We start from the raw sequence: 288,358 nt of genomic DNA, 5'->3' as shown, positions 1-288,358 counted from the left end.
CTCTCACTGTTGCGGCCCCTCCCGTTGTGAAGCACAGGCTCCGGACGCGCAGGCCCAGCGGCCATGGCTCACGGGCCCAGCCACTCCGCAGCATATGGGATCCTCCCAGACCGGGGCACGAACCCGCGTTCCCCGCATCGGCAGGCGGACTCCCAACCACTGCGCCACCAGGGAAGCCCACGGGTAATTTTTTACTGCAGTTTATTTAGCCTTGCCTAAATAATACTTGATTGAGGTGGTCTGGAACTGAACCTGCAATATTTCTAAGGTCTACTTGTATATATGTAAGGTACCCAGTTCAGTATCTGTTGTTTTTTTGATTTTGTTGCAAAAAATAGGCAAGGCTAGGGCTTCCCTGGTGGCGCAGTGGTTGAGAGTCCTTTTTGCTTTCTTCTCTTGTTTTAAATGTGGGTTGATCCATCTCTTACACAGTATAATTTTATTTTTTTTTAAGATTCTTTCCCATATAGGCCATTACAGAGTATTGAGTAGAGTTCCCTGTGCTCTACAGTAGGTCCTTATTAGTTATCTATTCTATATACAGCAGTGTGTACATGTCAATCCCAATCTCCCAATTTATCCCTCTCCCCCTGGTAACCATAAGATTGTTTTCTACATCTGTAACTCTATTTTTGTTTTGTAAATAGGTTCATTTGTACCATTTTTTAGATTCCACATATAAGCGATATCATATGATATTTGTCTTTCTCTTTCTGATTTACTTCACTCAGTATGACAATCTCTAGGTCCATCCATGTTGCTGCAAAAGGTGTTATTTTGTTCTTTTTTATAGCTGAGTAGTATTCTTTTTAAAAAAAATTTATTGGCATATAGTTGATTTACAATGCTATGCAAGATACTTCTTAACAACCAGAACTGGAAAGCTGGTTTAATGGAGTAATCTAACAAACCATCATGTATCAACTACTACCTGCCTTTTCAATATTACTATTTCAAAATATTTGCTTCAGATTTTATTTTGACTTTTGACAAAGATCTCCCTTCATTTTTCTTTTTAAAAAACAGCTATTTAAAAAATAGTTTTAGATTTATGGAAAAGTTGCAAAGGTTGTTCTCATCTACCCCCACCCCATTTCCTCAATTGTCAAAACCTTTCAACACACAGTTTCATGTCTTATTTTATTTCAGGGAAGTTTGCATGGACTATAATTTCAAATATTAGTTCTTTTGCAGTGTTTCAGTTTGTTTACCTTTCTTCAGAGTCTCCACTTATTCCTATGTTGGAACTCTTTCTGTCTTTTATAATTATCACCTTCTTTGGGGATCTTTTCCTTCTTTCTTTGTTTTCTTATTCCTAGCTTTTTTATTTCTGTCCTCCGTATCCATTTAAATACTTTGCATATATTATCTCACAGATAACTTTCAGTCATTTTTGAAATAATTTTTGTCTTCTTATTCAATTTCTTTCCAGCATTCTGTCAGCTTTTTTTGCAATTGTTTGTCTATTTCTGTTCAGGATTTTAAATTTGTGAGTTACAGTATTTTTTCATACCTGCAATTTCTCATTTGAATTTATGTTGGAGTGTTGTATTGTTTGCTTTGTGAGTTTTTTTAAAAAATTTGTATTGGAATATAGTTTTTTCTTTTTTCTTTTTAGTTGCGCTGGGTTTTTGTTGCTGCGTGCGGGCTTTCTCTAGTTGGAGCGAGCGGGGGCTACTCTTCGTTGAGGTGTGCGGGTTTCTCCCTCTTCTGTCGCTATAGTGAAGTGCAGTTTAAGAATAAATAACAGGGGCTTCCCTGGTGGCGCAGTGCTTGAGATCCCGCCTGCCGATGCAGGGGACACAGGTTCGTGCCCTGGTCCGGGAAGATCCCACATGCCACGGAGCGGCTGGGCCCGTGAGCCATGGCTGCTGAGCCTGTGCATCTGGAGCCTGTGCTCCGCAATGGGAGAGACCACAACAGTGAGAGGCCCGCATACCGCAAAAAAAAAAAAAAAAAAAAAAAGAATAAATTGCACTTTGTAGAGCTGCGGTTTCCACATTCTTCTGATTCTTTGATCCTACCTTGTATCTGTAGGGCTCTTATCTTCAGCTCCCTCCTTTATTTTTGCCAGCAGCCCTCCAAGAGATGTTCCTCCCCTTTCCAAGATGCCTTTCTCACCCCTGGAAGTGTTGCCCTTCCAAACACTACCCCTCTCTGAGCCCTCATGCTTTCCAAGCCCCTTTCTCTCCACTATCCAGTCATCAGTACTCTGCCACGGAGGTCTCAAAACAATCCATTCATTGGAAGAAGAGAGCCCTGTTACTAATGTGTAAATATATTTTTTTCAAATTATTGGAAATAGTTTCATACAAGGTTTTAAATCAACAGCTGACGGTTTAATATAGACATTTCATGTGTTTTTCTAACTTTATATAAATGTACCACATTGTAAACATTCCTCTGAAACTTGTGTTTTTTATCCTCTAATTTTTGAGATTCATCACGTGGATATGTGGATCTCTATTTCATTGATTTTTAACTAGTGTTCATTATTCCATTGTGTGAGTAAAACACAACTTATGCATCTACTCTTCTCTTTACAGGTATTAAAGGCTTTTTCATTTTTTTGCTATTAGTAATAATTTCTATGAGCAGTCTCATATACAGTTGACCCTTAAACAATGCAGGGGTTAGGGACACTGACCCTCTGCACAGTCGAAAATCCACATATAACTAGCAGTTGGCCCTCTGTCTTCATGGTTCAGCATCTATGGATTCAACCAGCTGTGTTTCCTGTAGTACCATAGTATTTACTATTGAAAAAAAATCTGCATATAAATGGACCCTCACAGTTCAAACTCTTGTTGTTCAAGGGGCAACTGTATGTGTTCTTGCATGCATGGGTAACAGAGTCTACATCTAGGGGTGGAATTTCTGGGTAGTGGAATAGGAGTGTCCCCAACCATAGGAGATATTGTCAAACTTTTCTCCAAAGGAACTGAAATGATTCACACTGCCAAAGCAGCACATGAAAATTCTCATTGCTCTATATCCTTGACAATATTGTTATTGCCAAGGTTTTTGATTTTTTGCCAATCTGTGCATGAAATTATTCTGATTTTGTTCTATTTTTTCCAGTTTTATTGAGATATAATTGACATGTAATACTGTATAAATTTAAGCTGAACCATATAATTTGACATGTGTATATATTGTGAAATGATCACCACAATAAGTTTAGTTAACGTCCATCACCTCATATAGTTTCAACCTTTTTTTCCTGTGATAATTTTTTTTTTCTCGGTATGCGGGCCTCTCACTGTTGTGGCCTCTCCCGTTGCGGAGCACAGGCTCCGGACGCACAAGCTCAGCGGCCATGGCTCATGGGCCCAGCTGCTCCGTGGCATGTGGGATCTTCCCGGACTGGGGCACAAACCCGTCTCCTGCATCGGCAGGCGGACTCTCAACCACTGCGCCACCAGGGAAGCCCCCTGTGATAACTTTTATCTTTTAAATATACAATACCATTTTGTTAACTATAGTCACCATGCTGTTCATTATATCCCTAGAATGTATTCATAGTAGTCAAAATAGTATGCTATTGGCATAAAAACAGACACATAGGCAAATTCAGTAGAACTGAAAGTCCAGAGGAAAACCCCCAAATACACAGTCAACTAATATTTCACAAGAGTGATAAGAATACTCAGTGGAAAAAAGACAGTCTCTTCAATACATGGTGCAGGGAAAGTTGGATATTCACAAGCAAAAGAATGAAACTAGACCCCTCTCACCACTTACAAAAATTAACTCAAAATAAATTAAAGACTTAAATGTAAGACATGAAATCATAAAACTCCTAGAAGGAAACAAAGAAAAAGCTCCTTGGCCTTAATCTTGGTGATGATTTTTCAGATATGACATCTAAAGCACAAACACAAAAGTAAAATAAACAAGTGGGATGACTCCAAACTAAAAAGCTCTGCACAGCAAAAGAATCAACAAAATGAAAAGGCAACCTACCAAATGGGAGAAAATATTTGTAAATCACACATCTAAGAAGGGGTTAATACCTAAAATATATAAGGAACTTATACAACTCAATACCAAAAAAAAATCTGATTTTAAAACTGAACAGACAGAGGAATTGAATAGACATTTTCCCAAAGACAATTTACAAATGGCCAACAAGTACATGAAAAGGTGCTCAACATCATTAATCATCAGGGAAATGCAAATCAAAACCCAAAGGTATCACCTCACACCTGTTACAATGACTATTACCAAAATGACAAGAGATAACAAGTGGTTGACGAGGGTGTGGAGAAAAGGGAACCCTCATGCACTGTTGGTGGGAATGTAAATGGGGAAGCCACTATGGCAAACAGTATGGAGGTTCCTCAAAAAATAAAAAATAGAACTACCATAGGATCCAGCGATCCCACTTCTGGGCATATATCCAAAGGAAACAAAATTGGTATCTCAAAGAGATATCTACACGCCCCATGTTCATTACAGCATTACCTACAATAGCCAAGACATGGAAACAATCTACCCATCTACAGATGAATGATACAGGAAATGTGATATCTAGATAGATAGAGAGATAATGGAATATTATTCAGCCATAAAAAGGGAAATCCTGACATTTGCAACATCATAGATGGACTGTGAGGGCATTATGCTAAGTAAAATGAGTCAGAGAAAGGCAAATACTGTATAATATCACTTACATGTGGAATATTAAAAAACAAATTCAGAGAACAGAAGTGGGTAGGGGAAATGGGTGAAGATGGTCAAAAGGTACAACTTCCAGTTATAAGATAAAGAAATTACTCTGATTTTAAATGGAATAACCCTCTTTATAGATGAGACTGGGCATTTTCATATATGTATTGCTACTTATGTTTTCTTTCCTATGAGTTTCTTATTAGTATCTCATGCCCACTTTTCCATTTGAATCTCTTTTTTTATTGACATGTAGAATATTGACATTTATCTTTACATATTCTTGACCCTAATTTTTTTTAGGCTTGGTTGGTTAAAATATCTTTCCCAGTCTGTGCCACCTCTTTATGTGTTGTCTTTTGATTCACGGAAGTTTTAAAATTTAATATAGTCAAGTTTATCACTCTTAAACTTGTACTTTTTACAGCTTACTTTTAAAAGTATAGCCTAACCCTCAGTCACAAAGTTATTTGCTGATGTTTTCTTCTTTCAATTCTTAAGTGTTTTGTCATATTTATGTTAGAATTGACTTTTATATATGATGTAGGAGCTTGGTATTTAATTTTATTTTTTCCACATGAATAACCAGTTGACTTGGTTATTCACAGATCTACACTTTCCCCACTGATTTTAAATTCAACACAGTTATAAACTGAGTTTCCACATACATGTGGTCTACTTCTAAGCTCTCTATTCTGTTCCATTGGTCTATCTGCCTTTCTCAAAAATTTAAGGCACTCCAATGCCTTGTCCCTCTTGGCCACCCTTTAAACCTGGTATTTTATTTTCCTGATACAAGCAATAAACAGCCATTCTGTTAGCACAGGCTCATGACTGGAATTTTCACTCCCCTCTTATTTTTTTTCTTCTAGGTATTCCATTTACCTTATTGTGAGCCAAACTCTGCACACATGTGATTCATCTAGTATTTCTAAATGTTTTATAGTTGGAGAATATTTTTCAGATATTTAGTCGGCTGTAGTTTGTGCTCTTTTTAGTCAGCAAATTCCAAAACTTTTCTCTCCTTACATTGACCATTACTATTCATGTCTTTGAAACTGTTCCCATCATATTGACATAAGCTCTCTCACAGTATCACAGCATTCCTCTCGCTGTCCGTATGTATTAACTGTCTTCCTCAATCTCCAGCGCGTGCCATAAGGCTTGCTGGGAGAGAAAGTCGGCTTGAAGCTCCTTTTCCAAGTGACATCTACCAGATGGTTGATGAAATTGCCTGTGCTCTGCTGCCGGTCCTCCAGGGTGAAAAATTTACATTTTTTGGCCACAGGTATTTAACCTCTGTTTTGAAGGACATTTGGGGGAGTTTCTTCCATCACAAATCTATGGTTAATGTTGTTCTTTGTGTCTTGTGGGACGCATGCCTTTGTTTTGGTTACACTGCTTCACCACTGCTTGAAAGAACGATTGACTCAATATGGTTATAGCTGTTTTCAAATGAGAAAGTCAGACCAAAAGAAGCCCTGCAGTAGGGACCAAAAAGATAGAAATGCCCGGTGGTGAGATTAACTGAAATCTGTTTTTCAGGAGTGTGTAAATCCTAGGCTCCGCTTGGTATCTTCTCTTTTGAAAACAGTCCCAGCACGTTGGGTAATTTTAACCAGCCACAGCACTTACAAATGGCCTGTCTGCGTAGTCTTCTTACCTTTTTTCCTTTTAGGCAAAAAGAAAAAAAAAATCAAGACGTGTAAAATCAAGACTCTAGGCAGCAACTTATATTCCATTTATTTTTAAATTTTAAGAAGGATATAAATAGCATATGTTTCTTTTTTTTAGGCGGACTCTCAACCACTGCGCCACCAGGGAAGCCCCTAGTATATGTTTCTTAGGCTAAGCTGTAGAATTATAAGGTTAGGTCATGAATTCTGGAGTTCTGTGTGCCTCCGACTCAGTTCGAACTTGGGCAACTTCCTTAGGCTTCTAAATTAAGTTTCCTTCTCTGTAAAGCTGGGATAATAGTGGTTCCCATTTGTGAGGATTAAATGGATAATAATCATAAATTACTTGGTATTATGGTAAGGACTCAATAATTTTGGCTACTATGTTATATATATTGGGTTGGCCAAAACGTGCCTTCAGGTTTTAAGTAAAAATAAAAGACACAGTTTTCATTTTCACCAAGAATTTTATTGAACAACCTATTCACCCTTTTGTTCCACTACCTTCTACCATTTTTCAGGCAACTTCATAATTCCATCTTCCTAAAACTTTTTATCTTTTTGAGCAAAGAACTGTTCCAGGTGCCTTTTACAGTCTTCCTGGGAATTGAAATTTTTTCCATTAAGAGAATTTTGTAAAGACCTAAATAAATAGAAATCTGAAGGTGCAATGTCTGGTGAATACGGCAGTTGAATCAGAACTTCCCAGCCAAGCTGTAACAGTTTTTGCCTGGTCATCAAAGAAACTTGTGGTTTTGCGTTATCCTGATGGAAGATTATATGTTTTCTATTGACTAATTCTGGACGCTTTTTGTTGAGTGCTGCTTTCATTTGGTCTAATTGGGACCAGTACTTGATGGAATTAATGTTTGGTTTTCCAGAAGGAGCTCATAATAGAGGACTCCCTTCCAATCCCACCATATACACAACATCACCTTCTTTGGATGAAGACCGGCCTTTGGCGTGGTTGGTGGTGGTTCATTTCGCTTGCCCCACGATCTCTTCCATTCCACATTATTGTACAGTATCCACTTTTCATCGCCTGTCACAATTTGTTTTAAAAACGGAACGTTTTCATTACGTTTAAGTAGAGAATTGCATGCAGAAATATGGTCAAGAAGATTTTTTTTTTTTTTTTTTTTTTTTTGCGGTACGCGGGCCTCTCACTGTTGTGGCCTCTCCCGTTGCGGAGCACAGGCTCCGGACGCGCAGGCTCAGCGGCCATGGCTCACGGGCCCAGCCGCTCCGCGGCATGCGGGATCTTCCCAGACCGGGGCACGAACCCGTGTCCTCTGCATTGGCAGGTGGACTCTCAACCACTGCGCCACCAGGGAAGCCCAAGAAGATTTTTTTCACTTAACTTCTGTGGAACCCAAACATCAAAGTGATTCACAGAACTAAGCTGGTGCAAATGATTTTCAACGCTTGATTTGGGTATTTTTGAGTATGTCGGCTATCTCCCGCGTGGTATAACGTTGACTGTTCTCAGTTACTGTTTCGATTTGATCGCTGTTAACTTCAACTGGTCTACCTGACTGTGGAGCATCGTCCAGCGAGAAATCTCCAGCATGAAACCACTTTTGACACATTCGATCAGTCACAGCACCTTCTTAATACACTGCACAAATCTTTTCGGGCATTTCAGTTGAGCTTTTACCTTTCCTGAAATAATAAAGCATAATATGCCGAAAATGTTGCTTTTTTCTTCCATCTTCAATATTAAAAGGGCTACACAAAAATTCACCAATTTTGATGTCTTTTTTAAATGCACACTGATATGACAGATGTCACATGCAATCTAACAAGATTGTTTTTAATGAAGTTAAAGACAACCAAGTGCTACTAGAGCCATCTTACGTGAAAAAAATGAACTTACTGGCTAACCCAATATTTATAGATATGCTCAAGCAAAAAAATGAAAAATAAAAAGTATCCAGTATCCTAGATAATCCTTCAGAATTGTGACATGGCTTCATAGTATTTTTGCATGATGAGATCCTATTTTGTATTTTTTCCTGATTTTTTTTCCCCACCTACTATTGCTGTGGAGATCTTTTACTGCTGTAAGATTACATTGCTTCATGACTTTATCAATCCCTTTTTGTGGAGAAAAAAGTGTTTTCTGTTATGAAAACACTTCAATTAACACTTTTGTAGAAAATTTAGTATACACCTCTTATAAATTTCTTAAGGACGTATCTCCAGAATTTAGGTTAATAATATGACATTGATAAAGCTCTTGATATATATTTCCAAATTACCTGCAATTTACATCAGCAGTGAACATGGGACTGAGTTTCCCTTTCTTCATCCTCCAAATATATTTACAAAAAATTATCTCTGGCAATATTGTCTACAAAATATAACTACATAATGTCCACAGCAGTCCATAAACTTTTTGGTCCCAGCACTACTTTAATACTTCTAAAAAGCATTGAGGACCTCAATGAGGTTTTATGTGTGATATATCTGTCAATATTTACCATATTAGAAATTAAAACTATGAAACTTTAAAAACACTTGGGACTTCCCTGGTGGCACAGTGGTTAAGAATCCACCTGCCAATGCATGGGACACATGTTCAAGCCCTGGTCCAGGAAGGTCCCACATGCCACAGAGCAACTAAGCCCATGCACCACAACTACTGAGCCTGCGCTCTAGAGCCCATGAGCCACAACTACTGAGCCTGCTTGCCACAACTACTGAAGCCCGTGTGCCACAACTACTGAGCCTGCGTGCCACAACTACTGAAGCCCACGTGCCTAGAGCCTGTGCTCCGCAACAAGAGAAGCCACCGCAATGAGAAGCCCGTGCACCGCAACAAAGAGTAGCTCCCACTCGCCGCAACTAGAGAAAGCCCGCACACAGCAACGAAGACCCAACACAGCCAAAAAATAAATAAATAAATAAATAAATTTATAAAAATACTTGACTTAACATTAATAAATCCCTTATATGCTGACATAAAGAATATATATTTTATGTAAAAGAATATATTTTTCCAAAAACATAGTGAGAAGAGTAGCACCGTTTTACACTTTGGCATATGTTTAATGTCTGGCTTATTAGAAGGCAGCTAGATTCTCCCTTCTGCGTCTGCATTCCAACTGCAGCAATGCCCCATGCCACACATGCGGTACGGAAAACTCAACAATGCTCTCATGAAAAAATGAGAGGTTTAAAGGCAAACGACATTTTAGTATTATCCTAAAATAGTTTTAACCTCATAGGCCACCTGATAAAACCTCACAGACCACGTGAGAACGTCTCAGGAATTCCTGGGAGTCCCCAGACTGTACTTTGAGAACTGCTAATAAATATTATTAAAGACATAGTGATATATATATATATATCTTTCAGAGAGAAAAGGAAATTTAAATTAATTTCAAGACATTGTGGAAATCAGTACCAGATCTTAGTTTGAATTACCTAGGATGTCTTGAAACACTTCTCATGCTGTTATAAATCACTGAAAATATACCTTTTACAAATAAGTTAGTTATTACTCAACTAAGGTATGCTTTTCTGTGGACTATTTCATGACCGTTGCTGTGCGTATGATGCTTGTTCTTGTGGAGTCCCGATGGATTATCATGAGTTTTGTTGAACGGTTATTATCATGTTTTTCTTCCCCAAATGTAGTATCGGATCTTATGTTATTTTCATGACTGCGTTACATCTACAAGAAAACTATACGCTAGAACCGGTGCATTTATTTGTGTCAGGTATACGTGCTCCTCATGTAAGTAATTTCGTTTTCCTCAGGGAGGGTGGTGAACCGGAGGGACATGGGGGGAAATCAAGTTGTTCTTTTCCTACCTGGTGAATGTTGATCCAGTGTAATGAAGGATTAATGAACGATGCTATTGGTTAATGAGACACCCACAAGTCTCTTTCAGTATCTCCTCCCCTTTCCTCTGAAATGCACTTTAACTGTTTCTGATCAGTGCCTGCACTGGCCCTAGCACCTCCAAGCTAATATTGACTCTAAGTGTATTTTCTTGCATTCTGAGGCAGATGAGAACTTAACTTTCAGCAAACTAACTGGATCAGAGAATTCTTGAAATCACCAAAAGGGAGAGTGGGATAGCTTTTGGTGTCTGAACGGGTGTGTTACATGAAACGTCAGACTAATGTTGTTAATGTTTTAAGTCAAAGGCCAGACTTTGTTTTTCCGAAGATCTGTCGGAAGAACAAATTACTCGTCTCCTAAAGGATTTGGGAGGCACTGCCATGGATTTTGTTGATGACAAGGCATTTTTACAACAATTTCCCAAACTGGTGACAGATAGTCACATTGTTAGTAATTACATGTAAGTAATCGAGACAAGCTTTTTTCTGATATAGAATTATCTATGGAAGACGCAGGTTGGCGGTTCTCTGGGGCTGCTTATCCAGGAAGGCAGTTTGACTTCCTTCCCTTTGAAGCCCACCTGTAATATTTTTGCTGCCTTAGAATGGAGCTGAGCCTGGAAATTACATCAATCAAGGATGAACAGAGCAACTTGTTCTTCAAAAAAAAATATGGTTCAACATGTATGTTTTATCACATAACAAATATTTGTTGAATAAATTACTAATGCCAAAGGATTCTCATCTTAGGGGGTCAGCAGAAGGGGATCCCTACTTATTAAGTGTGGAGGTGATCCAGGACAGGGGAGTGGTTTGCTTTTTTCGGAATTTTGTTCCAGAACTCATTTGGCTCCATGGCATGTGACCATTCCTCTGTCTCCTGAGATGTCTCATTGACACTTGATTCTTCTAACAGGACTGACGTCCTAACATTCCAGATGCTGGCCCCAGTAATCGGAACCTACAAATGGTTCTTCCTATTCTAACTTCCCCACAGCAGGCCCTATGGGGCCAGCATGAAGCCCTTAGTCACCATTATCTACTGTCATGCATTTCTTCTATTTTGTCTGGGCTTTGTCTCCTCTGTGGAGGAGCTAGATGCTTGGGCCTGTGTTTATTTCCACCAAAAAGCCTGGAACTGGGCCTAGGGCCACGTTGGGCACTGCCTGTTACTAGAAGTTTACACAAATAGCTTTAAAAAACAAAACAAAAAAAAAAGTGGAGCAGATTTGAAGCACCTTGAGAACAGAGACAATCCCGTTCATCTTCATCACATCCCTGCGTTCACCCTAATGCCCACCTCTACTCTATCACTAGGTCCACCATCCGTCTCCCAGCTGCCCCAAGTCTGACCATCTCTCTCCATGTCTACCCCATCTAAGCAAATGTGGTCCTCACAGGGCGGAGCTGTCTGTGTTCCTGGCTTAGCACAGAGTCAGAACCGAAGAAACACCCGTCCGGCCACGGACCTGTGACCGTGGCAGAAGCCCACAGATCAGAAGGGGCAGGCCAGGGTCTTGTTGGATCCTCTTGTTAAGATGCTACTGAGCTTTTTTATCCAAGGATGGTCTCCCAAAAACGGCATCCCTCACAGCAGCCTGAGTGGAATGACCAGTGTGAGAAGTGGCCTGCTCTAATACATATGCTGTAGCAGAATCAATAGCACCGCCCAGCTCACGAGACTGACCAGAGTACCTGATGTATCCCCAGGTGAGAAGTGCTATTAACAGCAGTCCAACCACACAGTTGAACAACTGAGCCACCACCTAAAGACCAATAAAGCCAGTGAGGCCTGAGGCTATGTACAAAGCCACAATGCCTGGGAAGAGCACTGCACTGGGAGGGTGCTGAAGCCATTCTTGCTACCCTTGTGCTTTGCAGAAGTTCTCAGAGTTCCTTGACCTCCTCCTCCAGCTCCTGCTGGTAACGAAGGCAAAATCCAAATCACCGTGGACATTCACTGAAATAATACCATAGGCAAAAGCTGCTTTTTAATAATTAAGCCTCGCACAAACATGCCGTCTGTAGAGTCAGCTTCCCAGGATCCAAACCCTTGGCTTAGTAGCTGTGAGATTCACAGCAAGGGGCTCATCTGATGAGAGTAACTCTCTCCAGGTGTGGTGGTGAGGATTCAATGAGACCCTGTTTAGGAGACAGCGTGGCGCCTAACAAACCTCGTGCAATTTTAAAAACCAAACACAACAGAACAATTCACTACCAAAGGCTCTCCTGACTTTGTGGAATTAACATTTGTTAAGAAGAACCCTGGGGCAAATGAAGCAACTGACAAAGGATTAATCTCCAAAATTTACAAGCAGCTCATGCAGCTCAATATCAAAAAAACAAACAACCTAATCCAAAAATGGGCAGAAGACCTAAATAGACATTTCTCCAAAGAAGATACATAAATTGCCAACAAACACATGAAAGAATGCTCAACATCATTAATCATTAGAGAAATACAAATCAAAACCACAGTGAGGTATCACCTCACACCGGTCAGAATGGCCATCATCAAAAAATTTACAAACAATAAATGCTGGAGAGGGTGTGGAGAAAAGGGAACACTCTTGCACTGCTGGTGGGAATGTGAATTCATACAGCCACTATGGAGAACAGTTTGGAGGTTCCCTAAAAAACTAAAAATAGAACTACCATATGACCCAGCAATCCCACTACTGGGCATATACCCTGAGAAAACCATAATTCAAAAAGAGTCATGTACCAAAATGTTCATTGCAGCTCTATTTACAATAGCCAGGAGATGGAAGCAACCTAAGTGTCCATCATCAGATGAATGGATAAAGATGTGGCACATACACACGATGGAATATACTCAGCCATAAAAAGAAGCGAAATTGAGTTATTTGTAGTGAGGTGGATGGACCCAGAGTCTGTCATACAGAGTGAAGTAAGTCAGAAAGAGAAAGACAAATACCATATGCTAACACATATATATGGAATTTAAGAAAAAAAAGTGTCATGAACAGCCTAGGGGTAAGATGGGAATAAAGACACAGACCTACTAGAGAATGGACTTGAGGATGTGGGGAGGGGGAAGGGTAAGCTGTGACAAAGCAAAAGAGAGGCATGGACATATATACACTACCAAACGTAAGGTAGCTAGTGGGAAGCAGCCGCATAGCACAGGGAGATCAGCTCGGTGCTTTGTGACCACCTAGAGGGATGGGATAAGGAGGGTGGGAGGGAGGGAGACGCAAGAGGGAAGGGATATGGGGACATATGTATATGTATAACTGATTCACTTTGTTATAAAGCAGAAACTAACACACCATTGTAAAGCAATTATACTCCAATAAAGATGTAAGAAAAATAAATAAATAAAATATCAAAAAAATAATAATAATAGTAATTAAGCCTCGCACAAACATGCCGTCTGTAGAGTCTGCTTCCCAGGATCCAAACCCTTGGCTTAGTAGCTGTGAGATTCACAGCAAGGGGCTCATCTGATGACAGCAACTCTCTCCAGGTGTGGTGGTGAGGATTCAATGAGACCCTGTTTAGGAGACAGCGTGGCGCCTAACAAACCTCGTGCAATTTTAAAAACCAAACACAACAGAACAATTCACCACCATAGGCTCTTGTGACTTTGTGGAATGAACATTTGTTAAGAAGAACCCTGGGTGTTGGAAAGGGAGCGGAGGTTCAATAACAGACCCCGGAGAGAAACTGAAAGAGAGAAGCTCACAACTCACAGGTCCTGGAGGGTGTCCCGGCACAGCTGGAGGGGCCACACAGGGAGGTCAAGGCGGGCTGCAGGCGGAGAGGTGGCAGGACCTGAAGGACAGGCCCTTATTAGGGGTGCTTCATGCATGGGTGGAGGGCTTGGGGGTTCCCGGCTATAGGCCAAACTGGTGAATTCAAACCCCAAACAGCGGGCTTTCGTAAACTTCACGGGAGACTTATCTAAGAGGCAGCGAGGGAAGGCTCTGGGAGGCCAGGAGAAACCTATCCCAGAAGCTGTTGGGACGGTCCTATCAGGAACTCACTCTTTTTTTTTTTTTTTTTTTTTTTTTTGCTAAGCTGCACGGCTTGCGGGATCTCAGTTCCCCAACCAGAGATCGAACTCGGGCCCCCGGCACTGAGAGTGCAGCGTCCTAACCACTGGACCGCCAGGCAATTCCCAGGAACTCACCCTTATTTGTGACTCTACATGTGCTCACAGGAAGGGCTAGTGTCGCGCAATGCTCCCACAAGCCACTTGGCCACACGGTGTGGACGCCAAGGCAGCAGTATTATAAAGTGCTTCTGCTAAACCCTCAAGGGCTCTCAAAAGAAACCTCCCCCAAACCAAAAAGAAGAGAAATCACTCACAGGGATATTCCACTCAGAGAATAAAAAAACAACAAGAACTCTGTAACGGTCTCACCCTCTCCCCAGAGAATCAAATCACAGTAGCTACTCACAACTCTTTGCTTCCTCTCTCCAAATCCCGACGTTCTCCGCAGGCCTGCTCACTGCATTCTTCTCTTTTCACTCCTGCCCCTTCCCCTTGCTCAGTCTGTTCTCTCTCCGCCTCTCTATAGCTCTCAGGTTTTTCCAATAGAAATGAAATCAGGCCTGAGAATGTCTCTCAGCTGTTTCCCATCACCCAACCCCAAGGCTCAGAGCCTGGTGGCCAAAATGAAAATCTGTGACAGGTGGGAAAGCTTTGTCAGCTCCCACCTCACTTAAGCCGTCCTCCTACCCTACCTGGCCTAATGTGCTGTTCTCCGTCTGGGACCCTGACGACACCACATGTCAGGCTGTCTGATATTGTCCCAGGGCTCTCAGATGTTCTGTCTCTTTTTTTAACTCTTTTTCCTTTTTGTTTCAGTTTGGATCATTTCTATTAACCATCTTCAGGTTCACTGATTCTTTCCTCAGCTGTGTCAGGTCTCCTGATGAGCTTGACAAAGGAATGCCTCATTGCTGTTGCTGCTTCTTTCTAGAATTTCTTTTGGGCTCTCACAGTCTTCATCTCTCTAATGAACTTCCCCGTTTGTTCATGCATGCCTACCTTTTCCATGAAATGCTTTGACATCTGAATCATAGGTCGTGTAAAGCCTGTATCTGATAGTTCTAACATCTGGGTTTTATCTGAATCTGATTCTTTGGATTGCTTTGGCTCTTGACAATGGAATTATTTTTTGCCTTCTTTTGTGTCTGATCAATTTTTTGGATTGAAAGCTAGATATCATGCACAAAACTGACATAAATATGTTTTACACTTGGATTTGAGCACACCCCTCTTCTGTCAGGCCATTAATGTGGGGAGTTGGGTCAATCCAGACTGGAGATGAGCCGTGTTTGGATTTTGTTGTTACTATGGTTACTCCAGGACAACACTGCTCCCAAGTTACCGTGTGCGTACTGTGGAGTCTGGGCTGCTGGAGAATTTTTCTCAATTTTTCCGTCTTCTCTATGCCTCATAGAAGAGTCTCTCCCCAGGCTCGTGCCACTGACAGACAGCTGTTGCTTGGTACCCTATGTGTGATGCTAGCCTCTGGGGTAACATGGGGAGTTCTTGGACATCCTAGCCAGTCTTGAGCTTCAATCTTAGGCAGGTCCTCTGTGGGTGGGTCTTGTGGGTATTGGGGGGAAGTTTCCAGTCCCTCCCCAGGAGTAGAAGACATTTTCTTGGGTTTTGTATAGAACTGTGGCCCCGGGGACTTCCTGGCAGTCCAGTGGTTAAGACTCCGTGCTTTCAAAGCAAGGGACACAGGTTCGATCCCTGGTCGGGGAACTAAGATCCCACATGCCACATGGCATGCCTGAAAAAAAAAAAAAAAAAAGAGAGCAAAAAGAAAAAAAAGAAAATGGAGCAAGAGAGAACTTCTATGAGAAACTGGTATTTAAAGGGAATTAGATGTGTAGTTGTGTTTCTCAAGCATATCCAATAAAAATGACTCATGATCTGTCACCTTTATTTAAAAAAAGAAAAAGAATTGTGGCCCCAAGACCCTTTCCCACTCCTTCCCCAAGGGTAGAGGGTTAATGCTTCTATCCCCTACATCTGTGGGTCTCCTCCTGCGCCTGGGGGTGGAAGTGTTTGATGCCCGACTCCAGCAGCTGAGGCCTGCTTAGTAGGAGGGGAGGCCATGGGCAGGGGGCAGGGTTAGTGCCCATCTCATGGTCACATCCACTTTCCTGCTGCCCACCTGCCCCGCAGAGAAGGCTCTTTCTGGCCTCTCGCCCTGTTCCCAGTCTTTCTCGTGAAACCCCTAGTGGGGGCCCATGGACGGGAGCCTGTGAGTCAGTGTGAACTGCATCTGACACACCACCCCACGCTTGGTCTCCTGCACTTGCACATTATAGCGGATTTCTTCTTACCCACATGGACAGCAGACACCCCTTCCTCCATGCTTTGCCCATGTGAGCCAGTCCACATGTCCCACCTCTGCTTAGAGGGGCCTGACCTTCCCCGGAGTTCGGTTTCTAGTTTGCCTTGCAAACTCAGCTCTCTGATGAGCTCAAGAGAAGTTATGCTTTTGCAGTCAGTTGGGCTTTTGTTCCTCCTGAGGCTAGGAGTGGTGCTCCTAGTTTTCTACATACTGGGCAGAAGTGGCAATTCTTGCCTGGACTATTGAAACAACGCTTTGCCCCTTTCAGTCCCACATTATACCCAGAGGGATAACAGTCAAGTTTGGTCACGAGTTGCCTTGCCTTACATCCTCTTGGGGGCTTCCTGGCTGTCTTATGATGACCAAAGCCCTTCATGAGGCCCACACTTGGCCCTTGCTTGCTTCTTCTACCTCAGTTTGTCCCAATTCCCCATTTGCTCTTGGAACAGTAGCCACTGGTTTGTGCTCATCCGTTCCCTCTTCCCCTGCTGCCTCTCTCCCCTTTGCCAAGTTTTTCCTGTTTATTCAGGTCCAACTACATTTCCCAGGGAGTCCCTGCTTGATGCCACCCTACCCCCACCTGTCAAGTGTTCACAGATGACCCTGAACTTGGTGACACATCTCTCCAGTCATCCGATGATTTAATTAATGTCTGTCTCCCCAGCCAGTCTCTAAACTGCAGGAGGAAAGGGACTGTGCTTATTTATTCAAGTGTCCCTAGGGGCTAACACAGCACCCAGCACCGAGCTCAGTCAATGTTTCCTGCTGTTGAGATTAAACTGAGAATTGGTAGAACCAACTCAGGGGCTCTGCTTCCATAAACCTGCTTCTGTTCTGCACACAGCAACCCTGTGCCGGATGACGGAGGGCTGGGGAATACAGAGGTGGTCATTTTGGGGGAATGACACTTAAAGATACTATATAACCAGCCTCACCCTGAGCTGGACTGGGTGCCCAGGTGCCATCCTGCTGCCACTGGCATTGTTCTAGAAGCCAGATGATCTTGGAAAATAGCCTGGACCACAGGGACTCTCAGACAGGTGCTGACAGGTAAGAACCATGGATAAAACAATGTTTGTATTGCTGTAAATAGCAAAAGGGAAAGAAGTGAGGACACGCCATGTTTGATTAAAATGAAGCTATTAGGGCTTCCCTGGTGGCGCAGTGGTTAAGAATCCGCCTGCCAATGCAAGGGACACAGGTTTGAGCCCTGGTCCGGGAAGATCCCACATGCTGCGGGAACAACTAAGCCCGTGCACCACAACGACTGAGCTCTCACACCACAACTACTGAACTCTCATTCCACAACTACTGAAGACCGTGTGCCTAGAGCCCATGCTCCGCAACAAGAGAAGTCACCGCAGTGAGAAGCCTGCGCGCTGCAACTAAGACCCAATGCAGCCAAATATATAAATAAATAAATAAATTTAAAAATAAATAAACAAATGAAGTTATTAATAGGAAAAGATTCTGGGCATGTCTATTGTGAAAAGTTACCACCCAGCTCTTCTATGTTTGCAGCTTTGATACACCCTCTGAGGCTGTTCTTCCTTGTGAGTTAACATGGTCAACATGCTTCACTGTATCTGAAGATACACCAGCGGATTTGGAAGGTGAAATTATTTTGATGGTTTGAGGTATTTTATTGAGATATCTGATGATTTTTCAGCTAATGTCAACTAGCGGTTACATGGAGTAGAAAATTGGCCCAAGTTTGCAGTAGGCGAGCCTCTCACTGCTGTGGCCTCTCCCGTTGCGGAGCACAGGCTCCAGACGCGCAGGCTCAGCAGCCATGGCTCACAGGCCCAGCCGCTCTGGGGCATGTGGGATCTTCCCGGACCGGGGCACGAACCCGTGTCCCCTGCATCGGCAGGCAGACTCTCAACCACTGTGCCACCAGGGAAGCCCTATCCCTTTCTCTTTTTCACCTCTTAGTTTATATACAAAGGCTTTGCTGATTACTTTGAACAATGGAATTGTTCCATTCTTTTTTTTCTCCATTTTTCTCCATTCTTTTCTTTTTTCCATTCTTGTGTTATTTGTTTGAAATTATGAGTAAGCGTGAGTTGTCAGCAGCCTGGGTATCAAACAAGAGAGGCTCAAAGAAGCATTCTACTCCTACCCCCTACTTTCCTTCTCTGAAGCCAGAGCTCCCTTTTGATCCAAAGACCTGGTAGAGAAAGTGGAGAGACCACTGTAACGTCAGAATCCCTGTGATCTCAGCAGAGTTGCTGGGTAAAACTTCCATCAAGCTCCAAAGACAGGACAGTAGCACAACTAGAATAGTTGTATTGCGATGAACAAAAATCACTTGTAAGCCAGAGACCAGGGTCTCTACCCTAAATATCCTTGAAAATGGCCCAGCCACCTAATCAATCTTTATGGGGATCTGAGAAGCCTGGGTACATGTGACTAGGATGAAGCACAGACTCTCTGCCTCATCTTTCTGAGCTTTTTTCTAGGAAATTGTCAGCTGCTTTATAGATCATATCATGGTTAAGAACACAAGCCCTGGACCTAGACTGCCTTGGTTTGACTCTCAGCTTCAGCACTTAAGAGCTGTGTGGTCTTGGGCAGGTTACTTAACCTCTGTGTGTGTGTTTCTTCATCTGAAATATGAGACAATATGCTACAATACCACCACCCACCCACTTGTAAAACTTATTTATGAGGATATAAGTTGACAACAACACATGCAAAACATTTTAAATAGTGCCTGGCACATAATGAGTGTTCAATAAAGTACAGCTGCTATAATTTTTATTATAAGGCTTTTTGAAAAAAAAAACTAGTTCTAGAAAAAAGCTGCAAAAAGTACTTGCAATGAAGCAAGATGTGAAAAATGCTTTTTATGATTTAACAAAGGATACAGCATTGTTAGTATACACTCAGGTTTTAGAAAACAATGAATAGAAAAGATATACTAAAATGTGTCAGTACTAATTGCCTCTGATTATTGGTGAGTTTCCTGTTTGTTTGTTTACTGTCTGTACTCTCTAAATTTCCTATAATGTGCACATATCGTGTCTATAACAAGGACAAAGTTAAAATGCTACATTACTGCCTTCAGCTTCCTAAGGGCAGAGCAGGGCTAGGCTGTCCAGAGGTATAGGGATCCTCCCCTGCAGGGGTGGCAGGCATCTCAGGTGTTGTTAGCTGTCAAGTCTCGTGCCATTTTCCAATGACAGCAACTCAGTTCCTTTTGGCAAGCTAAGCCTCGATTAGAATTCTAAGGCTTCTTAAAAACCATGCTAAGTCCCTGCCTTCCAGAAAGGAGTTTCTGGAAAATTGTGCTTCATGTTTTGAGGGTAGGGAACCATTTGGCGATCCCATGAATGTCTCGGACCCGCTCCGCCCAAGAATGCAGCCCCTGACAGTTTCCCAGGCAATTTCAGGGGTCCCCTCCCTCCTCCCTCCCCAGGTAGAGAGAAACCCATTCCAGAGCAGGGCCCAGGACCGCTCTTCCTCTCCAGCATGCCCTTCCCTGGCGTCCCGACGTGATACACTCCTGCTGTACGTGGTAGTTCAGATGTACAGCTCCCCCAGTCCAACCATGACAAGCTGCCGTGGGAAAAGCATCGGCGTTGCATCAGGATCCTGGATTTGAATCTAGCTTTGAGACACACTGCCATGGGACTCTGTACAAGCAATGAAGTTCCTCTGAGATTCAGCTTCAGCCAAAAAAAAGGATGATATCAACCTCAGCAGGGAAGTGTGAGGATTCAACAAGATTAATAATGTAAATATTCTTGATTTCAGTCTGTTAACTCTGCCCACCCAGAGCTCATCACTTGTATCATACTATTCGCCACACACTGAACACCCCTGATGGGTCAGGCCTTGGCTGAGAGGACAGGGATGAGCAGGGCAGCCGGCTCTCACGGATCTAGGCGTCTAGCGGGAGATGGGCAGGTCACAGTGACCTGCTCTAACAGAGAAGCAGTGGGTGCTCTGGGACCACAGAGGAAGGAGCAGCAGCAGGTGTGGAAGAAGCCTTCGCAGAGGAGATGGTGCTTAGCTGAGCCTGGGGGGTCAGCGCCTGGGGGATGGACAGACTATTCATCTTGGTAGCAAGAGCCTTGGCAGGTGGTAGGAACCCATCTGAGCCCCGTACCTCCTTGTTGAAGGAATGCATGATAAGTGAGTGGATATTAGGAGGGTCTGAAAGTTACCATAGGTGAGCAACAGCTTTAGAGGTACAGCTGTTTACATTCGATTCCAAGCATTCTGGGCCAAAGGGAAAGTTTCATGTTCCCGCGCTGCTCTAGAGCTGGGCTCAATGCTTTGGGTGAGCAATTTCAGCCTCCGCTGAGCTGACTCTCCTGGAGCTGGGTCCTCAGCATCCCGGCTGAATGTGCGTGCACTTGATTTCCCCCGCAACTGTGCTCGAGGCTCTTCAAAACAACTGCCTTAAGGCCTCTCCTCAGACCTTCTCCTGTTCATGTTTTCAGTTTTCACAAGGCCCCCTGACCCCGCCCCTAATGTAGCAGTGACCCCCGTGTCACCACCGACACTCACATGGGGTGCATCCTGCCTTGCACCTAATGCAGACATTTAAAACATTTTAAAGAATATTTAGTTTTGACAAAACGCTCATAATACAAATAAAAGAGCAAAACTATATAAAGAGCAAAATCGGCATGTGTATAAACACGCACATATAGATGCACATGCGCACATAGACAGTTAGTATGGTTATCACTTGGGTGAAGGAATACCTGATGGTTTTACCTTATATTTGTACTTTCCCGCAAATTTCCACACTGAACATTTTTTCCCCAAAGATTATAAAAACAGTATTTTTAGATCGTGGTTTTCCAGACTGCACTTGCCTGGGAGAGCCCCTGGACACACCAAGGACCAAGGGGCGCGGGTGAGACCGCAGGCGCCCACACCTTCTTCTCCAGGATGGGAAGAGCCGGAGGATCAGGGCCCGCCGGGTCCTCCCGGAGCAACCTGGCGCCCGCCCTCCCCCTCGGCCCATGCCTACTTTGCGTCTAACCAATCCCCGGGTTTCACAGGAGTTGCCATAGGCAGCTCGGTTCGCCGTCAACAGCTGGCACCGCCGCTGGCTACCGGCAACCACGGGGCGGTCGCGATGGGGTGGGCGTGTCTCGGGGTCCCCGCGGAGGGCTTGCGGGGGCGAGGACCCTGGGCTGCCCGAAGCGCCGTGCCATCCGGGGGGCATCATGCCGGCCCCACGCCCCACTCGAGCGCTTCCCTGCGGGGAGCACGCCTCTCCCCACCCCCAGCGGCAGGCGCACCCCCAGCTCACCTGCAGGGACACGGTGGCGCGAGGCCCAGACGCTACGCCGCCCCAGGCGCTGGGTTCCCCCGACGCCGCTCCCCGCCGCTCCTTAAAGGGCAGCGCGCCTCCGCCCGCCGGTTCCCATTGGCCGTGCTCCTGGGCCCGGCCGTGTCCCATTGGTCGCTGCCCTTTGAGGGCGGGGCTGGGCGGTGAGCGGCACCCGCCCTGCCCGCGGCGCCTGGCTGGGCAAAGCTAAGGGACAGGAATTCAAATGATTTCTACTCCGCCTCTGGCTCGCTGCCCTATTCTTTCTCAAGAGGTTGTTTGCAGGAAATCGAGAGGTCTGTCTCCCCAGGGCACGGACCTCACTTGGGATTTCTTTTGATATGTATCTCTGTCCTCTTCGTGATTCCTAAAAACCTGGAAGGCAGGCAGGTGTTTCTTCAGACCTCTCTGGTCTCCCCACCGGTCTCTACGCACAGCCCATCAGGAATGAAAAAGGCTGGTAGTTTGTCTCTTTTCTCCCCGTTAGGCCACTTAGATTCTGAACACGCGCTGCCAACACCCCGAACTGATTTTCAATTAGGGTAAAAGCACAGGACTCTTCAAGTTGACCCCATTCTCCAGGGGAACAAACCCAGTGTCACTCCAAGTCTGCAGACACAGAATGGGGTTTTGATTCACATTTGATTAAATTTTCAAAGAACTGGAACTGCATTTTCTGGTCTTCCGAGGAGTTCATTTCGGACTCTATATTTACATAGAAGCCTTAGTGGGGCAAAGTGACTGGAAGAAACGGCAAACTTAGTTTTAAGAAAGTTACTGATTTGAAATGTCTAACAATGCAACAACGTATAGCAATTCGAGGCCCCGAAACACTGTAGCTTTTTTTTGCATAAAATTACATTTAAGAATTATTTGCTATTTTTTCATGTAAATCCCTTGTTTTTTTATTTTCTCCTCGAAAATATTTTCATGGTGAAATCAATGAGTTTCCAAATAAAGAACAAAAACAAATGTTAGAAAAATGTACTGGGGGGCATTCCCTGGCAGTCCAGTGGTTAGGACTCTGCACTTTCACTGCTGAGGGCCCCATTCGATCCCTGGTCGGGGAACTAAGATCCCACAAGCCTTGTGGCGTGGCCAAAAGAAAAAAAAAAAAAGAAAGAAAGAAAGAAAAGAAAGAAAAGAAGAGAAAGAAAAATGTACTGGGCAGGATTTTTTTTTTCTTTCTAATTTCCCGACTATGAGAAACACAAAAGCGCAAAGGAAACAGCAGCTTAAGAACAGCAAGCACTCTGTCTGCTGCGGAGAGTCCTGTTTATCAGTGTGTCAGCAGGGAAATACTGCAATGAGGTCCAATATTGGTGTGCATCTGCAGCCGAGATAATTTGTCATTATAGTCATTATAAGAAATCAGGAGAAGAGGAGAGAGAAGATATACTGTGCTCCGTTTTATTCTCTAGTCTAGAATGTTCTTTTAAGAACTGTTTTCAAAACATGTTCTTCTCTTGAGTTACCATCCTCCGACTGGATGCCAGAGCCATTGATGGCCTGTCTCAAGGAGCAAAAAGAAAGAGACAATGGAAACACTGGTGTCCTCTATTCAGCAATAATAATATACTAGGTACAGTGAAAACTCAGTTTTGTGGAACCCTTAGGGAGTCAGTCAAGTTGGACAATCAAGTTTTTTTTCTTTTTTACTATGTAATTAAATATTGATTATAAACCAGTATGCATACATACATAAGTAAAATATTAAAAATAAAGGGCATATGTATGAACATACCGCCAGTTTAAGAAACAGAACATTCCCTTTACCTTTGTGACTCTCCTCTTTCCAATCCATCCTATCCGCCTTATTCATTCATTCATTCAAATAGTTACTGAGTGCCAACATGAGCCAGGCACCATTCTAGGTTTTTGAGAAACATCAGTCAGCAAAACAAATAAGGATCCCTATCCTTGTGTCACATTCTGGTAGGGGGTGACAGATAATAAACACATATAATAAGCAAATTATATAGTCTATTAAAAGATGTTAGGTGATAGGTGCTATTTTTAAAAAGAGCAAAGGGATGGAGAATCTTGTGTATGTGGAGTGAGGAGATGACTTGCAACTGTAAATACGGTGATCAGGGTATGCCTCTTGGGAAGATGACATTTGAGTAAAAATTGAAGGAGGTGAGGGAGCTGACCTGGAAGATCCCTGAGGAAGAGTTTCCCTTGCAAAAGCAGCATCCAGTACAAAGGCCCTAAGGAATGAGCTTCATGGCAGACGGGAGGAACAGCAAGGGGCCAGCGTGGCCAGAGCCGAGGAGCAAGAGAGGAGGTCAGAGCGAAAGAGACGGAGACCAGATCTTATGAGACCTTGCACAAAGGCATCTGGCTTCACGCGGGAGTGAAACAGAACCACGGAACGGTTTTGAGTGAGGACTGACATGATCTGACTTACTTGTTTAAAGGATCACTCCTGTTGCTATTACTTTTTTAAAGGATCACTCCTGTTGCTATGACTACAAAGAACAAGGTTGGAAGCAAGATTCTTACTGTAATAATCCAGGGGAGAACGTGTGGGGGTCTCCAACTCAGGTCGTAGCAGCAGAGGCAGTGAGAAGTAGTTCAGATTCTGAATGTATTTTGAAGGTAGAGTCAACAGGAGTCCCTGAGAGATTCTGCGTGCGATGTGAGAAAGAGAGGCGTCAGGATAACTCCAAGATGCTTGTCCTGAGTAACTGGAAGGACCATAGGTGGAGTAGGTTTGGTGGGGCGGCAAAGCTCAGAAGTGGAGTTTTGGACATGCTGCGTCTGAGCTATCAGACATCCAAGTGGAGACGCCGAATACGCAGGTAGATATTCAAGTCTCGACTGGGCTGGGTATATAAATCTGGGACTCATGGTCATAGAGATGGTGTTTAGAACCTGGAGACAGGATGGCCCTAGAAACGAAATGTGTACAGAGGAGAAAAGGAGAGAGAACTGAGGAGTGAGCCATGGGAAATCCCAACACCAAATTTTGGGGAGAAGAGAGAGAAGGAGCAAAGGCGGCAAAGAAGTGACCACTCGGGTAAGAGAAAAACCCGGAGAACGCGGGGTTGAGAAAGCTTAAGGAGTGAGAAAGTGTGGCAGGTTAGATGAGGACTGAGAATCAACAGCGGGATTTAGGTCATTGTCAAGGTCACTGATGACCTAAAGGGGCGTTTTCATGCAGTCATCGGGGGAGGGGGCCAGCCTGACTAGAGTGAGCTTAGGAGCAAACACGGGGGGCAACATAGAATCGTTAGAATCGTTTTTTGGGCTCTGCATTTGTTCATCCCTCCACCTACATCACACTGTCTTTTTTTGCGGGGGGGGGGGTGCGTTGTGTCTTTGTTTCTGCCACACGGGCTTTCTCGAGCTGTGGCAAGCGGGGGCTACTCTTCGTTGCGGTGCACGGGCTTCTCATTGCGGTGGCTTCTCCTGTTGCGGAGCATGGGCTCTAGGCGCGCGGGCTTCAGTAGTTGTGGTGCACGTGGGATCTTCCCAGACCACGGACCGAACCTGTGTCCCCTAAATTGGCAGGCGGATTCCTTTTTGTTTTTTTTAACATCTTTATTGGAGTATAATTGCTTTACAATGGTGTGTTAGTTTCTGCTGTATAACAAGGTGAATCAGCCATATGCATACACATATCTCCATATCTCCTCCCTCTTGCGTCTCCCTCCCTCCCACCCTCCTTATCCCACCCCTCTAGGTGGACACAAAGCACCGAGCTGATCTCCCTGTGCTATGTGGCTGCTTCCCACTAGCTATCTATTTTACGTTTGGTAGTGTACATATGTCCATGCCACTCTCTCACTTCGTCCCAGCTTACTCTTCTCCTCCCCATGTCCTCAAGTTCATTCTCTACGTCTGCATCTTTATTCCTGTCCTGCCCCTAGGTTCTTCAGACCCTTTTTTTTTTTTTTAGATTCCATATATATGTGTTAGCATATGGTATTTATTTTTCTTTTTTTGACTTACCTCACTCTGTATGACAGACTCTAGGTCCATCCACCTCACTACAAATAACTCAATTTTGTTTCATTTTATGGCTGAGTAATATTCCATTGTATATACGTGCCACATCTTCTTTATCCATTCATCTGTCGATGGACACTTAGGTTGCTTCCATGTCCTGGCTTTGTAAATAGAGCTGCAATGAACATTGTTGTACATGACTCTTTTTGAGTTATGGTTTGCTCAGGGTATATGCCCAGTAGTGGGATTGCTGGGTCATATGGTAGTTCTATTTTTAGTTTTTTGAGGAACCTCCATACCGTTCTCCATAGTGGCTGTATCACTTTACATTCCCACCAACAGTGCAAGAGAGTTACCTTTTATTCACACCCTCTCCAGCATTTATTCTTTGTAGATTTTTTTATGACAGCCATTCTGATCGGTGTGAGGTGATACCTCATTGTAGTTTTGATTTGCATTTCTCTAATGATTAATGATGTTGAGCATTCTTTCATGTGTTTGTTGGCAATTTATGTATCTTCTTTGGAGAAATGTCTATTCAGGTCTTCTGCCCATTTTTGGATTGGGTTGTTTGTTTTTCTGATATTGAGCTGCATGAGCTGCTTGTATGTTTCAGAGATTACTCCTTTGTCAGTTGCTTCATTTGCAAATATTTTCTCCCATTCTGAGGGTTGCCTTTTCGTCCTGTTTATGGTTTCCTTTGCTGTGCAAAAGCTTTTGAGTTTCATTAGGTCCCATTTTTTAATTTTTATTTCCATTTCTCTAGGAGGTGGGTCCAAAAGGATCTTGCTGTGATTTTGTCATAGAGTGTTCTGGTAGGTGGATTCTTAACCACTGTGCCACCAGGGAAGCCCCCATCACACTGTCTTAATCATTAAAGCCTCTCAATTTTGTTCTTCTTCAGAAAGGATTGTCTTTGGCACTTTGCTCTTCTATAGAAATTTTAACATCCATGAGTTAAGTTCCATAGAAGAAAGTTCTTGAACTTTTCATGGCATTGCACTGAAACTCTAGCACATAAAACAAGTTGGCAAAGCATGCTCCCATTTCTGTATTCTGGAATTAATCATGTAGAATGGAAAAACTTACAAAGGAGAGGTCACCGAGCAGTCAGTGACATTTGAGCTGAATTTTTTCTTACTGTCTCCCTCACTTCCAATCCCTGGGGTAAAAGCCCACTTTCGAAACACAAGGAAACTTGGCCGCTTATCCCATGGCTTCTCCACCCTGCAGCCAGAGTTAGTGTCCTCTCATCCAAAGGGCATCCTGCACCCCTGCTGCCTGCATGTTTCAGGGACCTCCCAGCTCTCTTATGATAAACCCCAAACTCTTTTTGCCATACAGGTGGCTCTAATGCTTGTCAGGCCCTCGGTAAAGCTCACCTATGAGATTTTCCCGGGAAGAACCCCTTCAGGGCTCCGAGACGGTTCCAAACTGCCATGTCGCCACACTGGCTTCCGTCACCCACAAGCACGGGAGAAGAGCAGGGGCGAAGGATGGGCAGCAGAGGGAGGCGGCCCCGACACAAACAGGGCTCCTGGAGGCTCGTGTCTCCCTGGAGGTGCCCGGCCAGCTTCTGAAGGTGAAGCTGCAGTGAGTTTTGGAGGGAGTGCTTTCCAAGCCCGCGGAGGTGTGGCTGTCCACTGAAACAGGACTCTGCTGAGCGATGGCCATGACGGCTGGACCCCTGAGCAAGGTCCTCTCGGCCAGGCTGCCCGGCATCCAGAGCAGCGCAGGTTTCCTGTTCAGCCCTCACTGGCCGCTGTTTCCTTGCAGCACCTGGTCGATCTCACCTTCTCACTGGGCTCCACGACGCTCATGATCTTCAAGGGTAGTGAGCGCGGCCTGGCCTCCCCACGTGTTTCCTTTTTCCCTGCCCCTGCTCTCGCTCCACGAGGCGTGAGTGTCTGCCACCGGCCTCTGCTTCAGGTTCCTTCTGACAAACCTGAAACACGCTGTTTCAGGATGAACTTGAACTTGAACCTTGTGAAGAAGCCCCCTGCTGGTCCTTCGGAGGAAAGGCTGGGGTGGCTTATCCTTCGGAGGTTGCCCAGTGGATAGAGTTTCCTTTGGACACAGACTGGGGCAAACTGGTTCTTTCTGTGGCTCTGCCACTACTTCTGATGTGTGGGTGGAAGAAGTGGCCAAAGGGACACACTTGGGAGACTGTGTTGGGCTGGGGACACATCCCGGCTTCCCTCTGTGGGGCACAGCCCTGAGGCCTCAGCGAGCTGCACCACTTGGATCCCCATGCAGGTGTGGCTTTGTCAGGGAGACTGGGGTGTGGAGGGGTGCGGAGGCTGTGGAGCCCTTGACCTCGGCACAGTTAGGCCATCTTTGCCTTTCTGCGTGGAGGCCTCGCCAAGGCCGGCCCACTCCCAAAGCAGGGAGTTCCTGCATTGGTTTGTGCTGGTGGAGCGGACGCTGTTCCTGAAGGTGAGGCACTCTCTTCCCCTCCTTGGCTTTGCTGCTGCCCTGACGCCTGGTCCTCCTCAGGTGGCTTGTGTTCTGTGCTGCTCCTCTGAGTATGCTTAGGATGGGAGTTAGTGGTGGGGGCAGCTAGTTAGCTGACACCCCACTGCTGTGTGTTGGCAGAAACTTCATGCGGGTCCTTGGTGTGCTGCTGTTGGTTAGATCCACTGGAGCCTGGGGTTTCAGGGCAGTGACATGGCCCTCTTGCTCAGCTGTCTTGTGCCTCAGAAGCAAACACATGGCCATGACTTGGTTGTGCTTCTGGCCATCAGCGAGCCTTGGATCTCTTCCATGTTGTCACACATGGACACCATCAACTCAGTTGGCCTGGGTTCCTGGTAGTCAGAGAGTGGCTCCACAGAAGGCTTGAGTTCATCTTCATGACCTGTATTCATCCATGGATCTTTCTGGGTGGGCTCTAAAGTGCCTTTCTTGCTGGAATTGAGAATGAGGAATTTCTTGAGCAGTTTTTCACATCTCCTGGACATGTGAAAGGGCATATGGTATATACCACTGACTACCCTCTCCTGTGCTCCTTGAAGGCAGGGGTCCATCAAAAGGTGGGGGTATGCTGACTGGTATATATAGAATGACCCTCAGACTCCACACATCTACTGTGGGCCCATCTTATTTGGACCTGAAAGTGTTCCAGGGCGGCCTCAAGGGGGACTGCCAACGAACGTATCCAGCTTGTTGCCAAAGGTGAATTCGTTGCTGAAGCCAGTCTCCAAACTTGATTTTCATATCAGCATCCAAAAGCAGGTGTTCTGCCTTTAACTCTATGAATAACGCACTTCTGGTGACAGTACTCCACTGATGGAATTTGCCAGGACCTCTTTTTCTTGTGGACTTCCATGAACCACTAGGTACTCAAACACATCTCTTCCACTGGGTACCTCCTGACAAGGCAGAGTGGATCGCTACAAATAATTGTTTTGGGATGGCTCAAGTCCTTCATGATTCTTACTTCAAGGGACGGTCTCTGGAGTTTGGAGGAGTTTGGCTAAGCCTTGTCAATGATCTTCATGACCACCTCTTTCCCAAGTCAGGATGTACTGGGCCAACTTCGCTTGGTCAAGTTGCCCTTGGCGATGGTCTTGACTGCCAGTGGTTGTCAATATGGTGTCCTCCTCAGCAGAGATGGCTGAGATGACTGCAGCATGTTGGACTTACTGCTGACGTGGGAGTCAGGGTGTCCCAAGGTCAACTTAAAATTGGGGGAAGCTGGTCAGAAACTTGACCCAAATCACCTCAAAAGAAAATCACTTCCAGACTCCCCCTGATGAACTGATCTTTATAATGGAATCAAAACATAATGCCAGACGTCAAATAAATAAGACCAAATACTGACAAACCTAAGTAAAAGGAAAGAGAGAAAACATAATTTTAAAAAGAAAAAAGCGAAAAAAGAAAAAAAAAAGATGAAAATGTGAAAAAAATGTTTTAAAAAAAAGAAGGAAAAAAGAACAAAGAAAAAAATGGGGGGAAAAAAGTAAAAATTTGTAACAGACAAAAACCCCACCATATCAATGAGAAAAGTTGGTCAGAGTTCTTCCAGTCACTGAAAACCAGCATCTTGAGCTAGAAGAACTGAAAAGTAGCCCAGCCAGGGAGCTAAATAAAGGTTCAAAATTTCATAACAATGGCTTCTTGTGAGGCCATACCAAGAAATGGGCCTATCCAAGCTGGGGATCATCACAGTGGTTTTCTCACTTTGTGGACTCTAAAACACTTTATTCTTTTAAATAAATTATTAAACCCCCCCAAGAGCTTTTTGATTAATGGGTTATAGCTATAAACATTTACCTTATTAGAAATTAAAACCTGGGGACTTCCCTGGTGGTACAGTGGTTAAGACTCCGTGCTCCCAATGCAGGGGCCCTGGATTCAACCTCTGGTCAGGGAACTAGGTCCCACATGCATGCCGCAACTAAGAGTTTGCATGCCACAACTAAGGAGCCAGCGAGCTGCAACTAAGGAGCCTGCCTGCCACAACTAAGACCCAGCACAACCAAATAAATAAATTAATTTTTAAAAAAGGAAATTAAAACCTGTAGGATGCTTCAGCAGCTTTTTCATTTCTAGTTTGAAAAGCTATAATAATGTTTGGCTTTGAAGAGCTCATACTAGCTACACTAAAATAAAAGTTATATATGAAGCAAACTTCATTTTTCAAAGATTTTCTTTTGAACATAGGTTAAAATTTTCTACTGATTTTATATTTTTTCCTGCTTTGTTACATTTTCTATGATGAGTTTAACCTTATTATTTTACTAGTCACTAATCAGAAATATCAGCTTTTTCCATAAATATAAGTGGTTTTAAATGATACATTAACTACTATGATACGGTTCTCCATTTCTGCTATGTGGTTTTGTGTGATTGGCTGAATTTGTTCATGGTCTGATTGGCCTAAACACCTGTCAATGATGAATATTCACAAGTAAGGAAGTGAAAAGACTCACACTAGTGTTGTATATTTGAAATGAGTCTATTAGTGCTACCAAATCCATTACGAACTGGTCCATGGGGAGAAAATCAAAACAGGATTCTTAGTACCTTCTGACTAAAAGATGAGGTCAAGTCACTTCTAAGCTAGTAAAGTTAGAAAGTCAGCGATGTCCTAACACTGAATTAGTGATTACGGTACAGGTGATTATGTCACAACTTTATATGAATAAATAATTTTATACAAAAACATTTTAATAAATATAATTTCCTGAAACAACAAACAACCAGTACAACTTCCCAAAACAACTAAGTAGGCATAGCCTAGACATGGAAGGTTACATTACATATCATTTTAAAGTTAGGATTTTTGAAGAGAACTCCTTGCAAAAAACTAACCAGGGACCTCCCTCGTGGCACTGGGGTTGAGAATCCACCTGCCAATGCAGGGGACATGGGTTCGAGCCCTGGTCCGGGAAGATCCCACATGCCGCGGAGCAACTAAGCCTGTGCACCACAACTACTGAGCCTGTGCTCTAGAGCCCGTGAGCCACAACTACTGAGCCTGTGCTCTAGAACCCGTGAGCCACAACTACTGAGCCTGCATGCTGCAACTACTGAAGCCCGCATGCCTACAGCCCATGCTCCGCAACAAGAGAAGCCACCACAATGAGAAACCTGTGCACCGCAACAGAGTAGCCCCCGCTCGCCGCAACTAGAGAAAGCCTGCGTTCAGCAATGAAGACCTAACTCAGCCAAAAATAAATAAATAAAATGAATAAATTTATTTTTTAAAAAAAACTGACCAGGATGATTTCACTGTAACAAGTTTCAGAAAAAGACAGTATCTGACAGGAGGCACTTTTACTTTTATTTGGTTTAATATTTATATTTTTAGAGTTTTCAAAGTAAAGGTTCATAAATATCTTCCAGCTTTTACCCAGCCTAACAAGATATAATGGCTACCTCAGAGCTTTGTCTTCTCAAGGTACCACTACCAACAACCTTCTATTTGTTTAATGTTCCTCGTTAAACTTGTGTCATATCTAGCCTTGGTTTCAATGATAATACATAGACAGGGCTGAATTAAAGTACAGATGGCTCATAATTTTGTTTCCACCCTGCTCGTTTGGTTATCATATTGCATGTGTTTTACATATGCATGTCCAATTAATATATTCTGCAACTGAACTTCATTAAACAAAATGTCTCCCTACTGGGGATATCATTGGTTCCCCACCTAGCAGCCTTCCCCCTTCGTTTTTGTCAACAATCCTACTTCTGTTTAGTTATGGAGCCATGATATGCTCAGGGTCCATCTCCAGGAGAAGGCTCATAATTGGTCTCAGCCAGTCTTTTTTGACTCATTCACCTCTGCCAGTGACTGGTGTAGGTGTGAGCCTGTGACCAATGCTGTCCAATGAGCCACAGAGGAAGTCTGTCTGGGCTTCTTAGGAAGATTTTTCTTTCTGATAAAAAGAAAGAAATGCATGAGGGAAAACTTACGGCCACCCACCACATGGTTGTGTAGGATGCGACGATTGGAGCTGTTACCACTAAACCGTGAGCTGGAGAGGACAAGCTTGAGGGCCAGTGCCAAAATTCAGAGGACGGCAAAGGGCAAGTTCAGAAAGCCCTTGGGATTTTGCTGAGATGTATAATCAAATGAGCCAATCGTGGAAAAGATCCAGACTCTAACGACAGATGGTAACTACTGAATAACAGCTTGCAGTAGGATGCTTTGTTACCTGCAGACTGAAAAGGTCACTGATTTTGCAGCTCATCACTAAAGTTCTTCTAGTCACTGATTTTAAAATAACTGATTACTGTTTGTATAACAATTGTTATGTATGATACAGTAACAATCACACTGTGATGGTTAATTTTATGTGTCAACTTGACTGGCCCGATTAAACATTATTTCATTATTTCTTTGTGTGTCTCTGGGGGTGTTTCTGGATGAGACTAGCAGTTGAATCAATGGACTCAGTAAAGTAGATCCCCCTCCCCAATGCAGGTGGGCATCATCCAATCCACTGAGGGCCTGAACAGAACAAAAGTCAGAGGGAGGAGGAATCTCCCCCCTTGTTTCTTGCTTCCCTGATTGAGCTGGGACATCCCATCTCACCTTCTCCTGCCCTTGGACTGGGATTCACACCATCGGCTCCCCTGATTGTCAGGCCATTGGGTTTAAACTGGAACAACATCACCAGCTTTCCTGGGTTCCCAGCTGGCAGACAGCAGATTGTGGCACATCTCAGGCTCCATAATTCACATCTGTTACCTCCTACTGGTTCTACTTCTCTGGAGAACTCTAATACACACATACAGAGCAAAGATTAGGATGACACAGAGGGAAAGAAGAATCTGGTGCTCAATTCTCTTATATTCCTCTATTGACAAACTTTCTTGTTGGTAACTTTCTTTCATCAAAAAATTGTGGCTAATGACATAACTTATCACCAAGGCTCTTAAATCATTCTTACATCATGGCAAGCATATAAATCTAACCACAGTACAATTCTAGAATGAATATAAAAATAACGTTTTATATTCAAAGACCAAGTTGAGGTTCTACATGGTAAAATAACGGTAACAGCTATTATTAAAAAGTAAACTGAGGGCTTCCCTGGTGGTGCAGTGGTTGAGGGTCCGCCTGCCGATGCAGGGGACATGGGTTCGTGCCCCGGTCTAGGAGGATCCCACATGCCGCGGAGCGGCTGGGCCCGTGGGCCATGGCTGCTGAGCGGGCACGTCCGGAGCCTGTGCTCCGCAACGGGAGAGGCCACAACAGTGAGAGGCCCGCATACCACACACACACACACACAAAGTAAACTGATTAGAATAGGATACCAAATATATGAGTTAAAGTGATAACTTCAAGACTATATTTGGGAAATATGGGGAAAAATGTTATATGGAAAGAAAATGAGAACACAAAATTTAATCTATATTATTTACCAATGTAAGTGCACACTTAAATGTGAAACAAATTATAAGGGAACACTGAAAGGAAATGTATTTTGAAGTAATTGGGTCGTGGGACAATTATTTTACTTTTTTGTTGCAATGTTTGTGTGATACAAATGGGAGAGAAATTACCTTTGAAATGTAGTCATTCATTTTAGCAAAATTTTTGTGGAAATTATATTGATTAGTCTTAAAATAGAACAGAAGCACTAAAATCATAGAGGCTTAATTTTTAATAACCTAATTCTTAATTCAGGTTGTCACTAGATTCATCAATTCCATTTACTAAGCAGTTTGTATGTGCCAGGCACTGTACTAAGCATTTTGAGTAGATTATTTCTTCTAATCCTCACATCAGGTACTGTTTTTATCACTTCATAGACAGGGTTAATTAGTTTGCTTTAGGGTCGTGTGACAAGTTAGTGATGAACTTAAGATCTCGACCTTAGCTGGTCTTGCTCCAGAGCCATGGATGTAGTGGCTGCGAATTTTCATAGAGCAAATATAAGCAGAGAAGATGCTCAGGCTACAAATCTGAAACCTTAGGGGTACAAAAACTTAGAAATATTTTTTTCCCATTACTCTAGCATTTCAATCAGACACGTGTTTCTGTTTGTCTTACAGCTTAAAAGCTGGATCTGAGAAGACTTTATTTTTATTTTATTTTTTTTTAGATTTTAAAATATTTATCAGATTACTTTTAAAACATAAGATTCACAAATATTTCATTCTTTTAAAATTATAATTACCTTCCACTTTGATTGAATAATTTCTCATCTTTTTATCCAAAAATTTCTACTGAGAGCTTTAAAACCTTATAATTGGTGGCATTACTTAAAATGTGATTTACATTCATTATTTATCTTTGAAATGATACTTTATAATTTCTTAAGTCAGCGTGGGTTCATTGAATGTTTGAGAGCCACTCTGTAGGTCTAAGCATTAGCCTATAATTTTACAGTAGATGAAGTACTATGTTTTCATTACTTTGAAAAAAAAATAATGACTTTGCAGTTGACTCTTACATTTAACTTTTTTTTTTTTTTTTTTGGTGCGGTACGCAGGCCTCTCACCGCTGTGGCCTCTCCCGTTGCGGAGCACAGGCTCCGGACGCGCAGGCCCAGCGGCCATGGCTCACGGGCCCAGCCGCTCCGCGGCATGTGGGATCTTCCCGGGCCGGGGCACGAACCCGTGTCCCCTGCATCGGCAGGCAGACTCTCAACCACTGCGCTACCAGGGAAGCCCACATTTAACATTTTAGTCTCAGCTTTGCCACCATTAAGTATAACTGTTTGCACTGACCACATAAGAAGCCAAAAAATTACTGGGTCCAAGGTTAATCTAATTCAATTTAAATCTAACAAAGATAACCATAATTAGCAATTTACCACAACAAAAGCCAGAGTTATTACTTTCAAAACTGTATCGATTTGGGAGTAATTAGCCTTAAAATTTAAAACATTATTCTGGGGGTGCTGAAGCTCTTTGAAGAGTTTAATAGTTTCAAGGGTTGAGTGATTTATGAAGTCTAAGCTATTACCTAACACAGGTAACACTGTGGTTGGACCTACTGTCTGAATCTTTATAAATAGATCTTTTTTTTCACTTGATCTGCTTTAGGGTCTAGGGTCACAGCCTTTATCAGTGGTAGTATAAAGTCTAGTCCCCACCAAAAATTTTAAGTATTTTTTAAAATAAATTTAATTTATTTTTATTTTTTGGCTGTGTTGGGTCTTCGTTGCTGCACGTGGGCTTTCTCTAATTGCGGTGAGTTGGGACTACTCTTCATTGCGGTGCACGGGCTTCTCATTGCGGTAGCTTCTCTTGTTGCAGAGTACGGGCCCTAGGCATGCGGGCTTCAGTAGTTGCAGCATGCGGGCTCAGTAGTTGTGGCTCGCGGGCCCTAGAGTGCAGGCTCAGTAGTTGTGGCACACGGGCTTAGTTGCTCCGTGGCACGTGGGATATTCCCAGACCAGGGCTCGAACCCATGTTCCCTGCATTGGCAGGCGGATTCTTAACCACTGTGCCACAAAGGAAGCCCCAAAATTTAAAGTATTATATTAAAAAATCACAAGACACGAGTTTCTTGCCTTCCAATGCCCAAAACGCCCATCTTGTTTCTAATGAATAAGGCGACAGACATGATAGAAACAGGGCAGAGATGAATCAGGACAGTCAGTGACATTTCAAGAACAGAGGAATTCTGTTGGGCCATGAGGTCGGGCTGCCCAAAACTGTTTGTGATCTGAGACTAGTTTAGAACTGCATGTTTGCAGCTCATCATGACGATTTCTTACTATTCATTTTATGAAACAAAAGCCTGTTGTTACACTCAAACTCGTAAATTCGTTCTTTTTAATTTTTCTAATGGTGATTTTTTTAAAAAATTGCACTTTACCCCATCTAACCTGTAATACTCTGACCACATGCATAGCTTTCCATTTTGTTTATGGCCAGTCGGGTACTATGTCGGTGATGAAAATTGAAAACACAGAAACTAGACCAAAGAATGGGAAACAAAAAGAGCGGTGAAGAAGAGATTGAGAAAAGGAGGAAGATATTTAGAAGAGGAATAAAAGTGCTAAGTTAGACTGGAAAGGGAAAAGAAAGGGGTTAGGGAGGGAGGAAACTCACTGGGTCAGAAGCAACCTAAGCTTTCGGGTCTTGGTTCTCGACAAGGGTAAATCAACAGATCCAGAACCCTGACCTTGAAAGTGTTCTTCAGCTGACTTACAATTGCCCATGACTTCCCAGCGACTCCATTCGTAACCATTAAAGTCTCCATTGGCTGGAGTAGCCACAGCAGACATCTGGTGGAGTTTTCTGAACCGCTGTCGCAGAACTCAAGATAGCCTTTATTCTCCTCTTTCCGAGGCTCAAGATCTCCTACACTGGTGCCTGTAAACACGTGGTTTCCTCAATCCACCTCCCCATCCCCCATTTATCTTGATTTCCACGGTGCCGGGGATTCGACAGAGGCTCGGTGATGGGGGAACTGGGTCAGAATTTTGCGTCCCTTAGGCAAGCCAAAAACAGAAAAGTGAGAGGCTCAGACTGCCAGGCACTGAAAGGTAGAATTGGGTTAGAAGAGAGCGGCGTCAGGCGACACCACCAGGCTCCGCAGTCTAACCGCGGTACACTGCTCCCCAGACAGGGCAACGGGGAGAGCAGGTGGCCGGTTACCAGGCAACCTGAGGTCTCGCGAGACACACAAGGCGCATGCGCACTGCCGCTGGCGGGCCTTATCCAGAGCCTCCGACCCGCTCCTAAACTCAGGGCTTTTAGAGAAACCTTCCGTCGCTCTGTTGCGACGCCCTGGGCCGACTTTCCCGTTTGGAAGTGGCCCGATGCAGAAGAATGAAACGTGTTCTCTGAGCCGTTCCTCCTCCCCTTCCCCCGCCCCACCGCGTCGGAAGGCGGGACCCGGGAAGGCGTGGGCTCTGCGCACGCGCAGCGCGGCCGACGTGGAACCAGCGCAGGGGCGACCGTGAGTCGGGGTCTGAGCTGGGGTCTGAGGTCCGGAGGGGCCGCTGGTGGGGATCGAGCCTGGGACTGGGCCGGGTGCGCGCAAGGTCTCCCAGGCTCCCCGTCCCTGGGGCCGCCCCCGCCCGTACCGGCGTGTTTTCCTGCGTCCCGGCCTTGGCTGACGCTCCGCTCTCCGCCTGGAGTTGAGCGTCTGTCGGGTACGAGAAATAGGTAAAGCCCCACCCTGGCCCTTCTGTACTCCGCGGTCTAGAAGTGGAGGCGGACCAGAAAATGACTCCAGTCGCGTGTGTTAAGTAGTGAAGTAGGTAGGCACTCGATAGAGAGGCGGCAGACCATAGGAAGGGAGTAACTCGGGGGTCGGCTACCAGATCCAGAAACACGGAGTCCTCCGAATCCTTCTTCTGCTTTACCCCGAGTTCATCACTTAGTCGGGCGGATTGCACCTCTTAACTGTTTCAAGTAGCATGCATTTCCGTCCGTCCGTCCCCTCTGCGGCGACTCTAGCTAAGGCCACCGTCATTTCTTACCAGGACTACTCTGGAGCCTCTTTGCTGCTTCCAGTCGTGGCAAAGGACTCCTCCTGGCCCGAATCCCCAAAGATCTTTCTATGACGCCTTTCCAGCCACGCCACTCCTGCTTTGAACGTTACAGCCGCTTCCCACTGTACGGTTTGCAAGTGTATTCACCATCTGGTCCTTCCTCGCCTTTCCCGCTCTCTCCGCTCTCTCTAGCATCTCTGCCCCGGCGACACTGACATCATTTTCTTTAATGCAGTTCCCTGGGATGCTCTTCCGAATAGGTACTCCCTTTGGTGGGTATTCTTCACGTGTGGGTTAAAAGGTCACTTCCTCCGGGAGGCCCTTCCTGACCCCCTCAACTGAGTCAGGCCTCTGCTCAGGATCCTGTAGGTCCCTGACCTTAATGTGCATCACATCTTATATTTTACTTGTGGGGAAGTCTCCCACATAGATTCTAAGCCCAGTGAGTTCAGTGGCTGTTTTTGCTTTAATTCATCATCCTTCTGGCTTGGTGCATTGTGGATAATCCACAAATACTTGTTCAAGTAAGAAAGGTGGTGGTAGGGCTGAGGGTGGGAATAGTTCCCCAGGCAGAGGGAATGTGCGTAAAGCCATGGAGGGGAGGGACTGGTGACCTCATTAAACAGTATGTGGTTCCGCGGTGGGGTGTAAGAAGGAAGGCTGATGGTGACATGGGGGACCTTGGATGTCACTCCAGTGAGTGTGCACTTGATCTCATGGGCAGCAGAGGCCTCCAAAGGCACCTCAGCAAGGCCTTCCCAATTTTCTCCTCCAAAGCTGTTACTTGTTCCACTTTGGTTTTGGATTATATCCCATGAAACTCTACTTATCTGAACCACTTGGCTCTTGTCTCCCTCACCTAGATTCTGAAGACAGGAGGAGCTAATGCCCAGAGCAGCACGTAACTGTAAGTGCTTACTCCCTGTTTGAATGCTGAGGCACATGAACTGTAGTTTGTGGTCTGGTAGAGCTCCGATAGATCCTCATATTTTCTCCTTGGTCGTTTATTTCCCTTTTCCTGACCATCTTCAACCTGGTGCCAGCCTCTGCCAGTCACTTCCTTGGATTTGGATGAGCTGCCTCCTGCTTCGCACGGGGATGATGGGGATGGGGGGGTGCTGCACCGGAAGGAAGCAGCTTAGGGGGCAGACGCCGAGTCTCTAGCAGTGGGCAACGCTGACATGAACAAGCTCTGAGCTCACACCCCAGGGAGCTGAGTTTTGGTTTTCCGTGAGAAGGTGATGTAGGAGGAACGTCTGAGGCCAGTGGAGGTCAGGAGACCCTGTCTCAGGCCTGTCCACTGTGGAAAGGCCCCCCGTCCTACACCAATGGTGCCCAATTCCGGTTCCGTATCACATTAAGCTGGGCAGCCTTTTGACAAGTACAGGTGCCCTGCTGTGTTCCCCAGGATTCCGATTCAGCAGACCTGGGGTACGGACCAACCATCTCTATCTTTTTTAAAGTCACATATTATTTTTTAGGTGGAGCCAGGATTGAAAGAGCATAAAATTTGGATTTGGGAAACCAGTTGTGACTCTGGTACTTAACCTGAGTCTGTTTCCTCCTCCACACACAGGGCCATCACACAGGAATCGGGTGAGAACCAAATCATTCTTGGAGTAAGTGCCTTATGACCCACTCCACGGGACACCTGCTCCTCAGCAGCAGCAGCCGGGCTCTTAGGAGGGTGTTTGATTGGAGATTTCATTTTTCATCCTGCCGGGGGCGCTTGGGGGAGCGGGGAGCAGCTGTGCGTGGGATGAATGACCTGGAATGAGAAAATCTGGTTACCTGAAAACAGGAACAGTTCCAAAACCAGACTTCTCCAGTGCTGGCTTGTTTAACTTCCTTCAATTCTGCAACTTGGGTCCCTGTGGTTCCCGGCTGAGCCCAGGAAGAAAACTGAGGGAAGAAAGGAATATGCAGTTGCCTCTGGGCAGGACAAACAGGACATGCTCCTCTGAACAGTGGTTTATAACATTTCCCCAGCAAGGATCCCTGTTACTATTTTGCCTTAACGGATTAATATCTTTAAATTTCATTACAATATTTCCCTAGATTTCATCACATTGTCAGCCAGAGGAACGGCCAGCTTGGACTTATCAGGGGAAGGGGGAATCTGTGTATCCGTGTTTTAGGAAAGACAGACAAGAAACTTAGGGTCCAGGGAGGGAAGGAGACTTACAAAAGGGCACAGAATGAAAGTATCATTTGGATTTTTAGTCATGTGCATACATTATGGTCCCAGTTCTTAAAAAAAAATGACAGCTGGTTAATTATGAATGGCAGAGGCTTCCAGGTCCCTTAGAGACTGTGTGCTGAGGCAGGTGGACTCGGGGACTCACAGAGGTGGTGGTGGGAACTTGTTCAAGGCTGAAACCCAGTACCCGTGACTCAAGAGCTGGAGGTGCTCAGTGAATATTTGCTGAATGGATGGATGGAAGCCTAAGAAGAGGGCAATACAGAAAATGGTAACAAATCTATCAGACTAATACCAGAGGTCCTGAAGAGGATAAATAATTATGAACAAGTAGCAACATGGAACATTTTAAATAAAGGAAATAAATAGAATTTCAGTATGATCGCAATAACGCAAAACATTCATAAATTGCATGTGTATGAATGAAGACCAAATCACAGGAAAAAATGGGGAAAACTTAGAAGTTATGTATGGTCACATATATATATGTACGTGTATATATGTCCTATATAAGTAGGCTTGCTTTAGCCTTTCCAAAATCAGAAAGAGCACAGCCAAGATATCCTTAAGGCGTGCATGTCTAGCTAACACGTGTTTTCCTTTGTCGTTTTGCTCCTCTGTGAAGGGTCTTCAGAATGGCCGCAGCCCCCCAGGCACCAGGGAGGGGCTCTGTGCGGAAGACCAGACCTTTACCTGTGAAGACGTCATTGAACAACCCGTATACCATCCGCTGGAGTGCCCTGGACAGGGAGGATATGCACTTCATACTACAGACCCTGGAGGACAGGATTAAATCTCTCGGGCTTCAGAAGACTGAGGACAGGAAGAGAAAGAAAAAGCAGCCCGCTTTGAAAACACAAAGTGGAGACACGTGCAGCATGGATGTGGACACTGGTGAGGGTCTGAAGGAGGAAAAGCCAGGTGAGCCCCAGGCATCAGGGTGGTCCCCTGCCGACGTCAGAAAGCAGCTTGCCATTGGCATCAACGAGGTCACCAGAGCCTTGGAGAGGAACGAGCTGCTCTTGGTCTTGGCGTGCAAGTCGGCCAAGCCGGCCATCGTCACCGCGCACCTGGTGCCGCTGAGCGCCAGCAGAGGTGTCCCTGCCTGCCAGGTGCCCCGGCTCAGCGAGAGGCTCGCACCCGCCATGGGCTTGACATGCGTCCTGGCCTTGGGGTTCAAAAGAAACACTGCTGCCTTTGCGGAGGAAGTGAGGGCCATCATCCCCAGAGTCCCCCGTCTGGACGTGCCATGGCTCCAAGACACACTTGAAGACCCCGGGGAGAACCTGGAGATGGAATCTTTAGAAAGCCAAGACAAAGAGATTTTGGACACTTCCTTCGAAGACCTCTCTAAATCCAAGAGAAAGCTCACTGAGGGTCAGCAGGCTGCAGTGTTACAACCCCTGAAAATAAAGAAACTGATTCCAAACCCCAATAAGATAAGGAAACCACCCAAAAGTAAAAAAACGGCTTCAAAGTAATCTTGTATAAACCTGTCACTTCATACAGTTGTAAAACGATACCTCGTAGAGAAGCCTTGAAATGAATAAAATGACTTTTACATATATTCTTGGGACACTGTTTAGTATCATTCCTTTCAAATGTGTAAGATTCTCTGTCGAATACAGATACGCTGAAGCATAGGGGCACTGAGTGCAGAGAATATTCAGCGGTATGAATATCAAAAGTTTATTGAAACGTCCATGCTTGTATAAATTCACTTTTTAAAAGGCTGGCACAATGCTTGTGAGCAAGAACATCTGTATCCTGCAACACTGGGCATCCTTCTATCCAAACTTGGCAAATAGGCCACACAAACATGGTTCTAGTTGGCAGGGGAGATGAAACTGGATGGCAGGTGCACCATCAGTTGTAAAGGAAAGATAGTAAATGCCAAGCAATACATTGTCCTCAGAAACAATACCTTATTATTTTTTACTGTCAGTTTGCCTTTCTTTGTAGGCAGGCCTAAACGTAGACTTGGGAGAAAGGCTAAACATTTATCAAAATTGCCAGATAAGGTATACTGACTAGGTAGAATTCACCCCTTTACACGGTTAACTTACTTCCTTGGGACTTTAGCATGTATCCAAAGTATGATGGTAATTAGGTGAAATAAAGCAGGAAGAGAATAAAAAAATAAGCGGAGGAGCTTGGATGCTCAGAGGTGGGTCTGCCATGACAGGGGTCACTCGTGTTATTATATGAAGCAGAATCAGTGCTCTATGTTAAAGTATCTGCTGTTTACAGCACGTGTTTGGAAAAGATGCTTTCTGTAATTTATGGGGAAGGTACTGGCTTGCCAAAGTTTATTTTCAGCCTAAATTCTGGTTGATCTGTGGATTATGCCACCTCCATTTAAATTTACTGAATGCCATCTTGACCAAAAAAAGGCGGGGTGTGTGGGCAAGGATACGTCATGGACCAGAGTATTTCCATTACTGACAAAGGACACGGGGTGGTGTGGGTTTTTTGAATCTGTAAGACACTGTATATTGCATTTAAATTTAGTTCTAACAGCTGCTTTATAAACAAGCAGCTGTACTGATTTTCTACTTTAAAATGCTCATTGGTAACATGTGTAAATTATAAAGAGGCATTATAAAGTGGCAAATGTGCTAGTAATTTATAAATTACTGTATTTAAAAATTACTGAGTAAAAGAACATGAACTCTATTAACTGCAATTACGTAAGTGAATAGAGGAACAATGCCACAGTTTTGTCATGAGGTGAGCCCGTGACACAATTTCTGAGGGACAATCCTGCAATTATTCGAAAACCTACTTCATGTTAAGACTGTGCCATAAAAATGAGCAGAACATAATTCCCAACTGGAGCCTCGACTCTGGATTATGTTAAAAATCTTGTTTACTTAATTCTGGTGTTTCAGTGAATTGGTTCACTTTTGCTTCTGCAGGCATCCTCCTCACGTTAGAAAAAAAAGGTAACACAATTGGGTTTGAATCATCCTATAGGAGAAGTCTTCCCTTGCGTCTTCGAGAAGGAAAACTGTGGTGTCCTAAATTAAGGACGACTTCGGAGCCCACGCGTGCCCCCTAGTGGAGGTCCCAGGGTGCCACAGCTGTGGGGTGGCCTTCAGGATGACGGGAAGCTGCAGAAAGAGGCTTTCTGATTTTTAGAGGAAATCAGAGGCAATAGAACTTTTTCCCTAAAGGGCCAGGTTTAGGCCTTTGGGTCCACAATCTGTCGGAACAACTCAACTCTGCCTGCCACGTACAGGCAACGCATGAATGAATGAGGCCTTGTTCCCATAAAACTTTATTTATGGATGCTGAAATCTGAATTTCCTGTAATTTTTATGTGTCACAAAACATTATATATTTTTTTCTCCTCAACCATTCAAAAATGTAAACACCATTCTTAGCTCGTGGGCTGTACAAAAACAGGCGATGTGCTGAGTTTAGCTCATGGGCCACAGTGTGCTAGCTCCTGCCTGGTTTTTATAAGGTATGATTGTGTCCTTTGACTACTTATAACATGAAGGAAGGGCATCCTGTTGTCGAAGGTGATTAGATTTTTCTGGACTGAACGGCCTAGGCACTGGTACATAAAGGCAGGAAGAAGTATTTACTTTGTGGTATTTGAGTTGAGGCCGTTTTAGGTGGCCTTGTCCAGCATCTTTTTCCCCTTGGGCTATTGGTGATATATACATTATCTATGTACACCGAGAAACTTGGTTTTTCAAATCCTAGATAAAAACACCATCAGTAACAAAACCACAAGACTTATTTACAAATAAGACATCTTCCTAGAGCACGACAGCTTTCATGATAAATTAGAGTCAGGATAAAGAAATATGTGCAATTCTGTGTAAGTAATAAAAAACATTCAAATTATCAGTGTCCTGATGGCACTCAAAAACTCCACTGGGCATGTCTTCTGACTTGAGGGCTTTGATTTTTCTTTTCCTCACGTATCCTGACTGTTGCTGAGAAGAAAAGAGCCTCTGCAGGAGCAGAACAGTCTGGTTTGTCAGGGTTGTGTGCTCTTCAGAGAACACACTTAATGTTTGCCCCAAACCTTGCTTTGGAACCAATCCACGAACCTGCTGATGATCAAAGTACCCATTTGTGTGTTTATTGATTTGGCAACTTTGCTTCTAGAGAAATAGTCAACCAGTACATTTTTATCTCTTCACTGTAACACCTACCACTCATCACTGCGTTACAGAAATGCTGGCTCCATAGATGTTCCCGATGAGATCCTGTGCAGTGACATAAGTAAACCCTTTCCAAATGGCTCCCTCATTCTGCTACATGGACCCACAGACCCTCACTTAATAAACAGAAAGGCAGCAGTTTATCTCCACATAGTGGCAAAGATTTTCTTACACGATTCTGTGATTTCTGTTCAATCCATAGAAAAGCGGTCCATTTCTCTAGAGAGGGACAAATACCTTCTCTTCATTGAGAGACAGTCAGAAGGTTGAAAATTAGAGGAATGTGCTCTTTGTATCCTCCTTCCATCCCTCCTACAAATGGGTCAACAGTGAAAAAAAGGATGAATGTTATTAACATTCTAGCTAGAAATGTGTTCTATTGGTCACCAATGGATGTTTTTCCATCTTTTCTGTTACTGACACTTCGATGTCACTTAGGTTGTGCTTTTATTCTTTGGAATGGCAGTTCCAGGAATCACTAACTAGGATATTAACAAATGATGACATCAGAGTTCTAGAAATAGAAATATCCATCTACTGTAATACGAGTCCGACCTAAAGGGAGGGAAGAAATGGAATAGCAAAAACAAGTGAGCAAGAAAAATTATAATGTAATACAATAGGTCTATATTTTTAAAAAGCTACTAAAGAAAAAACCTCTCAACAATCCGAAGAGAAGCAAATATGGGATTTTCTAGGTAAATTTATCAAGTTTACAAAAGTTTATCAACTTCACTTACCTTTTCAGACTCTGTCCCTGGACACCTCCAGTTGTACAAGTAATACTGTAAATTGCCATCACCTATGCCAAACTTGAGTTTTTCCAAGAATGTTTTATTTTCCATCAAATCTAGCGCATTGAATACATCAAATCCTTTCTGTCAATGTAAAAAAATTTTTTTTAATTTTTAAAGTTTCAAAGGATTAAAGTGTTTTGTATATTATGTATTTCAGTATAACATTTCATTCCCCTACTAATAGCTTGAATTGATAATGCATTTATAATAAGGTTTAATGTCTGCAATATATAGTATGGGTTAGGAATTCAGTTCAAAACTGTCTTATTAAACTAGCAAGCAGTGAATCTGATGGACTCAGCAAGATTATCCAGAAATGCTGAATCGAAAAGTGCAGTCTGATGGCTGACAAAAAATAATCTATTAAAATTTCAGGAAATATTTTGTCCCTCTTTTTGAAGCAAACAGTTGCCTAGATGGCTCTATCACCAGAACTGTTAGTTACTGGCCTTTCTACATTCTGACTTACCTGAACCTACGCTAAGAAATCAAAGCTGTAAAGACTTTAAATCGTGTATCTGTCTTGGGCTGATAATGAGAAATAAATTTAGTAACATTTCAATAGTAAAAACAGAATTTAAGAAAAGGTTAGATAATACTATGCAAAATGTGATATAGATGAAGCACCTACATTTCTATTTCTCAGGGGTTTTACCTTAAATAACTTATTACTGGCCTTTCTGGGGAGGTAGTTGAAAATGAGCTACAAGATCAAAGAAGCAAAGGAGAATGCTGATTTGGGGATCCACTTATAATAGATTAAAAAAAATGTTTCCAATGATCAAATACTAGAAGACTACAAGGAAGACACTTTTGAAGTGTTGCTCCCAATTTCTCGTGAACAATATTTATCTTCTCACTCAGCAATTACATCAAAATGTCCCCGTCAGCTGATTTCAATTTCTTTTTAAAGGAAAATGTTTATTTGTAGCAAGAATTTAACAATTATCCTAACTACCACATTGAGGAAATAGAAAAATAATGCAAATATAGTAAGGAACATTTTGAATTTAATTCTTTTCATTTTAAATCCTTTTAATAATAATTCTAATAGTTAAAATTAAATTTCTTTAATTTTAAAATTCAGAGACTATTTATTTGAATCAAAAAACCTACTGTTGCCAATTATTCACTGCAACACACTCATATTTTCCCCATACAGACAGACCTTGTTTTATTGAGTTTCACAGATTCTGGGTTTTATACAAATTGAAGGTCTATGGCAACCCTGCATCGAGCAAGTCTATCAGAGTCATTTTTCCAATAGCATTTGCTCACTTCACGTCTGTGTGTTCCATTTTGGTAATTCTTGTAATATTTTAAACTTTTTCATTATTATATTTGTTATGGTGATCTGTGATCTCCGATATGACTACAACTCGCTGAAGGCTCAGATGATGGTTAGCATTTTTTTTTTAGCAATAAAGTATTTTAAATTAAGGTCTGTATATTGTTTAAATATGCTAGTGCACACTTAACAGACTACACTATAGTGTAAAGATAACTTTTTAAAAATTTTTTGCGGTACGCGGGCCTCTCACTGTTGTGGCCTCTCCCGTTGCGGAGCACAGGCTCCAGACGTGCAGGCTCAGTGGCCATGGCTCACGGGCCCAGCCGCTCCGTGGCACGTGGGATCTTCCTGGACCGGGGCACGAACCCGTGTCCCCTGCATCAGCAGGCGGACTCTCAACCACTGCGCCACCAGGGAAGCCCCCTAATGATAACTTTTATATGCACTGGGAACCAAAAAACTCGTGTGGCTTGCTTTATTGCAATGCTTGCTTTACTGAAGTGATCTGGAACCAAACCCACAATATCTCCAAGGTACGCCTGTATCATGGGATCACGTTATTTTTCTTATATTCCTTATATTATGAATTTCGTGTATCTTTATATAAGGGTTACCAGTTTCTAAGTTGTACAAAATGTCTTTTTGTACAAAATGTCTTTTTGGTTAAGTTACAACAGAATTAATGATGAAAATAGCCACTAAATTAAAAAAAAAACTCTTATCAAAATTCTTCCTTTGACTGTCAACAGTAAGAAGTATCTCAAACAAATCCCCCCACCGTGTGGAAGAAAATACAAGATGTTTTATATACTCTGATGTACATATTTGGAGACACACACGGGATGACAAGGAGTGAGTTGCGTACCAGCTTGGCGATGATGAGCGCGTCGTTCATGAGGTCCAGCAGCGGCGTCTCTGTGTGGATATTGTAGAAGGAGTAGGCAGCTTTGAGGCTCTTGTGGGCGGGGTGATGCATGACTGTGGAGGGGAGCGTGTAGAAGCTCAGGAAGTCAGTTAGTTTACCACTGGAGTTCTAAAGAACAAAGGCAATGTCAGGTAAACATCTCCTTGAACAAGTTTCATCCAGGCATCTCAGCTCACGTCTTGATCTCTGACTTGCACCACAGCTTTCCGTTAGAATGAAAAGCAACAGCTCATGCTCCGCTCTCCAAGTCTGATGTGGAGCCCCTTACCATATGCTGGGCAGAGGCCAAGGAAGAGCATGGAGCTGTGCCTCAGCCTGAGTGCTCATCAGCAACTGGCATCAAGTTCTTAAGAAGTAGAATGTTCTAAAAGGAATGCTCTCTGGTTGACTAATGAGTCTCTCTAGACTTATGGGACAGTGATAAAAGTAAATTCATTGTTTTTGCAGGAATAAGAGCACAAAGGATTAGAAGGCTACCTTTTCCAACGAAAGGATACTGTATAATAATCTTCTTGGCACAAGGCAGGACTTGTCTCAGCTTAAAGTGAAGTTGGATAGGATTTGGAAGCTGTTTTTTTAGAAGCTTGTAAAAAGGCAGTGGCACTGCACCAAAATATATGTGTGTGAATAACTGAGAAAATCTGAAGCTATCAAAAATCAAAAGGGATGCAAAAGATGGTGTTTGTTTTGTCATCACTGGTATACTTTCAATACAAGAAATTAGCCAGTATTGTTTGCATTGTTTCTATTACCTGCAGTGACCTATGCAAGTCTGCATATAATTCAAACCACGATATATTTGACGTATACAGCTGCGGAGGCTAGATCACATATGCCATTGCTAATATTTGTTTTAGCAGAAAATTCCAGAGGATGTATTATCTGGTTTCTGAGTGCTTCTGATTCACTAAACCTTTTTTTTCAGACACTATGAAATTAAAGATGTTAAGCAAAAGTGAGAGATGACTTAAAGACCTAAATTTTCAGCTTTATTAAGGATTTTCAACTTGAAAAATACCACAGCAGAAATTAGAGGAAAAAAAAAAATCACTGGATGGGCTCAATAGTAGAGTGGAGATGACAGAGGATAGAATCACTGAACTTGAATTTACCCAATCTGAAACGACAGAGAGAAAACAGACTGAAAAAAAAAAAGAATTAAGCCTCAGGGATCTGTGGGGCAGTACCAAAGATTCCCCATTCGTATCATTGGAATCCCAGAGGGAAAGAAGAGAATGTGGGGCTGAAAGAGACAGTGGCTGAAAACTTCCCAAATTTGGCAAAACGGACATAGTAGATTCAAGAAGCCATGTGAACTCTAACAGGATAACCCCAAAGAAATCCACACCAAGACACATCATAATGAAATTTCCAAAAACTAAAGACAGAGAGAGATCTCAAAAGTAGCCACAGAGAAACAACACATTACCTATGGGGAAATACTAATTCAAATGACAGCAGACTGCTCACCTGAAACCACAGAGGCCAGAAGCAAGTGGCACAAGAGCTGAAAGAAAAAAACCGTCCACCATGAATTCTGTATCTGGCGAAACTTTCTTCAGGAAAGAAGGGGAAATAAGGACATTCTCAGACAAATGAAAACTAAAAGAATTTGTTGCTAGCAGACATACCTTTAAGACTGGCTGAAGTACATTCTTCAAATAGAAAGGAAATCATAAAAGAAAGCATCATGGAGCATCAGAAAGGAAGGAAGGAAGAAGGAAGAGAAATCTGGGTACATACTTTGAGCTATGCTTCTTCCTATGAGTTTTATAAATGACTCGATGATTGAAACAAAAATTATGACACCACCTGATACTCAAGACAGTGATAATTTAAACAATGAGACCGTATAGCAGAAACTAACACAACATTGTAAAGCAATTATAGTCTAATAAAGATGTGAAAAAAATGATGAAAAAGTAAAGAGAAGTAAAGTCACTTGAAGTGGTAAAACATGGATACCAGAAGACTGTGATAAGTCACATCTGTATATTGTAATACCCAGAGCAACCATCATGAGACCTACACAGATATACTCAAATGCACTATAAATAAATCGAGACATCCAAAAATGTTCAAGGAACAGGAAGGCAAGGAAACAGCAACAGAGGGACAGAAACCAGAAGAAACAAACAGAAAACATGTATTATAATATAGAAGACTTAAGCTCTAACATATCAATAATCATCAAATGTAAATGGTCAAAAAACACCAATCAAAAGATTCTGGCAGAGTGGATAAGGAAACATGGCCCAAATATATACTGTTTACAAGAAATTCACTTCAAATTCAATGACAGAGATGGGTTGAAAGTAAAAGGACTGAAACAGATATACCATGCAAACATGAATTTTAAAAAAGTAGGAGTGGCTATACACATATACGTCAGAGATACTGTGGGTTGGGTTCCAGACCCCTCAATAAAGCAAATATTGCAATAAAGTGAGTAACACGAATTTTTTTGTTTTCCCAGTTTATATGAAACTGTTGTTCACACTATACCGTAGTCTGTTAAGTATGCAATAGCATTATGTACATACCTTAATATAAAAACACTTTATTGCTAAAAACTGCTAACCGTCATTTGAACTTTCAGCGAGTAGAAGTAGTAACATCAAAGATCACCATAACAAATCTAACCATAATGAAAAAGTTTGAAATATTGCAAGAATTACCAAAATGTGACACAGAGAAACAAAGTGAGCAAACGCTGTTGGAAAAAAATGGCACCAACAGACTTGCTGGACACGGGGTTACCACAAGCTTTCGATTTGTAAAAAATGCAGTATCTGCTTAGTACAATAAAGCGACGTGCAATAAAACGAGGTCTGCCTGTATTAATATACAAGGAAGTAGACTTCAGAGCAAAGAGAACTACTGAAGACAAAGAGGGGTATTACATGATGATAAAATGATCAATCCACTAGAAACTCATGCAGGTCCAACATGTATAAGTACCAAACAAGACCCTCCAGAGACATCAAGAAAAACTGACAGAACTGAAGGGGAAAAAGACAAATCCAGAGTTATAGTTGGGGAATTCCACACCCCTCTCATTAACCGACAGAACTACCAGAATTAAATAAGGGCTATGACTACAGATTCCGTAGCCATTAAAAGGGAATACTATGAACAACTTTATTCTTACAAATTTGACATTTTAGAAGAAGCAGACCAATTCTTCTAAACTGTATTAAAACTCAAACAAGATGAACAGTCCTATAATCATAAAATAAAGTGAATTCATTATTTCAACACAAAAGAATTCTCTAAGGTCAGATGGTTTCAACTGGAGAATTCTAGGAAACATTTAAGGAGTTAACACCAATTCTATATAATTTCTTCTAGAAAACAGAAGAGGAGGTCATACCTCCCAACTCATCTTATGAGGCCAGTAGTATCTTGATACCAAAACCAAACAAAGATAGTACAAAAAAAGAAACTGCAGACCAATATCTCTCACGAACTCAGGAAATACTCAACAAAATATCAGCACTCCAAATCCAATAATGTAGAAAAATTATATACCATAACCAAGTGGATAATTTTTCTAGGTATGCAAGGGTGGTCAAACATTTGAAAATCAATAAATGAACAGACTGAAGAAGAAAAATCATGATTGTATGAATTGAAGCAGAAAAAGCGCTGGACAAAATTCAACACCCATTTATAATAAGAACTCTCAACAAGTTGGGAATTTTCTCAAATCAGTAAGGAGCTTCCATGAAAAACCTACAGCTAACGTCACGGAATAAGATTCATGGGGTAAGACTGAAGGCTTTTCCCCTAATATCAGGAACAAGGCAAGGATGTTGATCTTTACCACTCTTATTCAATAAAGTACTGGAATATCTAGCCCCTGCAATAAGGCAAGAGAAAGGAAGAAAAGGCATACACATGGGAAGGGAAGAAATAAAACTGACCCTATTTGTAGATGACACAATTGTCTATGTGGAAATCCCAAGAAATCTCCAAGTAAATTCCTGGAACTAATAAGTGATTTCAGCAAGCCTGCAGGATACAAGAGCAACAAAGAAAAACCAATTACATTTCTACATACTAAAAATGAACATGTGGAAACCAAAATTAAAAACACAATACCATTTATAATCACTCCAAGGAAATGAAGCATTTAGGTAAACACTTTAAAAAATATATACAGGATCTGGATGCTGAAAATTACAGAATGCTGATAAAATAAATTTTAGAAGACCTAAATAAATGGAGACATACCATGTTCATGGGTTGGAAGACTTGTTAATTCTCCCTAAATTAATCTACAGAGTTAATGTAATTCTTATCAAAATCCCAGCAAGGTCTTTTGTAGATAATGACAAGCTTATTCTAAAATTTATATGCAAAGGCAAAGGAACTAGATTAGCTAAAATAATCTTGACAAAGAAGAATAAAGTGGGAGGAATCACTCTACCTGGTATCAAGGCTTACTATACAGTTACAGTAATTAAGACAATGTGGTATTGGTGGGGAAATAGACACAGAGATCAATGGAACAGAACAGAGAACCCAGAAATGGACCACAATACAAAGTATCAGTATTCAGGCTATAGAAAACTTTTACAGGGAATTCCCTGGTGGTCCAGTGTTTAGGACCTGGCGCTCTCACTTCCAGGGGCCCAGGTTCTATCCCTGGTTGGGGAACTAAGATCCTGCAAGCTGCACAGCGTGGCCAAAAAACCAAAAAGAAAACCAAAAAACACCTTTTACAAATCAAGAAGACAAGGGTTGAGTGAAGTGGTTGAATTATGCCATCCTGAACAAAGGCAGTTCAGTTCCAACCAGTTTTGCCAAAGCAAAACAATATTAAACTTTGGGACACATCCCTCTCAGATGAGATCATCCAAACTGGCCTTTTCAAAACTAAGAAAAGCAATTAATCACACAGACAACAACAGAGCAGATCAGAACCCTGATTCCCCATGATTAAGTAGTAAAAGTGTGCTCTTCTGCCAGGAACAGAAGCTGTAAGAACAGCTGGTTCTGAAAGGGTGAGCAGGAAGCTGGTTCAGAAGCAGTGAGTCATGCGGGCAGGAAGGGAATGGACACTCTATGATCCTTCTGGAAAATGGACTCAGTTGCACAGTGTTCTCATACTTCTCTGTACTATCTTATCACCTTCTCTTTACCTCCACTACAAAAGTGTCAATGATGTGCTCTTGGGGGAGGAACCAGTGGGCTACTTCCTCTTCATCCATCACTGGGGCTAGATGAAACTGCTTCAGGTAACTGTTGGTTAGTTCTTGAACAGCTTTGATATCTCTTGGTTCCATTGGCCTCAAGCCTGAAGTTTTTGTAACCTGTTGGAGTGAAAACAAAACCAGTTGGGAGGGGCTTCCCTGGTGGCACAGTAGTTAAGAATCCGCTTGCCAATGCAGGGGACACGGGCTCGAGCCCTGGTCCAGGAATATCCCACATGCTGCAGAGCAACTAAGCCCGTGCGCCACAACTACTGAGCCTGTGCTCTAGAGCCTGCGAGACGCAACTACTGAGCCTGTGCGCCACGACTACTGAAGCCCACGTGCCTACAGCCTGTTCTCTGCAACAAGAGAAGCCACCGCAATGAGAAGCCCGCACACAGCAACAAAGAGTAGCCCTTGCTTGCCGCACTAGAGAAAGCTCACTTGCAGCAATGAAGACCCAACACAGCCAAAAAAATAAAATAAAATAAATAAATTTATTTAAAAAAAAACCAGTTGGGAGGTTTAAATAAGAGGAGTAAACAAACTTGGCGCCAAAGCATGATCCCCAGACCAGCAATATTAGCATCCCATGGGAGCTTGTCAGAACTGCAGAATCTTGGGCCTGCCGCAGACCTACCAAGTCAGGATGTGCAGTTTCACAAGATCCCCTGGTGATTCGTATACACATAAAGCTTGAGAACCACTAGTTTAGAATATAAGCTACACGACATGTTCTATCCTATCTTTGTGTACCAGGTCTTTGGTCAGTATTGCCCATGACCCAGACAAAACCAACGGGAACACTACAAGTTCATCTATATCCCCATGCCAAGAACTTTAACAGCCTACACGACAGGGCAGAACAATCTCGGCATGTGTTCTGGAGGATCACGCTTTTAAGACTGCCACGTCTGACATTTTGAAAACACAGTCGAAAATGGCTGAGAAACTTTTTGTCCGATAGCCCGTGGAAAAAATGTAGCTCTTCTGTTCTCGTGAGCAATAAAAATGAAAGAAAAGTAAAAATCATATCGGTCAGCATGGGAAGGGAAGCATTTTAATTGCCAAGAATGAATGGCTGGTTGCCAAGTAGTGGCCCTGGTCTCTCATGCCATCTATGGATTAAAAGGTGATCGGGATAGGCATCTGAATCCATCATTCCAGAACATCAAAATTTTTACATTAGGCCATGGAAATAACAAACCTTCAAAGTCAGGACAAGTCCCTATTTGGATCTGTTCAAGTCTTATCCTTAAAAGAGCTCCAGACAGCAACTATAGGAAGTGTACAGACACCAGGACACTTGACAACAGAAGTGAGAAAGGTCACTACATTTGCTTGTTTGTACAAAGAAAAAAACTTAATACTTACAAATACAACTGTATTTTTCCAGTTAACTCGATACTTTTTTCTTGAAGAAATACTGGATAAATTTTAAGTGACAAATAACTTGTATATAAATAGTGCTAGTCTATCTTTTCTGTCCTAAATTACCACTAAGTACTTTTAGATTTTTTTAAATTGAAGTATAGTTGATTTATAATGTGCCAATCTCTGTTGTACAGCAAAGTGACTCCGTTATACATACCTATACATTCTTTTTTTATATTCTTTTCCATTATGGTTTATCACAGGATATTGAATATAGTTCCCTGTGCTATACATTAGGACCTTGTTGTTTTATCTAAGTACTTTAAAATTAAAAACTGCCTTTAAAATTAGATCATCACAATTCCTGCATGCCCTCAGACTAGTGGTAGGGGAGAAGACCAAGGTGGAAAATGGGTGTTCATCTTGAGTGTCGGCTCTGATGGATGTTAGTAGTTGTGCTGAGGTTTCTAATATTCTGTGACAAGAACCGCAGATTGATTACTGATTCACTTTGGGAGGAGACGGGCTTTGTGTTTACCGACCCAGCAGTCCTTAGCTGAGTATGTACTATGTGCCACTCAGGATTTATGAAATCTACAAAGACGCAGTAATGCAGCTAAAATAGTTTAATATTCTAAACTGAGAGAATTTAAGTCCTTGACATTTAATAGAGAACTCATACTTTTAGTATTTCTGTGGATCTCAAAGCCAAAGGACCTGAAATCTCCAGGCCCCAGGTTCCACCCAAGGCTTAACCCTTGGTTAATAATGGCCTGAATAGGTGTTGAATGAATGAATGAATTCCTAGGTTTTTAGCACAATCATTTACCCAATAAGGTGAGGTGAAGGCTGCAGACACGGAAAAAAGTCACTGTCAGCTCTGAAGAGATGATATTTCTACAGCCTGGCATTCAAGTACAAGCCAGGAGTGAAACTGTATTTTTCTTTGTTTCCCTAAGCCAATTTTAGTTATTCAGAGCATTTCTACACTGCAATTCATGGGAAGAGGGAGCCTATGCGATTGCTAAATGGTGTTACATGAAATAAATATACATTTCTAAATGCTGGTAGAAGGCCAAAGCCATACCAAATGTATACTGCAGTCATTTGAAAAGATTATTTTTCACTATGAGGATGACCTTGATACATTTTAAACAGCCTTTCTCAACATCAGATTGCTCTTTCTCTTGTTACTGGTTCAGTAAGAATCAATAATATCAAGCCATCAGATTAACTAATGAAAGCAACAGGATACATCTTCTCTGTTCATAGAGAACATTCAGAAATGAAGACTGAAGCTTGCCAACTCCTTTTTGGAGCAAAATATGCTTCTGCAGCACAGTTCTTATTCACTGAATTTTCATGTTGTGTAATCACTAAAATCAACATCCTTTTTGCCCAGAAGACACCCTTAAAGCAGCAGTTCTCAAATATTTTGTTCTGGGACTTGGTTATGCTCTTAAAAATTATTCAGTACGCCCAAAGAGCTTTGCCTACATGGGTTATATTTATCCGTATTTATCACATTAGAAACTAAATTAGAAATTAAAAAAAAAGAATATATAAGCTCACATTCCATAGAGCCTCTGGAAGACTGCACAGCGCGCTTGTAAGACAATGAAATGAAAGATGCAAATTATACTTTTGTGTTATTATAAAAAACTGACTTCACAGGCCCCCCAAAGGTTTCTGGGAACTTCCAGGGATCCCTGGACCACACTTTGAGAACTGCTACCTCAGGTCTCTGAAGGTCAGAAAAATGGGTAGTAGAATTTAGATAAGGAAGACTCAGTGAAAACAGTATTGTTGGGCTTCCCTGGTGGCGCAGTGGTTGAAAGTTCACCTGCCGATGCAGGGGACACGAGTTCGTGCCCCAGTCCGGGAAGAGCCCACATGCCGCGGAGCAGCTGGGCCCGTGAGCCATGGCCACTGAGCCTGCGCGTCCAGAGCCTGTGCTCCGCGACGGGAGAGGCCACAACAGTGAGAGGCCCACATACCGCAAAAAACCAAACCAAAACAAAACAAAAACAGTATTGTTTGGCAAACCGGCAGGGAGAAAACACATAAACTTGGTAATTTCCAAGCACTTCAAACAAGTTTTTACAGGAGCATCAAAGCAGGAGAGAACATCAGACTATATCCAGCTATAAAAACATCTAAGGTCCCAGAAACAGGGGAAGAATATTTACTTTTGCTGATTAACAATGGCTTATGTGTCTCAGAGCCTAAACTTGTTTCTTTCTAACATCAGAAAGTCACATCCTCTCCAAGAAATCTACAGAAGCACGAAATAAATTTTAAAATATAAAATTATATTTTAGGGAGTTCCCTGGTGGCCTAGTGGTTAGGATTCCGGGCTTTTACTACTGTAGCCCAGGTTCAATCCCTGGTCAGGGAATTGAGATCCTGCAAGCTGCGCAGCATGGCCAAAAAAAAAAAAAGAATTATATTTTATATAATAGCTGTTGTCTTCAGGAAGAGGTGGGGGAAATGTTATACCTAGATAAAAATTTCAGCTTTGGCATAATCTGAAAGAATCAAGTGGCAATGTTTTCTGAGACTTCAATGAAAAGCAGAAAAAACTTCCAGTAACTGAGAAAATCTTAACTTACATAAACAGACTCTATTTCTGAATCAGATACTTTCCCACCATCCAACTAATATGCATTACTTGTTGGTCTCTATATGCACTGAAATCTGTGTAAAATCTGCTTGTAAGTACATAAGGAAACAAAGCTCAGAGCCCTGTTGAAAAACAGAAGCAGTGCCGTTCTCTGTCAAACTATGTGGTGTGAACTGATTTGGAGCTAAGATTCCATAGCAGAGATGTCAGCAATGATTATGATTATTTATTTGATTTAAGAAGAAGCAGTAGGACATTAAACACTAAAAAAAATCAAGTTACTAAATCGAGAACACCTGAGGCTTAGCATGTCTTCCTAGGCGTAAAGTTCTTGCAACACAATGTAAAGACACTGGGAGATTAACCTGACTCCTGCTAGAGCACCGACCAAACAAACAAACAAACAAAAAAACCGCAACGTGGTTTGGAAATTCTCAACACCAAATTAAAAACAAACCAACACTGAAAGGGTAGGAAACTGTGTTCCTCTTGGGAAAACCTTAGTCTCGCAGGTAACAGTAGCTAATGGCATGGGCCCCGGGGATGGTTCTGTCCTGATTGGAAGACTCTGGGCAAATCAATCTGGTGTCTCAATGTCCTCTTCTGTGATTGGGGACAATGACCCGCCCTCTCTGATCGGTGTAGATAATAAATGAGATAATGGATGTTAACTGTCTGGTATAATGCTGGCTGCAATCAATGTTGACTTTTATAGTCAGACGTCCACAGCAAAGACGTAAAGCCGGCACGGTAAGCAGAAACGGGCCTGGCAAATCAGAAAATGAGATAGAATCAAAGAGCAAAAGCTGTATTCAGTAAGGTTCTTGTCTTTACGCTTCAAGGTACAAAAATGTTCTTAAATGATGCAGTTGCCAGCGGGGGCATCATCCATCTGGGCCCTCGGGAGAGAAGGAGGTCATCTGGTATATTCTGCCTCGTCCAGCTTCTAACTCAGGAGCTGACACCACGGTGGCTGCTGGAAGCACCTTCCAATTTTCCAGTGTCTCTACTTGCATCTCTTCTATCTTCTCTCTCTCTTTTTTTTTTTATATTAATTTACTCTTTTCTTTCCTTCCCTATGACTTAAAAGGAGGAAGGGAGGCTGGAACACACCAATGAGAGGTGTTTGGACCTTGACACTCATCCCTTCCTGCCTCAACCTGGTCTCTAATGACAGCACAGTGAGATGTCTGGTTGGACTGGGCCTTGGTGCCCCCAAGGCAGTTGTATTAGAGGTGAGGGTGGTGGCAAAGGGACCTCACGGGAGAAACACGGACGTCTAGGGCCTGCCTGCCAAGTCCTCCACTTACTAGTGACAGGCCCTGGTCTAAGCATCAACCTTCACAAGCCTCAGTCTTTGCATCTGTATGATGGGGATAAGAATACTGACTTCAAAAGGTGGTTGGAAGAATATACTGAACAATATACGTGACAGCACTTTATAAACTTCAACTTATTAGGGAAGAAAAAAGGCAATCACCATAGCAACATGGCCGGAAGAGGACTGCTCCACCAAGGAAACTAGGTCAGCCACAACCAAGATGCCAAAGTCTGGTTTCACCACCAATGCCCGACCAGCGATTTATCACCAACTTGTCAAAACTTTGTTACCTATGAGTTGATGGATGCTTGTACAAAAATATGGAGGCTGACGGACAAAGTCAAGTCAAAAATAACTTTCAGTACCTCTAACTCTAATCATCCTGAATAAACCAACAACAGCTACTAAAATTCCTTATTCTTCATTCTATGCTAGGCAACTATGTGTAAGGGGGCACTTTCCTTACCCACAAGCTAGACAGGTTTAGGCTCAAGAAACTTAAATCTGGGGAGACCAAAGTAGAACAGCATTTGCCCCTAGTGAAAAAAGGAGGCACGCCTCCAGTTCTTATTTCAACTCGCATACGGCAAAGTATCTGACAATCGGCAGGGAGGATGTGGAGAATCAATGGTGTCTTGCCTTGCTGTGCACTGTGCCTCTCTTGTGCCTCTTTATTTCTCAGGGCCACTTGTGCCTCTACATGACTCTGTCCCCTCTCAGTGGATCTGGGTTTCGGCCACTAGCAGAAATTATTTCTAGCTGATCAGTAAATTACGGTGGTCATCATCATGGTGTGACCCCTCAGAGCAGTTTCCTGCATCTCCATTTCAGTGCACATGTCTCCGTACACTTACCTTCAATTCTGTCACCCCAACTTGAGGGGGCCTGGTCCTTCTCCCCCGGGACACGTGGACCCTCCTTCATTATGTCACCTGTGCTTTTTATTTATCTCTGTTCTGATCTATGTTCCCCCCTCTGTCCTTGACCTCACAGATAGGCAGTGAGTTCATTAGTTCGAGCCCCACTGTCTGCAACTACAGCTTAGGCAGAAGGGAGACTGTGCCTTCCAGGCCCTCTACCAGGTGGTGAAGCCCCAGAATGACGACCCTGACATCTCCAACACCTGGTTTCCTTCACCTCCACTTTTCTCCGTATGAAATTCTGCCTGAGTCAGAAATTAGTTGATTCTGGTCTGTCACCAGAAAAAAGACATCAATTCCTGCAGCCGCTGATCACATGCATTTGGTAAACACACAACCGGCCCAAGACAAAAGGCACTAGAGTTGGCTGCACCTTCCACAGGTGAAGTCCTCTCCTTCTTTGGGAGGAACATGGCTATAGCGCACAAGAATCCCTCAATCGAGTTAAAATATCTACTACAACCCAAAAGAAAGAATAGCTCTGACGAAATCAAAACTTTACACAGAAGATCCCATCTTTGGCGGACAGATTCCACAATGGCCCCAGTGATGCCTGCCCTCCTGGAGTTCATGTCCCCGCCATCCACTTGTCTCGAGTGTGGGTGGGGCCTGTGACTTGCTTCTACCCAATGACATACAGCAACAGTGATTCCACTTTAATTGATTACGCAGGGTCCTAACTTCCATCTTGCTAGCAGATGCTCTCTGTAGACTCTCCTCGTTGGGTTCGATGAAGCAAGCCGCTGTGCTGTAAGCTACGCTACAGAGAACCCCAGCCGACCAGGAGCTGAAACAGCCTCAGGCCGATGGCCAGAAAGGAACCGAGGACCCCAGGCCAACTGCCCACAAAGAACTCAAGGCTGCCAACAGCCATGTGAGCTTGGAAGCGGATCCATCCCCGGTCAAGTTTTCAGAGGAGGCCCCGACCCTGGCTGACACCTTGGTGACAGCTTCATGAGAAACCCTGACGCAAAGGCCTCAGCTAAGCAGTGCCTTGATTCCTGACCCACAGAACCCAAGAGATAGCACATGTGTTGGTCTGAACTTCTCCATTTGTGGTAATTTGTTATGTAGCGATAGATAATTCATCCACCATCTGAGCCCCAAATAAAGCTAAGACTGGTAAGCACGTTTACATTTCCACTTATTAGGAGACAACTGTTCACAGTGGGAATTTACTACTTTAAAAAGATGCTAATTTAATGAGACATTATTTCCTCTCCCCGGGTTTCTTCTTTAAACCTTATTCCTTAGTTCCATGTGTTAAGATATCAGCAGAAGCCTCAACTTTTCTTTCCTCTTCCTAAACAGAATATAAATACTCAAAACTTCAATACTTACATGTCTGGAATTTAAGCCCTTCCAACCCCAAGCTGAAGAACTTTAAAAAGCCTTAAAAAAAAAAACCACCTCCTTTTTTCTGGCCCCAGAGTTCTATGCAGTCTTTTTAGTTGTATATTCACATCCTCAGACCCATGAGCCAGTTTTTGGCTTCCTGCAAATAATTCTTTTCTACATTAAAAGTTTCAGTTATTAACAGCTTTGAAAAACTGCAAATTATTCTTACTTACATCTGGAAGTCTGTACAGCTTCATTGTTCTCTGCAAAGTCATATTTCTACTCAAGTGAGAAAATTTCACTTCTACCAATTTTCTGGGGTTTAGTGATCGATGCCAGTATCTGGAATACAATACAGATTTTAAGATCTAAGTGATTTCTAACTCTCCAAGTTTTTAACCTTTGTCTAAGCTCAGCTGTTATAGAAGCATTGAATGAACACTTATGTTGGGCCCAGAGCAGTGCTGGGTGCTGGGCCTCTTCCTATGCAATTATTTTATCTGTCATTTTTGACCTCTAAATGATGTCCCAGTTATGTTCCTTTGTTGTTTGTAACCGTCCATCTCTTTCAATAAAGAGAAATCTTAGAAGTGCAGAAGGAATATTGATAATGCTCAGTCTGTAAGTATTGAATGAGCATCACAGATTCTAAGATGGCAAACCAAAAAGTTTAAAAACATGAAAAAACTCTCAAGTTTAGTAGTCTTCACATTTATATAACACACACCAAAGAAGACAACTTTTTGAAAAACAAGCTTGAATTTCTTAAGTGTTTCTAGTTTAGGTACTCAGATAAATGATTATATTAAAATAACACCTGTGAAGTCTTAGTTATTCTGTTTATTTATGAATAAGTTAATAGGAGAGAGTCATTTTACAGTTTTGTCTTTTATACTCTGTTTTCCTGAAGTTTCATCTTATTTGAGTCAATAAAAATAACAGAGGGAGATAAACTCTTTCTGATGCTCTAGGAACAGGTGAGTCAAGTGACAATCTGATAAACAATTTTCTTACTAGATTAACCTTTGAAAGCTTGATAAAAGCAGATGAAGAAATAAAAACAGCTTTAGCCTTCTTATTACTCTTAGCAAACGAGCATGAAAAATGGGTTTTTCAGCTGATGTTTATCAAGCTTTTGGAGCAGTTCCTGATAGCACTGGTATAACACTGAGTGTTAGAGAAGGAAAGAAAATCGTACTACAGGGCATCTCGAGATAACTGATGCCCTGGGTTTCCCAAGGCAGAGACTATTCTTTCAAATGGAAGAGACAGAGAAATGGAGATGCAGCACCATTAGTATACACGTGACTGTGGGGTTTACTGCAAGAATACTGGGCTAGTGGTTCTTGGTTCTATCTCCATCTCTGCTACCCACCAACCGTATCATCATGGGTCAGCCGAAGTCCCTCTGGGTTACTCGGGTGGAGACTACTACTTGTAGCAACATGGCAGGGAGGCTCAAAGCGTTAGGTACAGGTGATATGCAAGATAAAGGTGGGATGCTATTACCTGCATGTGGCCACTGGCTTTGGAAGAACCACTCCAGCAGTATAAACGGCCTGGAAAATCCCTTCCAGGTTCACTCTTCTGGTTATTTCTCGAATCAACACTGGGGCTACCCGTTTTGATCTCAATTTCTTATGAACACAAAGAAAGTTGATTTCGACCATCTTCTTCATGCTAAGAAATAAAGGTGTTGAACGTTAGAGCCAGCGTAAGAGGAAAACATTTTCAAAAAACAAGACAACACCTATAACATTTCAAAGAATAAGAAACTGAAAGTCCTCCTTTAACACAATATTTAAGAAAAATATTCTATCTTTTAGATATTTCACAGATTCAGCTATTTTCCATACTCCCCCACCAAAATGATCAAAACTCCAGGCTGTGGAGATGCAAACTCTCTTGTTCTAAATACATTTGAGAACTTTGGTCTCTTCTGAATTTTCAGTGTAGAAACTGGATCAGCTGTGCCTCAAAGTTTCTATATCTGTTTTTCCTGTAATGTATACAATTACGACAATAACTGGGTCACCCAGATGCAGAATCTAATAGGACGTTGCTTTGGAGCATAATGCAATACCCAGGATCCCTGGGAAGTGCCTCGACCGGGCCAGAGCTGGTGCTTTTCTGAGCGACAATAAACCTTCTAGAGCTTCAAAGCCCATCCTCTGCTCTGGTTCCAGATATGCAGGCATTTCATTGGGCACAAAATATTCCTTGAGATCAAATGCTTTTTAGCAGTAAATAAGCTCACCCAGTACATTGAAAGGTGAAGAGACCTATTACGCATTAGATCTTCACGTTTCATAACTGTATCTTTGACTTTCTGGGCTGAGGACCCAGAGCAAAAATGGAACAGACATATCCTGTGGATAGAAAGACTTAAAAAGAATCCCTCGAGTAATTTTTTCCCCAGAGACAATTCTGAAATACCTATTTACAGTTTTGTTTTTTCTGCTACGGACATATATACATACCTGTGTGTGCATGTGTGAGATTGGGAGGCAGAGAGAGAAAAAGAGACAGGGGAAAATACAGCTCTTTTTTTTTGGTCACTGTTCACAACCTGTTTTTTATGAATTATTTTTAACTTTATTTTTTAGAGCGTTTTAGGTTCCCAGCAAAACGGAGCAGCAAGTGCAGTTTCCATACACCTCTGCCCTCCCCACGCACACAACCTCCCTCATCATCAGCAGCCTGCATTCAGTCATTTCAAAAAGCCTATTCTAGGGGATTCCCTGGCGGTCCAGTGGTTAGGACTCCGCGCTTCCACTGCAGGGGCCGCGGGTTCCATCCCTGGTTGGGGAACTAAGATCCCACGTGCCGCGCGGCACGGCCAAAAACAAAAAGAAAAAGCCTATTCTAACCACAATTCTTGGAGAAGCAATGTATCAAAACTGACAAGCTTCACTATGTACCTGTCGTAGATCCGAATGTTCGCGGGAATGGCGCTAATGAACCCCACTAGTTTTTTGTTCGAAGACACCCTGACTCCACAGTGCCACTGGAGGAGCCAGCCTGGGGGACGCAGAGCCCTGAAGTCAGTGCGGGAAAGGAAAACAGGTGCGGTGAGTGTCCAGGAAAACAGGGACAGACAGAGACAGGCCGACCCCACCTCGCCCTGTCCCCAGCAAGCACATGTAACCGGCGAGACTCACCACAGCAGGAACTCGGGCGAATAGTCAAACCGGAACATGTTGTCATCATCCTCCACGTAATTCTCATTCAGCAGGGTGTACAGCTCCCTGAGCTATGAGACCAAACAAGCGTCCTGCCTGTGATGCTTGGGACCAACGCAGAAGCAACCCACGCCAAGTCGGGGACCAAGGTCAAGGGTTTTACTCACCACTTCGGCGTTACCCAAATCTAAAGTGTCCCACATAAAACCCTGCGGCAGGGAATACGGTTCTTGACGCACGTTTTCTTTATCAGCTTCAATTGCGCCATGAGATGTTATTACTTCATCTGGGACGGGGAGGAGGGGATAAATAAAGACAAAAAGAGAGACGATTCAATTACAGAGTGTCCCGAGGATCCAAAATGGTCAGTTATAGGAAACAAAAGTGTGCTTAGGGCTCTTGAGCTCCACATAATCCTTAAAAGTACTGTATCGTTTCAGCTGCTGCCAGCGTGAAGCAGGGTGGTTACGCAGGGTGGAGGGTAACTGCTAGTGGACCAGTTACAGGAGAAATCCTCTGTCATCCACTGGCAAACTGGACATTACGAAACAATGGTGACTTCTCAGTCCGAACTCCTAGATTACAGATTAATCACAGCACAACTGCCGGCGACACAGGCTTGATATGACCGCCTTAGAGATGTTTTCTGTTTAACTGCTTTTTCAACAAATGGGGGCCAGGGCTGCAGTGACGTGACCCCTCCCAGGAAAATTCAAAATTAATCTCAGGACTGTTTACTTCTGTCTGGGCTGCTGGCAGCACAGTTCAAGCCATCAGTGTCTCCAGCGATTTCCACAAAGGCACCCTTTCCCACTTCTTCCTCCGGAGCTTCCCAGTGAGGCTGGGATAAAATCCAGGCCCTTGACCGGGGCCACTGCTTGCCTGGCCACCGTCGACACACCCAGCCCTGCCCTCAGGGCTTCGGGCCCAATGCCCTCCCTCGGACTGGGCCTCTGCCCAGAAGGCCCGTCCCCTGTCTTTCACACGGCTGGCCACTGGCATTTTTTCAGCTATAACCTTACACATAATGTCCTCACAGCATCCTCCCCGACTAAAGCTTCTTCCTACGTGGAGTATGTCCTCCCTGCCAGCCCACCGTTTATCCTACTTTCCCACCACTGTTTCCCGGGTCTGCGCCCCAGTGCCTGGCATTTAGTGGTAGACACTCAATAAATATCTGCTGAATAAATGAGCTTCAGGTACAGTTATTACCATCACAGACCTTTTCACAGGGGGGAAGTCACAGGGTTTGTACCAGCCCCAAGGGGGTTCTTCTTCTCTATTTCCTAATCCCTAACTCTGCACGTTCACCTTATCTGCACTCCGCCAGCTCATCCCCAAGTGAATACCTCAGGCTCCAGGGTCAGCCCTAGGAGCCAGATTCCCAGCTGTTCCCCTGGGGTTCCTTGGGAGTTGCTCAGGGCTTGGCTGATCCACACACCACCACCAGGGGCCCACCCCACGCAAGCAGCTCCAAGCAGCTGGGTGTGTTTGACTGAACTGGGACGTGGCTCTGGAGAGAAAGGAAGAAGCAGAGTCTCCCTGACTTTCAAACGTTCTCCCCGACCTCAGGCTCCCTCTTCCGCCATTAACCTGGTGTTGCCTTAACTGAGGTATGTAAAGAACATTCTAGGAACCCGAGAACACGGCAGGGATTTAGGGGAGGGGCCGAAACGAGGTGAGCGGCAGGGCAATCTTCCCAGAGAGGTGCGCTGGGGTGAGGTGCCAGCTGGAAGAGAATTTTCTCCCCTGGGCACTGACCCAAAAGCCCCCAGCAGAATTTAGCCAAACCCAATACATTCAGATCAATAAATCTACACCCCTGTAGCTACTGGTCACTCAACTCAATGTCATTTAAAATCCAGTAAATTCATTCTAGAGGGCCTTCCTCCACTACCAAATAATTTCTAGAGCCTGAAAGAAAAAAAATCAAGCAAAGATAATTGCTTTCTTCTTTCTTTCATGCTCTGAAGCTCATGATTTTGAAGCTGCTTGGCGTGGGCATGGGTGGAAAAGGAATGGTCACTTTTAAAAAGTTTGAAACCCATTATTTGAAGGCACAGAGAAGGACTGTTCCTTGCTTTATATTTGTTAAAACTGATTATGTGTACATAACTGGGCTAATAACAATTTGGGATGGCAATGAATACCTTCTATTATACAGATTTTGGAGCTGGAACTATCCAGGAAGAAAAATATGGAAATAATATATGGAAATATGTATCTTCATATAAACATACGACAAAGCAGCAGGTTTAGCTTGTAATACATTGAAAAACATTTTTATGGCATTTATATCATCTTTTTTCTGGCATAATGTGAAAGAATAACAATGAAATTATTAAGTTTCTTTATTAATTATTAAATTATTAATTTAATACTTATTAAATTATTAAGTTTACAGAACCTTAAGTGGTAAAAGTTTAAGTGAAATGTGATGGAGCAAGCCGGGCACTGAGGGAAAGAGGCCTATTACAGATTTCTACACGACCCAGAGCACTTACGAAGGCCTTCATGGGGTGTCCCAATTCGCTTATTATACTGGAACGTTATCACATTAATAATTAACAACATGGGTGAGTGTTCAGAATCCTATTGTTAAACAGAGCAAAATTTTCCATTTCAGTAAGATTTAATAGGGCAAATTTTCTGTGTCTTTTGGGATAACTGAGGTGTGAGATTGCTAAAAATTTATGCAGAAGAAAAACCACTCCATGAAGATCAGAACCAAAAAACTGGGGGTGGGCGAGACCCCTTTTATATACATATATTTAACACACGAATGTTTGAAGTGTGGGGAAACTAGATTTTTTATAGGGACAGGAGTTAGATTAAAATTGTTGGTACTGAAAGCCAATGTCGCCACCCAACACTTATTTTAAGAAGAAAAATATGACTTTTGTATAAATTTCGAATCTGTGGTCTAAAACAAATCATATACGTGAAGTAAAGTCTCTTTTGTGTTTTTTTGTTTGTTGTTAACCCAGCTTTGTTTTGGGGGGGAAAAGGCAGAAAAGCTTACTTAGTTTGGGTACCGGCTGTGTGTCCCAAAACTGGTATCTGTGTTTGGCAGCCTCATCAATGTTCCTGGCGGGGCCCTGGCATGCGGATAACAGCTCCATTGCCCTCTGGATATCCTGCAACTTCTGCATTGGAATGGTGGGATTCTACAACAGCAAAGACACACAGACACAAAATATGAGGAAGCTGCCACTGCTCCCAAACCTGGGGCAGGTCCACGTGCACCTGCACTGGAGACTATACGGCGTTCGCTGGAAAAACGCACAATCCTCCTCTAAGCCTGGCCCTTGGGTTCAAGTATGCTAACGTATGAGAATATAAGCAAACGTATTAGGTTGAAGGCAACAACAGTCCTATGGCTTCAATGGGGCTCTGACAGTCTGGGAACTCTCAAGTAAACTGAACCACTCTCGGCTTCCATTTCCCACCCATCTGCAAAGGGTCCTCGGTCCTCACCATTAATTACTCATGTGGGCGGAGCAGCAGAGAGGGGTGCCGTGCGATGCAAATGTTACTCTCATACAGCAGCCAGTCAGACTCCAGCCTTGGCTTCACTGTTGGGGTTAATGCTGGGGGTGGGGGACGACAACGTGGGGACAAGGGAAATAACTTCTAGAACGGAAACCAGGCAGACAAGGGAAATTTTAGTTCATAAAAAGAAAGAAAGAAGGGGCCTCCCTGGTGGCGCAGTGGTTGAGAGTCCGCCTGCCGATGCAGGGGACGCGGGTTCGTGCCCCGGTCCGGGAAGATCCCACGTGCCGCGGAGCGGCTGGGCCCGTGAGCCATGGCCGCTGAGCCTGCGCGTCCGGAGCCTGTGCTCCGCAATGGGAGAGGCCACGACGGTGAGAGGCCTGGGTACCGCCAAAAAAAAAAAAAAAAAAAAAAAAGAAAGAAAGAAAGAAATCTGAACGTAGTGCTGGGCTGGGAAGGAAGGTCATCAAGACAGGACTCTCTAAGGATGCCGCCTCCTGGACCACACCCCACCCCCGCCCAATCCTGAGGCTCCTCCAGAGGCCACGAGGACGAGCAGTTTCCCCTATGAACTCAGATCTTCTGCAACCATAAAAGCCTCTTCATCCCAACCCAAGTGGTGGAAGCAACCTCCCTTTTAAGTAATACATATCCTCAGTGTATAAAACTGACAATGCCTTTAAATACTAAAGTTCCTTCCTCAAAGCCAATATTCCTGTCATCTCTGAAGATCCCACAGCTCTTTTTTTTTGGGGGGGGGGAATCCCTCATGGAAAATGAGACTATAATTGAAATGAGCAAGTGCCATGTAGGACTGAATATGGAAATCAGTGAGGTTTTCTTCAACATGTGAAGTTACTGATTAGTTTTAGAATTTTGATGCCATACAAAGAATGCTCTTCACTGTGGGTTCAGAATTGGTTAGAAGGATCTCAGAGTCTTCAGTTTCCCTGTATGTCAACACCATGGGCACCAAGGAAAGGTACCATCGACCCTCAATGGTTTATTAACAGCAGCTCTGGACTTCTGTTCCGTTTTGACTCTGAAGTCTGTGGTCTGGAGCAAATCTTTGAATCTGGGAAGCTTGCTTGTTTGACCCAGTACAAAACAGGGTTTACTTAATACAGACCATCCTGTGGTGGCTTTACTCTCTGGGTTCCCTTAAGATTCTTGTCCCTAAAATGATTCCAAGAAACAAAGTGCTGGAGTCTAACCAGAGGTAGGTTAAAGTCTTAATGTCTCCTCTTGGAAGTCTAACAGCATCACCCAGGACTGCCACAAATTCTGTAAGCCATTCATCTTATATTTTGATTGAGGTCTGAATCATCAGGTTCATATATATCAATTACACATACTAATTTAACAAAATAATTTTGTTGTTCTAATTTACTGTATTTTTATATTTCTCTTGTTTGGGCCTCTTTTGAACCTCCCACACAAAAGTAACTGATTTCTAGCAAAATGAAATTTACATTCACTTGAACCCCCAACAGTGCAATCAACTAGGAGATCTGCAACTTACATAGGGTGAGAGCACAGCGTATTTCAGCTAGTAATGCTTGAACATACACCCGTTTATCTTAAAATAGGCCAAGTAGAACCCAGTCTTACAAAAATATACCTACAGTATCTGCACCGCATTTGCCATGGTAACCCTTCTTTCCTGCTATCTGAGTTAAATCCTCTAACAGGACTATATCAAACTCCAACCCTTTTGTACAAACATGCATCAGCATCTTTGTTCCAAAGGAGCCAATGATGGTACCCCGTCTGCATGAAGAAGGCTTCAGAGTGGTTTCTGCCTTGGCAGGTTGACCAGCAGTCTTTACATGAAATCACCATTCATGAAATAGTCATATTCCAATGCTCACTATTAAATGCTTTCGTTTTTTATTGAAGTTAGGTTGATTCACAATATTATATTAGCTTCAGGTGTACAATATAGTGAGTCAATTTTATTTATTTATTTATTTATTTTTGGTGGTATGCGGGCCTCTCACTGCTGTGGCTTCTCCCATTGCAGAGCACAGGCTCCGGACGCGCAGGCTCAGCGGCCATGGCTCACAGGCCCAGCCGCTCCGCGGCATGTGGGATCCTCCCGGACTGGGGCACGAACCCGTGTCCCCTGCATCAGCAGGCAGACTCTCAACCACTGCACCACCAGGGAAGCCCCGTGAGTCAATATCTTTATAGATGACACTCAAAGTAGATTCAAGTAAGTACAACTTTCAAATCCATAGCGACAGAGCAGTAAGGAAAACTCAGCTATGATGTTCTTAAACCTATCCAATCACTACCAGAGCAGGACCACATGGGGTGTTTGGAAAGGTGAGAATGTGTACTGACCCCGCATTAGCCTCCCACTATCATATTCTGGTGTAAGAGTCAGACACGCCTCTTTTCCTCCATATCTGCTCCTTGGGAAATACTAAACACCAACTGTACTCTTTGCCCATTATTTTCCAATTTAATACCTTGGAAAAAACGTTCAAGTCCTTCATCACTAAGAAGTGTACAAGAACCCAAATATCATTTTATTTTGGTTCTTGAGCATAGACCGCAATATTCTCTAAACTGAAGAATCTCTAAAGGTCACTGTAAATGACGGTGTTATGTAGAGCTGACATCAGTTTCAGGGAAAGGAGCCGCAGTTTTTAAAATGCAGTGAAAAGCCCACATTAAAACAATTTTGACTTAGTCTTCATGAAAAAAGAAAAGACTTTCTCTACCATATCATGGTAGCAGTTCCTCCTGCCTTGCTTGGCTGTAGTTTCTTTTTCTTCTTTTTTTTTTTTAAATTCCAACCACCCACTCATTTTATTTTTTAATTTTTAAAAATGTATTGAAGTATAGTTGATTTACAATGCTGTGTTAATTCCTGCTGTACAGCAAAGTGACTCAGTTACACATATATGTATTTTTTTCATATTCTTTTCCATTGTGGTTTGTCACAGGATATTGAATATAGTTTCCTGCACTATACAGTAGGACTTTGTTGTTTATCCATCCTACATATACTAGTTTGCCTCTGCTAATCCCAAATTCCCATTCTGTAGTTTCTTATAAGTGACCAGAGGCAAGGGAAGGGTCCTAAATCACCAGGGGTATGGGGCTGGGCAGCAGCTGATGGTGATGACAGAAAGAATAAGGAGATGGTCACAACTGCGTGTAAATAACACCACATTTGTCTGCTGAAGCAACGACGAGAAATGGAAAAGATATCTTGCCAGCTTACAGTGCACCTTATATGAGTTACTTTGGAACTTATGTCTGTGGACAGACTATTTATTACCAGAGAAGCAAGTTGAAAAGCTAGTGAGGGAAACTGCACTTTCTTCTCACCCCACAAAGGCAATCAGGGAAAAATTGGGGCAAGGAATTTTCCTTCTCAGTGATTCCTGGTCCTTATGTGTAAAACAGGGAACAATGACAACAAAACTACCTGCAAGACTCATTCAACATCGTAAGATGTAAAGTTTGTGCAAGAAAAAAACCCGAGACCCCACAAAACTGGCGTAACGGTAACAACTGCCATGTATACACTGTGCTTCACAGAGGAGGTCCCACCCCCCAGGGCCATGGACTGGTACCGGTCCGTGGCCTGTTAGGAATCGGGCTGCACAGCAGGAGGTGAGTGGCACGCGAATGAGAGAAGCTTCATCTGTTTTACAGCCGCTCCCCAATGCTCGCGTTACCGCCTGAGCTCCGCCTCCTGTCAGCATTATGGTGAGTTGTATAATTATTTTATTATATATTACAATGTAATAATAATAGAAATCAAGTGTACAATAAATGTAATGCGCTTGAATCATCCCAAAACCATCCCCCCCGCCCTGGTCCGTGGAAAAACTGTCTTCCACGAAACCAGTCCCTGGTGCTGAAAGGTTGGGGACCGCTGCTTTACATGGTATAAAAACCACATTATAAAGATGGTCTGATTGTGACCTCATTAACAGCCTATGAGCTGGGGAGGAGGCATGTCCCCAAGTTGCAGATGAAATGAGCTTAAGGAGGGGCAGCGCCTGGCAAAGGCTCACAGCTTGAGAGCTTTGGGGCAGGACCGAGCTCCTGCCGTGACATCACGCACTGCCCAACTTACTTGGAGCTACAACAATCAGATAACCTCTGCTTTGTTATACTTCTGACTCTACCCCTTTTCGCTGTGAGTTTCTGGCATCGAGGGCTCTGTTTCCTTGGGCCCAGCACACGAGGTCTCTGTTCACAGCCAGGATGATGGGTGGCCCCAGGGAAGTGGCGCCTGGCATCGGCATCTCCAGAAGCATACAAAGGTGCAGGGCCCAGCAGGACCACTTCTGGTTTGGTCCAAAATGGGTTACTTCCTACCCTTGGCAATAGAATTAAGAATGGCCACTGCAGACTGGTCCAAGGCAAAGTCAACGTGAGACTTAGCCATGGTTGCTCCTGCTGAAACCTGCTGCCAGATGGTGCTGTGCTATTCAGGTAATTAGACACCCAGAAAAATGAAAATGTGAATATCTTCTGAACAAAAGGGAATCAAATATTAAGCGTAACTACAAAAAAAAAACCCCCCAAAACCAGAAACAAAAACCTAACAAGGTCACCGTGAGACTTTCTTCTATGACTACACCTACATACTAATTCACTGAGAAAGGGGGGATGTGGGCAGAATACACACACACACAGAAGCCCAGCACGGACCTCTTAGTTTTCTGGGTGCCAACGTCAGTTCTGGGAAGGCTGTAAATACCCTGCTGAGACCACACAGTACACAGTCACGGCAACACCCTAACTACACCTCTGACCCAACAGGGCACTCGCCTAAGCTGCCCGGACCCGCTTTCACACACATGGGACACCACGGAGGTTAAAATAAAACATGGTTCTCACTTTTGAAGGCGGCTGAATTTTAATCTCCTGGGAATCAGACGCCGAGTCTGACTTGGTGCCTCCGGAATTCGGTTTCTCCTTTTTTCTCTTCTGTTTCTTCTTTTTCTTTTTGGCACCCAAATCACCTCCGGGACTTCTGTTAGGAAATTCACAGGGTTTGTAAAAACAAAAACAGGTCATTATGTAAAATCTGAATTGCATGAAATTAATCACTTAGGAAAAACACATGTTATACAAAGGAGGGAAAAACTACGTTAGGATGTGCAATATTCTGATTGATAAAAAATATATATATTTTCAGGGCTTCCCCGGTGGCGCAGTGGTTTAGAGTCCTCCTGCCGATGCAGGGGACGCAGGTTCGTGCCCTTGTCCGGGAAGATCCCACATGCCGCGGAGCGGCTGCGTCCATGAGCCATGGCCACTGAGCCTGCGCATCCAGAGCCTGTGCTCCGCAACGGGAGAGGCCACAACAGTGAGAGGCCCGCGTACCGCAAAAACAAACAAACAAACAAAATATATATATATTTTTTCAGATGACCAAAATATATATTTTTCATCTATATTTGGTCTTCATCCATGGTTCCTGGGTCACAGCTTCCAAAACCCTTGGAGTTTCCTAAGACTAGAACTTCAAGGTGTCCCTTATGTCATGTTAAGGAGGTCACTTCTGGAAGCACCAAAGGATGGGGGCAGGTCACCAGGGGAGCCAACCCTGTGATTAGAGGGTTGGAATTTTCAATCCCACCTCCCTGACCTCCGGGAGGGGAGAGGGGCTGGAGGCTGAATCAAACACCAATGGCCAATGATGTAACCAATCAGGCCTATGTAAGGAAGCCTCCATAAAAACCCAAAAGGATGGGGGTTCAGAGAGCTTCCAGGTTGGTGATTTCTCTCCATGTGGAGATCTGGGGACAGTGGCACCTGGAGAGGACATGGAAGCTCTGCGCCCCTTCCCCACACCTTACCCTGTGCATCTCTTCCATCTGGCTGTTCCTGAGTTACATCCTTTTACAATAAACAGGTGATCTAGAAAGTAAATGTTTCTCTGAGTTCTGTGAGCTGCTCTAACAAATTGACCGAATCTAAGGAGGGGGTCTTAGGAACCTCCAATCTGTAGCCCAGTCAGAAGCACATGTGATAACCTGGGTTTACGCCTTGGAGGGGTCGGGGGGGACAGTCTCATGGGACTGAGCCCCTAACCTGTGGGATCTGATGCTGTCTCTGCGTAGACGGTGTCAGAACTGAGATGAATTTCAGGACACCCAGCTGGCGTCTGATAATTGCTTGGTGCTGTGTGGGAACCCTCCACCCCTACCCCCCCACTGGAACTGGGTCCAGGAACCCAGAAGAATATTAGTCTACACTCAGTCATCCTGCAGGGTGCTTAGATGTCATTTAAGCAGGAAAACTGTAGCACTAAACTCTATTTTATCACCAAAGTCAAATAGCTTTCACAGGTAACACTGCTCCACTAACTTACTTTTAAATCAGCCTTTTCAGGGAGAGATACATGTCGTAAAATATTCCATTATAAACATCTCTCGGGCACAACAAACCACTAATCTTGACACAAGAGAACCAAAGAAAGGGCATCTCTGCAGGGGGTGGCATTTTTCCTGATAAAGATTTTTATTAGAAGGATTAACAATAAAAAAAACTCTACAAGAAAAAAAAAAGTTCACTGGTAAAACATTTCTGTTTGGAACCCTTGTCATATTAGAGCTGTAATCTTCTGAAACAGAAAAAGAGACACAAGGAGATTTAAAATTTCCCTTTCTTTGGGCCTACTCTCCCACAGTATTCCCAGAAGTTAAATTCAAATTTTGAGTCAGAGATTATTATTGCATTATCCCCTGATGCAGGGAAAAGTGATGGAAATAAGCAATTCTGTTCTATTGTTCTTTTTTTTTTTTTTTTTTTTTGCGGTACACAGGCCTCTCACTGTTGTGGCCTCTCCCGTTGTGGAGCACAGGCTCCGGACGCACAGGCTCAGCGGCCATGGCTCACAGGCCCAGCCGCTCCGCGGCACGTGGGATCTTCCCGGACCGGGGCACAAACCCGTGTCCCCTGCATCGGCAGGCGGACTCTCAACCACTGCGCCACCAGTGAAGCCCCCTGTACTATTGTTCTTAATTAGCTCTATCTGTTCCTATTTTCTTTCTTGAATTTTTACCTAATTATCAAATACATATTCATTATATAAGACACAAATGTCATTAATTAACAGCCTTATAACAGGGTCCCTGAAAGGCAGCCAATAGTTCGTCCAGTATAAATTCTTCTAAAATTGTCTTTCTTCTCTAAGCATGCCTTCGTTTTTACTACGAGTAAGTTTTCAACAAAAACTGAATCTTAAACACACTATTTTGAAACTTGGCTCTTTTTCTCCTTCCACTTAACGAATGTGTCTTGGATTTCTTTTTTTCCATGTCAGGATATATTGAGCTACCTCATTTCTTTTTAGCAACTGGGTAGCATTCCATTGTGTTAGTATATCATATTTTATGTAACCATTCCTATATAAAATATGCTGCTGCAAAAAAATATTCTGGTTCTTACATCTTTGTGCATTCATGCTAGTATGTCCAGAGGTGGAAATGTGAGGTCAAAGGGCATGCACATTTTTAGTTTTAGTAGATAGTTAAGCCTGCTTTACTAAATACTATTCTAGTTTCCACTATACCAACAGTAAATCAGTTTCTGGTTCTGAATACAAGGAGCTTGGAAGTCACCACTCCATCCCAGCAGACTGAAAAATCAACAGTTCTTCTGAGATCCCTAAGGGTGGGAGGCAAGGACACAGGATAAACTGCTGCCCCCAAGATTGGAGAGATGGCTTCTGGGAGCAGAGACTCACGCGTGGAAACCTCCATGGGAGCCAGCGCTCAGGCAGGAACCCCTGGACCACAATTCACAGAGCCCTGGAGGCTACATGTGGACAAGACCCAGAGTTACGAGCCCAGTCACAGGGGTCTCCCACGCTTTTGTGAGTTTTACCCCCAGGAGCGCAGTCAGGTTCCCACAGTAGAGAGCAGAGAAAAATCCCCTTGTGCTTCTGGTAGAGGGAGCGGAAGAGGAATCATTTCTGAAACAGGCCAGACATTCTGTGCTTCTTAACAAGGCCTGTCCTCAGCAGAAACTAGTCAACCAGAGCCTAAGCAGCTGGGCTATGGTCAGAGCTTAACTAATCTGGGGAAGAGAAATACCTGGCTCCAGCCCCCCGTTAGCCATCCTGTTCACATTTGTGAGCTCACAGTCCAGAGGCGCAGGCTCACTAAAAGACTGAGGCCGGATCACAGGACCCTGCAATGCCTCCCGCCCCACATGCCTCACCACCGCATGACCAAAGACCTACCTACAGCAGTTCCTTTCACCCAGGACATCATGTCTGGCTATCAAGAAAAAACTACAAGGCATTCCAAAAGGCCAAAAACGTGGTTGGAAAAGATACAGCAAGCATCAGAGCCAGACGTGGCAGGGGCGGTGGAATGATCAGGCCTGGGATTCGAAACAACTATGACTAATATGCTAAGGGCTCAAATGGACAAAGCAGACAGCATGTGAGAACAGACAGGCGATGTAAGCAGAGATGGAAATCCTAAGAAAGAACCGAGAAGAATCAAAAACGCTGCGACAGAAATGAAGAATGTCTTTGATGGGCTTATTGGTGGACTGGATGTGGCTGAGGAATGAATCTCTGAGCTTGAGGATACAGCAGTGGAAACCTCAGAGACCCCCCTAAACCTGAAAAGCAAAGAGAACAAAGACGGAAAAAGCAGAACAGAACATCCGAGGACTGTGGGAAAACTACAGAGAGTATAACATACGTGTAATGGGAGAACCAGAAGGAGAAGAGAGGAAGAAATGGAAGAAATACTTGAAACAATAATGACTGGTGCTAACCCACAGGTCCAAGATGCTCAGAGAACACCAAACAGGATGTGTGCCCAACATGCCCCAAAAATGGCACCTTGGCGAATCGTTTTCAAACTACAGAAGATCAAAGCTGAAAGGAGCCAGAGAGGAAAAATTACCTTACCTGTAGAAGAACGAAGGACCAAACAGTAAATGAGAACAGCAATTTCCCTACATCTTTGCCAGCACTGAAATATAACCATTCTTTTTCATACCTGACAATCTGATAGGTAGAAAAAAAATTTCACTGTAGATTTAACGTTCCTTTAGTTAACTAGGGGTGAGGCTACATATCTTTTTTTTTTAATAAATTTATTTATTTTATTTATTTATTTTTGGCTGCGTTGGGTCTTTGTTGCTGTGCGTGGGCTTTCTCTAGTTGTGTGAGCCAGGGCTACTCTTCACTGCGGTGCAAGGGCTTCTCACTGCAGTGGCTTCTCTTGTTGCGGAGCACAGGCTCTAGGCGCGCAGGCTTCAGTAGTTGTGGCACGTGGGCTCAGTAGTTGTGGCTCGTGGGCTCTAGAGCTCAGGCTCAGCAGTTGTGGTGCACGGGCTTAGTTGCTCCGCGGCATGTGGGATCTTTCCGGACCAGGGATTGAACCCGTGTCCCCTGCATTGGCAGGCAGATTCTCAACCACTGCACCACCAGGGAAGCCCTACATATCTTTTTATATGTTTACAGACCATTTATATTTTTCCATGAATAGCTCATTCATATTCTTTTTCCATTAGCCATCTTAAAAAACAATGATTTGTAGGTGCCCTTTATAAAAGCATGGATAAAACTTGTCATTTATTAAGAATTTTTACTTTGGGCACTTTAATCTCAATTCTCACAACAGGCCTATGAGAGATACTACCCTCTGCTTATATTCCATTGCCTAGTTTGTTGTCTATTGTTTAGACTGTAAATACTTTACACAGTCCAGTTTTTAGCATTCCACTTAATTTATGGTATTTTTTCCTGTACAGACACTTAAAAATTTTATGGGGTCTAATATTTAAAATTTTTCCCTTGTGGCTTTTTGGCTTTTAAATCTTGCTTAGAAAGTCTTCCCAATTCCAAAATTACATAAGTATCCTTCTGTAACTTTTTCTCTTTTACCTTTTGACTTTTAGGGGAAAATATTTAGCTTTCTAATTCATTTGGAATAAAGCACGTAGAACGTGAAGTCCTGTATTCCTACTTTTCAAAAATACGTTTCAAATATAAGAAAGCCCCATTATAACATAGCTTATTGTTACAGGGGTCACACTGTAGCGCCCAAAGACTAACAAGCAGATATAATAAGAGAGGCGGAAGTGCCTACGCATTGGATACAATTGCATGGCAAGGTCTTCTTGCCAGACGTCGCTCCAGGTGCAAGCGGTTTCAAAACATGTCTGCCAATTCTTTGATGCTTCTCCCATCGAGAGGTGGGGGTCTCTTTCCCTCCTCTTGAGTCTGGGCAGGCTCGTCACTTGCTCGTAACACAGTGTAAGTGACACTACATGACTTCTGAGACTAGGTCACAAAAGACCACGCACTTTGCACATGGCTCCCTTGGGATGCTCAAGTCTGGGGGCAGCCAGGAGCCACGTAAGAGGTCTGACTGCACTGAGACCACCCACCGCAGCCACGGGAGGGAGCCCTCATGAATGCCCAGCGTGGTCAAGTCTGCAGAAGACTCCAGCCCAAGGCAACATCTGTCTGTAAGTGCATAAGAGACCCTCGATGAGGAACTGCCTTTCCCAGCCTCCTCACCCACGGGATCTGCAAGCCTGATGAAGCAACGTTGTTTTGTGTCACCAGGCCTGTAATGGTGTTGCATGCAGCAATAAAAATTCAGCCGGATACGTGGGGTGTGAAAGTGGAGGGCTGCTGTAAACCCGAAACACACGGCCCTGGCTTTCAGACCAGGTGGAAAGAGCCTGCGGCGACTGTAAGCAGAAGCCTGACAGTCTCGAGGAGGCTGGTGGTGAGGGCTTGGGAAAATAAAGGAAATGATATGGGAAGATCGACGGAAGGGGACCCTCGTTATGTAGTAGAGGAATGTTTATAAAACTGCTGCCAGAGATAACGTGGGAAATAGAAAATGGACGTAATGAGCATGAAAATCTAAAACGATTTCTGGGCAGAAGGTTGAAATCGTGCTGGCTTCTCCCAGCTGTCTATAAGAAAATGAGAGCAGAGAGAGATTAACTCAAGAATGAGCTTCTCGGGGCTTCCCTGGTGGCGCAGTGGTTGAGAGTCCGCCTGCCGATGCAGGGGACATGGGTTCGTGCCCCGGTCCGGGAAGATCCCACATGCCGCGGAGCGGCTGGGCCTGTGAGCCGTGGCCCCTGAGCCTGTGCATCCGGAGCCTGTGCTCCGCAACGGGAGAGGCCACAGCAGTGAGAGGCCCGTGTACTGCAAAAAAAAAAAAAAAAAGAATGAGCTTCTCAGCAGTTGAGAGGAAGTTAGAGAATACATGAAGCCAGGCAGGACTTGCTAGACTCAAAATTAAACTGTCCCTCATCCCCGGCATCCCCAGAAGGCAAAGGCTGTACATATTAAGAAATGGTCTCAGGACAGAAAGTCAAACCTGGAACGGAGCTGTGGTTAGGACCTCAGAAAATCCAAGGTGGTGTTCCATAGACCATTTCAAACAGACAAAACACCCTCTCAGTTTCTGAAGGATGTGCCTCTTCTATTCTGTCTCTAAACAGTACAGCTTCTAAATCTTCCAGACATTCAACCTCACATAAAGACCAAGGTAGAGAAAAGCTTATCTTGAAGAAGAGATTGGTGGGTGTGGCTTTAGTGCAGTACAGTGGATTATATCAGGGGTCCCCAACCCCCAGGCAGCAGACTGGTACCCGTCTGCAGCCTGTTGGGAACTGAGCCACACAGCTAGAGGTGAACAGTGGGTGAGAGAGCGAAGCTTCATCTGCCGCTCCCCATCGCTTGCATTACCGTCTGACCCATCCCCACACCCCTCCCCGTCCATGGAAAAACTGTTTTCCATGAAACTGGTCCATGGTGCCAAAAAGGTTGGGGACCGCTGGATTATACATTGAAACAGGAAGTCCAGTACGTTTTTTAAAGAATTACACCAGCTTGAAAGAGAGAGAGCAGCACAGAATGCAAAGAGGCCTTTGGACCCTCAGCCTTTTACAGGCAGGAAGCAGACAGAAGGTCACTCACTCAGATGCAAAGTCATCTTTTGTTTTGGAAGGAGGATTTAAAGGGCAGAACCCAGAGCCCAGGGACAGAGGCCAGAGCCATGGAGAGCAGCTCCTGAAGATTAGGACTGAACTCAAACCAAGGGACTGGTGACAGGTTCCTGGTTGGATTTCAGAACTGCTATGGACCACTGGCTGTGCTGTGCTGCTTCCCCCTTTTTGAATGGAACCAGCACCGTGGCTCCCCTATACCTGTCCACCCTTCCACAATGGGCGTGTGGGGAGCAGACAACATACCTGCTCAGTTCACAGGTCTTGAGATGGACTCTGAGGGCCCTCATCCGCCTAGACTTGGTTTAGATGATGAGATCCTGCACTTCAAGCCTGAGCCTCATATATAAGCCAAAACGCGATATGATTTGCGGGAGAGCCTCAGGGAGGGTAAATGTATTCTACTTGGGGGAGAATGTGCATACTTTTAATGGCCAGAAGATGGACTGTGGTAGTTTTCAATACGTCCTCCAATTGTTTAGAGACTCCTCCCAATGAACGATGGAATCTAGCTCCCCTCCCCGTGAATGTGGATGGGCCTGTGACTCACAACCAATCATTCACAACAAATGTGTCAATATAGGACTTCCCAGTCTAGGTGAGAAGCTCCCACCCACTTCTAGAGATGCGCATGCTGGTGAGGCCACGTGGGTGGGCTCTAGTCAACAGCCAGCGTGGACGGACAGTCATGTGAGTGAGCCCCGCTAGACGTCCACTGCAGGGAAGCCTTCAGCTGACTGCAGCCTCAGCTGAAATGTGACTGTGACCCCGTGAGATCCCCAGCCAGAACTCCCTCCAGACATGCCCTTTCCAAATTCCTAACCCACAGAATCTGTGAGCCTAATAAAATGGTTGCTGGCTTATTAAACAGCAAGTTACTGGAACATAAAGATACAGCAATGAACAAGGCAACATCCTGTCCTATGGAGCATATATTCTTTTTTTTTTTTTTTTTGCTGTACGCAGGCCTCTCACTGTTGTGGCCTCTCCCGTTGCAGAGCACAGGCTCCGGACGCGCAGGCTCAGTGGCCATGGCTCACGGGCCCAGCCGCTCCGCGGCATGTGGGATCCTCCCGGACCGGGGCACGAACCCATGTCCCCCGCCTCGGCAGGCAGACTCTCAACCACTGCACCACCAGGGAAGCCCTGGAGCATATATTCTTAAGGCAACAGATAACACACAGATGGGAGGCTTATGGGAAATTAAACGAGGCGGAGTCTGCACAGTGTGTAGCTTAGCATCTGGCATGGAGTAAGCCGTTCAATAACTGATAGGTACTGTTATTATTACACATTTAGGCATGTTGTTTCCTCTGCCAGGACACCCTTCTCTCCTTCATTTCCTGGCAGATTGTTTTTCGTTCAAGATTTAGGCCAAGACAATAGACACATGAAAGGATGCTCCACATTGCTAATTATTAGAGAAATGCAAATCAAAACTACAACGAGGTATCACCTCACACCAGTCAGAATGGCCATCATCACAAAATCTACAAACCATAAATGCTGGAGAGGGTGTGGAGAAAAGGGAATCCTCCTACACTGTTGGTGGGAATGTAAGTTGGTGCAGCCACTGTGAAAAACAGTATGGAGGTTCCTCAGAAAAATAAAAATAGAGTTGCCATATGATCCAGCAATCCCACTCCTGGGCATATATCCAGACAAAACAATAATTCAAAAAAGATACACGCACCCCTACATTCACAGCAGCACTATTCACAATAGCCAATATGTAGAAACAACCTTAATATCCATCGACAGATGAATAAAGAAGATGTGGTATTCCATATATACAATGCAGTACTACTCAGCCATAAAAAAGAATTAAATAAAGCCATTTGCAGCAACATGAATGGACCTAGAGATTATCATACTAAGTGAAGTAAGTCAGAAAGAGAAAGACAAATACCATACGATATCATTTATATGTGGAATCTCAAATATGACACAAATGAACCTACCTATGAAACAGAAACAGAATCACAGACATAGAGAACAGACATGTGGTTGCCAAGGGGGAGGGGGTTGGGGGAGGGATGGAGTGGGAGGTTGGGATTAGCAGATGTAAACTGTTATATATAGAACGGATAAACAACAAGGTCCTACTATATAGCACAGAGAACTATATTCAATCTCCTGGGATAAACCATAATGGAAAAAAAAAAAAGAAGGTATATGTATATATGTATAACTGAATCACTTTGTTGTATAGCAGAAATTCACACAACATTGTAAATCAACTATACTTCAAAAAAAAAAGATTTAGGCCAAGAATCACCCCTTGCGAGAACCCTTCTTGGTCCTTTCTAACCTGAAGTAGGTGCTCCTAACTCAATGACCCTTCTGCCCTCTGAGTATCCTCCCATCTAGCACACTCAAAACCCAGGGCTCTTACCTCTTTCCCCACTAGAGTGTAAGCTGCCTAAGAACAGAAGGTCTCCCATTTCTTTAAAAAATGTGTGAAATAATAGAGAAAATATACATTGGTCTTTGACCCCAGTCCCTGGCACAGAGTTCCTAAAACCCTGGGAATTTCCTGGGAGCGAGCAGTGTCTTTTGTTCCAATGAGGTGCCTCTGCGTGGGCTCCTAGATGGTCACCACAAAGACCAAGCCATGGTCAGAAGCTTGAAATTTTCAGCTCCGTCCCCAGTTCTCCAGAGAGGGGAGAGAGGCCTGAAATGGAGTTAATGATCGATCATAAGCCTTCATAGAAGTCCCCAGAAGTGCAGGGTTCAGAGACCTTCCAGGTTGGTGAACACGTGGAGGTGTTGGGAGGGTGGTGCCCGGACAGGGCATGGACACCCGTCCCCCGCACTCCTCGCCCATCTGGGTGTTCATCTCCATCCTTCACCATGTTCTTTCACAATCAACTGGTGAACAGTAAAAAGTGTTTTCCTGAGTTCTGTGGATTCAAATTAATCGAATCCAAGGAGAGGTTCTTAGGAAACTCCAATTTGTAGCTGGTCGGTCAGAAGCACAGGTGACAACCTGGACTTAGCCCTCAACCTGTGGGATCTGATGCCGCCTCCAGGCAGACAGTGTCAGAATCGAGTTATATGGTAGGACCCCGGCCCATGCTCGCGCTGCAGGAATGCTCGGTGTGGGGAGGCCCCGACGCCTGGTGTCCGAAGCGCTGAGGGTGACAGCAGTGAGAGTCAGGAGAACGCAGAAGGAGAACTGGGGTTTTCCTGCTCAGGGGAACACTGTCTGTGCTCACCCATATTTCTTTTTCTTTCTTTTTTTTTAAATGTTGAGCCTTCGTTTAATTAATTTATTTTTATTTTTGGCTGTGTTGGGTCTCTGTTTCTGTGCGTGGGCTTTCTCCAGTTGTGGCAAGCGGGGTCCACACTTCATCGCGGTGCGCGGGCCTCTCACTGTCGTGGCCTCTCTTGTTGCGGAGCGCAGGCTCAGTAGTTGTGGCTCACGGGCCCAGCCGCTCTGCAGCATGTGGGATCCTCCCAGACCAGGGCTCGAACCCGTGTCCCCTGCATTAGCAGGCAGATTCTCAACCACTGCACCACCAGGGAAGCCCGCTCACTGATATTTCTGAATTCCCCTCCTGTGGACGTTCCAGAGGATGACGCATACATTCCGCATCCCACCCACCCCCGCCAAGTGAGAAAGGTAGGCCCGAGCAGGCTGAGCCAATGGAAGTTGAGGAGATGGAACAGGTGCTGCTCCCAGGTGAGAGCACGTGAGGGCCGCCACACCTTCTTCTTTGCTGACTTCCCCTCCCAGCGAGCCCCAGAGGCTTGTCAAGATGACGCATCAGGAGGGGATGGGCCTCCTTCAGCTGAGGCCCGAGAGGCCTCTGAGGAGTCGAGGTCCCCACGTGCTGCATGTAGTGCTGGGGGAGACCAAGTTTTGCTGACTTAACGTGACAGAGTTGTGGGCTTGGTCTTTACCACTTAGAGGATCCCAAGGGCCAGCCTCATCACCCAAAATCTAGGTCACAGACAGACTCTTCTTTCTGGCAGTTATTCATGTATTAAAATCAGAAAACTTCCTGAGTTTAAAGTAATTCATTCCTCTGTAGAGTCAAAGCATGAAAGCCATGTTCAATAGTGAGAAAAAGTGTTTAAAAGACAAGCGCATGAGCTATAAATTCGTGTTTCCCTGTTCTCCCTAATCCTGGAATAGAAACTAGTGCTCATTTTTGGAGATACGAGAAGACCCCGCCAAGTGGCACCCTCGTTGTCTAAAAACAGTAATGCGTTCCCACCCCAAAATGAGCAGTTTGTTTCCATCAGTAGAATCAAATCTGTACTATGTATTGTGATGTTTATGTTTAAAATCATCTAGTAGTTAAGGACTTCCATAAATATCTGACTAGCAATTGGGCTTAAACAAACATATCACAGCCAGATACCAGAGCTAGAAATATGCCATGGATAGTATGGTTTTGTACACTCTCTGATTTGGGAGTCTGACTATTTCGGGTTTTCCTCCCTCAGTGTTCCCAGGGTTGGCACCTCATAAAGTGGTGAACTTGCTGTGCTGTGCTTATGTGATTTATGTGCGCATTCGTGTCAGTGTGTGTGCAGGGTACAGAAGAAAGCTATTCCTATGTGTATCCCTGAGATCGCTAATGTTTTAATGCCTGACACTAGTAGATTTTTATAACAAATGTTTGTTGAATGAATGAATAATTCTTGGGGTAGCTCCAATCACACACTGCCAGGAAGTAGAATATCTCTGAAAGCTACAATTCTCCCTACCTGCATGGTAAAGTTGATTGCAGCCTATCATCATGTATTTACTGAGCTATCTACTACGTGCTCAGCACTGTGTTGGGTGCAGGGGAAGGGTGGAAGGGGTCTAGCCTCAAAGAGACTAGAATTTGGGAATCAGAGCTGACAGACATACCACTAGTCCCTCACTAGGACAACTGCAACCAAAAAAGATAATAACAAGTGTTGGCGAGGATGTGGAGAAACTGGAACCCTCACACACTGCTGGTGGGAATGGAAAATGGTGCAGGCGCTTTGGAAAACAGCCTGGCAGTTCCTCAAAATGCTAAACAAAGATGTGCCACATGACTCAGCAGGTCCACTCCTAGGTCTATGACTAAGAGAAATGAAAATATTTGTGCACACAGTCACTTGTATACAAATGTTCATAGCAACATTCTTCATAACTGCCAAAAAGTATAAACCACCCAAATATCCATCAACTGATAAATGAGTAAAGAAAATGTGGTACATCCATATAATAAATATTATTCAGCAATAAGAAAATTGTAAATTAGAAAAAGTATTGATACATGCAACAACATGGATGAGCTGTGAAAACATTACACTAAATGAAAGAAGTCAGTCACAAAGGAGGGATGCGGGGTTTCAGTCCGGGGTGACGAAAATGTTCTAAAATTGATTGGGGTGATAGTTGTACAACTCTGTGAATATACTGAAAGCCACTGGATTGTACACTTTAAATGGGTGAATCACAGGGTATGTGGACTATATCTCATCAAAGCTGTTGAAAAAGTGGCAGGTGAAATTCCTGTCCCAGGGGGGTGATAAGATGCTGCAAAGGGCTCAGGATAATAAAGGAAAATCCCAGCTCAAGAAGATTCTTCTTTGAAATCTGAGGAAGAAAAAGATTCAGACTCTAAGTGCCCGAGGCTGATTACTGAATCCCAGACGTTTAACCATGGAAATCATGCAGCCCTTTTACAAAGATCTCTTGGCTCTTTAAGAAGAGAAGTTCCGGGCTTCCCTGGTGGCGCAGTGGTTGAGAGTCCGCCGGTCAATACAGGGAACACGGGTTCGTGCCCCGGTCCGGGAAGATCCCACATGCCGCGGAGCAGGTGGGCCCGTGAGCCGTGGCCGCTGAGCCTGCGCGTCCGGAGCCTGTGCTCCGCAACGGGAGAGGCCGCAACAGTGAGAGGCCCGCGTACGGCAAAAAAAAAAAAAAAAAGAACAGAAGTTCCATTTCCCACCTCCCCAAGAATTCATACAAAAAGTCCATAAGGAAAAGCCTCTCCATTTCGCTACCCCAGGAAGGAAAGATACTTGTGCCTAAAGAGAATCTTTGGCACATTCAAACCGCAAGTGTAAACCAACAAACTCCTTGTCAGCCACGGAAATGTCAAACTAAATTTAATAAACTAAGGAAATCTCTTCAAAGATATACTCAGGGATTCTGCAGACAGGACTTAATGGAACGAGCAAAGTAACACATTTTACAGGAAACTGTAAACGTTTTACAGTTGCCCCAGGAGAAACGAGTGAGAGAGAGACTGCCAGCTGCCCACAGAGATCCATCCTCCCCTCGTCCGGGAGCTCACAGTGTGTCAGCGAGACCACACTTCCCCCCTGCTGGCAGTCAGGTACGGCCACGTGACTGAGTCCCAGCCAGCGGGATGGGAGTGGAAGCGAGCCTGCCACGTCCTGCTGGCCCAGACAGGCTCCGGGGGTGCTCCTCCACGCTCTCCCTCCCCTGGGCCGACGGAAAGCAGGTGTAGGATGAGACAGTAGAGGACGGCAGAGCCACATGACAGGAGGAGGCAGCCGCTGATGGACAGGATAAAGGGAAGTTCCCTCGCCGTCCACTTGAACACCTGTCTGGGACTGTCCCGTCAATATGGAAAAAAACTGGGACTTCCCTGGTGGTCCAGTGGTTAAGCCTCCGCGCTTCCAATGCAGGGGGTGTGGGTTCCATCCCTGGTCAGGGAACTAAGATCCCACGTGCCGCATGGCGTGGCCAAAAAAAAAAAGGAAAGAACTTCCATTGTGTTGAGCAGTGACACCATAGGGTCACCACAGGGTCCACCATAGGGTTACAGCAGCTTAGCCTGTCATAACTAATACATCAATTTTAAGAGCTCGATTCACGGTATGCGAACCCCAAAGATAAAAAAAAATTTAGATTTCACAGGATTCCACCAGCGAGATCACTTAGCTGCTCCCCACAAGGACCATTAGTAGTTTGATATTATAATTATTTTACAAAATTTTCCCCCTTGATTTCCAACTTGCTTCATGGAAAATGGTGGGATTATAGGTGATTTAAATCGCTGCTGTATTTTCATGCATTTTCTAAGTTGTCTATAAAAACCACAATGCCTCTGCAACTAAAGCATTATCAAGATACAACAGAGCTCAAGAACAGAGAAACAGATCAAAGAAATGGAGTAGACAGACCAGTTACAACTCACGGCATACAAGAACTTGTTATATGATAATGACTACATCATGAATCAATAGTGAAAACATACACTTTTAAATAAATAGTATCAGAAAACCTGACTTTCTACACAGAAAAAATTAAATTAGTTTGCTACTACCCAAGAATCATAAAAACAAATTCCAAATAAGTTAAATACCCAAACGTGGAAAACAAAACCGAAGGCGGTGATTAAGGCAATGATTAAGACCAAAGGCAGTGATTTTTGTTGGTTTTGCTAACATCTATCCATGCCTAGTACAGCGTCTGGCACATATGGCCAAATAAATATCTGTTGAATGAATAAGTGGAAGAATGACAATAACTTCATAATATCCGTGAAAAGAATTCCTTAAATTCCTTCCTAGCTGTGTGACTTGGAATATCTTACTTAATCTCTCTGTGCTTCAGTTTCCATACCTGCAAAAGGATGAAGCTTTCAATGAATGGTGTTAAAAAAAATTGTCAGGGTAAAATGAGCTAATACATTAGTATCAATAGTTGGCAAAGAGAAATCACTCAGTCAATGCTAGCTATTATTATGATTATCCTGCTTTACTTTTCTTCATATAACTTATCACTAGCTAAAAACGTATTATTTATTTATTTGTCTTCCTCTGACTAGAACATAAGATCCATAAGACAGCCTTTTCCATTGTATTCTTAGCACCTAAAACAGTGTCTGAGGTACAAAATAAATATGTGCTGGGTGAATGAGAAATCAATGCAAAAATTAATAGGAAGACAAAACACTGACAGAAGAATGGGCTGAGGATACAAATAAATGATTCACAGAAAAGGAAACCCTAACAGCCCATAAACTTATGAAAGGATGCTCAACCTCACCAGCAGCAAGGAAACTGAAACTGAAACCACTTCAGATTCTAGTTTTTACCCACTGACTCGCCAAACATTTTCAAGTCTAATAATGTCAGAAGAATGTGAGGAAAGGTAATATTTGTATAATGCTGGTACAAGCAATTGGGAAACAATCTGGCATCCCCACCATAACTGTCATCCACATCATCACTATCATCACCACCATCACCACCACCATCACCATCACCACCATCATCACTCCCACCATCATTACCACCATCATCACCATCATTATCACTATCATCACCACCACCATCATCATTACCATATCATCATCACCACTACCATCCCCACCACCACCACCATCCCCACCACCATCACTGTCACTGTCATCATCGTCAAGGTCGTTGTCAGAGCAGCTAACACTTTAGTGCACTCACTGTGTAAGCACCTTATATATATCAACCTTGTAAATTGTCACAACAACCTTGTGAGGTTAAGTCCCACAATTGTAGTTAATCCCATTTTATAGAAGAGGAAACTGCAAGACACAGAGGTTAAGTAACTTGCTGAAAATCACAGCTAAATAATGGCAGAGCCCAGAACTCAAATCAGCCAATCAGGCTCCAGGATTCAGGTAATTACTACAATGTATCGTCTCTTGTTTATGTGTTTCCACTGGATGAATATCTGTTTAGATATTTATTGGCAATCTTGAGGTCTTCTTTAGGGAATGACCTCTTCTTTTGTGAACACTTTTTATTAGCCTAGTTGTCTTTTATTGAATGATAACAGATCTTTTGTGTGTGTGTGTGTGTGTGTGTAGGTGTGTAGGTGTGTAGGTGTGTTCTGTTTGGGATACCAAATCACTTTATTTAGAGGGACACACACTACCCAGGAGAGAAAATACATGAGGCAGTTTTGGCACAGTTTATGAAAAAGGTAACCCAAAGCAGCACCACAGTGCCCAGGCGATGGAAGAGACCTCACAGCCACAGCTGCGGGGCAGGTGGCTGCGGAAGACTGAAACTCTCCTGGGTACTGGCCACAGGCTGTTCTCATGCTGGATTGGGGCACCCATCTGATACAAGCTGATCACCCGGCCGCCCAACTCAAGAACGGATTTTATCTATAGTTCAGGTTCTTGAAGGCCCACGAGTGAGTCTGTTTTGTCAGTGGCTCATGTGTGTGACTCCAGTCACGACTTCTTCACCCACTTCCTGCACAAGCGTGATGCACAGTCCAGAGCAAGAAGTTGACCTTGCCGCTGTCATCACCCGGCTCTGTCACGGCCTGACCTCCAGCAGGATGTCAGCCACCTCTTCAACGCGGGAGCTTCGTCCCTCGCTCTGCACCGTCCTTCCCCCCCTGGGGCTGATGGAGGAAACACCTGTCAGAAGTTCTTTAAAGCCACATCATCTCTGGTCAAAGTGGTGCGTCACGGGGAAGCCCTTGGAGGGAGGGTTCCGAGCTCAAAGCTGCCCTAGAAGTTTATGATCAGTGAGGGGCGGAAAGCTGACAATGATCCTTACAATTATAAAGGTCAGCCAAGGAGGCAGGCAGGGGTAGCTACCGAGGCTGGAGCACTGGGTAGAGGTCACGGTAGGACCAGCCAACAATTCCAATATTTCCATGGGTGTCAGCAGCAGAGGGTGGCTGGCTCCCAGCAGTGTCTGACCGATAAGCCCTGAGCAATCCGGGCCCTGCTGGAGTAGGATCTGGATGATTCCCTTTGCTACCTTCTGGTCTAGAGTTTGCTAACCAATTCCCCTTTTTTAGATATTGGGCTGTTTCCAAGGTTTTAGTTCTCTTCCCTCTTACTATAATCTAAATGTGGGAAAATATGTTCTCTCTCATTAGCCTTCCTCTTTCCACAAGTATTTCATTATTATTATTTTTTAAAATAAATTTATTTATTTCATTTATTTTTGGCTGCACTGGGTCTTCGTTGCTGCGTCTTGGCTTTCTCTAGTTGCGGCGAGCGGGGGCTGCTCTTCGTTGAGGTGCGCAGGCTTCTCATTGCGGTGGCTTCTGTAGTTTCAGAGCACGGGCTCTAGGCACACGGGCTTCAGTAGTTGTGTCACGCGGGCTTTGTAGTTGTGGCTCTCGGGCTCTAGAGCGCAGGCTCAGTAGTTGTGGCGCACGGAATGAGTTGCTCCGCGGCATGTGGGATCTTCCCGGACCAGGGCTCGAACTCGTGTCCCCTGCATTGGCAGGCGGATTCCTAACCTCTGCACCACCAGGGAAGCCCAGTATTTCATTATTATTCAACACATTTGGGGCCTACTTCCCATAAAAACCCAATTCTAATAAGAGTTAATGTTAACTCCTCATAAAATTTTATCAATACTCATTGGCCAGAAACTAGTCTAGCGTGAAATTTAGTTTGTGAAGTAAGACCTGTCTTTGCAGATTATCCAAGATCAGAATAAAGGAAGAAATATGTAAAATGCTCCTAAAAATTGTTTGGATATCTTTAAGATCACTACATGTAACTGAAAAACTACATTCAAATTGCCCAGCTATTCCACAAGCAAATTTCTTAAAGGCTTACTTCCTTGCATCTTAGGTAAAACTGTTCCAAAATATAAAGTGGTGAACAAAACACGCAGAAAAATCAAGTTTTCTAAAAAGGTTGAGCTTGTTGGCAGAGTATAACCTTTGAGACAGTCTAGATTAGTGAAAAACTACCCTATTTCCTACAGCCTTTTCTTACTCACGCTCACAAATGTTTTTCTGATAGAAGAATAGCCCATTCACACTAGCTCCTACTTCTATGACTTTTCTCATTTCTGGGCCTTTCAGAGTTTACTGAAGGAAGACGATTAACAAGTCAAAAAAAATTTTTTTTTCTGGCTGAGATTCATTTCAATATTGTATTAGCACTGTTATAGATAATAAGATTAACGTGTCAGCAAAGTTCACAATTCAATGTGCTTTTCGAACGATATTCCTATTTGTGAATTCCCTTGCTAGATCCAATACTCATTTTTTACTCTGTCTTTTGTATATTCCGATGCTGCCCATGGACCTACTCAATTCTTTCATTAAATGAACGTTCCATATTTTGATGAAATCCTTGTGGTTACAGAGTGTGGCAAAATATTAGGCTCCCCCCTCCCCTAGAAAAATCTGGTGAAGAAGTAAGGGGCAAGGCATGCCGGCGGGAAAGGCAAATCACCGTCTCAGGCGGTTAAATCTGCGAGAAGGGGCCAGGAGGCGCCCACAGCAAGAAGGTGATGGTCAAATCCCATCTAGGCTGGAGGGATTCCAGGGACTGATAGCTCCAAAGGGGTAGAAACACTGGAGCAGAGAAAACACCAGCTCGACCTCGAGTGGAAGGGCTGAGCGATGAGGCTGGGATATGAGACCAAGTACTAAGGCCAGAAATGGGATGCAGAGAAAACATGATTTCAGTGGACAGTCAAGGGTCAGAGGCCAAGCAGAGGTCGCACAGGGGTCTCTCTTCTCCAGGAATCACAAAGGTGAACTTGGAGTTCTCAAACACAAAGGACAGGACCTCCCAGATCCAGAAGGGAGCCAGAGGTCATGATCCACTTTGCGGTGGCAGAGGAAAGAGACAAGGACATTTTTTTAAAAGCACAAGCATATGCAAACTATTATATACGGAATGGATAAAAAACAACGTCCTACTGTAGAGCACGGAGAACTATATTTAATATCCTGTGACAAACCACAATGGAAAAGAATATGTATATGTATAACTTTGCCATACAGCAGAAATTAAAACAACATTGTAAATCAACTATACTTCATTAAGATAAATTAAGAAAATAAAATAAAATAAATGTAAAAAGCACAGAAACACCCCAGGGCTCAGAGAAAGTGTCTAATAGAGAAAGAACAGCTGGCAGTGCCTAGAAGTACAGCTTAAAAGTGGGACAAGGGCTTCCCTGGTGGCGCAGTGGTTGAGAGTCTGCCTGCCAATGCAGAGGACGCGGGTTCGTTCCCCGGTCTGGGAGGATCCCACGTGCCGTGCAGCGGCTGGGCCTATGAGCCACGGCCGCTGAGCCTGCGCGTCCGGAGTCTATGCTCCACAATGGGAGAGGCCACAGCAGTGAGAGGCCCGCGTACTGCAAAAAGAAAAAATTAAAAAAAAATAAAAATAAAATAAAAGGCCTTTAAAAAAAATGAAGTTGGGGAATTCCCAGTGGTCCAGTGGTTAGGACTCCACACCTTCACTGCCGAGGGCCTGGGTTCAATCCCTGGTCAGGGAACTAAGATCCCACAAGCTGTGCAGAGCGGCCCCAAATATAAATAAATAAATAAATAAATAAATAAATAATGAGGGTGGTCTATGGGTTTTGATATATAATATATATGCAAGGATTTCCAAGATACACTGTTAGGTGAAAAATCAAGGTGCAGCAACGGAAGGTCACATTCCCACTGCTGGTGAATGTCCGTGCACATGTAAGCACGCCCAGGCACGCGTGCACCTGCCCTGCATCCTTGTACGTGTACAGAATGCCACCATGAGGACGTGCCAAGAACTGGCATCAGGAGCTGCTCACAGGGATGGAAGCTCAGGGCTGGCAGATGAGACTTTCTTCTCACTGGATACCCTTTGTGCCTTTTGAAGTTTGTACCATATGCTCATACTACCTATTCAAAAAATAATAATTAAAAAAAGAAGGGGGCTTCCCTGGTGGTGCAGTGGTTGAGAGTCTGTCTGCCGATGCAGGGGACACGGGTTCGTGCTCCGGTCCGGGAGGATCCCACGTGCCGCGGAGCGGCTGGGCCCGTGAGCCATGGCCGCTGGGCCTGCGCGTCCGGAGCCTGTGCTCCGCAACAGGAGAGGCCACAACAGTGAGAGGCCCACATACCGCAAAAAAAAAAAAAAAAAAAAAGAAGAAGAAGGTGTCTACAAAATCACAGGTAATATACAGATGTTGTATTAGTTAGTGTACAGGTCGAGCTGTGCAGGTCGAGTCCCATAATAACAGCAGCATGGGACACAGACGCCCACGTCGCTCTCACAGGAAAGTCTCGCTTCCCTCGGTGGGGAAGTTCTGCCGGAAGAAGATCCAGAATCCCTTCACCTACTCTCAGCCATCCGCAGGATCCCTGGGATGTGTGCCGGGCTCACGTGGTCCACGGAGACGGACCATCTCAAACAAGCACACCCTGGCCTTGCTCCTTTGGAAGAAGGGGCCACTAACGGCCTCGGCCACTGGGACCCAACAACAGGAGACTGGACAGACGAGGATATTCTGTTATCTCCACAGAGTCATATGATGGACTAGCCAGCCAGTTCCCGTGACGCCGGAGAAGGCTCTGTAACACCCTGGAAAGATGGTCCTGGCACATCAAGTGACAAACAGGAATTTCCAGTACCAGAGGAGCAGTATATTTGCATTTTTATAAATATATATGAATTGGAAAATGTGTAAATGAATATGCCAAGTCATTGTCTTTTTGCTTGGTGATACATTCTAATGTTCCATTTTAGAAATGATGCGTTTTTGCAAAAAGGGTTTTTTAAAAACTTCAACTGGGAAAATAAAAAAGGAACTCTGCTTTCAGGGGCTCTTTCTTCGGTTTCTTTAAAATGTTAATAAATACCCAAGGGGTTCAGGGAGGGTCCCACATGCCGCAGAGCGGCTGGGCCCGTGAGCCATGGCCGCTGAGCCTGTGCGTCCGGAGCCTGTGCTCCGCAACAGGAGAGGCCACAACAGTGAGAAGCCCACATACCGCTAAATAAATAAATACATACATACATACATACATACATACATACCCAAGGGCAGTAAAGAGCAAGTATCTACCCCACCGCCAAATACTAAATGAAGAAATTGTGGGAAAGTATCATAGTAACTGAGTCGCCATCTTTCTCCTGGAAAGCAGTACATGAAGTTGACCATGGAGTGAACACAGAATAGAGGAGCCCATATTCCCCTGGCGCGTGTGTTCAAGCCAGCAACAGAAGTGCAATGTGCTTACAAAACAAAACAGAACTTGCGGGCTTCCCTGGTGGCGCAGTGGTTGAGAGTCCGCCTGCCGATGCAGGGGACACGGGTTCGTGCTCCGGTCTGGGAGGATCCCGCGTGCCGCGGAGCGGCTGGGCCCGTGAGCCGTGGCCGCTGAGCCTGCGCGTCCGGAGCCTGTGCTCCGCAACGGGAGAGGCCACAACAGTGAGAGGCCCGCGTACCGCAAAAAAAAAAAAAAAAAAAAAACAGAACTTGCAAGGGAAATCCCAGCTCAGCTTGGGGCCCGCACCGGGTGACCGTGTGCCGGGTTCTCTCCCATGACGGGCCACCAACTGAGAGGAACTCAGAGCGTCACCCAGAAGTGCTACCCGTGGCGGGCGCTGCACAGGCCGGGCCGTGGAGCTGGGGCACCGGGCACCAAGGTGCTGACGCAGCTTCCTCCGGCAGTGCTACCACGCAGAGATGTTCAGTAACCGGATTCCTAAGCCCATGTTGCTTCTTACAAGAATCTGACTTGGTCCAGGTGTGAACGACGACACTGCGGGCGGAAAAGGACGCTGGCGTGTGACAGGCTACTGTGGGCCACACGGAACTCGAACCAGAAAGGAGACGAGACAGCCAGGAAAGAAGCAAAGAAGAAAAAGGATCTTATTGCAACTACTGATGCTATCATTAGACGCAGTCCTTTGACGAGACCAAAAGACAAACTCCGAAAGGGTCTTCTATAATCAAGGTGCAATGTCTTTTAAAACAAAGAAATGTATGCATTTATTTCCTTTTAAATTCACTGACATTTATTGGGTTGGCCCAAAAGTTCATGTGGGTTTTTCCATCACATCTTACGGAAAACCTAAACAAACTTTTTGGCCAACCCAATAGTATGCCCATTACGCTGGTGAATCTTGGCTCCAGAGGCGCTGAAGCTGGTAATCTACAACATATGGGGAGATGAACTTGAAACATTATCAAACAAACTGCTCTGTATTGAGAGTCCACTAGACCCTGCAGTTTGTGAACATGCAGGGGTCGGACAGTCAGACAGCGAGAGGCCCCAAGACCTAAATCTGAATCTGAGATATGGCCTGGGCAGGTTATTTAAACCTGGAGAGGCCTCAGTCTCCTCACCTGTTATTATAATGATTCAGTGAGAAAAAAAAAATGTATATACAAGGAAAGAAGCCCATAGCAGGAGGAGTTCAAAAGATGAGCGATCATTTTCCCATGCTGGGTCCTATACAGCAAAGGGCACAACTAAGGATGCCGCAGTCCACATCCTTCCAAAGCAGAATTAGGAAAAGGAAATCCTTCACGCCTTCCTAATGCACACAGGGGAACATCTTTTAAGTTAGAAGTTAGCCTGTCAGTGAAGATGGGGAACGACTGGAATCCACTCAAGAGACCTTTATGAAGCTACCTATGTGTGCAATTCCCAGATATTACAAGGATTGGGGTCTGGGTGAGCAGACAGGTAGACACATGTCTCGTGTTCCGTAGGCATGTTTTGAGGTGCCAGCCTTGTTTATTATCTCCTTATCTGAAAACTACTTTGATTCCAGACCTCCCTGAAGGCCTGGCCCCTAAATGGCCGTGTTGTACCACGTGACAACCCCCTCCAGCTGCCGGCTTACCCTCTGCCACCCCTGCCTGGACCCAGCCTGCTGGTAGCGGACTGATGGAGGAAAGGCTAGACAGACAGACAGACCTGCCTTCCTGACCTGCTGGTCCTCAATTCTAATAAAGTTCAGCCATGTTTTATTTCAAGACAACCTATTGTATGTGTAAAATAAAATCTTTCATGTGAGCCAGTGTGTAGATGTCACACATACATGTTCAACAAGAGACACCAGGAGTTCCCTGGAGGTCCAGTGGTTAGGACTCAGCGCTTTCACTGCTGAGGGTGTGGGTTCAATCCCTGGTTGGGGAACTAAGATCCCACAAGCTGCGTGGTAAGGCCAAAGGAAAAAAAAAAAAAAAAGAAGAGAGAGACACCAAAAACTCTGTTCCCACCTACAACGCACCATGTGACCCTGGAGAAGTCAGTTACCTACGAGCCAGAGCTTCCTTCCCGTAAAACGAGGGTCTGCCTGAGAAGACGGCTGGGGGCAGAAACACTGGTGGAAAGGCACGCGTGAAGGATACACTCAGTAAGGGTCCCAGGGCCTTCGTCAGGGGTTGTCACCCTCCGTTCTGGTGACCGGAGAAGGTGTCATGAAAGAAAGGACACTGGAGCTGGACCTTCAACTTGGAGGAGAGGCAGAGGTCGGAGGAGTAAGAGACCACTCTCAGCGGGACGCTGAGGGAGGCCGTGGCCTAGGGGGCAGCGGAGGATGGGCGCCAGTAAATCCCTTTGGTGAACGATGATGTCTGACACTGAACTGGAAGTTGTTTTCTGCCCTAGGCTAGAAGCAAACCCCTGCACTCTTGATTCACAAAAGCTTCGGCAAATGCTGTGCAGGACAGCCCCGTATCAGTGGTTCCTGCCGGGGGAGGGGGTGACAGAGAGCCGACTGGAGTCCACCAGGGTCAAAGGTCTGGGGAGAAATGCTACAGGGCCCAAAGCATGGAGAGCCAGTGATAGGGCAGCTGGGGCCACGTGGACGTGCTGGAGGACCACGAAAACCTCGGTCCCCACGAGACCGCCACAAAGACGTATGAGCTCGAGCCATTGTGTGAGGTAGTAAAGAAAAAGGAGACCCTGGAAGGTTAAAGGATGTGGAAACACTTGGGTTTTAGGAAAATTGGGAGAAAAATCCTACCAGCTTCTAGACTTAAAAACAAGTCATAACAAAGAAAACGAATACGGCTACCTATAAAAGAAAGAGAAGCAGATTGGCAGAGAAACATCTGTTCCACTAACTGCTAGAAGATAATAAAACAATGTTTCTGGAGTTTGAAGTAAAATGATTATCACAGAATTACACTTACACCCAGACTCTGGTTCATGCGTGAGAGCAAAAAAAGGCATCTTCAGACGTATAAGAGGTTAGAAAATATATCGTCCGCTGACTGTAATAAAAAAATTAAGGGAGGGCTTCCCTGGTGGCGCAGTGGTTGAGAGTCCGCCTGCCGATGCGGGGGACGGAGGTTCGTGCCCGGGTCCAGGGGAATCCCACGTGCAGCGGAGCGGCTGGGCCCGTGAGCCATGGCCGCTGAGCCTGCGCGTCCGGAGCCTGTGCTCCGCAACGGGAGAGGCCACAGCAGTGAGAGGCCCGTGTGCCGCCAAAAAAAAAAAAAAAAAAAAAAATTAAGGGAGAAAATAGTCAAAGAAGAAAAGGAGAGGGTGTAGTTTATAAGAAATAGTGGTAAGCAATGAAAACAGTAATGCAGTCAGGAAAGTTTAAGAAGTTTTTGATACTATGGATGTGACTGTAACGTTAATAGTTAAGAAAAAAGCTTTAATATGATATAAGGGCAAAAATAAAAGAAGCCACATGGAATTGAAATTTCAGATTATTTCAACAAAATCTAGGAAATGTAAAGGAAGGAGAAATCCAAACATCCTACATGGTTTGTCTTGTTTGGTAGTACAAAGAATATTTTGGACATTGGTTAATTTTTGACATTGATAGAGAAATACAGAAAAAAAGCAAGCTTGCTTGAAATTTAATGATAACTCCTAGAAGAAGAAAAATAGGATATAGAGCTCCTAAACCACTAGAAGGAGAAAAAAAAAAAAAGGAAGAATGGAAACTTGACATATTCTGCAAAACAGAAGAAAAAAATAAGAAAATATTTTGAGTACCGAGAAGGCTTACAAAATTCAAAGGCAGGATATGATCTGAGCTGTCCAACACAATGGCCATGACCCACATGGGGCTATTAAATTTAAATGAATTAAAACTGAATAAAATTTAAAAGTCGTCTCCTAAGTCACACTGGTCACAAGTGGCCAGTGACCTCTGTATTGGACATTTCCATCACCGCAGAAAGGTCTAGCAGACAACACTCACAGTCAGTGCAAAATTCAACGTAATATGAGTCTATGTAAAGTATGATCCTATTTATGTTAAATATACATTTATATATACATATCAACAGATAAATATAAATGCTAATTGTCAGTGGAAAGTAATAGATAACAAAAGCGTCTGTGTATAAAGTATAAAGTACGATCTTATTTATGTAAATATGTGTGTAGGTGTATATATATGTATATAAATATAAATAAGTCTGACTTGATTACACTGTCAATAGTGGTAGCTCTTAGAAATGAGATGATGGGGGCTTTTACTCTCCATATACTTTACTGTTTGCGTTTTTAATAAGCATATTTTAGAGGACAATGAGTAAAAGTCATTTACATATTTTCAATGGGAGTAACCACAAACCAACCAACCAACCTCTTTCTTGAACTTGGTACAGAACCTGGTTCCAACCCAGGGTTCCAACCCCAGGGTTAACCCAGTAACTAACTTGAACTCATAAATATCTACTGTGTACACTCAGGTTAATAAACAATTTCAAGATGGCACAGTAGGTGGCCTATACTTGGAGACTTTTTAGAGTTTAGCCAAGCTCTGCAAGAAGTTTGTTCTGGGCCTCAGGGTGATGTCACCCTTTCAGATGTTAAGCCTGAACCGACATTTGATACTTTTAAATGTCATTCCCTAAATTGGGAGGTTGCTTGGGCAAAGGCTGTTAGCTCACCTTTCCATCTAGATTTATACTATTGATAACAGATCACATTTCAGAGGTGCGGCTCTGAATTAGCCCTTAAGTTTTCCATGACAAGAAAAATCTCTGGAGAGTTACAGTAATTTTTTGCATCTTCCCACTGACTCTACAGTTGACTAAGGAGAAGTTCCCACTGCCCATCTCAACAACAGATAAAAGCAGAACTAACAACACAGTGCACACAGAATAACTTCCATTTTTCCTCTTTAAATTGGGGGTAAGAAAAGAGAGGTTAGGGTCTCTGTTCAAAGAATTCCGAAGTTTTCATTTTAATCTTTCCCAAATACCAGATTTTTAATTTTTCTAAGAAAAATAACTTATTTAAAATGTCTGGGAATACCCCTCAAATACCAAAACTATTTCAGATTTACCCCAGGGAATAATTTGGTCATTTATCTGCCAACATAGGCATCTTCATATATGCTTATTTTATTCCCTATATAAATATTCTTGGTCGCTGCCTCTATTCACCTCGGTGAATAATGAGGGCAAGGCTCTCTGCATGAAAAGGAGATGAAACACATCAGTTCATCCGGGAACTATGCATTTTGCAAGCCAGTGTTGGTAAAGCAAGGAGAGAGATTTGCCAACTTGAATGCTAATTTCATGTAGGGCCAACTATGTGCTCCCGTTTCCAGCACGGAGCAGTAACCATGCTTAACACGGGGTAGGCAGGCTAAGAGATAAAGACCAGGACCCACTCTATTTTACAAACGGAGAAGATGCAGATCAACGGGGCAAGGAGAAGAAGATAGGTGAAGGTAATTCCTACCTATGTAGACAGATTACCTTAGAACATTTTTTTAGAACATTTTTTTGCCGCTGCGCGGCAGGCAGGATCTTAGTTCCCTGACTAGGGATTGAACCCATGTCCCCTGCAGTAGAAGTGCAGAATTCTAACCACTGGACTGCCAGTCCTACCTTAGAACTTTTAATATGCTTTAAAGTTTTCAAGTTCCCTCAAATGCTTTACAAAGACACACTTCCCCTAACTGTAAATCATGTGCTCAAGCAATATTTAAAGCATGTTTCTCGGTAGTCCTCTGTTGGTCTACTTCTAATTGCTGCATTATCGTTTGAAGATAATAAAGCTACACTTTTCTGAATTTAGTCTTGCTAATTAAAACGGACAATCCCTGCCCTCCCCCATGATTTTTGGAATTCATGAAATCTGGGTAGTGGTGTGCCACTTTCATACTTGGGCGGACCAAAAAGTTAAACGAAGAGCACATTTTCCACAAAAAATAAGATACAGAGATAGTGAGATGCAAGTATTTTATAATATGTCAGCCACTGCTTTTAACTGAACAAAAGTCATATTTCATTTATGGACTTCTGGCATTATCCACAAAATGAAATACCTGTTTTAATTCATAAAAAAAAATTCTACACAAATGAAAGAAAAGCATACACAGTAGTATTTACATTGTGCGGACAAAAGAGTCTAATTTGGTAATTTCCTTTTCCCTGAGGCTCTAGTTTTAATATGTCTAAGACAACCAGTAAATACATTATACTCAATAGTGCGGGTGAATTAATTCTTACAGGCCACAAGGGTACTGTTTAGTTAATGACTGCTTTGTGCACTGACCCATACCTAGTGGCCTCAAAGTGATAACTCACCTTTAAAAGGTAAAGTGTATACATACCCATTCCTCCAAAGCCTCATTATTTGTCACCTGATTAAACTGGTGGAATGAAGAGGCCAGGTGTCAAAAAGAGGAGTCTTTCAAAATTTAACATTTACAAACTTGAGCTACTTAAGAAAAAAATCTAGGTTTCCACTGAGCCGTATCATCAGTACCCGAGCCAAATAAAACACAATTACTCCCTCAAATTTGGCACACAGCATCTGAGTTCAAATCCAGGAAAGCAGTCCAACTAGCACAGCAACTTGGATTTTCACTAATCTCCTTACATTTTTTTTTTTTTTTTTTTTGCGGCACGCGGGCCTCTCACTGTTGTGGCCTCTCCCGTTGCGGAGCACAGGCTCCGGACGCACAGGCTCAGCGGCCATGGCTCACGGGCCCAGCCGCTCCGCGGCATGTGGGATCTTCCCGGACCGGGGCACGAACCCGTGTCCCCTGCATCGGCAGGCGGACTCTCAACCATTGTGCCACCAGGGAAGCCCCTTCTCCTTACATGTTAATAGACTACAATAAACCCATTACAACCATTTCTTCCTTCTAGAAGCTGAAATCATGTTATCTGTTCTTGGTGAAAACCTTTCAGTCCATTGAGCAGCTCTAATTTTGAGTAACTGTGCTAACATATAATTAATGTGCTGATGTACAAAACTGAAAATGTCTGAAGAAGGCATGGAGATGCTTCTGGGTGCTAATCTGGGAACTTCGCACAGCCTCCTGCAAGGTTCCCGGGGGGCAGGTCCTGATCAATGGGTACACAGATGGGGGCAGGTCCTGATCAATGGGTACACAGATGAGTAACTGTCTGTACCATGGACATTCTTGACTGTATAAGCAAAGAAGTACATAATCAAACCTTCCAAAGGATGAAGAACAACAAACAGACATTACAGTGGAGAAGGCAGACGTCCAGGGCCTTGCCAGAAAGACAGGAGCTAAAGTTTTTTGGGTAATGCATCATATTTGCATCTGGGCCCATTTCTGGCACCAGGGCCACTGTTTCAATAACATATCTATATTTAGCTATCTATCACAGACAAATTTCTATCACTGCACAAACAGAAGTCGAGCTCAGATGTCTGCAGAATTTCCTTTCCTCTCTTTAAAAAAAAAAACATTCTAGACCAGACTGATAACATTCTGTACTTGCAGCTGCCACTGAAAAATATTCATGCCAATGAAAGATACATTTAGTCAGCTTTTCTTTTTCTTGATCTTTTAATATTTTATAACACAGTAAAGCTCAAAGTTCCTTTCTTAAACAAATCTTCAAGCAGACGTTAAATAGAATGCAAATACTTTACACTTTAAATCATCAAGCATTTAAAGAATCCTCTCCATGAACTGAATCAATAAGCCATCTGTGACTACGGCCTCCCTATCATGTTCTTAAGCTGACCCACTTCTTCCCCGGTCACCATGGTTTGTAAAATCTCCCTTCTAAGGGGATGAGTGCTCGGTGCCAGCTCATAGTTCGCATTCAACTGGGTAAAAGGGTAACGTAAACCCCAGGCAGCATTTAAAATGACCTCCTCTACCTACAAAAACAGAACTTCAATACCCTCCCCCCCCCACCGGAAGCAATCTTTTCTCCAACCGGAGAGCAAATCAAGTCTGCGAGGGAGAAAACGAGCCAGTTAAAGGAGGAAGAAACCTGATCAGGTGTTAAAACGCATGGCTCTGGACATCAACCAGCAAGCAGGATCGGGTCCGGTCGGCGGGAGCTGCTCCCCAAGACCGAGCTGAAATCAAGGTCGGACCCACTTCTAGAGATGCTGACCCACTTCTAGAGATGCGGACCCGCTCGGCGGCGGCGAACCTGCGCGTCCCCGGGAGCCTGGCCGGGACCCCCGGCGCCCCCGGCCCGGCCCGGCCCGGCGCGGGGCGTGGCGGCCGGGGCGGCACAACTTTCCGCAGCTCCCCTCCAGCGGCGCCGAAACGGGCAGGGGCGAATCTCAAGCCGCTCCCCGCCATCAGCGGCTCTTTTCTCCCGGTGGTGGTGGCGGCTGGGGGAGGGGTGGGAGGACTTCAGGAGAGGATGACAAGGAGCGGAGAGAGGAGGACCACTTCCCCCCGGCCGCGCCGCCACAAAAGGAAGGGCGCCGCGCCCCCCTCGGTGCCACCGAGTCTCACGCCTGCCGGGATGGGGACGCGCGAGGGCCGGCGGGCCGCGCGGCAGGTGACAGCGGCGTGGCGGGTCCCCGCGCCTCCCCGCCCACCCGAGGCCTCGCCTCCGCCGCGCGGCTCCGCGAGCGAGACGCGCCCCCCGGACCTCCCGCCGCCCGTGAGCCCCGCGAAAGCCACGCGGGGGGCCGCCCACCGCTCAGCGGTGCGGCCGCCGCGCCCCGGAGCCGGCGCCCGCAAGGAGCCCCGGGCGCGCCTACCCCTTGGCGTGCTCCGTCTCCTCTTCATTGTCCCCGTCGATCCCGCACGTGTCCTGGTCGTCCAGCTCCAGGCTCTGCTGGCTGGCCGCGGACTCGCTGTCCTCCGCCATCGCGGCGGCGCGGGCTGGGGCGGCGCTCCGGGCAGCTGGCGCTGGGGGCCGGCGCGGCGGAGGCGGCGCGGCGAGCAGCTCCCTCTAGCGCCGCCCGCCGTCTCCTCGGAACCGGAGCCGCAGGCGTGCCCGCCCTCCTGGCCCCGCCCCTCCTCGCATCGCCCCGCCCCTCCTCGCCTGGCTCCGCCCCGCCCCCGGGCCCGCCCCCTGCGGCCCGGGTTGGGTGGCGGGCGGTCCGCGCGCCCCTGCGGCCCGGGGTAGGGAGCGGGCGGGGCGGAGGGCAGTAGGGGTACACCGTCGCGGCCCGCCGCGCGCATGAGCGTAGTCCTGGATTCCCGGCCGGTGCCTGAACCCTGCGCTCGCCTCTGAATGGCGCAACCTGAAGACCCCGAATCCTGAGTCTTCGTTTTGGGAGCACAGGCAACGCGATTTTACATCTCTTCGTATTAGGAAGACTTTTAACTCTTTGCAGGAAATTTTTACTCAGGGATAGGCGTGCCAAGACCACTGATTTCCAGAACCCTAACCCCCACCCTTCACCTCATCTCCAACCACGTACGCTTTGTAAAAGTTCCATTTCATGTGTCTCTGTCTTTCCAGTATACTATAAAATCAAAGCCAGAGTCAAAACAGAGTGCTTCCAGGCTTCCCGCCTCTCCGTTCCAAGGAGACTCGCAGCCCTAAAACTCTTGACAGAGAAAAATGTGGAACTGCCCCTGTTTTTGCTGGACGGCTTGGACCACAACCATCTTTGGGGAAGTGAGACTTGTCCATGATGCTGGGGCCTTGGACAGTGTCAGTGAGTGAGGCCACGCTGGCGTCCTCAAGTGAAGGTTATGACCTAGACCTCCAAGCAAAAGTGGGTGGCCTTCGAGGCTCAAATGGTCCCTTTTCTCTCCCCGTGAACGCAGGAGGGGAAGGAGGCACCCCGCGGATTGCCAAATAAAACGCGGGTGAAGTCCAAACTCTTATTTGCTGTTGCAGTCTGTACACCCCGGTCCCCTCCTTTGTTCTCCTTTCATGAGCAGAGTTCAAGGTCCCACTGGGTCATGGGAAGCCTACATGGCTTTACAAAGGCAGTGGAGAGATAGTTATCAGAAATGCTCAGAGAGGAAAAAAGAGACTTTTAAAAGCCACCTGAAATTTTTGGTGCGGGTCCTTCTCTTGCAAAAGGCATTGGGAGCATTTTGGGGCTCCTTTTTTTCCCCACAAGCAAGACCATGCCCTTAAAATACGGTAAGATAGAAGTATCTAGAGACAAAAATTGCAGAGCTATTTCAAAGTTCACCAGACTTTTATGACTGACTGAGGTTGAGCCAGCAAAGGTTCTGTAAGAAGTGCAAAATGGGGCCAAACCACGAAGGAAATACAATGCTTTCTTTCACAATTGCAGTGATTTCTGAGGCAGAAAGTCACATGTGGCCTCTGGCTTCAAACTTTAGGCAAATATAGATCAGTGAATTTCCCGCTGCTCGTCCCTATGAACGGGAAGAGCTGGCTAACGGAATCCTGGTTGGGTAGAGTCAGCAGGATGCTGCAAATCTGCCCCATCAGTTGCTGTAGCCTATTGGAAGGGTTCTCTAAAATGGTTTTAAAATACAAAGCAGAGTCAACAGACACGTATTATTTATATGAATTCTCAAGAAATTTTGACTGAGAACCTCTCAAAAAGAATAAGAAAACAATCCTGGAGAAATATTAAAACGAGGGTATCAAAAACCAGTTAAGGGCTTCCCTGGTGGCGCAGTGGTTGAGAGTCCGCCTGCCGATGCAGGGGACGCGGGTTCGTGCCCCGGTCCGGGAAGATCCCACATGCCGCGGAGCGGCTGGGCCCGTGAGCCATGGCCGCTGAGCCTGCGCGTCCGGAGCCTGTGCTCCGCAGCAGGAGAGGCCACAACAGTGAGAGGCCCGCGTACCACCCAAAAAAAAAAAAAAAACAAAAAACAGTTAAACACTGGAAAGCAATGATAAATAGGGAACATCTGTTCCCCAGAATGCAAAGAAGTTGGCCCAGATGACTTTTTGGTACTGGATGGAGGTATTACATAATACAAACGTGTGTCACCATGAATCATTTGAAGGAGGACAGAGTTTGCCGACAACCCCGGAAAATTCTTAAATCCTATTGTTATGCATAGAAACTCACTATGTTTCTAAAAAATTTTGCTTCTTCCTCTGATTTAATCCCAGAATTTGGGGGACTGGAAGCAGGTGGTATCTTCTAGAATCTCAGATCCAACATTTATTTGGGGGAAGAGAGTACTGTACAGTGGTTACTAGTGTGTTAAAAGAAGCTCTTGGAAATTTCCTATCCTACTTGACTCATCTCTTATTATAGATGTAAGATCATAGTTGTATAATTAGTCTTGTTTTATTTAAACTACGGTAACTTTTTGCTTTGAAAAAAAATTGCGCTGAATTACACATACCATAAAATTTACCATCTTAACCATTTCTAAGTGTACAGTTCAGTAGTGTCAAGTACATTCACATTGTTGTGCAAACCCACCTCCAGAGCTTTTTCATCTTGCAAAACTGCAACTATAACCGTTAAACAACTCCCCATTTACCCCTCTCTCCAGCCTCTGGCAACCACCTATGGATCTGACTACTTTCTATCCCTCTGAATTTTTTTTTTTTTTTTTTTTTGCGTTACATGGGCCTCTCACTGTTGTGGCCTCTCCCGTTGCGGAGCACAGGCTCCGGACGCGCAGGCTCAATGGCCATGGCTCACGGGCCCAGCCGCTCCGCGGCATGTGGGATCTTCCCAGACCGGGGCATGAACCCGTGTCCCCTGCATCGGCAGGCGGACTCTCAACCACTGCGCCACCAGGGAAGCCCTATCCCTCTGAATTTGACTACTGTAGGCACCTTGTATAAATGGAATCATACCGTCTTTTTGTGACTAGCTTATCCCTTAGCAAAATGTCCTCAAGGTTCATCTGTGTCGTACCATGTATCAGAATTTCCTTCCTTTCTAAGACTGAATAATATTCTGTTGTATGAATAGCATTCTGTTGTATGAATAACATTGTATCATTGTAAATCATAAGATCCTGGACTTTGAGGCTGATGCTGTGATTTGGGTGAGATGCTGGGGAGTCTTGTGGGCAAGAGGAAAATGTGAATATAAGATGGATGTGATGTAAGAAAGATGTGAATAACTGTCCAGAAGGTAGATGGATAGATTCATTGCAAAAGTATGGCCTCAGATCTCTACTCCTGTCGTTGGCAGCTCCTCCCATCAAGAGATGGAACCAATGTCCCCACCACTTGATTCTGGGATGACCAATAACATTTGGCAGAAGTGACGGTGTGGCAGTTTTGGCACAGAGTATATACCCTTTTGCTTCCTCTATCCCTTTACTTCCATCCAGCAAAAAGAAATTCTGATGATACAGGGTGTGTACCTAGGATACATCATATTTATTAATATGAGAACTAATGAACTCTGGCCAAAGGGAGGCTTTCATGCTCTACCCAGTGGAATGCTTCCCCTCCACAGGCACAAGCCTAGGTGAGCCTGTGGGCTGGACCTGGAGTGAGCCCAGACCTCCTGGGCTCTCCAGTTCTTGGTCAGTCGGCCAACTGACCACAGACATATGAGCGAGCCCCACTGAGTTCAGCGTAACTGCCCAGCTGACCCATAGATGTGTGAGAAATAATCCATGGTCATTGTTTAAAGCCATTAAGGTGTGGAGTGCTTGTTTTGTTTTGTTTAATGCAGCAATAACTAAATGAGATACTACAGAAAAGCAAAGACCAAAAGAAAATCTTAAAGATTGACAGATTCTTTATCATCAACTCGATAACTGTCTATATATCAGGGTACGTCTGAAAAAGACTCCTGCCAAGTTGAAAGTTTGCATGTTCCGCTCTGTACTCACAAAAACAATGCCCATTACTTTTGCATTGTGTTAACTCTTCCTGATAGCTGGTCTGCTTCACGCTCAGGTTGACTTGATCTTAATTAAAAAAAAAAAAAAAAAAAGTGACTCCATTTCTAATTGTGGAGGAAGCTATGACTACCCTGTACCTTTTGCAATTGTGTGTTTGACAAGCACTTCTTGGGGTCAGTGTGAGCACAATTTTCACCTCCCATTGCTTATGATTCTGCTGAAAAGCTTTCCTAGTTGTTCAAACTAGCAGGGTGGTGCCACCAGACCAGCTGCATTATGGAACTTCACTGTTGGTGCGACTGTCTTGCTCCCCGTAGGACAAAGTAGGGTGTGAGGGGGCTGCCAAGGAAACTGCCGGAGGATGTAGAGATGATGCCATAGCATGAGCTAGAAGGTGCCTGAAGTCTGTAAACAAGGTCATTTCACAACCACACCCTGTTGCCACCTGTGAATATACCCAGGCTTTGTTCACCAACACATCACGGGATGGTGTAGTGCCAAAGTTCCTTCATGAATAAAGACTGTCTATTCCAGAAGCACATTCTCATCAGAAATTTTTACTTGAAGTATAAGTACGAAAGGAGGCAAGAGGATCTATTCTAGCCTGTCCAGGATTAGGGTTTCCCAGTCCTCTCAGGAAGAAAGGGTGGAGGAGAAAGGAAAAGAGTAAAGGAAGTAGGGAGAGTAGGTAAGGGAGCGGAAGGGGGGAGGGGCAGGGCAAGATAGGGACGCCAGTGGGGTTACAGGGAAGCAAAGAGAGGCGTAGGGAATCAGCTGCCAGCAACCCAAAGGCCACCAGGGCCTCCCAGATGAGACGACCCCCTGCCTCCAGCCTCCACCTCCCTTTAGATCCTTTTCAACAGTGCCACTCAAATGATCCGTCTATAGCAATCTGATCAGCCCCCTGACTTAGACCTTCTGGGAGTCCCAACTGCTTTCTGCACTGAGTCAAAGCTCCTTAGGTTAGCATTCAAGGCCACCCACAAACTAGCCTCACCTTGCCTCTGGTCTCACCCTCCCCAAGCCTCCCCATGACCAGCATACTGTTTCCACTAGGATACCCCGTCCAGTCTCTAAACGCACCAGGTCTTTCCTCAGATTTCACTTCTCTCTTCCCCCTTCTCTCATCCATCACTGATGACAGGTCAAATGTTGCTTCCCTGTCAAGCTTCCCAGACACCAGAGAGTCGCTCAGTGTCCTCTGCTCGCAAGGCCCTCTGTTCAGGCCTCCGTTACCAGTGCAGTAATTAATCGTTTTCCGTGCCTGCAACCATCCCATCATGTGACTGTCAGCGCCTGAAGAGTCCCGCTCCATTTACTGGTCTCAGTAGCCCTATCACCCAACAGTGCCTGGCCCAGAATGAACGAATGAATGAATGTCTCTTCCACCTCATTTCTCCCTATATGCAAACCCATCACCTTTTGATGGTTTACTTGCAGAGGCATTCAGGCAAAATTTCTTATCGTGGAAATCCATGGTAAAATCCCTACCATGGATTTTCATGAAAACTTAAAGATGGGAAGTAGAGACACAGTTTAACTTGTTTCTTCTAAGAACGGAGATTTCTTCCAGGAATCATATGTGAGCACATGATTCTTGTTCCCACTTTTTCAAAAGTAAAATATGTGAGGGAAAAAGAGGAAGGGAATCTATTTGAACAGTAAAAGAGGAAAACATGCTTTCTCATTGCTAGGACCTTTCGTCTTTATACAAGCTAATACCATCACCGGTACATCAGCCCCTGAAGCCAAGTCAGTGGGGCTCCCCGGGAACCTCCCATGCACACTCAGTTGATCTGCAAGAAAGGAAGATGTACATCTCGCCCAAACTTGCTAAGATGCAGACACTCACGGGCTCACACTGGCACTCCTGTTGTGTCACAGCTTGGTGAGAAAGTTCCTGGGAAAGCCAGCTGTATTTCCTCGGAAGTTTGGGAACACACATGAAGATTGGATACTGGCCACCCAGTGGGTGTTGATAACCAAGAGGAGATTATATCCGCACCAATTAAGTAAAACAGGTTACACCATTTTTCTCTAATCCCTCTTCCCTACCACCTGGGCTCTGGAGGAGTCAGAACTGGGCATGTGGAGAAATCCTGTGAACCACGGGGAAATGCCAGAACCAAGGGTGGGGTGGACTTGGCATTGGACAGATAAAAGATTAAAGATTCAAACAGAATGTGACTGGAGTGAACTTTTTTTTTTTTTTTTTTTTTTTTTTTTTTGCGGTACGCGGGCCTCTCACCGTTGTGGCCTCTCCCATTGCGGAGCACAGGCTCCGGACGCGCAGGCTCAGCGGCCGTGGCTCACGGGCCCAGCCACCCCGCAGCATATGGGATCCTCCCGGACTGGGGCACGAACCTGTGTCCCCTGCATCGGCAGGCGGACTCTCAACCACTGCGCCACCAGGGAAGCCCTGGAGTGAATTTTTTAATACCTGCAATCACTGAAAGCTCTGGAATCTGCCCAAGATATCACTAAGGGTGGGGAAAGGGAGATTTGAAAGCATGGTTGAAAGCATGGGGGTTTTTTTGGCTGCACAGCGTGGCACGCAGGATCTTAATTCCCCTACCACGAATTGAACCCAGGCCCCCTGCAGTGGAAGCGTGGAGTCCTAACCACTGGACTGCCATGGAAGTCCCACACCCATTTTATTTTATAAAGACAAAAACAAAGCCAAAAAACCCCACCTATGTATCATTTTATTTATTTGTAAATAGTGTCTCCAAGCAAAAATGGTACCATCCTTTTAAGAAGAAACTGTAGATAGATTCAGATCCCTGTACCTTCCTATTCCTGTTTATGGCCAAGGAAGATACATATTCACAAGATTTGCATAGAGTAAACCTCAGTGTTAAAATTTGTTGAGGGTTACAGCCTGGTTGAATTTGTAAAAATTCTGAATTGGAGAATGTTTTTACGGAAATTTGTAGAAAGTGATTTAAGTCATACTTTTTCATTAGACACAACCATTTACCCACAGAGATTTCTTAGCGTCTTCCTTCTTGTCCACTCAGGACGGGCACTTCAGTCGTTTGCTCTGTGGTGGAAATGGGCTGGTGCGGATCCAACCACGTTCTCTCATCCTCATTGGCCTCAATTTTCCCCCTTTAGTGTAACCAGAATCTCGCCTACTGGCAGTACATCGTGTGGCCATCAACCAAGGAAACCAATTCGACCCTTGCTAGAAGCCAATGCATGATACTGGAGTTGTTTAATCCTCACAGCCTAACTTACAGAAGAAGAACAGAAACAGACTCACAGATACAGAGAACAAACTAGTGGATACCAGTGGGGGGGAGGAGGGGGGAAAGGGTGAGAAAGGCGTAGGGGATTAAGAGATACGAGCTACTGTGTATAAAATAAATAAGCTACAAGGATATATTGTACAGCACAGGGAATATAGCTATTATTTTGTAATAACTGTAAATGGAGTATAATCTATAAAAAATTGAATCACTATGTGGTACACCTGAAACTAATATGATTGTAAATCAATGACTTCAATAAAAAAAGAAAACACTAATTTGAAAAGATACATGCACCCCAATGTTCATAGTAACATTACAATTGCCACACTATGGAAGCAACCTAAGTGTCCATCAACAGATGAATGGATAAAGAAGATGTGGTATAAATTATATATACAACAGAATACTACTCAGCCATAAAAAGGAACTAAAGTTTGCCACTTGCAGCAACATGGATAGACTCAGAGGGCATTACATTAAGTGAAGTAGTAGGAAGTTGTGCAAGAGAAAGTATTTCAGAGAAGTTCAAGCACCACATAGATGTATAGAATTATCATGAGGCCAGGCCTCCCATAGAGCATGGCAGCACTTAACAATTCCAGTGAAAAAAACGAATGATTTCTCACTGTCCATTGGTTTTTCTGCCCTGTTAAAGACCAAATGTTCAAATGGTCCTGTTTAGTGGGACAGATGTGACTGCACATCATTGCTGGTATGAGTTTCCTGGAGCTTGTGGGTCTGGAGATGAATTTTGCCTAAAAATAATTCTTGGATCTTGGGCAGAGGGAGCAGGAACCTTTGATGACGAATTGGAGCAGTGAGAAGAAAACCAAATGTCTTTTGCATAATTGGCAGGGAAAGAACCCGTGAGTGAAGCGGGGAGGTGATATAATTAGGATACTTTGATAAAGAGTCCTGAAATCAAATGTGAATAAATTGAATCCACCACAGAAGCATCCACCGATTATGTTGTCAAAGATGCAGGTGGGAGAAATGGATTTCACTACAGTGTTTTGAATGCCTTGTAAGGAACAGTGTCTGGAGGCAAAACTGCCAGTTAGTGTGACTTATTTCAGATGAGAAATGACCACAGACTGTCCCAGAGACTCTACAGTGGAGGAATAAAAACCAGCCAAACGCACACAAATTAAGAAACAACAACCAAAAACCCCCAACACTTTAGCAACGAGCCAGTTGCAGGAGGGGGCGGGGCATGATTCAGAGGCTCCATGCCTGAGGGAGGGTGACAATGGATACTCCCATGATCTAGGGGAAATGTGTTAGAGACTAAGTGTAGTTACAGAGCTTTCTTGTAAATACGATGAAGCATGATTTCATTTTAAAGTAATTCCTACCAGGCCAGCCTTCGGGTTTTTTATGTTTACTCTTATTTTGCATGTCAAGTTGATTTTTTTAAAACAAATATCCAAAAATATTCAAGAGGATCATGTTCCAGGTGAATGCTGTTTTATTTGGTCAACAAGTATTTATTGTGTATTTTCTCTGTAAGTGACGGGGAGGATGAAACAAATGTGTATTTATGGTGTCAGGTATTGAAGCAGAGACTTTGTACCGTATTATTTCATACTGATCTCTACAACAGCTCTGTGATGTAGGCATTATTCTCATTTTCCATTTAGGGATCTGAGCCTCAACGAGGTTATGTAACTTATCCAAAATAGTGTCTTAGCAAATTCTTACAGCACTTACAGCTCTGCATTGCAAGTTCCTGTTTTCTTGTTAGAGCAGACACTTGTCTACACAATGTGTTACCCTATTCTGTCATCAGAATCCACCTGCCCCTGTAGACACTGCAAATGCCAGCTACTCACTTTGGTGGCTTCTCTCGCAGCTCGAGGTGGCTCTATGACCCCGTTTTGTCAATGAGACATAAAGACTCCTCCTGGGGGCCATCAGGGGAATTGAGCAGCTGCAACTACTGCCCAGACTCTTGGCAGAGGGAAAGGTGTGAAGAGCTTGATCCTCAGTGGGGTCACAGAGCCTCTGAGCTCTAGGACCACCACCTGCATGCCTCTTGTTAGGGGAGAAAAACAACTCCCTAGTGTTTGGGTTCCTTGTATTTGGATATTGTCTTACTTGCAGCTGAGAGCATTCCATCAATACAGGCAGGCCAGGCTTGCCTCTGTATGTCCAAATTCTCACCACTCGCTTGGAGGGAGAGGGCCCTGCTAGCAAGTCACTGCAGGGAGACAGGGCGGCCTGCCTGGGGCCAGCAGGACCATCAAACGGCCCTGCATGAAAGCATCCCCCCCAAAAGGGTCTGAAGACCAAATTGGATTCTCTCTCTTTTGGGAATTTGAACTGGAGATATAGGCAGATGGTTTTTTATTTAACAGAGGAGGGAGACATAAAAACAAAAAGGAAACAAGACAAAACAAACAAAACAGAGGCTACGAGAAAAGCTGAGTCATATCAAGGCAGTGAAGTGCACTCCAGTGAATACCGTCTGTCAACTCCCGACGCCCAAAAGATGGGATGACCAGAGGTGGAGATCATGGTGTGGACCAGTTATTCTCATCAATTCCATGTAGGCCTGAGGCCTCAGCTCCTGCCTCAGCTGAATCCTGTGATTTAATGATCCTCTTCTCAATTTCATTCTTAGTTTCTGGGGAGAAGTGGCTAAGAAGGGAGGGGGGCTAAGAGAGCCCAGGCTGAGATTACTGTTTAGGTAAGTGGCTCTGCTGTTTGCTCCTTAAGCATCTAAGAGCTTAGGAAAGCAGGCCTTGGTTTCAGGGGCTCCCAGAAGGCCATGGGTTCTAGGAAAACCCCTGAGATCTGAAGGATGTGGAGGCTAGTGCACCCCCAGGACAGAATCCAGGGAACTCAGAGCAGCCTAGGCCTTCCTCTCCACGATCAGGACCATGCCGTTTCCTTGCCAAATCCTCCAACTGGACTAGCACATTCTTTTTTTTTTTTTTAATAAAGTGTTGTTGCTATACAATATTATATAAGTTACAGACATACATTATAGTGATTCACAATTTTTAAAGGTTATACTCCATTTATAGTTATTATAAAATATTGGCTATATTCCCTGTGCTGTACAATATATCCTTGTAGCTTATTTTATGCATAATAGTTTGTGCTTCTTAGTCCCCTACCCATATCTTTCCCCTCCCTCCTTCCCTCTCCCCACTGGTAACCACTAGTTTGTTCTCTATATCTGTGAGTGTGCTGCTTTTTTGTTATATTCACTAGTTTGTTGTAGTTTTTCGATTCCACATATAAGTGATATAATACAGTATTTGTCTGACTTATTTCACTTATAATGCCCTCCAAGTCCATCCATGTTGTTGCAAATGGCATTATTTTCTTTCTTTCTTATGGCTGAGTAATATTCCATTATATATATATATATTCCAAATCAAATGCTGAACAAGTGCTGGGAGATATATATATATATATATATATATATATATATTACATCTTCTTTATCCATTCATCTGTTGATGGACACTTAGGTTGCTTCCATACCTTGACAACTGTAAATAATACTGCTATGGGGTACATGTATCTTTTTGAATTATTTGCTTTTTTTGGATATATACCCAGGAGTGGAATTGCTGGATGATACGGTCGTTATATTTTTAGTTTTTTGACTGTTTTCCACAGTGGCTGCACCAATTTACATTCCCACCAACAATGTACAGGGTTTCTTTTTCTCTACATCCTTGCCAACATTTGTTATTTGTGTTCTTTTTGATGATACCCATTTTGACAGATGTGAGGTGATATCTCATCGTGGTTTGATTTGTATCTCCCTGATGATTAGCGATGTTGAGCATCTTTTTATGTGCCTCTTAGCCATCTGCATTTCCTCTTTGGAAAAATGTCTATTCAGTTCTTCTGCCTGTTTTTTAATTGGGCTGTTTGTCTTTCTGTGTTGAGTTGTATGAGCTGTTTATGTATGTTGGATATTAACCCCTTATTGGTCATATCATTTGCAAATATTTTCTCCCATTCAGGTTGTCTTTTGATTTTGTCAATGGTTTCCTTTGCTGTGCAAAAGGTTTTAAGTTTAATTAGGTCCCATTTGTTTATTTTTGCTTTTATTTCCTTTGTTTTAGGAGACGGATGCAAAAAAATATCGGTACAATTTTTTTTTTTTTTTTTTGCGGTACGCGGGCCTCTCACTGTCGTGGCCTCTCCCGTTGCAGAGCACAGGCTCCGGGCACGCAGGCTCAGCAGCCATGGCTCACGGGCCCAGCCGCTCCGCGGCATGTGGGATCTTCCCGGACCGGGGCGCGAACCCGTGTCCCCTGAATCGGCAGGCGGACTCTCAACCACTGCGCCACCAGGTAAGCCCTCGGTACAATTTATTAGACCAGCACATTCTTAAGCAGCTTCAGACTTCCACGTCATTCATTGCCCCAATCACTCCCTGTACCTGTGCCCCAGCTGCTGCCAGTGTCTGGGCCCAGAGCAGCGGCTGGTTTCCAGCTATCTCTGTGGGGCCTGGCAGCAAGACTGCTTCTGGGTTTCTTGCTTGCTTCACTGTCACAAGTAGCTGTGTGGGAAGCTCCCACCAATCTGATGCAAGTTGACCCACATCCTGTTAACAAACCAGCCTGCCTAACACGACTCGTCTGCCTTTTCTCCTAAATCCTAATTTCTTGATGTACTAGTCTGCTTGAGGTACTGTCACAAAATACCATAGACTAAGTGGCGTAAAAAACTGAAATTTACCTTCTCATCATTCTGGAGGCTGGAAGTCCAAGGTCAAGGTGCCAGCAGGGTTGGTTTCTGGTGTGAGCTCTTTTCCTGGCTTGTAGATGGTCAGCTTCTCGCGAGGACCTCACATAGCCTTTCCTTGATGGGTGTGCAGAGAGAGAGGGCACAAGAGTAAATTCTGGGGTCTCTTCTTATAAGGACACTACCCTATTGGATCAGGGCCCCGCACTTAATGACATCATTTAGCCTTAATTACTTCCTTAGAGCCACCATCTCCAATTACAGCCATACTGGATGTTAGGGCTTCAATATCTGAGTTTTGGGGGAGACACAATTCAGTCCATATTGCCTTGAAAGTGGTAGCCGTGCCTGACTAAGCTTTTACTCCCCCATCGGAGCACAGACCTGACATACTTTGTGTCCAATTAACGCTAGTCAGGGAAGTCATGAATGAAATGACAGAGCTTGGATTTTAACACAGGTTTTCTAGCCTCCAAATCAAATGCTGAACAACTGCTGGGAGTTAAAGGAAGAAAAAGGCGTGGTTCTCCCTCTAGGAGCTTAACCTTTTTATGGAGGCAGGTCAAACCGCTGAAGTAAATTATATTACGAAGCATCATGCCGTGGTGAGTGGGCCCATTGGGACACACGGAAAGCATTCTAGAAGATCCCTTAGGGACACGAGCTGACCCTAAGAGGCTGGTTTGCTTTGGGACCTTGGAGGACAGATGGGGGGAGAGGGAAGGGCACCCAGCCAGGAAACCTTGGGACCTGAGATCTGAGATGGAGGTCTGAGATTCAGCATGGTGGGGGCTGGAGCAGAAGTGCAACACGGGGTGAGAGTTCCAGGACAATCGGGGCGGGAGGGACCAGACAGCAGGACAAAGATGGGGAGAGTTCTGGAAGATGCCGAAGGAGAGGATGACACCTTCAAGTCTAAAGTAAACTTTCCACTTAGAACAATAGCTCTGACATTTTAACCAACCATTTAAACATTACTAGAAAATGTAATCCTGTCCTCAGTAAAAGGAATTATTTCATAGTTTAAAAAAGTTTTTTTGTTTTTTTGTTTTTGTCATATGGACTGTTGATATAGTTGTGCATGAGATGCTACCATTTGGGGCTTCCCTGGTGGCGCAGTGGTTGAGAGTCTGCCTGCCGATGCAGGGGACATGGGTCCGTGCCCCGGTCCAGGAAGATCCCACATGCCACGGAGTGGCTGGGCCCATGAGCCGTGGCCACTGAGCCTGCGTGTCCGGAGCCTGTGCTCCGCAACGGGAGAGGCCACAACAGTGAGAGGCCCACGTACAGCAAAAAAAAAAGATGCTACCATTTTGAAGTTAGAAGTGCATCCAATATTCATGGTGAAATTTTAAGCAAGTCCTTTATACAACTAAGTATATCTTTTCACATTTTTTTTCAATCCAGATATTGGATTGTATAATACCTGCAGTCATGCTTTATGCTTTAACTTGTACTTCGTTTTTCTAAAATTATTTGTTATTTGGGACAAGTGAACTCACAGAGGTATCTTTCCGAGACCAAGCCTGACTTCAGAATTTTCATATATATATTTCAGGAGACAGCGCTAAGAATGCTGTATTTTTCGAAATAGAATAACATGAAAGAATAACACACCACTCCTTAGCAAAACTATTGAAAACCACACCTACTCTTGGGAAAATATTCCGATAGTGTGGTAAGATGACCTGCTCTGTAAATGTTAGGAAATCCAAGCTTGAAGGGCACCACACGCCCACCATACACTATCTACAATGTGTCATCATATCCGTCCCCCAGCACCCCCTGAGGGTCCACCCATGGAAGCAGTGATGTTTGAAAATTACTGTGAGACATTTAGAGTTTCTCAATACAAACTTAAGTAAGCCAGAAGCTTTTAAGAAGTGTGGGTATTTAAGAGCGCTCCTTCCTATTTGTGTACGTGTATGTCTGCGACTTTTTTCATAGTATAACACTAAGAGAAGTCAGCTTTAAAATTTTCACACTACTTTACAATGATCTTTCTGAATGACGTCACACAACTTTCCATATTTAGTGGATCGATCGGTCCATTCATTCTTCTATTCATTCTTTCAACATCTACATGCATATTATTACCCCAACTTTGGGCATATTTGGGGCGTAGAAGAACAGCTATTGAGGTGGTAAGAGTCAAGCTAAATCCCACTTCAGTGTTGAGTTTAATAGTCAGTTTTGGATAGAATGTTCTACAGCCCCATTATTTCACACGAAACATTTTCCTTCACTCTTCTTCCTCATTCAAATCAGCATATGGTTGCCCTGGCGGTCTCTGCCCTTACCCTCCCTTCTCCCTCTTTCTTTCTCTCCCTTTGGATAAAGGAAAAAGAAATGAAGTGTCATTTTACTTTTTGGAGATTTTTCAGGAACCCAAGCTCCCTGGAGGGCAGAAATACTACAATAGAAAGTAAAGGTCAAGTTGACTGCGGTGAAGCTCAGGCTTTTGTTTGGCTGTCCTATGGGCTCCTCTACTGGGGCCTAGAGCCTCTGATTGCTGCAGCTTTTAGCAAAGGAAGAACAGCCTGGTGCTTACAAATCCTGCAGCTGCTTTCATCACAGTTAGGGACAGGAAGAGAAGGCTTGGGTGTCAGGGAAGCTGAATTTCTAGCTGCCTTTCAAACTTCTGGTGAGTCATCCTTTACTCTTGGACAAGTAGGAGTAAGGATACGGAGTGGCTGAGGGTAGGCAAAGATGCTACCTCCCATTTACCTCCTGCTTCCTGCCCAAGCATCACATTTCCAAACCAGATCCCAGCTCTGACTTGACACCTTGAATCTGGACTGTTAAGTCGGGTTCATTTCACTCCTGGCTCTGAACAGCCTGCTTCTTAGCTTACCCGTGTCTGGCTTTGATCCTGGATTTCAGAACCTGATACTGCTGCCTTCCTTCTGATCTTCTAGCATAGATTTATTCCCCCTGCTGTTCTGGATTCTCAATCTTGGTTTCTGATAGGGTGGGACTGGGAAACAGAACTGGGTCCCTGGGGAGCACTGGGTCCTCAGCTCTCTGTGCATCTGCTATTGGATGTGGCCACGCAGATGCAACTTGCCTTGCTACCAGCATTCCTGAGCTCTTGAGCTGCTATACCTTATTTTCTAATCCTCTTTCTTTTAAAAGGTAGAGTGTTCTTCACATCTGCCTGTGAGTAGAACAAATCCTTTGTGCTGTGGTAATTAGAGACGAAGAAAGGAGTTTTGCTTTCATCACAATTTTCTAAATTACCTGTTGTACTCTTAGCTCAAATCACACCTGATTTTCTTTTTAAATAACTGACAGTGAGAGCTATCACCTAGCACAATTGCACACCTCTGTGGTGGCATTTCTCCTAATCATAATGCAGCCAGGGGGACTTCTGGGGGCTCACACGAATAATCTACAGACATTCAATTTCAGTTCTCACACACTGAGTGACTGAATCCCATGAAGCGTTCTTTGACACCAGGCTTTTGGAAAACAAAAAGCCTATTTATGAGGAGATGAACAAAAGGAAATGATAAAAATTGCAAGTGAAAGCATTGGCCCAACTCTAATTTCATAACCCTGACCCTGTAGTTAGACGGTTCTCAATGCTGGACATCTCTCCTTAGGAAATATTTGATGGGAGAAGGATGTAATAATGTTGATGACTTTCTCCAGCCAGGACGTGGCTGCCCCTGGGCTTCCACTTTTAGTGAATTTTTTTGTTCTTATGGAAGCTTGGGAAGGGCCAAGTTGGCTCTTAAGATGTCATCTGAACGTAGAAAACAGACTTATGGTTTCCAAGGGGAAAAGCGGGGGGAGGGATAAACTGGGAGATTGGGATTAACAAATACACACTGCTGTATATAAAATAGATAAACAACAAGGACCTACTGTATAGCACGGGGAACTCTACTCAATACTCTGTAATGACCTATATGAGAAAAGAATCTAAAAAAGGCTAGATATATGTATAACTGATTCACTTTGCTGTACAGCAGAAACTAATACAACACTGTAAATCAATTATACTCCAATACAAAGTAATAAAAAAGATATCATCTGAATAAGCAAGATATCACTGCTGCAGCCCCTACATGGGACTCAGTCCTCTTCAGAGCTCTTCTCCCAGCTTGGCTCCTTCATATCCCACTGGCCCTTGTCCCCTGGGGCCATTACAGCAGATGGGAATGGCCGATCTTTTATTGTCTCATTTATTTTTACATGGGAGTACGATACTGATCCATACCAGACCTCAATCCATTTCTCTGTACTTCTTGTGCTGACCAGTACATTCCATGGCATGTCTTAAAGCACTTCTGAACCCTAAACATCAGCATGTCCATAACGATTTACAACAGAAGCCCTAACACACAGGAACACTGTTTCACCTTTCGTGGTTCTTACAAGGTGAGATAATCACAAACAGAGCTTTAAAAGTAATCAGTTATGCTGGATGCTCAACTGGTTGCATGAGTGAGCTTTGAGGGCAGAACCCTGTCGCATTTCTTTCTTTTTTTTAAATAAATTTTTAATTAATTAATTAATTAATTTTATTTTTGGCTGCGTTGGGTCTTCGTTGCTGCCCGCGGGCTTTCTCTAGTTGCGGCGAGCGAGGGTTACTCCTTGTTGCAGTGCGCGGGCTTCTCATTGCGGTGGCTTCTCTTTGTTGCAGAGCATGGGCTCTAGGCACGCGGGATCAGTAGTTGTGGCACGCGGGCTCAGTAGTTGTGGCGCACAGCCTTAGTTGCTCAGCAGCATGTGGAATCTTCCTGGACTAGGGCTCAAACCCGTGTCCCCTGCACCACCAGGGAAGTCTCTGTCACATTTATTTCTGTACCCCCAGAACTTTGTTTAGTGCTTACTGCCTGGTTACTACTTGAGAAAAAACTGCTTAATACCAAATAATCCTGCATGAACTAAAACAACATGCACTATTTTAAGATAATTTATCCTCTATTACTTCAGCCTTTAAGGATCTCAGTAAATGCAAGAGGAATCATTAGAAAAACTGGAAAGATACAAATGGACTAAATCTGACTCTTACTCAAGAGGAAATTTTGCTTAGCAGAAGTCACCCACCTTCTCCGATAAAGAAGGGAACAGGGGGCTTCCCTGGTGGTTAAGAATCTGCCTGCCAATGCAGGGGACACGGGTTCGAGCCCTGGTCTAGGAAGATCCCACATGCCGTGGAGCAACTAAGCCCGTGAGCCACAACTACTAAGCCTGTGCGTCTGGAGCCTGTGCTCCGCAACGGGAGAGGCTGCGACATTGAGAGGCCCGCGCACCGCGATGAAGAGTGGCCCCTGCTTGCCGCAACTGGAGAAAGCCCTCGCGCAGAAACGAAGACTCAACACAGCCAAAAATAAATAAATTAATCAATTTTTTAAAAAAGGGAACAGGGAAGAGTTAATGCCAATTCAAGTTAAAAATAGCAACATGTAATTTATGCATAGATATTTTTCAGCTAACAACCCCCCGAATATCTTCAGGGTTGAATGCTTTGGATAGATGATGTCAGGGAATCCATATGCAGAGCAAACAGCGTGTGAAAAAATTCACCAGTTGTGTCAAGTTCCTGATGTACTGTCTTTGAAGATCCTCAAATCATTCTCTTTAGAGCCGAATGTCCATTTTTAGAGGGCTGACCTTGGGCTGGTTGGTCACTCTTGCTGTTCACAGCTGTAGGTCGCCTCTCTGTGGTCAGTGAAACCAGCCTCAATCTAACCCTTCATTAAATCCGCAAATAAGGAGACTGGACCAGGGGACCTCTGAGGGCCTTTCGGCTCCCCCTTCTGGGATGACATCAAACCATCAGAGTAGATGTGGAAGCAGTGAGCTTCTCTCTCTGCATGTTTTCTCCCCTGTTCCTCTGAGTTACAGCTGTGAGGGCAGGTGTGAGGTTAATTTTTTTTAATCCCTTAAATGGCTCACTTTTGGCAGTTCCTGTACTCGCTAATCCCTCCCTTGAGAGCCAGCGTAAGAGGTCTTGCTGCTCCCCCAGAAGATGCTGAGTGGATGCAGGCTCCCCACTTTGTTTCTTCTTCTGGACAAGCGCCCCCGCTCCCCATGCTGTGAAGTACCCTCGTCGGTCCTCGGACTTCTGCTGCCATCCTCCACGGCCTCCTTCTATGGACTTCTCTCCTTCTGATACTTTAAAAAAAAAAAAAGCCCAACAGCAGGACTGTAAGCTAAGAACAAATCCTTGTTGTCCCTGCCTAGCACAATCCTTTTCAAATGCTGTTATTTTTTAAAAAACTGAAATCATTTTAGAAAATGATTACACAAGGCCCCCTAATATATAAATCAGTAAAGACTGCAAGATTCTGTCTTGGCTTCTGACCTCAAAGAACCCCAGTATACTTCAGAATAATTTTAAAACCAATTGCTGGGTTTCCCTGGTGGCACAGTGGTTAAGAATCCACCTGCCAATGCAGGGCACGTGGGTTCGAGCCCTGGTCCGGGAAGATCCCACATGCTGCGGAGCAACTAAGCCCGTGTGCCACAACTACTGAGCCTGCGCTCTAGAGCCTGCGAGCCACAACTACTGAGCCCTCGTGCCACGACTACTGAGCCCATGTGCCACAACTACTGAAGCCTGCATGCCTAGAGCCCGTGCTCCACAACAAGAAAAGCCACCGCAATGAGAAGCCCGCACACCGCAACCAAGTGTAGCTCCCGGGGGCTTCCCTGGTGGTGCAGCGGTTGAGAATCTGCCTGCTAACGCAAGGGACTCGGGTTCGAGCCCTGGTCTGGGAAAATCCCACATGCCGCAGAGCAACTAGGTCCGTGAGCCAAACTACTGAGCCTGCGCGTCTGGAGCCTGTGCTCCGCAACAAGAGAGGCCGCGATAGTGAGAGGCCCGCGCACCGCGATGAAGAGTGGCCCCCGCTTGCCATGACTAGAGAAAGCCCTCGCACAGAAACAAAGACCCAACGCAGCAAAAATAAAATAAATAACTTAATAAACTCCTACCCCCAACATCTTCTTTAAAAAAAAAAAAAAAGAGTAGCCCCCGCTCCCCACAACTAGAGAAAGCCCTGCGTGCAACAACGAAGACCCAACGCAGCCAAAAATAAATAAATAAATTTATATTAAAAAACCAAAAAACAAACCAATTGCTTAGGATACTGAAGAAAGAGAAATTATTGGGGAAAAAAATAAGTATCAGTAAAAACACTCTACCTGCTCCCTTAGCTGTTACAAATGTTTGGTAAAAAGAAATAAGGCCAACTTAAGCTCATTTTTAAGAAAGCTTTCTTCAGGTTCTTTCATTTTCCCATTCATATTGATGGAGGCATTATGACCTGGGTCAACCAAATAAAGAAAAAAAAAAAAAACTGGAGTAGGAAGTCAAAGATTGTGAGTCATACAGAACTATCTCTTTACCAGGACCAGCTCCAACGAAAAGAATGATGAACAGAAAATGTCCAACAACATAGCATGAGGTTGGAGTTAAAGAAACAAGTTCTACTTAAGTATAACAATAGAGTCAACTTCATGGGCTTGTAACCAAAGCCAGATAGCGTGGCTAGCATACTCCTTCAATCTCTTAGCTGTACGTTGTCCATGCCTGGTCCTTAGTTTAACGGCCATGCATCTGTCTGGGCTTCTGCCCTGGAGAAATTCAAAATAATGATTTAGGATGGGGAGCTCGGTTCCTCTGTTGCCTGTTTCTACGCTGCGTCCCAGCATCCGTGCAGGCAGGGTTAGCGTCTCTGTGTTTAGCGGGAGAATCATGACTCCCTCCAGCCCTGCTCAGCTCTCCTGCAAGCTTTTCCTCTGTTGATCTGAAGCAAAGAGTTTGGCTTTTTTGACCACATCAGACTCAAGTCTGTCCATCCGTTAAAACTGTCAGATTGATGACACTTCTGGTCACTCTCAAGGAACAACAGTCTTACAGACCATTCGGTGAAAAAAATGAGTTTCGATTTCTTAATCAGAAGGCTCAGTCCTGTGAACAATCAAAACTTCTGCTGGTTTTGGCACTGGACTTTTCTTCCCAGGTGGGGCCGCCATGATGGAGAACACGCGGTCAGACAGGAGGGCTGTGGTCTACGCCCCTCCAGCCACTCCAGCCTTTTCCCTCTCACAGGTTTTGCCCCCTCCCCAGGGTCTGGTCCTGGGCTTGGGGGCAGGTGGCTGGAGTTCACAGCACCGTTCTGTTTAAAGAAATCCTTCAAGATGCTCCCACCCTCATGACCTTTTTATAGGTGGGCTAAGAGGGTGAGATCAGTTCGCAGACATTTCCTTTGTAAGTTCTGTATACCCACTCTCTGCTGCACTCGCTTTAAATTCTGGCAGAGTCCTTTCCCTTTCTGAGTCATTCAAGGCATTCTTTGCAAGACTAACTCTTTTTTTTTTAAATTGATGTATAGTTGATTTACAACATTGTGTTAGTTTCAGATGTGCAGCAAAGTGATTTAGTTTATATATATCTATATCTATATCTATATATCTATATATATATATATCTTTTTTCAGATTATTTTCTATTAGAGATTGTTTTAAGATCTTGAGTATAGTTCCCTGGGTTGCTTATCTATTTATGTATGTATTTATTGATTGATTTATTAGCCACGCTGCGCAGCATGCGGGATCTTAGTTCCTCAACCAGGGATCAAACCCATGCCCCCTGAAGTGCAAGCTCGGAGTCTCAACCAGTGGACCGCCAGGGAAGTCCCTATCTGTTTTATGTATAGTGATTTGTATCTCTCAATCCCATACTTCTAACTTCTCTCTCCCCCGCCTCCCTTTCCCCTTTGTTTTCTATAACACTAACTCATTCTTAAGAGAGTAAAGGCTGAAGTTTGTAGATGAATCTGCTCCTGGCCTCCCTGAGGTCTCTGAACTCTGTGCCACGTGTGGCTGCAACATTATTTAGCAAGAGGCATCCCTCCTCTGTGCCTCCACACAGAAGCAGCTGGTGTGCCACTCTCAGTAATTCCATGGCCTGGTTTTCTCCAGCGGTCGGAATTTGTCTTTCAAAGAAGCTCGCTCTGATCACAACTTTACGATCTTGGACAGGCGCATGCTGACTGTACCCCTTAATCCATTAACTTCTTCACGATCTTCTGGGGGCTCCAGGGCTTCAATCCTTCATGAAACCTATACTGCTCTTTCCATTTAGTTTTTCTGTGTGAACTAACCTAAACTGAACCTTCCTTCGGGATGGGAGAGTTTCATATATAGACGCAGAGTCTTATATCCCGTCTACTTGCATGGCTAATGTCTCAAGTATGTATATTTGTTTCCTCAGCAAAATTGTAAGTATATCAGGGGAACCAAGGGTGAGAGCCCGGCATTGCAGGGGCAGGAGCCCACTCCTCTTGGACGACAGCAGTTTTACAGGTAAAGTAGTTGGAGCATCTTCCACAGAAGCAAATGCTGCGGCTACAGGGCTTGGGGCTCTGTAGACTGGTTAGGAGTTCCACAACCTGAAGCAAGAATGCAAATCTTCTATTCACAACCATTTTAAACATCTCACAACCTTTTTATATTGGGGCTGATGACGCTTGGAAGGAGGGAATGAGATAGAGCCATCACCCTGTTACTGTCTCAGCCATAAGCATAGGGTATGAATATATAGATGACAGAGGGCAATGATATGATTCTATCGGTAGAGCCGCACATTGAAACAATCAGGAGTGACTCTATCAAAGGAAGCAGATAGTGGATAAGCATCCTGGTGAATAATCTCATTGAGAATGTGGTGACTTAATCCACCAAGAGTTTCTGGAATCCTGAATTCCTAGGGCAGCATCCGTGTTACAGGCCTCAGAGGACAGAGGGAGAAAAAATGTTGAGTCATACTATGGCATTTTTCTAATTATTCCAAAAGTTATTCTCAGATGAAAAAAGAAGTCATTGTTACGATGGTATTCCTGAAAACGGAGAGATTCTGGTTCACAAGAGATGCCATCATCTGACACCTAATGTCCCCAAGGATAACGTTAAAGACACTTTTTTTGTGTGTGAGAGGATTCCGACCTTTTAATTAACACATGCATCCCCTCACATAGTTATCTTCTTTTTTCTTTGGTGAGAATGTTTACATTTTACTCTCTTAGCAAATTCCACTTACTATACAATACAGCGTTATCAACTATAGTCACCAGGTTTTTCATCTTAGAAAAGTTGTACCCTTTTACCAAACTCTCCCTATTTCTTCCACCTCCCAAGCCCTGGCAACTACTCTTCTACCTTCTGTTTCTATGAGTTTGATTTTTTTTTAGATCCCACATATAAGCGATACCATGCAGCATTTTCCTGTGTCTGTCTTGCTGACTTAGCATAATGTCCAGGTCCATCTGTGTCGTTGCAAGTGGCAGGATTAATTTTTTTTATTCAATTAAAATCAATAATTAAGGTACAGCTGAAAAAGTCAAGATGTTAACACGGTAGTAAGTTCACCTTTATATCTTCTAGGTACATCTCTCTAGAGTCTTAGGCACAAAGAAAAAGCATCCAAAGAAATGCAACTTGGGAATCGGAGAACCGACCACATCCTACCCTTGGTTCCTGTTGCCTCCCCATCCATCTCTTTTCTCAAAAAAACTTCTTCCCTTGATGTTCCAAACCGAGTGTAAGTCTCACCTCCTTCTTGGACCCTCCCGTGCCCTCCTTATCATCTTAGCCTTTATCTATTTTACCTATGAATTGTGGTTAAGACATTCTGGGCTTTGTCTCAGCAGAAACGGCACCTGTTCCTAAATTGACAGCTGTGATTGACATTGACAGTTAGCACTGTGATTGGTCAGGTGAGTTGGTTGGCTGCTCACTTCCTGTGCTTTCGGCTTATCGTATGGTTGCATGTCAAGGCAACATATCACCATAAAGTCAGCCACAAGCACATCTGTCCTTATGCAAATTCACAGGTGTACCTGCCAAGGCGTATACAAGGTTGAATGTAGGCCTTAAGAGAAACAAAGAAGCTTAGTTAAGAAAAAAATGGAAGAAGATTTTTTGAAATTAATTAAAAGCAAATCAACACAGGAGAAAAAGGAACTCTCCTACACTGTTGGTGGGAATGTAAATTGGTGCAGCAGCTATGGAGAACAGTAGGGAGGTTCCTTAAAAAATGAAACATAAGGGGTTCCCTGGTGGCGCAGTGGTTGAGATTCCCCCTGCCAGTGCAGGGGACACGGGTTTGTGCCCCGGTCCGGGAAGATCCCACATGCCGTGGAGCGGCTGGGCCTGTGAGCCATGGCCGCTGAGCCTGCGCGTCCGGAGCCTGTGCTCCGCAACGGGAGAGGCCACAGCAGTGAGAGGCCCGCGTACCGCAAAAAAAAAAAAAAAAAAAAAAAAGTAGGGTAAGTTAGGAATGCTCTTTCATTCTTACTTGTAGAATGGAGAGCATCTAAAATGCAGCAAAATGAGAGTTTGTTGTTTTGTCATGGTGACTTGTGGTCACTACCGTGGTGACTTACGCATGTAATGACTGGGTAGCATGAACAATCTAGGACTTTATGATGCAAATGTTCATATCTTTCCACAGAAGTCAGGTTCAAAACTTCTAGAAGTGTATATTCCAGTTGATTTAGCCTTCCAAAGCACAAGCATGTCTTCAAGTGTCTAAGTTGTGTTTGCATAATGTAATGCAAATAGATACCCCACCTTCACTGATGAGTTTATTTCACAAGCTGAGTTGCCAGGTGTTGAGATGCTCAGTTAAGACAACACGCCAAAAGGAAAGTCAAGCCTTTAATCACTGCTCTAGGATAAGCCAAGAGGCCAAACAGGAACACGCACCAACCCCCGAAATGTTCCATCTGCCCCATGGAATGGATATGTGTGTGTACACATTGTCTGGTGTGGGAGAGCAGCTTCCCTACCCAGCAAATCTTTGCAATTGCCTACGGTTGGACCTGAAAAATCCCACGTAGGTTTTTAACCAGGTGCTACATCTGGCCAGTAGGATGCTTTATTTCTGGGCTCTGTGAGATACTAGTGACAAACGAACTAGAACTATCTGACAATAAAGGGGAATTTACTGGAAGGGTATTGGAACATTTTAAATAATGGAAGGGAGGGGATGAATAATAAAATTACAGGATCCAGGTGAGCATTGGCAGCCAGGATTCTCCTCTCACTCACCTCTTCTCTGTGTGAGTCAAGTTCACTCTCTCTTATTGTGGCCTGGATGCCTTAGGCAAAATAGGGACTTTACTGGAAAGTTAGTGGAGTGGCTCGGATAATCCAAGGAATACGACTATTAGCAACTTTAGAGTTTCATATATGCAGTTCCACCACTAGCCCTACCTCTCCCAGTTCTAGTTAAAAAACTAAAAAAGCCAGAGAAGAACTCTGATTGGCTCCTGCCTAGATCAATCACTGTGAATGTGACCAATCACTCTACTCCCGTCATGGAGACATGACCACTGGGCTCCACCCTGTCTATTGGGCATCATTTCCAGAGAAGGAATTATCAGTCAGAAAGAGGCATAGAAGATACATCTTTAAACACATGAGAAGAAATGTCATTTTGGTACCATGTCTAAGGATGTAAAGGAAAAAAGGTTATTAAGAAAACTGAGCTCACAGCTTTTCATCTGCCAAATAACTTGTTTTATAAGTAGAGGTAACACCAAAAATCACTACAGCATTCAGTAACTTTGTTTTTATAATTTTAAAGTTAATTCCTTTATGAGCCAGTGTTTCTATGAGCTTATATACACTGTCCCTCTTCTCCTTTACACACACACACACACAAGTGTGCAAGTCTGAGGATACAAAATGAATGAAAGATGAGGTTTCTGTTCTTGAAGGAAATTATATTTCCTCTGTCTCTCTTAATTTTCACCTGCAGTGTGCTAAAATTTTAGTTGACTAGCCTATATAATTAATTCAGTACATGTACCTCTGGAAGTATACCAGCTTTCCAACCATAAGATTTTTCTGAAAGTCTACATTTTATTCTATTTGCCCAGTGAAAAAGTTAAGCTTAAACAGTGTGTTGTATCCTTAACAGAAGGACCAACTGTAGTTCTAGTTCATATGAAACGACAACTGATGCTCACATAAATAAGTGTCATAAACAAGAGCAAAAGACAACCCTCAGAATGGGAGAAAATATTTGCAAATGAAGCAACTGACAGAGGATTAATCTCCAAAATTTACAAGCAGCCCATGCAGCTCAATAACAAAAAACAAACAACCCAATCCAAAAATGGGCAGAAGACCTAAATAGACATTTCTCCAAAGAAGATATACAGACTGCCAACAAACGCATGAAAGAATGCTCAACATCACTAATCATTAGAGAAATGCAAATCAAAACTACAATGAGGTATCATCTAACACCAGTCAGAATGGCCATCATCAAAAAATCTAGAAACAATAAATGCTGGAGAGGGTGTGGAGAAAAGGGAACCCTCTTGCACTGCTGGTGGGAATGTGAATTGGTACAGCCACTATGGAGAACAGTATGGAGGTTCCTTAAAAAACTACAAATAGGACTACCATATGACCCAGCAATCCCACTACTGGGCATATACCCTAAGAAAACCATAATTCAAAAAGAGTCATGTACCAAAATGTTCATTGCAGCTCTATTTACAATAGCCCAGAGATGGAAACAACGTAAGTGTCCATCATCGGATGAATGGATAAAGAAGATGTGGCACATATATACAATGGAATATTACTCAGCCATAAAAAGAAACGAAATTGAGCTATTTGTAATGAGGTGGATGGACCTAGAGTCTGTCATACAGAGTGAAGTAAGTCAGAAAGAGAAAGACAAATACCGTATGCTAACACATATATATGGAATTTAAGAAAAAAATGTCATGAAGAACCTAGGGGCAGGACAGGAATAAAGACACAGACCTACTAGAGAATGGACTTGAGGACATGGGGAGAGGGAAGGGTAAGCTGGGACAAAGCGAGAGAGTGGCATGGACATGTATACACTACCAAACGTAAGGTAGATAGATAGTGGGAAGCAGCCGCAGAGCACAGGGAGATCAGCTCTGTGGTTTGTGACCACCTAGAGGGGTGGGATAGGGAGGGTGGGAGGGAGGGAGACGCAAGAGGGAAGAGATATGGGAACAGATGTATATGTATAACTGATTCACTTTGTTATAAAGCAGAAACTAACACCATTGTAAAGCAATTATACTCCAGTAAAGATGTAAAAAAAAAAAAATGTTCCGTATCTTACAGCAAAAAAAAAAAAAAAAAAAAAATTTCATTGCAGTTCACAGTGACTATTTGGCTATTTATTTGTTGATACTCTGTGTCATTCTAATACCCACTGGAGACAAGCTAACTTTAGTATTATAAGATAATAACCACTTGGAAAAACAACTCCCTTTCACATGAGACTCACCAAGTGCTCTCTGGCCAAGAATCACCTCTCCTCCGTGAAGATCCTTCTCTGAAGATGCCTCTCTCCAGCTTTCTTTTACCTCCCAATCTAGAAAAAGGAAAACCTCCCTGAGAAATAGTTTACATTCTTCTTCTCTCACTCAAGAGAATGAAAATCTGTCCTTCCTGGCCCCTTTGAAGGAAAAATGTAATTGATCTCCAATGCAATTTGAGCTATTCTCTATTTCCAAGTAGTTCTACTGATATATTCATCACCATGATTCCCCTTTTGTGTGTCTCCGTACATCAAACATGAATTTTTTTGCTGCTGTGCATTTGATCTCACTTTAACCTACTTTCCTACCTTTTCTGGCCTTTAAGGGGTGACTAATATCACAGGACTCCAAAATTTCCCCCCTTGGGGAATAAGTATCAAGTTATCTTTCTAAGGCTCACAGGATCCCTTAGGACCTCAGTGACCACTGCCATGTTTCTTGAAGGAGTTTATAATTGTTATACTCTTTATCAAATTGTTGGCATTCTGGGAAACAACATTTTTAGCTCCCCCTAAGACAGTTAACACTATTTCATAAGCATTGCAGAAAGGCAGAGAGCATATGTCGCCTGCCACATCAGTAAACAAAGGATCAAGCCATAGCCACTGCAGCCTCCCCTGAATGTGCACCCTGAGGGGATTCACCCTGAGGAGAAAAGCAGGATATTGGCCCTAGATAGTTAAGATGCTTATCAAAGGAATGATTTCAATGAACCAATATTCTTGCATCTTCCCACACACAGAAAAGTGCTAAATTCATTAACTTGAGATGTATGTTTTTTTCAATGAACAGTAATCTTTTGATGGTCTACCTGTTTTTTGTTTGTTTGTTTTGCAAAAACTCCTATATATCCTGGCTCTCCCCTTACTTCTCTGGAGGGGTCTCTCAGAGCCATCTGAGATGCTGCCTCCTGGGCTTAAGTCCTCAGCAAGTCTGCCAAATAAAACATAATTCTCAGCTTTTAAGTTGTGGATTTTTTTCAGTCGACAGGTCCATAAGGTAAGTTTCTCTGCTTCTCTAGTTTCCTCATCTGTGAAATGACAGAGTACTGATCTCACAGATTCTGGTGAGGATTCAATGAGTTGATCCACAGGAGTGCTTAGAACCTTACCTGAACACAGCAGGTACTCAGTGTTAGTTCTGTGACCATCCCTGAATTCGTCTCTATGAGGCAGCCAGGTGCTTCGGGGAGAATATGGACTGTACTTCCAGGAGAAGTGTCTGGGTTTCTGCTCAAATCCTGGGTCTTTACCGCTGTTTGGGCAAAACAGTTCTTTTCTGTATCTTTGGATGCCAAAGTAGATTCACATCACCTGCTTTAGCTAGATGACAGGGATGTCGTGATCAAAGAAGATCATGCATGATGAAAGCAGTCTATAAACAAGAACCCCTTCATGGGGCTGTGATTGCAGGCAGATAGGGTAGTGGGTCCCAGGAGAAAGGGAAACGGACATGGCGTTTTGACATAAGAGAAGCCATTTTAGGCCTAACCCGTCCTGTGATCTAAACCTGGTCACAGCGCTCACCCTTGCAGAACAGGTCTCAGTAGTTAATGATTTTAAGGGAAGAAAAGTATGTAAGAACAAATAGCTATTAGCAGCCCAGCGAGATAACCATACTGGGGACAATAAATCAGTTGTAAAGACTCCCAGTTCTGTTTCAAAGGTAAAGATTAGCCTGAAGCACATTCTTGAGCTGTTTTGCAGGATCGAACCCCCCTTGAGCACTCAACCACCAGACTAACTAGAGCCTAAGGACTGAGGATGCTGACCTTTGCCGACCCTCTGACTTCAATCCACTAGAGCCTGCATGCTGTCAACAAACGTTTACCCCAGTTCTATGCTGAATTCTCCTGTGCCCAAGCCCCTTCACGAATATGCATGTACCCTGAAAACTTCCCCAATTTTGCTGTTTGGGGAGACACTGCTTTAGGAAATATCCCTGGTGTTCCCCTTACTTTTGCAGGTAATAAATCCTTCCTTTTCCTGCTCTTTGGCTTGGTTGTATCTTTTGGCTTGACCAAGAGGTGAACCCAGTTTTGGGGTATCATTATTACACTCTGTCTGTTGTGGTTTGGTTCCCTTGCACAGTTTGGATACCAACTCTGGTATGTGGGTGTCAACACCACCGAGCAATTCTCCAACACCAGTTGGGTGTCCAACAGTTCAACTCCATTCCCACACTACCCACCTGGAAATAGCATCAGCTCTCCTGAGTTAAGGGCTCGGTCCCACAAGACCGCCCCCGCTTCAGATGCCAGTCTCACTCCAGGTTGTCACCTGTACTTCTGACCAAATGGCGATACACCAGGGGGTCCCACCACCCCCGCCTTGGGTTCCATTAATTTGCTAGAGTGGCTCACAGAACTCAGAGAAATATTTTACTTCCTAGAATACTGGTTTGTTAGAAAAGGATATAACTCAGGGACAGCCCGATGGAAGAGGTGCACAGGACAAGCTGCGGGGAAGGGGGGAAGGAGTTTCCATGCCCTCCGGGTGCAGCACTCTCCCCGAATCTCCACGCATTCACCAACCTAGAAACTCTCTGACCCCCCTCCCTGTGGGTGTCTATGGAGCCGTCATGGCGGAGGCACGGTTGGTTACACCATTGGCTGTTGGCAACCCGTGCAACCTCCAGTCCTGCTCCCGTCTCCCAAGGTTAGCGGGGGGGACTGGAAGTCCCAACCCTCTAATCACAGGGTGGGCTCCCCTGGTGACCAACCCCCATCTTTAGCTTTGGCCCCAAAGTCACTTCACTAACATAACCTCAGGTGTGATTGAAAGGGGTTTGTTATGAATAACAAGACACCTTCATCACGCTCATCACTTAAGAAATTCCAAGGGTTTTAGGAGCTCTGTGCCAGGAACAGGGATGAAGACCAAATACAGATTCCTTTTCATACAACACACTATCACAACCTTATGTCACCCACCTCCCAAAGCTCCCTTTCATGATGACGGAGTCCCTCATTTACTTGATGCTGGTTTGAGTTTGGCTTCTGTCATCTGCAACACCATGGCATGTAAGTGACATGACTGGATTGTACATCACACTTGTGGCAGTGTGGGCGTGGACGGTGAGGGGTGGGGTGGGAGACAGGGGGCTGTGACAGCCCCGCCGCTTAGCAATGGTGATGGGGGGACAGGAGGGACTGTCTGGGAGATACTTAGCATATGATAGGTCTTTATGTAGTTTATCCTGACAGCAACAACAAGGTTTTGGATCAGAGGCTGATCTATTATTTACTTTAAAAATACCTTTGCATTATGCTTCATGTTACCCCTTGGGGGACGTGATGAGGGCAGATATCACATCACATATATAAAGGGGGGGCTGTACCACAGGAGAGGAATCCCTGAATTATGAATTTTGGAGCTTTTATTTATTTTATGTTTGGCTGTGCTGGGTCTTCGTTGCTGCGCGCGGGCTTTCTCTAGTCGTGGCGAGCAGGGGCTACTCTTTGTTGTGGTGAGCGGGCTTCTCATTGCTGTGGCTTCTCTTGTCGCGGAGCACGGGCCCTAGGCACACAGGCTTCAGTAGTTGTGGCATGGGGCCTCAGTAGTTGTGGCGCACGGGCTTAGTGGCTCCGCGGCACATGGGATCTTCCCGGACCAGGGCTCGAACCCATGTCCCCTGCATTGGCAGGCGGATTCTTAACCACTGCGCCACCAGGGAAGTCCAATTTTGGAGCTTTTAAAACAATCCTCTCTGGGAAGAGAAGGAAAGGTCCTTCTCTGTTATAATGACTGTAAATGAAGATCAGTGAATGAATGGCTCCAGGGGAGATAAATCTGTAAATCTCTCTGAGTAATTCACTCTTTGTCTTCCAAGGAATGGTTATATTCATGTATCCTTAGACCTAGGATGCCAGTAAATCTTGCTCAGAAAGCCCTGGCCAGCCAGAAGCATGAAATTTTCACACTGTTTTCTGACAGCAGGTGAAATTGATAGGACGTGATGCCTAAACCCAGGTGGTAAGGTTGACAGAGGTTTGGAGGGTGACCCTGAGGTTTCTGGCTGGGGAAATTGTGTATGGTGAGGCTCTTCACTGCGGTGGCAGATGTGGGAGGAAAGTAGGAGAACTGGGCTTTTTTTTTTTTTTTTTGGTGGGGGGCAGGCAGGGAGGTTCATGGGATGATACATGATGATTCCACCTTGGGACAAGTTGGTTTAGGTGCTTGAGGGTCATCTGGATGGAGATGCACGGTCAGCAGTTAGAAACTGAGTCTGAGTTTCAATAGCAGATTTGGCTGCTGATATAGCCATGGGAATCCTTCACAGGCAGTACTCTGAAATAGCCATGGTTGTGATAATAATGGGTATGTGTAGTTACCCCTGGGCAGGATAGATGACAGTGCCTAGGCGTTGTCAACATTTAGATTTTTGACAGTGTGAACAAAGCAGAGAAGAGCCCTGGTCACGTCTCTTAGGCATGTGCCGCTCAGCTGGGGGGACTGTTATTGACTGCGTTTGCCAGTCTCAACTGCAAATCTAGGACAGGGCTGCTAACCTACCCTAGAAACAAAGGGGAAATCCATCACTGTCAGAGCTGCCCAACAGAAGGCGCTACGAAACCGTGATGTATCTTCAGAATTTCTAAGGCAGTGGTTTACAAGCCTGACTGTATCAGAATCAGTTGCGGAATTGTTGTTTTTCTTTTTCTCTTTTAATATCAGTGCCAGGTTTCCCCTGCAGAGATTCTGATTCTGATTGGTCTGTGGTGAGGCCAAAATACTTGAGTACGTTTTCCAGCTCCCAGGTGATGCTACTGTGCTTTTGGGTTTGAGCACCACTGTTCTCAGGTAACAAGCACATGAGCAACTAAATTATGGGATGAAGAGGCTGCTGCTGCGTTTTGCAAAGGTATTTATCTTTGTGGCCAGTAGCAAATAACTTAGAGTTATTGGGCACCTACCCCAATGTTATTGTCTTGTAAGCATGTCTTCATACATGTTTCGAGACCACCGTGTAAGGAGGCTGCATCTTCACTGAGCTCCCTGGTTTATGTCAAATACCTGGCAGATCATCTTACTTGTGCAAAGAGAGGGATCACTCCACTGAAGGCTGTGGGACGCAGTAAGCACGGGAAAGAAGAAGATCCTGTTGTTCTGTCTACCATTTTCCTAAAAACCAGCGGCGAAGCTGCTGGTATAACAAAAAAAAAAGATCGTTACATTGTAGCAGCAGGATTAGGGAACTACAAGATTCAAAGAATAATTAGGGGGCTTCCCTGGTGGCGCAGTGGTTGAGAGTCCGCCTGCCGATGCAGGGGACACGGGTTCGTGCCCCGGTCCGGGAAGATCCCACATGCCGCGGAGCAGCTGGGCCTGTGAGCCATGGCCGCTGAGCCTGCGCACCCGGAGCCTGTGCTCCGCAAAGGGAGAGGCCACAACAGTGAGAGGCCCGCGTACCGCAAAAAAAAATAAAATAAAATAAAAAAATAATAATTAGGAAGAGCCACAATTTATATTTGTACCATAACTTACATTTTACAACAAACTTTAATTATTCATTGTCTCATTTGAACTCAACTCCCACCGCTCCTCCTCCCGAGAGGTTGGCAGCCAAGGCACCACCATCCCTCTTCTGCAGTCCTTGAAGTTAATCACCTGTCTCATTCATAGCGTCAGGTCTGATGCCCAGGTGTTCTGCATCCACATCCAGGGTTCTTCCCACGGCCCTGAAATTTTAATACTTAGCATGGCTTACAATGCCTTCTATTCTGGATATTGCGTTATCTATTGTACATGGAATGTGAACAGATGGCAGAAGGTACAGAAGAGCTGCCAGGAAGAGCAGTGCATGGGGAAGCCATCTGAGGAGGTGGACACACACAGAGCCAGGGGTCGGGAGATGGGGCCCTGTCTCATGCTATGGCCTGAACGTTTGTGTCCTCCCCAGATTCATACGTTGGAATCCTAAAGCCCAAGGTGATGATGGTATTAGGAGGTGGGACCTTTGGGGGTGATTAGGTCATGAGGGTGGAGCCCTCATGAACGGGATTAGTGCCCTCGTGAAGGAGGCCCCACACAGCTGCCTACCCTCTTCCACATTGTGAGGTGGCAACAAGGTGAATCAGGAAAAGGGTCCTCACCCAACCATGCTGGTGCCCTGATCTTGGACTTGTGGCCTCTAGAACTGTGAGAAATAAATGTTTGTTGTTTATAAGCCACTCAGTCTATGGTATTTTGTAGCAGCCAGAACAGACCAAGACACCCCATGTGGTCTCTCACTGCCTGCGTGGGGGAAGTCATCCCAATACTCTTGGCTCCATTTCCTCCTGTGTGAGATTATCAAGGCTCTTCTATGTTCCACATTCTCAGGGACTCTAATGCCTGTTGATCCTGCTGAGGTGAAACAGCCTTACAGGAATTACTAGTCATTTTTCAGGTACCAGAATACCAGCATTAAACAAGTCACAATCTCTGTAAAGAATGATAAAAGCATTTGTCAGGGATATTGGTGTGTACTGATAGCCACAGCTTTGAAAATACAGTTTGCAGGGGGGAAAAAAGGGGGTTGAAATTTCCATTTCACCTAAAGAAACTGAAAACTTCTAGTTATAAGATAAATAAGTCAGGGGGCTTCCCTGGTGGCGCAGTGGTTGAGAGTCCGCCTGCTGATGCAGGGGACGTGGGTTCGTGCCCCGGTCCGGGAAGATCCCACGTGCCGCAGAGCGGCTGGGCCCGTGAGCCATGGCCACTGAGCCTGTGTGTCTGGAGCCTGTGCTCCACAACAGGAGAGGCCACAACAGTGAGAGGCCCGTGTACCGCAAACAAATAAAAAAATAAAATAAATAAATAGATAAATAAATAAATAAGTCAGGTTCTTTTTTTTTTTTTTTTTAAATTAATTAATTTATTTATTTATTTTTGGCTGCGTTGGGTCTTTGTTGCTGCGCGCGGGCTTTCTCTAGTTGCCGCGAGCAGGGACTACTCTTCATTGTGGTGCGCGGGCTTCTCATTGCGGTGGCTTCTCTTGCTGTGGAGCACGGGCTCTTGGTGCACAGGTTTCAGTAGTTGTGGCTCGCGGGCTCTAGAGCGCAGGCTCAGTAGTTGTGGCTCACGGGCTTAGTTGCTCCACGGCATGTGGGATCTTCCCAGACTAGGGATCGAAACTGTGTCCCCTGCATTGGCAGGCAGATTCTTAACCACTGTGCCACCAGGTGAGTCCCGAAAGTTCTTTTCACAAGAAAAGAATTCTATAACTATGTATGGTGACAGATGTTAACTACACTTAATTTGTGGTGACCATTTTGCAATATATATGAATATGGAATCATTATGTTGTACAACTGAAAATAAGATAATGTTGTATGTCAATTATACCTCAATTAAAAGAAACTCTAAAGACAAAGAAACAACTGTGGAACTATGAAATAGTTGAAAAGTCACCACACACTTCTACCTTTAACTGTACTCATTTTTATCCCCTTGCTCTCCAAATACAGAGGGTCTGAAAAAGTAAAAGTTTAAGAGGATGAACACAAGAAATCAGAGAGTTTATCACACTTGTGGCTGGATTATTTTTAGGTTTTATGGTCTATTTCCTTTTTGGTTCCAGTCTCATTTTCTTGGGCACTTTGCCTCGCTGTTTTAGCATTATCTGTGTTAGTTTATACTAAATAAAGTTCCCTAAAGCACAGGGTCTCTGTCGTTTAAATGATGTTGCATATCTCCCAGCATGGTTTAGGGCACATAAATTCATTTCTTTCACAAATTCCTCCAAGTCCTGCAGCCAGACCCAAACCACAAGAAGATACCTGGTTCTTTTCCCAGTGAACACTGCCCATCTTTAACTCTGAGTTACACTACAGCTTGGAAAACAACTGCACCTCTCGAATTTTCCGTTCTAACTAGGGGTTTCAATGTGAAGCTTCATAAAGCTAGAGACCAGGCTCTGGAGTCAAGCAGACTTTGTTCCCAGGCTCCTACCTTCTTGCTAGTGGCCCGTGGAGTGCTCTGACTCACGCCCTGAACAAAGCTTAGCTAACACACGTACTCTCTACACCAGGCACATCACAGCCTTCTTGCACTTAGGAAAGCTAAACAGCGCTTCAGCACAATGCTTGGGGGCTGTTTTCAGCAGCAAAATCACCAACAAAAAGCACAAAACTGCAGAAAATGTGGCAATAAGCGGGCTGTAAACTAGGGACACTTATTTACAGTCTGAGAGCTGAAACAAGAAGGCAAAGCGTCGCCCAGTTCAGCCTTGGCTGGGAACATGCGTGTTGGGCAACTCAGATTTTTCATTGCTCCGTGCTTGTCTGTGAATGATCTCGAAATCCCAGTGAGGAGTGATTTCGGGGTTACAAATAAATTTTAGCAAACAGGCAGGTTCGACAATATGGAATCGCCACATGATAAGGATTAACTTATATTTGACTATGCTCTGAGGTTATTTATCTCTAGTGTATCTGTTCGGTGCAAATATAACTATGTGCTACTGTGCATCTCTCCCAACTTGTGTGTGCGGTGATGTCACTTTAGTTGCTTGAAACTGGCCACATGGGAATATTTACACCGTGGATATGGACAAATGCTACAAATCAGAGCTTGATTTGTTGATTGCACAGATTTAAGAAAGCGATGGAGAAAAGTTAATAGTGCAGACTAAACTTAGAACTGTATCATGTCTGGAGCCATTACATTGCCAGTAACACACACAAAAAATCAAGGAATTATTCTTACAGGGTTCAAAAACTATTATGATCCAGCAAAGAAGTCACTCCATGATTGATCACTGAGTGAAGTTCTGACATGTATCTTCGTTGTTTCAGTTACATTAATTAATCATTAATGTAAAAAAAATCAACAAGTGTTTATGTCACAACTACATCCTTCTGTCAATTGCAACAGGTTGGCTCTGACTGAAATCAACAAAAGCATTCTGTGAGAATGAATTATCAAATGGAATTGACAATTATGCATTTTATTATGATTTGTAATACACTTTTAACTTAAATGCATTCGTTTCCAGAGAGCTGGCATGTAAGTGACACACCCCTGATTCTAGCTGAGTGACCTCGATTACTTAACCCCCAGCCTCCATGCAGTTAGATGTAAAAAAAATGAAATAAACCTCACAAGATTTTGAGAATTGAATGCATTATTGTTTCCAACATAATGTTTCCAGGTAGAGACTCAACAAACGTCAGCCCCATCTCCTCACTCATCTCACCAGGGGTTCAGAAGCAGCATCTGAGGCATCCCTGTACACACTCACCTGTCTTCCCAGACCTGGCCGCAGAGAGCTGTTTGACTAAAGTCTCCTTAAGAGGCAGGTGAAAACTCACCACTAGGTGGCATAAGCAAGGTGCTTTTGAAGGCTTTAGTTCTTCACACAGTTCAACTGATTCGGAACACGGAACACTGTGATGAAAAGATAAATACAATGTTTAAAGTCCACACAGTTAGGGTGCCCTTTTCAGACAACTCTGGTCTGGTGACCAATCTTGGCTCCCCGAGCAAAAACATTAGCCTCTGAGCCTCCTTTAGGACGAGCGTAAAACGAGTGAGCTTCATCTTCGGCAGAACCAATTTCCCTTTGGCAAACCCACTGTCTTGTCTTTCTAGGGACATAGCGTCTCGTGACCACTGCTGGCTGCTCCACACCTTCCGTAATCCTGGTCGTCCCAGGTATGTCCCATCTAGTGAGAAGGAATCAGAAAAGCCCCTCCCCAGTCTTCCTGCTGAATCTCCCATCCTCAGTACTAACAGGTAACACGTCACCTACAAGTCACACGTAACATGCATTGTAAACGAGGCTCTTCTGGAAACTAATGCTTTAAGGAGATTATGGCATTAGCAGCGTGGCAAAGGGGTGGGGACCTTCTGGCATTCCCCCATCACCCATGCCTGACCTGGGTATGCTGGGAGAGGCCGCCTACTTCTCCTTCGGAGAGAGACAAGTGGTTCTTACCTGGAATTTTAGTGGCATCCGCCAGGGTTCACCTGCCACCTATTGGTGAGAATGTTCACTCCCAAACAGTCACTTGTTAAACTCCAGACTCCCATCCATTCAGATGTGTCAACACTGTCAGGGACTCTCAACCATTTTAAAAGCAAAACACTAGACATCAGCATTTGAAAATTAAAATCGTAAAAATCAGCTTGACTCATTTTTCTGCCTGTGTGAAATGCATGAATAAAGATTTTATAACGAAGCTAGCTAGCTTAATTTATTTCCACCAATCTGTGCTATATTCTGACGGCTCCAGTAATGATTTTGATTAATAGTTTCACACACCTGGGATGGTTCTGGTCATTTGAACGACATATTTTTGAAGCTGGATCAATACCGAACATAAAAGAAAACAGTAGTTTTTTTGTAAAGTGCGGAAACACAATAAAACGTTACCTTGTATTCTTGAATGAAATTAAACAGCAAGGTTGATTTTTAGGATTTAACCATCATGTCAATTCGTAGGCATCTATGTGTTAGTCTTTTTTGTTTGTTTACTTTTTATTGGAGTATAGTTGATTTACAACGTTGTGTTAGTTCTCCTGTACAGCAAAGTGAATCAGTTATACGTATACATATATCCACTCTTTTTTAGATTATTTTCCCATATAGGCCATTACAGAGTACTGAGAAGAGTTCCCTGTGCTATACAGTAGGGCATTATTAGTTATCTATTTTATATATAGTAGTGTGTATATGTCAATCCCAATCTCCCAGTTTATCCCTCCCCCCACGTGTTCGTCTTTGAATATAAATCCAACAACTGGCCTTCCAGACTGCCAAGGGATGAAGAGAGAATTCTTAATGGCAACTCTAAAACCAATTACGGCTCAGCATGAATGAAAAGGACCACAAGACACTTTTTTTTTTTTTTTTTTTTAGTTTATTCTGAGTTTTCATTTTTGGATAACCAAGCAGCTCTTTAAGGAGAATGCACAGAAGAGTCATTCTGGCACTTTTGGATAGTACATAAGATTTGTTTAATAGTCACATTCAGTCTACTTGCTCAGCCCATACTCCGTGTTTGGTGAGCAAGATCAGCCCATAGGATTCCAGAGTTAATACGTAACCGTATATACAAACAGCCAATAAAACCATAATGGTGCCTAGTGGCCAAAAGGATGGCGGAGGGGAGGGGATCGCTAAAGTGTCCTCTAGGCTCGCTTAGCTAAACAGAATCCACGTCACACGTGAGAACGAGAGAATACACTGAGCTGAAATGAGGATTCGGAGCACGAATGGGCACTTGGCGGCATGCAGTTGAAAGAAAAGGGGGATCGTTTCATAACTTTATAAAATCCAGGCAGTTCAATTAAAGAAGAAAAACAAACGAAAAAAAGCAAAGTAAGAGACTGTCTGTTGTCACTGTAAAAAAGGCACTTGGAGTTAATGGGACCAGAAGTGAAGGACTGGCAGCTGATAAAAACTTCAGTACGATTTCATTAAGAGGCTTGGATGTTCAGAGGTGACACTCAGAAGTTCCTGAAAGGAGATACCGAAATAAACCACCGGGAAGCAGAACAGGTGAAAACGAAGGAATAAATTCCTTACAACCAAATTGTGTGTGTGTGTGTGTGTGTGTGTGTGTGTGTGCGCGCGCGCGCGCGCGTGTATGTGTTTAACAAAAGCAAATCGGAAACGAAACCTAGCCAAAGCAACAATCTAGGCAAAGTAAGACCACGAAGCAGCGATGCATAGTTTTCCTTTGAGATAATGCATACCTCCAGACACTAAGTGCCAAGCTAATTTCTCCATAATAACTTCACAGGAGCATTATTGTGATAGAATGGATTCAAGCAATGCAACAAGAGTTTCATCGGTTCCCAGAATCTGCGGGAGAACTGAGGTTATCATCAGAACCCAGCGACATCACGTGTGGTTTTTTGGTGTCCTCGGGGGTGGACACATCAAGTACTGGGAACGACGCGGACATTCAGACACTCTGTTCGGCCATCTCCCTGGAGGCGACGCATTCTTTCTTCCGAGTAAGAACTCTACTTCCAAACACTTTGACAGCAAACGGTAATTGCAGAAAAAAAGTCCACTTCCCACGGCGGACGTGGTTCCACTTCCTCCGCAAACGGGTCGGCGCTTCCGTAAGAAAGAATTTTTGGCAACTGGATTCCAGTCCCCCGCTGGGCGGCTCGGGCCGCTCATTTGATGTTGAACGCCATCAGGGGTCGCTCCTCCCGTTTCTGCCACGGGCTCTTCTTGCCTTCGCCCTGGTCGTCGTCGTCGTCTTCGTCGTCCTCGTCCTCCTGAGCGGATCGCCTCTGGTCGGGACTGGCCGATGGCGCGGGGGGCACGTCCGAGGTTCGTTTCGTCGTCTCCTCCTGCAGGCTGGGCAGCTGGCCACCGCTCCTCCGGCTGGAGCCGTCCAGCAGGCACCGCAGGGCACTGTCCTCGGGCGTCCCGACCGCGGTGCCGCCCTCGCTGCCGCTCTGGTCCATGTCGTCCAGGTACACGAGCTGCGTGTAGGCTGAGCCGTCCGCGGCCCGCGGCTCTTTCTGCGCATGCTCCTGGACCGGTGGGCGGTTCTGCGGCAGAGACAAGGGGTCTCCTCTTCCCTTCCGGGCAGATTTGGGTTCATTCATATCCACGCCAGAATCCAAACTGGCATCATTGCTTCCGTTCCTCCCAGCTCTTTGGAGATCAATGTAGGAATGTCTGACATGTGCATTGGACCGGCCGTCCAGGGACACGAACCAGGCCCGGGGGTGGGGAAGGGGCTTCCCACCCCCAAGTTCCAACAGCGCCTTTTCGGTCAGGAGCTGGACCTCGCTGTTCATCTGCGCCAAGGCCGCGTCGTTCAGGGATGCCGGGATGGAGAGGGACTCGGACATGGACGCATTCTGCGGGGTCCACTCCCGGGTACCCGCGTCCTGCAGGTGCTGCTGCGAGATGGCCTGGCAAGATAAGGGCTGGGCCTGGATCTGTGAGGAGGCGTGTGGGAAGATCCCCGCGTGAGGGCTGGAGAGCTCGGCCTGCAGTCTTTCGATCTCGAGCTGCTGGTCGGCTGGGACGACCAGGGGCTGGCCCACATACGAATGGTCCCCTGGGAGTTTCATGTAATGAGCCGGGATGACCAAGGCAGGTAATACTTTCCTGTAAACGCTGTCATTGACCTGGTCCACGGAGCTACAGCAGATCAGCTGGCCAGGCCGCGGGAAAGAGGTAGGTCTCTCCAGGTGGTCTACTGATCGTGACATCATACATTCAGTAGGTCTGCGCTCCATCAGCTGGTCTTTCTCCGGAGATGAAGGCGCGGGGTACATGTGTTCCTGCATGGTGAGCTTACTTCCTGTGGAAATGTGGGTCACGGAGGCCTGACCGTCTCTGTCTTGCTTTTCAAATAAAGGCTGCGAGAGCATGGCATTGTAATTCCTCCTGTAGTCACTGTTGCCGGGGGACTCATAGCCTTCCCTTTCCACAGATTTCCTGGCCTTTAAGGGGAAAATCTCCACCGACTTACAGTAGTCTTTTCCCAACGTCCCACTCGGTGTCAGGTTGTCAAAGGAGATTTGGCTTTTATCCTCCTCCTTGTGAGACAGGAGTTCCTCCCGAGAGCTGAACTCCTGCGAGGTGCTGTAGGAGAGCTTCAGCATGGGCGTGTGCATGTCCACCTCCCCGCTGGAAGACATCATCTCTAAATGGACTCCACTCATCAGCTCCTTTGAGCCCGGGGCGTCCGGGGGGCGGCCCTGGCTGGTGACGGAGAGCGGGCCAGGGAATTCTGATTCCCGCCGAGAAAACAGCAGGTTGATGTGTGACATGGAAGTTGACTGATCCCTTTTGGAACTCTCCAGGGTGGCAGGAAGTTGCAGTTTTCTATGGTGCTGGCGGGGTTTCAAGCACTTCCGCCTGCAATCAAAGATACAAACCCCAAGATTAAAGATTCTCAGAACAGTGAAGGTTCAAGTCGAAACCTAATTCTCAATTCCCACAGGAAGAAACAAGACAACACAATGAATTGGCAGCCAGAAGCCTTCTCACCCCGCACCCTCAGCCCTAGTTTGATTCTGAGGGTCGCAATGTGCAGATTTTACCCCAAGTACATCCAAGTTATCCATTCAAAAGCAGAGTCGACGATAAACATTCTTGCAAGTCGATCAGATGAGGCATCAAAATAAGAATAGTTCTGCTCTGTCCTTGAGAATATCATCTCTTCATTACCATTTAGGACTATTCTGAATGAATCATGACAACTTATTTTTTTGTGACCGCCCTTCTAAGAAACATTTTACACAGTGTGCCTCCCACTTCGTTTGCAACTTACGTGACAGGTGTTCAGTTCTTAGGTACTTTTTCATGAGAAAAAAAGAACCTCAACTCAGAAAAGGACCTCGATATCAATGCTTGTGCAAGAAATTCCAAATTAAAAAAGACAGTGCCTCAGTGGTTAAAACTTTACCTGCAATAATATAAAAGGAGACACAGCAAAACCAAAAGAATGAAAGCCATTCCTCCCAAGATGGCCAAAAGAAACACCGTGTGATACGTGGCGATGTCCTGTGTGACAACGGGACCTAAAAAGTCAGAAAAGAGCATTTGAGATTTGTGAAAACCTTTAAATAAAAAGAGGGGAAATGAACTGAGAGCGTGATGTTTTTCTTGCTCTTATTGTCTGGGGTGTGGAGCGGCGGACAGATGCAAACACCCTTTAGATGATGTGCCTGCAGCATCACCGTAACTTCCCTCAGTGAAAAGGGATTACCCAAACCATCACTAGAGCACTCTGAATACTCAAATTCTATGCAGTGTCCAGGGTCCTTCCTTAGCATTGTGTACCATTTTCATCATTCTAAATATGTGATCTTTTAATAAAAGAAAACTAGATGCATGATCATATAATGAGGGGGACTCATCCATTCAGAGACATGGCCTGAAGACCTGGGGATTTTATGATACTGCAGAAGAAAAAAAAAAGTCATGAAATTTGATTATCACTTTCCCTGGGCAATGATTACTGTGTAATCATTGGCCTAAACCCTTGGCCTAAATGAATCAGTTGAAATGTATGAAATAAATTTCTATGACTTAAAAAAAATAATCCGCAGCTTATGACAGGGGTATCAAGGGTTTCTAAAATGTCTCCCGTTTTTAAAAAATAACATCTTTCTCTCTAGTATCTGTTCAAAATGGCTAACCTGATGTGGCAACAGACCTTTCCAGAACTTACAGACAAGGTGATCAGAGGTAAACATATTTTCTTTTTAATCTACATTAAAATCCATGAGAATCCATTAAATTAAATTGGGATTAAATTTAACATTAGAATCCCAAGAGGTAGTTTAACTTACTCCTTATGTTCAATAGTAGTAAGAATCTATCTTAATGTTGCTAACAATGGATTGACAGCAGTAACGAAAACCTCCCCAAATTACAATATTGCGGCACCTATTGGTGTCCAGGTATCTTAGCAGTGCTCCAAAAGATGGGAAGGAAGGAATGTGGTTATATCATACATTACATCAGAGGAGCATGGTTATGATTACTAAACACCATAAACACCCATTTATTGATTGATTTTTTATATTCTAAGGGACATATTTCTTCAAAAATCTCTTAAAAGCTAGATAAGTCCAAGGAGACTTGTGGATTTTTGAAAATAGTGACTTACTTGAGTTCAAAAGATGACATCATTCTCTCCCAATTACAAATCATTTCAATGGGGTGAGGGTGAATATTTACAAAAGTTGGAAAAATTACTGACAACTATCTACCGCCTTAATTGTCCAGAGAAACTTTTTTTTTTTCGAAAAAATTACTGACAACTACCTACCGCCTTAACTGTTCAGAGAAACTTTTTTTTTTTTTTGACACAGAGACAACCCCACAGACATAGGTAATGCCTTGGCAGGGGTCACCAAGAAATCTGGGGTACACATAAAAATCATTTCCAAATAACTGAAGCTTGGTCCTTTTAAGTACTTAAAAATGCTATTATTTTAACTTCTGCCAGTGGAAATCTTGATAAACCTCACAGTCATACTTCATTTCCTTCTTAACCAGAGAATGAAAGAGAAAACTCTATTTTCTTGTTGGTTTTGGGCTCACGAAAGCACAGCATCACTGTAATTTGTTCTTATATAAGTGATGGCTGTGGGGTTACCAACATACATATTTCTACATTAAATGTCGTCAGGGCTGTACTATGTGTGCTTTTTATGGCTTTTTGTCTCTTCCTTCACTGCTCTCAGGAAGCTTGGGTCGACCTACATCTAGCAGTTCTTCTTCCCCTCTTTACAAAAGTATCTATTGATCTGTCGCATGATAGGAACACTGATCGCCATGATTCTTTGAAATAGATCTAAAATAAAAGTTAACTTTAATGCACGGGCTTTGTGGTCTCTACTTTGGTACTTAAGGACTTTTTTTTCTTTCTTGCCTTACTCATAATCATATTCTAGATATTTCAGATTTGGAGACTGAGGCATTTCTGTAGCTGGTTCATGCCTACATGGCTACAAGAACGATATGGTAAAAGGAAACGCATACTCTTATAACCCAGATGTGAAGTGTACATTTTCCCAGGATTGGACTATAAAGTAAATGTAACTGATTTTTCAACACCCATCTAGGGTTGGCCTCCATCAAATTAGTTACTTTGGGAGTCTAAGTGTTCATCCCAGTGATGATTCCATTGGTAAAGTATTCTGGACTCCCATTTTGGAACTGCCTTTATGGTTAATTGACGAGACAACTTTTAATCATAGCACATTTTGACCTAGCTCAATTACCTACTTTATTCACCAGCCTTGGAGGTGGGTGACTTTTAGATGTGTCTAAGAAAAAGCAAAGGGACCCTCTGAGCAAAAAGATTGGCCACCTATGAAGAGTTTCGCTAATGATGACAGTCCAGCGGAAGAAGGTTCTAAAGGCATTTTGAGTACTGGAAGTCATCCACTGGAAAGACTTCTCCTAAGGTGACTATTTTGAAAAAAGCAATTCTAGAATACTCCTAGGGATAATTCAGGGTGGTTAGGTTAAAAAAAAACCCAAACTTTTAGTCAAAATATTTGTGAAATTAAACTTCAGTGAAAAATATGAGTTAATTCATATATTCTAAATGGAGATGAATATTCTTTTAGATATAAAACAACAGGTTTGCTTTTAAGCCTTTCAGAAATGCCTGATCAAGGTTTTTGCCCCAAGAAGCCTCCAACGGTGACTTTCTGCTGGTACCTCTGGCGACTGCCTTATACTACGTTTTTCTCTTGCACCAGGCCACAGCTGTTTCAGAAATTAGGGAGGAGGTCTGACCCGCCTCTGTGGGCTTTAGATTAAGAATTCCCTACGGCAGCTGTCTGAGCAAAACAGAGATTCGAGACAAGGCTATTTTCTATGCATTATTCTTATCCTGGATGGGAGAGTTCGAACCAGAGCTCCCCCAACCCCCAGGAAAAACCTTTGACTCATCATTTGCTTTTTCACACTTTCAACCATATTTAAGGAAGATGTGATCTCCCTGCTGACATCACTTTCAAAAGCACACTTAGCCTGAACCCTCAGAGGAATCGGTTCCCATCACTGCAGATTTCGGGGGTCCTGTTACCTGGGTTGGGAGGAGGCATGGCTGCCACCCAGTACCCCAACTGAGGGGCGATGTATGTCCACGTCAGCTGGCTGCCTTCCTGGTGCACGAGGCCGAGACCACTCTTTAGCCACGTTCCTGTGGGATGCGGAAAAAAAACTTCAGCCACATGCATGCTAAACTCCTATTTAAGGCTTCAGCCCATTGTACAAGTCACCTTCAGTATCGTGCTTAGAACCCATCAGAGAGCAAAAAGGGTCCAGCTCTCATGGAGGGACTGCATTTCGCTTTCAGGAAAGAGTCGAACTTCTGTTTTGCTTCCTGATTAAAGGACTTTCAGCCACTTTATCACACGGCCCTGCTTCCAAACGCAGATAATTTTAGCAGAAGCTTTTGGAGTTTACTCCTCCACCATCATGTCCCATATCCTCCGGAAGCCTTAGGGGTTTAGAAGCAGAATAAAGGTAGCATGAAAAGGGCTGGTGGGATGGGAAAGAAGAGGGGAAAAACTCCAGCTCTGTTTATAGTCTTCATCCTCAAGCAAATAAACGGATTTCCTCTCTGGAATCGCAGACCCATGACATCAGAGTTGCTTGGGGAAGTTTTTTTGTTTTTTTTTTTTTTAAGCATCTTTATTGGAGTATAATTGCTTTACAATGGTGTGTTAGTTTCTGCCTTATAACAAAGTGAATCAGCTGTACATATACATATGTCCCCATATCCCCTCCCTCTTGCGTCTCCCTCCCACCCTCCCTATCCCACCCCTCTAGATGGTCACAAAGCCCCGAGCTGATCTCCCTGTGCTATGTGGCTGCTCCCACTAGCTATCTTACATTTGGTAGTGTACGTATGTCCATGCCACTCTCTCACTTCGTCCCAGCTTACCCTTCCCCCTCCCTGTGTCCTCAAGTCCATTCGCTACGTCTGCGTCTTTATTCCTGTCCTGCCCCCAGGTTCTTCAGAACATTGTTTGTTTTTGGATTCCATATATGCTTCGGCAAGTTTAAAAGAAGTATATAGATTCCTTGGTCCTATCTTTGCAAATTCTAACCCATAAGACTGGCTTAGGCGAGTATTTTAAGAAGCTTCTAGTTGGTCCTGATGCTGGGAGACATGGAGTACGTCCAGGTCAGGGCTGTCTTCAGTCACTACTGTAACTAGTATCTCACAGTAGTGAGCACCTCCGTGTGCTGGCCTGTCGCAGCAATGTGCTTTCTATACAAGCTATCTACGGTTCTCACAGCGACCCTACGGAGGAGGACTTATTTTCCCCTTTCAGACACTGGACACTGGTGAGACACAGAACTCTTCCGAGGCCTCCCAGGGGTAGAAGGCAGAGCAGGGGCAGACTAGGTCTGTCTGTCTGTCTGGCCTCAAGGCCGGTGCTATTTCTTCCACTCTGCCCTGCCACATCTACAAAACCTGCCAGCGTTTGAGAACTTTTTCACTTTGTAAGGTTTCCAGGAGCCCGTCGCCCAAGGCTGCCTGGCTGTCACCTGTCTCACCTGCAGAGAACCTTGCTCTGAGAGCCGGGGGGCAAGGGAGATTGCTGGCTAGGCCCCCAGCAGCCCGGAGACACAGGTCACTCACACAGCGTTCCTGCGACGATCACCCACCCCCTGAAATGGCCGCATGTGGAATCCTGTCCCCTCCGGGACTAAATGCGCCAGCTGTGCACCAAATATTCCACCTTCCACTCTCCAAATCCCTGCCTTTCCTAGGTATACACATCACCGAGGTGGCAAGAGCAGTTTTCTTTCCCCCCGGAGAAAAGAAACAATACTTGGCAGGCTTCCTAGGGCCTATCAGTTGCCATAGCAACATTCAGATGTAGGGGGTGGAAAGGTGCCCCAGCAACGCCTCCCATAGCCCTCCCACCCCTCCTCCTCCTCCTCCTCCTCCATCTCCTCCATCTCCTCCATCTCCCCCTCCCCCCTCCTCCCCCCTGTCCCCCTCCCCTTCCTCCTCATCCTCATCCTCGAAGACAGAAAGTGAACAAAGAAGGAAGGTGGGAAGAGGCCAGGCGTCAGCAGGTGCCCTACATAGTCTGACTGCCCCCTGCAACAGGCTGAATCATGGCTCCGGAGGATTTCAAGTCAAGTTAGACGAGAATATACGCCGGAAGGTTTCCAAAGTGAGGATGAGGATGCTCACTTCAGATTCACTGGCTGAAGAGCATCAACCCAGAGGTGGTCCAGCCACTCCGAGCATCACTCACTCCACAGGGCTGCTGAGAACATGGAAACAGGGAGCATGTGACACAGGCGGCTAAAGGGGTTCTGCGTCGGGTCAGAAAGTTCGCCTGAAGGCAGAGAACGGATTGTCTGTTTGCCACCACTTCCGGTTTTCCCCTCGGGGACCCCATGCTGTTTAGCTCATGACTTACACACCCGACCCCACTCCCACACACTCTCCCACAGGAGTGGCCCTGCCAGGATCTCCTATCAGCCAGGAAGCCGCCTGCACTCTTTGGTTTGCAGTTTCCCTCTTGAGTCACTGCTCTTCAAGTGGAGCGGATTAGGTTAGGCTAAAGGCAACCAGAGGAAAACAGCTGGAGGCTCAGAGCCCTGCGAGCTCACTCAAGGGCAAACCACCTACCTGGATGGCTAAGTCGCCTTGGCTTTCTACGACACAGCCAACTGGAAGCGGGCTTTTAAAACACCTCCCAGTTACACTGGGAACAAGCCTAAAGGGTGGACGAACACACACACCCCGCACCCAGCTAACAGGCCCCCAAGTCCAGCCTGTGATGTTTGTGGGAGCCAGAAGAGCCAAGAAAAGGCACAATACAAGCTGCTTTGGGAGCTCAGTAAGAACGAGTGCCTCTTGCGGTGGGCAGAGAAGGCTGTGATGAGCTGGGCTCCGGTGAACAGGCAGGACTGTCACTGGGGTGGAGGGTGGCCAGGAAAAGAGAGAAAAAAGAGGGAACAGCATGCACAGAGGCACGGTAATTAAGTGTACTGGCTCGGGGAACGGGAGGGAGGGAGACTGGGGAGGGCTGGGCAGGGCTTCTGGCGCCATTAGCAATGGGAGGTCACCCGCCCAGTTCTTCCCAGGTTGGTCCTCACAACACACACTTTTACGAGAGTCTGTGACTTTGCCCTCAACTCTTGTTCCAACCTCACATGCTTTTCCTCTCTTCCAAAACTCTACCCATCCTTCAAGATTCAAGTCACATCCTGTGTCCATCCTGAGCCCCTCCTGCGCGCAGGGACCTTCCAGGTCTCGGCGACCCCAGGGCACGTGTTACTACATCACCCGTTTTCCAAAGCATACCTCGCCGAAGTTGCTAACCCTCATCCTATGCTCCCTTTGTCTTCTCAACACCCAAAAACATCCCGGGCGTGGGAACGTGACAGTACTTGAGGGTGAAAGCCAGACGTGCAAACGCCCCACTCCCCGTCAAATAATATCAGATGACCTCTTGTGCAAAGGTGGGTGTGGCTGGCAGGAAATGCAGTTAAGCTTGGGATTCTACTCTTCCAGACCAGACGGAACACAGCCAGCTGGGAAAGAGGTATTTATTTCAGCCTAAGTTTTCTGTGAAACATACATGTGTACAATGAATAAAGGGCAGCGCTGTCTTGGGATTCAGCAATCACGCTCTTATTGGCAAAAGCCATTTCCAAGCTTTCTGTGTAGGAAATTAGCTACAGGGAACACAAGAATTAATGAATTGTGTACTAGAAACATATGCTTCTCATTACTGAAATCCTGATGCTGTGGTGTGAGGCTGTTTTCCCACCTGAGGATCCTCCGCACACGTAAGAGATTCTTGTGCTCATGGCTGGAGAGCCAGCGCCGGGAATGGTCACTGGTGACCGGACAGCCGGACAAACAGACCTCTGGAGAGTCTCTTTTGTTGAGCAGGTTATATGACTGCCAGACCCGCAGCCAGGGTACCAAGAGCGGGTCCCTCCCATCTCTGTGGGAGCCTCGGCGCTGGTCAGACAGATCACAGGAAGACCTGGGTTGCTCCTGCTTAGAAAATTCCAAGTGCAAGGCCACTGGCTTGTTCCCCTCCCTCCCGGGTGGGGCCAGCCTCTGAACACCCCTGGGTCATCACAGCTGCCGGCAGGGCTGCCCGGGTCAATAAGCTTGTCTCCCCTGTGGTCTGGATATTAGGGCAGCTGCTGAGGTCATAACAGCATAACGGGGCTTCCTGCCGACTCTCCAGGGTTCTTCGCGATCGGGCCGTCCAGGCAGGTCTCAAGGTGGGTCACCTGGTGAAGGTGTGCGGGTAGGAGGAGGGCGCCATGCTTCCTTGTGCTCCACAGCGCCAGCCCAGCCAGGCTGCCACCTTCATGCACAGCGGTCACTGCCCAGGGAGGGTGGCTGGCTGTGAAGCGGGTGTGCCAGGAGCAGGCGGGCTGGCGGCCGCGTGCGTCTCTGCTGACAGAGCCCCGTGTCGCGTCCATTACTGGGATTCTATGTGTGTGAAGGTGGGAGAGCGATCCCTCTAGCATCACGGAGGGATGAAATTCCGCAGTACTGAAATTTCTAGATCATCAGCTTTCAAAGCATTTGAACTCTTTCCCTTTAATGGAACCTTTGTATTAAGAAGATTAAGAAATTAATATATAAAACGGATAAAAGACAAGCTTCTCGGGACTTGCCTGGTGGCGCAGTGGTTGGGGATCTGCCTGCCAATGCAGGGGACATGGGTTCGAGCCCTGGTCCGGGAAGATCGCACATGCTGCGGAGCAACTAAGCCTGTGCGCCACAACTACTGAGCCTGCACTCTAGAGCCCATGAGCCACAACTACTGAGCCTGCGCTCTAGAGCCCGTGTGCCACAACTACTGAGCCCGCGCGCCTAAAGCCCATGCTCCACAACAAGAGAAGCCACCACAATGAGAAGCCCGCGCACTGCAACGAGGAGTATCCCCTACTGGCTGCAACTAGAGAAAGCCCGCGTGGCAATGAAGACCCAATACAGCCCAAAATAAATAAATTTATTTTTTTTAATTAAAAAAGACAAGCTTCTCTGCAAACAAGTGACAAGAACCACCACCCCCCCCGGCACAACCCCCAAGACATGTCCTGAACATGGTTTGGAAGCTATTCTTCTATAGAACTTGGGTCTTATTTGCCGAAGTTTGAAAAGGCAATTTTCTATAATTCTAAAAAGTATCATTTACTCCTGCCTTATAAAGTTGAATATAATTTTGATGTTTTTCATGATAATACAGGGTCATGATCATGATCAACTGATGCTGGTCCTAAAATATTGATGTCCTTAGGTCCCTACTGAGGAACGAAGTTGTTTGCTCTTATGCTAAATACTCCCACCCACAGCCGTGCTTTTTTCCTCCCTCCTCCCCCCACCTCCTCCCCCCTTCCCTCCCCCACCCTTCCTACACGCTGTTACCAGCGGTTCTGTTATCAGCTCTGCTTCTTCACCACCACCGACCCCCAACTCCCCACCAGGGGCATCTACTACTGGGGACTAGATAACCCACCTGCAAAGACTGCATCTAGAATAAACTCCACAGGCAGCCACCATGAGAGACAAACCCAGACGTGGAACAGAGATATGCTAAATCCAAGTTTCTTCAACACACATCCTCAGATAGGTTTTTTTTTTTTTTTTTTTTTTGCGGTACGCGGGCCTCTCACTGTTGCGGCCTCTCCCGTTGCGGAGCACAGGCTCCGGACGCACAGGCTCAGCGGCCATGGCTCACGGGCCCAGCCGCTCCACGGCATGTGGGATCTTCCGGGACCGGGGCACGAACCCGCGTCCCCTGCATTGGCAGGTGGACTCTCAACCACTGCGTCACCAGAGAAGCCCTCCTCAGATAGGTTTTTGTCTGAATTCTCATTCTCTAGAGTGAAACCCTGCACAATGGAAAGATTTTTCAAGGAGAAATACTTTGTTGAAAAACCATCCTCATCTTTTTTTTTAATTATTATTTTTTTAAAGATTTGTTTATTACTCATTTATTTTATTTTATTTATTTTTGGCTGTCTTGGGTCTTAGTTGCAGCATGCGAGATCTTTGTTGAGGCATGCAGGATCTTTTGTTGCGGCGCAGGATTCTCTGTAGTTGTGGCGTGCAGGTTTTCTCTTCTCTAGCTGTGGTGCGCAGGCTCCAAGGCGCGTGGGCTCTGTAGTTTGTGGCACGTAGGCTCTCTAGTTGAGGCTCTTGAGCTCAGTAGTTGTGGCACGTGGGCTTAGTTCCCACACGGCATGTGGGATCTTAGTTCCCTAACCAGGGATCAAACCCACGTCCCGTGCATTGTAAGGCAGATTCTTTACCACCAGGGAAGTCCCTGTCCTCATCTTTTGAAAGCGTGTTATGTATTCTGCTGGCAAGGTTCATTGTGTGTATAAAGCACCACAAGATCTTAATTTGGAAGCTACATTTAACTGCAGTGATTATTACACACAATAATTGACAGGCTGAAAAAGACACGCCTTATGCTCGTCTGTAAGATCTGATGGGGTCTCTTAGCGATCACCAAGGGTGCCGTTTTCTTGCCTGGTTACCAAGCAGGAATGAAAGCAGCTTTTATTTGCAAAACATAAAGAACATTGAGTTCAAAATTTAAACAAATGACTATTGAAAGGGAAAAGAACTCTAAAATATGAAAAAGGGCCAAAAATATAATGTCTAATTAGAATACGACGGATACGGTTCAGATTTGCCTTGCTTTTTCTGCCTGGCTCACTTATTCTGCCCAGAAGCCCCTATTTTATCAGCTGCACGAGCTCATCTCAGCATTTGGTAACAAGCAGAAAAACCCTGTTCGGATGAGCACTACTGATTTTGAAAAGGAAACTCTAAGTGAAAACCTGCCCTTTTAACAGATTAGACATTGAAGCTGGCATCTTGCCCCTTCGCCAATATACAGAGAAAGAAGTCATTGCTCTTATACTGGGACTTGTGACCATGTCACACCTCAGGACAACGGGCAGATAAAAGTCCAGTACGATCAAGGGCCGAATGAGTGCATGGACGACTTGCCCGGCCTAAGATAACCCCGCATGTGAATCCCAGCTCTGCCACTTTCCAACTGTGTGACCCAAGGACACGCGAGGATGGCCCAGCTGGGGGATGGCTGCTTCACACTTCCTTTGTCACATAAATAAATGGTCTCATCATTTAAGCACTTGTAGTTGGGGATTCTACTACCCTGTGCAGCTAACATATTCTAACTGATGTATTTTTCCTGAAAGAGGCTGCAGTGAGTTCTACTAGGTCTGTACGCTGGGACATGAAGAAATGCCACAGCCATGCAGAAAACCCATCTCAAAAAAGTTCTGTCGATTAAAAGGCGAATATTCACTCTGTGAAATAGAGCCATCTCTATTCCTACGACTTAATTGTTCACTGTGAACTATTTGGGAACGTTCATGGCAGGAGGTGAGACATATATGCATGACACACACGCATGGATCTGGACAGTAGGAACCTCTGCTCTCCTGCCCTTCAGCTGTTGGTTTTGGCCAATGACTGTCTCCTCGCTTGGGCTGTGGTCACTCTTGCTGAATAATCAGGATGGCGTGGCCATTAGCTCATTTGAGGGCAGTCCTCTTAAGAGGTATGTACCGCTCAGATCCACAGTGAATAGTTATTACTATTATTGCTACTTACAATCATAGGGGTTCCCCAGCTTCCGGAATATGCTGGATTTCTCTAGAAACCAGCATAGACTTATTTCCCAGGATTTCCATCTGCATTATCTTAAGCTATAACCTCTACTCTATTTTTCTACCAGATGTACAATTAGCAGTGTCAAGGTCTGAGCCTCTTTTATCACATGCTTTAACAAAACTTTAGTGGGACGAGATCACCCAGAAAATCAGAAAAGTCCATCAGCCCTTAAGTCACATTCATCAGTAGAGCAGAAACAGTGACAGTGTCTATTTTTATGACATTGTGGAGTAGCCTTCTTTTTTTCCCAAATTAAAGTCTATGCTTTTGAATAGCTATGTTCCCTTTTTTGGAATTATTTTCCCATGAAGTCTGTGAGGAGGATACATTCCTTGTTAATTACACTGCAAAATGTTTACCTGGTGGTCAAGTACCTAACCATGCTTGTTGAAAGCAATGGAACTGAAGAGTGAAAGTCCTGTACAGATGGTTGCATTCCTATAGCTTCGGGCAAGTACATTTCAGGACCCGTTTAAACAAGAATAAAATTAAGGGCAACTCACTACAACCAATGAATGACCTTCTGTTCAAAGCATAAAATCACAGATATAATCAATTATTAGACATTAAAACAAGAAATGCATCTGTATTCAGCTACAACATGTTCCCTGGGTATTTTTAGGGTAAATTTTGAGGAATGGATTCTTAAAAATAAATTTAATCTAAGTGACTGATTTTTTTTTTCCCTTTCAGCTTTAGCTGAGCGATCACAAGACTTACTGAAACAAATTTTAGGAGAGAGCAGTAATGGGAAACCATAATGCTTCTGGCAGAGCTAGAGAAAGCTTATGCCTTAAATAGGTAGCCAGAAGTATCAGCATGCATAATAGCATTAATAAAATTTAATGAGAGAATTTTGAATTTACGATAGGTATATATAAATTTCCAGAAAGCAGCATCAGAGTACTGGCTAATTAAGCCCATATGGAGAGAAATTTTGTTCATCACCCACTAAATCCAACATCCATCCTGCAATTACATGTCAGATGGGACTGGGTGGGGGACGCAGACCAGGATTCTGGGAGGCACAGCCACAAATCCCCAGCATTTAGAAAACTCGCTCAAAGCGAAGGGTGGCAGAACAGAGAAGGCGGCAAACATCTGGACAGATGCGGTAAGATGCTCTCAACCAGTGCCTGTTCAAGAGCTTGTTACAGTGGAGATCTTGTTAAAATGCACATTCTGATTCAGTGGGTCTGGAGCAAAGCGTGAGATTCTGCAGTTCGAACAATCTCCCCGTCCACAGACCACTCTTTGAGTAGCAAAGCTCTAGATGGTTTGCACTTTCGTGGGGTGTGGCGACCCTTTCAGAAAACCCTAAGACCATTTCCCACAATGTTGCCGGGGTATATCAACTGGGTGGCCAGTACTTGAAGCAACTTCAGAAATATGTCTAATATATTCCAGAAATAATCTAGTCACTTGTCAGATTACCGACGGGGAGCTGACAAACACTTATCTGAGTTTGTTCCAGATGCTTGAAGAGGCAGTGCCTCTCAGGGAACTGGCTGCTGCGGTTGTAGACAAATTGTTTCCAATCTTAAGACCTTTGCGTTGACCATTTTTTTTTCTGTCCAGAATGTGCTGCCCCCAAGACATTCCCATGTTAGACTCAGAGGTATCTTTGGGATCTCAGCTCAAATATCACCCCTCCATAGGCTCTGACCAGCCGATCATTCTCCCCGACATCATCCTGCTTACCTGTCTTCCAGCACTCATGCCAATGAAGTAATAAACTGGTGCATTGTCTGTCTCCTCCATTTAGAACACAGACTCATAATTACAGGGACCTTCCCTGACTTGTTTTGTCATTGCTTTATCCCAAGAGCCTAGGACAGAATAAAATCTGGCACAAAGAAGACGTTTACTATCTATCTGCTGTAATGAACGAATTGTTCAACTTTTAAAAAGAGAAGCCAAGAACAGAATTCCTCAGGAAATCTTTCAATATTTAAATGTTGACAGTAAATTAAAACACAACAAAGAAATTAAATCAACTGTATGGGCCAAACAAAACATCTGGGAATGGATTGTTGTTTTGTATCCCCAGATCCAGTCCATCGTTCTATTAAGCCACATTAAGTCTTGGCATAGAAGCAGGAATGCACCAAAATCGGAGATTCTAGAACAGGAAGAGGATTTGAAGTCTGAAGGAAATCATGTGTTGCATCTCCCCTTCTCCGTTCCCAGCATACTGGACATGTGTGCCAGGTACTTCCCTGTGCTGAATTTTGGCTTCTTTCTGATTAAGAAAGAATGTAGTCTCCCAACCTCTAGGGCTGTTTTGAGCATAGTGATGAAAAATGCTGGTTTATCGTCATACCTGTTTTGCTAATGAATAAGCTCAGCTGAGAGTGAGCAGACAAAAAAATGCTTTCCCCAAACGGTCCTGTTTTTCTTCCCCTTCAATATAGGCGTATTTCAAACTGCCCACCATGTGAAAAGGCGGGGCTGCTGTATACAACTCCACTACGGGTCATAATGAGAGCCAGCAAGCACGCTTCTGCAGAAACCTCTAACGCAGCACATTCTATGTGGGCTGGTTCGATGGGTGTGTTCGGTGTATGCATGTGCATGTGGGTTTATGCAAATAATTTTAAAGGGGTGATTCAAGAGAAGGGGTAAAAAGAACCACGATATTAAGAACTGAATACATGCCTGGCAATGCGCTAGGGGCTTTATGTACATTACCTCAAGTCAAATGAAAAGGCAACACCTATTCTGAACTTTGAGTCATTTAGAAATAGGGAGACAGCAATGACATTCAAAATATGGGACAACTAGTAGAACAAGAGTACCAACCAATTAGACTGGATGTCCAGGCATACCAGCTACAAAGCAGCCTTGGCTGAGACTGGAAATTCAATGTAAAGCCACTAAGACTTCACTGTACTTGTCTTGTCTTCCTTATATCACGCTTTACCCAAAATGCACAAACTACATGTGGGCTGAATAAGGGCAGTGATGATTATAATAATGGCTAACACTTATAGAGCACTTTACCCAGTGCCAGGCACCGCTGTAAGGGCTCTCCATTCTCGACAGTTCTATGAGACGGGGATGAGAGCTATTATTATGCCCATTTTATAGATGAGAAAACTGAGGCCCTGAGAGGCTAAAGGACTTGCTCAAGATCCAGAGGAGCCATTGTTCATGTCCAAGCTGTCTCGGTTGCTGGGCTACAGGCTGCCTGTGTTCTATACACTCCTGCCAAATGCTGTACAACCAGTACAATATTCAAATCAAAAATAATTTTACCTTTTAATTACCCATTCCAGTGGAGATCACTGAAAACAGAAGACATTTATAAAATATTTGGTTTTAAAATAAATGATGGCAGCTTTGCCTTCCTAGTTATTTTTCACCCAGGCTGATCTTATAACGAGCATGTTAGATGCAGTGCTTAAAATCCAGGCCTCGTGGCAGCAAAGCAAGGCAGCTCTGAGGCTTCTAGGTGATAGGCAAGTCACTGGAGGATACACACTTGCCGCAGGTAATCCGCAAAGTGAATATTCCGTAAGTGGTAATTAAGGGCTGACTATAACATGAGACGTTTTCTTTTAGGAGGAACATATGGATCTATACACTCTAAGGCCACAAAGCGGGCAACCATCATTTGTTAAGCTTTCCAAAAACTGTTTCTGTTCAACTCAAGCATGGGAAGTTCTCATTCTATATAAAAGGACCCTTTAGAAAAATTAAGTCTCTAAGAATAGGGTTTCAAAACAAAAGCGGCCCTGAACCATGGCTACAATATACCTAATGTGATGGTGTTGTTTTCTAAAAATTGTCTTTTTTGTCGCTGTTGGGGCGTATGGCTACAAACACAAAAGGCTTAACAAATTTTAGGAATGGTCTGATATTACAACAGTGTTTTTTGAGTTGCTAGGCAACATCAGAAAACAAATGTCCATGTTCTGAGATCATTCTGCATTCGGTCTCCCCACGGACAGCCCACATGTTCCGTGGCCGGACTCCGTTCCACTTGGTCAGCAGGAGTGGAATATCCCAACTGTGATGCTGATGGTCCGGAGTGGTCAAAAGACACCAATCTGTGTCTGAAAAACAGATCAGTTTGTTGGCCACCTGGCAGTCAAGATCTGTGGCCAAAGTTTTCGCTGGACTGGTATCATTTATCCAAATTAAGTCCTACACCTTCAGGGTTCTTTTTGATTTATTACATCACTTCGGTCAGCTTTCTTTGCAGGTACATTACCTTTTTCTCCCCTCCTATATATCTAAAGGAGGCCCAATTCACTTTTATGGGCAATTTTAACATCTGGGAACATAGAGACTCTTCCTGAGAATTCTTTCTTTGTTTCTAACAAATCACCTTCATCCTCATTTCAGATCCATTTCAGATCATCTTTCTTAAGGATATACTGACATTATACTTTGACAGGTAAGTCTGCTTCCTTCTTTGTTTGATTCCATTAACTATTGAGTCTGTTCTTTTTGAAAAAAAAACATTATAAAGATGATACGCATGGTTCTAAAATTAACATCACACATGTAAATACATACTTAACTGTTAGAAACATGAACTCCCTTCTTTTGTTCTAACTTTTGCCCACCCGATGCACTACAGTTCATTCTTGTAATTCAGTCACTACACCTCTGCATGGCAATATGTCACCTCCTATGTAAGATGCATGGCTCATGATACATAGAGAAAAATACACACCAGTAATACTATTTTCATTTTCTTAAAGTGACAAACAGAATTTAGTGCTTTAAGAACTCCCATCCCTTTCTCCCCCCGAAAAACAATGAAATGGAACAAAATCTTAGATCTGTATTTTAAATCAAGCTCCACCTTCAAGGGCAGGCTGGCCATGACTTACCTAAAAGGACTAGTTCAGTGAGCACAGCATCAGCAGTAATCCTCATCATCTACGCAGAGATGAATCCACTACAGGCCAATTATGAGCGGGTATTGCTGAGGGCCTGATACGTGTGCGCCATACGTGATAAGAAGCTGGTTCAGTAACCACCATTTCTATAGCAACGCACACCACTCTGCAGGCTGCGTTCTGGGAAGGCAGTTAAAACTGGATCCTGCAATGTAGCTTCACTTGGAATCTGCTTTTATTTCTGTCACCTCATTAGAATGAGAGTCTTCAAGCCACATAACTTATTGTGAAACAGCAGAAACTTATCGCATAGAGGATCTTAAATCGTGATTTCTCTGCCACTCAAGGTCAGTCAGTCACTTTCAATTCAAAACACTGACCTGGTTTGCTTATTCATAAGTGACCATTCCCCAGGGCACCACCCAGGACATGGAACAGCCATCTGCTGTCCCAGTTACAGGCTAAAGAGAGTAAATGCCTGTGAAGCTGAGCTGACACGCCATCTCTTACTGTCCAGAAAGCCTCAGCTAAGATGCATTCACCATGACCCACAAAACTGCATCTGCCAGACTAGGGGAGGAAAGCTGCTTCTTTCAAAGGTCAAACTGGCCCCTGAACGTGACTGATAAGGTCACTTTATCCCATCTCCTCAGACACGCCTGGACACCCAGGCCCCAGGCACTGGCACTGTACAACCTTTCAAAAGACACAGCACCTTTAGAAGATCTAGGTTAAAGAAATCTGGTAATTCCTCAAAGGAAAAGACTTACACTCACTAAATAGAGGCCTCCCTTGCACCATAAATCAAGTGGCATTTTAACACGGTAGCTTCAGTAAAATCAGCATTGCCCGTAAATGCGGCAAAAGTTTCGATTCTAATATGTGCAAGTCAGGCTTCTTAAAAAAATCATTTTTCTGAGAGTGCATACCATAGTCAGCCAATTCATACCGTTGTAACACACGAAACAAAATCCAACTTTACTTATGTTCTAGGAGACTGTTAATCTATTAGGTCACCCTCAGATGAACATGTGGGTTAAAATATAGAGGTGCTAATTATTATAATGGGAAATTCTTTGCCTGTTCGCCCCACCCTCCCCAAAAAAAGACAACTGTGGCCATTAAAAAAAAAAGAAAAAGAAAACTGTGATAAATGATAGCACTAAATACTGATCCTCTCTAATGTGCTGGAGAGGGTGTGGAGAAAAGGGAACCCTCCTGCACTGCTGGTGGGAATGTAAATTGATACAGCCACTATGGAGAACAGTATGGAGAGTCCTCAAAAAACTAAAAATAGATAGAGTTGCCATATGATCCAGCAATCCCACTCCTGGGCATATACCCTGAGAAAACTGTAATTCAGAAAGATACATGCACCCTATGTTCATTGCAGCACTATCCACAATAGCCAAGACATGGAAACAACCTAAATGTCCATCAACAGAGGGATGGATAAAGAAGATGTAGTGAGTGTGTGTATATATATATATGTATGTGTATATATATATACACATGTGTGTGTATGTATATATATACATACATACATATATACACACATATATACATAACTACACACACACAATGGACTATTACTTAGCCATAAAAAAGAATGAACTAATGCCATTTGCAGCAACATGGATGGACCCAGAGATTATCATACTAAGTGAAGAAAGCCATATGATATCACAGATATGTGAAATCTAAAAAGAAAAAAGAAAGGGAGTACCTCTACATTTCTCTCACGAGTGAACTTTCAGTTATCCAGCAGTCAGGAATGGAAGTATTTGAGTTAGCATTAAAATGTGGATTTATTTTTCAAATAGAAGTCCCATGGAACTTAAAAAGAATTTCATTTTTAAGAGTTTGAAATCGCGCCCTATAACCAAGGTGTTATCACTGAGCATCAGCTGTCACTCGGGGCCAAATGCTGGAAAGCTGCCTGGATAACAGGATGTAGAGACTGTGACTGAATCAGGCACACTGTTTGGCCCTGCAGATGGAGAATACACTTGCATTTTAATACTAAGTGGTAAGAGCTTCCCTGTTGAATGTATCTCAGATCAGAGGGTCACAAACATTTTCTGTAATAGTCCAGGTAGGAAATATTTTTCAGTTTGTGAGAACATACACTCTCTGTTGCAACTATTCAACTCTGCTGGTGTAGGAAAAACACTCACAGACCACAAATGAACAAACAGGCATGGCTGGGTTCCCATGTCTTATTCCATTTGGGCTGCTGTAATAAAATAAACTGGGCGGCTTACAAACAACAGAAAGTCATTTCTCACAGTTCTGGAGGATGGGAAGTCCAAGATCAAGGTGCCGGTTGATTCAGTGTCCAGAGAGAGCCTGCATCATTGATTCATGGATGATGCCTTCTTGCTGTGTCCTCACATGTGGAAGGCGGGAGAAAGTTCTCTGCGGCCCCTGTTATAAGGGCACTAATCCCATTCAAGAGAGCTCCACCCTCATCACCTCATCAACTCCGAAGGCCCAACCTCCAAATACTATTGCTTTGGGGGTTAGGATGTCAACGTGCAAGTTTTGTGGGAGGGGGAATACAAACATTCAGTCCACAGCACCCAATAAAACTTTATTCAGGGATGCTTACTTTTCATCTAATTTTCATGTGTCTTGAGATACCCTTCTTCTTTTGATTCTTTCTTCAAACATTTAAATATGCAAAAACCGGACTTCCCTGGTGTTGCAGTGGTTAAGAATCTGCCTGCCAATGCAGGGGACACGGGTTTGATCCCTGGTCCAGGAAGATCCCACATGGTGCGGAGCAACTAAGCCCGTGAGCCACAACTACTGAGCCTGTGCTCTAGAGCCCGCAAGCCACAACTACTGAGCCTGCGTACCACAACTACTGAAGCCAGCGTGCCTAGAGCCTGTGCTCCGCAACAAGAGAAGCCACCACAATGAGAAGCCCGCACACTGCAACGAAGAGTAGCTCCCGCTCCCGCAACTAGAGAAAGCCTGGGCACAGCAACGAAGACCCAATGCAGCCATAAATCAATCAATCAATCAATCAATAAAAATACATAAAATAAATAAATAAAAATGTAAAAACCATTCTTAGCTTTCAGGCCATAGTTTGGCAATACTTAATTCGACGAAAAATTCTTAATGGATTCACGAATTGCTATTTCTGGCTGTGAAATACTTTGAAATTGCAATTACTTTGATATACCTCAAAAGTAGATAATTAAAGTGTTAAACTGGTTAGAACTGTTAAACTGTCATATGTGACAATCATAAATAGCAGATAATTAGTAAATAGTGAGTGCTATGTGCTTAAGATGTGTTCCTATTTTTTTTTCTGATCTTATAATACACTCTTGGAACTTTTCATTTAACTACAATAATTTAATTTCTACCTAAATAATGATATTATTGATTACACATAATAGAAAACCCCTTATGAAATATGTAGGCTTCTACTAAGTTTAGTGAGTTAAAGAACATATGGTTTCTTTGAAATGTCCATCCAATCTTAAAGTTTTCAGAAAACATATTTTAATTCATTTGATCATTTTTGAATGACTATCCAAATGTTGGCTTTTCTCTGCACACATACAATCTGTTAGAGCCAGGAATTTGGCAGTTACATTTTTCACTGTAGATGTTACGTTAGAAAGACCATTTAAGTGGGAAGAGATCAACGACACAGTGGAGACTCTCAATGATAAAAGTAATAATGCCATGGGGATTATTTCCAGAGAGGAAGTAGAGAATTGAATAACTGATATTTCAGAGGCTTTATAACAATGCACATTTCTTTGTTTTCACTGACTTCTATAGTGTATTAATTTCCTTTTGCTCCTGTAATAAATTACCACAAACTTAGGGGCTTAAAACAGCACAAATTTATTCCGCTATTGCTCTAGAGGTCAGAAGTCTGAAATCAGTTTCACTGGGCTAAAGTCAGGGTATCAGTAGGGCTGGTTCTTTCTGGAGACTCTGAATGAAGAATCCATTTCGGTGCCTTTTTCAGCTTCTCACGGCTGCGTCTGTTCCTTCACTTGTGGCCCCTTCCTCCACTTTCAAAGTGCATCCCTCCCATTTCTGCTTCCGTCATTACGTTGCCATCTCCTCTGATTCTGATTCCTCCTGCACCCCGCTTATACAGACCGTTGTGATTACAGTGGGCCCAAGAGGATAATCCGGGAGAATTTCCCCATCTCAAGATTCATAACTGAATCACATCTGCAAAGTCCCTCTACCATATAAGGTCATATTCACAGGGTCCAGGGATTAGGATGTGGAGATATTCAGGGGGGGCATTATTCAGTCTGCCATAGATATCAAAAAAAAATTTTTTATATAAACTTTTGTTGTTTGTGAGCTGTATACAAAGTAAACCCATGAGGGCAAGGATGCTGCTTCTCTAGACCTGTGCCATATTGTTATGACATATCTGTGTATGACTCTCTAGTGAAAGCTTCACTGTATTAGGAATACAACCTTTTATACCCCAGCCTTATTTATGTATATTCAACTATATACATTCAAAAATGAAGAGTCAGGAAGGAGTAGAATTATAGCAGCAGGGTTGGAAGCTCTAGGATGGAGAAAATCCAATATAACTGTTCCCTCTCTAGACAAGCGCTCAAAGCACCGTTCTTTCATTAAACATATATATACACAGATATGTAAAGGTAAATTCTGTGTATAGAGTCATCTTTTTTTTTTTTTTTTTTTTTGTGATACACGGGCCTCTCACTGCTGTGGCCTCTCCCGTTGTGGAGCACAGGCTCCAGACGCGCAGGCTCAGCGGCCATGGCTCACGGGCCCAGCCGCTCCGCGGCATGTGGGATCTTCCCAGACCGGGGCACGAACCGGCGTCCCCTGCATCGGCAGGCGGACTCTCAACCACTGTGCCACCAGGGAAGCCCCATCTTTTTTTTTTTTTATTGGAGTATAATTGCTTTACAATGTTGTGTTAGTTTCTGCTGTACAATGAAGTTAATCAGCTACGTGTACACATCTATCCCCTCCCTCTTGGACCTCCCTCCCACCCCCTCCCCCCATTCCACCCATCTAGGTCATCACAGAGCACGGAGCTGAGCTTCCTATGTTTTATAACATGTTCCCACTGGCTATCTACCTTAACGTGTGGTAGTATGTATATGTCAATCCTCATCTACCAGTTCGTCCCACCCTCCCTTCCCTCACTGTGTCCACACGTCTATTCTCTAAGTACCAGTGTTACATTGTAATATCTTAAACCGCCTTGAATCTTAGAACACCTAAAAGCTCCCCATCTGATTCAATCATTTAGCAAACATTCTGCTTAGATACCTAGCAAGTGCCAGGAACTGTGTGTGGTCATGAGGACTCAAAGATGAGGAAGACTCAGTGAGGACCCAGGTAATAACTGAGACGCTGCAAGGCCGTGTCCTCACAGACTTCTAGTGCCGCTGCTGAATGGACAACATGCTTGAGAGAAACCAAATTACTGTTCAGTGCATGGAGAAAGGGATTTCAGAGGAGAGATCCTGCTCACACAATGTGACAAGTGATGAGGGAGACCCAGGCACATCCAGGGAACGGCAAACGGTTTGGTGTGGGCGTGATGGAGGGTGTGCAGGGAACAGAGGCTGGGAGTGAGCTGGACAGCTAGGCAGGGACCAGCTCTGCAGAGATCTGTGTGCCATGCCAATGAGCGTGGACAGCCTCACGATGAGTACCTCTGAGATGTTCTCACGTGGGAAAGGGGTCTGTGCTTCTGAAAGACAACCCGAGCAGCAACCCAGAAGTCCTGGTGGAGGGAAGGAGAGAGGAAGACAGGCAGACGGCTGCAGGAATTGGCCAGAGAAGAGGGAAGAGTCTGCACCCAGACAGAGGTAACCAGAGAAGGAGAGGAGAAGGTAGGTTGGAGAAATGCTGACTTGACATCAACATGACCTTGCAAGGGACCAGACGTGGCTGCCGGTGGGGCAGGGAGGTGAAGCAAAAGAGTAAATGGGGGATAACCCTGGGGTTTCTACTTGGATGGTCTGGTAGATGGTACCCTTAACCAAGAGAGGAAACACAGAAATGAACAGGGGTAGGGGTTGAAGTGAAGCGAGTCAGTGGGTCCGTTTCAAGCATGTGAATCTGAGTTTCCTGGAGGACATCCAAAGATGGAGGTCTAATAGACAGTCAGGAACACAGATCAGAGAGCAGACCTGGTTGCACGGGGTGGCTGTGGGAGTGTGAGAAGCAGGTGGATGTCCCAGCGACTGCATATAAAGGAAGTCAGGAGCTGGGCATGGGGCAGAGCCCATATGACAGGAGACGAGGACCCCAGGGACACTGAGTCACAGAGCCAAGGGAGGCAGGCCTTCCTTTCTAAAGAAAGGAAACCCTCCGATGCTGTAGACACGTCCGAGGGGATGAGATGGTCACCTGGTTCCACGATCAGGCAGCTGCTGCTTAACTTCATGACTGTGGTTTCAGGAGAGCAGAAGGCAGAAGTGGGACTGCAGTGGGTCGAGAAGTGGAAGCAGCACATGGAGAACAGTCCTTCAGGAGATCTGGGCTGGGGCTTCCCTGGTGGTGCAGTGGTTGAGAGTCCGCCTGCCGATGCAGGGGACACGGGTTCGTGCCCCAGTCCGGGAAGATCCCACATGCTGCAGAGCAGCTGGGCCCGTGAGCCATGGCCGCTGAGCCTGTGCGTCCGGAGCCTGTGCTCCGCAATGGGAGAGGCCACAACAGTGAGAGGCCCACGTACCGCAAAAAAAAAAAAAAAGAGATCTGAGCTAACGGGAATCTGGGCAAGTGGTTTAGAGGTCACAGGTCGAGAAACCCTTCTGCAGAGGAGGGGAGACCTTTGTTCCCTGAATAAACTCTTTGGGTGTACCATGTACCAGCCACTGAACTGAGCTTCTTACAAATATTAACTCATTTATTCCCTGGGGTGCTTAATTCGATGTGTCAACTTGGCTAGGTCACAGTACCCAGATATTTGATCACACATGCCTGGAGGTTGCTGTGAAGGTATTTTTAAGATGAGATTAACAATTAAATCAGTAGACTGAGTAAAGCAGATTACGCTTCCTGTAGGTGGGCCTCATCTAATCAGCTGAAGGCCTCAAGAAAAGGCTGACCTCCCCCAAGGAAGAGGAAATTCTGCCAGCACATGGCCCTTTGGATTCAAACTGCAATATCAACTCTTCTCTGGGTCTCCAGTCTGCTGGGCCACTGCAGATTTTGAACTTGACAGCCTCTTCAAGTGCATAAGCCAATACTGTAAAATAAATCTCTTTCTCTCTCTCACACACACATACATACATACACACACACACACACACATGCACACATCCTACTGGTTCTGTCTCTCTGGAGAACTCTGACTAATAAACACACTCTTCATAACAGCACTAGGTATTGATACTATTATAATCCCCATCTCACAGTTGAGCAAACTATGGCACAGAGAGGTTAAGCAACTTGGCCAGGGCCATACAGCTGATGGCCAGCAGAGCTGGAATTCCAATCCACTGTGCCTCAGTGTTGCTGCTCTCAACCACACGCTCTACTTCAGAGCACTGCCCTGGCATGTGGGGGCCCAACCTGGATGGACAACGGTGAGCGGGAGACTGTACAAGGAATGGAGAGCCTCGATCAATGTGCGTCTTGTACAAGTGAGGAAACAGGACAGGTGATTCGCCCAAGGTAGGCCTTAGAGTTTTCCAAGTGGCGGATCCAGGGTCTCAGGAGGTCAAGTGCAAGCTTTCCCCTCTCCTTCCTACTTTCTTTCCCTGCTTTGTTATCCACGTCCTTTCCTCCCTTCAGAATTCCCGTCTTCCCCAGGGGTTCCCTCAAGTCCCTTTCTCCCGGGAGCCCAGGGCTCCTTACATCCTGATCAGGACCATGTGCCTCAAGAAGTCACCAAGCCGTGGAGAACACACGCCAATGACAAAGTGCCCACATGACCCAGTGCCGCATGTCCACGCGGCAGCATGATCCTTCTAACAACATCAAGTTCGGTGCATCTGGTAAAGCCAATGAATTCCACACAAATAATTATGCGGTCTGTTAGTAACTGGAAAACGAAACAAAACAAACCCCAACTCCCCCCAAACTCCAGACAGCCCAACAAGCATTTATTTCCAAATATAAATTCCTAGAACTAGAATTTGACTACTCAAGGAATTAGGTGTCTTTGAAAATACATTTGATACCAAAAATCCCCCAAGACTTTTTATGCGTATCCTAACAGTTTAAAACTCTGAATGGGGTTATTGGAAAACCAGTCTTTTCAAGTTTGACTTTCAAGTTTGGGATTCAGAACCAACAGGGCACAGGGACCAGTGTGCTGTCCAAACCCGAAACACAAGTACGTTCTTCTTCCCTCATTCTTACTACGAATGTCAACCGTAAAACCTCCTGGAGGAAGATTTGGAAATATGTATTAAAAGCTTTAGAATTTTGTACTTTTTGAAGTCAGCAATTCCACTTCTTCTAAAATTTTATCCTAAGGAAACAATCATGGCCATGTATAAAGATTTTGCTACAAAGGTATTTATCACAACGTTGGTAACAAGAGTAATTTTTTTTCTGACTTAGGGGATTGAGCAACTGAATTATGACATAAACATATAGGGGAATACCATGCAATCTTAATATTGACATTACAGAATAACGGCTGCTATGGAATAATAATGCTAGGGAAAGATGTTCATGACATACAAATGGTTTTTAAAGGCAAGTTATAAAACAGTACATAGTGTATAATGGCCTTTCTGTTAAATGTGTATTTTTGGAAGGCAGTCCCTAAGAGGGCCCAATGACCCCCCACTCCTGGTGTTCAGACACCTGTGTGGTCCACCCCATACTGTACCAGCATCGGGCTCTGTGACCACCAGCATATGGAAAGAAGGGAGCGGAGGCCACTTTGACCTTAGGTGATAAAAGACAGTGACTTCCATTTTGCCCATGTGTGCTTTTGTACTTTTTGTTTATTTGTAAATTTCTCTTGGGTCACTTGCTCTGTTGGAAGCAAGCTGTCACGCTGCGAGTGGCCCTGTCGGGACGCCCACGTGGCAAGGCACTGAAGCCTCTAGCCATCAGCCAGTGAGGAGCTGGGGCCTGAAAGCGTGCGTGCAGCCCCCGTTGAACCCTGAGATGAGCTGGTTGACAGTCTGACTGCAACTTTCTAGAGACCCTGACCCAGAGCCACCCAGCTAGGCTGTGCCCGGGTTCCTGACTCTCTAAAACTGTGAGACAACAGATGTTCACTGTTGTTGAAAGCTACGAGTTTTAGGGCCACCTGTTACGCAGCAAAAGATATCTAACACATACATCCATAGTGCAATGGCTGGAAGGAAATACAGGCTCACTTTGGCGATACTGTGGGTTCGGTTCCAGACCTGCTGCAATATATCAAACATTGCAATAAAGCAAGTCACGTGAATTTTTCGTTTCCCAGTGCATTAAAAATTATGTTACACTATACTGTAGTCAATTAAGTATGCAATAGCATTATGCCTAAAAAACCAATGTGCATATTTTAACTAAAAAATACTTTACTGCTAAAAAATGCTCACCATCATCTGACAACACAGGGTTGCCACAAATGTTCAATTTGTATAAAATGCAGTATCTGCGAAGTGCAATAAAGCAAAGTGCAACAGAACGCGGTCTGCCTGTAATCCAAAATACTGTTAGTGGGTTTCTCTACATGTGAGATCATAGGTAATTTTTCTTTTCTTTTTTTTTTTTTTTTTTTTGTGGTACGCGGGCCTCTCACTGTTGTGGCCTCTCCCGTTGCGGAGCACAGGCTCCGGACGCGCAGGCCCAGCTGCCATGGCTCACGGGCCCAGCCGCTCCGCGGCATGTGGGATCTTCCCGGGCCGGGGCATGAACCCGTGTCCCCTGCATCGGCAGGCGGACTCTCAACCACTGCGCCACCAGGGAAGCCCTATTTTCTTTTTTTTTGTACAATATTGGCAATGTTTTTTTCTTTTTTCAGAACACAGGACCAAGAGAGATCATGTGACCATCTAAAGACTAAAAGGATAAAGGTTAGGAGAGCCAATTTAGTTCTAATAACCTTTAAAGATTCTTTTCAAGCAAATTAGCTTAAATGTGAAAAAAAAACCCAACTCCAAAGAGCGTGTAAGACTTACCCACTAGAAACCATGCAATGCACCATGAGCAGTAGCATTCAATAATTTCAAGGAAAAGGAACTTGCCCAGGCTTCTTAAAAGGGAAATCAGATGGTAATGAAGTTATCTGTTAGCCGATTGCTGGCATGGGAGCTTGCTTACCTAGCTTCTGATCAAACCGCCACGCTGTGACATAGGCATTGTGCCTCAGACTGCTCTGTGTGGCCAGGGGCACGGTGACATAAATGGGGCCATCCACCAGCACCGGCGTTCCATCATTACTGAGCAAGTGGACACTGACGGCTGTGATGGGGGTCAGGTCATACCTGGTGCCGTTTCCTGGAAGCAAGAGACATTCTCCATCACATGCACACACAGGACTTACATGGGGCTGCAGAAACTATTCACAGAGAAATATCATAGCTACCATCTACTGAGGACTGGGCCTCCTATAAGCCGGGGACTCTATTCAGCATCTTACACACATAATCCTCACCATGACATTCTAACGTAGGTAAAATTCCCATCTTACACATAAACAAACTGAGGCTCAGAGAGGGTAGTAATAAGAGCTGGTCTTCGGATATAGGCTAGTTTGAATCTGCAAACCTGATCCAAGCTTGGGTTTGCAGATTCTAACCACTGTGCTGTGCTTTCAAAAAGGGCCTGAAGGGACTTCCCTGGTGGTCCAGTGGTTAAGACTCTTAACTCCCAATGCAGGAGAAGCGGGTTCGATCCCTGGCCGGGGAACTAGATCCCACATGCTGCGTCCCTCCCCACAAAAACAAGGGCCTCAAAAGAGAAGGGATTGTCTATAATGGGAGAGGAGGTGCGTGTGGAAATCCCTGAAATCAACTTCTATACAAAGTGAGCACTGCGCACATGTTAATTACTCGGCAGGTCACCGTAATGGAACCAAATGATTTAAATCAGAGACTGCTGAAAAAAAAAAAGGAGTGAATTTCTTCAAGGAGTACTTCAAAATATCAACTTACTGCTACTAAAAGTACACTATTGAAAACTTGGACTTGAAATGTTTATGAGTTATTTTGGTTGCCGTTGTTATTTTGATCTGTTTAAAAGGAATTTAATATAACAATTATTTTGCATTAGAGGCCTTTTATCCAAGCCAATGCTTTAATGACTGTCTACAGATAAACTGGGGAATGCTTATGAGAGCAATATTATATTTATACAGTCAAGCGGTCCATTTGAGAAGAATTTTTCTCCAGTGGAATATAATATATCATACAAAATGTATTCGGTCATAATTTAAAATCTTCCCTTGAACACGATGAAAACACACTGATGGAAAAATTTAAGCTACGTTAGAACACCATTTATAGGATTTCTTAGTAAGCTACTTATATACTTACCTACCTATCGACTAACTACCCAAGCTAATGCAAACCTCCAATGAGGACTAAATTTAAACATTTCAAACAAATCTGGTGAATTTTAGAGTCTGAACAACCGGTGAGAGATAACCCCTTTGTAGAGCAATCTCTATACGGCTAATGTTAGCACTATCTTTTATGATTCATACCCATCTCTGTTTTCCAGTGAAGGGAAAGGCATGGAAATGAGGATTTCATCAAAAGGTCCACGTTGGAAGCACAGATTCAAGTTCTGAAACCTTTTTATCCTGGCCATTTCATTTTAGGGTGAAGTAAAACCAAAACCCAGAATTTACCATCTTTCTGGTCAAACTATCTTGTGGATGGAGGACCTAAATGTGTCTGTTGCCCAAAAGCAACACAGAAGCAAAGCCAGGTCTCCAATGAACCTCTCTAGGCTCTGTTAGACTCTCTAAATGAGACAGGACTTAAAACAAAGAGAGATTAAGTAACTTACTAGACCTTACATAAACAATTTAAAGATCATGTTTTCAATCAGGAAGCACTGCTTCGTTCATCAAACCCGAGGCAGGAAGTCTGCCCGGGGAAGCAGCAGGTAGGGCAGAAAGCTGCTCCAGACTCATCACCCTTTCGCCCCACTTAACACTGCCTCTTGATTCCCAGAAATGGCATCCCCATTGTCCCCGCTCATCCCCTTTTGAGACTTCCTTCCTATAATCTTGCACATCCCTGGCCCAGGAAGCCAGGGTCCCAGTACCAGATCCGCTACCAACTACTTATGTGGCCTCTGGTGAGTTACTTCCCTGTTCCGGGGTCCCTTTTTCTTATCTGCAAAACTAACGAGGTTGGACTAGATGCTTTCCTGTGAGGCTACAGAAAGGAAGGAACTCGACTATAAACATTCAGAAGTAAGAACAGCACTGCAGAAAGGGGCATATTCTTTTAAAGCAACATGCCCTAGGTGCATGTGCTTTAATGTTCTTTAAAATGTTCTCTGTTAGAAGACATCACAGGCAATTATACCTGCTTTCCTGAGGCCTCTTTCCTCTCTCAGTGCTTCCAGTCCATGCCTTCCAAATGACAGTCTACCCTCCCACTTTCTTTATTCTGGACATACCTTGAAGGGTTACATTGTTTTCCTTCCAGCCCTCCTTATTAGAGGGCAACACAACACTGAGTTCTCTATATAAGGAGTCTCTCCTTCCTGTTCATCTTGATGTTACCTGACTCCCATCATGTCCGAAGAAAGACAGGTGTCTGTCAGGCAAAAGCAGCAACCCTGGACCAAGCTAGGAGGCCACCAATTCATCACTTAGAACAAGAGGGGTTTTGCTCGGACAGCATCTCCGGTTCTGTTTGGCTTTGGACATTAGTCATGCTACTGACTTCTCTGTTTTCTTGGATCTACTAGCAGAAGTAATTTCTTGAAAACCCCTCGGGAGTGTCATGGAACAGGTCTGTGCTTTCTTGGCAACCACAGGGGAAAGCATGAGGATGCACGGGAACGAGCAAGTGAGGAAGGGACTGAAACCTCCACGTGGCTGCGTTTCTCTGTCTACAACTCTGGATCCCTCCAAGGGGGGGAAATAAACAACCCCCCTTAGGACACGGCAGGGAAACCAGACTCTTTCCAACCGCATTTGTGGCCCCTGTTTATTTTGCTGAATTCTAGTGATAACCTGTCACCTCACACGGGTTTGTGTGGTCCAGGCTCTCACACTAAGTTGAAATCTGTTAGATGCGGTTTATGAAACGGGAGGCCAACGTGGGGCAGAAGAGAATCCCTACTTGATGGGCTGCTGGGGTGCTAGGCAGACACCACGCTACCCTTCCCTGGCAGGAGGTCTGATTCTTCCTAGGTCAACTGGCCAGTTATTTCAGTGGAAAACAAATTGAATATAACCTTCCAAAGACCTTCTCTCTTCCCTCTGAAATAAGAGAGTGATTTTAAAATAAACTCCTCTAAAATCAATAGTCCTATGTCTTCTCTACCTTACCATCGTCTCAGATTTCATAATTTATTCAAGAGCTCTTGGAATTGGGGCACAGAGAAAAACTGAATGAGCTCCAAGGAACGAGGTTGTTCTTCCAACTCGGGGTTTTATGATGAAGGCTGAATGGAGGTTTCATGATGGCCTCGGGTCATCCTGTTCCCAGAAACACTACTTTGCTCCCAGGCCTGTCCATTTAAATGAAAAGTCAACTTTTTTCTTCCCAATAATATGCACTTAAGATGACCACCATGCCACTTTTCTGGTGGTCAGTGACTGACATATCCATTGCATCATCATCACGCAAAAATTCAAGGGAGAAGAAACGTTTCTCAAAACGGGTATCGCAGAGGGAAGAAAAGCAGGTTACAAATCACCACGTGAGCTTGATCTGTAACCAGACATTTATTAACACTCTACAAAACGGATCAGATGTGGCAGGTATAAAAAGCTTTTGCAGAACGATCAGTTTCTGTAAAGCACTGGACAATTAAGTGAAATTCAATCAAAGCGTCCCTGGGAAATGCACTAACGTACTCACCTAGCGGGATTTAACCCAGAACAGCCTTTGGTTTTCAAGTTTATGTTGTGACTCGTGTAAAGTGTTGGGGAAAAGAAGAGAGGGAGACAGGAAAATGAGTCAGGGCTTGAGACTCGGCCACCATCCATTCACCAAAAGGAGGACCGGGGACCACATCAGCACGAGCTCTGTTGGCCGGGAATGGAGGTAAGGGCGGTCTTTCACTGGTAAGGAACGATTACCTATTTTCTGGCTGGTGGCTTTTAGTTTCTGTGACCTTTGAGCAGTGTGTGTCCTGCTGGCCTAGGGTGAGAATGACCGAGCAGACTTAGAGGGCTTCCAGGAGATGTTTCAAAGTCAAGTATGAAGCCTCACCACTCTTCGCAGAGGGGAAGGCAAAGAGAAGGAAAACTCAGAGAAAGGGAGGTCGTGAGAAAAGGCTGGATGGACTCAGCCGGTGGAGCCCAGAGGCTCCCTGCCCCCAAGTGCTCCCTGTACTGGTGGGCGGGGGCATGGTGTGCTCCTCTGGGAATCAGGCCCAGGGCCACCCCCGCCCCTCCCAGCTGTGGCACGTGCCCGGGGCGGGGGTTGGGGGGACAGTGCATCTCCACACAGCTGGGCAGGCTGCTCTACCAAATACACGTTCCAGGGGCAAGTGGGGCGAGGCTGAGAACAGGGGGACAGGAAACCTCTAACTCTGATCAGACACTTTAAAAAATTCAATTAAAAGAACTTCTGGGAATTAAATATACTTCGTTGGCCAACGGAGAGCTCAGGCAACTGGTACCAAGAGAGAGGCTCGGGGAGACAAGCTCGTGAAAGTGGCGCAGGCTGAGGTCCTCAAATGACACTTTCAGTGCCCTTGAACTTGTAGACGACAGATCTGCCTTTCTGCACCTGGGGTTGGGTTCTCCCACTTATAAAGATACAAACACATAGAAAGATGCAAACGCAGACTCCCCGGCTGGAAAGAAACGAGCCTCGAGTTACCTGTTCCGTTTCCATCTAAACCCCGCAAATAAGGAAAGCCGTCCACCTCCGAGGGGGAGCCGGCGGCCGTGAGAAAGGCTGTCAGGTCACTGTAGCTGGTGTTCTCGGGCAGCCGCAGAGCTCTCCTCTGGAAATGCACGCGAGGCTGCGGCCGGGCACCTGCGGAAATGAACCCTGGAGTTACCTCTCGGAGGGGCGGTTTCTGTTTCCAGAAAACGCAAACCCCGGAAAAGCTCCCCTAAGGTTTCAGCGTGGCTGCCCCGTCTCCACTCCTCTCTCCATCTCCTCACATCGCCCATTCACGCGGGCACAAAGATGTGACAGCATGTTATTATGGGGAGAGAAATAATAGCCCATTGTCACGTTTGCTTTGACACAGGATGTTATTTAGCTTTTTCACAAAAAGCTCTATTTGTGAGCAGTCTTTTCACTGCCCAGCCTTCGCCTATGGGTAGGGGTAGCGTTCTGGGAAAAAGTCCACATAAGTGAAATGAGTAGATGACAATTAATCTCTTGATACAAACAAGGCAGGAGAGACCCTTTGACACCGTTACAGACACATCCTTAGTGTTCCTGGTAAAATCTGGTCTACGCGCACAGACCAAGCTGAAGCAGAGAAGGGCAACGGACGAGCAGCTGGACAAGAACTGCAAATACGAACCCACAGTAATGAGTCCTTTCCCTTCGGCAGAAGCTGCCTTTTGGCATTCCATCTACGCCGGTGGGTGCACCTGACTCGCGACGGATCATGTTACAGATTCTGTGATGAGCCTCTTGAAAGGATGTGAGAACTGCTCTTTTCAGCAAACTCAACTCCGTGCAGGATGGGTTGAGCCAGTGACCCTGTTACACAGTTACCTGTGACACCATCCGCAGTTTGACTTTGCTCCAGATCTTATTTTGACTGTAAAACCTGAACTCGTTTTTATCTATTGCTGTAGCGAGGGTCACAAGACGCAGATGTGCTATATCAGTTTGCACACACCCAGCAAAAACATCGTGAAGACAAAAATGAATAGAGATGGGAGTTGGAGCATTCCCTGATGGAAGTACACATCTCTCTGGGTTAAAATAAGGTGGTTCCTTGGACTTCCCTGGTGGTGCAGTGGTTAAGAATCCGCCTGCCAATGCAGGGGACACAGGTTCGAGCCCTGGTCCGGGAAGATCCCACATGCTGTGGAGCAACTAAGCCCGTGCGCCACAACTACTGAGCCTGCGCTCTAGAGCCTATGAGCCACAACTGCTGAGCCCACATGCCACAACTACTGAAGCCCGTGTGCCTAGAGCCCGCGCTCCGCAACAAGAGAAGCCACCGCAGTGAGAAGCCTGGGCACCGCAACGAAGAGTAGCCCCTGCTCTCCGCACCTAGAGAAAGCCCACACGGAGCAACAAAGACCCAACACAGCCAAAAACAAATTAATTAATTAAAAAAATAAATAAAGTGGTTCCTCAAATGTGGTGGTCTGCCCTGATGTTCTGGTCATCATATATCCCACCCCAGGCTTGAGGGATACCATGTTTCCCTGTGGTCGGCTGGGGGCTTCCTCTTCCCCACCCACGGATGTCCTGACACAACGCCCTGCCCAGAGTTCATGGTCTTTATGTCTACAGCAAGGTCCCTCTTCACCCTGGATCAGAAACTTTTAAAGGGGACTTCCCTAGTGGCATAGCGGTTAAGACTCCGCGCTCCCAATGCAGGGGGCCTGGGTTCGATCCCTGGCCAGGGAACTAGATCCCACATGCATGCCACAATTAGGAGTCTGCATGTCGCAACTGGGGAGCCCATGTGCCACAACTAAGGAGCCCTCGAGCCACAACTAAGGAGCCTGCTTGCTGCAACTAAGACCCAGTGCAACTGAAAATATTAATAAATAAATAATTTTTTTTAAAAAAAGAAACTTTTAAGGGAGGAATAAGCCTATCAAGAAGTGTTCTAGGGGAATTCTCTGAAGGTCCAGTGGTTTGGACTCTGCGCTTTCACTGCCGAGGGCCCAGGTTCAATCCTGGGTCAGGGCACTAAGATCCTGCAAACTGCAAAAAAAAAAAAAAAAAAGCAGTGTTCTAGAATAACGGAGTTCTGGAGCTCCAAGGATCAACTAATCCAAGGCTCTTCTGACAGGGGAGCCCACAAAATGGACTCACCACCAACAAAGACTTACGGGGTGGGCTGCCTTGACCATGTATGACCAAGGTGGTCATGACGGCACCTGAAAATCACTGGCTGCATTTCTCAGATGACTGGTTCTCCATCAACACTGGCCCAGCTTTAGATCCCATGGGAGCCAGGTGCCCAGACTCACAACAGTCCTACCCGAAGCTAAGTGCACACGGACATCGGTCCTGTTCTAGACCATCGATGCCCTTTGTTGGTCCCTAAAACAAAACTATGGTGATGCACTGGCATCCACACAGCTGAATCTTTTCACTTCCAGCTCTTGTGAGTCTGCTCTCCTTGTCCTCTGATTTCACATGACAGCAATGTCCTCCTGCTGTCACCTCCTCGGTCTGTGCAGGGCTCGGATGCCTCATGCTCCCAGGGGGTGGGGCGTTCTCCATGCCGGCCAGGGGCATCATGCCTCACCCGACCCCTTTTCCCCCAGCCCGCTTCCTGCACGTGCTGTCTGCCTCCTTCCTTCTTCTCCGAGCTGCCCTCAGAGACGGAAGGTCCAAGCGAACCCTTTCTCGTCCATCTCCTCACCCCCAACTACGGGACAACATTCTCTGCTCCTGTTATCATTTTCTTTCAATGCTAGTGAATGTCCTGCGATTTGTTTCCTCTTCTCCACCATTCTTCAGCCGAAACAATGCTGCTGCTGCCTGGGTTTCACTCACTGGGAATCGGGGAACTCGCTACTAGGAAGGCCAGAAGGGTGTGTCTGCAGCGTGATGGCGCAGAGAGGGGCTTGTCCTCACAAGGGTCAAGGCAGAAAGCAGGGGCCAGGCGGGTTACCCCAGAACACCGTAGGTCCTGTGTGCCCCTCTGGGCCCCGTGAGATGGGCAGGCTGAAGTCACCGTGAAGGCCCCTTTGGCTGAAAGGAACAGAACCCACGCATCCTGGACCAAGGAAAAGGGGACGTTGCTGAAAGATGAAGGGGAGTCCTGCTGAGTGCCAGGACACTAGCCCAGCCAGGCCTTGGGGGGACCGGCCTGGGACCCGGACACCACAACCGAGGCTGTTCCCAGCTCTCGGGCCACTGGGCGTCTCATTCCCATTCTTTTTTTTTTTTTTTTCCTGATTTTAAATTTTAATAAATTGAAGTTTAAAGAAGTCCTCCTTAAGTTCAATTTAAAATAGTGTCCCTTTCAGATTGAGGGAGATTTTAAAGAGGTGGCTACTTTTGGCATTGGTTCCTCATTTTTTTTTTTTTTTTTTTTGCAGTACGCGGGCCTCTCACTGTTGTGGCCTCTCCCATTGCGGAGCACAGGCTCCAGACGCGCAGGCTCAGCGGCCATGGCTCACAGGCCCAGCCGCTCCGCGGCATGTGGGATCTTCCCGGACCGGGGCACGAACCCGTGTCCCCTGAATCGGCAGGCGGACTCTCAACCACTGTGCCACCAGGGAAGTCCTCTCATTTTTTTTTTTTAACGTTTTTTACTCTATTGAGAGATGTTAGGTTTTAGTTCTTCTCATTTATTTATTTGTGTATTGGCTGCGTCGGGCCTTAGTTGTGGCATGTGGGATCTTTCGTCGCAGTGTGCAGCCTTCTCTCTGGTTGTGGCGCCCTGAAGCCTGTGCAGGCTCAGTAGTTGCGGCACGTGGGCTCTCTAGTTGAGGCATGCAGCCTCAGTAGTTGAGGCAAGCAGCCTCAGCAGTTGTGGCCCGCAGGCTTAGTTGCCCCGTGGCATGAGGGATCTTAGTTCCCCGACCAGGGATCAAACTGGCGTCCCCTGTGTTGCAAGATGGATTCTTAACCACTGGACCACCAGGGAGGTCCCAGTTCCTCTTTTTTTTTAGTTGAAGTATAATTGATTTACAATATTGTGTTAGTTTCAGGTGAACAGCAAAGTCATTCATTCAGTTATACATATATTTTTTCAGATTATTTTCCATGATAGATGACAAGATACTGAATATTACTCCCTGTGTTATGCAGTAGGTCCTTGCTGATTATCTATTTTATATATAGTGGTGTTTATCTGTTAATCCCCTGAATTATCCCTTACCCCCTTCCCTGCTCTTTCCCCTTTGGTAACCGTGAGTTTTCTATGTCTGTGAGTCTATTTCTGTTTTGTAAATAGATTCATTTGTATTATTTTTTTAGATTCCACATATAAGTGATATCACATATCATCGCAGTTCGGTGTCTTTCTGTCTCTGTGTTTGTGTCTATTTCTCTCTGCCCCTGTGCGTGCTTCTCTCTCTGCCTGTTTGTCTCTGTGTGCAAGTCTCTGCCTCTGTCTCTCCCTGGCACACCATGCGTTTCCGTGGGAGACGCACCTCTCCCCACTCCTCTTCCCTTCCTGCCCCCCTTCCCTTTTCTGTACAGAAGAACTCGCTCCCTGACCAGACACTGTGTCTGTCCCCCACTTCTGGAGGAGTGGGGGTCACAGAGGGGCGATGCTGGGGCAGGTTTACTCGAAGAGGGTGTGGCTGGTCCAGCTGCTTTGACACAGGCTGTGACCGGCACGCCCTGATGCCCCTGGGGGATCGAACACAGGAGCACAGGCTCTGCCTGATGAAATGCCCCGAGAAACGTCTGAGGAGTGTAAGGGTCGAAGTACTCTGAGCCGCAGCGTAAATATGATCTAAAGTGGGTACGTGTCGGGTTGGGGGGTGGTTATGCTCTTAAGCCTAAGTTTATGGATTAAAGCTGCTGAGTTCCCACACATTTCAGGAGGGGGACCTGACTGGGTGGGGAGGGGAGGATGGAGGGGGACGGGCCTGTCCCTCTTCAGTGGAAGCCTCTCCTCCACACTCCCCACAGCAGCTGTGTCATCCTCCATCCTCCTGAGGGCTCCACCATCATCCCCCAAATGCTCAGACCCAACTCTACTGAAAACACCGGGGCGGGCTTCTCATTGTGGTGGCGTCTCTTGGGAGCACGGGCTCTAGGCACGTGGGCTTCAGTAGTTGCGGCACGTGGGCTCAGTAGTTGTGGCTCACAGGCTCTAGAGCGCAGGCTCAGTAGTGTGGTCATTGTGGTGGCGTCTCTTGGGAGCACGGGCTCTAGGCACGTGGGCTTCAGTAGTTGCGGCACGTGGGCTCAGTAGTTGTGGCTCACAGGCTCTAGAGCGCAGGCTCAGTAGTTGTGGCTCACAGGCTCTAGAGCGCAGGCTCAGTAATTGTGGCACACGGGCTTAGTTGCTCCGCGGCACGTGAGATCTTCCCGGACCAGGGCTTGAACCCGTGTACCCTGCACTGGCAGGCGGATTCTTAACCGCTGCACCACCAGGGAAGCCCCCCTCCGGGATGCACTTTAAAATCTTTTTTCCCTCTTCTGTGCTGACTCTTCTGCCCCTGCCCTCCCCCAAGGTCAACCCGAGTTTCCTAACTTTTGCTTGTTTTATTGCAAGACGTGACTCGATCCACTATTCTTGCCTTCATCAAAAACCTCTCTCCAGAAGCTTTTCCTCCCCAACCAACACATATACTCCTTTCTTCCTCAGCTAGAAAAACCACAGCAAGACACCACTTTCGCTGTTATCCCCGTAAGCCTCCTCTCTTTCCCCCCAACGCCCAGGGACGTGGCTTTCACCCCCCACCCCCCCGACACACACGCCGCCCTTGGAAATGTCACCTGTCGACTGTATAATCTGCAAACCCGTGACCCTGGCTCGCCTTCCTGCCTCCAGCTACTCACAATGATGAGCGCTGTTCCCCGCCCCCGCGCGGGGTCACGGTGCTGCCCTCCGCTCTCCCCAGAGGAGCCGGCTTTTTCCTCTACGAGTGCTTGTTTCTCCTCCTACTTCGGATGCGACAGCTCCCGAAGGCTCACCACAGTCGCCTCTGCTGTTCCTGACTGTCTCCTGACTTGCCTGACTCTCCTCCCTGCTGGAGCCTCACCAGTTACCTTCCGGTCCTGCCGGGGGCTCCACGCCTGCGTTCCCGGCGCCTCCTCTGAACCTCGACTCGATTGTGACGTCATCACTGCCTGCTCTCCAACTTAACGAAGACCCGCTCCCCCGACACCTGTGTTTGACTCCAGGTTGCCACCATCGCTTTTCGTCGCTCAAGTGCCAGGACGGCCCAATCTTCCCTTATCAACGTTTCTATCATCTTCTTTTCCGTCCATCCTGCCTCCGCCCTACACTACCCTGTGACGTGACCCCTCAACTATCGCATAAGTCTCCTAACTTCCCCTGTGCTTCAGCCTCACCCCTTTCCCGCCTCATCTACTGATGGTTCTCCAGTTCCACTCTCATCACCGCCTTTCCCCACCCAGAAACCTTCAAAGAATCCACCGCTTCCCAAATTAACAACAGCGGCAACAATCACAGACCAACACAGACCCGAACTGCTGCTCCACTTCTCTCATGGGAGGTGTAGTTCAGCACTTGAGAATTTACAAGGATCTTACATACACATTATTTCACTTAATAATCTACAGCAGGATAAAGAAGGTGTGGTACATGTACACAATGGAATATTACTCAGCCATAAAAAAGAACAAAATAATGCAGCCATTTGCAGTGACAGGGATGGACCTAGAGATTGTCATACTGAGTGAAGTTAAGTCAGACAGAGGAAGACAAATATCCTATGATACCGCTTATGTGTGGAATCTAAAAAAAGGGTACAAATGAACTTGTTTACAAAACAGAAACAGAGTCACAGATGTAGAAAACAAACTTATGGCTACTAGGGGATAAGGGGGGAGGGATAAATCAGGAGATTGGGATTGACACATACACACGACTATATATAGAATAGATAACTAATAAGGACCTACTGTAGAGCACAGGGAACTCTACTCAATACTCTGTAAGGGCCTATATGGGAAAAGAATCTAAAAAAGAGTGGATATATATATATATATATATATGTATGTATGTATATATATATATATATGACTGATTCACTTTACTGTACACCTGAAACTAACACATTGTAAATCAACTATACTCCAATAAAAATTAAAAAAAAAAAAAAACTACAACAGTCCCGTGAAGAAGGAGCTCTCTCCTCTCTTTACGGGGTAGGAAACTGAGGCCCCGAGAGGCCCACGGTCATTCTGTTTGCACGAGGCAGAAATGAATTCTTTGAATTCCGACCTCTGCGTCCCTTCCTAGCACACCTGCCCACATCAGAACAGATGCTCTACTATCATTGCCCATGGCCCTCATCCTCTGGCCCACGCAGCTCTGCTTCTGCGCACGAGCTCATGTTCTTCCCCGCATCTGGAGCTTCTCCGCGTCGTCTCTATTTGCAGATCCTACCTGTCATCCAAGGTGCATCTCCAATGCCACCTCTCCTGTGTGGCCTTTCTGGATCCCACCCCAAGCTCTAAACTCTACTTGTATCTCTCTTACAGAACCCATCTTCCTGTGCCTGGTATTATATTTATTTGTGTATTTGAGCATCTCCCTAACCAGAGGCGCCACGAGAAGAGAACATGGGCAGGAGCATCACTGGATATATCTCTCTGTTTCTATCTTTCCTCTGCCACCTTTGAGCTGAGTGACTTTGGGGTTTGGGTTCTTTATCTTTAAAGTGGGTGTGGCCCACGCCTGTCTCATGATGTGGTTGCTAGGATGTTAGCTCAGAACACACATGCAGGGGGCTTCCCTGGTGGTGCAGTGGTTGAGAGTCCGCCTGCTGATGCAGGGGACACGGGTTCGTGCCCCGGTCCGGGAAAATCCCACATGCCACGGAGCGGCTGGGCCCGTGAGCCATGGCCGGTGAGCCTGCGCATCCGGAGCCTGTGCTCCGCAACGGGAGAGGCCACAACACTGAGAGGCCCGCGTACCGCGAAAAAAAAAAAAAAAGATAAAAGAAAAACAAACATACATGCATTGATACGATGTCTCACACTGCCTCCTGGTACATACCAGGTGCAGGATCAGCAATGATTTCCCATCGCCTCTCCCCATTTAGATGGCAGCTCCTTAAGAGCAGGTGTTCTGTGAAACCCATGGCACCATGTTCTGGGAATGCTTATAGGATTAAATGTAAAGATGAGTTATTCCGGGCAACTCACTGGGTCCTAGTTATGGTCTGTCTCAATTCTGACTAGGTCACCATCCCTCATTCTCAGCACTATTAACATTTTGGGCCACAAAGGCACTTCTTTGCTGGGGGGACAGGGGCTGTCCTGTGCATTGTGGCATCTACCCACTAGACGCCAGGAGTGGCTCCCAAGCTGTGACATTGCCAGATGCCCCTGGGGGAAACTGCCCCTGACTGAGAGGATTCCACAAGATACTCTGAGCGTCCTCAGAATGACCCAGACGACACGGACAGTCTCCTCTGCCCCGGGGCACAGGATACATGATGGGGAAGAGGATGAAAGTCCTGACATCCTGGAACTCCAGGGTAGAGAAGGTAGTCATGGCAATGGCTGAATCACCATAGTGTTTTGATGCCAAAATAGAGGGTTATGCCCAAAAAGTACAGGAGACGCTTCAGCAGAGAACCATCAACCACCCAGGAGAGAAATTCCAGGGGTGACAGACACCTGGACCGTGCCTAGAGGCCACGGCCTCCCCGTGAGCCCTGTGCAGGCTGCGTGGGCTCCAGACAGAGGGGGAGTCTCGTGAAGGGCCTGGTGCACCCCGGTCAGGGGTCTGAACTTGAGGCGACCTGCAGGGGAGAGAGTCTCCGGGGGTTCTTGGGACGGGAATGAAGGAATCGCATTTGTTTTTACCCAATTCCGATAGCAGAGTGGGGGGTGGCTGTGGGTAGAGAAATCCTAGAGTCAGAGCATCAGCCAGGCTCTTGTGAGATGTTCGGTGAGAAATGATGTAGTTCCAAATAAAGACAGTGGCCTCGGGGAAGAAAACAGAGGAGGTGGCTGGAGCTGAAAGCCACTTTTGGGTGAGGCGGGGAAGGGAGAACCAGGGAGGAGACAGGGAAGCAGTGAACAGGAGCCCAGGAGGGAGGGGAAGTGCAGGAGGAAGGACCCCAGCTCGGGAACGCAGGGAGGACGAGGCCCTGGAAGAGGCCACCAGAGCTGGCAGCTCAGTGTCCATGAACTCAGCACGAGAAATCCCTAAAGAAAATTCTCGAGGGCAGACGGCTCCGAAGTTTGAGTGGGAAAGGAAATGAGGAATAGGGATGAAGACGGGTTTCCTTGGAAGGGCAGGCTTCGTAATTCTGGGAGCTGAGACAGAACCAGAGGAGAAAGATGGAAGATTCAGGACCAACAGAGGGAGGTGGGAGGGGAGGAGATTAGATGAGGGACGGACCGTGATGTGAAGAGGCTCCTGGTGAGAGAGGAGCCACGGGGAGACATGTCACAATGTCCCCTTAGAAGGGGATGCAGAAAAGCAGGCCACAGAAGGCAGCTTTCCCCGATGGCCTCTGTGTTCCCTGGAACCATCATAAAGGTCTTGGCTAAGAGGAGGGCACGCAGGTCGGGAGTGTGTGCAGAGCGTGGGAGAGTCTGACAGCACTGCCTGGGGAACAGAAAGGGGACTGTCCTGGGGACCGTAAAGAGAGCAGCGAAGAGGCCCAGCAGGACGGACACTGCTGGTTTGGGTGGTGCCAGCTGGCCTGACGACAGTGCAGCCACAAGCAGCCCGGGGCATCTTTACGGTACTTTCTTATTTACCATCATCATATTCTGAGTCGACAACATGCTGTTTCTCCCAAGACAGCGTGAAGGTCTGAGAGAGCCGCCAGTAAAGCAACAACTCCTACCTTATGGTTCATCATTGTGAGGTTACATTTTGGAATCACCATCAAATGCCTCCTTGAAAGCCTTCAGTTCCTCAGCAAAGTACAAAAAACTCTCAAAGAAAATGATCCTCATAAAACAATTGACAGGGCTTCCCTGGTGGCGCAGTGGTTGAGAGTTCGCCTGCCGATGCAGGGGACACGGGTTCATGCCCCGGTCCGGGAAGATCCCACATGCCGCGGAGCGGCTGGGCCCGTGAGCCATGGCCGCTGAGCCTGCGCGTCCGGAGCCTGTGCTCCGCAATGGGAGAGGCCATAGCAGTGAGAGGCCCACGTACCGCAAAAACAAAAACAAAAACAATTGACAAGTGTTCTCTCTTTCCACTCTCCTATGATGTCACTGCAAAGTTTAAAAGCCATTTGCACTATCATATGATCCAGCAATTCTACTCCTGGGTATATATCCAAAGAAAATGGAATGAAAACACTAATTCAAAAAGACACATGCACCCCAATGTTCATAGCAACATTATTTACAGTAGCCAAAATATGGAAGCAACCTAAGTGTCCATCAACAGAGGAATGGATAAAGAAGATGTGGTACCTGTACACAGTGGACTACTATTCAGCCATAAAACAGAACAAAATAATGCCATTTGCAGCAACATGGATGGACTGAGAGGGTATTAAACTTAATGAGGTGAGACAGACAAATACTGTATGTTTTCACTTATATGTGGAATCTAAAAAATAAAACAAATGAATGACTATAACAAAACAGAAACAGACTCATAGATACAGAGAACAAACTAATGGTTTCCATTGGGGAGAGAGGCAAGACAGGGGTAGGGGATTAAGAGGTATAAACTGCTAGGTATAAAAGAAATAAGGTACAGGGTATAAGATACCGCATACGGAATATAACCAATATTTTATAATAACTTTAAGTGCAGTATCATATATAAAAATATCACTATGTTGTGCATGTGAAACTAATAGAACGCTGTAAATCAACTATACTTCAATAAAAAAAAGGTTAAAAAAATGTAAAAGCAATTTGCAAGCATTCTGTGATGACGAGCATACTTTTAGACCCAGCCTCTGTGGGGAAAGATCCCTATACGCAGTTAATCGATGACTGTGTCGGCCCTTCCCCTTCGCCACACTGTTGTCATAAGACTGCTCCAGGCTTTCTATATAAAATAGTGTCAACAGGGCTTCCCTGGTGGCGCAGTGGTTGAGAGTCTGCCTGCTGATGCAGGGGACACAGGTTCGTGCCCCGGTCTGCAAAGATCCCACATGCCGCGGAGCGGCTGGGCCCGTGAGCCATGGCCGCTGAGCCTGCGCGTCCGGAGCCTGTGCTCCGCAACGGGAGAGGCCACAACAGTGAGAGGCCCACGTACCGAAGAAAAAAAAAAAATAGTGTCAACAATGATAACGCAATCACTTTCCTCACTTTTCAAATGAAATCGAATGCTAAGGCCAGTTCCATTGGAAACAAGCATTTACTCTGTGTGTGTGTGTGTGTGTGTGTGTGTGTGTGTATGTGTGTGTGTGTGTGTGTGTGTGAAGGCACTGCACATAATCCCACCTCGTCTGATGGGAATAGTATTAGGGTGTGTATGGTCAGAATTTAAATAGATACCATACCTAGAGAGAGGAAACCAAGTGAGTAGTCTTTTTATTCTTCAAGGAAAACTCTCATTAACCATGAGCTTATTCTATTTTATTTGGTTGTAAACATTTCAAAACAAAAACTTCACCTGAAGCATTAAATGTCTTCCCATAGAGAACACTGCCGCCTCTCCTGTCTCCACCTCTCTCACCCAGTGGCCTTCGTGCTTTCAAATCTTTTGCTTCAGTGTCACGTAAAACCAAACCACGGGGCATCACCCAAAACTATGCACATAACACGGGTGAGGCTTTGTCAAACTGTCATCACACTACCTCCCCATTTCCTTGGGGGGATCATCTGACACACGGTAACATCCAAGCAACACACAAAAACTCAAACGTCTGACAGTACTTACATTTCTGATCGGCAAGAGTTTATTTTTTTCTCCTCTGACTCCATTAAAAAAATAATAAATGCACCTACACTTGACCAGTTTGAGATTAAAATTTTGATATATTATTTAGAAATTCAGTTCTGTATTCACTTTATGGAACAGAACTGCAAAGACCAAAAATTGTCTACACGTGGCTCTCCTTCCAACTGGTAAGAAAACGTGAAACAAATTCACCCAGTGTTATTCCTGCCGTGCCTCAACTCTATTGAGACAAGGAAAAGTACAACTAGCAATAATTAAACTCACGAAGAAGCATAAGTTAAAAAATTAAAATGTAGACGATTTAAAAAAGCTGGAATGTAAATGAGATTTTGGCAAGGGAGAAATAAATGGTTCTCAGTTTCCGGTTACATACAGGAGGGAAGTGATACACTAGACTGAATAAATTAACCATAACAAAAACTACCATAACAAAAACTGCCATGAATGTCTTACATCCTTGGGTTTATAACACGACCATACTTCCTGCTCCTTAGAGAGAGACAGTTATTCAAACACTCTGTATGTTTGTGTGCGTGTGTGTACATGTGAACTGTCCTCTTAGCAGTCACAACAAAGAGAATAATTAACCCAAGCTTGAGTGATCTCTACAGGAAGTGCAAAGAAAGGTGGGATTTGGACAGTTTTAAATATTTACTCAACCCTTCAGTGAATTGCTCATTGTGTACGGATCCTAAGGCGGGCATGGGGCCAGGCCCTGGGGATGCTAAGGTGAACATGGCCCGCTCCTTGTTCTTCAGGTTTTTCAGTTTTAGTCCAGGAGGTAAGATATTACTACCAAATATGGCAGAAGGGGCGGCATCGTGGTAAGATACAGAACCCCCAGCTGGAGGGCTGTTTTAATCCATCCTCCTGGTTACTGACAAGGACAGGAGGGGGCATAAGGGAGACAGGACGTGTGGAATCCAAGGCTGGAGCCTTGGGGGGTGGGCGTGGAAGGCGTGGGAACACCTGGGTCTGGGCTCAGGGCAGCTCTGGGACCACGTGGCAGGAGTTTGTGGATTTCACCTGAATGCTGTGCCATTAACATGACTCCACAGATCCCGGTCTGCTTCTCTCTGGCCTGCTACCAACTAGCTCCCTTTTCTGACTCAGATGTTCTGTTCCCTTCGAACCTGGGCTTGCAGATGACCTAGTGTGATTACAGACCCACTGCATCTCGTGACCACACAGTCAGCTGAGAGTCTCATCTCTTCTGGGTTCTTAGTTCCCGGTAAAAGGAAGAGAGAGAAGAACTGATGGCTCCAGCTATTCTCCTCCAGCTGGGCCCCAGCCCCTGGCCACACTATGGACTGGTGACCCCTCTGAGTTGGGGGGGTCCCATGATATAAGTCCCTTGGCAGCTGAAGGTGAAGGGCAAGACACCGGCGTGAGTCTCGTCTCCAGGGAAGACACAGAAAAGACCTCCTGGAGGGTGTGGCCTTGAAACGGGTCTTGATGTCCAAGGAGAATTTGAAGAGAGGTTGGGAAGATGGGGTGGGACATCTCAGACGGAAGACAGAAAAAGAAATTCAGTTAGGCTAGAACACAAGACATGGAGGAGAAGAGCCCTTAGGAGGGAGGCTGAGGCCAGGTCAGGAGGCCGGGGCGTGCTGTGTAAGGAGGTGGGATTTCACTCCATGGGCAAAGGGTTCTGCTCCAGGAAGATCACTCGGGCAGCTCAGGGCAAGGTGTGCTGGGAGGAGACACAAGAGATGGGACAACTGGTTGATCTTCTCAAGTCCAGCGCCAACGCTAGCTCAGCGAGCGGACACCAGCACACTAGCTGGAGGCCACTGCAGTGGCCCGGGTGGAGACCGAGACCAGGGCTGAATCAGGGCATGGGCCATGCAGTGCAAATGTGCAACATGTGGGCAGTAGAAAGAAGGCAAGTGTGGGACTTCCCCAGCGGCGCAGTGGCTAAGACTCCGCGTTCCCAACGCAGGGGGCCTGGGTTCGATCCCTGGTCAGGGAACTAGATCCCACATGTGTGCCGCAACTAGGAGTTCCCATGCTGCAACTACGGAGCCCACGTGCCCCAACTAAGGAGCCCTGGAGCCGCAACTAAGGAGGAGCCTGCCTGCTGCAATTAAGGAGCCCACATGCTGCAACTAAGGAGCTGGCAAGCCACAACTAAGGAGCCCACCTGCCGCAACTAAGACCCAGTGCACCCAAACAAAAAAATCAATCAATCAATAAATCTTTAAAAAAAAAAAAAAAAGAAGGCAAGTGTGGGCAGACCGAGGGATAACCACTGTGGGATTACTTGGGTTAAAGCGCCAGGCTGGCTGTAACTCTGTGTGACTCATGGGAGATGAAGGTCATCAGGACCACTGCATGTTCAGAAGGTGACTGCTTACGGAGGGCAAACGACACGGGCACCGAGGTCCTTGGTGAACCCCCTCGGAGCCACTGGAGGGGACAATTCAGCATCAGGGCTGGCAGATGGCAGGGAGCAGCAGAGCAGGGGGCGACGGGGAGGTCTGGCACCACGATGCGGTAAAGCGTGGCCGTAACAATGGACCCTGTGCGCTGCAGTTTGAGTCCTTGTCACAAACACCTTGCTAAGGTTAGTGCCGCTCCTGGGAAGGGGGACCGGGAAGGGATGACCCATGAGGGTGCCGTGCACGTCAAAGGTGGCCATGAAGGAGAAGAGCTCGACAAAGGGAACTGTGGGGCTGAAGGGGAAGTCGGAGGGGGAAGGGGTGCAGGGAAGATGCTCTGTGGGAAACTCTGTGTGTAGATACAATCTCCGTCCCTTCTCATCGGTGGCGACCTTCCAGGGAACAGTGGCAGCCACCAGAGGCTCAGGGCCAGGGGCTGTCCAGCCCTGAGTGTAAGGAATTGGGATTTTATTCCAAGTACAATGGGAAGACCACTGAAGAATGGAAGCAAGGCGACCTGATCGCTGTAACTTTGTGAAGACTAGATTACAGGTTGGCAAGAGTGGGCACAGGGCAACCAGTGAGAAACCCACTGCAGTTCTCTGGGGGAAATGGTGGTGTCTTGGATTCACGAGGCAGCAACACCTATGGAGAAGAGGGTCTGCAGGAGAACCAGATGTGAGGAGAAGAATCAAGGGTGATTCCTAGAGTCTTGGCTGGGTGCGTAGGTGTGTGTTTACACCATTCACTGAGATGGAAGGTAAAAAACATCAAGAGTTCTGTGCGTCTCTGCTGAGTTTGAGATGCCTACCAGACGCCCAAGTCAAGATGCCAAATAAGGGCCTCCCTCTAGGGGGAAATTGGGAGTAATCAGTGCCCAGGGCGCATGAAAGCCATGGGTCTATGAGCTCCTCTAGGGAGAGCACTGGGAAGAAGAAACAGAGGCCCAGGACAGTCATGGGAGCGTCCAGAGAGGAAGTAACCGAGAGCTGGAAAGAAAGGCAAGGCATGATGTGGAAGCGAAAGGAAGAAAGTCTCAAGACAGAGTGACCAGCTGTCGGTGTTGAATGTTGTGCGGACATCCCGGGAGAGGAAGAGAGAAGTGACCTTGGGTCTGGCCGCACGGGGGCCATAAGACACTCTGACGAAGCGCTGAGGCAGGAGCCCGGACCGGAGTGTGCTGAAGAGGCGACAAAGCAGAGATGAGGGAGCAAAGTCCTTCCCAAAGGACAGCAGAGAAACAGGGCAGTGGCTGGAGCACAGGACGCTCAGGGGAGCATTTAAGGGGGATACACGAGCTTGAACACTCGCCCACTACAGAGTGGGAGAAGACGGCAGTGTGGGAGTGACAGGGCACGAAATAGCCACCTCGGAGAGTCAGAAAACAAGTAACTAGGAAGTGGCCTCGGTCCTGCAGGACTGATGCCCACCTTGAGGTCTGTGTAACCAGTGGAGGCAGCTGTGAGGTTTCCTCCAGCCACTTGTTCCGGTGTGGCCATGAGTGGCTGAGGTCACCCAGGGTCAGAAGTTACTCATTCAGGCAAAGACAGGAGCATTATTCACAAAAGCCAAGACATGGAAACAACTGAAGTTTCCACTGATGGATGAATAGATACAGGAAATGTGTGTACACACACACACACACACACACACACACGTATATATATATATATATGCGATGGAATGTTACAGTAAGTCCCCTACCTACAAACCTTCAAGTTGCAAACTTTTCAAAGATGCGAACGTGTGTTCATCCACGTCAGGCGTGAGTGGCATTGCCGCTCGCCCTCCGTCTCCTGTCGCTGACGACCCTTCAGCTCTACCATCGCCCACCTCCTCTCCCTCCTCCAGTCAGTGACTCTTCTTGCCGGCTCACTCGATGCCAGCCCCTGTGTGCCAGCTGTTGTATGGTACTACTATACTTTTCAAGGTACTGTAAGATTAAAAATGCTTTCTTTATTTTTTGTGTTTTTTTAATGTATTATTTGCGTGAAAAGTATTCTAAACCTATTACAGTACAGTACTATATAGCCAGTTGTGTTAGTTGGGTACCTAGGCTAGCTCTGTTGGACTTACGAACAAATTGGACTAACGAATGTGCTCTCAGAACGGAACTCGTTCGTATGTAGGGGATTTACTGTATTCAGCCATAAAAAAGAAGGAAATCCTGCCATTTGGGACAACATGGATGGACCTGGAGGCTATCATGCTTAGTGAAATAAATTAGACAGAAAAAGACAAATCCTGTATGATCTCACCTATAAGTGGAATCTTAAAAACAAACAACCTGTAAGTGGAATCTTAAAAACAAACAAACTCACAGAAACAGAACAGACTGGTGGTCACCAGAGGCAGGAGGTGATGAGAGCAGATAAAGGAGGTCAAAGGGCACAAACTTCCAGTTATAAAATGAATAAGTCCTGGGGATGTAACGTACAGCATGGTGACTACAGTTAACAATTCTGTAGTGTATATTTGACAGCTGCTAAGGGAGTGGATCTTAAAAGTTCTCACCACAAGAAAAAACTCTGTGTGGTGAAGGATGTTAAGTAGACGTACAGGTGCGATCATTGTGTCATGTATCCACATCTCAAGTCATTAAAGGTATATGTCAATTATACCTCAGTAAGACGGGAGGAGAAAAATTATCTTTCACTTTCTTCCACTGTCTTTCAGTTGTGAAATGACAATAGCAAAGCTAACTAAAATTAGCTGACATTGGAGGTACCAAGGCCAGTAGGCCCCAGTGTGGTTCTAACATGAAAGGATGCTGAGGACTCGGGCCTAGCTCTGCTCTCAGGAGGAGAAAAAAAAGATGCTAACTTAGGGCTTTCACTACGCAGATGACATGAAAATCTGTGTCTCTGTTCCTGTTTTTCCTCCCAACTCGAGTCGCATACGCTCCCAGACGTTTCTACTTATTTCTCTTTACATACGTCTTCTAAGAGCAGCACGTGAACCTCCTTGTACGTTCCCACAGCTACGCGATAAAAAAAGGAATAAATCAGGTCACCTCGTTTGCAAATGGCACCTGGATGTGGTCAGGTAGAGAATGACTGGTGTAAAATGGTATTAAAAGAAAGGAACACAGACAAATACTGTATGCTGACACATATATATGGAATTTAAGAAAAAAAAAATGTCATGAAGAACATAGGGGTAAGACAGGAATAAAGACACAGACCTACTAGAGAATGGACTTGAGGATATGGGGAGGGGGAAGGGTAAGCTGTGACAAAGTGAAAGAGCGGCATGCTCATATATACACTACCAAACGTAAGGTAGATAGCTAGCGGGAAGCAGCCGCATAGCACAGGGAGATCAGCTGGTGCTTTGTGACCGCCTGGAGGGGTGGGATAGGGAGGGTGGGAGGGAGATGCAAAAGGGAGGGGATATGGGAACATATGTATATGTATAACTGATTAAATTTGTAAAAAAAAAAAAAAAAAAAAAAGAAAGGAACACAGTAAACAAAAACTGAATCTGAGGAAATCTTAAAAGCCAGGAAAAGGCCCATGATTTAGATGAGAGAAGCCCATCACCTCAGTACAAAAAAGGGTTTGACACAGGCCTTATTCCCAGTTCTAACCCCAGCTGCAACCACAGGGCGAGTTCCACAAACCTTCTGTACCAGCTTTTCTGAAAGGGAAGTTAGAGGGATGAAGCCACATTTACACCAGTGCACGTGAGATGCGTTAAAAAAAACGAGGGACAAGGGAGAGAAAAAGGCCACACTCGAACACCTAGGAACCTTTTGTTTTTTCTTTTTTTTTTTTTGGTAAGGGAAGAGTTTTCTTTTAATTGTAAAAAACACATAACATTAAATTTACCATCTTAACCAGTTTTAAGTGTACAGTGCACGAGCGTGAAGTGTATTTACATTGTTGTGCAGCAGATCTCTAGAACCATTTTGTCTTGCAAAACTGAAACTCTAGGGAATTCCCTGGGGGTCCAGTGGTTAGGACTCCGCGCTTCCACTGCAGGGGGCAACTAAGGGGGATTCCCTGTTTGGGAACTAAGACCCCACAAGCCATGCGGCGTGGCCAAAAACAAAAAACCAAAAAAACCTGAAACTCTGTACTCTCAAATGCTTATGAACCTTTCCAGAGAGACCCCGCCCAATGGTCAGTGAGGCGCACAGGGTCTGGACTCTGACCCCAGGATGAATATTCTCGCCTTCGGAGGAGAGAGAGATGTGGTGTGAACAGAGGGTGGAGCCCATTCTTCGCTCTCCTGCACTTAAAGGCTGGGCCGAGAAGAAAAAAGGCCACAGCCAAGAGACATTTCACCAAAATGCCAATGTGTCGTGCACTCGTAGGGACCAGAGGCATTGTTACTTCCAGCTGTGGACACATTCACGGCCATCACTACCTGACAAAAGAGTCACACCTCACAAGATTTTCAGAGTTGGCCCCAGAGTTACCTTCACTTCTCTTTTTAAATATCAAACATACCTTGGAATCCTGAGACTATTTGGACAACATCTTCATACACCATCAGAGTAGCAGATCTTTCTGGAAGCAGGCCCAGGCTCAGTGAAGAAAACACTGCAGAAACAAGGATGGATATGAGGGAATTCAAACATTTAAATCAAAATGCCCACTCCAGTTTTTTTTTTTTTTTTTTTTTTGCGGTACGCGGGCCTCTCACTGTTGTGGCCTCTCCTGCTGCGGAGCACAGGCTCAGGACGTGCAGGCTCAGCGGCCATGGCTCACGGGCCCAGCCGCTCCGCAGCATGTGGGATCTTCCCGGACCGGGGCACGAACCCGTGTCCCCTGCATGGGCAGGCGGACTCTCAACCACTGCACCACCAGGGAAGACCCCACTCCAGTTTTTTAAGTACTCTGCATTCCTTGGATTCTCTGATTTCAACTCAATCAACAATATTGATTTTTTGTAGTGTGGCATAATAATAAATACATATTTGGTCTCTGCCTCTGGTTCCTGGCTCTTAAATCCCTTGTAATTTCCTGAGTGATCAGAGTATCTTTTGCTCTGATGCGGAGACTCGGGTGGGCTCCTGGAGGCGGGCTGCTCACCAAAAAGATCAAGCCATGATGAGAATCTTGGAACGTTCAGTCCCACCTGCCATCCTCCAGAGAGGACAGAGGAGGTGGAGAGCTAATGACTGACCACACCTGCCATGACTGATGAAGCTGCCATGAAAGTCCCAAAGGTACGGGCTTTGGGGAACTTCAAGCTGGTGAACAAGTATGTGTGCTGGGAGGATGGTACACCCCAACTCCACGGGGACAGAAGCTCCTTCTGGACCCTTTTGGATCTCACCCTATTGTACCTCTTCATGTGGCTGTGTATCTGCATCCTCTATAATATCCTTTGTAATAAACCCGTGAATGTAACTGTTTTCCTGAGTTCTGTGAGCCATGATAGTGAATGAACCCAGGGAGGGGATCACGAGAACCTCTGATTTATAGCTGGTTGGTCAGAAGTACAGGTGACAACCCGGGGCTTGTGTCTGAAGTGGCAGTTGGTCTTGTGGGACTGAACCCTTAACCTGTGGCATTTGAGCTAACTCTGGATAGTTACTGTCAGGACTGAATTGAATTGCAGGTCACCCAGTCAGTGTCCAGAGAGTTGGAGAACTGGTTAGCTTGAGAAAAACCCCACCCATCGGGTGTCAGAAGTACTGTAAACAGGGAGAAAGGAAACAGTTTTTCCCTTAAGTATTATTAGCAAAAGGCTTTCAAAACGCCAAAAGAGTCCTGCAATCTCTCATAGAACTGCTTGCCCTACAATAGTCAACTATGTATTTTTTATTCGTTAGAAGCTGTTAGTAAAGTATCTGAACCTCCTCCCATTAGGAATCTATTAAAAGTTACAATGTACCCATTACATGGATGTAAAACATTGGGTATTAACATTAAGAAAGACTTTAAAAATATGTGCTTAGATTACTGTGTGCCTCATGATAAAAACAAACTTTCTTCCCTACTCTGGGAACTAATAAGATGACAAAACTTGTGCTATTTTTTAAAATTCTTGTTTAAGTACCTGGACTTCCAACTAAAAAATTCACAAAGTCTACACGTTTCTGGGGAGATCATGAATTTTAAGAAACAAACAAATCAACATAGTATGGAATAACAACAATCACTAACATTACTGAACCCTCACTAACATGTCAGACATTATTCTAGGTGCTTTCATTTTGGTAATTTATTTAACTCTCAAAGCAGCTTTATGAAATAGGTATTTTTAACATGCCCATTTGACAGGCAAGGAAACAGATTTATAGATAAGGAATTAACTTCTCCAAGACCCCGCAGCTGGTAAATACTGGAGCCAGGATTTGAACTCTGGAGTCTGACCTCGACTGCTATGCTTCACGGACTCAAATTCAAAGGCTTCTTGGACTCCATCCAGCCTAAGTCTCTAAGTTTAAAGAGGAGGAAAGTGAGGCCTAGAGAGGTAAAGTAACTTTCAAGGATAATATTAGGAACCAGAAATATCAAATGCTAAGAAAATCAATTACTTAGCACAATTGGCTCTGGATAATGCCAGAGGCGACCAGTGAGCGGCTGGCCTTGGACATGACCCTTCTCCCTACACATTTATTCCATTTATGTAGCTGCCAATATGTACAAGGCCCAGAGCTAGACGTGCGGAACAGATCAATGTTGGGGGCAGTCTGTGTCCTCAAGGGTTCTACATTAGGAGACTTGGACGCACAACCAACAGCTGTAGGACAAGCAGAACGTGACAAGTGCCATGACAAAGATAAGGATGTACCTTGGTGCTGTGAAAACAATCCAGCAGTTCCTTCAAATATTAAACACAGAGTCACCATGTGACCCAGCAATTCCACTCCCAGGTATATAACTAGGAGAACTGAGAATATATGTTCATGCATAAACCTGTACACGAATCTTCAGAGTAGCATCAGTCATACTAGCCAGAAAGTGGAAACAAGCCAATAGCCATCATCTGATGGGCAGATAAACGAAACGTGGTCTATCCATACAACGGAATATTGTTCGCCCATAAAAAGGAATAAAGTACTGATTCATGCTACAACATGGACAGACCAGGAAAACACCATGCTGAGTGAAAGATGCCAGACACAAAAGGCCAACACACTGGAGGATTCCATTAATCTGCAATATGTGGAACAGGCAAATCCATAGCGACAGAGGGATCAGTTGTTGCTGGGGGCTGGGGGAATGGGAAACAGTCAGTCAATCCTAACGGGCATGAGGGTTTTTTTGGAGGTGAAGAAAATATTCTGGAAGTAGACAGTGGTGATGGTTGCACAACCTTGTGAATTATACACTTTAAAATGGTGAATCGTATGGTGATATGCATTATATCTCAAAAATAAATAAATAAATAAATAAAGCAAGACCAAAAAAAAAAAGAATTCACCTTGGGGATTTAAAGTTGGAAGAAAAATCTATACCAAGTTGGGGGAGGGAGGATCAGGTCCTGTGTGTGAGCCAGGACTGAAGGGAGAAAGCCCGACTTGGGTAAATCCTGCAAAAGCACATCCCAGGGAAACTTCAGCTTCTTTAACAGAGATCCCTGCACCCAAGGGCACAGGGCACCTAATGGCCAAGAAAGAAGAACCAGATTGCTGGTGCCTGTAGGGAGCAGCCCACCTCCAGACTTTGGCTTTGCCCTCCCCGCCTCTCTAGGTACAGACCTGGACCACACCGCTCCCTTCAAGAGCTCACACAGAGCCTGAAGGCATTTCCTTGGCCCTGAAAACCTCTGTGCTGTGTGGCTTGGGGGACTCTGAGCTGGAATCACCTGTGATTGGTCTCTCGAGATGCATGTGACCATTACAGAATTTTTTTTTTTTTTTTTTTGGCGATACGTGGGCCTCTCACTGCTGTGGCCTCTCCCTTTGCGGAGCACAGGATCCGGATGCGCAGGCTCAGCGGCCATGGCTCACGGTCCCAGCCGCTCCACGGCATGTGGGATCTTCCCGGACCGGGGCACGAACCCGTGTCCCCTGCATCGGCAGGCGGACTCTCAACCACTGTGCCACCAGGGAAGCCCTACAGGATGTTTTGAACCGTTTCTTGCCTATAGCATTTGGTGCTTCCAAACATCAGACATCTGCTCCAGCAAACTCTTCCGCAAACCCTATTTCATATACGAGAAAAGATGATTTCTTGTAATGACTGTGATGAGACGTGGGTGGTAGAGACACCTGCAAGGGCTTCCTGGGCGGGAGGTGGCAGAGATGCCTCAGTCCTGCAGGCAGACGGTATATTACCTATCAGAGAGGAGATGCTGACTGCTGTCTTGTTTTTTGATAAGTAGACAGAAAGGAACATCTAACTAACTGGGAGAGGCTGGAACACTTCTGAGCGCAGAGAACAACCACACTGGGCATTAACGGATAGAAGACAAGCTTGCAGAGAGAACAGTAAAGGAACAACAGTGCAGACAAGCACAGAGCAGGTAAAATGTCAGATTCCTTCAGAGAATAACAAACTGCCCAGGGTGACCAGACCGTGAGAAACGTAGGGAGAAGCGGCTGGGGAGGAGGTCCCTGTGTTCTGTTTAGTCTAAACGTGATCCTGAGGACATCAAATGCCTTTAGGCAGACATATAACGTAGTTAGACAGATATATATACAGGCACACCTTGGAGATGTTGCGGGTTCAGTTCCAGACCACCCCAATAAAGCGCATATCGCAATAAAGGAAGGCACATCAATGTTCTGGTTTCCCAATGCATACAGATGTCATGTTTATATTATACTGTAGTCTATTAAGCGTGCAGTAGCATCATGTCTAAAAAACAACAGATACACCTTAATTTAAAAGTACTTTATTGCTAAAAAGTGCTAACCATCATCTGAGCCTTCAGTGAGTTGTAAACTTTTTGCAACAGTAACACGAAAATCACAGATCACCATAACAAATATAATAATAATGAAAAACTTGAAATACTGGGAGAATTACCAAAATGTGACACAAACACTAAATGAGCAAATGCTCTTGGGAAAATGGTGCCGATGGACTTGCTCAATGTAGAGTTGCCACAAACCTCCAATTTGCAAGAAATGCAATATCTGCAAAGTGCAATCAAGTGAAGTGCAATAAGACGAGGTCTGCCTGCATATATATATATAGATGTATAAATATACATCCATATATAAATACATATATCTAATATATAAATGTGTAAAATTATTATATTATAAAAATAATATAAATATATATTTAAAATACATTTTAAGACACTAATGGTCAGTAATGTAAAGGGCATTTTGAAGGGGTCAGACTGAGCTGGCCAGAGGCCACTGCAGTAGCCCTGAACTGTTGCAAAAGGCCTGAGCTATAGAGGTGGAAATAATTAAGATGTGGAATCACAGTCTTTAGTGGATGGATGACACGTCATATAGCTAAATTTGTTCCTACCTGCTGCCAAAGGTAAAGGGTACTCTCCTTTTGCTGTGGTTCCCTGGTGCCCAATATGTACCCCCTTCCATGCAAGGGGGAAAAAAAACCCCACATCCTCCAGGAACTACTGTCAAGGATGAGAAAAGAGATCTATTCCCAAATCTCATAAGAACACGTATGCAAACAAAACCACGTGTGGACATGTAGTAAAGAAATTATTTTTTAGTTTCAAATCTTAAAAATATTTTAGAAGAGGCTCCCAATTCTTTCTCCTCCTCACTCAATTACCTGGAATACCAAAAGTGCACCTTCAAAAATACGCATGAAAACAACAGTATACTCTGTTTTTCATAGCAGACCAGTCTAAATTTTGCTCACGTTTTCTGTTAGATTCTAGTTAAGAGGATCTTGTTATGTTGACAGGGCAAGCAGAGAAAAAGAAAGACATGGGAGGGTCCTTGAAAATTATTCGGTCTAATTGATTTAGTTTTAGAAACTAGAGATTTGGGCTCAGAAAGCTGTGATGGGCCCCCATGTGTGGGCAGACCTGGAGGCGGGCAGGCCTAGAACCCAGGCATCTTCAAGCCTAGTCCAAAACGCTTGGAATTAAACTGCATTTTTTTTACCATTATTTACTCATTTAAGAATGGATATTATGAAAATGGTTGCCTTTTTCTCAAATGATCATGTTTACAAAGTCAAAGCCAATGTAATTAAAGTACAGTCCGTCCTTATTTGTGGGTTCAGTATTTGAAAAGGTGCCTACTTGCTAAAGGTTATTTGTAACCTCAAGTCAGTCCTTGTGATGCTTTCTACGTGCACGTACAGAGGGGCCACAAGTCTGAGTCTCCTCCCAGCTGAGGTCGACTAAGGCGACGGATGCTCTGCCTTCTCGTTTCAGCTGTCACACCATAAGCATCCTTCCTGCAATCAACTTAGTGCCAAGTTTTTGCGTTCTTGTGCTTTTCTTGGTGATTTCCCTGCTTCAAAAAGCCCCTGAGTGCTGGCCCAAAGTGCTGTCCAGTGTCTCTAACTGCAGCAGGCTGGGATGTGCCTTATTACACGTTAGACAAGCTTCCCTTAGCCATGAGTTACTGGTGCTGTCGGCCATGAGTTCAAGGTTAATGAACCAACAATATATATTGAGTCAGGTATCTTGCAACAGAAACACACATCAAAAAAGGAGATGGACTGATCAGTGAATGAAAACGTGACCAGAGGCTCTCAGGAACCTAACCTCGCACCTCCCCCAGGAGCAATGGCTCAGGATTCACGAACTCAGTGTTCAAGGTGACTCTGCAGAACCTAACTCCTGTGATGGTGAGAATCAGTGGTATTTTGTGCTGCTGCCCCCCTGCCCCCAGCAAAGGTGGAGGTGAGGTGTCTGGATACCGTTTAGACTTCCCCAGGGTTGTTTCCAGTGATTTCTCAGTGTGAAAAATGGGGGAGGTCAAACATTTTCTTTAGCAAGAACCTAACGAGGACCAGCTTTCTTACCGTGCTGGCCTTCCCAGGGTTCTGCCCCAGGCCCACTCCCCTCCACTCTCTGGGTGAGATCATTGTTCTGAGTCTCCCTTAAAAGCTTCTGATGACCCCAAACTCCACCTCCACGTCCAAACCTCTTAAGCCCCAAACTCTTTTCAAACTAAAGCCCGAACACACTTGGTATCCCAGAGGCAGTTCTGATCCAATCTACGCTAAATTCATCACCAACTACAATCCTGACACGCGTCGCTTTCTCCCCATCTCCCCACCTCCACTCCCACTTCCACCCACCTTTGCCTGAGCCCCAAGCCTGGAGAGAGGGGTGCACACGGGAGGGAGGAAGAGGGCTTCTTTCAGCCGACGGCATGAATCCATCAAGTCAACTTGAGGGAACCACACGGTGGCAGGTCTCCCAAGCCCACCGCCCACTGGTATTCCATCCACTCCATCACCAGCCAGAAACCCGAGACTCAACTTACATTTATTCTAATTCGTCCCTTCCCTCACATCTCTCCCGCCCATTCTCCAAGGCTTTCTGGATTTTGCCTGCTAAATATTTCTCAGGTGTATCTCCTTTTCTCTAACATTTTGCTAAAGGATTTCCTCAGTTGTACCTCTTTCAAATCCACTTTCCATAGCTCTCAAAGCAGTGGTCCCAAACTACAGTGAACATTTTTATCCATAAATACCCTGCGGGGGTAGGAGTTGCTTGTGAAAACGCAGATTCCTGGGTCAATCTGCCCAGTCTGAATGGCTGAGTCCTGGAATCTGGATCTTTTTCCAAGCACCTCCTGATGCTAATATCTATTCATCCTCAAGACTCAGCTCCCCGTCAGCCTCTCCAGGAAGCCTTCCTTCATTCGCTCACCTAGGCCGGTAAACTGGTCCCCAGCATCCCCGCAGGCACCTAAATCTATCAGAGCATTGATCCCATCAGGAGGAATCGGGTGCTGCGGCTGACTTCATAACTAAACGATGAAGTCCCCAGGGGCGAGTTCTGCGTCTTTAGATCTGTATCCTTAGTGGTCAGGGTAGTGCCTGGCACACAGTAGCTACTCAATAAGTGTAAATTGAACTTAAAGAGAATTTTGTGGCTGAGGGTAGATGCTGGGGCTGGAAAAGACAGGCACAGTCACGCTTAGCTCCCATGTGCCCCAGAGGCAGCAGGGACCCTGATGGGGCGTGTCCAGTGGCACACAGGTGAGCACTAAGTGCTTGGCATTTTGCCAGGCACCGTTAGCTGCTACACGTTTATCAAGCCCCTGCTATGCTGTAGGTACTGTAAGCTAGTGCACCTACATTAACTACTGTTTACTCAGGACCACTCTGCGAGGTGGTATCAGCTCCCTTTTGCAGAGACTGGCGTCAAAGCTGGAGGGGCTGGGGCTTCCCTGGTGGCGCAGTGGTTGAGAGTCCGCCTGCCAATGCAGGGGACACGGGTTCGTGCCCCGGTCCGGGAGGATCCCACATGCTGCAGAGCGGCTGGGCCCGTGAGCCATGGCCACTGAGCCTGCGTGTCTGGAGCCTGTGCTCCGCAGCGGGAGAGGCCACAGCAGTGAGAGGCCCGCGTACCGCAAAAAAAAAAAGGAGGGGCTCAAGCACAGATCGGGAGCCAGAACCCAGGTCCGAAGCCCATGCTCCTCCCAGCCGCCCACCCCTGCTAGCCTCAGAGCAATAGTGCCGGCAGGTAATGTGGTCCAGGCACTAGATGGAGCCTGAGGTGAGGGGACTGAGGCGGCACCGTCTGCTGCTTCCCACCCACTCCATCCCCAGCTGAGCCCATGTCAGGGACCATCCTCGCCCCCTGTGGTAGACCGGCTGCTTTGCAGTGGTGAATGGTAATGTGCTATTGTGATTTATAATAAGTCATATATATTTGGTCTTGGTTTCATTCCTGCCTCACAGCTCCTAAACCCCTTGGAATTTCCTAAGTGATAAGGGCAATAACGGTATCTTTTGTTATTTATAACAAGCCACTTACCATGGGAGTTTCAGTTAATATAGTAAATTTTGGAAGGTCCCTAGATAACCCAAGGATGGGGGCTGGCTGCCAGGGGAAACAATCATGTGATTAGAGGGTTGGAACTTTCGATCTCACCCCGTCCCTGAGCTCCAGGGAGGAACGGAGAGAGGGCTGGAGGCTGAATAAATCACTAATGGCCAATGATTTAATCAGTCATGTCTACATAATGAAGGTTCCATAAAAAACCAAAAGGATGGGGTTTGGTGAACCTCTTGGTTGGTGAACGCTTGGAGGTGCTGGGAGGGTGGTGCACCTGGAGGGGATGGAAGCTCCAAAACCCTTCCCACAGACCTTGCCCTACGCGTCTCTTCCATCCAGCTGTTCCTTTAATAGCCTTTGTAATAAACTGGTAATCTAGTAAGTACCCAGCTGGTGTCACAGAATCCGCAAATTGCTGGATGTGTGGCAAAACGCCCGCACGTCTGGTGATCAGACACGCCAGAAGGGGAGTACAGTGTTGAGAGGGGAAGAAACACACAGCAGTGTTCTTCCTGAGCAGGTGAGAAAGAGAAAGACAGTCTCACCATCATTCCCCACCTTTTGGCCAGCCTGGCTCTCGGACCCTGAAGCAAGACGAGAAAGCCCCATTCCAGGGCACTGCCCCAATCCCATCGGCTGGTTACGATCAGTAAGGTACAGAGCGGAACGCTGGGGAAATGAGTTCCATTAAATGGAGAGTAACGTACAACCAGCTTCATACCGGGATCCCACCTTTCCTGCACATAAGGGGCCCCAAAAGCTAAGGCAGAGAATGGACAAGTATTTTCCTGATTGTCTGACTTAACCCTTAACACTTACAAAATTGTTTCTATGTCTGACTCCATCCCTAGCCTGACTATAAGCCCTGTTTTAGAGAAAGGTTAAGACCACCTTACCGGGTAACCGGATTGGCTTCCACGGGGCAGAGTTTGGCACGTAGGCATGCTTTGTGGCGGCGACAATCAGCTGACTGCCCAGCTTATACTGGAATTTGAGGAAGGCGACGCCATCTGTCCCCGAGGTGCCAGAGGCGATGGAGACCTGGTTGGTGAAAATCTCAATGAGGGCATCGGGGACAGGCTGATGGGTGCTGGCGTCACTGATGTGGACCTTCAGGGTGACCTCTGGAAGAAGGACAGAGCAACACAGAACAGTGGCTATTAACTGGGCAGCTCCAGCAGAGATTCTGCTACAACCGCGATGGGTAGTACAAAGTGGGATAGGCTAAGAAAACCTCAGTCTACGTCCAAAATATAAACCATTTTAACCGGGAATGTTCTCTTCTTAGAGGTCCTGTTTTCACTTTACATGATTTCTTACCTTCCTCAAAACCACTGCCCATAACAAACTGCTTTCCCCCTGCCTCCTCCCGGCTCACACCAACAAATAATTGAGAGAAAATTTCTATCCCTTTATTTTTTTATTTATTTATTCTTTTAGAAAGGAAGAAGTAAAACTATCTTTATTTGCAGATAATGTGCTCTTGTATAAAGAAAATCATAAGGAATCTGTTAAAATAAAACTGTTGAAGTAATACATAAACACAATGCTCTTTTATACTGCCCAGCGCTGCTGGCAAACACAGCCTAAGCAAGGCTCGGGCTGCTACAGAAAGACCCTGCGGGTGCTAAGATTTGCAGCAAAATTCTTCAGTGGTCCTGGTGAACACGGATGTGTAGAGCTCAGGGTCGCTGTGCTAGTAATCATGAAGACGTTACTGAAAAGTAGTCAAAAATACCTTTAAAAGGGAGGACCCAAACAGCAGAGAAGGTCAGAAGAAGAAAAAAATAAAAACATTTGAAAAGATGGCTGAAGTTGAGTTAGTAGTATTGGCAAAACCAGAAAACGGATGTGGGAAATGGACAGCTCCAAATTAACGGTAAAAATTACACTGGAATGGATAATTTTCATTTATTCATGCAAGAGATGTATATTGAACTGCTACCCCACACCTAGAATCATGAGCAACTGTGCACAACTACAGTGGTGAAGGGAAGGGAGTAGACAGGTAAGTGCTATGCCTGGGCGGCATCTGGAGGAGGCACCAAGGGGGCACTTACAGAACAGCACATGCAAAGGCCCAGAAGCAAGAGAAAGCCCTGCTTCCTGGAGAAACGGAAATAGGAAATAGGTTCTGAAAGCTGGAGGGGGAATGTGAGGGCTACAAAGCCCAGGGAAAGACAAGGCTCAAGAGGCCAACAGGGGCCAGATCAGATATGGCTTTATAAGTGACCTAAAAGGATGGTTTTTTTTTTTTTTTTTTTTTTTTTGCGCTACGCGGGCCTCTCACTGTTGTGGCCTCTCCCGTTGCAGAGCACAGGCTCCGGACTCGCAGGCTCAGCGGCCATGGCTCACGGGCCCAGCCGCTCCGCGGCATGTGGGATCTTCCCGGACCGGGGCACGAACCCGCGTCCCCTGCATCGGCAGGCGGACTCTCAACCACTGCGCCACCAGGGAAGCCCAAGGATCGTTCTTTATCCTAAGGGTGACCTAAAAGGATCGTTCTTTATCCTTTATCGTTCTTTATCTTGATCGCTCTTCCACCTTGGTAACTTGCTGGAAATCAAACTTATGCGTAGAAACACCTGGTTTTGGATGAAGGATGGACTCGGGGATTGGCAAGACTGGAGACCGAGCATCTAGTTAAGAGATTTCTGTAATAACCCATCAAGAGATGGTGGTGGACCATGGTGGACATCAGTGAAAGGATGCTGATTCCAGATATATTCTAGAACGATCAGTGTATTCTGCTCCAAGAAACCCCTTTGGCTAAGGTAGGAAGGGAGTAAATGGTAGCCAGTGACCTAAGTTCACTAGCCACTTAGAGGCACTACTTGCCATACACTGTGAGCTGCCTCAGTTCTGAAAGCCTTACTGGTGATCTGGGAGAGGGAGGTGGGACAAGGAACCGGTGAGCAGGGAGGCTCGTGTTTCAAGAACCACTGGAGAACCGTTGGCTCAGTGGAGAGACCACTGGGGAGGTCAAGGCTGGCTGGGGGCAACCTGAGAGTGAGGGGAGGAGGCGTCCAAGCTAGCCCCGTGGGAACTGCCCAGCGTGCATCTCTAGAGTTCCAGGCAATTCACACTCCAGGTCTGACCCTCGCCTCTACCAAGCTCTAGCCACCTGGCCTTGGGCAAGTTACTTATGGTTTCCAGGTCTCGGTCTCCTCATCTATAAATGGGGGATGATAACGACATATATCTCAGTATAATTACAAACACAAGCTAGTGCCGTTACGTTATTCCAGTCACTATGCTTGAAAGCATTCGGTCACAGTGTCCGAGGGTCCCAGGAGAGGGCACGGGAAGGAGAGCTGGAGGGGAAAAGGGTATGAAACTAAGGGGAGGAATGAGACATCCTTCTCGGGGGCTAATAACTCAATATCCCAAGCTCTTCTCCAACTGAGGCCACTACATTGACTAGAACTTCTTCTGGTTCGAGAACGTCCACCTTGGTAACGTGCTGGCGATCTTATGATGCGAAAGCAACCTTTTCAATACTGCAAATTTCACTTAGCCGATCATTTTCTCACCCTTTTTTCACATACCGATGAGATAGGTTGGGAGCCGGGACCCTTTAGCAGAATGACTGCACCTGGACAAACGTCTCCTTGAGCAACAGAATAGAAAGAAACTATAAAGGAATAAAAAGTAACTGCACGCATGCACAGTGGGGCAATTATGAACAATAAGATACAAAAGGCCACAAATCAACCGCCACTTCTTAGGGGCCGGGAGCAAAAGCAGGGTTCTGTGCATGGTCCCTGCACACAGCACTAGCAAGGGGGTGGGCAGACCACTGAAGGGACGTGTCCTGCCCGGCCCAGAGACCTGCCCCTGTTATTATCCCATTTGAGGAACCAGTTCGTCCCTCCTCGGGGAGCGAGCAAGGGCACCTATTACTTGTTTCTGCTCCCTCGTGCTGCAGCCTCCCCAGTAAAACCTTGCCTGAATTTTTCGGTTGGCCTCTTCTCAATTTCTACTGATTAAAAAGTCCAAGGGCTCGGTCAGTATCACTTACTTAATCCATTTCTTGACCAGATGACCGTAAGGAACCCCTAAAGAATCCTAGACCTTGATGCTATATAAGGTCTGCACCAAATAAATCTCTCAAAACCTTGTAGAGGGGCTTCCCTGGTGGTGCAGTGGTTAAGAATCCGCCTGCCAATGCAGGGGACACGGGTTCGATCCCTGGTCCAGAAAGATCCCACGTGCCACGGAGCAACTAAGCCTGTGCACCACAACTACTGAGCCTGCGCTCTAGAGCCCGCGTGCCACAACTACTGAAGCCTGCGCGCCTAGAGCACATGCTCCGCAACAAGAGAAGCCATCACAGTGAGAAGCCCACGCACCGCAACGAAGAGTAGCCTCCACTCGCCACAACTAGAGAAAGCCCGCGCGCAACAACGAAGACCCAACACAGCCAACAATAAATAAGTAAATAAATAAAATGCCTTAAAAATAAAAAAGCCAATTCATGAAACCATTTGTGGAAAGAAAACAAAAAAACCCCAAAAACCTTGTAGAGAAAAAAAGTGCTACAGAAATCGAACCTCGTTACTTCATACTACAGGAGGAGAAAACTGCCAAAAGAGGGATAAAAACAACATCAAGAAAATCAAGGATATGGCATTACAAAACATATTTAGTTGATTCCTTCCAATCTTATCATTGTTATCTTAATGCAGGTTTGCAGTATGTACAAACACACATTTGTTTTCTTATTGAACTGGGGTCTTCCTTGTCCCCAGATGGTATGGGAAGTTATAAATGAATTAACATGTGCATAGCAGAAATCCTCTCAAACAGGGCAAGTGGGAAGGTGGCTTTGTAGTTGCAGTGATGATCTATGTAATCTTATGGTAATGCAACATTTACTAACAACTGGGATTACAAGGTTTCTGCTTTCTCTTAACTGTCTGCTGAGAAGGCAAAAGCATCTGAGATTTGGAAGAAGCTAAAGGATTTGTGAATGAAACAAGAAAGGAGTTCTCCTATAATCGACGTCCTACCACTTGAATTGCTTCTAAAACGGGAAGCCTAGTTTATGTTCTGCAATTGTAGTCCTTGGAAGAGATTATGTAGCTCCTTCTTTTGGTGTGCTAGGATGTGAAAACATGTCACTATAGTTAAGAACTTATTACAGACCACTGGGGTATCATTTTTAAAACTTCTGCAATTTGCTTTATTCATATGACAGTACAGCATGAACAGTCCTCTTGTTCAGTGGTTCTATATCTAGTTCAATTTTTTAGAAAAGGACTTTATCTTTTAGAGCAGTTTTAGGTTCACAGCAAAATTGAGTGGAAGTCACAGAAATGTCTCACTGGGGTATCATTTTTATAGAAATACTTATATTATCCATTCAACAGCAAATAAAATTATTCCCACTAAATGACAACCAGGGGAGTGATCTTATGACGAGCTGGAGCCTATTAACTATTTATTAATCTCATCTTGCAGATAAAAGGAAGCCCCTATACATGGCCACAGACCTAAATATGCATTAAGATCCACTCCTGGGCGTATATCCGAAGAAAACTCTAATTCGAAAAGATACACACACCCTAATGTTCACAGCAGCAGTATTCACAATAACCAAGACTTTGAAGCAACCTAAGTGTCCCTCGACAGATGGATGGATAAAGAAGGTGTGTTACGTATATACAATGCAATATTACTCAGCCATAAAAAAGAATGAAATAATGCCATTTGCAGCAACCTAGATGGATGGACCTAGAGATTATCATACTCAGTGAAGTAAGTCAGAAAAAAACAGATACCATATGATATCACTTATATGTGGAATCCAAAATATGGCACAAATGAATTTATCTACAAAACAGAAACAGACTCACAGACATAAAGAACAGACTTACGGTTACCAAAGGGGAAGGTTGGGGGGGAGGATAAATTAGGAGTTTAATAATAAATTAATAAATTAGGCATTAGCAGAGACAAGCTACTATATACAAAATAGACAAGCAACAAGGCCCTACTGTATAACACAGGGAACTATATTCAATATCCTGTAATAAACCATAATGGAAAAGAATATGAAGAAGAATATATATATGTATGTGTGTATATATATATATATATATATGACTGAATCACTGCTGTACAGCAGAAATTAACACAACCTTGTAAATCAACTATACTTCAATAAAAAAAAATAAGATGCACTATGTTTCTTTGTTGGTCATGACAGCTGATGTATCCTGCGGAGATGGGGCACCTGATTACTAATTCGAAGCCGGGACATTATTCTTTCACCCTCTGTCCTGAACATCCATCACCAACTTCTGCTGATTCTGATTCCGGAATATAGACCTCAAAGCCAGCCTTTCCTTCCCATCCCTTGTTAACACTGCCCTATCTCAGGCTGTGGAAATCTATCACCCAGACTGCTGTTCAGCCTCTTCACAGAAATTGCCACTGTCTTAAGACCTGATCCCTGAGCTCCCACTGAAGCCAGTAGTTCAGGGAGCCGCCTGAAATACGGGTCTCACCACTTCCTGCCCCCCTTCAAACCCGACAGTGCTCCCCACCACATGTGGCCGAGGGCCAGATGTGGCCAGCTGCCTGTTCTGTGTGGTCCACAAGCCAAGAATGGTTTTTCCACTTGTAAATGACTGGGGGAAAAATAAATTCAAAAGAATAATAGTGAAATGAAATTTACCTGGAACTTGAATTTGTGTGCATAAATAAAGGTTTATTGGAAAACAGCCACGCCCAGTGATTTACATATCGTCCAAGGCGGTTTTTGCATTTCGATGGTGGACTTTAGAAGTTTTGACAGAGACCTAAGGCCTGCAAAGCCTGAACTATTTACTTTCGGCCCTGTAAAGAAAAACCTGCCCACCCCTGACCTACACGATCCGTTTTAAGGCACCCAAGGTCCTCCACAATCCAGTTCCACCTGATCTGCACATACCACAGGCCCCTGACACTGTCCCCCTACGTTTCCTATTTTCCTTCCTGCTGCTGCCTCTCATCTGTGTAGGAAATGCCCTTGTCCAACTTCGCTCTCCTGTTGCTAATGCCTGTTCATCCTTTCAAAGTCCTGGTTCAGGTTTATTCGAGAAACTGCTCCCAGCTCACCAACTGCTCTCCACACCGGGTTAGAGGCCCCTCACCTGGGTCCTCAGCACTGCATACACTGAGACTGCTCCCTCTCTGTTTCCATCTCAGCCCGTTTTTATTGCACACCAACAATGTGGGTAGACAGCGGTGAATGCATCCCCAACGCTGAGGAGCTCTTGGCTTTAGACATTAAATAAATAAAGACCAAGTAAAATTACAAAATGGGAAAAATGCCTCCAAGGAAAGCTGGGTACCACAGGGCAGCAGGATGGAGGACAGCCGAATTTCAACTGCGAAGGACTTTCAAGGAGGTGTCACGTAAGCTCAGGCCTGAAGGATGCACAGGAACCCGCCAGGCAATGGGGTGCAGGCGGGGCTACAGGCACCTGGAGGTGAGAATGACCTGGTTGCTTAAATGGAGTTAGGACCAATGTGGAGGGAAATCCCGGAGAACAGCTAACCGTCTCCTAAGACTGCAGTGTGGGAGCCACCAGCCACAGGGGGTGTGTGTCAATTTAAGTTTAAATTCATTAAAATGAAATTAAATTAGAAATTGGGCTCCTTGGATACACCAGGCACATTTCAAGTCCTCAACAGCCATGTGTGACCAGTGGCTCTCATACTGGACAGCACAGAGAGAACATTTCCACCAACACAGAAACTTGTACCAGACGGCACTGACGATGCATTACAAACGCTCACCTCAGAGTCTGAGTAAAGAGATCCGGGGTATCTGGGTGGCTCAACAAACTCCCAAGGAAAGCATGTCAAGTGTGATTCTGCAGCCCGCCTGGATCTCACCTTGACTCGAGGCCCCTGCAGTGACTTTCAGGTTCCATGTATTCTCCACCCCACAGCCAAATTGCCTCCCAGACTCAGCTCCTACACGGCTCCCACCCCCAATTCAAGGAGCTGCAAGGGGACAGGCTCTGGGCTGTTTCTTTCCTCGGCAACCTCCCCCCACAAACCCATTCCCCGGGGCTCCCTCCCTCACCTCCTGAGCCTCTGCTTACATGAGGCCTTGACTGACCACTAGTTATGTCTTTTAAACTTTTATTATGGAAATGTTAGAACACATATAAAAGTAGAAAAAACAGTATGAGGATCCCCCCAGCATTGATAAGCTTCAAATATCAACTTTCTACCATTCTTGTCTCATCTGTGCGCCCCGCACCCGATTTTCCCTTCCCTCCGCCCCCTCCCCGTCCCTCCCCTCCCCGTCCCTCCCCGTCCCTCCCCTCCCCTCCCCGTCCCTCCCCGTCCCTCCCCGTCCCTCCCCGTCCCTCCCCTCCCCTCCCTCCCCTCCCCTCCCCTCCCCTCCCCTCCCCCTCCCCTCCCCTCCCTCCCCCTTCCCTTCCCTTTCCTCCTTCCTTTCGTCATTCTTTCCTTCCCTTCCTCATTTTTTTTTTTCTGAAACATTTTGAAGCAAATCCCAGACATCATAACATTAGGTCACATTATTTCCCCATAAATACTTCAGTTTACAACAGATGAGGATTTTTTAAAAAATACCCCAAATGCCATTAACAGACCCAGTTTATAGAACCACCTCTTTATATTGTCTCATACCCAGCAAATATTCAATTTTCTCTGATTGTTTAAAAACAATCGTTTTTACAGTTCTGACCATCCTCTCTAAAATGTCAATCCCAACATCTCCCTGAACTTCTGATATGATCATGCTCTGCCTTTTCTTTTGTGCATTACACTTATCGATTCTAACATGTTTCTGATTTATATGTGTATTAACTGTCTGACTCTTCTGGGACATAAACTTCGAGAGAGCTGTTTTGTCTGTTTCTCTTCCCTTCTTTATTCATGTATCCCAAGCACAAAGAATAGTCTCTGGCACATAGGACCTCAATATCTATGTTGAATGAATTACTAAAACTAACAAGCATTTCTGGGTATCATCTGGTATATGGCCTAAATATACATGTTTTTTGTTGTTGTTCCATTGATTTCTTATTCATTATTATTACTATTAATTTACTTTGTTTTGGTTGTGCCGCATGGCTTGTGGGATCTTAGTTCCCCCGCGAGGGACTGAACCCAGGGCCACGGCAGTGAAAGCACTGAGTCGTAATTACTGGACCACCAGGGAACTCCCCGTCATTATTGGGGTTTTTTCCTCATTATTTTTTTAAATAGAAACTATCAAAATTCATTTGAGGAGCATTAATCAATCCAGATAACTAATTAATTGTACTTAATCAGAAAATATTTATTGATCAGCTACTATGTGCTTGGTATTATACTAGGGACTGTGGAGGATGAAAAAGAGAAGAAAAAAAGACATGGTTACTGTTTTTAAGGAGTTTACAGTTTTTTGGGGGGTAGGGGTGGGGAGAGGTAAGACCAATCCACATGCCAGAGAGCAAAAAGGCTGAAGCTGGATAAGACAGAGGAAAAAAAATAGAGCAAAAAAGAGACTAAGAGGGTCTGGAGTTTACAAACATAAACACAAACTAACAAAGAAAAAAGATCTGAAAGTACCTAGAGAAGTAGAGGTGATGTAGGGGTGATATTAACAATTTAAAAAGGAGTACCATTGGCTACACAAGCATGTATGGTATGAATACTGGCCGTGATCATGGTTTATTGAACTCAATGGGGGAATGCTTCTTGGAAGAGAAGAAAGTTGAAGTTGAGACTGGAAGGGCGGGTGGCACAGGACGATGAACTTTGATGGCCAGCCCAGCATTTTCGGAAGATTTCAGTATGTTCCTACATCACATGTTTGGTCTAGGGCAGAAGCCAGAGACTTGTTTTCCCAGCCGCCCTGGTAGCTAAGATGGAGGAATGGATTTTGGCCTTGCTAAGCTAACTTCTGCTAATCTGCTCCACCCTCATGCTGGATTTTGATTTAGAAGACAGCGGGTGCTAAAGCAGGTGCTAACAACAAGGCCCTACTGTAGAGCACAGAAAACTATGTTTAATATCTTATAATAAACTATAATGGAAAAAAATCTGAAATATATATATATATATATAACTGAATCACCTTGCTGTACACCAGAAACTAACACAACATTGTAAATCAACTACACTTCAATAAAATTTAAAAAATAATAAAAAAGCAGGGGCTTTTTCTGACCAAGGGACCAGGGAGGAGACGTCTGGTTGGGGGCAGCGGTGTGAGCGGCCCCATCTCAGGGTAGGAGGGCAGTGAGGTGGTCCCGGCTCAGTCTCCTCATATGGCTGTGCACCTCGTCCTCACTGGAGTTTTGTGAGCTCCCTAGCTGGAGTGGGAAGGGGTGGGTTGCACCCCTCAGGTTCTGTGCTGTCCTGGGATGACTCTATATGACAGAGGACCATCTCTTTGAAACTGCACCCACCTGGTTCTCCTCCCACCCCCTGGCCTTCCTTCTCAGTATCTGTGATGGCTAATGGTATATGTCAACCTCACAGGGCCATAGGGCGTCCAGATGTTTGGTCAAACATTAACCTGAGTGTGTCTGGGAGGGTGTTTCTGGAGGAGATGAACATTTAACCGAGCAAAGCAGCTCAGCCTCCCTCATGTGGGTGGGGCTCGTCCAATCAGTTGAAGGCCTGGAGAGAACAAAAAGGCTGACCTTTCCCAGAGTAAAGGGAGACTTCCTCCTGCCTGCCAGCCTTTGAACTGGAACATCGGCTTTTTCCTGCTTTCAGACTTGAGCTGAAATTTAGGCTATTCCTGGATCTCGAGCCTGCCAGCCTTTGAACTAGAACTTACACTATCAGCTCTCCTGGGCATCCAGCTTGCTGACTCACCCTATAAACCTCGGGACTTGTCTCCATAATCATGGGAGCCAATTCCTTAGAATAAATCTCTTCCTAAATGTCCGTGCATCGTATTGGTTCTGTTTCTCTGGAGAACCCTGACTACCAGAGTCCCCATCAGGGGTTCCAATTCTGCAGCATGGTGGGTGGACCCGTGGGTGTGTGGCTCAGACCTCTTCTTTTTTTTTTTTTTTTTGCGGTACGCGGGCCTCTCACTGTTGTGGCCTCTCCCGTTGTGGAGCACAGGCTCCGGATGCGCAGGCTCAGCGTCCATGGCTCACAGGCCCAGCCGCTCCGTGGCATGTGGGATCTTCCCAGACTGGGGCACGAACCCGTGTCCCCTGCATCGGCAGGCGGACTCTCAACCACTGCGCCACCAGGGAAGCCCCCTCAGACCTCTTCTTGCGTCACGCCTCCACTAGAATTCAGAACTCCTTTGCTCTTGGCAGGTTTGAAGAGTTTGACTCTGCAGGCACGAACCAGTCCATTTTCAAAGAGCACCTGCTTGGTGGGTAGAGCGCTAATCGTTATCTTTTAGTCCAGCCTGATCTCTCGCCATCTCCTTTCTATCTGCCACAGACTTAGAACTCAATGCGACCAGTCTGTTTCAGACTGCTGGCTGGAGAGGAGGCACCCACACAGCAATTTAGAGCAAACATAACGGCAGGGCCAAGAGGAAGGAATCGCAGTGCATCCTTCACAGGTGCAGTTTAACAGAGCTGCCTGCAGACACTGGGAGGCCATGCAGCAAGCATGCCTCGTCGTCTCCCCTTTCATCTTCAACTAATAATTCACGGCTTTAGTTATTTTTCTACAAATGACAGAAGCCAGTTATTTCATAACTTCTCACGCAGACTCCAAAACCAACATTCTCCATCTAACGGTCACCTGCTAACAGGTACTACTCCGGATCACAGCGCCCTCTGTGGCTGTCACTGGGAGTACAGCTGAGAGGACCACTCTCGCCGGCGGAGTGAACAGCCTCCGTGCCTTGGTTTCAAATCTATTCTAGAAAACTCTGGCTCATCATGGAAGGGAAAGTGAAGCCTGTGGGCTCCATCTTTTTTTTTTTTTTTTTTTTTTTTGGTTTCTTTCTGTGAAGTTTTTGGCTCCCTCTGACCATTTTTCATGCCTTTTTATATTCCCTCAAATTGGCCTTGATTCTGGGATTTTAACTTTTTTCTTTCCTTTTGGTGTTTAGAGCTGTTGGTTTCCACAGCAACCCACCTCGTTGGGAATCCAGTGTTTGCTGGGTTGGCCATCAGGCTCTGTGGAAAGAAAGTCCATTTCCACCAGCAGATCAAGCAAAGGCTTTTATCCCAAGCTGCCTGGACCCCCTGTGGCTGCCAACCACCAGGGAAAACAGCAGAAAAGCAAGTCACTCAACTCAGCTTCCAGCACTGTAATTAGTTATATTTAACCCAAATTCAGGGGAGTCACAACGGATTTCCATCTCTTAAGTCAAAATATAAAAACTTACTTGCTCATTTAAAAACATTTTCTAAATGGCAGGTTACTTTTAAAATGTTACCAGAACTTTGCTCTAAGAGATCCTGCCCTATATTACTTGGTGCTAACATTTAACAGTATCTGTATACATGGAATTGTCAGTTCTTATACAGCAATTACAGGTACATCCTGAGTTGCCCAACATGTTAAGGGGCAACTTTCTATCCACTTGTTTTATTTCTTTTAGAAACATGAAAGGTTTATCTTGCTTTGTAATCTGATGAAAGGAGCATGCACTTTGTTACACTAGTGTTTTCTTATAATATATTTTCTCTGGTCTCATAGAGTGCATATGCATCTTATATAGTGTTCAATTTTATTTTCTTCCCAAAATTAGTGAATCTTATCCTTCAAGCAAATTATGTTTTCTAAAAAAGACCGACCTATAATATTATGGATTGTATAATATTAGCTGTCATCTATAATATTGTGCATTATATAATCTGTATTAACATATAATGTATTATTAATATATCAGTTATTAATAAATTATATTAATGTATACATATATTATATGATAACAATATAGCAATATTAATAATCACATTATATATTAATTATATAATTATATTAGGTATTAATATATCACATGCATTATATACTAACAGTTATATTCTGTATTATATAAATTAACATATAATGTACTACAGAATATTATATAAATATTATGACATATTCTTATAGTGATATATTATCTATTATATATAATAAAATATACAATATAGCTCAATAAAAATCTGCTACAATTTGTACATCCTAGGACTCTCTTATATCCAGTTTCTAGCTGCACTAGAGCGTTTGGCAATTTTTGTGTATTTTCATCCTAAAAATAATATTCAGTTTGGTATTCTGCGAAGAAGAGAAGGGACAAATGCAGGCAAGTGTCGGGGGACACATGTGCTGGCACTAGTCCCTCCTAGAGCCACTGATGTTCCCTTCAGCACCTGTTCTCTATTTAATCAACTTTGGCTCTTGACCGTACTAAGCGCTGCCCTAAAACCTCTCTATCAAGCTGCCGTCACAATATCTGATACAGAATTCCCACCCACACGAGGCTTTCCTTGTAAAAGTGTCCCTTAGTTTTCAGTGGAGGATTGTGATCTCCGTACTTCCATTTGAATTTCTACCCACTTGAAAGAGCATATAAGATATGTTTGCTGCGGCAGCCCTGGGAACTCAGGATCTCATTTTGTGCCTTTCTGTGTTCTCCAGTTTCTGGCAACTGACTCCTACCTGAACTTCATGAAAAGATGGCTCCGTGGTGACTCATGGTCACAGCTTCAGTTTGGAACACGGACGAGAGCCCTGTGTGAGCAGCCAGTGAGTGCTGTCCCCAGGCGCCCTCCTGCTGGCCGCCCGCCTTCCGCAGGGCATGTGCTTTGAGCTTATTCACCATCACTATCTCTGCAGGCTCTGCACATGAACATTCACCTCAGCCCCCTGTGTCTGTCCCTCCCAGACATGAACTTCCATCTTGGCAGGGCTGCTAGGATCTCTGGGGCCATAAATCAGTGGATTCCTCCCCCTTCCCATAAGATGTATGTATGAGGATCACACTGATGATCAACTTGTTAACAACGCTTCCTAACCAACATCGTCGAGTTGCCAAGAATGTCGAAATACACAATAAACATTCATCACAGAAGTACAGCAATTAAAGAAGCTCTGATAAATGCATACAGGATACATGATATACACATGTATGACATGTATGACATCGACCTTCTGCTTTTTCAAGTGACAGGATGCCTTCTTCTCCCCACATGAAACACTCTATAATGGAAATAGAAAATGCAATACTCAAATACCAGCAACCTCCTACAACTTTTTGGATAAGGATGCTGTTAAGTTTATCTATTCACCAGTAAGTTAAATGGCAGAAATCATTCTCTGTTATTGCACCTGGTACAAAATGAGGCTTTCTGAGGCTGGTTCCACATACAGGTTATGCTATAAAAGCAACTATAAAGTGATTACACTCTTGCAACTAATCAAGGGGTTATTTAGGTTAAACATCCCAGGATAACCTGAAAACCATTGCTGGATATACCTGATTGAACTGTACAACTTACATATATAACCAAGTGCTCCCAAGCAAAATAATTTCACAGTATTTCTATGATCTCACCTAAAAAATTATCTGACAGCAAATGCCACTGACACAATCCCACTTTTAAAAAAATGGCAGCAGTAATCATGTAGATTTCACTTTAAAGTACTATATGAAAATATGATTGCTGGTCTTGGGGGAAACTTCTCTGAAAAAAATTCAAACCAATTTAAAATAAAACAAAGCTTTAACTGTTCAAAATTAGAACTGAAGCAGTTATTGAACACCAAAATGATGCTAAACATAGCTAAAAAGAAAAGTTGTGGCTACAACTTTAAAGAACTTTTCCAGAAAAATCAATGCATATATATAAACCTAACAATTTCCTCATTTTACTCAGATATGGGAAAGTATGTAACAACTACAACAGGAAAATGTAAATACGGTAAATGTTTCTCTAAGCTTCGCACAATCTCCTTCACAATTAAACAAGAGAATAATGATGGTGCAATAAATACTGCATTGAAAGAGGACCCACAAGTATTTGTAAGGAAATTACCATAGAAACTACTTGAAGATGACTTCAGTTTTGTTGGTATTTTAAACTTTTCACAGAGGCACAAAAGTTCCCTTAAGAGAACTTAGAAGAATCCAGAAACCGTGAAGTTAATCAGTAATATTAAGCATGTCTATAAAATTTACATACACACCTCAACCAAGCTTTAAAGATGTGTTGGAAGATGCTTGTGGATAGGTTGCCAAGGGAACCTGGTGGAGGAAAAATTCTGCGTGCATGTGTGTGTGTGTGTGTGTGTGTGTGTCTTTCCAGATCTCCTTATATTTACAAATATGCATTTTTAATAGTTTGTCCAGGGCTTGGTCAAGAGCAAAATTACATGGCATTTCTTTTGAATCAGAAGGCTTCAGATGTTTATTATTTAAAAAAATTTTTTTTAGCAAGTCATTTCTCTCTCTAGGAAGAGACCAGTTAGAAAGTGCTAAATGGAGCTGGCTGGGAGAAAGCTGACATTAAGTACTTTTAGAATTTTAAAAAGGGGCAAAAAACGCAAGCAGAAGTGGCTCATTGGAATGTTGTGAATAGCCCAAGTGTGTGAGGCTCGCTGGTACTTGAAGTACATGAGAGAAAGATAAAGGTCCTTGAAGCAGCTGTAGTGAGAGCAGTGGTTATCTTTCCAAAGAAAGAGATATTTAACAAGCTACAGTGAACCTATTATTAAAATTTTCTTTTCGGGACTGTAAATGGAAAGTAACCTTTACAAATTGTATAAAAATTTAAAAAATAAATAAAATAAAGTATTTTTTAAATGCTATACACCCATAAAATTTTTCCTTTCCTGTTTCAGAAGAAGCTTAATTATCTAGGGCACTTTAGGGTCTTCCATGTGAACATGCCTGACTACCGGGGAGTGTGTACAGAACGCATGGCTCACAGCCAACCTATATGGGGTCGGCTTTCAGGCTCCTCGCTTCAGAGCTGTGTGGTCTCAGTCAAGGCCATCAGCCTCCTTGAGCCTCCATTTCTTCATCCATAAAACAGGGGCTCCAACTGCCTTGAAAACATTGTAGGATTCGCAGGAGGAGGACGGGGATGATGTGTATAAGGCGTCTGTGGGCACAAGGTCATTCCTCATCTTGCCTCTGACTTTACCTGGTGAAACAAAATCTCAAAACCACCCCTCGCAGCCCTTCCTCCTCCAAGAGCCTCTCGATGGAAGAAAAATTAAAAAGGGAAGACTGTGTTTTTCAGAGCACAGGGCTTGGGGCTCTGACCACCTGGATTTGAGTCTCATCTCTCCACTCACTGCTTCACGCTCTTAACTGGAGTTTTCCTGTCTGGAAAAAAAATGGGGGTGATGCCCCCCACAACCATCTCAGAGAGCTGTCGTGAGACAGTAAGGTAAGGGTAAGGCGCGGGCATGCAGCATAGCACACAGTGAGGGTTTAATGAGCTTCCTCTCTCCCGACATTTGACCCTGAAACAAGGATCATCGAGGGTCTTCAGGAAGTTTATAAAAACCCTCCCGAAAACGTTCATGCAAGGAGCTGACCACAGCTGAGTACGGTTCACGGAAGATTCCCTTTCTCCTTCACACCCACTGCTGACAATTCCCAAGGTGACAGGGAGCTGGAGGGGTGGCGGAAGCCATTGTTAGGCTCTGCCGAACATGAATTCTCCCTGGGCTCTTGCATTTCTGCACACTTCGTGAGCCAGGCACTGACTACCCTGGTCGTGGACTCTCTCTTCAAGGATGTTTGTTTAAATGCAGGGGAGGGTGTGGAGAAAATGGAACCCTCTTGCACTGCTGGTGGGAATGTAAATTGGTGCAGCCACTATGGAGAACAGTATGGAGGTTCCTCAAAAAACTAAAAATAGAATTACCATATGATCCAGCAATCCCACTCCTGGGCATATACCCTGAGAAAGCCATAATTCAAAAAGATACATGCACCCCATGTTCATAGCAGCACTGCTCACAATAGCCAAAACATGGAAACAGCCTAAATGTCCATTGACAGATGACTGGATAAAGAAGATGTGGTACATATATACATCGGAATACTACTCAGCCATAGAAAAGAATGAAATAATGCCATTTGTAGCAACATGGATGGACATAGAGATTATCATACTCATGAAGTAAGTCAGAAAAAGAAAGACAAATACCATTTGATATCACTTATATGTGGAATCTAAAATATGGCACAAATGAACCTATCTACAAAACAGAAACAGACTCACAGACATAGAGAACAGACTTGTGGTTCTGGGGGACAGAGGAGGGAGAGGGATGGACTGGAAGGCTGGGATTAGCAATGCCAACTATTATATATAGAATGGATAAACTTATAATGTGCTAATTAACACCGATATTTACGAAATCCAATTTATAGGGGTTTTCTAAGAAAATTAAAAGCTTTCACAACACAATTTAACTTTCTTGCTTCATCTGAGGGGGAAAAAAAATCTGACTCTTCTGAACAACAGAGTACTTGGTCCTTGTGATGGTTTTCCACAGTGATCGTCAGCATACAATATTTTCCACACTGTTTACATTTATAGAATTGGTTCTTCATTTGTGCCAAATGGATTAACATTTTGCCTTCTAACTTTCATAGCTCATGTACTGGCATCAATGTCAATAAAGGGATTTTATTTTCCGCTCTTGCCTTGAAAAATAAAGAGCTCCACGCTCCTCTTCACAGCCAACTTGGTTAATAATTCTGCAACATAAGATGGATAATTTTTCCAAGCTGTAGTACAGAAGGTCTGCCATGTTTTGTCTTATACTTGGAAGTCGATGCTATTTTTAGCTCTGTCTTCACAAAGGCATTATTAAATGTCACCTGTCAAATGGGTCACAGGTGTAGAGTGCACAGGGAATGTCATTTGGCTCAGGCCAAGAACTCAAAAGTTCTAAGAGTGGCAGGGCCAATGACTGCATCCCAAAGGCACCCCACTGGCCCAAGGTGTTCAGGATACAAATGTAGGCAGGGAAGTCCACATATGAAAGAGATTAAAGTGAAGTTCCAGGGTGGCCCATGGCTGATGACTCTCCCTGCACATTATCAGGGAGGGAGAGACTGCCAGTGACTGAAACTTCTGCGAACCTGGGGATGGGGGCAAAGTAGTGGGACGTGTGCGAGGCTTTACCTCCATGAGGAAGAAAGAATGAGCTCTTGGCTGTGCTATAGCCTTTACATCTCCACTGCATCCACGAGGAGCTGGAGTTTCTCATTCAAGGTGACAGAGCTGGTCTGTACCTGAGATGGGACAGTTGGGGTTGGCAGGTGTACGAATCATGTCTTTTTATTCTGTACCTTGATGCTTTGACACCTTGGGGCTTTGCTGACTCTCATGGGACTGCAATTACTAAGGCTGGTTCATTCCTAGTGATAGCAAAGTACTATCTTGGAGGGCCCACCTTTGAGCTGCCTTCAGATGCAAACTAACCCACCCAGAACACACACCCATACCCACCTCCTTCATGGGGCTCAAATTCCAGCCCCAGGCCACTATCCACCTGCTCTAATCTCCCCGGGGCCTGATATCAGACAACTACAGACAGTTCCCATGCCCCCGAGCCTATGAAATCATTCAAACTAGACAATCCTAACCCTGCCTGGCCTGTTTACTCTGCTTCACCCATTCCTTCCCGAGAAAACCACAACAAAGGCTCTTGTCTATGTTTTCCCCTCAGTCCCTCTGGCCCCTAACTGTCCCTGGTGCTTCCCCATGTGTGCCCAGACGCGCAGGCTCAGCGGCCATGGCTCACGGGCCCAGCCGCTCCACGGCATGTGGGATCTTCCCAGACCAGGGCACGAACCTATGTCCCCTGCATCCATCGTCAGGCGGACCCTCAACCACTGCACCACCAGGGAAGCCTTACAATTTATATTTTAAAACAGTGGATGACTCAAGGTTTTCCTGGCTGAGGATAAGCCATGAACAGAGAATTGGTGCAGAATTAGTTAGGATTACACTTGTGATGACGAAGAACTTTCTAAAAGGTCTTGGATGCATGAAGAAACAGTATGTTCCATATCACAGAAAATAGTTCAGCAGCAAGAGGAGAAAAGAGTTTGTCAGCCAGGCACAATAGAGCACTTAGATCAGACCTGATGAACTGTAAGTTACCTTCCAGACTCTGTGACAGCTGTAAAGGACCTCATGTATTAGGCAGTGAATGAGAAATTGCAGACTCTCAACAGCGCAGGGTGACTGAAGATTTCTGAGCAGGGGAGTGAAGCAATTAATTTTTTAACACTATGCAGAATGGACCACAACAGAAAGAGACTGTTGGCAGAAGAAATAATGGGGGTATTCCTGGTGAAGTCCAGTCCCAAGACCACAGAGAGAGGCTCGCTGGTGCATATGTGGGGTGCATAACGGTGGGGACAGAAATAGGAGGAAGAGTAAACCTGAACTTGAACTGACCCCCTTTCTCAACACAGGTGAGGAGAGAGACCTGGGCAGAGGCTCTGAATGGAAGAGATTCAATATATCATGAGGGCACGGTCTGACAGCATTGGACAGTGACCTGCAAAGGACCCACCCGAGCGGTCCACGCATATTATGATCATGGGTTTCACATTCGTGTGCAAGAAATGTACAGACATTTCTTGCCAGGGCCCGCCCCCATCTTCACACTCAGAAGCACATTTATCTGAATCAGTTGATACAAAAAGATTTTAAGTTATGGATTTAAGTTCAGGTCTTTCACTGAGGCTATGACAGCTAACATATTTTTCGTTCTCCTTTGAAAAAGTCACATTCAAGTATTAGAATCGTGCAAAAGAAAAATGTTTAAATCATCCTGTTGTCAATATCGGGAAATTCAGAGTCATTTACTTAGCTTTTTTAGGAGGAGATGTCCTTTTGAAAGTGATGGTCATGATCAGCCAATTTGGGGGTGAAGACTCTCAAGGACGACCCAAAAAATAGAAATGAGGGCAGTAGCAGAAAATTGCATCCTAAATACAACAATCTGCACACAGAGAACCAGCAATTACTTCCAGATTCCCATTCTTCTGCTCAATTAGGTCACATCTACCTTCTTCTCAGAACTAAATTCAGCAAACATGCACCGTGGTGATCACCTCTGCCAGGGCAAGCTTTCTAGAACAAGGCTTTCCATCATTGCACAGTAATTCTGGTGTGACCTGGTGATCCTTTCCAGGGCTTTGGGTTGTGACATTTTGTGGGTGCAGACACACGCTTGGATCCAGTGTGCTGTTGAGAGGGTCTCTGTTGAGTGATCTTATTTCCTGCTCCCATGTGTTGACCCAGGTGTATATGGATGACACCACCCATGCATCCTCAATGGGGCAAAAACTTTGACTTGTTTTTCAGGAAGTTGTGAATCAGCACAAATCCTACAACTTCCTACCTACTTGCCTAGCGCAGTTATATACATAGGCCATATGGGGACTGAACCCATGACCTTCGCAAAACATCTATGGGGTTCTAAAAAGCTTGAGCTAACAGGCCACGCACAGGATTAAATAGTTATGATTTTATCCTAAAAAAGGAAGGAACTTGAGGAAGACTCCAAAACAATAACATCGACCACCACAAGAATGTAAATATATTCTTCCAACATTGTGATGTTTCCTTTCCAGTCAACCAACTAGTTGAATATGTAGTGCTTATTTAGGAACAGGGAGACAAGGTGGGGAAATGAAGACTTTTACCTTTAATTATTCGAAATAATTAAACATTTTTATCATTCTCATGCTGTCCATATTCACACCTTAATCTTTTAAAAACAGTGGTTGCTATGCATACAATCCAAGTGCAATACATTCTACTCCATGTCCAACTATACAATCCAAGTACACACAGGATTTTCTTAGGAAGGGCGTGTATTGCAATTAGCCAGAAAGCAAAATTGTTACTTCATTGCGAAAGTTAATAAATGCTAGAGGGATAAAGAGAAAGTCTAATAAATGGAGAAACATATGCTAACATATAGTTTTTAAAAACAGAAAGTTAGTTTTTAAAGATATGGAACAGCTCAGACACATTACCTCGACAAAGCCTATTTCGATCAATATCTCCATAAATAGCTGCCCGAGTTTCTCAACTTTAAAATAACAAATACAACCTTAACAGGAACAGCTATTTCTTGTTGCAAATTTGGTCCTACTTTAAACTTTGAACATTTTGTTTTCTTCCTCATTCCTTATTACCATGTAATTTGTGAACAATAAATTAATGAATGTAGATAACTCAAACATGAATACATATTAGAGGTAAGCAGAAACCAAGTTTACCTTATTTTCTAATGTAATATTTACTGTATTAACTGATACTCAAGTAATTATATTCTCACTACTAACAATTTTTTTTTTTTTTTCGGTATGCGGGCGTCTCTCTGCTGTGGCCTCTCCCGTTGCGGAGCACAGGCTCCGGACGCGCAGGCTCAGTGGCCATGGCTCACGGGCCCAGCCGCTCCGCGGCATGTGGGATCTTCCCGGACCGGGGCACGAACCCGTGTCCCCTGTATTGGCAGGCGGACTCTCAACCACTGCGCCACCAGGGAAGCTCCACAACTGACAATTTAAAAGCTACCTAAAACAAACCCCAGCGTTGCTTTAAAATGACATACTCAATAGCATGTGAATTTAAATCCACAAAGAAACAGAATATTTGGAAGTGAAGAATCTAACTTCTAAATGCTTGCTTTAGGACTTGAAGGAAATCTGTATTTTCTATGCTTTTATTAATTAAAAATGCAGGAAACGCTAATATTTTAATGTAGAAAGCTTTTGGTGATCATTAAATTATTTTTGCTTAATGACAGGGTGAATCTTCAATTGGGAGGGAAGAAGAAAGTATGTTTAATTTCTAAATTCTGATCTCAAACCTTGGTAGGTCTCTGGGGTTTATTCTTAAGCACCAAAAATAAAGTTGTCTTCTGGGTCTAGGACCAACCATTCTGACTGTAAGAGAAAGTTGAGCTTCACCAACCAATTGTACTTGATAGTTAAATTTTCTTTTTGACCTTGAAAGACCAAATATGTAAAAGAATGACCTGTTTCCAATTTCTATTGCCATGACTGCACGGGAGCGGGTGTGGATCTAGGGAACGAGTTTGGTGAGGAAGGAATTTGGTGGGAAATAGTACCATAAAAATGATTTTTTTAAAGCCTTATATATGTATGGAATATTACAGTTTCCAAAGAACTATCATTATAGGTTCTGTTATTAGATCTTAGTAGCAATCTCAGGAAACAGAGCAGGTAATGTCCCCTGCTTACAGTAAAGGCAAGTGTGACCTAAAATGCTTTAAAAAACCCTAAAAATGGCAGAGTTGAGAGGCAAGCTGGACTGGTCTTGTGGCCCAGCCATGCAGTACCCCATGACCAGCCCAGGCTAGCTCTGCAGAGAAGCAGCAGCCGGCCCCCTCTCGGCTACAACCCTATACTAAAAGCTCTCTAAAAGCACTCCCCACCTGGCCTGTCTTTGAAACAAAACTTTCTTCTTGGATAAAGATCCGTTCGGTTTCAGCATCGACCCTCCAGAAATCTTCTCCCTCCCTCTCCACCTCCCAGGGCTGGAAAGCAGCTCTATGGCAGGATGGACCTTTGCCATCAGGAATGACGGGGGAAGGGAAAAGTCCCAGGAGGGACAGAGCCCAGGTAGCAGTGAGCACAGGGAACCCAAGGATGCAGGATGGAGGGCGCCCTGAGCATCATCTGCTCTGCCTGCAGGTACAGCCCACATGGTCCTCCCTGGTCCCCAAACAATACACATTTACAACTATTGCCTTCCTTTTCAAAAATGGGCCACCTATTTTTTTTCTTTTTTTTTTTTTTTTGCGGTACGCGGGCCTCTCACTGCTGTGGCCTCTCCCGCTGCGGAGCACAGGCTCCAGACGCGCAGGCCCAGCGGCCATGGCTCACGGGCCCAGCCACTCCGCGGCATGTGGGATCCTCCCGGAGCGGGGCACGAACTCGCGTCCCCTGCCCCGGCAAGCGGACTCTCAACCACTGTGCCACCAGGGAGCCCTGGGCCACCTATTTTAAATTCCAAGTCTAAGCATTCCTGTATGAAGACTGAGCAGGCTTTTGTATATTTATAAGCATCGTACGAGACAAGCTTTCTGCCAGTACAGGTATAATCTCAACGTATCATTTGTAAAATTTCCATTTGCATTTAATGTTTCAATGAATTAGAATGGAGAGAAGAGACAGAAAAAAATTAAATCCATATTTCCTTTTAATTACTTTTGACCCATTTGTTGCAAAAGTAGGGAATGGCATTTGAAGGCTCCAGTCTGTGTGAAGTGACCTTCTCTGTGCAAATGCTTTTGTTTCCTCCTTTAAACAGATGTGATCTCCCTCTTGCCATTAAAAATGAATTGTCAGTAAGGCGGGATCTCCATGTATCCTGGGACTCCCCTTAAATAGGCTCTAAAACGCTGCTCTGGGGGCTTAGACTGAAATCTCGGCTCACATCTGCTAGGTCTGGTGTACTTTTTCTATTCCCCCAAAGCTGCCTACCATCCAAGTACCAGAAACTGCCTTTCAAATCTGACCAGATCAGAAGGTCACCACAGAAGGAGATAAAGAGTCCCCTGCTTATAAAAGTGCTCTTGAAAGAACAACAGGAAAGAATGTTCAAGGTCCAAAGAAGCAAGGTTAGATGTGGAGGTGATACTCCTACTGACCTGTCATCCTCACCCCAAGCCCCCATTGCCACGTTGCTGCTGAGCTATGAAGTGAGTCTGCTGTTACATGGGGGAGGTTCCCAACATTGTATGGCCTTCGAGTCCCTTCTTTAAAACACTACACTGAAGCTAAGGGTGCATGGAGACTGCTCTGGCTGGAGCCAGTGGGGTGGGGCTGGAGACAGCAGGGTGGCCTGGAGCACCACCTGCTCTGAGCCCTCACCTGCCGCCCCACACCTGGAGGACTGTGTCACTCAGAGGTCCACAGAATTGCTGTCTGCAAATTGAACTCCGACTTCTTTAACCATTTGGTATCAGAGTGTCAAATCAACTACTAGTCTGAGTTCAGCACTTTTTGCTTTTTGAGTCAGATGCTCTTGGTGAAGTAAGCAGAGTGCCGAGTTCATTCTGGCACGAGCTCTGTACCTCCCTGGATGCCAGGAACAGAGCATGGTGCTGGGGAACCAGCTCCAGGGGGTCCTGGAGTCGAACAGCCCTTGACGAGAACGTGTTTCGTCCACCATGGAAACACAGTTGGAACTCCTACTCTCAACAGCATGAGCTGCTTTGCAGCCACAGAAACTTCTCTCTGTTCCAGGAATCAGCAGCTGGAGAAAGGGAATCTGAAAGATTCAGGAGGGAGACTTCCAGCATCTGTGGCTGAAATGCCCCTAGATTCCCTGCCCAGGGCAGCAGCCTATTCCATGGCCCAACAGCTTTGGATACTAGAAAATCCTTCCTTTTCCTGACCTAAAATTTTCCCTTCTGTAACTTCTCTCTCCTCACTACCTTAACTGGGGCCTCGGGAGTCCAAGATTAACACTTAGCTTCCCTCCTAAAGACCCAGCCCAGCAAGAATTTGGAGACAACAGTATCTAAACCATAGGTGGCCTCTACATCAACCAGATAAACTTTCACAAGTCAACTTTACTATGTATAATAGAGGAAATGACCATTTTTAAAACGCCGGAGACCTGGGCATGTGTAGATTTTAACTTTTGTGCTTTTGTATATTTCCAAGTCTTTTATAATAAAGTGCATCCAAACTAAAAGGAAAGTTAAGGTGAATAAATAAACATTGCAAGGGTAAAGAAGAAGATAGCCCTGCTAGGTGGATAACTACACTCACTCTCCACATTGTCATCCTGAATTTGGAGAAAAATGAAAAAAAATGTATTTACGAGTTTGCCGGAGTGTGTGATCTCAGGAAAGCAAGTCTCCACCGTTCCTGAACGAGGGCAACTTGCTTCCTGCCAGAATTGAGCAGAATTTCATTGAGTCCACACTCTGAGCAAGCAGGAATTGCTCCTGCCCTGTGGACTGAGGACAGGACAGGACTCACAGAGATCTGGCCTCTCCTCCCATGCTCCTGCCCTAAGGCACCTCTGTCTCGCTGACAGATATTTCCTGTTGACAATATGCTTCCCTGATCAGAAGCAGAGAAGCCACCTCCCACTGTCAAAGCCTGATGACATGGAGGGGTGAGATGTTACGAGTCTGATCATATGGTCTCAGGTAGGACAAACCGCCACCCTGTCACTGGAAAGGACTTCAAAACCAGAGGCCACGTACAATGGTATAAAAACATAGGCCTGAAGGCATGCCATCATCTTGACTGAGATCTTGCTGTTATTGGCAAAAAAAAAAAAAAAAAGATAAAGAAAAGAGAAACCCATTTGGCACATTTTAGAATTCTTTAATTTAGCTGATTAACCAAACACACATTGTTAAAAACACAGTAGACTTGGGCACTCGTAGATCTGAACTTTTGTAGCGTTGCCTATTTGCAAGTCTTTTTAAGGCCAGCAATATGGGGAAAAGCATAATTTGGGGCATGAACCATGTGCACTGTATAAGACAGATGGGGCCTCCCTGGTGGCGCAGTGGTTGAGAGTCCGCCTGCCGATGCAGGGGATACGGGTTCGTGCCCCGGTCTGGGAGGATCCCATATACCGCAGAGCGGCTGGGCCCGTGAGCCATGGCCGCTGAGCCTGCGTGTCCGGAGCCTGTGCTCCGCAATGGGAGAGGCCACAGCAGTGAGAGGCCCGCGTACCACAAAAAAAAAAAAAAAAAAAAAAAAAAAAAGACAGATGGTTACTGGGCCCATCTGGCCAGCTACCCAATACCACAGGCTGAACGTGGCAGGGAGCTCTCTGTGCATATCATGTAATTTCCGGGGAAAGAGTTCAAGGGACTCCGGCCCCCTTCCGCATCCCTGGGCAGATCAAGGCAATTCATCCCAACCCCACAGAGGGGGAGCATGACCCCCAAATGGCCCGCCTTCCCGCTCTGCCTGGAGGAAAGGTCAGGGTCATGTGGTACCCTGCTCCCCATCCCCCCTGCCCCCCCCGGACTGCGTCCCAGGCCCCGAGCCTGCAAGGCCGTAGCAGCAGGACAGGGGCTGAGCCAGCTCCATCTGGGCCATCACTCTCTCCTCTTCTTCTGGAGTCAGGGTGTGTGCTGTGCATGGGCCTCACCTGTCCTCATATCTCAGTAGTAAATTCTCAGACTCCAGTTTGGAATTAGGGAAACAGGATACCTCCAGCCCTTTCTAAAACAACCAACTTGATAGAGGTATAATTTAGATTATACCCCATCTTAAGTGCACAGTTGGGTGAGTGGTAACAAAGGTACACACCCATGTAACTGCCTCCACAATGCATACAAATATAGAAGTTTCCATCACCACCCAAAGTTCCTTCTCCCCTGACCTGCTTAGACCCATTAGATCCATCTGATAAAAAAAGGCAGACTGGGTTCTACTCTGAAGCTATGCAGCTCTGCCATTTACTAGCTGGGTGACTGGGTTGAGTTATCTAATCTTTCTCTTGGTTTTTCCATCTGAAAAATGGGAGAAGTAATAACATTTAACCCATTGTATACTTTGTGTGTGAATTATACAGTGTGATAAGTGCAGAACATTTAGAGTTGTGCCTGGCACATCGCTATCCTTCCGTACATGTCAGCTGCTACTAGTGTTGTCGTCGCCATCATCATCATTCTTCATCATCACCATCATCATAATTCATCATCATCACTATCATCATAATCTACAATCATCAGTATCATCATAATTCATCACCATCATTATCAACATCATCATCATCATCACCACTATCATTCATCATCATCGCCATCAACACCATCATCATCCCCATCATCATCATCACCATCAACATCACCACCATCATCAACAGCACCATCATTCATCATCATCACCATCATCACCATCACTGTCATCATCATCACCATCACCATCATCACCACCATCACCATCACCATCATCACGATCATCATCATCACCATCACCATCACCATCATCACGATCATCATCATCACCATCACCATCGTTCATCATCATCACCATGATCACCATCCCATCATCATCCCCATCAACATCATCATCATCCCCATCAACATCACCACCATCATCACCAGCACCATCATTCATCATCATCACCATCATCACCATCATCACCACCATCACCATCACCATCATCACGATCATCATCACCATCACCATCACCATCATCACAATCATCATCATCACCATCATCATCACCATCATTCATCATCATCACCATCACCATCATTCATCATCATCACCATCATCATCATCACCATCACCATCATCATCACCATCATTCATCATCATCATCACCATCATCAACATCACAAGATATGGCTGGGCCTCCTTCTCTGTGGCTGAATTTCTCTACTGTGGAGGGTGCTTGTGACAGGGCCCTGGAAAAATCACCTTTAATACCACATTATCCCATAATTCTAATAGACTCAGTACATCTGCAAACACGGATTTATCCACAAAGGTCTGAGTAATGCTCTCCTCAATTAAAAGAGTTTCCTCTACCACATCAGGCTCGTTGAGACCATGATCACATTGGCAACCCATCTCTGTTCCCCTGGGACCAACCTGGTGTCCCCCTCAGTCCCAAGGTCAGGCCTTAAGACGGTCTGATGTCCTTTTTATTGTGGACAAGGAGGGGCTGGAGGGAGCTGAGATTTTTACCTTTTTCCTCCCTGACCACCAGTATAAGGTAGGAAATTAATACAGAAAAATATAAAGAAGCAGCAAGAAAAAAAAATCCCACACACACAACCCCATCTCCCAGAGGCAACTAAATCTAACATGCTGGCATACTTCCTCTCAGGTTTTTGTTGTTTTTGTTTTTTGGGTTTTTTGCTTTTGATTTATTGCCATTTTTCTTTCTATAGCAAGAAGATTATATTTTACCTGTACATTTAAAACTTAAATTTAGCATATAGACATTTTCCTTTGTCACTAAAAATGTATGTTAAAGATTACATAACATTCCAATCTTATGGATATGTCATATAATTATCCCCTATTCTGGACTCGTCGGTTGTTTCCAGCTTTGTATTACTATAAATAATGCTACGAGTACTCTTGTGTATAATTTGCCTGTTTGAAATGACAGGCATTCCTTGGTTTGAGAAGCTGTATTTTCTGTTTAGACCGTCTGGGCTGCCTCTGGGAATGCACAGACATCACCCCAGGGGGTGGCTTCCTCCCTCACCAAACCATTCACTCCCCATGTGTTGGAAGGACGTGCTTTGGTGTCCATCCAAACTGCAAAGTTAGTACTTGCTAAGTGAAGGGCTTCTTATGGCCCTGCTCTTATGACGAGAAGGTTCTTCTAAGGGATCCAATGCCCTTGGCTCTTTATTTCTAAGGAGCCATTCTAGCTTTTAGGACCAGTTTTCTAGATGCTGACGCAGTGACTGAGGCAGGATGGACACCCTCATCCAAAGGGGGCCTTTTTACCTCTTAAGACACCATCACTTTCTTTTCTAATCCTCAACAAGAGCGAAGGTTTAAGCAGAATCACAGAAAAAGCTGTAACTATGAGGCACCAGTTTTCACCCATCTGACAGGAGGCAAAAATCGTAAAGTTTGATGATGCACCGTGTTGGTGTAACTGTGTCAAAATGGGCACTCAACGTTCCCTCTTGCTGGGAACACGAGTCGGCATTACCCCTCTGGAGGGCAATCTGGCAACGTCCATCCTAGTCACAAATGCACATACGCTTTGACAAGGTCTCCTTTTATGAATTTATTCCACAGATAAACTCACACATTCTCTGACACAATGTAAAAAAAGGTGTTCTGCTCACCAGGGGTCCTGAAGCAGGCCTGGGTGACACAAGGGGGAAAGAGTCAAGCAACGTCTGGGCTTCTCGGTGTCTATCAGGAGAGCCATCTAAACAGGTATCTTCAGGGGGAAGCTGATGAAAAATTACAAGGTGCCGACAGTTGCTCAGGGGAGAAAAATGGACCTTTAAGAGTCAAGGAAGAAGGAGAGAGGAAAGTCATGGCAGACAAAGCGAGGCATGTGTAGAAAGAGAGATACCCATGAAACACAGAGGCCTGAGGACAGATGGGGCCAGGGGAGGCCTGAACAGAGGCTGTGTGAACTGTCTGCAGACAGAGAGCAAAGCAAACCTGTACGGTCAGGAGGCAGGGTTGTGGTCAGCAGCAGAGGTGGCTGATGCCATAAACGAGGTCTGGATTTACCCTGCAAGCCCGCGGTCACGAAACTGAAGCATGGAACTCACTTATATACATTTCTACCTAAAAAAGAAATCCAGTTGTACTAATATTTTATACAGATACATGTGACGTAACATAATTTATATGTACACATATTAAGGGCATATGTTCCATTTTTCTTGCTAGAGGTATGCAATCCAAGAGGTGCAGAGATGAATGATCTCAGTGATAGGTAACCCTGGAACTTTCTTCACAGGAAAGTGACATGATGACATTTGTTATGAGGACACCAGGAGCTCAAAACTCCTCCACCTGAATTCCCAGGGCGAATGAATTTGGAGGAGGAAAGAGATCAGGGACTCTTTCCGGGTGGAGCTGAGGTCCAGCTCGGCCCTTCTGGGATGGGAGGAGCTACTCAGATGAGAAACAAAATCCCACTGCCACACAGAGAAGGGTCACGAGCCTGGATGCATATATGGATAGCACGTCGAACAGAAAGACGGCCTCCTGCAGGGAAAGCCATTCATCTTCTTCCAAGCAGCTCATATCACCCAAGATGCTCCCCTTTGGACCTCGGAGGATAGGCATCTTGGGCCACATCCCCTATCAAGGGCTAAACCTGGTTCCTCCCTGGGGGTTCAGAAAATATCAACTTGGTTGGTTATTTTTTAGGAGTTGTGAGGTGCATGCAGTCTTAATTTTCCTCTGTTACGCTTAATTCTATGCTTATTTCAACTTCCTTTATATCCTTCTAAGTGTGCTTAATATTTTAATTCTCTTCCCATCCCTTGGAGACTTTCTAGGGGTCTACGTGCGGCTACTCTGAGAGTGCCGCTGCCTGGCCCGCAGCCTGGGGGTATAGAGACCCTTTCTATTGGGGACCATGCTTGTACCGTCCCTCTTGCTAAAAGCAAAAGATGAAGCAGTCCCAAACTGTTCCTGGGAAAGCAGTGACATTTGACAGTCACAGGAGGAAATTCAGAGGCCTCTTGATGGTTCATGAGGGATAAGCAGCTTCAGAGGGAACTGAAGGGAGAAAAGAAGAAGAAGAAGAATCATAAAGTCGCCAGTGGGATGCCCATTCCCACTCCCACTTCAGTATAAAGACCATCGAAGTGTTCAGAGAACAACCAAGAAGGCTGGTGTGTGGGTAGCTAGCTAGAGGGAGAGAGTCAGACTCAAAAGGATGCTGAAGAGACCTCTGGAAGCACAGGACACATGCCCATGTCAATCTTCTAGCCTGTGGATGGGATGAATATTTAAAGCTGAGCAGGACCCCACAGGGCCTTCCTGGGACAGACACCCCCAACCCCATGTCGTCTGCCTGCCTCTTGTCTGCAGAAAACCTTTAGTCAAAAAATGAATTTAATCAGAGAAATGAGAAGATGGAGGAGCAAAGTAAAGCAGTCAAACAGGACGAAATAATAATAAGTGAGTCATTAAATAAAGTCACAGACCTTCAGTTCCTCAAGGGATGTAGGTAATATTCTGAGCCATATCCTGTGAGCTGTTCTGTAGAGCCTGAAACCCTCACCAGGTGGAAGAAGTGAACTACACGATGACCAGACTGTAGCCATGACCTAAGCTGCCACAATTCCGATGACTGGCCTCAAGGAAATGGGAACAAATCAACCCTGGAAGTAAAGATTAGCTGTACTTAAACAATCCAGATGACACTGATCAGACCACCCCAGGACCAATTTCAAGATAACTGTCAGCACTGACTGTGCTGTTCTGCCCGACGTAGCCCCCTCCCTCCACCTAGGCACTGACTCCCCTTTAAAAACTCTTGTCCCCAGGTCCACAAGGGGGAGCTGGCCTTTGGAGATGAGTCCACCTTCTCCCCAGGTTGCCGGCTTCCTCAATAAAGCAACCTTTCCTTTCTGCCAACACTTGTCTCTTGAATATTGGCTTTCAAACAGCGAGCAGCTGGACCTGAGCTCAGTAACAGACTGAACTGAGTCACAGAAACTCGGACTCTCTTTTCTGTCACTTGTTCATTCCAATAGAAAGCCCATGTTTGCCACAAAAGAAAAAATACATCTCCGCTCAATTAAAAAATAAGACATGGCCGGGGATTTTGAACACATATAGGGAAGACTCTTAAAAGTAGAGTGGGAGTGGGGAAACCAACAAAAGCAAAAAATCCCTCAATCAAGGAACTCAAGGAAGGCACAGAACATATACAAAAATATTTTTATAACACTCTTCACCATCTGGAGCCCTTTTAATTAAAGATATAAAAACAGCAGGTAAAACTACTGAAGCTTTTATATTAAATAGATCATTTTATACCATATGGCAATCATGCCCATAAGAAAGCATCTTCTCCTAGTTCTATCTCCATAGTTATAGTAATATTGTGCAGTGAAAAGTGCTGAAAATTATCAGTGAAAGGTATGGAAGAGTTTAGGTAATTCAACTAACTTTTTTTTTTTTTTTTTTTTTGCGGTACGCGGGCCTCTCACTGTTGTGGCCTCTCCCGTTGCAGAGCACAGGCTCCGGACGCGCAGGCTCAGCGGCCATGGCTCACGGGCCCAGCCGCTCCGCGGCATGTGGGATCTTCCCGGACCGGGGCACGAACCCATGTCCCCTGCATCGGCAGGCGGACTCTCAACCACTGCACCACCAGGGGAGCCCCAACTAACTTTTAATTTGTCTCAATCAAATGGTTTCTAGATAATGTATTTGAAAAGAGAGTATAATGGTGATGGAATGTGGGCAGACTTTTGTGTTGATCTTGGCATTTAAATTCATATTACTGTCACAAGCACATCGGTTTATCTTACATTTGATCATTTTGTGGCCTGACTCAGGAAGGCTACCATATAAAAGATTTTCCTTCTACATTCAAGTTTGCTACTGGGGAGAGAAAATCCCTATGATATATACTTTTTCGAATATTTGAAATACAATATTAAATGCTTTAAGTAAGAGATAAGGTAGCTCATATGATTTTCCTGTAATGAATCAGTTTCAAATCTCAGAAGCCAGGCCTCCCTGGTGGCGCAGTGGTTGAGAGTCCGCCTGCCGATGCAGGGGACACGGGTTCATGCCCCGGTCTGGGAGGATCCCACGTGCCGCGGACTGGCTAGGCCCGTGAGCCATGGCCGCTGAGCCTGCGCATCCAGAGCCTGTGCTCCGCAACGGGAGAGGCCACAACAGTGAGAGGCCCACGTACCGCAAAAAAAAAAAAAAAAAAAAAAAATCTCAGAAGCCACCCAACAGGTTTGTTCCACAGTTTTTTTTTTTTCAGTAAAACTATGACCCAGTTTCACAGTCAAATAGCCCATTTACAATTCTGTACAACTTTCACTAAAATAAAAACTTTTCCGGCAAACATTCAACCACAAAGAAAAACCAAAACACAAACATTTTGAATTTTTTCGAAGTCTCAAATTTCAATATATTCAAATACTAGCCTTCCCAGTCAGAAACCTGAACCCTTTAATAAAAACAGAGAGGAAAAAAGTGGATGCTTCGAAATCAGAATGGTTTGCACCTCAAATGCAAAAGACCATGCCAACTGCATTTCATACGATTTCATATCATCATAAGCTCATAAAACTGCACAGACCCAGCCTCTCTATAAGATGAAACGTTTAGAATAGAAATTGACCCGATAGTTGTTTCCAGTTCCGTAGTTATGCAAAGAATACATATAGCTCTGGTTTTTATCTTACATTATTTATCATGTAGTTGAGAAACAGAGAGTAGATACTGTCGCTGACTACAAGCCAGGACATCTATACATGATGATGTGCCACAGTGCAAAATTTTGCAGGAAATAAAACCCTGGTTATAATTCTTTTCACATGAACACTTACTGGGCGTCTCTTTATGCCTGAGTGGTAACTTCAGGCCTGATACAAGTGTGGGTTATTAGTTCTTTTAAAACCCTTACAGAGATTAGAAGGCTGGAGAAAAATACTACTGGGGGTTAAAAAACAGCTCTCTGAAATTGCTCGAAATGAACAAATAATGCTTTGCTTTCTTGGACAGATGTTCCATAACTGAATACAGCTGGGGAGAGGGTCGGCCGCCAGGAGATTTCTATTTGGTTTGCTACCAGGTTTTCTTTTCCAGGATGCTTTCCAACGTGCAAACGATCCTTACTTATCTTGAGCGCCTGAAAAAAAGATGATTCTTATTTTAAATTCTTTTCCATCATACTTCATCCTTGTTAGATAATGTAAACTGTGGGTTTAAAGGAGACAGCCTTGAGGTTCAGGCAACTCTACTCACCTCAGCTTTAGCTGGACATGGATGGACATATGGCTGATTGCCTCAAGTTACCTCTGACAGGATACCGTATTCATTCAAAGGCACTGATCCCTAGTGGACACTATTAGTCACTGTTACCAAAACACTTAATTAACTATTTATGTTCAAGTGAAAAGCATGAGGATGGTAGAGCTCTTTCAGCAGCAGCAAGTAAGCTGTCCACGAAGCGGTCTCCTAGAGTGGGGATATTCTGGGAAATTCCCCTCAGTGTCCGGGTCTGGTCTTTAGCCCTGATGGAGATCTTGCCCCCAGGTGGACTCATCTTTACCAGGATGACAGAGACTGATGAATGAAAATGAAATGCCAACGTCTTAATTTGCAATGAAAAATACCCCTCTCCTTAAGATGGCAATACTCTCATCAGATAACCTGTACGTTCTCTCCCTCGAAAGCCGACCAACCCAAGAAGCCAACTTATAATCAGAAAGTTACCTGGTGGACAATTTAGAATTAGAAAAAGGAGAGCTAACTATAGGATTCAAGGGCAAAACAACGGCATCTGGCTAAAATAAACCAGTGCATACATCTCGGTAATCAGTAAAATCTTGTGAAAAGGACCATGATATCTTCTACCCTACGTGTTATGGTTTTACTTAAAGTAAGTGGGAGGTAATATAGTTGGCAGAAAAGAGCATGGTATTCCAGCGTGACACAGCACCTAGTTTAGTTTCAACAATTTAAAAAAATCCTTAAACACAGTGCAAACACTTTCAAAGCCATCTACCTGCCAGGAAAAGCTTCTACTTTCAGCACTATTAAAAATGTAATGCTGGGCTTCCCTGGTGGCGCAGTAGTTGAGAGTCCGCCTGCCAATGCAGGAGACACAGGTTCGCGCCCCGGTCCGGGAAGATCCCACATGCCGCGGAGCGGCTGGGCCCGTGAGCCATGGCCGCTGAGCCTGCGCGTCCGGAGCCTGTGCTCCGCAACGGGAGAGGCCACAACAGTGAGAGGCCTGTGTACCGCAAAAAAAAGAAAAAAAAAAAAAAAGGGAAGGCTGGGCTGGTAGGTAATCAATTTTGCCAGAGTGCTATCATGTAACTTTTAGCTTGAATTCTTGAAATGCATACATAGATGGCGCATGCAGTGAATGCCAGCAAGATACATATGAGTCTGAATCTCCACCCCAAAATGTGTAAGACCGAAGATGGAAACTGACATGCACAATGTGTGATTTGGATTAACAGGGAGTTTAACACCTAGGCATCTACTTGTCACATCTACTTGTCACGTGTCCAACTGAGATCCAACTTTCTCTTCTTCCATCTTTTCCTCAGAGACGATAAAGTTATTGAAGCAGAGACAAGAAGTCCACCCCAAACAGGGCAGGAATGCAATGCAGATCCCTCTCCAATCCTCAAATGACACGTTAAGAGGTCCATCCTTTTTCTTCTTTGGGGGAAACATTCTTTATATAGTGAAACCACATATATTTTATTCCCACAGCATAACACACTGTTGATGCTCCAAGTTTTAATCACTGTCTCCTGGCACTCGGCAATCTCTGCATTGCACTAAAGCACTTCTGGTGGCATTAACCCCAGTCGACCTCCAGCCTCACGTACTATCCATCTATCACGCACCCCCAGCTGAGACTGACTGTTTGTATTCACTGGTTGTTTGACGCACATTACACACATCTACGCAAGGAATGGTTAAGAGGTTTCCTATGACAATCTTAAAATCTGCTTAACCACCAGTGTCTACTAAAGCCTTAGAGGTGAGGGCGAGGGAAAAAAAAAAAAGAAGAGTTAAGAACAAAAAAGAACAAAAAAGAAACAGACAAGCCCATCCATAGCCTTGCTGTCAGGGGAGAAACCACGATTTAGTCATGGATCTAATAACAAATCACAGGCAGACCAACCCCAACTAAATAAAGGCCTTTACACTTCTGATCACTCTCTGAGTGAAAACATCTGCCCTGATGCCGTCCATCCAGCACTGGTCCCCACAGCCCAGGACCCAGAACAAAACGGAAAAGCAGTGGAAATGACAAGACTTGGGAAAAGCTGGAGGCACCATCACATAACACATCTGTCTAATGATCAGTAACTAAAAGGAATAAACTGGTTAGAACCAAATAATAAGATATGATCTCTACCCCCTCCTTCCTTCCCTGAGAGCTAGTGGAGTGCCAAGTCCCTTTCCTGCAAAATCTATACACATAAAGCACTGTCTACAGTTTCCAGTTTCTCTTTAAGTGGAGAGAGGACTCTTAAAGACCCTTGAGAAGCAACTTGCTCCAAAATCCTTCTAGCTTTTGGGGCTTCCCTGGTGGCGCAGTGGTTGAGAGTCCGTCTGCTGATCCAGGGGACACGGGTTCGTGCCCCAGTCCGGGAGGATCCCACATGCCCCGGAGCGGCTGGGCCCGTGAGACATGGCCGCGGAGCCTGTGCGTCCAGAGCCTGTGCTCCGCAACGGGAGAGGCCACAACAGTGAGAAGCCCGCCTACCACACACACACACAAAAAAATCCTTCTAGCTTTAAATGACAGTGCCCCTTCTGATCTTTTTTATGGTTGTTATAACCCAAACCCTTTTTTGCAGTGGCTGGCCTTTATTGAATCTTCCCAAAACTTCAACTTTGTTTCAAGATAAGAGAACTTTCTCTGTGCACTTACATGGCTTATGTAATGTTTAATTAAAGTCAGTACAACTGGTGATAACAGTTTGAGACTGAAATTCTCTCGACGAGCTCCCAGGGCAGCACCCCGCAGTGGACTAGGGGCCAGCTGGCCACGCATCGGCCAGACACAGGCACCAGTTATGTGTTCCATGTGGGGACGTGGGTGAATCTGGCAAGCTTGAAGTGCTTATGACACCCCAATCCACCACCGGGTAAAAGGAGGACGACTGTCTGCTTTATAAGGTAAAATGCCTCTTAATTATTTCAAGAGCTCTCACCGGACCACCTTTCTGCTTAAGACCCCGCAGCAGTTAACCGGTCTTTGGCACTGAGTCTAAGCTGATTTCCGGGGCTCCCGGACCCTGCAGACTCTGGCCCACCAGCCTCACCCTTGCGCCCTCTCGAGGCACTCCCCTTCGCCTCCTCCATTTCAGGTCCCCTGACTGTCCCTGGTGTGGCTGGGCCTTGGCTCCAGCCCTCTCCCTGGCCTTTCCTCTGTGCTCTGTCCATCCAAACTCTTCCAGCCTTCCAGGACCGGCTCAGTTCCACCTTCCCTTGCCCCATTTTCAGGCCTTTCTGCCCCCAACGCTGTGTACCCCACACAAACACTTCTTGTCCATGGCAGGGTTTTTGATGTTCTGCTGGAACTCAGGATTTCCAAAGCTTACTGGGTTGTGTGGGAGCCCTCGAGTAGAATTACGCTTTATGACTGGCTGAGTCCCAGAATGTGCACCCATTTCTTCTTCTCGTCTCCAAATTACACCTTCATCTTCACTCCTGGCTGGGCATGGCCTCCAAGTCCAATCAGGCCAGGAACTGAATGGCAGGGGAAGGAAGATGCTGAGTGGGGACACTGGTAGGTAAATGCCATCTGACTCTGACCTGGGTGAGGGTGAGTCATAAGTGGTCAAGAGAAATCGCTCTGTTCTGTCCCATCACTCTAGCTTCTCATTTGTCAACAATCATCACTTCAGACTCCTACTTATAAACTGCACTTCTGAGTGCAACCTAGTAGAGATGAAACATATCCAGGGCAAAGCCCAATCTGAATACTCTAAGGATGCACAAGAAATTTATGATGAACTGTGCAGAAAAAGAATCATTTTCCATGGCAGCTAATTACCCTCTCATTCATCTGTTGGGCAAGTTTAGATCCTTCTATGTTATGTTCTATTAACAATCCATACAAGAGTCAACTGAACTCACTTATCTTCTCCCTGCCTCCCTCCCCGGCCCTGTAACCCACAATTTCATTCACAGTGGGTTTGTCGATGCAGACTCAGGAAGTAATTAAAAATAAGACTCAATTGGCTGCTTCAAGTGGGAGTGAGAGCTTCCTACTACCCTTTGTTTTTTTGGTCAGGAAGTCACAGCCACACATGTTGGTTTTTGGCCACTAAAATGTGGCAACAATGTATGTGAAGTGATTAACCATCTCTCTCTTCCCTCAAGTACCCATCATCAATCAATATATACTTCAGGCTTCAGACAAAGCATTCCCTTAAAAAAATTACCTGAGATCAAATCACTGGGGGATAGTGTAGTACGGGGACCGGAATGCCTGGGACCACTCCCAGCTTTGCCCCGTGCCCGCCGAGGAACCTGGAGCAGGGGACCCGTGCTTCCCAGTCACTGCCCTCATGGGGTGTTAGGGAAGGAGCAAGGCAGTGCATCCACAGTGCTTAGAACAGTGCCTGGCTGGGGATTCCCTGGCGGTCCAGTGGTTAGGACTCCTGCGCTTTCACTGCCGAGGGGGCGGGCTCCATCCCTGGTCAGGGAACTAAGATCCCGAGAGCCACGCAGCGTGGGGAAAAAAACCCAAATCAGAACAGTGCCTGGCTAAGTGCTCACCAGGTCCTAGCTATAAAGATAGCAAAGATGACCTAGCCGGGGCTTCCCTGGTGGCGCAGTGGTTGAGAGTCCGCCTGCCAATGCAGGGGACACAGGTTCGTGCCCCGGTCCGGGAAGATCCCACATGCCGCGGAGCGGCTGGGCCCGTGAGCCATGGCCGCTGAGCCTGCACGTCCAGAGCCTGTGCTCCGCAACGGGAGAGGCCACAACAGTGAGAGGCCTGCGTACCGCAAAAAAACAAAAAACAAAAAACTTCTTTCTAGAAACAAATACTCAGTTATTGGTTTTCATCAGAAACGGGGCTATTCTGAACAAGTGTCAGCAGGTACCTTGGAATCTAAACCTCTAAGTGCAGAAACACAGGTGCCTCTAAGAACTGCTGGAGCTTGTTCTTTCTGTACCTTACCTGCTGAGGAACAGAATGAGCATGTGCACGCGGGTCTCCCTGCCCTGCAGTGTTGTAGGAGTCTGGCAGCTTCCACTTGGTTGAGGTCATTACTTTTCCTCCATCAGCTTCCATGATTTCCCCACCGATTTTTGTCTCCAATCCCTATCTAGCCCCGGGGATTTGGCAACTGGTTTCCCAAACAGCTCAGGCCTTGGCAAGCATCTCCACCCTAAGTTCTAGAATCTAGCAACAGTAAGTAACTCCAGGGCACCAGCAGACGTGGCCTCTGATTATGAGGCTCGAGATCGGAAACCACACATTCATCGCTGGGCTGCTCTTTGTGACGGATACATCACCTTAGAAAACATTCCGAACAACTCTGTCGAGAGGGCAAATTACACAAAGCACCCGTGGCTCCCAGCTGAACTAATTCACCCTCGATCATGCAACACATAAGGAGCGCTGGCAAAACCACTGCTGCAATGAGTCCCCATGACCAAAATTCTGACAGTCCCAGGTGGCAGGAACCCCTCAGGTATAGTGATGCGGGAAGAAAGAGAGACTCTCCATGGTGGGTTGCAAAGCAATGAGAAAAGACAAGGACGGGGCTTCCCTGGTGGTGCAGTGGTTGAGAGTCCGCCTGCCGATGCAGGGGACACGGGTTGGTGCCCCGGTCAGGGAAGATCCCATATGTCACGGAGCGGCTGGGCCCGTGAGCCATGGCCGCTGAGCCTGCACGTCCGGAGCCTGTGCTCCGCAACGGGAGAGGCCACAACAGTGAGAGGCCAGCATACCGCAAAAAAAAAAACAAAAACAAAAAAGACAAGACAAGGATGACATGTTTTTGGACAGATCTTCATTTATGGTTTTAAAATATATACACTAACTTGAACTAATAACTAAGAGTTGATCGACAGGAGTCCTGACCAACCAGCCATAATGAACAGATGGGGACTCAGAGTCCCCAGACTCCACTAAGGGCTCCACGTGGCCATGGAGGTAACACCCATGATCTGGAGCCAGTCAGCACAACTCATTCCCCTTTGCCACCGTGTCCTGGTCACATGACCAGAGCAGATCCAACAAGAAGGGATGGGAGGGTTCTTTCTGGGGATGCTGGGAACGGGGTGCATATGGCCCTATGACCCACTGGAAGCCATCTGAGGATCTCAAGGAGAGATCCTTAAATTAAAGTTGACACCAGGGAAAGCAAAGCAGATGGAAAAAAGAAATCTGGACCCTTAGCGAATGGTGCTGACCCATATCAAGATTTGCCCGATACCAGTACTGTGCCTTTTGGCTTTTTAGTTTCATAAACCAATACGCCCTTTACTGCTTAAGCCAGCTTTGAGTTGTGTTTCTTTTTTTTTTTTTTTTTCGGTACGCGGGCCTCTCACTGCTGTGGCCTCTCCTGTTGCAGAGCACAGGCTCTGTGTCCCCTGCGCCACCAGGGAAGCCCTGAGTTGTGTTTCTTTTACTTTCAATCTCAAGAGCCCTGTTGCAGGATGCATGTAAGATAAGCACTTGATTACAAAGCATGGCAGTGCGACTTGCTGAACATTGGGAGTTTAATTCACTCGGTAAACATTTTTCCCTTCAGAGATGGTTGGTATAAACAGTAAGCTTCAGTCTATTCCAGACTGGATTATTTTACTATACTGTCAAAATCATGATTCCCTACTATTTTTAAAGGTACACAAAGCAGTTTCTTCGGGAGCCACAGAGTAGGCAAAGGGAAGTGAAAGAGACAAAGCAGAAAAGCTTCTGCGTAGTAGTCCAGGGGAGAGAGCTGACAGATAGCCAGATTCCACAGATTCACACAAAAACTTCGTCCAGTCATTATGAATAAGATCACCTAATAATAAAACAAGAGCAGTGCACCAATCAAAAGCTTTTCAGTTAATTCCTTCTGGCACAAATGTAAATGCCATCCACGGGGGTGTCTGTCATCAACCTTCTCCATCGCTGCCTAAGAAACACTCCCTGTAGCATGTTTCCATGCTACATGTTTCCAATAAGGACATTCCTGCAATGTAAGGACATTGGTGTGGGCTGGGAGGTGTTGTCAGGCCTGCACTGCAAACGGAGACTGAGATCTGCAGAAACTGAGTACTTTCCTCAAGTTCACAGGACTAGAAAGTGGGAGGAGCCAGACGTTGGAAGACCCAGGCCTCCTAACTCAAAACCAGAGGACCTTCCACCACATTACCTTGTGACTCCCCAACAGTTCTGGAAGTATCTCCTGTCTATGAGAGCCAGTAGGTTGACACCAAAGAAGTCTTCCTCAGACCTCCTATAAGAGCAAAAGATTAAGAAACAAGCAAGCCAGACAATCTAAACAAGGGAACAACCAACCTCTGAACTTTAAAAATTAGCTCTAGGGACTTCCCTGGCAGTCCAGTGGTTAGGACTCTGCACTTCCACTGCCGGGGGCATGGGTTCAATACCTGGTCAGGGAACTAAAATCCCGCAAGCCACGCGGTGTGGCCAATAAATAAATAAAATGAAAAAATTAAACAAACAAAAAAATTAGCTCCAGAAACACACCCTTTCATCATACTCCCAGCTCTAGCAGCCATTCCTAATCCCCACTGGGCGCAAAGCTTTGGTTGGTACTTGAAATACACAACACGCAAAATCAAATATATGCTGGTGACATCACTGATTTTATATTTTTCAAAAATACAATTAAGATTCAAGAGCTCTGGGGCTTCCCTGGTGGCTCAGTGGTTAAGAATCTGCCTGCCAGTGCGGGGGACACAGGTTCGAGCCCTGGTCTGGGAGGATCCCACGTGCTGCAGAGCAACTAAGCCCGTGTGCCACAACTACTGAGCCTGCACTCTAGAGCCCGCGAGCCACAACTACCAAGCTCACGTGCCACAACTACTGAGCCCGCATGCCTAGAGCCCATGCTCTGCAACAAGAGAAGCCACCGCAATGAGAAGCCCGCGCACTGCAACGAAGAGTAGCCCCCGCTTGCCACAGCTGGAGAAAGCCTGTGCACATCAACGAAGACCCAACGCAGCCAAAAATAAATAAAATAAATTAAAAAAAAAAGATTCAAGAGCTCAAGTACTAATATCTATAGTACCTAAAAATTCGTACTAGCATTTTTTGAGGCATTTGTATTTTTTCTTGAGAGTTCAGAAGTTCATCCGTTTTATGTATGTATGTATGTATTTTTATTGAAGTATAGTTGATTTACAATGCTGTGTTAATTTCTGCTGTTCAGCAAAGTGATTCAGTTTTATATATATACTTTTCTATTATATTTCTATTATATATTATTATTTCTATTATATTTCTATTATTCTATTAGATTATTTTCTATTATAGGCTATTTTTTTAACATCTTTATTGGAGTATAATTGCTTTACAGTGGTGTGTTAGTTTCTGCTTTATAACAAAGTGAATCAGTTATACGTATACATATGTTCCCCTATCTCTTCCCTCTTGCATCTCCCTCCCTCCCACCCTCCCTATTCCACTCCTCTAGGTAGTCACAAACCACCGTATTATAGGCTATTATGATACACTGAATATAGTTCCCTATGTTGTACAGTAGGTCCTTGTTGTTTATCTGTTGTATATACAGTCGTGTGTGTCTCTGTTCATCCCAAGCTCCTAACTTATCCCTCCCCCCTCATTCCTTTCCCCTTTGGTCACCATAAGTTTGTTTTCTATGTCTGTGAGTCTGTTTCTTAAATAAGTTCATTTTTATCATTTTTTTAAGATTCCACATATGGGTGATATCATATGATATTTGTCTTTCTCTGTCTGACTTCATTTAGTATGATCATCTCTAGGTCCATCCATGTTGCTGCAAATGGCATTATTTCATTCCTTTTTATGGCTGAGTCATACCATTGTATACATGCACCATACCTTGTTTACTGATGTAGTCTTTATACAAAAAAAATTCAATCCTATGTTGTAAGGAGTCAGAGTAGGAATAATTGGAGGATCAACTCCTAAAGAAGAAATGTAAGCAGATGATATCTTATCTGTAGCTTCACACCAGAACCTTAAGCTTTTCTGGTATTCCTAAACTATAGTTCACAGTAGCTTTGGTGGCTTCACCTGAACAGGGTATCCAAAGAGTATCTTTAGTTTAAATACACCAAAGGCCTTTGGAAAATAGGGGAAAAACCCACAGCATTCTAATTAACAGTAGGAAAAAGCACTCTTTCAAGATTGTTATGGCTCCCTTTTCATGGTTTTAAATAAGCTTCTACTTAACAAACAAAACACTCTTCTTAGCAGACATAGCACGTAAACAGTCCAATTAAATATCTTCACTGAAATACTGACTTTGGAGTTCATCCTGAGGTCTGATTCAGATGCGTATGATCTGATCATGACAGTTTCAGAGCTATAGAAGCTAAGTGCTCACCTGGATCTCACCTGTTCAAAAACTAAATTTAATACAAGGGAAATCTTAATGGTTCTCTATTTTAAACTGGTATATCTCCAAGCACAAGCAGAATTTCATCTTGTTCTAATTCAGACCTGGAACAGTTGAGGGGAAAAGTCACTATTTTGTATGCTTTCTCACAATAGGTATAAAAATAAACAATACTTATGACGTGTGTGTCAGACTAAAATGAATGCCAATTAATAAAGGAAACTGCAATTAACAAAGTCATTATTTATGGTACTGCTTTTGCTTCTGTTGTCATGACTAATAATCTGTTCTGACATTTTTTGCCTTTATTATACCTTCTAATGTCCATAAATAAATAAATTCACAGTAGAGACCTAATATTATATGTACATTTTACCTGAAACCAAAATAAAGGAGACCAATGACATTTGTGAAAAATATATTCTGATAGTCTTAAGAACCCCAGATTTGAATATGGCATATATTTCCTCCTATAAAACTTGTGTTTTTAGTTAATAAGCATCACCTTCTAAAACCTCATCCCTTCTACCCCTAGCACCAAAATTTACCTTCCTCCTTGGGATTATTTTATTTTTTAATAAGCTTTCCATTTGAGAACAGTTCTAGATTTACAGAAAAATTGCAAAGATAGTACAGAGAGTTCCCACACAGCTCTCACCAGTTTCCCCCACTGGTAACATCTTATATTAAATTGGCACATTTGATACAATTAATAAAGCGATATCGGTACACTATTTTTAAGTAAGATCTATACTTTTTTCAGATGTCCTTAGTTTTTTCCTGATGTCCTTTCCTGACCCAGGAACCCATCCAGGATTCGTCATCACATATCTCCTTGGGCTCTTCTTGGCTGGGACGTTTCTCGGACTTTCCTTGCTTTTGATGACCTTGACACTTTTGAGGAGTACTGGTCAGGGATTTTGTAGAATGTCCCTCAGTTTGGGTTCTTCTGATGTTTTTCTCATGCTCAGACTGAGGTTATGGAGGTTTTGTTTTGTTTTGTTTTGCAGTACGCGGGCCTCTCACTGTTGTGGCCTCTCCCGTTGCGGAGCACAGGCTCTGGATGCGCAGGCTCAGCGGCCATGGCTCACGGGCCCAGCCACTCCGTGGCATGTGGGATCCTCCCGAACCGGGACACGAACCCGTGTCCCCTGCATCGGCAGGCAGACTCTCAACCACTGCGCCACCAGGGAAGCCCTGAGGTTACGGGTTTGAGGAGGAAGATCACGAAGGGAAAGTGCCCTTCTCACCCCATCATGTCAAAGGTACATACTGTCAACCTGACTCATTACTGCTGATGTTGGCCTTGATCACCTGCCTGTCTGTCAAGTTTCTCCACCATAAAGTTACCCCGACCCCTTTCCACATTATCCTCTTTGACAGGAAGGTCACTGAGCACAGCTCACACTTAAGGGGCTGGGATTATGTTCCCTCTCCTTGAGGGCAGAGCATGGACATCAGTTATTCAGAATTCTTCTGTTGAGGAGATGTGTCTTTCCTCCATTCATTCACTCATCCACTCCCTCCCTCCCTCATTCATTCATATCAGTACGGACTCCTGGGTCCTCAGAGTTCACTTTCAGGAAGAGGCAAGACGGGGTTTTGCTGTTGCCTGTGCGTGTGTGAAGACCAGGGAAGACAGAGGCCGCTGATGTGGACACAGGACAGTCACCAGCCTCCTGATAGCCCCGAGGCTTCCCTCACACACCAATATCAAGGCCCACAGTTGAACTCTCTGCTGTGATATAAAGTCCTGTGTGTTGCAGACCACTGGGCTCGGTCTGAGCACTGAACTGCAAGCGCAGAACCCACCCTCCTGCTCATGTCAGTGCATTTCCCTGCTTTCGTCCTCAACCCCATTGTTAAAGTGACCAGCAGGGCTTCCCTGGTGGCGCAGTGGTTGAGAGCCCGCCTGCCGATGCAGGGGACACGGGTTCGTGTCCCGGTCCGGGAGTATCCCACATGCCGCGGAGCGGCTGGGCCCATGAGCCATGGCCGCTGAGCCTGCGCGTCCGGAGCCTGTGCTCCGCGACGGGAGAGGCCACAACGGTGAGAGGCCCGCGTACCGCAAAAAAAAAAAAAAAAGTGACCAGCAAATCACAGAGGAGACGCATAAACACTCGGAGTCCGGATCCTATCGGGGGGAGAACGGCTAGGACTCGCAACCCACCCCGACAGCCTCTTGCACAGACCTGCTCACTTGGTGGCACGTGCAATAGTGGATTTTCAGGCTGGTCAGTGACTTCAGGATAAACATGTCTGCAACTCTTGATAGGGAGTGTATTTGGACCGGGCGGGGTGCCTACCTGTAAAACACGGCAGGTGACATGATGCAGGCTGTACAGTGTAGGGGAGCCTTCAGAGAACATCACTCAGAGATGACGGCTGAAATGGAGCAAGCATAACAAGAGTGTGTGATGCAGAAAGGGGGTGGAGTCTAACTCTCTCAATATTTGCAATGTAAATATAAAAATAAAGTCGAATGAATGCTTTTAAATGTGCAATCTCGCTTCTGCCAGTAGATCTCAAATTTTTCAGGTGGCAGAACACCTAGAAGTGATGGGGAAATTTGCACTGATATGTAGGTTTATCAAACTTAAAATAAGTTTCCAATCTGGGGTAGGATAGAATTCCTCTTGTAAAAGGTTCTAACAGAGACAAGCAACACGGATAAGAAAAATTTATTGAAGGAAAAATTTGTTTAAAATTTTATCTAATTTATCTAAAGGTTTATCTAATATTTTCCAGGATGAAATAGGAAAAGTCCCCAAATATTCTTATTTGGAATCGGAATATTCCAAATATTCCTGCTCTCAAATAGGGCTTTTTGTGAGCTAAACACCTCTGCTTAGCTCACAAAAAGCCCTATTTGAGAAATTCTGGTTTCTATTACTAATTTATGTAACAAATCCTATTTTCAGTTGACTGAAGGATATACTTTAGAGGTCATTCCGTAAATCACTTCAAAATCCAAATTAGCAAAAAATAAAGAGGTAAAATTTTAAAACTTGATATTCAACAGTTTGCTTAGTTTTTTCAATTGCTGCCAACCGTCACTGTTCTATTTTTAGCTCTACTATTCACTAATGAAGATTTACGATAAGACACATGGCATTAGTTATGAGTTAAATGTGGAAGACTCTGCTCATAGTTTAAGAAAAAATCTGCATTCAAAACAACAGGAAGAGGGCCTCCCTGGTGGCGCAGTGGTTGAGAGTCCGCCTGCCGATGCAGGGGATACGGGTTCGTGCCCCGGTCTGGGAGGATCCCATATGCCGCGGAGCGGCTGGGCCCGTGAGCCATGGCTGCTGAGCCTGCGCATCCGGAGCCTGTGCTCCGCAACGGGAGAGGCCACAACAGTGAGAGGCCCGCGTACCACAAAAAAAAAAAAAAAAAAAAAAAAAAACAGGAAGAAACTATCAAAGAGAGAAAAGTGATACCATTTCAGCAAAGCAGAAAGACAAGCTGTCCTCAAATTATCAACTACTATGCAGAGCTGGAAATAACCCGGGACGTACCCGGTACTTCTGAGGATGCCCACGAGATCCTCACTCTTCTGAGAAGGCAAAGAAGTCATATACCAATGCCCCCAACAGAGGGAGGTCTGCAGAAATAATAATAATAGCAAAAACAACAACAATAATAAAAATGCTCCCCACAGAGGGAGGTTCACAGAGATAACAATAACAACAACAATAAAAAAACTGCCCCAAACAGAAGGTCCATAGAAATAGTAACAACAACAACAATAATAGTAATAATAATAAAACTGCCCCCAACAGAGGGAAGTTCACAGATATAATAAAAATAATAATCGTAACAATAATAATAACAATAAAGAAGAAAGAGGGGAAGAAGAAAGTTGGCCTCTACCCCCATCTGACTTCAGCCTTCTACCTTCAAGAGGCAGTTTAGACTAAGCCCTTGACCCCAGCACCACAATCAGGAGTTCTTTACTGGACTGGAGGCCCACCCCCCAGAGATCCTGGTCCCCCAGCTCTGAGGCAGAGCCCAGGAATCTGCATATTTCACTAGCATCCCAGGATTCAGATGCAGGAGGTCCCTGATGACCCTCGGAGACACTGACTTGGGGCTACAAAGCACAGGCGACCTGCGGGGCAAACCAGCCCTCCACCCGGGAACTCGCCCCACAGGACTTTTAGTAACAGGACAGATGTGTCAACCTAATTATACGTCACAGTGTTAGCGAGTACCGCTGGGATGGGCTTCTCTCAGTCAGTCTTTACGCTGAATTATATTCAATTCCACACTCATCGCTTTAACTCTCCCACGTTAACTCCACTCGGGTCCCATCAGCCAGTCGTACAGCACAAAGGACTAAGGACAAATGGAACGTAAGCATGAATCCAGCTCCCATAAAATTTTAGCTCCAATTTGAGGCCCTGCGGTATGGCAGTCGGATCCCCAGCACCCTCACTTAGCAGCGATTTCAGGAATGCAGTGATGAGTGGTTTCTAAGCACTGCGCTGCTACTGACAGGGCTTGGAAGCCTCCCCTTTGAGTCACGGCTCAGAATGACACTGGCCACGTGTTCCCTCCACAAGCAGAGGTTGTGCCACTTGCCGTTCCTCCTCCGCACCCGTGCTCAGAGAATCCTTCACGACCACGTGTGATGCTGAAACAGCCGGTCTCAACTCTGGTTGAATCTGGGGGAGTGCGTTTCAAAATTATCTGTGTTCGGCCCCCACCAGACACCTGACTCCGAATCTCTGGGTGCATCCCTGGGCATCAGTGTTGCTTTAAAATGCTCCCAGGTAGGGCTTCCCTGGTGGCGCAGTGGTTGAGAATCTGCCTGCCAAAGCTGGGGACACGGGTTCGAGCCCTGGTCCGGGAAGATCCCACATGCCGCGGAGCAACTGGGCCCGTGCGCCACAACTACTGAGCCTGCGCGTCTGGAGCCTGTGCCCCGCAACAAGAGAGGCCGCGATAGTGAGAGGCCCGTGCACCGCAATGAAGAGTGGTCCCTGCTCGCCGCAACTAGAGAAGAGCCCTCGCACAGAAACGAAGACCCAACACAGCCAAAAATAAATAAATTGATAAATTTTAACAAACAAACAAACAAAAATGCTCCCAGGTAATTATAAGGTCCACCCAGGGTCCAGACCCACTGGGAACGCTTTTGGTCCTCACAAGACCGTGAGCATCTTGCAGGTGGACACGGTTTCCTCTGCCCTGCCTCACGCGTGGAAGACTTAATAAATTATTGTTGAACAAAACTGAATGTACTTACATACCAGACAACTTCTGCTGCTGTAACAGCTGAGCAAACCCAGGGATAAAGACTGGGCTGCCATTTGCCATGTCATTTTTCCCACTTATCCTGTGACACTGTAACCCTCCAGGTTGAAGGAGGTCCAGTGAAAGAGTGAGCCACCTTCCCACTGTTCCTCCAGCTTGGGGCTGAGACGTGTTCTAAAAGTTCTTAAAGTTGGCAAAGGCAGTGGTTTTCACCAAATCCTAGGATGTCCCTCTGAAACATTACCGTGATTGAAAATAAGAGCCCAAAACGCTGAATCCCAGTAACTAACTGCCTTCTGCCAGTCATAAGGGTGGCCAGATTTAGTGAAGAAAAATGCAGGATGCCTGGTTAGTTTGAATTTCAGATGAACGACAAATACTTTTTTAGTGTAATTACGTCCACTGCGATATTTGGACATACATACACTAAAAATGTATTCATTGTTTAACTGAAACGCCACTTAACTGAGTGTCCTGTGTTTTATCTGGCACCTCTACCAGTAATAGCCCACAAAGAGTCCATTTGTCGCCTTGCGTTGCTTTGTTTCAGGAGAAAGAGAGGATGGTATTACAAGATAAAAACATTTGAAAACCCTCTGCTTGCTCCCCAACAAAATACTTTGGTCTTCATGGCATAGGAACTGTCCAGAATAGGATCTAAGCAGAATATTTCTCTCTCCCTTTCAAAGAACTGAGTTCTTCAGCTCTGAACAAAGGACAAGGCAGAAAGGAAACTTTTGTTGCTGGCTGCAGCTGAGCCAATTTATCAAACAAAGGAAGCATTCAACTCACACTTTGCATCACACACACACAAAATTTCAACAAACTATATGTAGAAGGCAGACACAGTGGTGAAATTTTATCTGGCTAATCTTGTAATTATGAAGTCGTATTTCCTGTTTTTGCTCCTGCGAGAGATGGTGGAAAGACACCAGCAGAAAAGGGAGACAGGAGAGGGGAGAAAATCAGCATAATCGGATTTGCTCTTTCAGCAAACACTGAGGACCCCGGGGGAGCCAGGAGTTAGGGGCAGCTCTGGCCTCCAAGGGAGACGGCTGGCGGACACGTGCACACGGCTGCTCACGACAGGGCAGCAAGTGTTAGGACAGAGTTTTCTGCCGAACCCTTGGCACCTGGAACAGTGCCTGGAACACTGAAGCATTCATATTCATATTCAATATTTGTTGAATGAAGAGCGAAGGTATGTGCACAGACCTGAAGGAGGGAAAGGGAGGACCAGAGAGGGCTCCCCAAGGGGATGACACCTGATGCTCTAGGAAGAGTGAGAATGGGTTAGTCGGGCAAAAGCATTCTGGCCTGGAGGAGCGGCTGGTGCAAAGGCATGGCAAAGCCCGAGAGCTGGGCTCCCAGGAGAGAAGACGTCCATCCACCAAACAGCAAAAGCACAGATGGGCGTTCGGGAGGGAGGCTGGACAGGGGACAGAGACTGGGGAGTCCATGAGGAAGACGGTTGGGAATGGAAGCCCCAGAGGAGAGAGGATGCTCTGGGGGGGTCCACGGAGGGAGCCCTGGATCACATCTTCCTCTCAAGGGGAAGTGGAAGAAAGAGGGGACCCGAAGGAGACTAAGAAAGGGCAGCCCCAGCAGGGGGAGAGGAGGCAGGAGAAGCCACTGCCACGGGAGCCCAGACAGCGTGTCATGGAGATGGAGAGGCCGGGGTCAAGAGAGAGGGAAAGCAGAGGGTTAAGGGATGACTTGGGGGTGACAATGGAGAGACGACACAGACAGCAGCATCTGTGGCAATGGGGTGTGAGAAGTGGACAGTCTGAGGGATGACAGGGCCACGGAGGTGCCGTTTCACAGGTGTGTCTTTGGGTGGGAGAGGCCTCAAGATATGCTGAGATAAAGAGGTGGAGCCTCAGGCAGGAAGACCCTGATCACACGGCTCAGGGCTGAAGGCTGGGATGCTGTGGGCCAGGATGGGGCCGGGGGAAGCGGAGAGCTCTTCTTAAAGTCCTTTCCCTTGGGTCCCCTCTCAGCCCCAGATGCCCTACAGGAGGAACTAGCCTTGGCCCAGCTGGGTCTAAAGCCCACTCCCTAGCATGCTGGCTTTCACCTGGGCAGTGGCACCTCTTCGGAGGCGAGGAAATGAACATTTCAAGAGGTAATTGACTAGGCGATGCAACTCCACCTCCTTCATTTAGAAACACAAAACAAAAATAAAACTCCCATAAGCCAGAAAGACAGAGGCTCACACAGATGAATCATTCTGCTGGTTCCTCTATGGTCTCTGGGACTCTTCAGGCAGCCAAGAATCTCCACGGAGATAAATTACGGAAAGGTCACCCAGGAATCCTGCTGCCTCGACAGTGCGTGAACCACCTTCTACGCAGGGACAATGAAGTAAACACAGCTGGGGCAGCTGGCAGCTGTGTTACTGTGTTATCTAGGTGTGGTGCAAAAACCACATCTTTTGAATAAAACAACTCAAAGGGGCTTCCCTGGTGGCGCAGTGGCTGAGAATCTGCCTGCCAGTGCAGGGGACACGGGTTCGAGCCCTGGTCCGGGAAGATCCCACATGCCCCGGAGCAACTAGGTCCGTGAGCCACAACTACTGAGCCTGCGCGTCTGGAGCCTGTGCTCCACAAGGGAGGCCGCGATAGTGAGAGGCCCGCGCACCGCGATGAAGAATGGTCCCCGCTTGCCACAACTAGGGGAAGCCCTCGCACAGAAACAAAGACCCGACACAGCCAAAATAAATACATTAATTGATAAACTCCTACCCCCAACATCTTCTTAAAAAAAAAAAAAAAACAAACTCAAAGATGTAGTCAGTCATCACTCTTTTAAAACAATTATGGAAAAGAAATCGGGGACTCTACATCTCTGAGTAACAGCAGTCATTGTTACTATTATTTCTTTAAACGAGCCCCAAACAGCTGGCAATAAGTGACTTATTCAAGATGCCATTTGCACAATCTGAAAAAGCCACACTACCACAACATGGATAAAAACGTGTAAGCTTCGCGGTTTGTAAGAACTGCTCTCCACAGAAAAAGAAACGGTATAAAAAGGCAGTTCAATATCAAGTGCAAACTGGACCCAGACCAATATCGGTACTTCTGTTGCTCCTCGAAATTATTTTCATCAGGTCAGAAACATTCGCAGTTCAACTGGAGACGGTCTAAAGGCAGATTAAAGATAACCGAACACGTGGGCTTCCCTGGTGGCGTAGTGGTTGAGAGTCCGCCTGCCGATGCAGGGGACACGGGTTCATGTCCAGGTCCGGGAGGATCCCATATGCCGCGGAGCGGCTGGGCCCGTGAGCCACGGCGGCTGAGCCTGCGCGTCCGGAGCCTGTGCTCCGCAACGGGAGAGGCCACAACAGTGAGAGGCCCACGTACCGCAAAAAAAAAAAAAAACAAAACAAACATAATAAACATAATAATTAAGTACATAATAAACATTTTAACTGTATGGATGTTTAAGGGAGTAACATAGAGAAAGATGTGCAGTCCCTTCCAAGACATCTGTGTCCATCACAGGACCCAAGTGGACTACACCACCTACCTATCGTTTTTTTTTTTTTTTGGTAGGAGTTTATTAATTAATTTATTTATTTTGGCAAGCGGGGGCCACTCTTCATCGCGGTGCACGGGCCTCTCACTATCACGGCCTCTCCTGTTGCAGACCACAGGCTCCAGACGCGCAGGCTCAGTAGTTGTGGCTCACAGGCCCAGTTGCTCCGTGGCATGTGGGATCCTCCCAGACCAGGGCTCGAACCCGTGTCCCCTGCATTGGCAGGCAGATTCTCAACCACTGTGCCACCAGGGAAGCCCCACCTACCTATCTTGAAGCTAGGCTTTGAATAAGGTGAGAATGAATTTTCTAGGTAGCTTTCTTTAAACTGAGATGTTAAAAATCTAAGGAAAAAGCAGCAGCGCGTTTACCTGGTGGCAGGCACAGTGGCCGAATTACAGGGCATATGAGAGTAGCCACACAAAACGGACTGCTTCCTGGCTCTGCCTCTGTCTGTCTCTAAACATGAGGAACTGACTGGCAGTGGACAGCCTCACTATTTCAAGTGTGGTCCCTTGACCGGCAGCATGGTAAGAGCTGCAGCATCTCAGGAGCCACACTGGACCCACTGGACCAGGATGCACGTTGAACCAGACCTGCCAGGGATACACGTCCATATGGGAGTTTGGGAAGCAGTGGTCAGCAGAGCAAGATCGGCTGGCTTTCCTTCTGGTCGCTCCACACCTAAAGGTAATACGGAGACTAGGCACATCACCTCAGGAAGTTACCAAGTGCTCCTTTCATTATATTACATTTCATTGTATAACATTTTTCAGTTGTATTTACCTTTTCTCTAAAGTAACAGACTCTTCCTTTTCTTTACCCATAGGCCTTTTTTTTTTTATTTTTGAATTTTATTTATTTATTTATACAGCAGCTTCGTATTAGTTATCTATTTTATACATATTAGTGCATACATGTCAATCCCAATCTCCCAATTCATCACACCACCACCCCCTGCCACTTTCCCCCCTTGGTGCCCAGACGTTTGTTCTCTACATCTGTGTCTCTATATCTGCCCTGCAAACCGGTTCATCTGTACCATTTTTCTAGGTTCCACATATATGCATTAATATACGGTATTTGTTTTTCTCCTTCTGACCCATAGGCCTTTATCTTTCAAAGTAGTTTGGCTTCATGCTACCGTCTAAGGTAACGTCAACTTCTTATATTATATACACTAACAGGGTGGGGCGAAATGGAAAATGCTTCTCAAGTTCAATTTTAGATATGATTATATAATTTTTTCCCTTTTCTTTTTTTGGTGACAGTTGTTAATTGACTCGTTAGCAAACCGGTGTTTTCACAGCAAGCTAGGAAGTCACTTAGACCGTTATCCAGAAAGATGACATGTAATTAGAACCACACAGAAGAGGCCAGGGCTGGTGTCATCAAAAGCAAGGAACAGGGCTGCATGCACAGGTGTCCAAAACAGACCTAAGTGTACACGTCTCCATCTGGAGCAGCAGTCCTGCTTGCTGAAGAGCTCACTGCACCCACTGTACTGTAAACCCTGGCAGAGCAGGGATCATGAATCCATTTTACACTGCCTGACAAAGAGCAGGAGGGGTTTAATAAATATCCATGAATGAACGCGTGAATAAAGGAACAGCTCAAATCCGGGCTCTCCCTACAACACTCTGCACCTTACCTTTCAAGTCCTGCAAAAGTGAGGGAATTAAAGTGACCTCCTGATTCCCAAGCAGCCACTCCCTATACTGAGAGGTCTCCCCACTGCTCCCATGAGGACCACCAGAGGGGCCTTTTCCTCTGGGAACTAAATCGCTCCCACCCCGTCACTACAATAGTTACCATCAGCTCCTTTATCTCTATCACTTCTGGACTTTGAAAGATAAACACAGCACATTCAATAACTCTTATACAAACTAAGATCTAGGCATAAGTGGTTACTTTCAACAACGGGATTAATCTCCAAAATATACAACAGTGCATGCAGCTCAATAACAAAAAAGCCAACAGCCCAATCGAAAGAAATGGGCACAAGATCTAAATAGACACTTCTCCAAAGAAGACATACAGATGGCCAAAAAGCACATGAAAAGATGCTCAACATCGCTAATTATTAGAGAAATGCAAATCAAAACTACAATGAGGTATCACCTCACACTGGTCAGAATGGCCATCATCAAAAAGTCTACAAACAATAAATGCTGGAGAGGGTGTGGAGAAAAGGTTATCCTCCTACACTGTTGGTGGGAATGTAAATTGGTACGCCCACTAAGGAGAACAGTATGGATGTTCCATAAAAAACTAAAAATAAAGCTACCATATGATTCTTCAATCCCACTCCTGGGCATATATCCAGGCAAAACTGTAATTCGAAAAGATACATGCATCCTAATGTTCACTGTAGCACTATTTACAATAGCCAAGACAAGTAAGCAACCTAAGTGTCCATCAACACTTAGGATGAATGGATAAGTAAGATCTGGTACAAATATACAATGGAATACTACTCAACCATAAAAAATGATGAAATAATGCCATTTGCATAGATGCACCGAGAGACTATCATACTAAGTGAAGTCAGACAGACAGAGACAAATATCATAATCACTTATATGTGGAATCTAAAAAAATGATACAAATGAACTTATTTACAAAACAGAAACAAACTCACAGATTTAGAAAACGTGGTTACCAAGGGGAAAGCTTAGCAGGGAAGGATAAATTAGGAGCTTGGGATTAACATGTACACACTACGATATATAAAATAGATAATAAACAAAGACCTACTGTATAGCACAGGGAACTCTACTCAATACTCAGTAATAACCTATATGGGGTCTTCCCTGGTGGTCCAGTGGTTAAAAATCCTTCTTGCAATGCAGGGTATGCTGGTTCGATCCCTGGTCGGGGAACTAAGATCCCACATGCCAAGGGGCAACAAAGCCCACGTGCCGCAACTACAGAGCCCTCGCTCCTGGAGCCTGCATGCCACAACTAGAGAGAAGCCCCCTCACGGCAACAAAGAGCCGGCGTGCTGCAACCAAGACCTGACGCAGCCAATAAATAAATAAATGAAATAACCTATGTGGGAAAAGAATCTGAAAAAGAATAAATGTATGTATAACTAACTCATTTTGCTGTACACCTGAAACTAACACAAAATTGTAGATCAACTATACTCCAATATAAAATTTAAAACAACAAAAAAACACCAAAGTCTCCTCCTTCTGCGGCTGAAATTGACTTTAAGGAGGCTGACCTTTCTGTGCCCTTTTGGTTGCTGTGAGGTGGATACTTTCTCTTAACTCAACTGAAAAAGCAAGAATAAGAATGGGAGGAAAAAGGAAAGGAGGTGGGGAACAAAGACGCCTAACTGCCTTCTAGATAAATTACACATGATTAGCAGAGGAGGCTCGGGTTACAGAAGGTTATGCTGCAAAAGCCAGAGCCTTTGATGTTGGACTATGTGGTTGAAGATTAACCAACCAAGCAGAATAGATGGGAAAAGAGGTTTTATAATAACTGGGGAGAGGAAGACAGATAGGGGCGGCAACCAGTTCACAGACTTAAGAATAACACCCACTACTCAATATGCCCCGTGGGATGAGACACGAGTTGATTAGCAGATTCAGCAACTCCACTGATACTTTTTCCAACAAAAGAAAAAAACCAGCTCTTTTTCCAATGTTTTATCAATAAACTCAGAAGACTTGGTTGCGGATGACGCCATTATTCTTATGGCCCCCCCGAGAGCTACGATTCACGTGGGTGGGGGTGTGGCCCTTCCAACCCCGGCTCCAAAGCCTCTCCCGCAGCCCAGCCAGTCATTCCCTCCGCTGCAGCACTTCACACTTCGCTTTTTGCTTATCTCTGTTTTCCCCTCACGGGAGCTTGAGTTCCTGAAAAGAGGGGCTGGGTCTTAAATATCTTTGAAAATTATCTCAGAACCACTGAGTGTGAATCCCTAGAACCACTGAGAGACACGCTAAGAGGAGAACAGAGGAGGGTGCGGGTGGGACCTCCACCTCCACGCTGTATGAGCACATGACTGCAAGCCACATTGCTTTTCATGTATAAAAAGGAATAATCTCTCTCCCAAATACCTCTCAGGATTATGAGGAACAAAACAGATAATGGCTCTGAAAGCACTTGAAAATCTAATGGATCCTATAAATTTAAGATAATAACATCAATGTTTTGGTGGTGAAAGGTAAGGCAAGCAGACTCTTCGTTGGATGGACGGATGAACAGATGGGTGGGTATAAAGATGGGTAGATGGATAGATAGGTGGGTTGATAGATGGAGGGATGGGTGGATGAGTGTGTGGGTGCACGGATGGATGGATGAATGGATAGGTGGGTGGGCAGACAGATGGGTGTGGAGATAGGTGAGGGGAAAGGTGTATAAAAAATGGCTAATCAGCCATGAAGCAGCTAACAGGAAGATAAGGTGAGGAAGCATCTAACTTCAAGTCTTTCCAGACTATTCTCTCAGGTACACATCTCCCTAGGGATTCTGAATTTAGAAATGGGAAGATGGGAGCAGGGAATAGCCCCACCTAATTAACAAAATGTTATCTAACGAGTACACATAAACAACGGCCCTGGTCTAAGAGCTGGCAACTCCTTTCTCATATTTACTTAGCATTTATATAGTATTTTAACATGTATTGATTTGGAATGCATAAGTTTAATATTTAATGTGACATCTAATAGATTTCCTTCAAGACACTCAAAGAACCATCATTATAGGCAATGATTCTATCTTTAAATTTAAAAAGGCAAATGAGGTTTATCAAGATAGTTTCAAAAAACTGGTTCAAACAGTAGGGGAGAAAGTTCATAATAGGAGCATTTTAATCAATTTTAACTTCAACCAAAAACCTAAGTTACAGCACAAGAATCAGTTCTAAAGAAAATACAACGTGTGCATTAAAAAAACATTTTAACAGTCTGCTCTGCCCAGAGGTGAGGGAGCTAAAAGTATCACTTTCTGAGTCTAATTTCACTAGGCAGTCTTTAAGTTTATAGGAAAGGAAAAAACGTATCCATAGGAGTATCTGCCAAGGAAGGTTGTTTAGGAAGGAGACCTAATTTTGCTGTGGCCACACTAGTAACATTGGGACAACCCTGCAGGTACTCTGCCTGGAGGGCAGAGCCATATTTTAAAAGGGCTCCCTGGGCTCCAGCAGATGGGCTGTAAACTTGACCAGACTGCAGACACTGTGTCCTCCACACTCACCAGTTGACTGCATTAACTTCTCTATCCCTTTCCCATATGCTTTATCACACAGTCACAAACATGTCTAGCAGATGGTAGGTAACAAAGAAAGAAACTGATCAGCTGAGCAAAAAGTGAAAAACCTTGTTCTAAAGGAGGCTAAAAACCAACCTAAAAACCAACCTAAAAACCAACCAATCTAAAAACCAACCTCCTCCAACCTCTGATTAGATGGGAATATTTTAAATAATCAAATGACGTGAAACACAAGTAACTTCCTTCATGCCATCCTCAAGAAGCACTGCCCTCTTGTATTACAATATTTAGAATAACAGACCTACGTAGATCTAATGCTATTCTGTTTTCTTAACTCGGAATAATCACAGACTTTCTTAATATCAAAAAATATTGACACAATAATAGAGCGACCAGCAACTCTCAGAGGATGATTTTTCTATCGCATTAAACACCAAACAAATGCAGGGCTCTGAGGGTCCACATTCAGGCGTCAGACTGAACACTCCTATCTCGTGAGCATCACAGCAAGAAAATGTTCTAAGTTCGGAAAAAATCCTCTCCTTTTATAAAATCTCTATTTTAATATAAACAACAGAAAGGCTATTTATGCCACTAAATCTGTCTGTCTGGGTAGAAGTCCAAAGAAGTCAGACAAAGGACTTGGGGAAAGTACCTTTGCTGAAAGTACCAACAGTATATACAGCAGGGAAGCCATACACAGGTGTCACTGTTCTTTGCATTGGATATAGCTTCTAAAAAAAAGCAGGCAGCTCTGAAATAGACTAAAAGTTAGGAAAGGCCATATGAGGGAAGAAACAGAACTGAAAAAAGAGGACCTGACTCAAGCACCCACTTTTTCCCGAATCCCAGCGAGGATTTCTGGAATGGCTCAGTTCTGTGAAATCTACATGCAGACATGCACATGCATCTGCAACACCCAATGTACATTTCTATAGGTTAATGGCACAGCAGAGGAAACAAGGGGACAATCCTATCTGGTCTCAGTTTCCAAATGATACACCCAGTCTTTAGCAGTGATTTTAAATCTCAAGAAATTTCACTTTTTACAGCAGGTCATCTCTTGGTATGCTCAACTCTGATTCAAAATATCTGACTTCTGTGAATAGATATGTTTAGAACTTTACTATCTTAACTTTAAAAAAGACTATTAGACTATGAGGAATTGAATCAATGTATTCATGACTCAAAAGGGTTAATGAAGTGTCCCAAGTAACTTCTAGAAGCTGCTTAGTCATTTTAAGAGATCCTGGTACTTGCTGGAGTGTATCGACTCTTGCACCTTCCAACTGGCATATATGTTTAGGGTTTTTTTTTAAATTAATGAATTATTTTATTTTTGGCTGTGTTGGGTCTTCACTGCTGCGCGCGGGCTTTCTCTAGTTGCGGCGAGAGGGGAGCTACTCTTCATTGTGGGGCGCAGGCTTCTCACTGTGGTGGCTTCTTGTGTTGTGGAGCACAGGCTCTAGGCATGTGGGCTTCAGGAGTTGCAGCACACGGGCTCAGTAGTTATGGCTCGCGGGCTCTAGAACGCAGGCTCAGCAGTTGTGGCGCACGGGCTTAGTTGCTCTGCGGCATGTGGGATCTTCCCGGACCAGAGCTTGTACCCGTGTCCCTTGCATTGGCAGGTGGATCCTTAACCACTGCGCCACCAGGGAAGTCCCTGTTCAGATTTCTTTTAAAGAGGAGAACAGGCACTGAAACAGCCCTATATAACCTCTAGTTTTTGCACTAGTAGGATGCAAATAATAGACTCTGGAAGGGTTATTTTTGTTTTCTTTTTCTCTCCTATTCCTTCTCTACCCTGACACACACACACACACACACACACACACACACACACACGAGCATGCACCATGCCTTATCTGGTTGATATGTTCTCAACTGGTTCTACATTATCAGATGAGATACTCATTGAGGATCTCATCTGGTCATGTGATGGTCTTTCATAAAATATCAAAGAAAAATAAAAGTCCACATTAAAAATTGTTGAAAATACACATAAACATAATGGTGAAACCTTAATTTTGATTTCTAGAAGTGCTCCAATACTCTTCAAAAACTAAAGCCATTACAGCTGGAAAATGAAATGTATGCACTATATTGTCTGTCTTTCTATTATCTATCTATCATCTATTTATCTATCTACCTACCATCTATCTGTCTATTATCTATCTATCTGTCTATTATCTATCTATCTGTCTAATATATGTAAAACTGCCCACCAAAACGGCTAAAATTAAGAAGACTACCACTACCAAGTGTTGGTGAGAATATGGAGCAACAAAAATTCTCACATATTTTTTTGATGGGCGTACAGAAAGACACAACCTATCTGGGAAAAAAGGCCTAGTGGTTCCCTTCGAAACTAAACATTCACCTACCCTATAACCCAGGGATTCTGCTCCTAGATATTTTCCCAAGAGCAATGAAAACATATGTCCATAGAACAACTGTATAAAATGTTCACAGCAACTCTATTTATAATATCCACAAACCAGAAACAACTTGTGTGTTTCTCAATAGGAGAATGGATGAACACACTGCAGAATATTCCTCCAGTGTAATATTATTCAGCAATAAAAATAAGCAATCCATTGGTACAAGCAGTAAATGGATGGATCTGACAAAAATGTTACGGTGAACAAAAGAAGCCAGGTCCATACCGTATGGTTCTATTTATAGGAAGTTCTAGAACAGGCAAGAAAGTAATCTATGGTGGAAAAAATCACAACAGTGGTTTCCCCTAAAGGGTGGGGGGCAGGGACTTACTAAGAGGGGCATGAGGGAACTTTCTGGAATGATATTCCGTATCATAATGGGATTTGGGGTTGCATAGGTGAATGCACAGGTCAACACTTAAGATTTGGGTATTTCTTTGTATGTAAATTTTCCTATGAGAAAGAAATCAAACAAATATTGAACACTAACTAATGATACACATGCTGCAGTATTAGGAAGAAAGGGAACTGATACCTGATACGTGCTTTAAATTTCATTGAAAAATAAGATGGATTAATGGATGGATAGAAGAATGAATGAATTGATGGATAAGTAATAAAGCAACTATAGTAAAATGTTAATTGTAGAATCTCAGTGGCCTGCATGGGGTATTCCCAGTAAATTCTTTCAATTTTTTTAATGGCCAAACGTTTTCAAGAAATAAGATGGAAAAAATCTATTATAGTCCCATAATGGCATCAGTTAAAATTCTATTTTCAGGATCATTATATAAGCAAAGAGGAACTAAGAAGCTTTTTTTCAAGAGTGAAAAAGATTAAACTTTTGCAAGTAGGTTCAAATATCAAATAAACACTGTATTTCACACCTACTTCGGAGTGAATGAAGCCCCTAGTTGATGCCTAAGGGGAACAAGGGCACCTGTGAATCTAAACATACATGAAGGGCTGTTTCGAAAATAACCACATTTTTCCCTACCCCTGACTGTCCAACTGCTGGGTTCTAACAGGTTTCTCTTGTTACATAAACAGTTGGCCAAATACTAATGGGCTCTGAACACAAACCAGAAGATTCTCCCAGGCCCAGCCGGGTGTAACCCCAACTCCCGCCCTGCTTGACTGGTCCTCCCTCAGGAAATCATGAGAGTTACTAGTGAGAGCCCCTTACAGCTGCTACACATGTGCATCCCACACACCACCAAGCCCAGGAGATGCTCTTAGGAGATGCCTGGAAGTGTATGTTCAGGGTGGCTTTCCAGGGCTCAAAGGTCAATAGGGACCACACGGCAGGTACTTTGTCTTTCTCCATACAAACGACCAGGACCATCCAGAGCCCCCTTATTACTGGTAAAATGCCATGAGGATTAAAATTGCGTGAAATTCTAATTTAATCCTCCAAGTCAGAAAGCAGCCCAGTGTGAGGGTGAAGGCCAGGCTGCCCAGTGCTGCACGGTGGACTCTGTCACTCACTGCGTGACCTTGGGTAAATGCTTTAACTCCTCACATTCCTCTTCTATAAAATGAGACTGATATTTACAGCTTGCAGGATTGATGTGCAGATTAAATTAAGATAATCCATCAAGGGACTTCCTTGGTGGTGCAGTGGTTAAGAATCCGCCTGCCAATGCAGGAGACACGGGTTCGAGCCCTGGTCCAGGAAGATCCCACATGCCGCAGAGCAACTAAGCCCGTGCACCACAACTACTGAGCCTGTGCTCTAGAGCCCACGAGCCACAACTACTGAGCCCGCGTGCCACAACTACTGAAGCCCACACGCCTAGAGCCGATGCTCTGCGGCAAGAGAAACCACCACAATGAGAAGCCCGCGCACCGCGACAAAGAGCTGCACCCCTCGCCGCAACTAGAGAAAGCCCTCGCGCAGCAATGAAGACCCAACGCAGCCAAACATAAATAAATAAATAAATAAATAAAATAAATTACTTATTAAAAAAAGATAATCCATCAAAGGGCTCAGCATCATGCCTAGCAGGTAATCAGCGCCAAGTACCTATTAGCTAATCATCCTGATGACTTTTTTATGTCTAAGTGAGCGAAGCTGAGACTGCCTGTCAGTATTACACTGATTTAACATGAAGTATAAGAGAGAGACTGCAAATACTGATCATTCAAAGAATGTAGTAAACCTCAGTTATCAAAAGGAACGTCACTTCTAGGTTCTCAGGGTCAAAATAAAAAAACTCGGGCTTCCCTGGTGGCGCAGTGGTTGAGAGTCCGCCTGCCGATGCAGGGGACACGGGTTCATGCCCCGGTCCGGGAAGATCCCAAATGCCGCGGAGCGGCTGGGCCCGTGAGCCATGGCCGCTGAGCCTGCGCGTCCGGAGCCTGTGCTCCGCAACGGGAGAGGCCACAGCAGTGAGAGGCCCGCGTACCGCAAAAAAAAAAAACCTCAGGACCACTTTAAATATAGAATTTGGCACTGCATAAGCTGCCTCCAGGGTTTAGATAGAGTTTAGTCCATAGAGTTTAGGGTCCTACAGTCTCAGGGCAGGAAGGGAGAGAAGCCTCTTGTCCAAGACCCTTCTTGAGACTCAGAGAGAACACCCTCAGTCATCTTCCTCTGGGCTCCCCTCAGCATCTCCAGCGGCCGGGAAATCTGCCTCCCTCCAACCCACCCCATCCACTGCAGACGCCGTGACCCATCTTTACACTGTGGCTGATGCAGTCAGGATGAGATGCCCAAAGCCGTCCCTGCCCTCACCTGGAACTTTCGAATATGTCACACTGAACAGCAAAAAGGACTGCAGAGGTGATGAGGGCTACGGACTGGAAGACGGAGAGACGGTCCTCGATTATCCGGTGGGCCCAACCTAATCACATGAGCCCTTAAAAGCAGAGAACTTTCTCTGGCTGTGGGCAGAGAGACAGGGCAGAAGGAGACATCAGAGAGACACGACCTGTGAGCAGGACTCCACGTGCTGCTGCCAGTTTGTCAGTGGAAGGAGCAAGGTGACAACGGATACAGGTGGCCTTAAGGAACCAAGAAAGGCTCACGACCGTCAGCCAGCAAAGAAAACAGGGACCTTGGCTCTCTTATTTGCGAGGAACTGAATTGTGACGACTTGACTCAGTTTGGAAGCAAATTCTTCCCCAGAGCCTCCAAGAAGGACCACGGCCCTGCTGATGCTTTGATTTTGGCCTTGTGATGCCTTAAGCAGAGACTCAGCTGAGCTGAGCTGTGCCCACACTTCCCACCCACGGAAACTGTGGGATAATAATGGTGCTGCTTCATGTCGCTGATTTGGGGTAATCTGTTAAGGTAGCGTAGAAAACAAATGCAATGGCCCTTAAAATATCTGAGGTTCCCCAACAGGTCTTCTGGTATCTTTATTTTTTTTAGACCAAATACTCTCTGGGACTGGACCATCTTTCACAAACAAGGCTTTGAGGCTACCCTCTTAGCTGCTCTGCTTTTAAGAACAACAACGAAATGCCTGGGGTTCCTCCACCTGATGAACTTGGTTCAGCTATTCCGGGGCTGAGCCTGTGATGACCAATAAGGATAAGGTTCTGTTGGAGGACTGTGTGAACACAGGGGCCTCTGGTCCAGCTCAGCACTTGCTAACATTATGGACAGGTGACCATATGATATGGAAACCATAGCATATGAAGCCAAGCGACCCGATTTCAAGCTCTCCTTGGAACGTGTTCTGGAGAGTCAACAGAAAGCTTAAATCTGGCATCTAGGACCAAATACAGTCCTCCAAGTGTGGTGAGACCAGCACATGACATGGCAGGCTTATTTCCTAATCTGCCTTCTAGAAACCACAAATTCAAGGCAGCCCAAGATCACCCAGGCAGCTTTGATAACCAGTCATACTTTCTACTCACTTTTTACCTGACTCATCTTATAGTCACCTGAAGGTCTAAGTCTTTTCCTCATTGATTAAAAAAAAATAAGTCTTCCTTTCTATTCTGCAATTTTGTTATCTTTAACTCATAGTTACTGCCTGGGGAGAGGTTGGTTTGTTTTGTTTTGGATCTAAAGCTTGCAAGCCCCCTGCCATAGACTGAATGTCTGTGTCCCCCGCAAAGTCATATGTTGAAACCTAATCCCTAATGTGATGGTATCTGAAGGTGGGGCCTTTGGGAGGTGATTATGTCATGAGGGTGGGGACCTCATGAATGGGATTAGTGCCCTGATTAAGAAGAGATCTGGGCTTCCCTGGTGGTGCAGTGGTTGAGAGTCCGCCTGCCGATGCAGGGGACATGGGTTTGTGCCCCAGTCCGGGAAGATCCCACATGCCACGGAGCGGCTGGGCCCGTGAGCCATGGCCGTTGAGCCTGCACGCCCGGAGCCTGTGCTCCGCAATGGGAGAGGCCACAACAGTGAGAGGCCCACATACTGCAAAAAAAAAAAAAGAAGAGATCTCAGAGAGCTCCCTCACCCGTTCTGCTATGTGAGGACACAGCAGAAAGTTGGCCATCTATGAATCAGAAGTGGGCTCTCACCAGGCATCGCATCTGCAAACACCTTGATCTTGGATTTCCCAGCCTCCCAAACTGTGAGAAATAAACTGCTGCTGTTTATAAGCCAACCAGTCTATGGTATTCTGTTACAGCTGCTTGGATGGACTAAGACACCCCCTTTTAGTCTTTATTTCAGAAGAAAGTAAGATCAATATCCCTGCAATGTACTCATCCAAATCATTAATAAAATAGTATTAGAAATCAACTATAAATTATAAATAATCAAACAAATTAAGAATAGGCAAATAAATAGAATGTTGTTAATAATAAAATAGAGACCCAAGTTACACGTGCTTTAATTCTCTCTGTTAAGATAGATTTCCATTAACAAATGCTTGTTGTTGACCCTTCTCACCTAAGAGGAGAGATCTAAGTGCTAATCGTGGGGCTGAGGAAACAAAGCACAACCACACTCGACTACAACCGGTACAAAGTCATCCATGAGACTGCTACTGATTACTGGTTTGAAATCAGAGGTCTTACTAACGTGATTCACCTTATGGACTGAGGCTAGCTTTCATCAAAGCATTTATGTCTTTAGTTCAGCTCTGTCAAAATTACATTAAAAATCTTTCCTTCAATATGAATTCAATAATTTTTCTATTGGAATTCTGAGCTCTAAGAAGTCTAGGCAAATGAAATGTTCATTTGACTTGGACATGGTTGCCTCTTCTCATTACACTCAGGCTTCTCTATCCCTGTGGGGTACAGCTCAAAACAAAACAAATAAGAAACAAACCAATCTTTTACAAACTGAGTACTCACTTCCAAGTTAATTTCTCCTAAGCCAGCTTTTCCAACACCACTGGCCACTTCCCACAATCCCCAAAGATCTTGCCAGTTCTCATATTTGAGTATGTTTATATGTTTTATATAAAGTTAAGCTTCAATTAAGGGCTCAAACTATTTGAACATATTAAATCCATATTTGATCATCTTACCACCCCACCCTTTGTAAGTACTGTGAGTTTTACCTAACTGTTTCTGCAACTATTATTCAGAGCTTCAGCTGATACTGGAAATCGCTACAGAACCAACACTGTCCAACCAATGCTGTCCCTGCTTCAATATTTGATCACCAAAAGGACGTGTCTTACCTGACTTACAACTTTGAGGAGCACTAAGTGATGTTCTGTGTGCTTATGCTCTCTCAAATACAATTTCCTGTGGCCTACTGTGGACAAATCCTCGAAATTTCTAGAAATAAACATCATAGACAGCTTACAGCTGTATTTTAGTCATGCAACTGTTAACGGTTTCATGTTACTCAAGAGATTCTTGCCTAATTACATTAAAGTACCTTGGTGCTGTCCTTAATTTATTTTTCCATTTCTTCTTCAATTGGATTGTAAAATGTGAAAAAGTAAGCACCCCTAAAGAATCAAGCTTACCCCAAAATATACTGTCTCCTCCACAGCACCCTTTTTTCGTCTAACAAGTGTTTAGCATACTGTCTTCCTACGGTAGACATTTCACATTTAGGATTTTACGAATGGAAAAGGGGAGCATGGCTGTGAGTGAAGGGAAGTGAGCATGTACAACCATCACCCAGGGGACAAGGATGGAACATTCTAGCCGGAGGGGATGATCTCAACCCGGCGAAGAACGGAGCTAAAGCTGGAACAGGCACGTGAGGAAAGGCCAGATGTCATAATTTAGACGCCATACTTTGGGCAACGGGAAAGGAGTTAACGTGTCTCTGCAGGAGAGAAACATGAATTAAAATGGCGTTTGAAGAGGGCCACGTGGAAAGAGCCTGGGTTGAAAGAACAGACTGAAACAGAGGGAGAAAGACACGCTGCTGTGCACAAGTACCTGGGAGGGAAAATGAAGAGAGATGAGTGAAGGAACGTTGGTGAGATGGGAGGGGAAGGCAAGGATGATGCCTTAACAGGAGGCAAGGTCTTTGGCCTGCAAATAAGGGAGTCGTTCTCTCCCGTTCTCCCATCTTTGTTTACCTTTAGGCTAAAGCCCTGAAATCCAGATGGTTCAAGCTTCTGTCCATTCTTGGGTCTCTCCTCGGGAGGAGACACTTCATTATCCTTCCCCTCCTCCCATCCCCACATCACTCCACCAAGTCACCAGCAACCCCCGCAGTGGTGGCTCCCTTCTCCGGGCTACGGGTGAACGTCAGTCTTTTGCTCCCAGCGGGATAGGAACTGCAGGAGACCAAGCGGTCTCCCTCTTCCTGCATTCTGCAATCGGGGCAGCGGCGAGGATTATCTGGGTGTTTCCATACTGCTCCGTCCTCCAAGTGCGGGAGGCGTCTTTTTTTTTTTTTTTTAATTTTATTGGAGTCTAGCTGCTTTACAACGTTGTGTTAGTTTCTGCTGTGCAGCAAGATGAATCAAGCTGTACATATACATATATCCCCTCTTCTTGGATTTCCTTCCCAGTTAGGTCACCACAGAGCATTAGGGTTCCCTGAGCTATACAGTAGGTTCTCATTAGTTATTCATTTTATGTGTAGTAGTATATACATGTCAATCCCAATCTCCCAATTCATCCCATCCCCCTTGCCTGCGGGGGGCATCCTTAATGGCTCCCGTGGTCCCAGGCCCCCGAGCTGGTGGGGCTCACTGGCCCAGGAGAGGCAGAGAAACATCAGGGGGATGTGCTGAGCCTCTGAGACAACACTGGGAGGCCGTTCCGCGTTGGGGGTCCCCTATCATTTTATTATACGATGGCTTCGGGGGCTGATGGTGACATTCAGTCCTAACTTTCTTTGACCTCATTTAGTTACCGACAGGTATGTTTCGACAAGGATTAGAGCCAAGTTTAAAAGGACGCCAAATTTCTAAAAGAGGCTACCGCTTCTCCCTGCAGGTGTGAGCAATCCCCGTGCTAGAAGGAACACCGATAACTGGATGCACCTTGCTTACAAATAAAAGTCACAGCCCACTGGGCTCCTCTGGAAAAAAATAGTTATTTTGGTGGTGATGGTGGGAAGGCCCTTAAGGCTCTCCCCAAGGGCCCCCAACAGGGTTCCAATTCGGCAGAATTTTGTTAAACAGATGCAAAAAGCCTCCAAATGGTATCTTCAGCAGCTTGGTCCCCCAAAGTGGTCCAAGCGGTACCATTACCCTGGCTGTATGGGTGCATCTCCTCTCACAGTCCTTGGGGGTCAGTCTCTGTATTGGTTTCCTATTGCTACCATAGAAAAGTACCACAACTCAGTGGCTTAAAATAACATGAATTTACTATCCTATAGTTCTGGAGGTCAGAAGCCCCAAATCAGCATCACGGAGCTAAAGCAAAGATGTTGGCAAGGCAGCATTCCTTCTGGAAGCCCTAGGGGAGAATCCATTTCCTCGCATTTTGCAGCGTCCAGAGGCCGCCTGCATTCCCTGGCACTGTCTTCATGGCCAGCAGTGAAACATCTTCACTGTCTCTGGCTCTGACCCTCTGCTTGTGTTGTCACATCTCCTTCTCTGACTCTGATCTTTCTGCCTCCCTTTTATAATCTCGAATAATCTTCCCATCTGAAGATCCTTAACTTGATTAGCTCTGCAAAGTCCCTCTTCTCATGTAAAGCACTACTGTATTCTCTGGTTCCAGAGATTAGGACATGGACATCTTTGGAGGCCATGACTCTACCTTCCCCAGGGTCTGTGCAGCTAGAGAACACCATTATCTGAGGTCCCCTCACTTCTTTGGGCCTGGGTTTCCTCACCTGCAGAACAAGAAGTATAAACTTGACCAAGAAGCGCCTTCTGATACTATATAAACGCATCTACCTGGATCTAAAGACATCTACATAAATGTGCTCTATATAGGCACCCTTAAAATTACCAACTGTATGGATTATAAGGTAGAGAAAGGATCTAAGGGGACACCCAGATTTTGAGTCCAGCTGATAGAGAACTTAAGGTAAGCTGGATTGGAGAAGGAGGCTGGCAGCTGAGGAGTTTGAGGTCAGCTTCGTGCACTGAATGGAGACATCCAGTAGCCTGTTGGACAGAAGGAACTAGAGCTATGACACCAGGTCAAGGCAAGAGAGAGAAAAGTTGGAGTCATCCACGTAATAGGGTTTAATTACTGGAATCTCTATGGGTTAATAGATCCTGCAAGGGGTAAATGAAAGAAAAATGGGCAAGTGTTTGCAGCCTCACTTTTATCTGAGAGGAAGAGGAGCTGGCAAACATTTCAAACAGAGGCTTGATCAGAGGAAGGTGGAGTCGCCTTAAATACACGGAATAAACTGTTTATTTTAAGGGAACGTATTATGAAACCCTTTCTAAAGTGGTTAATTGCCTCAAATGTTGCCTGTTTACAAGTTTGACTTTACAAAAGTACGTAATGGTTTTCTGAATGCAGGGCATACCACTGGGTCACAATATAGAATTTTTAAGAACGATTACTTCTTATAATGAATTGGTCTATTTAGGGTGCTGATGCTTAAGTTAAAAAGTACTTTTAAAATACATTCACTTCCGTTTTTGCTGGAACTGAATAATTTAGCCAGGACTGTGGTCTGTAAAGGTCCTGAAGTCATATATAAAAGCAAACTATAAAAGCATTATTGATGTATATGTGTTATCACAGGGCAAATTCTTCCAACTAGATTTCTGAAATGTTTTTATATTCAACTTTTCCTTCAATATACAGTATTATACACATCTGTTGTCTGTCCAACTTATTTCCGTGTGCTTTTTTAGTAAACAGTATTTAATAGAACTACTAAATTAGCATTTGCCAACAATAATGAAAATAAACAGATTTACAGACATATCAGTAATTTGTTTAAAATGAAGGCTTGATTAAAGCTGAGAAAGTATCTTCATTTGCAAGCTAATAGTTCGGAAATCCATGCAATATTTTCTTTCTTTTGGTTAGATTTCTAAGCTAATAAGCTGTATGTTACCAAGTATTACAGGACAAGTACAAATAGGATACAAAAATAATTCTTAAACTCATCTCAAAGACTTTGCCAGAAATTCCCTAGACATTGCTGTTGCTTCTGCATAGAATTCCCACACCTGGTGCGCAAGGAAGTCCAGGGGTCTTGGCAAGTTCAAGTCCTGCAGTTTCCCAGGATGTGAGCCCATGAGTTTTATTTAGATGTTATGCTCTTAATATACTGTCAGCATAAGTCATGCCTGTTGGATGACCCTCCTGATAGCTTACATCCCCTCCTGGTCTTTCAACTGATCACAATGTTCTAAAAACTGAAATTTGAATTTGGCCAGGAATAGACCTTTTGCAGAGAAGAGAGACAGCCAACCATTCACCTCAAATGTTATGATAGATTGTAGCTTTTCTGAGAGGAACAAAAAAATAGCACATCATTGCAAAATACTTTACTGTTAAGAGAATGAGCAGCAACCTAGCTCTGACCTTTCTTCTGGCACATAAAGAGAGTGCTGGGGTTCAAGAATACATCTCATAGAGCACGTCTGCACAGCTTACCACTCTTTAAGTAGGGGCCCCCTCTATCAAGCTGGTCTTAGTGCACAGTTGTGTAAGAAGTGGAGAAAGTCAGAATTAGTAGATACTTGTGAATAACGGTTTCTATAAATTCCCAGAAAAAAAATTAGATACCATGACCACTTCAGGGCAACTCAAATGAAAACACTTCATAAAAACACGCAATCATATGCTGGAGCTGGTTCAAATTCATGACCAGCAACGCCAAGCCTCATGGTGACAGCTAACTGTTGCCTTTGAAATCCCTTTGCTGATTCAAAGCAGCTACAGTAGGAAGAGCCAAACTTTAAATTTTATCTTGAATATATAAAGAGCAAAGTGATGCCGAGAAATTTTGCAGATGTTAGTTTCCTCTGACATAACAAAAAGGAAGGTGTCGGGCTTCCCTGGTGGCGCAGTGGTGGAGAGTCCGCCTGCTGATGCAGGGGACACGGGTTCGTGTCCCGGTCCGGGAAGATCCCACATGCCGCGGAGCAGCTGGGCCCGTGAGCCATGGCCGCTGAGCCTGCGCGTCTGGAGCCTGTGCTCCGCAACGGGAGAGGCCATAACAGTGAGAGGCCCACGTGCCGCATAAAAAAAAGGAAGGTGTCATTTAGGCCTAGGAATCTAATTGGGGTGCTCTGGCCTATGATTTACGTGTTTGAGGTCTCTAAGTAGTTTTTCCTAATCTAAATTTGGTTGGTGCATAACATCTACGAGAGCACAATGCATGTTCAAAGTGCATGATTCATAGGGACTTCCCTGGCGGTCCAGTGGTTAGGACTCCACACTTCCACTGCAGGGGCCATGGGTTTGATCCCTGGTCAGGGAACTAAGATACCACAAGCTGTGCAGCCAAAAAAAAAGTACGACTCATGGAACAGTTTCTACAATAAAAGCAAAACTCTTACAAATTAGGTTTCCGGGCAGGTAAGCATGAAGTTTTTTTCTTAAAGTGTCTGCACGGTGCCCTTTAGTATATGCACTAGCTGTCTTCAATCCTTTACTCCTTCTTTCAACACAACCTGAGCACCAGCTCTGTGCAAAAGCCTCTACAACCTGCTGCGGAAAATGCAAAGTGAAATCAGAGATAGCATTTGTCTTCATTGTGTATGTGATCCCGGAGAGCAGAGAAGACATGAATTTTAAAACGATGTTACAAGATAAGTGTCAAAATGGTTTGAAGAACTCAGTGGGGTGAAGGCGACCTTCTAAAGTCAAAGGAGCGATTGTCCATTCCCTGAAAACACGGTACTAGCTCAAAATCCAGATGCCAGGTAGTGAGACCCTGAGTCCTGGCAGAGCTCCTGGGCTCAGCTCTTTAAAAAGCCATCCTACCCAAACAAGGAAGTAATCCTGGGGAAAAATATTCCAAGATACTTGATCTCCCACTACAAACACACAATATACTAAGGTACTCCTAGCTGTGCAGAAATATCTCACAGGTTGACTTTTTCTCACTCACTGCACAGAATATTCCGTTTCTGAGACTTTCGTTACCAGATAAGATACTTAGCAGCAAGCTCTCTGCAAAATGTGGTGTTTGACCTAGACCTAGTAGGGTTTTTTCATGACTTTTTTGTTCCAGTTAAGGCTATGCCTTCCCCTATTTTATAAGTGCACAAACTTAATGTTTCCATATCCCTATTCCAAGTGCAAAACAAAAAATTCCACCCATTCTTTGGAATTAATGGCCTTGTTGAAACACAAATATCATATTCATTGAAACAGCTGATTCAAAGACCAGTAGGGGATTAATGAAAGAGGCTACAATTCAACACTGATGAGCTAATGTCCTAAACATTCATTTCCTACATGAAGAGACAGTCTTTTCTGTACCTTGCCAATGTTCCCCCTTCCGTAATATACATTACTAAATTTATACACAATTCAGAATGGTTTTGTTCCATCACAGCTATAGAAAAAGCGACGCATGAAAGAGACGCCAGCAAATGATACAGCAAGCGATGAATATGAAAACCTTGAATTCAACATGTAGGTAACAAACCAAACCCCAACCGACTGTGGGTAGAAACTCCCTTCCCTGTCTCAACATGAGAGGTGGAAAACCACCAGGGTTCTCTGCTCCCAGGCACTCCCGGGCTCTGGGTTCTGAATATTTGCCATAAGGAAAGAGGGCGAGCATATGGAAAAGGGCGTAAGGCAGGGTCCTAGCAAGAGGATGGAGCGAGCTGGGATGGAGCGCTCCCCGTGCATTCCGTCTGCTGGGCGGGCTTCACAGAACACACACCTTCCCTCGAGGAAAGGACGCGGGCAAGGAGTCTGGGGGTCGGGGTGCGGGTGAGGGTCTCCAGGGCTGCAGGGAAACCCTCCCGGGAGACCAGAGAGGCCCAGCGAGGCCCGGCATTGGTGTCCTGTGTGAACGCCAGATGTGCATCCACGGCGGCCCCACTCACCCTTTCGAAAAGCCAGGCAACAGAGAAGCACTCGATTTAAACCGCACAAACCCGTGCAAAGGAAGCTTCGGGCTTCCCCCCCAAACAAATTCTTATTTTGAAAACAAAAGACAGGCTCGTGGCCATTCTCAGAGGCGAGCACATTCCTCCCAGGGCTGGAAAGCATATTTGCAGAGGCCAAAGATTAGACAAAAGCCTTGAGCTGGCGACACAGCCGTGGAAATGATTTTTTTAAAAAAAATTGATTAGGGCCTCCCAGTTCCAATTCTTTCTCCCCTTCCGGGGATGACTCCTGGGCCGCCAAGCAGAGCCCTTAAGGCCTGTTAAAGACGTCGCATTGGGAGGGGGAGGAGACCCCGAAACTTTCCCAAACTGCGGCAGGCTGGAGGCGGGCAGCGGCCGCGGACCTCGGGGTCCCGGGGCGCAGGGGGCACCCCAGGGGCGGCGGCCACCCCCTTGGCCGCCGCAACAAAAGGGCCGAGCGTAGCCTTCGCGATTGGGCTTCGAGAACCGAGAACCGAGCCCCGAGGTGGGGAGCGGGCGATGGCGACCCGGGGGCTGCCGTTCTCGCCCGGGCTTAGGAGGAGATGGAGCCGCGTGTCCGCGGCGCGCATAAAGGACCCTCGGATGCATCCACACCAGCCACGCGAGGCGGCAACAGCTGATGCCACCCGCACCCCGGCGGCCCGCGGCCGCCCGGGAGCGTCTGCCCGGGTATCTCTGCGCCCCCGGGCGGCGCCGCCCCCTCGGGAGCGCGACGCTGGGGCTGCAGGCCCGGTGGCGGCGGCTCGGGCTCGGACGGCCGCGGCGACACAATGCGGCCCCGGAGCCCCGCCGCCGCCTCTGCCGCAGGCCCGCGGCCGACACAAAGCCCGCCGCCGCGCACCGACCTTGGGTTCTGGCGCCGGGTTCCCGCAGCGTCTTGGTCACCGCCTTCCAGACGTTGCAGCCCAGCAGGCAAAGCAGGAGCGCCGCCGACCTGCTCATCTCCGCGCCGCAGGGCCCCGGGCGGCGCGGGCTGGCCGACCACCGGCTCGGAGCGGCGCGTCAGGGGCAGCCGGCCGCCGCGCCTCCCTCCATAACGCCTGGCTCCGCGCGCGCCGGGCCCGCCGCCCGATTGGCCGCGCCCCCGCCCGGCGCGGCGCCGGGCCCCGCAGCCCACGGCCGCTCCCGCCTCCGCGCGCCCCGGTGGGTTTCCCCGAAAGAGCCGCCGCCGCGCCTCCGCCTCCTCCTTAACCCCTTCGCGCCCCGCCCGCGGCGGCGCCCAGGCCCCGGGCCGTGGTGCCACCTGGCGGCCGCGTGCCCACGTGCCCCGCCCGCCCGAGCGGCCACCCCCTCGGGTCCGCCCCGCGCGCCCCCCTGTCTCCCGGGAGCAGTGAACGCGACCTTGGCGTCCAGACCGCCCCGCCGCCCCCCTACCCCGCCTCTTGGGAAAAACAGTAGCTGCCTTTCAGGCCGAAACCCTCGCACCAGGTTAGGTGATGGCCCGCTCGGTTTGCGCAGGAGCACGGCATCCTGCAGCTCTTCCTGTCCCGATCCACCCAGGAACCCCAGGGGAGATCTGACACCCAACGCCGAAGGTCGGCGGGAACAGAATCCCCCAGCCCGAGTACACCGTACGTTGGCGGCCCTCGGCGCCTGAGTGTTGACAGGCGAACATCTCCAGGTTGTGTTGGGCTTGGATGTTTCTAGAAGGTTATGGTGGGGAGGAAATTTACACTTATTGAGGCCCTAAGTACTTGTTATTTCGCACTTTTGTCTTCATGAGGTAGGTATTGCTATCCCCATTTGCAGAGGAGAAAATCGAAGCTAGGGAGGGTTAAGGAATTTGTCCTTAGCAAGTAGCTGGTGGGTGACAGAGCCAAGATTCGAATAAGACAGTCATCCTGGCCCCAGGGTTGAAGCTCTCCGCTAACGAGAACCTCAGGCTTCCTTGAAGCTCAGGTACCCACCCACCAACTTCCATTCTTTAACTCCCTCTTGTCTGTGTACCTTCCTCCATATAGCCCTCATGTCCCCCTGACTCTCTCCACCCCGTCTCCCAACCTGCACTGCAGGGACCCTGGGACCTCTGCCCGGGACCCCCGATCTGGGGAAATCCACACCAGGCTCACTAGAGGCTCCAGAAAGGTAAGCCAGAGGAGAGTTATTATTGTATTTTTATAATTGGGCATTAAGGTATGGCAGGCACTGTACCAAAAAGAGAATGAAGCATGGCGCTTGCCCAGTTGGCTTATTAGAGACAAGTCATTGTGAGACACAATAAAACCAGGAGGAGGGGAAGCCCCTGTGGGTGTTACCGGCACCCTCAGGACCAAGGCTGCAATTAGTGCAAATTGGGCACCTGCACAGGGTGGCAGGTAGTCGGGAAGGTGGAAAAGAAGACCCACAATTAGGGACTGCCTGATGCCTCTTCCTCTAACTTCCAGCGTCAAAGCCTTAGGGTAATTCCAGGGTCCACATCAGAGCCAGGGGAGGGGAGCGTAGAGAGGACCATGCGGATCAGTCCGTCCTCAAGTCCAGCTTGGGTTCCTGCCCCCAGGAGCACAAAGAGTCCAGGCCAGCTAGCTTGCTTGGTGAAGGATGGCTTTTGGAGCAGGGTGGACCCAAAGTTTTCAAATCACTTTCTTGGGGTAAGGGGCTGCTTCTAAGAGAAGTGACATTAAGCCCAACCCGGAGTTGAAACTTCTCACTTCATATCTTTTGAGGATGTGCCTTTGTCAGGGATGTTGATTATAAGAGACAGCACTAGCCTGAGCAAAATAATAATGATAACGAGAATAATCGAAAACCAGGTTATTATTGGGAGAGCACCTGGGACTCCTACAGAATCCTGGGTGCTGAAGTGTCAGGTCTCATGAGGGAACCAAGGACACTATTATGTTTGGAGTTCCTAGTATTATATATGCCACTCTCATTGGACTGGAGGTATTTCCTCATGACAACCTACTTGGGTGGTATTATTATTCCTGTTTTGCAGATGAACAAACTGAGGCTCAGTGACAAATAATTTGCCCATAGTATCTGGGTCTGATGACAGCAAACTCAAATTCCCTCCAAGAATAAATCTCATGCAAATGACTCAGGTTACCTCTAGCTGTGTCCACATTGTTTTAAAAACGGGTTCTAATCACAGTAAAGTCTGAATCCAGTTAATAGTATCTAATGAATGGTATTGTGGCAATGTCAATTTCCTGGTTTTGATAATGTACTATAGTTATATAAAATGTTACAACTGGGGGATGCTGTGGGGGGGAGCCAGGTGCAGGGTGTAAGGGACGTCTCTGCACCATTTTTATAACTTCTTATGAGTCTATCATTATTCAAAATAAAATTTTAAAAAACCTTGTTCTATACCATTTTCCCCCCTAAGCTTTACTGTTCACCCAAAACACTGGTATTTGGGGTCCTATATCTATTCTAGTATAGAGATCTAGAACTTTTAAGAGTGGGAGAAGTCTAAGTAAACACTAAGTGTGAGTCTATTCAAGTTTGGGTCACAATCAGGACTTGTAGATGCTCAAGATAATGGTTGTTATTATTATGCATGTGACAAAATTTCTGTGGATGACATGGCAGTTTAGAAACAGTTTATATACCTTGATAGCAACGCTGAGGCTTGTACAGTTTCGGAACGACCAGTCCCATCCCATCTTGCAGATGAAACAGAAGGAGGTTAAATACTTTGCACAGTGAACCATCTCAAAGCCAAAAAGAGAGCTGAGGCCCCCATGAGCATTGGCTCCCCATGTGGATGTTTTCCAGCTACTTGGGTGGGAGGCTAAGAAAGCACAAATTGTGCAAAATCACATCAACAACTGCACTGTGCATATCATCTGCCTAGAATTATGTAAGAATTAAATAATCACCCTTCTCCTCTACTGGAATAAAAGAATATGGTTTACCTTTTCTCCTGTTCCAGAAACCAGACTCCCACTTAGTAACTGGGGTGGGGCGGTGGGGGAATAAATCACTGCTTGGGAGGGAGTGTTTGCAGAACAATGGAAATCAGAAGTGTTCTTTCCTTCTAGAACTTTTCCTGTTGCTCTTATTAAAATCTCACATTGTTTGATGAAAGATGAATTATGACTGTACTTACTTGAAATTGCTTAGAAGTTGCCTGCCTGTACATTTCATTTCAATTTTCGAGTTCTCTGCCAAAAGCAGTGATGCCATATACAAAACTTTTCCTGGCTGAGTTTTTCCAGAAACCTTGATGTCAGAGGCTCTGTGTCAAGGTTTCTTAGGCCAAGATTATTTCTTCCATTGAAATCTTTCCTGATGTTGCTGCCCATGTGGTGGAATGTTAATTGTCTGAATTTAGTTCAAGAGGCGTTGTCCTTCCTTCTCCCCTTTCTCCTCCTGCCCTCCTATTCCCCTTCATCTGCCCCTGAGTAAGAAGCTGCCTGTGAATAACAAATTTAGTATGAGGTTTGTGCAGATCAGGAAGTGTGTCATGGACATTCCAACTCCTGTTTGCTGTTGCTTTTATTAAAGTTAGATAAAATGTAGCCAGAGGTGGAAATTGGAAGGGCTCAGCATTTTTTTAGAACCTGTTGGCCATCCATTTGCAAAAGACAAAGGAGAAAGGTAAAGAAATTACTGAAAAGGAATTGATGTGTCCCATTAACCATAACACTCCCACGTTCCCCTCTATTGGTGAGTCACACCCACGTCAATCCATGTGACTTTCCAACAAGATCTTCTTTCAGCTTCATGTGAGAAGTTGCAAATGTGTATTAGCCTACAAGAGTGAATCTCTGGCAGTGTGATTTCAGATCCCCTGTATGACTGTTCTTTGCATGCCCCGGAGTCACTAGAAGACTCTGGGATGCATCAATAGGTCTTGGCCGTTGAGAAGGATATTCAAAGGCTGGTGGCTACCTGAGAATCTGGTTGCCTGTTCCATTAGAGCAAGGAGAATCTTCCAGTTCAACCCTTTGCTGGCCATGGAATCACTGTCATAGAGTCAAGGAGGGCTCGAGGAAAGTAGGCAAGTCAGCTCCTGTGGACGGAGAATGTCACCTGCCAAATCAGTAAACAAAGGATGTTGCAGCCATCAAGGCCACTGCAGCCACCCCCAGACTGTGCACCCTGAGGGGATTCAGCATGGAGAAAAGCAGGACACTGGCCCCAGATAGTTAAGGTGCATATCAAAGGAATGATTTCAGTGAGTCCAGACTCTTGCATCTTCCCATATACAGAAGTGGGCTAAATTCATTAACTGGAGATGTCTGGTGTTTCTTTAATTAGCAGTAATCTTTTGATGTTCCAACTGCTTGTTTTGGGTTTTTTTTTTTTTTTTTGCAAAAACTCCTATAGGTCCTGGCTTCTCTCTTGCCTCTTTAGGACAGTCCCTCAGAGCTATCTGAGAGGCTGTCTCCTGGGCTTAAGTCCTCAGTATATCCAAATAAAACGTAATTCTCAACTTTTAGGCTGCACAAAAACTTAGAGTTAGGGAAAATACAGGAAGCTAATGGAGAAAATGGATTAGGTAATTAACACTAATCGAATTCTTGTGTGGCTCATTCTGTACCTGGAACAGGGAGGAAAGCTTAGCTGTGCTGTAGAGCCTCAGTTCCCCTAATCTATGGTCGATTTCAGGCGAACGCTTTCCGTGCGGGTACTTTCTTACTCATTTCCTTTCTTGTCATTTCCTGTCTGCTTAGTTTTGAGGCTCTGGACCCAAAGCTACCTGCTGCCAGGTCATTTCCCTTAACGCCCGTTTAATTATTAAATGAAGGTTCTCTCCCTCCAGCAGTGCCCTTCATTACAGGCCCCTTAAACATGGAAGTGTGGATGAGGAAGTGATTTGTCTGCTCAAACAATACAACGGGCTTAAATATTAATTCTTGTAATATTAATGTAGTCGTTCAGCCACTGTCACTAAAATATAAACTCCATGAGAACAGGGTGTTTGTCCAACTCACTGACATAATTCCCGGCATCTGGAAAAAATATTTGGCACAAAATAGGTGCTGAATAACTATTGGCCAAAGTGAAAAATTGTGTCTAACCTTGAAGAAATATTTTTTTCCAGTCAGTCTAAATATCACTCTGCTACCTTGGACTGATAGATGAATTAGCAGGTACTGAGTCCTTACCATGGGTCCAAAGTTTTAGAAGGTAACTCAAGATGCTCTCCCACCTTCTGAGCTTCCCTCTCACAATTACTCTTCAGAGATCCCTCCTCAGACAGGCAGGTCTTGAACTGGCCCCTGAACTTGAGCCTTTCCCACCATGGGACTGGTACTGATGCTGACCTCTCATCCTTTCCTATCCTTCAAGATGCGGATCAAGTCACATTGTTACTGTGTCCTCAGCCTGACAGATAAAGTTCACCACACTCACTAACCACTTTGTTTTTTTTTTGTTTTTTGTTTTTGCGGTACGCAGCCCTCTCACTGTTGTGGCCTCTCCCGTTGTGGAGCACAGGCTCCAGACGCGCAGGCTCAGCGGCCATGGCTCATGGGCCCAGCCGCTCCGCAGCACGTGGGATCTTCCCGGACCGGGGCATGAACCCTCGTCACCTGCATCGGCAGGCGGACTCTCAACCACTGCGCCACCAGGGAAGCCCACACTAACCACTTTGTAAAGTTAGTTATCATTATAACCACCTGCTCCCACCAGCTGCAACCATCTGCTTTCAACATAGAAGTTTAGACCATGTACAGAAAAGATGTAGAGTGAGATTCTAAAGTAAGCTGGGGTCAGCATTGGCCAAGGTGCATGCTGCCTGTTTGTAATAGTCAAAACTGTAACATCTGGTGCTGCTATCTGGGAATGTTTGTGTAAACTTGCGACGTCTGAAAGCACATGATTCTTCTTTTTATAACGTTATTGGGGTATAGTTGATTTACAATGTTGTGTTGGTTTCAAGTGTACAGCAAAATGAATCTGTTATACATATACACATATCACTCTTTTTAGATTCTTTTCCCATATAGGCCATTACAGAGTATTGAGTAGAGTTCCCTGTGCTCTACAGTAGGTCCTTATTAGGTATCTATTCTATATATAGTAGTGTGTATGTGTCAATCCCAATCTGAAAGCACACGATTCTTGAGTTCTGACATCAGTATTTAGGGTAAAGGTTTATGTAGACAGTAACTCCAGAATCTTCTCAAAAGAGGGCAACCTTCAGTCATTTGAAATAAACTCAAAATAGTAGATCTGAAAATCTGAGCATGATAACTTTTCCACAGCAATGTCTTATCTTCCTAACTTACAAGCTCTGAAGGAACCTCCTTTTCGACATCTTTGTGGCTCGCTCAAGATCCCAACGATGCCCTGCTTGGAGCTGACTTTCCGCAAAGCCACTGACTTACCAATTGGCTGGTATGCATAGATTTGATTGATTGGTTACCACTCAGAGGAAATGCAAGTTGTCACGTGGAATACGAGATTTTGGTGCACATACGATCTTATTCAAAAATTATTCTTTCCACTAATTTTTAAAAAGAGAAGTAGATGGCTTTTTAAAAATAATTTTTAAAAAATATTTTATTTATTTATTTGGTTGCACCAGGCCTGTGTTGTGGCAGGCAGCCTCCTTAGTTGTGGCACATGTGCTCCTTAGTTGGCTCTTTAGTTGTGGCAGGACAACTCTTAGTTGCGGCGTGCATGTGGGATCTAGTTCCCTGACCTGGGATTGAACCCAGGCCCCCTGCATTGGGAGCATGGGGTCTTAAGCACTGTGCTACCAGGGAAGTCCGTCTTTCAACTATTTTTAAAGAAAGGTGTTACATAACACCAGCATTTTCATCTAAATAAAAATATTTTCTTTTCAAAGAACTATGTTTTTTTGAGTCACCACTCTGCAAGACTTAAGCATGTCTCTCCCACACCCTCTGCTCAAACCCTCCTCTCAAGAATCTGCCTTTACATGGGGTGAAGGTGTTGACAGATGTATGAGCGGTGGTCCTGGGTATATTTCCCTGAGGAGGATGGCCTGTCCCCAGGGATGAGGGGAAACAGGGACCTGGAGAAATCTAGTTATGAGGCGGGTGTCCTTGAAGGGAAAAGGAATGGGGTCCAAGCCACACGGAAGAGCCCAGATCTTCACTCTGAACACACTGACAGCTGACTCCCAGGAACCCCGGTGGGAAAGCATACAACAGGGGCATAAAAGGTAACATTCCTAAGCTAACAAAAAGCATCAAACAAACCAACTGAAAAATCCCACAACCTAGAGACTTCCCTTTCACCCAGCCCCAATCAATGCGTTGCTAAATATAGGATTCCTTCGCTGGGAACCTTATTTAGAAGCACCCCAGTATCTTCCCATATACAGTAAACCCTCCCTCCACTGAGGCAGGTAGCATGGTGGTTAAATGCCTGAGCGCTGACTCCGAGCTGACTGGGCTTGGACTTCTGTGATGTTCCTCACCTTGCTTTGCTCCTTTGTCAAATGGGGATGAAAAGAGTAGTTCCTTTGTCCAAGTGTTGTCACGTGGATTCGGTGAGATAAAGGACGGAGCCTGGCTTTGGTAGCAGCTGTGTGTATGCATAGTGGTCATTTTTCCCCTGCAGAAGTAGGCTGGTTCTGAAAATGGGAAGTTTCTTGGGCAGTGGTGGGGACCACTGGCTTGGCCTTAAACCTGCCCTGTGAGGTCTGCTGGGGGTTCCCTAGGGTGCTGCTGGCTCCGACTCTTCAGATGAAGTGGAGATGCTTTCACTGCTGTTCCTTCTAGAACAGTCACTCATGTGACTTAGCAGTTTCTTGTTCATAATCCCTTCTGCTGGGCTGTGGACCCTACACAGTCTCCTGGATGCCAGGAATGAGGGAAGTTGATGCCTCCTGGACTAAGATGGGTGCTTCCTGGAGGAGAGTGGAAATCAACAGTCCCTGGGCTCATTTCCTCGGCCTGTCATGTGGTCCAGTCTCATACTGGAGAGAGCCCAGGTAAGGGTAACAGGGCTGGGAGAATAGCCAGGCTGTCTTTAGCAAAGTGCAGGCTGAGGACCAGCTGAGAAAGTCAGAAGGAGGCTTCCCTGGTGGCACAGTGGTTAAGAATCTGCCAGCGAATGCAGGGGACACGGGTTCAATCCCTGGCCCGGGAAGATCCCACATTCCGTGGAGCAGCTAAGCCCGTGTGCCACAACTACTGAGCCCACGTGCCACAACTACTGAAGCCCGCGTACCTAGAGCCCATGCTCCACAATAAGAGAAGCCACCGCAGTGAGAAGCCCGCACACCGCAACGTAGAGTAGCCCCCACTCGCCGCAACTAGAGAAAGCCCAGGCATAGCAACAAAGACCCAATGGAGCCAAAAATAAAATAAATAAATTTATTAAAAAAAAAGAAAGTCAGGAGGGAGAGACATTGGACCCACAATCTGGAGTCTTTAATGTTAATTTATTTACCAGTTCACATTAAAAAAAAAAGTTGTCAGAATATGAGGATTCTTTCCCTCTTAACAAAGCCACAGAAAGTGAAAGATAATCTGGAATTGGTTCTTTTATAAATATCATTACACAAAATGTTTTGCAAATTAAAACTGGAATACTGGAGAGAAAATAAAGCATTTCGTTTTCTTGGCGTCCTTGGAACTTTACGTTCTAGACTGAGGCCTGAAGTCCAGAACAGGTAGGTACCTGTGGCTGACAGTCTTGAATGTGATTCCTACAGTGTATCTAACCTTGAACTTTGAAATCATTTCTATCAAATTTTGTCCCCAAACACTCACACCCATACACCAAAAATTATGGTACAGCTTTCTTTAAAGCTTGCATAAGAATAAAAGATTTTAAAACCTGGGAGAGATGGTGATCCACTGCCCACTGACATGAAAGAAATAGTACTTGCAAGTGAGAAATTATACATGAGTTACAAACATGCGAAAATGGGCACAGCCATCCAAGAAAGAAGTGGGAGAGATTTTAACTGGGTGGATGGAGTAAAACCTGCCTCAGAAGCTCTAGAAAAAAGATGCATATGTTAAAGCAAACTATTCAACTTCTTTTCCATAGAGGCAGCTGCAGCTGTGACTTGATCACAGCGCACATTCATCGTTTTGCCTGTGGGGCATCCAGGCTGCCTCCATTTGCTAATGGAACTGGTACTTTCCTAAAGTATCTACCCTCACTTTCCTCTCAGTCCAGGTGATTTAGGGCTGGCTCCAAGGGTAGACATGTGATCCACGTCTGGCCAATCAGCATGGAAGCCCCCCTCTCTAGCCAGTTCAGAAGTGGGACCATGATCCAGTCAGTCCAAATCAGACTCAATTGCAGAACGTTTTTAGAATTTGAAACTCTTGAGAGAGAGAAGGGCTTTTCCAGCTGGGGTTAATGAGAGGAGAGGCTAAAACATCGCCACCTCTGGCAGCCATCTTGCCACCATGATGTAAGAAACTAAGAGTGGAGACAAAACAGAGCAAAGCAGAACTTAGAGGTGGAGAGAGTGATATGAGCCCCCGAATCCAGCCAGTGTCTTCCTGGGACTTTCACTTGCTGAGTGAATAAACTCCTTTCCTTTTTCTTTTAGCCATTTTGAATTGGGCTTTCTGTACTTACAACTGAAAGAATCTGGTGGATGCAGTTGGAGAAGAGAGATAGGGGGTGCTCACAGTTTGCTGGTTCTTGATGCTTTCCTAAGGATGAAGTGGCATTTACCTAAGTTCCCGATGTCCATTGACTGTGGTTGTTATCACAGTGAAGAAAACTTTCCAGAAGACCGGACTCCTTCGGGAAGGCACTTTTTTGTCTTTTTCAGGAAGGATATTTTCCACGTGGATAAGTGTATGAGAGACATACAGCAGCAAAACCAGAAACTCTGGACTTGCCCAGTCCATCCCTTCTTTAAATCTTACTTCACACCAGGTGAAGAAAACCCTAAAAGCATGATAATTCTTTGTGTATTAGATCCTAAATTTTTATTATGCTTTGAAACTTAATCTACCACCATCCTCTCTTTTTGTTTGTCACACATACATCTGCATCACAGACACTGACAGTGACAGATCTGCCTTTTCACTTCCCTAGTGGGAACTTAATTGTCTTTTATGCCCAAGTGGTGGCCACCACCTGTGATGCCTCCTGGGCAGGAGGAGGTAACAGTCTTTTTTGTGGAGTAAATCACAAAAGCCAGACCTGCTTTGGGAAATAGAATATAACCATCGTTGGAAACTAAGCTTTCAAGTATGAATGTTATCCTGGCCAATACAAATAGAAATCACCATAGAGGAGTTAATTAAACATAATAAACAGTTCAGGCGGAACAGGAAACTGCTATTTTTCCTGTCTCCAAAGCTTCTATCATAGGGGAAGGAAGAGCTAATCAGCAAAGAGCCAGGAACATGAGAAGAATGGGAATCTCACGGCAAGGACTGAGTGTTTGGCTCTGAAGAAAAGCAAAGTCATAAATTTAATCCCTGGTGGGGTTTCAGTCCATGCCTGGGGGGAGGGGGAGGGGTACAAAACCGTTTGTGCTGATCAGTTATCTATAGAGAGTATCACGTAAAATGGCAAAGTTTATGGTTACGACATCACACTGGGATTTGCAGGGAGTCGTACCAAAATACTTCTTTGGTAACAAGATCATACATGTCAAAGAGCTTTTGAAGACTGAAAAGCATAAATGCAAGGAATTCCCTGATGGTCCAGTGGTTACAACTCGGCGCTTTCACTGCCGAGGGCCCAGGTGCAATCCCTGGCTGGGGAACTAAGATCCCACAAGCCACACGGCGTGGCCAAAAAAAAAATGCAGAGAAGGGCTTCCCTGGTGGCGCAGTGGTTGAGAGTCCGCCTGCCGATGCAGGGGACACGGGTTGGTGCCCCGGTCCGGGAAGATCCCACATGCTGCGGAGCGGCTGGGCCCGTGAGCCATGGCCGCTGAGCCTGCGCGTCCGGAGCCTGTGCTCCGTAACGGGAGAGGCCACAGCAGTGAGAGGCCCGCGTGCCGCCAAAAAAAAAAAAAAAATGCAGAGAAGATATTCTCTGAGAAAGGGGAAGATGAGCAGAGGAAGAGAGGCAGGTGGAGGAACGGGTATGATGAAGAGAATCGTTTATCTTCTGGAAATCTAGGCACTCAAAGACCACTCATTAAGAAACCAAACAGAAGATGCACTGCACTCCAAAGACGTCGGTAGGACTGAGACTTGGAATAACTGAAAAAGCAACTTAAGTGTCCATCGACAGGTGAATGGATAAAGAAGTTGAGATACATATATACAACGGACTATTACTCAGCCATAAAAAAGAATGAAATAATGGCATTTGTAGCAACTAGAGATTATCATACCCAGTGAAGTAAGTCAGAAAGACAAATACCGTATGATATCACTTATATGTGGAATCTAAAAAAAATGATACAAATGAACTTATTTACAAACCAGAAATAGACTCACAGATACAGAAAACAAACTTGTGGTTACCAAAGGGGGCAGAAGGAGAGATAAATGAGGAGTTTGGGATGAACAGATGCACACGACTATGTGTAAAATAGATAACAAGGACTTACTATGTAGCACAGGGAACTACACTCAGTATCTTGTAATAACCTATAATGGGAAAGAATCTGAAAAAGAATATATAGACGCCCACATACACACAACTGAGTCACTTTGCTGTACACCTGAAACTATCACAACACTGTAAATCAAATATATTTCAGTTAAAAAAAAAGACTCAGTGTGAAAGGGAACAGAAGACTTGCAAAGATCCAAGGCCCTTCTCTTCAACACAGCATCTTCCAAAGTTAAGGGTGGGTGGGATGGACATAAAACAAGGAGGGAACCGCCTCTTTCCACAATGCTCTAGAATTGCACACGTCACCTGGCATTTGAAATGTGGCTGTCGTGAGAACAGGGTCACCCTCTGCTAGATGTGAGGACTCCGGGGTTCGAAAACGGATCATTTTCCCTTTCTAGGAGCTCAGGCCTCGTGTCTCTCTCCCCACAACCTGAAGATAGCTGTTCACATCTGCGCGGGTTCCTGCCCCACTGAGCATGCCATCTGTCCCCGTGAAAGATGAGTGGGGCTCGGGGCTGAGAAGCTGCTGCAGACAGCCCTACCACAGACCCCGGGGCCCAGCTTCTGGGGAGTAAACCCCAGAAAAACTCATGCTAAGCTGGTCAGTGTTCAAAGTGCAGTTAAGGGAAGATGAGGGATAAACACAAAACTTTTTCTAGTATTTCAACTTGTCCCTAGAGTAACCATTTGTGCTGAGGTCCTGAGAGCTGAAAGGGGGCTAATTACAAAGAGAAGGGGGCTGGAGACTTCCCTGGTGGTCCAGTGGTTAAGACTCTGGCTCCCGGGCTTCCCTGGTGGCGCAGTGGCTGGGAGTCCGCCTGCCGATGCGGGGGACACGGGTTCGTGCCCCGGTCCGGGAGGATCCCACATGCCGCAGAGCGGCTGGGCCCGTGAGCCATGGCCGCTGAGCCTGCGCGTCCGGAGCCTGTGCTCTGCAACGGAAGAGGCCACAACAGTGAGAGGCCCGCGTACCGCTAAAAAAAAAAAAAAAAAAAAAAAAGACTCTGGCTCCCAATGCAGGGGGCAGGGGTTCAATCCCACTTGGGGGAACTAAGATCCTGTGTGCCACATGACGTGTCAAAAAAAAGAAAGAGAGAGATAAGGGGGCTGGAGGAAAAATTGAAGAGGAACAATGACAGTATGAGATTTTTTTAAAATTAATTAATTTTTGGCTGCATTGGGTCTTTTCGTTGCAGTGTGCAGGCTTCTCATGGCGGTGGCTTCTCTGGTTGTGGAGCACGGGCTCTAGGTGCACGGGCTTCAGTAGTTGTGGCACATGGGCTCAGTAGTTGTGGCGCACGGGCTTAGTTGCTCCGCAGCATGTGGGATCTTCCCGGACCAGGGCTTGAACCCGTGTCCCCTGAATTGGCAGGCAGATTCTTAATCACTGCGCCACCAGGGAAGTCTGAGAATGAGATTTTTACCACTTTAATACATGGTACATTTATTTATTTCTGTGCCAGAAATACATAAAGATGCAGGTAAGCTGAAGAGAATCTGAGAGGCACTAGGACCATTTAAGAGGAAAAAGAACATCAGTTTTCTATAATTGACTAGCAAGCAGTTAAATTTATGCAGAGGAGTGAAGATGAAGATATGTACCTGGTTATGGTAAGAGAAAGAAGCAATGTAAGAAGAAATGAGAATATTTAAGCAAGTTTTCAAGATGGCAGTAATTCAAAGAACCAAATAAATAAAACTGAGTGAGAAATTTATCTTTGAACTTCCCCCAAGCAAAGTAAAATAGTAGCCAAAACTCAATGGGTTAGTTTATTTGGAATTATTATTTTTCAAGGAAGTAATTACAGCACTCATTTCAGATTTTCTACAACTTCAAGAACTTCTCCCATTTTGGGAGAAGTGGAGACAGAGACCTTGACTATTTGCATGATTTTTGCCAAGTCACTTTCTCTTTCAGACCTACTTTCTTCATTTCTGAAAAATGGGATGAGAATAACAACTACCTTACCGGGTTTGTGGAGGTGACGAAATGTGACCATATATGAAAAATAAAAAAACTCAGCGACCTGAAATCTCTAAAGAAATGATAATAGTGACAAACTCCTTAATATTTCACATTTCCTTTGTCTTCCTTGCAGTCACATCCACAGAAGTCATGACTTTTAGGGTAAATTTAGGGATTAGATGCTCTCTTTAGCTGACCCTAAACATTGGTCATTGGGGGATTAGAAACACCAGCACCCTGGAGTAGGCATCTGGAAAATTCTGAAACTGAAAATCACCATGAGTTTTATTTAGGTGGCTATCCCAAGTAAACCACCATGTCTGACAACAATATTTATAATATGAGGTTAAGGGCTTCCCTGGTTGCGCAGTGGTTGAGAATCTGCCTGCTAATGCAGGGGACACGGGTTCGAGCCCTGGTCTGGGAACATCCCACGTGCCGCGGAGCAACTGGGCCCGTGAGCCACAACTACTGAGCCTGCGCGTCTGGAGCCTGTGCTCCTCAACAAGAGAGGCAGCAACAGTGAGAGGCCCGCGCACCACGATGAAGAGTGGCCCCCACTTGCCACACTAGAGAAAGCCCTCGCACAGAAACGAAGACCCAACACAGCCAAAAATAAAAAATAAGTATAGGGCTTCCCTGGTGGCGCAGTGGTTGGGAGTCCGCCTGCCGATGCGGGGGACATGGGTTCGTGCCCCGGTCTGGGAGGATCCCGCATGCCGCGGAGCGGCTGGGCCCGTGAGCCATGGCCGCTGAGCCTGCGCGTCCGGAGCTTGTGCTCCGCGGCGGGAGAGGCCACAGCAGTGAGAGGCCCGCGTACCGCAAAAAAAAAAAAAAAAAAAAAAAAAAAAAAATAAGTATAATATGAGGTTAAAATAAGCGTTGAAGTACAGTGTGGTCAAACCAAGGGGACACCATGAAAACATGAGTGACAATGACAAGTAAAGGAGAAGGGTGGGGACCAGCATCTCTCCTGTCACTCAGGCCAAAAACCAATGAGTCACTTTTTTTTTTTTTTTTTTTCCGGTACGTGGGCCTCTCACTGCTGTGGCCTCTCCTGTTGCGGAGCACAGTTTCCAGATGCACAGGCCCAGCAGCCATGGCTCATGGGCCCAGCCGCTCCGTGGCATGTGGGATCTTCCCGGACCGGGGCACGAACCCATGTCCCCTGCATCGGCAGGCGGACTCTCAACCACTGCGCCACCAGGGAAGCCCTGAGTCACTTTTTGATGATGGCCATTGCAACTGGTGTGAGGTGATACTTCACTGTAGTTTCGATTTGCATTTCTCTAATAATTAGTGATGTTCAGCATCTTTTCATGTGCTTTTTTAACCATCTGTATGTCTTCTTTGGAGAAACGTCTATTTAGATCTTCTGCCCATTTTTGTTTTTTTTTTTTTTTTTTTTGCGGTATGTGGGCCTCTTACTGTTGTGGCCTCTCCCCTTGCGGAGCCCAGGCTCCGGACGCGCAGGCTCAGCGGCCATGGCTCACGGGCCCAGCCGCTCCGCGGCATGTGGGATCTTCCCAGACCGGGGCATGAACCCGTGTCCCCTGCATCGGCAGGCGGACTCTCAACCACTGCGCCACCAGGGAAGCCCTTCTGCCCATTTTTGGATTGGGTTGTTTGTTTGATATTGAGCTGCATGAGCTGTTTTGAAATTTTGGAGATTAATCCTTTCTCAGTTGCTTCATTTGCAAATATTCTCTCCCATTCTGAGGGTAAAAGAACCAAATAATGCCATTTGCAGCAACATGGATGGACCTAGAGGTTGTCATACTGAGTGCAGTATGTCAGACAAAGACAAATATCATATTCTATCACTTATATGTGGAATCTAAAAAAGAAGGATACAAATGAAATCATCTACAAAACAGAAATAGAGTTACAGATGTAGAAAATAAATTTATGGTTATTGGGGGGAAAGAGGAGGGGAGGGACAAATTGGAAGATTGGGGTTGACATATACACACTACTGTATATAAAATACAATAGATAACTAACAAGGACCTACTGTAGAGCACAGGGAACTCTACTCAATACTCTGTAATGACCTATATAGGAAAAGAAGCTAAAAAAGAGTGGGTATATGTGTATGTATAACTGATTCACTTTGCTGTACACCTGAAATTAACACAACATTGTAAAGCAACTATAACCCAACTAAAAAAAAATAAAAACCCAATGAGTTGCAGGGACAGAAAACAAGAGTTAGTGTTTAATGGGTAGAGAGTTTCAGTTTTGCAAGATGAAGTGTTCCGTGGATGGATGGTGATTGATGCTGGGAGCACAATGTGAATGTACTTGATGTCCATGATCTGGACACTTAAAGATGGCTAAGATGGTAAATTTTATGTTATGTGTATGTTGCCACAGTTTAAAAACTTATGAAAAAAAAACGTATGAGTCACCTTTGATTCCTACATTCATTCTTTAATAAGATGAGCTAACCTGAAGAGAGACTGAGAGGATGGGATAGAGGTTCTGAAGTCGATGAATGTTGATGTAACACTTCTGACTCCCAGGCTGGTTGCTCGGAAGCAGAGATGTTTCTGAGTACCAGGGTTTTTCTCCACCAGGTGATGCTTCCAACCCAGCTTCTGTCACCAGTTCCTCTCTACCAGCCCCAGGCATTCAAACCTCTGGCCCAGAGCTAGTAGCCCTACTTCTCTTCCCTTGTACCAGCTCTGAGTGAGAGGAGTAGGAGATAGAGGGGAAAGACACTCTGAAATCGAAAATAAGAGACAAACAATCCAGCATTCGTTTCCACAGAATCTTTTTTAGATTCCAACGACATGACTTGGAGAGATTTCCATGCCTTTCTGGAAAACAGGAAGACTCATTATGATTTTATAAAGACTCTGGTGCCTCATATGTTGGATATCATGCCCCTTGATGGTTTCACTGTGTAACAGAAGCAAAAATAG

The 288,358-nt window shown here is 45.2% G+C and overlaps 3 protein-coding genes across 3 annotated transcripts; 1 reads left to right on the top strand and 2 right to left on the bottom strand.

Annotated features, from left to right (window-relative positions):
- Positions 1-40,540: 40,540 nt before the first annotated feature.
- On the top strand, positions 40,541-41,460 carry RPP38 (ribonuclease P/MRP subunit p38; the record flags this gene model as incomplete). Its single annotated transcript, XM_079701048.1, has 1 exon — positions 40,541-41,460. One exon carries the CDS (start codon positions 40,541-40,543, stop codon positions 41,384-41,386), a length of 846 nt encoding a protein of 281 aa, XP_079557174.1. The 3' UTR covers positions 41,387-41,460.
- An 18,601-nt stretch (positions 41,461-60,061) lies between these two features.
- On the bottom strand, positions 60,062-101,595 carry NMT2 (N-myristoyltransferase 2; the record flags this gene model as incomplete). Its single annotated transcript, XM_079699045.1, has 8 exons — positions 60,062-60,215; positions 61,383-61,553; positions 63,035-63,126; positions 63,223-63,341; positions 66,078-66,222; positions 71,417-71,552; positions 101,169-101,362; positions 101,479-101,595. 8 exons carry the CDS (start codon positions 101,593-101,595, stop codon positions 60,062-60,064), a joined length of 1,128 nt encoding a protein of 375 aa, XP_079555171.1.
- Positions 101,596-139,602: 38,007 nt separating this feature from the next.
- FAM171A1 (family with sequence similarity 171 member A1) lies at positions 139,603-271,981 on the bottom strand (the record flags this gene model as incomplete). Its single annotated transcript, XM_079701158.1, has 8 exons — positions 139,603-141,310; positions 141,861-141,975; positions 145,005-145,121; positions 167,753-167,929; positions 172,450-172,608; positions 191,112-191,204; positions 200,415-200,642; positions 271,885-271,981. 8 exons carry the CDS (start codon positions 271,979-271,981, stop codon positions 139,603-139,605), a joined length of 2,694 nt encoding a protein of 897 aa, XP_079557284.1.
- Between the last annotated feature and the right edge of the window lie 16,377 nt (positions 271,982-288,358).

This window comes from Hyperoodon ampullatus, assembly GCF_949752795.1.
Source record: "Hyperoodon ampullatus genome assembly, chromosome: 3".
Lineage (NCBI taxonomy): Eukaryota > Metazoa > Chordata > Mammalia > Artiodactyla > Ziphiidae > Hyperoodon > Hyperoodon ampullatus.
This window is presented reverse-complemented; position numbering and strand designations above follow the sequence as displayed.